General features: G+C 43.6%; 6 protein-coding genes and 1 non-coding gene across 20 annotated transcripts; 2 read left to right on the top strand and 5 right to left on the bottom strand.

The window, feature by feature from the left end:
- The first annotated feature begins 62,712 nt into the window (after window positions 1–62,712).
- LOC124012175 (semaphorin-6D-like) lies at window positions 62,713–161,374 on the top strand. Of its 5 annotated transcripts, none has more exons than XM_046325656.1 (20): window positions 62,713–62,918; window positions 79,982–80,153; window positions 116,660–116,802; window positions 130,598–130,808; window positions 132,407–132,521; window positions 132,736–132,793; window positions 133,397–133,453; window positions 133,647–133,748; window positions 135,177–135,267; window positions 135,609–135,731; window positions 137,545–137,633; window positions 139,908–140,125; window positions 143,957–144,088; window positions 144,231–144,386; window positions 145,739–145,912; window positions 146,542–146,682; window positions 147,887–147,964; window positions 150,895–150,953; window positions 151,626–151,679; window positions 158,809–161,374. In XM_046325656.1, the coding sequence occupies exons 4-20, from the start codon at window positions 130,679–130,681 to the stop codon at window positions 160,134–160,136; spliced, it is 3,105 nt and encodes a 1,034-aa protein (XP_046181612.1). In that variant the 5' UTR covers window positions 62,713–62,918; window positions 79,982–80,153; window positions 116,660–116,802; window positions 130,598–130,678; the 3' UTR covers window positions 160,137–161,374. The 5 variants fall into 5 exon arrangements, with proteins under 5 accessions (XP_046181612.1, XP_046181616.1, XP_046181611.1 ...); XM_046325660.1 differs by having other exon boundaries at window positions 130,594–130,808; window positions 151,629–151,679; XM_046325655.1 differs by having other exon boundaries at window positions 130,594–130,808.
- A 21,893-nt stretch (window positions 161,375–183,267) lies between these two features.
- On the bottom strand, window positions 183,268–208,368 carry tmem65 (transmembrane protein 65). 2 transcript variants are annotated; one of them, XM_046326986.1, is made up of 8 exons: window positions 207,145–208,368; window positions 198,653–198,727; window positions 190,906–190,950; window positions 188,982–189,049; window positions 188,458–188,512; window positions 186,147–186,189; window positions 184,896–185,001; window positions 183,268–184,666 (listed from the first exon to the last, which is right to left on the bottom strand). In XM_046326986.1, the coding sequence occupies exons 1-8, from the start codon at window positions 207,401–207,403 to the stop codon at window positions 184,547–184,549; spliced, it is 771 nt and encodes a 256-aa protein (XP_046182942.1). In that variant the 5' UTR covers window positions 207,404–208,368; the 3' UTR covers window positions 183,268–184,546. The 2 variants fall into 2 exon arrangements, with proteins under 2 accessions (XP_046182942.1, XP_046182943.1); XM_046326987.1 differs by lacking the exon at window positions 198,653–198,727 and having other exon boundaries at window positions 207,145–208,342.
- A 6,647-nt stretch (window positions 208,369–215,015) lies between these two features.
- Window positions 215,016–219,823, bottom strand: rnf139 (ring finger protein 139). Of its 2 annotated transcripts, XM_046327365.1 has the most exons (3): window positions 219,409–219,823; window positions 216,145–217,854; window positions 215,016–215,781 (listed from the first exon to the last, which is right to left on the bottom strand). In XM_046327365.1, the coding sequence occupies exons 1-3, from the start codon at window positions 219,569–219,571 to the stop codon at window positions 215,747–215,749; spliced, it is 1,908 nt and encodes a 635-aa protein (XP_046183321.1). In that variant the 5' UTR covers window positions 219,572–219,823; the 3' UTR covers window positions 215,016–215,746. The 2 variants fall into 2 exon arrangements, with proteins under 2 accessions (XP_046183321.1, XP_046183320.1); XM_046327364.1 differs by having other exon boundaries at window positions 215,016–217,854; window positions 219,409–219,820.
- An 853-nt stretch (window positions 219,824–220,676) lies between these two features.
- On the bottom strand, window positions 220,677–224,208 carry tatdn1 (TatD DNase domain containing 1). Of its 3 annotated transcripts, none has more exons than XM_046326734.1 (12): window positions 224,119–224,208; window positions 223,605–223,670; window positions 223,353–223,402; window positions 223,017–223,080; window positions 222,762–222,905; window positions 222,559–222,601; window positions 222,341–222,426; window positions 222,220–222,260; window positions 222,012–222,088; window positions 221,837–221,907; window positions 221,605–221,731; window positions 220,677–221,378 (listed from the first exon to the last, which is right to left on the bottom strand). In XM_046326734.1, the coding sequence occupies exons 1-12, from the start codon at window positions 224,183–224,185 to the stop codon at window positions 221,276–221,278; spliced, it is 939 nt and encodes a 312-aa protein (XP_046182690.1). In that variant the 5' UTR covers window positions 224,186–224,208; the 3' UTR covers window positions 220,677–221,275. The 3 variants fall into 3 exon arrangements, with proteins under 3 accessions (XP_046182690.1, XP_046182692.1, XP_046182693.1); XM_046326736.1 differs by lacking the exon at window positions 224,119–224,208 and adding an exon at window positions 224,042–224,107; XM_046326737.1 differs by lacking the exon at window positions 224,119–224,208 and adding an exon at window positions 223,776–223,794.
- A 203-nt stretch (window positions 224,209–224,411) lies between these two features.
- ndufb9 (NADH:ubiquinone oxidoreductase subunit B9) lies at window positions 224,412–227,945 on the top strand. The gene is made up of 4 exons (XM_046326829.1): window positions 224,412–224,572; window positions 224,895–225,087; window positions 226,827–226,940; window positions 227,558–227,945. The coding sequence occupies exons 1-4, from the start codon at window positions 224,484–224,486 to the stop codon at window positions 227,687–227,689; spliced, it is 528 nt and encodes a 175-aa protein (XP_046182785.1). The 5' UTR covers window positions 224,412–224,483; the 3' UTR covers window positions 227,690–227,945.
- A 121-nt stretch (window positions 227,946–228,066) lies between these two features.
- On the bottom strand, window positions 228,067–274,871 carry LOC124012329 (protein MTSS 1-like). Of its 6 annotated transcripts, XM_046325822.1 has the most exons (16): window positions 274,368–274,871; window positions 269,157–269,218; window positions 266,815–266,888; window positions 242,991–243,075; window positions 242,639–242,730; window positions 241,847–241,921; window positions 241,307–241,318; window positions 236,639–236,796; window positions 235,961–236,068; window positions 235,679–235,776; window positions 234,963–235,173; window positions 233,648–233,776; window positions 233,029–233,280; window positions 232,460–232,615; window positions 231,088–231,244; window positions 228,067–230,806 (listed from the first exon to the last, which is right to left on the bottom strand). In XM_046325822.1, exons 1-16 carry the CDS (start codon window positions 274,437–274,439, stop codon window positions 230,460–230,462), a joined length of 2,088 nt encoding a protein of 695 aa, XP_046181778.1. In that variant the 5' UTR covers window positions 274,440–274,871; the 3' UTR covers window positions 228,067–230,459. The 6 variants fall into 6 exon arrangements, with proteins under 6 accessions (XP_046181778.1, XP_046181781.1, XP_046181780.1 ...); XM_046325825.1 differs by lacking the exon at window positions 233,029–233,280; XM_046325824.1 differs by lacking the exon at window positions 233,648–233,776 and having other exon boundaries at window positions 274,368–274,870.
- On the bottom strand, window positions 270,076–270,150 carry trnaa-ugc. Its single transcript has one exon. It is a non-coding gene; the product is annotated as a tRNA-Ala (tRNA).
- Window positions 274,872–288,358: the final 13,487 nt, after the last annotated feature.

The raw sequence follows: 288,358 nt of genomic DNA, 5'->3' as shown, positions 1-288,358 counted from the left end.
TTATTGTAGCTGGGGAATTAAATAAAGGAAAAATCTATCCTTCCTTTCCTCTGGTGAGGCTAAACAGAGAGAGGGGACACAGTCTTCCAGCTGATTGCGAAACTTGAGTCACGCCACATTTGCATCTCCCTCAAGCACAAATTCATGTTGTTCCTATTACCGGAGAAAGTGAAATATTCCTCAATATTAAAATATACACGACAAGCTGCTAATAATAATACAAACCAAGGCTATCGTTACACTTGGCAACTCATTCAAGTCGAGCTGGAGCGCGAGTGGGAGTAGAGAAAGTGTTTAATAAAAACAGTGTTGACAGTGCTGAATAAAACATTGAACGTGAACTCTCTCACGAAACAGCAGTTCTTTGCTGTATTCTTTGACAATCTCTCTCTGGTCTTGCTTTTAAAAGTTATGACATCTCACGCAGGCTAATATCAAACTTGTAGGCAGGTGATTAGAGCTATCCGGCCAGTGCAGTAGTTGACTCGTTGGTGACCACTTTCCTAGAGACCCACTACAATTCTTATACCGCCCCAACAGATCCACGGATGATGCCATCTCCATTGCATTGCACACTGCCCTATCCCATCTGGACAAGAGGAATATGTAAGAATCCGGTTTATCGACTACAGCTCAGCCTTCAACACCATAGTGCCCTCCAAGCTCATCATTAAGCTTGGAGCCCTGGGTCGAACCCCGCCCTGTGCAACTGGGTCCTGGACTTCCTGACGGGCTGACCCCAGGTGGTGAAGGTAAGCAACAACACCTCCGCCATGCTGATCCTCAACATAGGGGCCCCACAAGGGTGCATGCTCAGCCCCATCCTGTATACCCTGTACACCCATGACTGGGTGGCCACGCACGTCTCCAACTCAATCATCAAGTTTGCTGATGACACAACAGTGGTAGGCCTAATTATCAACAACGGCGAGACAGCCTACAGAGAGGTGTGGGACCTGGATGGAGTTGTCCCAGGAAAATAACCTCTCCCTCAATGAAACGAAGGAGCTGATCGCGGACTTCAGGAGACAGCAGAGAGAGCACGCCTCCATCCACATCAACAGGGCTGCAGTGGAGAGTGTGAAAAGCCTCAAGTTCCTTGGCGTGCGCATCACTGACAACCTGAAACGGTCCCTTCACACAGACAGCATGGTAGTGCTGAGCGATTAGTGCTTTTTGAGGTCGGTTAGGTTTCGGTTAAATTATTTAAAGATAATAATGTTTTTTTAAATAAAAGTCCCATGACTGTAGTGAATGCCCATTACTGCTTATCACTTATTAACCATAATTTATTCACATTACTTTACTTTAATAAAATATTTCAGTTGTTGTGTATATTACATTTGTTTTATTTGATTACTTTATTATTTAATTCCAAGTCATCATCTCATCTCTATAGAGCTGCTGCCTACGCTGTCTGGCAAAATCACTATTTTGTAGTTTATTTTCGTGTATTTTCAGGTAGAGATACCTCACGAAGCAAAAGCTGCTCTCTATATCCCCTCACGATCGCACATTCTTGTCTCTTCTGTAGTACAGTAGATGCGCAATGGATTATGGTCATTGTAGTTAATTACCACGTTTTATGCGCCAAATTATGTAGAATATTGGCCTGTTGAAAACTACAACTCCCTAATACATTGCACAGTCCAGGCAGAATGCGATTTCTCTCAATGTGCGCTTTGAGCTCAGAACGAAGTGAAATTCAAATAATTCCGCCAATTTGTTTTTTTTTTTACCAAAAAATAACCAACATTCATGTTAATCGCGCAGCACTACAGTGTGGTGAGGAATGCCCAACATGCGCAAGAGACGCAACACCGCCTCTTCAACCTCAGGAGCCTGAAGAAATTTGATTTGGTCCCTGACCCTCACGAACGTCTACAGATGCACTGTATCAGTGTGAGTGCATTGTATCACCTCATGGCAGAGCAATTGTATCTTCCTCAACCACAGAGCTCTCCAGAGGGTGGTGTGGTCATCACAACGCATCACTGGGGGCACACTGCCTGCCCTCCAGGACATCTACAACACCTGATGTCACAGGAAGGCTAAAAAGATCATCAAGGACCCAAGCCACAGACAGTACAGGTGCATCAACGTTGGTACCTGTTATGTTTGTTCCTTATATAATGACAAACCGGGGCGTAGGTTCAACTATTGATCCTCCTCCGGATGTTTGCATAATTATAAAATATATTTATATTCTGGACTCTGACATTGCTCGATACAATATTTCTTAATTTTGTTATTTTTGGGGAGGATTTGTGTGAATTGTTTTTTATCGATAGGTATTACTGAAACATAAGTATTTCGCTGCACCTTCAATAACATTTGCAAAATATGTGTACGTGACCAATAATATTTGATTCGATTTGATGATCATCATGATGATAGTTATGTCAACCTCTGTTAACCACCCCTACCTTGTCACAAGACAACTGATTGGCTCAAACACATTAAGAAGGAAAGAAATTCCACAAATGAACTTTTGACAAGGCACACCTGTTAATTGAAATGCATTCCAGGTAACTACTTCATGAAGCTGGTTGAGAGAATGCGAAGAGTGTACAAGCTATCATCAAGGCAAAGGTTAAAAATATCAAATATATTTGGATTTGTTTAACACTTTTTTGGTTACTACATGATTCCATGTGTTATTTCATAGTTTTGATGTCTTCACTATTATTCTACAATGTAGAAAATAGAAAAAAATAAAGTAAAACCTTTGAATGAGTAGGTGTGTCCAAACGTTTAACTGGTACTGTATATACTATACACAGTACATACAGTGAGCTCCTGTCATGTTTGTCATTCATTGTCATGTCTTGTCCCTGTGCTCCCCATGCTATTCGTTTCCCTCTGCTGGTCTTGTTTGGTTCTATCCTTCTCTCTCCCCCTCCCTCTCTCACTCTCTCGCTCTCTCTTCTCTCTGTCGTTCCGTTCCTGCTCCCAGCTGTTCCTATTCCCCTAATCATCATTTAGTCTTTCCACACCTGTTCCCGATCCTTTCCCCTGATTAGACTCCCTATTTATTCCTTTGTGATCCGTTCCTGTTCCGTCGGTTCCTTGTTTTGTATTCCATGCTGTGATTGCGTTTCGCCCTGTCCTGTCGTGTTTTTTGCCGTGATTGTGTATCACCCTGTCCTGTCGTGTTTTGTGCCTTCTTCAGACGCTGCGTGTGAGCAGGTGTCTCAGTTGACTACGGCCTGCGCCTACCCGAAGCGACCTGCAGTCTGTGGCCGCTTCTCCAGTTGTTTTCCCCTCTACTAATCTAGAGGATTTCAGTTATTCGGTTTTGAACATTAATAAACTCTGTTTCTGTTAAGTCGCGTTTGGGTCCTCCTTCACCTGCATGACAGAAGGAACCGACCAAAGAATGGACCCAGCGACTTCAGACGCTCGTTACACTGCCGTCGAGATCCAAGGAGCCATGCTCGGCAGACACGAGCAGGAATTGTCTGCTGCTCGCCATGCCGTGGAGAACCTGGCCGCTCAGGTTTCCGACCTCTCTGGACAGTTCCAGAGTCTACGTCTCGTGCCACCTGTTACTCCCTGGCCTGCCGAGCCTCCTGAACCCAGGGTTAATAACCCACCTTGCTACTCCGGGCAGCCCACTGAGTGCCGCTCCTTTCTCACGCAGTGTGAGATTGTGTTCTCTCTCCAACCCCACACATACTCTAGAGAGAGAGCTCGGGTTGCTTTCGTCATTTCACTCCTTACTGGCCGGGCTCGAGAATGGGGCACAGCTATCTGGGAGGCAAGGGCTGATTGCTCTAACAGATTCCAGAACTTTAAAGAGGAGATGATTCGGGTTTTTGACCGTTCAGTTTTTGGTGAGGAGGCTTCTAGGGCCCTGGCTTCCTTATGCCAAGGTGAACGGTCCATAACGGATTATTCCATTGAGTTTCGCACTCTTGCTGCCTCTAGTGAGTGGAACGAGCCGGCGCTGCTCGCTCGTTTTCTGGAGGGACTCCACGCAGTGGTTAAGGATGAGATTCTCTCCCGGGAGGTTCCTTCAGATGTGGACTCCTTGATTGCTCTCGCCATCCGCATAGAACGACGGGTAGATCTTCGTCACCGGGCTCGTGGAAGAGAGCTCGCATCAACGGTGTTTCCCTGCTCCGCATCGCAACCATCTCCCTCTGGCTTTGAGACTGAGCCCATGCAGCTGGGAGGGATTCGCATCTCGAATAAGGAGAGGGAACAGAGGATCACCAACCGCCTGTGCCTCTATTGCGGAGTTGCTGGACATTTTGTTATTTCATGTCCAGTAAGAGGCCAGAGCCCATCAGTAAGCGGAGGGCTACTGGTGAGCGCTACTACTCAGGTCCCTTCATCTAGATCTTGTACTACTATGTCGGTCCATCTACGCTGGACCGGTTCGGGTGCTACATGCAGTGCTTTGATTGACTCTGGGGCTGAGGGTTGTTTCATGGACGAAGCATGGGCTCGGAAACATAACATTCCTTTCAGACCGTTAGACAGGCCTACGCCCATGTTTGCCTTAGATGGTAGTCATCTTCCCAGTATCAAATTTGAGACACTACCTTTAACTCTCACAGTATCTGGTAACCACAGTGAGACTATGTCTTTTTGATTTTCCGTTCACCGTTTACACCTGTTGTTTTGGGTCACCCCTGGCTTGTATGTCATAATCCTTCTATTAATTGGTCTAGTAATTCTATCCTATCCTGGAACGTTTCTTGTCATGTGAAGTGTTTAATGTCTGCCATCCCTCCCATTTCTTCTGTCCCTACTTCTCAGGAGGAACCTGGCGATTTGACAGGAGTGCCGGAGGAATATCATGATCTGCGCACGGTCTTCAGTCGGTCCCGAGCCAACTCCCTTCCTCCTCACCGGTCGTATGATTGTAGTATTGATCTCCTTCCGGGGACCACTCCTCCTCGAGGTAGACTATACTCTCTGTCGGCTCCCGAACGTAAGGCTCTCGAGGATTATTTGTCTGTGTCTCTTGACGCCGGTACCATAGTGCCTTCTTCCTCTCCGGCCGGGGCGGGGTTCTTTTTGTTAAGAAGAAGGACGGTACTCTGCGCCCCTGCGTGGATTATCGAGGGCTGAATGACATAACGGTTAAGAATCGTTATCCGCTTCCCCTTATGTCATCAGCCTTCGAGATTCTGCAGGGAGCCAGGTGCTTTACTAAGTTGGACCTTCGTAACGCTTACCATCTCGTGCGCATCAGAGAGGGGGACGAGTGGAAAACGGCGTTTAATACTCCGTTAGGGCATTTTGAGTACCGGGTTCTGCCGTTCGGTCTCGCCAATGCGCCAGCTGTTTTTCAGGCATTAGTTAATGATGTTCTGAGAGACATGCTGAACATTTTTGTTTTTGTCTATCTTGACGATATCCTGATTTTTTCTCCGTCACTCGAGATTCATGTTCAGCACGTTCGACGTGTTCTACAGCGCCTTTTAGAGAATTGTCTCTACGTTAAGGCTGAGAAGTGCTCTTTTCATGTCTCCTCCGTTACTTTTCTCGGTTCCGTTATTTCCGCTGAAGGCATTCAGATGGATTCCGCTAAGGTCCAAGCTGTCAGTGATTGGCCCGTTCCAAGGTCACGTGTCGAGTTGCAGCGCTTCTTAGGTTTCGCTAATTTCTATCGGCGTTTCATTCGTAATTTCGGTCAAGTTGCTGCCCCTCTCACAGCTCTTACTTCTGTCAAGACGTGTTTTAAGTGGTCCGGTTCCGCCCAGGGAGCTTTTGATCTTCTAAAAGAACGTTTTACGTCCGCTCCTATCCTCGTTACTCCTGACGTCACTAGACAATTCATTGTCGAGGTTGACGCTTCAGAGGTAGGCGTGGGAGCCATTCTATCCCAGCGCTCCCAGTCTGACGATAAGGTTCATCCTTGCGCTTATTTTTCTCATCGCCTGTCGCCATCTGAGCGCAACTATGATGTGGGTAACCGTGAACTGCTCGCCATCCGCTTAGCCCTAGGCGAATGGCGACAGTGGTTGGAGGGGGCGACCGTTCCTTTTGTCGTTTGGACAGACCATAAGAACCTTGAGTACATCCGTTCTGCCAAACGACTTAATGCCCGTCAAGCTCGTTGGGCGTTGTTTTTCGCTCGTTTCGAGTTTGTGATTTCTTACCGTCCGGGTAGCAAGAACACCAAGCCTGATGCCTTATCCCGTCTGTTTAGTTCTTCTGTGGCTTCTACTGATCCCGAGGGGATTCTTCCTTATGGGCGTGTTGTCGGGTTAACAGTCTGGGGAATTGAAAGACAGGTTAAGCAAGCACTCACGCACACTGCGTCGCCGCGCGCTTGTCCTAGTAACCTCCTTTTCGTCCCTGTTTCCACTCGTCTGGCTGTTCTTCAGTGGGCTCACTCTGCCAAGTTAGCGGGTCATCCCGGTGTTCGAGGCACTCTTGCGTCTATTCGCCAGCGCTTTTGGTGGCCGACTCAGGAGCGTGACACGCGCCGTTTCGTGGCTGCCTGTTCGGACTGCGCGCAGACTAAGTCGGGTAACTCTCCTCCTGCCGGTCGTCTCAGACCGCTCCCCATTCCTTCTCGACCATGGTCTCACATTGCCTTAGACTTCATTACCGGTCTGCCTTTGTCTGCGGGGAAGACTGTGATTCTGACGGTTGTCGATAGGTTCTCTAAGGCGGCACATTTCATTCCCCTCGCTAAACTTCCTTCCGCTAAGGAGACGGCACAAATCATTATTGAGAATGTATTCAGAATTCATGGCCTCCCGTTAGACGCCGTTTCAGACAGAGGTCCGCAATTCACGTCACAGTTTTGGAGGGAGTTCTGTCGTTTGATTGGTGCGTCCGTCAGTCTCTCTTCCGGGTTTCATCCCCAGTCTAACGGTCAAGCAGAGAGGGCCAATCAGACGATTGGTCGCATACTACGCAGCCTTTCTTTCAGGAACCCTGCGTCTTGGGCAGAACAGCTCCCCTGGGCAGAATACGCTCACAATTCGCTTCCTTCGTCTGCTACCGGGTTATCTCCGTTTCAGAGTAGTCTGGGTTACCAGCCTCCTCTGTTCTCATCCCAGCTTGCCGAGTCCAGCGTTCCCTCCGCTCAAGCGTTTGTCCAACGTTGTGAGCGCACCTGGAGGAGGGTGAGGTCTGCACTTTGCCGTTACAGGGCACAGACGGTGAGAGCCGCCAATAAACGCAGGATTAAGAGTCCAAGGTATTGTTGCGGCCAGAGAGTGTGGCTTTCCACTCGCAACCTTCCTCTTACGACAGCTTCTCGTAAGTTGACTCCGCGGTTCATTGGTCCGTTCCGTGTCTCCCAGGTCGTCAATCCTGTCGCTGTGCGACTGCTTCTTCCGCGACATCTTCGTCGCGTCCATCCTGTCTTCCATGTCTCCTGTGTTAAGCCCTTTCTTCGCACCCCCGTTCGTCTTCCCTCCCCCCCTCCCGTCCTTGTCGAGAGCGCACCTATTTACAAGGTACATAAGATTATGGACATGCGTTCTCGGGGACGGGGTCACCAATACCTAGTGGATTGGGAGGGTTACGGTCCTGAGGAGAGGAGTTGGGTTCCGTCTCGGGACGTGCTGGACCGTTCGCTCATCGATGATTTCCTCCGTTGCCGCCAGGATTCCTCCTCGAGTGCGCCAGGAGGCGCTCGGTGAGTGGGGGGGGGTACTGTCATGTTTGTCATTCATTGTCCTTTCTTGTCCCTGTGCTCCCCATGCTATTCGTTTCCCTCTGCTGGTCTTGTTTGGTTCTATCCTTCTCTCTCCCCCTCCCTCTCTCACTCTCTCGCTCTCTCTTCTCTCTGTCGTTCCGTTCCTGCTCCCAGCTGTTCCTATTCCCCTAATCATCATTTAGTCTTTCCACACCTGTTCCCGATCCTTTCCCCTGATTAGACTCCCTATTTATTCCTTTGTGATCCGTTCCTGTTCCGTCGGTTCCTTGTTTTGTATTCCATGCTGTGATTGCGTTTCGCCCTGTCCTGTCGTGTTTTTTGCCGTGATTGTGTATCACCCTGTCCTGTCGTGTTTTGTGCCTTCTTCAGACGCTGCGTGTGAGCAGGTGTCTCAGTTGACTACGGCCTGCGCCTACCCGAAGCGACCTGCAGTCTGTGGCCGCTTCTCCAGTTGTTTTCCCCTCTACTAATCTAGAGGATTTCAGTTATTCGGTTTTGAACATTAATAAACTCTGTTTCTGTTAAGTCGCGTTTGGGTCCTCCTTCACCTGCATGACAGCTCCAAAAGTATTAGAGCTCACTGTTGTTGTTTTGGCTCTGTACTCCAGACATGTGGATTTGAAATGATACAGAGATTAAAGTGCAGAATGTCAGCTTTAATTTGAGGGTCGTCACTGTCCCAATACTTTTGGAGCTCACTGTACATTTTTTTTAAAGTGACTGTAATTGCACAATAATGTCAGAGACCTATTTCAATTGTGCTACTATGAATTTACAGTATGACCCTGTCCAGTCAAATAACATACACCTCTCTTCACCCCTTCAAGGAGTGACTCTTACAAACGAAGCGACAGACACAATAGATTGAGGAGACAAGAGGAGTATCCTAATATCTTTGTCACTCAGCTGAAAATCCCTTTCTTCCCTCAGAGGGAATGCTTGATTCATCTCAGCACCCTTTTGACTTGAACACTTCACTGGGCTAAAATGATCAGTGAAGTTACCCCCCCCACCCCCACCCTTCATTTTTTTTTAGAACCCTCGATTAGCCAGCATAACAGCAGTGAATATGATGATGACAGCACCTCGCTCAATCTTGCCACTGGAAAAGCATTCATTCCACTGATAAGGACGCCGCTATTCTTTTTACAGCAGGGTAAAATAAAAGCATTGAAGAGGGTTATTTCTTTTCCATGAGGTGCTCTGCTCTGATGGTTGTCAGTATCATGGGGTACAAAATCTAACCAGGGGCACCATTTCCGAATAGTATATGTTTTTCTATGTACTCTCAGAATATTACGAATCATTATGCCATCCAGGGGGAACACTAAGTAAATGCAGTGACAAGATACGACTCATTGAATCCATAGGACAGAGTTATGCACAAATTGTGTATATCATGCATTGATTATAATGGGATATATGTGCGGATCTCAAGTTAGGATTGGTCCATGTAGAATAAGGGAACTGTGTGACATTGTGAGGTCATCGTGACGCCCATCGAAATACAGCCGTTGTTGCAAGGTGGCACTTGGCGGTCTTCTGTCACATCCATCCCTCTCTTTCTCTCGCTCCTTCATTCAGAGTGTTTTAGTCAAAGGCTGTTTCCCAAAATCGCAAACCATTCCCTTTGTAGTGCACTACTTTTGACCGGGGCCGGTGGTGACCCCTTCCATCATTAGGTCATTGCCTTTCATGGTCTGTAACGACTTGCTATCACTGAGTCAACAATGAAATGTATTCTATTGGAATAGGGGGCAAATAAAATGGTTTGTAGAGATTGACCACCATTTCATGCCCTCTTCAATACAGAATAACTCCTGCCTGTGAGGAATTGTTGGGCAATGTGTGTATATGCCTGATATATCACAGGCTGTCATGTAAGACCCTTTAATTGGACTATATCAATTACATGTTATTTTTCATGTCAAATTGCTTATTGGCAACCCATACCTTATGGGATTAATTGACACATAAACAAACATTACAATAATTCACGGTGGTAATTCAATGATAATTCTTCTTCCGGTGTTCTCAGCATTGTGCATCGCATAAAGATTTTTTTAAATGTAAGGTAATCTATTTTAGATTTTAGATTCTTCAAAGTAGCCACCCTTTGCCTTGATGACAGCTTTGCACACTCAATTTCACTGGTGTAAATCTGTCCTTTGGTCTGATGAGTCCAAATTGGAGACCGCTGTGTCTTTGTGAGATGCAGAATAGGTGAACGGATGATCTCTGCATGTGCTGGTGACACTGTCAGTCATTTATTTAGAATTCAAGGCACACCTAACCAGCATGTCTACCACAGCATTCTGCAGCAATGCGCCATTCCATCTGGTTTGCACTTAGTGGAACTATCATTTGTTTTTCAACAGGACAATGACCCAACACACCTCCAGACGGTGTAAGGGCTATTTGACCAAGAAGGAGAGTGCTGGAGTGCTGTGGGCTCCACAATCCCCTGACCTCAACCCAATTGAGATGGATTGGGTTGAGTTAGACCACAGAGTGAAGAAAAAGCAGCAACTCCTTCAAGGCTGTTGAAAAAGCGTTCCAGGTGGCTACTTTGAAGAATCTCAAATAAAAAAAATATATTTTGATTTGTTTAACACTTTTTTGGTTACTACATGATTCAATATGTGTTATTTCATAGTGTTGATGTCTACACTATTATTCTACAATGTAGAAAATAGTAAAAATAAAGAAAAACCCTTGAATAAGTAGGTGTCCAAACTGTTGACTGGTACCATACATACATACAGACAGACAGACAGACAGACAGACAGACAGACAGACAGACAGACAGACAGACAGACAGACAGACAGACAGACAGACAGACAGACAGACAGACAGACAGACAGACAGACAGACAGACAGACAGACAGACAGACAGACAGACAGACAGACAGACAGACAGACAGACAGACAGACAGACACACACACACACACACACACACACACACACACATACATACATACCCACATACATACATAACGGTTCTGACTTATATATGTGGACAACTACAAATACCTAGGTGTCTGGTAAGACTGTAAACTCTCCTTCCAGACTCACATAAGCATCTCCAATCCAAAATTAAATCTAGAATTGGCTTCCTATTTCCTTTGCACCCCAGTATCTCTACTTGCACATTCATCTTCTGCACATCTATCACTCCAGTGTTTAATTGCTTAATTTTAATTATTTCGCCCCGAAAGCCTATTTATTGCCTTACCTCCCTAATCTTACTACATTTGCACACACTGTATATAGACTTTTCTATTGTGTTATTGACTGTACGTTTGTTTATTCCATGTGTAACTCTGTGTTATATGTGTTTCGCACTGATTTGCTTTATCTTGACGAGGTCGCAGTTGTAAATGAGAACTTGTTCTCAACTGGCCTACCTGGTTAAATAAAGATGAAATAAAATACTTTAAAAAATGTATATATATATACAGATAAACAAATACAGAAAAATGTAACAGCAGACATTTGAACCCAGTCTTGCACAAAGAGAAGATTCATATAGGAGACAAGTTGCAAATGGAAATACACAATGGACAAAAAAAACTTTCAGTTTCTCCTCATCGCTCAGCCACATAATACCAGGGTATATCTGGTGTGCTTTCTGGAATAAGAGCAAGCGTATATCGTGGTAGAAAGGGCAATAGAGGATAAAATGAGTTTCTTTCTCTATTTCTTTGAGGTCACAATATTTACATAGGCTTTCCTCTTCCATTTCACCACAATACTGACCTGTTTCAATACGCAGAGACAATATCCCTGATCTGACCTGTTTCACGCAGGGGCAATATCCCTGATCTTACCTGTTTCAATACGCAGAGACAATATCCCTGATCTTACCTGTTTCAATACGCAGAGACAATATCCCTGATCTTACCTGTTTTAATACACAGAGGCAATATCCCTGATCTTACCTGTTTCAATACACAGAGACAATATCCCTGATCTTACCTGTTTCAATACACAGAGACAATATCCCTGATCTTACCTGTTTCAATACGCAGAGGCAATATCCCTGATCTTACCTGTTGCAATACGCAGAGGCAATATCCCTGATCTTACCTGTTTCAATACGCAGAGGCAATATCCCTGATCTTACCTGTTTCAATACGCAGAGGCAATATCCCTGATCTTACCTGTTTCAATACGCAGAGACAATATCCCTGATCTTACCTGTTTCAATACGCAGAGGCAATATCCCTGATCTTACCTGTTTCAATACACAGAGGCAATATCCCTGATCTTACCTGTTTCAATACGCAGAGGCAATATCCCTGATCTTACCTGTTTCAATACACAGAGACAATATCCCTGATCTTACATGTGCAGATAATGATAACTTGCTTCTTGGTAGGTTGTACATAATATATCTCACACACACGATTTCACCCTTAATCAAACAAAAGGTTCTCAGTTTGGGTTTATGATGAATCTTCTCCACTAATTTGTTTTCCATATTGAATCAAGAGTTGTTTTTTATATGTTTCCCTTAATTTGTTTTTTTTGTACATATTTTCACAGTCAGACTTTTGAAAAAGGTTAGACATTTCAGATGCCCAGGCCCCCCCCTATGATAGATTCCATTGAAAAACTTGACTAGCTATTCTGGCAGTTGGCATATCCAATAGTCTACTCCAAAGACTCCCCGTTCACGCCTTCCATCTCACCTCAGGATCCCCAGCCCATGTCCCCAGTTATTGCAAGTACAGGTGCAAACTTGTGAACACCTAGGAAGTAACGTCCTGCTCTCTTATGGACATGTTCGTTTTTAAGGTGCCTCTTTGCACCCCACACTATATGGTAGGACATGGCTCGTCCATGTGTGACAGTCCCCCACCACATCTGTCAATAAGTCTTGAATAAATATCAGTCAGCAGACAAGGTCCAGCACCCCCTCTACACACCTCCCCAAGAGGCCTCACACATGACACCCGTTTTGTTTATTAACCTTAAAGATAACGTGCCATGGTTCTCCATTGCTCTGGCCCTCTACAGCGGCCTGCTACTGAAGTTAAACACGTCACAAACGGTGGCGAGCTCTGACTGCCTTGAATCCTTGCTAAGGGAAATACAAAATAGTTCTTATATGATCTGATAAGTGTCCGAGTAAAAAATACAGAGGAGGGCCACACGTGTCATACATGGGTTACGATAGGAGACGTGACTCATGTTGCCTTTACACGTCTTGGAGGACCACAAGTGACACGTTGTCGCTCAGGACCGTTTCCCCGGATCACCTGGATGTTATTGATGATTACATGAGATCCACTGAATGATTCTTTCTGCTTTTACTTCACCAATGGGCCTTGCAGCCCTCTATGCACCGCAGGCTAGAGCCGTTCTTCTATGGCTGTACAAATCAGACCTACGTTGGCTACTGGCGCTAGAAAGGCACATCCCGATAAGGTTGGAGGTACACCCTGATAAGGTAAGACAACACGGTCCACTCCAGACATCCAATCAATGTTCCAACAACAACACCCATGTCTATGTGGATAGACATGAAGAGAAAGAGGACATTTTAGTATCTGATACGCTCTTGTTTTACCAAGAGCAGAGGAAAATCCAGAAAGCCCCTCCCTGTCCCTCGTCGGCATGGAAGCTTCACACCTCTCCAAGTCTTCCATCGGTTTTAATTAACCTTCACGGCTAGCTATATTTTAAGAGAAGGAGAAAGAGAGAGGGAATGAGAACGAGAGAAAAAGAGAGACGACCGGGTTCTCTTTGGGGCTGTCATTTGATGCAGGGTTTTAATTTTCCTGCTCATTTGATGTCAAGGCAGGAACGTCCTGGGAAAAGGGACGGAGTGCTGAGCTTAATTAAAGGAGAAGCGGCGGTCCGATCTGCAGTGCTATCAGAAACCACAAGCTTCACGTTGTTCTACTCCAATGATCCATAGAGAATGGGAAAAGTCGCTTTTGACGAGTAGCTGGACGTGTTCCCACTTCACAGAATTGGGAGGAGGTGTGATAGAATTTCCTTTTGTAGACTAAGTATTTAGGAAATGGGAGAATAGGAAAATGGCCCTGATGAGTTATAAATACTCTTGGAAAGAGCATTCGTTACAAACATTCTAACGTTATCAGCGGAGCAACATCAGTTTCGGAGGCAGTGTTACGTTTGCTAGCAAACGGCAGTGTGGTTGCAAAGTAACTGTAAATACCTGAAACGTTTCACCCTGCAGTTATCCAAGATGGTTAGAGAGCTAGCTCAAGTTATTTAGAGTTAGTTTGAAACCTCTCCTACATCAGCGAGCCGATACCAAACCCTGTTGAGTCCAAAAAAATATAGTGTTGTTTGTTGTGTTTCCATTTGACAGATGAATATTGAAACATTTTTTTAAAATGCATATTCAGATGGAATGTTGTCTCTGTTTGTCTTTGGTATACGGAATTGTCTTTTTACAAAATAGACTGTAAGCGGTTTACCTGGGGTTTACAGTGTCTGATTTAGTGTATTCCTTGTATTCACAGGTCCTTTTGACTCGTTGCTCTGTACCTGCCAGTTAGTCTATGGAATTTTGTCTGCCAGATTATAAAAATCTATTTGTACATATTAGGTAGCTACTTCTGACATTTCACCGATGTTTTTAACCCCCTAGGAGTTGATTGATGTAATGTTGAAATGTTTCTACACCTGCATTGCTTGCTGTTTGGGTTTTTGGTCTGGATTCCTGTATAGCACTTTGTGACATCTGCTAATGTAAAACGGGCTTTATGAATCCATTTGATTGATAATAAAACAAATGCCCTTCAAAATACATCAGTTTAAGCTGGGGACATCTTTTTCCTGCATTGGACACGTTTCAAACCAGGTGTTGGTCCGACCATTGAGACATCCCGAAAATCTAATGAAAACGTCTGTAGCGTCCGACGAACTATCAACCATTTTTTTATTTTGAATAAATGTGCAAAAATGTCTCATAACCTGTTTTTGCTTTGTCATTATGGGGTATTGTGTGTAGATTTAGGATGGGGGAAAAACAATTGAATCCGTTTTAGAATAAGGCTGTAATTTAACAAAATGTGGAAAAAGTGAAGAGGTCTGAATAGACACACACACAATAAAACTCTCAGGAATGAATGATATAATGGCAAAATGGATGTGATGCCAATTAGGTTTCACATACCAGGTTCACTGGATACATAAACCAACTGACTGGATTATAATATTGCATTTACCCCTGTTAACTCACCTATGAATGTCATTCCTAAGAACTTTTTGTTCAACTAAATACAGCATTAGGGAATATGGTGCACCTAATCAAATCTAATCAAAGTTCATTTGTCACGTGCGTCGAATACAACAGGTGTAGTAGACCTTACAGGGAAATGCTTACTTACAGGATCTAACCAATCGTGCAAAAAAAGGTATTAGGTGAACAATAAGTATGTAAAGAAATAAAAACAACAGTAAAAAGACAGTGAAAAATAACAGTAGTGAGGCTACATACAGACACCGGTTAGTCAGGCTGATTGAGGTAGTATGTACATGTAGATTTGGTTAAAGTGACTATGCATATATGATAAACAGAGAGTAGCAGTAGCGTAAAAGAGGGGTTGGTGGGTGGTGGGTGGCGGGTGGCGGGTGGCGGGACACAATGCAGATAGCCCGGTTAGACAATGTATGGGAGCACTGTTTGGTCGGGCCAATTGAGGTACTATGTACATTAATGTATAGTTAAAGTGACTATGCATGTATGATAAACAGAGAGCAGCAGCAGCGTAAAAGAGGGGTTGGGGAGGCACACAATGCAAATAGTCGGAGGCCGAGCAGTTGCCGTACCAGGCAGTGATGCAACCAGTGGGTAGTGCTCTCGATGTTGCAGCTGTAGAACCTTTTGAGGATCTCAGGACCCATGCCACATCTTTTTAGTTTCCTGAGGGGGAATAGGCTTTGTCGTGCCCTCTTCACGACTGTCTTGGTGTTTTTGGACCATTCTAGCTTGTTGTTGATGTGGACACTAAGGAAACTGAACCTCTCAACCTGCTCCACTACAGCCCCGTTGATGAGAATGGGGACGTGCTCGGTCCTCCTTTTCCTGTAGTCCACAATCATCTCCTTAGTCTTGGTTACGTTGAGGGAGAGGTTGTTATTGTTATTCTGGCACCAGGTCTCTGACCTCCTCCCTATAGGCTGTCTCGTCATTGTCGGTGATCAGGCCTACCACTGTTGTGTCGTCTGCAAACTTAATGATGGTGTTGGAGTCGTGCCTGGCCATGCAGTTGTGGGTGAACAGGGAGTACAGGAGTGGACTGAGCATGCACCCCTGGGGAGGATCAGCGTGGCAGATGTGTTGCTACCTACCCTCACCACCTGGGGGTGGCCGGCCAGGAAGTCCAGGATCCAGTTGCAGAGGGAGTTGTTTAGTCCCAGGATCCTTACCTTAGCAATGAGCTTTGAGGGTACTATGGTGTTGAAAGCTGAGCTGTAGTCAATGAATAGCATTCTCACATAAGTGTTCCTTTTGTCCAGGTGGGAAAGGGCATTGTGGAGTGCAATAGAGATTGCATCATTTGTTGATGATGTTTGGGGGGGTATGCTAATTGGAGTGGGTCTAGGGTTTCTGGGATAATGGTGTTGATGTGAGCCATTACCAGCCTTTCAAAGCACTTCAAGACGTGAGTGCTATGGGTCTGTAGTCATTTTGGCAGGTTGCCTTTGTGTTCTTGTGCCCAGGGACTATTGTGGTCTGCTTGAAACATGTTGGTATTACAGACTCAATCAGGGACATGTTGAAAAAGTCAGTGAAGTCACCTGCCAGTTGGTCAGCACATGCCCGGAGCACACATCCTGGTAATCCGTCTGGCCCCGTTGCCTTGTGTATGTTAACCTGTTTAAAGGTCTTACACACGTCGGCTATGGAGAGTATGATCACACAGTCATCCAGAACAGCTGATGCTCTCATGCATGCCCCAGTGTTGCTTGCCTCGAAGCGAGCATAGAAAGGATTTAGCTTGTCTGGTTGGCTCGTGTCATTGGGCAGATCACGGCTGTGCTTCCCTTTGTAGTCTGTAATAGTTTGCAAGCCCTGCCACATAAGAAGAGTGTCGTAGCTGGTGTAGTATGATTCAATCTTAGCCCTGTAATGACGCTTTGCCTGTTTGATGGTTCGTCGCAGGGCATAGCAGGATTTCTTGTAAGCTTCCGTGTTAGAGTCCCGCACCTTGAAGGTGTCAGCTCTACCCTTTAGCTTGATGCCTGTAATCCATGGCTTCTGGTTGGGGTATGTACGTACAGTCACTGTGGGGACGGTGTCCTCGATTCACTTATTGATAAAGCCAGTGACTGATGTGGTGTACTCCTTAATGCCATCGGAGGAATCCCAGAACATGTTCCAGTCTGTGATAGCAAAACAGTCCGGTAGTTTAGCATCTGCTTCATCTGACCACTTATTTATAGACCGAGTCACTGGTGCTTTCTGCTTTAATTTTGACTTGTAAGGAGGAACCGGGAGGAAAGAGTTGTGGTCGGATTTACCGAATGGTGGGCGAGGGTGAGCTGTGTACGTGTCTCAGTGTGTGGAGTACAGGTGATCTAGAATTTTTTTCCCTCTGGTTGCACATTTAACATATCAACCGTAAAAGCAAACAAGATCAGAAAAGAATTCAGAAAAATACATCAAAGTAGATTATACTTTATTACCTCTACCTCCTAAATGAATCTGTAATTAAAAAGTAAACAAGTTGAGAGACAAAATTATGCTCTGTGTTTTTGTATTTTTTTTAATGAGCACAGTAGTATTCTCTTTTATGTTGGTAACTTTTCAAAGCATCCGAGTTTCAAACAAATTGCAGGAGTTATTGAAGTAATTTGATTTCTCTCCAATTGGATGAGCCCCACCAAGGTGCTTGAGCTCCCTGGTAAATTCTCATTTCTGGAGCTCTTGCACTTGCTGTGAGAGCCCTCCCTCAGTGGGGGCAATGAAGCACAACCAGAGAAGTCTCAGAGGATACAGTGTGTCTCTTTGACTAGAAGTCAGTACGCATTAGATAGTGTATCAGGTATAAACGTAACCACCCATCTTACAACTACCCCAGGGGGAGTTCTAAAGAAGTAAGATGGGCTTTTGGTTATGGAAGGTGATGTAACGTTGTGAGGCTTACAATGTTTTGTAAGATGTATATGTCTGTTTGATGAATATATTATGGTAGGCCTACCACTATTTCGGTGTCATAGAATCATCATTATTTCATATAATTGCCATTTATCATTGTGTCCCACCTGAAATATCTGTGTTCCCATTTGGGTTGTAAATATATGACCAGCTGGATGTTTGAACCTAGGTCTCTGTGTTAGACTGTGTTATCCCACAAGGCTAAAGCCCAAGTAGGCATTAGGTCTGGGTGCTTACGCATGTTTTATGTCTTAGTCAAAGTCACTCATCACACCATTGCAAGTATTTCACAGGACCTTTGTGAGAGCCACTGAGTTTGTCTACATCCCAAATGTCTGCCTTTCTTTACCACCCTTTGAGGAGCTCAGCTCTCCCTCCTATACACCCTGTCATATTGTACAAGGGAGTCGATACAATCAATGTCATATTAAGAAAGACCAAACAGAGTGCCCTTGTGCAGACGAACAACACTATTCATATTACTAGCCTCTCGCTATCTCTTCAACTCTCATTAAAGTTAACAGGTAGAAAATGGACTGTTAATAGATTATTTAAGGAACCTTGTAAAGGACAATTCCAGCTGGTGTTAGTGTTTACAGGTGGTAATGCAGGACATCCCTTGTGGAGTCCTGTCACGCCCTGACCATAGAGAGCTTTTTATTCTCTGTGTTGGTTAGGTCTGGGTGTGACTAGGGTGGGTCATCTAGGTGATTTATATTTCTAAATTGGCCTGGTATGGTTCCCAATCAGAGGCAGCTGTTTATTGTTGTCTCTGATTTGGGATCATATTTAGACAGCCATTCCCCTTTTGTGTTTTGTGGGATCTTGACTATGCACAGTTGCCTGTTAGCACCATTGTTAGGTTCACGTTTCGTTTGAGATTTTTTGTTTTGTTTTGCTGTGAGTTTCACATAGTAATAAAAAGACGTGGAACCCAGATCACGCTGCGCTTTGGTACAGTTATTATAATGATCGTTACAAGTCCACAGTCTACTACAGGGATGGCAACTGGCGGCAATTTTGAATATTTGTTGTGCATCAGCAGTTTTTCTCTTGTTATTTTAGTTACTGGCAGTCAATCAATTAGCCCATGTCAGCTAAATATTTTTAGAATGGTAAGTTAGTCTAGCCAGTTTTCTAAAATTGTAGCAATCATGGTCGAATTAAGGACCGGGGGGCCCCATTTGATTTTGTTACTCACTCAGATATCATATTAAAAACATTTTTAAACATTTCTCTCCAACCATTTCTCTCTAACCTGCAAAATGTGTATAATTGCAGGAAATTATCTGTAAAACTACACATTACACAACTCACAACCAAATTAGTAGAATTGCATGAAATTAATTGTAAAATTGCTAAATCTTCTCTCCGCCAATGCCAAAATGTGTAGAATTGCAGCAAACTTGCTTTAAAACTGTAAAATGTTTTCTAAGCCTCATGGCAAAATGTGTAGAACTGCAGGAAATCAACTCTAAAACTTCTAGCAAAATTACGAGAACCAATAAATACAGTTACTTAAATGACATTTTATGTTTCAAATGATTTTTCCCAAAAACATTTCTACATTTGTCCCATACAAACAATCTATCAACCACCATCCCCATGCCTCGTGGGGATGAGGCGACATCACAGTAATTACCCCTTCATCTTCCCTTCTCTCTCCATCCCTTCCCCCCTTTCCCTTCCTCCCTCACTCCATGAACACAGTTTTGTACCCTCTGGTTCCATGTCTGTATTTCATAATTCATTATCATTTACCAGACTGCCTGGGGCAGTAGCTTATAGGGTGATGCTGCAGGGCAGAGTGTAAGGGGCAAATAGGGGGTAAGGGGAAGGAGAGAAAGTTGTAGAAAGAGAAAGGGAGGGAGAGCATATTGTTTCTTAGTGCACTTATTACATTCCCTTTCGCTGTCTAATTTTGTTGTTCTTCGGATAGATGATGTTTGACATGTCCTATAATTGCAGATGACATTCAGAAAAAAAACCTTTTGAATTTTACTGAGCTTTGGAGGGAGAGAGAGAAAAAAAATGAGAGAGAGAGAATGGGAGAAAAAAAATGAGTTGAACTGAATGAATAGAGATAGATGAACAAGATGGGACACACACCAAAAGGCAAAGACATATTGTCTGTCTGCTCAAAGTGTGGTCTTCACATTGTATCTACACCTGTGGATGACTACTTGGCGAAAATGTATTGTGTGTTCTTAGTTATTTTGTTCTGTCCATGATTATTTAGTTCTGTCCGTGATGATTTAGTTCTGTTCGTGATGATTTAGTTCTGTCCGTGATGGTTTAGTTCTGTCCGTGATTATTTAGTTCTGTCCGTGATGATTTAGTTCTGTACATGATGATTTAGTTCTGTCCGTGATGATTTAGTTCTGTACATGGTTATTTAGTACTGTCCGTGATTATTTTGTTCTGTCCGTGATGATTTAGTTCTGTACGTGATGATTTAGTTCTGTACATGAAGATTTAGTTCGGTCCGTGATGATTTAGTTCTGTCCGTGATTATTTAGTTCTGTCCGTGATGATTTAGTTCTGTCCGTGATGATTTAGTTCTGTACATGATGATTTAGTTCTGTCCGTGATGATTTAGTTCTGTACGTGATGATTTAGTTCTGTCCGTGATGATTTAGTTCTGTCCGTGATAATTTAGTTCTGTCCGTGATTATTTAGTTCTGTCCGCGATGATTTAGTTCTGTACATGATTATTTAGTTCTGTCCGTGATTATTTAGTTCTGTCCGTGATGATTTAGTTCTGTCCGTGATGATTTAGTTCTGTCCGTGATGATTTAGTTCTGTACATGATGATTTAGTTTTGTCCGTGATGATTTAGTTCTGTCCGTGATGATTTAGTTCTGTCCGTGATAATTTAGTTCTGTACATGATTATTTAGTTCTGTCCGTGATTATTTAGTTCTGTACATGTTGATTTAGTTCTGTCCGTGATGATTTAGTTCTGTCCGTGATGATTTAGTTCTGTCCATGATTATTTAGTTCTGTCCGTGATGATTTAGTTCTGTACATGATAATTTAGTTCTGTCCGTGATGATTTAGTTCTGTACATGATTATTTAGTTCTGTCCGTGATTATTTAGTTCTGTCCGTGATTATTTAGTTCTGTCCATGATGATTTAGTTCTGTACATGATGATTTAGTTCTGTACATGATTATTTAGTTCTGTCCGTGATTATTTAGTTCTGTACATGATGATTTAGTTCTGTACATGATGATTTAGTTCTGTACATGATGATTTAGTTCTGTCCGTGATAATTTAGTTCTGTACATGATTATTTAGTTCTGTCCGTGATTATTTAGTTCTGTACATGTTGATTTAGTTCTGTACATGATGATTTAGTTCTGTCCGTGATGATATAGTTCTGTACATGATTATTTAGTTCTGTCCGTGATTATTTAGTTCTGTACATGATGATTTAGTTCTGTCCGTGATGATTTAGTTCTGTACATGATGATTTAGTTCTGTCCGTGATGATTTAGTTCTGCCCGTGATGATTTAGTTCTGTCCGTGATGATTTAGTTCTGTACGTGATGATTTAGTTCTGTACATGATTATTTAGTTCTGTCCGTGATTATTTAGTTCTGTACATGATGATTTAGTCCTGTCCATAATGATTTAGTTCTGTACATGATTATTTAGTTCTGTCCGTGATTATTTAGTTCTGTACATGATGATTTAGTTCTGTCCGTGATTATTTAGTTCTGTCCATGATTATTTAGTTCTGTCCGTGATAATAATAATATATGCTATTTAGCAGATGCTTTTATCCAAAGCGACTTACAGTCATGTGTGCATACATTCTATGTATGGGTGGTCCCGGGGATCGAACCCACTACCCTGGCGTTACAAGCGCCATGCTCTACCAACTGAGCTACAGAAGGACGATTTAGTTCTGTCCGTGATGATTTAGTTCTGTCTGTGATGATTTAGTTCTGTACATGACGATTTAGTTCTGTCCGTGATGATTTAGTTCTGTACATGATGATTTAGTTCTGTCTGTGATAATTTAGTTCTGTCCGTGATGATTTAGTTCTGTACATGATGATTTAGTTCTGTATGTGATGATTTAGTTCTGTCCGTGATGATTTAGTTCTGTCCGTGATGATTTAGTTCTGTACATGATGATTTAGTTCTGTCCGTGATGATTTAGTTCTGCCCGTGATGATTTAGTTCTGTCCGTGATGATTTAGTTCTGTACGTGATGATTTAGTTCTGTACATGATTATTTAGTTCTGTCCGTGATTATTTAGTTCTGTACATGATGATTTAGTCCTGTCCATAATGATTTAGTTCTGTACATGATTATTTAGTTCTGTCCGTGATTATTTAGTTCTGTACATGATGATTTAGTTCTGTCCGTGATTATTTAGTTCTGTCCATGATTATTTAGTTCTGTCCGTGATAATAATAATATATGCTATTTAGCAGATGCTTTTATCCAAAGCGACTTACAGTCATGTGTGCATACATTCTATGTATGGGTGGTCCCGGGGATCGAACCCACTACCCTGGCGTTACAAGCGCCATGCTCTACCAACTGAGCTACAGAAGGACGATTTAGTTCTGTCCGTGATTATTTAGTTCTGTCCGTGATTATTTAGTTCTGTACATGATGATTTAGTCCTGTCCATAATGATTTAGTTCTGTACATGATTATTTAGTTCTGTCCGTGATTATTTAGTTCTGTACATGATGATTTAGTTCTGTCCGTGATTATTTAGTTCTGTCCATGATTATTTAGTTCTGTCCGTGATAATAATAATATATGCTATTTAGCAGATGCTTTTATCCAAAGCGACTTACAGTCATGTGTGCATACATTCTATGTATGGGTGGTCCCGGGGATCGAACCCACTACCCTGGCGTTACAAGCGCCATGCTCTACCAACTGAGCTACAGAAGGACGATTTAGTTCTGTCCGTGATGATTTAGTTCTGTCTGTGATGATTTAGTTCTGTACATGACGATTTAGTTCTGTCCGTGATGATTTAGTTCTGTACATGATGATTTAGTTCTGTCTGTGATAATTTAGTTCTGTCCGTGATGATTTAGTTCTGTACATGATTATTTAGTTCTGTCCGTGATTATTTAGTTCTGTACATGATGATTTAGTTCTGTACATGATGATTTAGTTCTGTACATGATGATTTAGTTCTGTCCGTGATAATTTAGTTCTGTACATGATTATTTAGTTCTGTCCGTGATTATTTAGTTCTGTACATGTTGATTTAGTTCTGTACATGATGATTTAGTTCTGTCCGTGATGATATAGTTCTGTACATGATTATTTAGTTCTGTCCGTGATTATTTAGTTCTGTACATGATGATTTAGTTCTGTCCGTGATGATTTAGTTCTGTACATGATGATTTAGTTCTGTCCGTGATGATTTAGTTCTGCCCGTGATGATTTAGTTCTGTCCGTGATGATTTAGTTCTGTACGTGATGATTTAGTTCTGTACATGATTATTTAGTTCTGTCCGTGATTATTTAGTTCTGTACATGATGATTTAGTCCTGTCCATAATGATTTAGTTCTGTACATGATTATTTAGTTCTGTCCGTGATTATTTAGTTCTGTACATGATGATTTAGTTCTGTCCGTGATTATTTAGTTCTGTCCATGATTATTTAGTTCTGTCCGTGATAATAATAATATATGCTATTTAGCAGATGCTTTTATCCAAAGCGACTTACAGTCATGTGTGCATACATTCTATGTATGGGTGGTCCCGGGGATCGAACCCACTACCCTGGCGTTACAAGCGCCATGCTCTACCAACTGAGCTACAGAAGGACGATTTAGTTCTGTCCGTGATTATTTAGTTCTGTCCGTGATTATTTAGTTCTGTACATGATGATTTAGTCCTGTCCATAATGATTTAGTTCTGTACATGATTATTTAGTTCTGTCCGTGATTATTTAGTTCTGTACATGATGATTTAGTTCTGTCCGTGATTATTTAGTTCTGTCCATGATTATTTAGTTCTGTCCGTGATAATAATAATATATGCTATTTAGCAGATGCTTTTATCCAAAGCGACTTACAGTCATGTGTGCATACATTCTATGTATGGGTGGTCCCGGGATCGAACCCACTACCCTGGCGTTACAAGCGCCATGCTCTACCAACTGAGCTACAGAAGGACGATTTAGTTCTGTCCGTGATGATTTAGTTCTGTCTGTGATGATTTAGTTCTGTACATGACGATTTAGTTCTGTCCGTGATGATTTAGTTCTGTACATGATGATTTAGTTCTGTCTGTGATAATTTAGTTCTGTCCGTGATGATTTAGTTCTGTACATGATGATTTAGTTCTGTATGTGATGATTTAGTTCTGTCCGTGATGATTTAGTTCTGTCCGTGATGATTTAGTTCTGTACATGATTATTTAGTTCTGTCCGTGATTATTTAGTTCTGTACATGATGATTTAGTTCTGTCCGTGATGATTTAGTTCTCTATATGATGATTTAGTTCTGTCCGTGATTATTTAGTTCTGTACATGATGATTTAGTTCTGTACATGATGATTTAGATCTGTCCGTGATGATTTAGTTCTGTCCGTGATTATTTAGTTCTGTCCGCGATGATTTAGTTCTGTACATGATTATATAGTTCGGTCCCTGATGATTTAGTTCTGTCCGTGATTATTTAGTTCTGTCCGTGATGATTTAGTTCTGTCCGTGATGATTTAGTTCTGTACATGATGATTTAGTTCTGTCCGTGATGATTTAGTTCTGTCCGTGATGATTTAGTTCTGTCCGTGATAATTTAGTTCTGTCCGTGATTATTTAGTTCTGTCCGCGATGATTTAGTTCTGTACATGATTATTTAGTTCTGTCCGTGATTATTTAGTTCTGTCCGTGATGATTTAGTTCTGTCCGTGATGATTTAGTTCTGTCCGTGATGATTTAGTTCTGTACATGATGATTTAGTTTTGTCCGTGATGATTTAGTTCTGTCCGTGATGATTTAGTTCTGTCCGTGATAATTTAGTTCTGTACATGATTATTTAGTTCTGTCCGTGATTATTTAGTTCTGTACATGTTGATTTAGTTCTGTCCGTGATGATTTAGTTCTGTCCGTGATGATTTAGTTCTGTCCATGATTATTTAGTTCTGTCCGTGATGATTTAGTTCTGTACATGATAATTTAGTTCTGTCCGTGATGATTTAGTTCTGTACATTATTATTTAGTTCTGTCCGTGATTATTTAGTTCTGTCCGTGATTATTTAGTTCTGTCCATGATGATTTAGTTCTGTACATGATGATTTAGTTCTGTACATGATTATTTAGTTCTGTCCGTGATTATTTAGTTCTGTACATGATGATTTAGTTCTGTACATGATGATTTAGTTCTGTACATGATGATTTAGTTCTGTCCGTGATAATTTAGTTCTGTACATGATTATTTAGTTCTGTCCGTGATTATTTAGTTCTGTACATGTTGATTTAGTTCTGTACATGATGATTTAGTTCTGTCCGTGATGATATAGTTCTGTACATGATTATTTAGTTCTGTCCGTGATGATTTAGTTCTGTACATGATGATTTAGTTCTGTCCGTGATGATTTAGTTCTGTACATGATGATTTAGTTCTGTCCGTGATGATTTAGTTCTGCCCGTGATGATTTAGTTCTGTCCGTGATGATTTAGTTCTGTACGTGATGATTTAGTTCTGTACATGATTATTTAGTTCTGTCCGTGATTATTTAGTTCTGTACATGATGATTTAGTCCTGTCCATAATGATTTAGTTCTGTACATGATTATTTAGTTCTGTCCGTGATTATTTAGTTCTGTACATGATGATTTAGTTCTGTCCGTGATTATTTAGTTCTGTCCATGATTATTTAGTTCTGTCCGTGATAATAATAATATATGCTATTTAGCAGATGCTTTTATCCAAAGCGACTTACAGTCATGTGTGCATACATTCTATGTATGGGTGGTCCCGGGGATCGAACCCACTACCCTGGCGTTACAAGCGCCATGCTCTACCAACTGAGCTACAGAAGGACGATTTAGTTCTGTCCGTGATGATTTAGTTCTGTCTGTGATGATTTAGTTCTGTACATGACGATTTAGTTCTGTCCGTGATGATTTAGTTCTGTACATGATGATTTAGTTCTGTCTGTGATAATTTAGTTCTGTCCGTGATGATTTAGTTCTGTACATGATGATTTAGTTCTGTATGTGATGATTTAGTTCTGTCCGTGATGATTTAGTTCTGTCCGTGATGATTTAGTTCTGTACATGATTATTTAGTTCTGTCCGTGATTATTTAGTTCTGTACATGATGATTTAGTTCTGTCCGTGATGATTTAGTTCTCTATATGATGATTTAGTTCTGTCCGTGATTATTTAGTTCTGTACATGATGATTTAGTTCTGTACATGATGATTTAGATCTGTCCGTGATGATTTAGTTCTGTCCGTGATTATTTAGTTCTGTCCGCGATGATTTAGTTCTGTCCGTGATGATTTAGTTCTGTACATGATGATTTAGTTCTGTCCGTGATGATTTAGTTCTGTACGTGATGATTTAGTTCTGTCCGTGATGATTTAGTTCTGTCCGTGATAATTTAGTTCTGTCCGTGATTATTTAGTTCTGTCCGCGATGATTTAGTTCTGTACATGATTATTTAGTTCTGTCCGTGATTATTTAGTTCTGTCCGTGATGATTTAGTTCTGTCCGTGATGATTTAGTTCTGTCCGTGATGATTTAGTTCTGTACATGATGATTTAGTTTTGTCCGTGATGATTTAGTTCTGTCCGTGATGATTTAGTTCTGTCCGTGATAATTTAGTTCTGTACATGATTATTTAGTTCTGTCCGTGATTATTTAGTTCTGTACATGTTGATTTAGTTCTGTCCGTGATGATTTAGTTCTGTCCGTGATGATTTAGTTCTGTCCATGATTATTTAGTTCTGTCCGTGATGATTTAGTTCTGTACATGATAATTTAGTTCTGTCCGTGATGATTTAGTTCTGTACATGATTATTTAGTTCTGTCCGTGATTATTTAGTTCTGTCCGTGATTATTTAGTTCTGTCCATGATGATTTAGTTCTGTACATGATGATTTAGTTCTGTACATGATTATTTAGTTCTGTCCGTGATTATTTAGTTCTGTACATGATGATTTAGTTCTGTACATGATGATTTAGTTCTGTACATGATGATTTAGTTCTGTCCGTGATAATTTAGTTCTGTACATGATTATTTAGTTCTGTCCGTGATTATTTAGTTCTGTACATGTTGATTTAGTTCTGTACATGATGATTTAGTTCTGTCCGTGATGATATAGTTCTGTACATGATTATTTAGTTCTGTCCGTGATTATTTAGTTCTGTACATGATGATTTAGTTCTGTCCGTGATGATTTAGTTCTGTACATGATGATTTAGTTCTGTCCGTGATGATTTAGTTCTGCCCGTGATGATTTAGTTCTGTCCGTGATGATTTAGTTCTGTACGTGATGATTTAGTTCTGTACATGATTATTTAGTTCTGTCCGTGATTATTTAGTTCTGTACATGATGATTTAGTCCTGTCCATAATGATTTAGTTCTGTACATGATTATTTAGTTCTGTCCGTGATTATTTAGTTCTGTACATGATGATTTAGTTCTGTCCGTGATTATTTAGTTCTGTCCATGATTATTTAGTTCTGTCCGTGATAATAATAATATATGCTATTTAGCAGATGCTTTTATCCAAAGCGACTTACAGTCATGTGTGCATACATTCTATGTATGGGTGGTCCCGGGATCGAACCCACTACCCTGGCGTTACAAGCGCCATGCTCTACCAACTGAGCTACAGAAGGACGATTTAGTTCTGTCCGTGATGATTTAGTTCTGTCTGTGATGATTTAGTTCTGTACATGACGATTTAGTTCTGTCCGTGATGATTTAGTTCTGTACATGATGATTTAGTTCTGTCTGTGATAATTTAGTTCTGTCCGTGATGATTTAGTTCTGTACATGATGATTTAGTTCTGTATGTGATGATTTAGTTCTGTCCGTGATGATTTAGTTCTGTCCGTGATGATTTAGTTCTGTACATGATTATTTAGTTCTGTCCGTGATTATTTAGTTCTGTACATGATGATTTAGTTCTGTCCGTGATGATTTAGTTCTCTATATGATGATTTAGTTCTGTCCGTGATTATTTAGTTCTGTACATGATGATTTAGTTCTGTACATGATGATTTAGATCTGTCCGTGATGATTTAGTTCTGTCCGTGATTATTTAGTTCTGTCCGCGATGATTTAGTTCTGTACATGATTATTTAGTTCTGCCCGTGATTATTTAGTTCTGTCCGTGATGATTTAGTTCTGTCCGTGATGATTTAGTTCTGTCCGTGATGATTTAGTTCTGTACATGATGATTTAGTTCTGTCCGTGATGATTTAGTTCTGTACATGATGATTTAGTTCTGTCCGTGATTATTTAGTTCTGTCCATGATTATTTAGTTCTGTCCGTGATGATTTAGTTCTGTCCGTGATGATTTAGTTCTGTCTGTGATGATTTAGTTCTGTACATGACGATTTAGTTCTGTCCGTGATGATTTAGTTCTGTACATGATGATTTAGTTCTGTCTGTGATAATTTACTTCTGTCCGTGATGATTTAGTTCTGTACATGATGATTTAGTTCTGTATGTGATGATTTAGTTCTGTCCGTGATGATTTAGTTCTGTCCGTGATGATTTAGTTCTGTACGTGATTATTTAGTTCTGTCCGTGATGATTTAGTTCTGTACATGATGATTTAGTTCTGTCCATGATGATTTAGTTCTGTACATGATGATTTAGTTCTGTCCGTGATTATTTAGTTCTGTCCGTGATTATTTAGTTCTGTCCGTGATGATTTAGTTCTGTCCGTGATGATTTAGTTCTCTATATGATGATTTAGTTCTATCCGTGATGATTTAGTTCTGTACATGATGATTTAGTTCTGTACATGATGATTTAGATCTGTCCGTGATGATTTAGTTCTGTCCGTGATTATTTAGTTCTGTCCGCGATGATTTAGTCCTGTACATGATTATTTAGTTCTGTCCGTGATTATTTAGTTCTGTCCGTGATGATTTAGTTCTGTCCGTGATGATTTAGTTCTGTCCGTGATGATTTAGTTCTGTACATGATGATTTAGTTCTGTCCGTGATGATTTAGTTCTGTACATGATGATTTAGTTCTGTACATGATGATTTAGATCTGTCCGTGATGATTTATTTCTGTCCGTGATGATTTAGTTCTATCCGTGATTATTTAGTTCTGTCCGTGATGATTTAGTTCTGTCCGTGATTATTTAGTTCTGTACATGATGATTTAGTTCTGTCTGTGATAATTTAGTTCTGTCCGTGATGATTTAGTTCTGTACATGATGATTTAGTTCTGTATGTGATGATTTAGTTCTGTCCGTGATGATTTAGTTCTGTCCGTGATGATTTAGTTCTGTACATGATTATTTAGTTCTGTCCGTGATTATTTAGTTCTGTACATGATGATTTAGTTCTGTCCGTGATGATTTAGTTCTCTATATGATGATTTAGTTCTGTCCGTGATTATTTAGTTCTGTACATGATGATTTAGTTCTGTACATGATGATTTAGATCTGTCCGTGATGATTTAGTTCTGTCCGTGATTATTTAGTTCTGTCCGCGATGATTTAGTTCTGTACATGATTATTTAGTTCTGCCCGTGATTATTTAGTTCTGTCCGTGATGATTTAGTTCTGTCCGTGATGATTTAGTTCTGTCCGTGATGATTTAGTTCTGTACATGATGATTTAGTTCTGTCCGTGATGATTTAGTTCTGTACATGATGATTTAGTTCTGTCCGTGATTATTTAGTTCTGTCCATGATTATTTAGTTCTGTCCGTGATGATTTAGTTCTGTCCGTGATGATTTAGTTCTGTCTGTGATGATTTAGTTCTGTACATGACGATTTAGTTCTGTCCGTGATGATTTAGTTCTGTACATGATGATTTAGTTCTGTCTGTGATAATTTACTTCTGTCCGTGATGATTTAGTTCTGTACATGATGATTTAGTTCTGTATGTGATGATTTAGTTCTGTCCGTGATGATTTAGTTCTGTCCGTGATGATTTAGTTCTGTACATGATTATTTAGTTCTGTCCGTGATGATTTAGTTCTGTACATGATGATTTAGTTCTGTCCATGATGATTTAGTTCTGTACATGATGATTTAGTTCTGTACATGATGATTTAGTTCTGTCCGTGATTATTTAGTTCTGTCCGTGATTATTTAGTTCTGTCCGTGATGATTTAGTTCTGTCCGTGATGATTTAGTTCTCTATATGATGATTTAGTTCTATCCGTGATGATTTAGTTCTGTACATGATGATTTAGTTCTGTACATGATGATTTAGATCTGTCCGTGATGATTTAGTTCTGTCCGTGATTATTTAGTTCTGTCCGCGATGATTTAGTCCTGTACATGATTATTTAGTTCTGTCCGTGATTATTTAGTTCTGTCCGTGATGATTTAGTTCTGTCCGTGATGATTTAGTTCTGTCCGTGATGATTTAGTTCTGTACATGATGATTTAGTTTTGTCCGTGATGATTTAGTTCTGTCCGTGATGATTTAGTTCTGTCCGTGATAATTTAGTTCTGTACATGATTATTTAGTTCTGTCCGTGATTATTTAGTTCTGTACATGTTGATTTAGTTCTGTCCGTGATGATTTAGTTCTGTCCGTGATGATTTAGTTCTGTCCATGATTATTTAGTTCTGTCCGTGATGATTTAGTTCTGTACATGATAATTTAGTTCTGTCCGTGATGATTTAGTTCTGTACATGATTATTTAGTTCTGTCCGTGATTATTTAGTTCTGTCCGTGATTATTTAGTTCTGTCCATGATGATTTAGTTCTGTACATGATGATTTAGTTCTGTACATGATTATTTAGTTCTGTCCGTGATTATTTAGTTCTGTACATGATGATTTAGTTCTGTACATGATGATTTAGTTCTGTACATGATGATTTAGTTCTGTCCGTGATAATTTAGTTCTGTACATGATTATTTAGTTCTGTCCGTGATTATTTAGTTCTGTACATGTTGATTTAGTTCTGTACATGATGATTTAGTTCTGTCCGTGATGATATAGTTCTGTACATGATTATTTAGTTCTGTCCGTGATTATTTAGTTCTGTACATGATGATTTAGTTCTGTCCGTGATGATTTAGTTCTGTACATGATGATTTAGTTCTGTCCGTGATGATTTAGTTCTGCCCGTGATGATTTAGTTCTGTCCGTGATGATTTAGTTCTGTACGTGATGATTTAGTTCTGTACATGATTATTTAGTTCTGTCCGTGATTATTTAGTTCTGTACATGATGATTTAGTCCTGTCCATAATGATTTAGTTCTGTACATGATTATTTAGTTCTGTCCGTGATTATTTAGTTCTGTACATGATGATTTAGTTCTGTCCGTGATTATTTAGTTCTGTCCATGATTATTTAGTTCTGTCCGTGATAATAATAATATATGCTATTTAGCAGATGCTTTTATCCAAAGCGACTTACAGTCATGTGTGCATACATTCTATGTATGGGTGGTCCCGGGATCAAACCCACTACCCTGGCGTTACAAGCGCCATGCTCTACCAACTGAGCTACAGAAGGACGATTTAGTTCTGTCCGTGATGATTTAGTTCTGTCTGTGATGATTTAGTTCTGTACATGACGATTTAGTTCTGTCCGTGATGATTTAGTTCTGTACATGATGATTTAGTTCTGTCTGTGATAATTTAGTTCTGTCCGTGATGATTTAGTTCTGTACATGATGATTTAGTTCTGTATGTGATGATTTAGTTCTGTCCGTGATGATTTAGTTCTGTCCGTGATGATTTAGTTCTGTACATGATTATTTAGTTCTGTCCGTGATTATTTAGTTCTGTACATGATGATTTAGTTCTGTCCGTGATGATTTAGTTCTCTATATGATGATTTAGTTCTGTCCGTGATTATTTAGTTCTGTACATGATGATTTAGTTCTGTACATGATGATTTAGATCTGTCCGTGATGATTTAGTTCTGTCCGTGATTATTTAGTTCTGTCCGCGATGATTTAGTTCTGTACATGATTATTTAGTTCGGTCCGTGATGATTTAGTTCTGTCCGTGATTATTTAGTTCTGTCCGTGATGATTTAGTTCTGCCCGTGATGATTTAGTTCTGTACATGATGATTTAGTTCTGTCCGTGATGATTTAGTTCTGTACGTGATGATTTAGTTCTGTCCGTGATGATTTAGTTCTGTCCGTGATAATTTAGTTCTGTCCGTGATTATTTAGTTCTGTCCGCGATGATTTAGTTCTGTACATGATTATTTAGTTCTGTCCGTGATTATTTAGTTCTGTCCGTGATGATTTAGTTCTGTCCGTGATGATTTAGTTCTGTCCGTGATGATTTAGTTCTGTACATGATGATTTAGTTTTGTCCGTGATGATTTAGTTCTGTCCGTGATGATTTAGTTCTGTACATGATTATTTAGTTCTGTCCGTGATTATTTAGTTCTGTACATGATGATTTAGTTCTGTCCGTGATTATTTAGTTCTGTCCATGATTATTTAGTTCTGTCCGTGATAATAATAATATATGCTATTTAGCAGATGCTTTTATCCAAAGCGACTTACAGTCATGTGTGCATACATTCTATGTATGGGTGGTCCCGGGGATCGAACCCACTACCCTGGCGTTACAAGCGCCATGCTCTACCAACTGAGCTACAGAAGGACGATTTAGTTCTGTCCGTGATGATTTAGTTCTGTCTGTGATGATTTAGTTCTGTACATGACGATTTAGTTCTGTCCGTGATGATTTAGTTCTGTACATGATGATTTAGTTCTGTCTGTGATAATTTAGTTCTGTCCGTGATGATTTAGTTCTGTACATGATGATTTAGTTCTGTATGTGATGATTTAGTTCTGTCCGTGATGATTTAGTTCTGTCCGTGATGATTTAGTTCTGTACATGATTATTTAGTTCTGTCCGTGATTATTTAGTTCTGTACATGATGATTTAGTTCTGTCCGTGATGATTTAGTTCTCTATATGATGATTTAGTTCTGTCCGTGATTATTTAGTTCTGTACATGATGATTTAGTTCTGTACATGATGATTTAGATCTGTCCGTGATGATTTAGTTCTGTCCGTGATTATTTAGTTCTGTCCACGATGATTTAGTTCTGTACATGATTATTTAGTTCGGTCCGTGATGATTTAGTTCTGTCCGTGATTATTTAGTTCTGTCCGTGATGATTTAGTTCTGTCCGTGATGATTTAGTTCTGTACATGATGATTTAGTTCTGTCCGTGATGATTTAGTTCTGTACGTGATGATTTAGTTCTGTCCGTGATGATTTAGTTCTGTCCGTGATAATTTAGTTCTGTCCGTGATTATTTAGTTCTGTCCGCGATGATTTAGTTCTGTACATGATTATTTAGTTCTGTCCGTGATTATTTAGTTCTGTCCGTGATGATTTAGTTCTGTCCGTGATGATTTAGTTCTGTCCGTGATGATTTAGTTCTGTACATGATGATTTAGTTTTGTCCGTGATGATTTAGTTCTGTCCGTGATGATTTAGTTCTGTCCGTGATAATTTAGTTCTGTACATGATTATTTAGTTCTGTCCGTGATTATTTAGTTCTGTACATGTTGATTTAGTTCTGTCCGTGATGATTTAGTTCTGTCCGTGATGATTTAGTTCTGTCCATGATTATTTAGTTCTGTCCGTGATGATTTAGTTCTGTACATGATAATTTAGTTCTGTCCGTGATGATTTAGTTCTGTACATTATTATTTAGTTCTGTCCGTGATTATTTAGTTCTGTCCGTGATTATTTAGTTCTGTCCATGATGATTTAGTTCTGTACATGATGATTTAGTTCTGTACATGATTATTTAGTTCTGTCCGTGATTATTTAGTTCTGTACATGATGATTTAGTTCTGTACATGATGATTTAGTTCTGTACATGATGATTTAGTTCTGTCCGTGATAATTTAGTTCTGTACATGATTATTTAGTTCTGTCCGTGATTATTTAGTTCTGTACATGTTGATTTAGTTCTGTACATGATGATTTAGTTCTGTCCGTGATGATATAGTTCTGTACATGATTATTTAGTTCTGTCCGTGATGATTTAGTTCTGTACATGATGATTTAGTTCTGTCCGTGATGATTTAGTTCTGTACATGATGATTTAGTTCTGTCCGTGATGATTTAGTTCTGCCCGTGATGATTTAGTTCTGTCCGTGATGATTTAGTTCTGTACGTGATGATTTAGTTCTGTACATGATTATTTAGTTCTGTCCGTGATTATTTAGTTCTGTACATGATGATTTAGTCCTGTCCATAATGATTTAGTTCTGTACATGATTATTTAGTTCTGTCCGTGATTATTTAGTTCTGTACATGATGATTTAGTTCTGTCCGTGATTATTTAGTTCTGTCCATGATTATTTAGTTCTGTCCGTGATAATAATAATATATGCTATTTAGCAGATGCTTTTATCCAAAGCGACTTACAGTCATGTGTGCATACATTCTATGTATGGGTGGTCCCGGGATCGAACCCACTACCCTGGCGTTACAAGCGCCATGCTCTACCAACTGAGCTACAGAAGGACGATTTAGTTCTGTCCGTGATGATTTAGTTCTGTCTGTGATGATTTAGTTCTGTACATGACGATTTAGTTCTGTCCGTGATGATTTAGTTCTGTACATGATGATTTAGTTCTGTCTGTGATAATTTAGTTCTGTCCGTGATGATTTAGTTCTGTACATGATGATTTAGTTCTGTATGTGATGATTTAGTTCTGTCCGTGATGATTTAGTTCTGTCCGTGATGATTTAGTTCTGTACATGATTATTTAGTTCTGTCCGTGATTATTTAGTTCTGTACATGATGATTTAGTTCTGTCCGTGATGATTTAGTTCTCTATATGATGATTTAGTTCTGTCCGTGATTATTTAGTTCTGTACATGATGATTTAGTTCTGTACATGATTATTTAGATCTGTCCGTGATGATTTAGTTCTGTCCGTGATTATTTAGTTCTGTCCGCGATGATTTAGTTCTGTACATGATTATTTAGTTCTGCCCGTGATTATTTAGTTCTGTCCGTGATGATTTAGTTCTGTCCGTGATGATTTAGTTCTGTCCGTGATGATTTAGTTCTGTACATGATGATTTAGTTCTGTCCGTGATGATTTAGTTCTGTACATGATGATTTAGTTCTGTCCGTGATTATTTAGTTCTGTCCATGATTATTTAGTTCTGTCCGTGATGATTTAGTTCTGTCCGTGATGATTTAGTTCTGTCTGTGATGATTTAGTTCTGTACATGACGATTTAGTTCTGTCCGTGATGATTTAGTTCTGTACATGATGATTTAGTTCTGTCTGTGATAATTTACTTCTGTCCGTGATGATTTAGTTCTGTACATGATGATTTAGTTCTGTATGTGATGATTTAGTTCTGTCCGTGATGATTTAGTTCTGTCCGTGATGATTTAGTTCTGTACATGATTATTTAGTTCTGTCCGTGATGATTTAGTTCTGTACATGATGATTTAGTTCTGTCCATGATGATTTAGTTCTGTACATGATGATTTAGTTCTGTCCGTGATGATTTAGTTCTCTATATGATGATTTAGTTCTGTCCGTGATTATTTAGTTCTGTACATGATGATTTAGTTCTGTACATGATGATTTAGATCTGTCCGTGATTATTTAGTTCTGTCCGTGATTATTTAGTTCTGTCCGTGATGATTTAGTTCTGTCCGTGATGATTTAGTTCTCTATATGATGATTTAGTTCTATCCGTGATGATTTAGTTCTGTACATGATGATTTAGTTCTGTACATGATGATTTAGATCTGTACATGATGATTTAGTTCTGTCCGTGATGATTTAGTTCTGTACATGATGATTTAGTTCTGTCCGTGATTATTTAGTTCTGTCCATGATTATTTAGTTCTGTCCGTGATGATTTAGTTCTGTCCGTGATGATTTAGTTCTGTCTGTGATGATTTAGTTCTGTACATGACGATTTAGTTCTGTCCGTGATGATTTAGTTCTGTACATGATGATTTAGTTCTGTCTGTGATAATTTACTTCTGTCCGTGATGATTTAGTTCTGTACATGATGATTTAGTTCTGTATGTGATGATTTAGTTCTGTCCGTGATGATTTAGTTCTGTCCGTGATGATTTAGTTCTGTACATGATTATTTAGTTCTGTCCGTGATGATTTAGTTCTGTACATGATGATTTAGTTCTGTCCATGATGATTTAGTTCTGTACATGATGATTTAGTTCTGTCCGTGATTATTTAGTTCTGTCCGTGATTATTTAGTTCTGTCCGTGATGATTTAGTTCTGTCCGTGATGATTTAGTTCTCTATATGATGATTTAGTTCTATCCGTGATGATTTAGTTCTGTACATGATGATTTAGTTCTGTACATGATGATTTAGATCTGTCCGTGATGATTTAGTTCTGTCCGTGATTATTTAGTTCTGTCCGCGATGATTTAGTCCTGTACATGATTATTTAGTTCTGTCCGTGATGATTTAGTTCTGTCCGTGATGATTTAGTTCTGTCCGTGATGATTTAGTTCTGTCCGTGATGATTTAGTTCTGTACATGATGATTTAGTTCTGTCCGTGATGATTTAGTTCTGTACATGATGATTTAGTTCTGTACATGATGATTTAGATCTGTCCGTGATGATTTATTTCTGTCCGTGATGATTTAGTTCTATCCGTGATTATTTAGTTCTGTCCGTGATGATTTAGTTCTGTCCGTGATTATTTAGTTCTGTCCGTGATGATTTAGTTCTGTACATGATAATTTAGTTCTGTCCGTGATGATTTAGTTCTGTACATGATTATTTAGTTCTGTCCGTGATGATTTAGTTCTGTACATGATTCTGTACATTCGGGAATGACTGTGTACTACACGTTCCCATAATAAATCTTTCTCAAAATCAACACCCTCCTTTTCAAAGTCCATCGTGGCTCTGCACATTTCACACATGGAAAGTATGTGAGCACTTGTAAACAAAATTTGACTTTTTTTAAGGGATATTGCGTATTGTAAAATTCTAACTGTTTTTTAAAATGAATTATGAAATGTCACTTGATTGAGGGATTCTTGCAGTAAAAAAAAACAACTAAGTACAACATGTCTTGAAATGAATGTGATAGGTCAGACATTTGGGAAAATCAGGGGTCTTCCTTTACAGAAAAAACACATGAATTTTATGTGAACATGTGATCTTATGTGAAGTTAATGTGACAACATGTGAGGCAACATGTGATAACATGAAACTACACAAGTGTTCCAAAAACATTATATCATGTGTTTTTTTAACAAGGGTTTCATCATTGATAGACAGTAAAGACCTTGTGGACATTTGCTTATCTCGAGGTGCAGGTAGCCTAGTGGTTGAGAGCGTTGGGTCGAATTCCAGAGCCGATTAGGTGAAAAATCATTCGATGTGCGCTTGAGCAAGGTACTAAATCCTATATCATCCTGTAAGTTGTTCTGGATAAGAGCATCTGCTAAAATATTACAATTCTATTTTATGACATTGACATTGCTCTGAATTTCCCTCCCTTATACCAACCCTTTTTAATCATTTTTTGATGAGGGACAATAATCTTGATAAATGTGAATTTCCATCTTAGTATTTTTCAACCCTAGTTTCAGTAAATATAGCTCAAGATCAGATCATCAGACACCCGTCTAAAGGCTGATTTATACTCTGCAGAGAAATAAGGTTCGGAGAGTAATGCAGTGTTGTTTTCCATCACAAAGGGGCAGCTACTTGTAATATGCTCTGGCATTCCACACGCCATAACATTCCTTGCGAAGACTTGAGTTGCAGTATTGAGTGAGTTTTGCAACGGAAGTCCCACCCCTTGTCTACCTCACATCCTTTCTGCTATAAACACGGAAGCAATGGACACGAGGGACAATAATGGAGATAAATGTGAATTTCCATTTGGGTTTGTCAGCCCCTCTAGTTTCAGTGAACGTAGCTCAAGATCAGACACCCCTCTAATAGTGTGGCTCTGAGCACAGCTGTAGAAACCAACCATTTGAAGTGAAGAAAAGGGGGTGTTGGAAGGTCACAAGCAAACTGCAGAGTGGAGCATAAAAAGGTGTTGTTTGAGAAAGTGTCTGAATTAGGGGGAGAGGAAGATGAAACAGTATGAAGTGTGTGTGCGTGCACTCAGGTGTGTGTGTGTGCGTGCACTCAGGTGTGTGTGTGTGTGTGTACTCAGGTGTGTGTGTGTGTGTGTGTGTGTGTGTGTGTGTGTGTGTGTGTGTGTGTGTGTGTGTGTGTGTGTGTGTGTGTGTGTGTGTGTGTGTGTGTGTGTGTGTGTGTGTGTGTGTGTGTGTGTGTGTGTGTGTGTGTGTGTGTGTGTGTGTGTGTGTGTGTGTGCGTGTGTGTACGCGTGTGTGCGTGTGTGTACGCGTGTGTGTACGCGTGTGTGTACGCGTGTGTGTGTGTGCGTGCATTTGTGTGTGAGAAATGCCTGACCAATACAATTGTCTGGAATGACACAAATGTAAGGCTTAAAGTATGAACTGGTGAAAGAGAAAGATGCCTACACAGTTGAGAGGAAACATTTGCATATGGTTGAGAGGCTCTGAGACAAGTTACATATTAAGATAGAGAAAAAAACAGTATTAGAATGTGTATAAACGAATGTCTCATATCATTATCATTAAATGATGATGCTGGTGTATTTCCCCCCAAGGTCATTGCTTGGGCACTATATCCCTTCCCCACTCTTCGCAGTGGTGTAAAGTACTTAAGTAAAAGAAAGTACTACTTAAGTTGTTTATTTGGGTATCTGTACTTCACTTTAATATTTGTATTGTGACAACTTTTACTTCACTACATTCCTAAAGAAAATAATGTACTTTTTCCCAAACACCCATTTTTCATGCTTAGCGGTACAGAAAACGGTCCAATTTACGCATCTATCTAGATACCATCCCTGGTCATCCCTACTATCTCTGATCTGGCGGACACATTGAATACAAATGCTTCATTTGGAAATGGTGTTGGAGTGTGCCCCTGGCTATCTGTAAATTTTAAAAACAACAATTGTGCCATCTGGTTTGCTTAATATAAGGAATTTGAAATTCTTCATACTTTGACTTTTCCTTTTGATACTTAAGTATATTTTAGCAATTACATGTACTTTCAATACTTAAGTATGATTAAAACCAAATACTTTTAGACTCTTACTCAAGTAACATTTTACTGGGTGACTTTCACTTTTTAAAATTAAGGTATCTTTACTTTCACTCAATTATGACAATTGGGTACTTTTTCCATCACTGAGTCTTGGCTTGTCATTGTCAACTTCCCGAGCATACGCACCCAAACAAGACGTGCTCTCAATGTGTGAGGCGTGTCATGCCAGTGTTTGTGGAACGAATAATCCACGCTATGTGAATTCAGTGGTATGTTGGGTTAGCGTGGTCCCACAGATTTTTATTTTTTTAAACCAAACCCCAAGGCAGTGGGAGGGAGGGAGCTGGCAAAAACCTTCCACCATTTTATAGAGTTTATGTTTAATAGCCCAATGCTAACCAGCTGTAGAGTTATAATAGTGCACAGAGTGGTTCGCCATTGAGCGATCTCGTAATCCGAAGAGACAATTACCGTAACTCAAATCAACCCCGAGTGCCTGCCAATTGATAATGAAATCTCATGAAGTTTTTCTAACCTAATTCAAAGGGCAAAACATGTGAATGTGGAACAGAGGTTCCGATGATAGTTGTATGTTAATGCTAATAGCTCATTCTGATTCAATGAATAATAGTGTGTTTGTTAGCTGCAAGTATGTTCAGTGAGGTTTTGTATTCATTGAGACATCTCGTTTGGTTTGAACATTTTAACAGTTTTAGCTACTATAGGGTACATTAGCATAATTACAGTATTTCCGCTAAACCCCTACTTGTTAGTCTGTGTTAAGTGGACATGAGGAAAAACTGCACACACAGCTATACTTGAGAACTGAACTCCACAAGAATTGTAAACTCCTACCCCCGAAGCGTTGCTGAGATGATGATGATGAATGATAAGTTAGGTTGTTAACCCTTAGGGCCTCCCATCCTGTGTACCACTGAGTGTCCTGCATGGGGGCAGTGTCAAGTTGAATGGGCTTATGCGAACATGCAGTAATGGTGGGGTAATCAACGGTTATAAATGGGGTCGGGCGGCTCCTGCTTTCTCTCACCCTGAGACCCGACTACATGTACCTCCAGTAACTTGATGGTCAATGGGAAAGCTTCTCGCCTATCTCAATATGGGCTAGTTTTATGTTCATGGCTTAAATTGAGCTGCCATTCTGCCACATGTAAGACTTCAATAAATCATTCAGTAACACTTCACTTAGAGGCATCAAACATGAAGACTCCCTAATACAGGTGTAACCACAATCACTTAATGCTTTAGCAAGGGGGGGGGGGTTGATGTCGTAAAGTGACAAGATCACTGCCATGACTCATTAATGCAGCTTCTGTGTTGTTTTCATGATACACTGTCTTACACACAGTGTATCACCAATCACCCAATCACCCGAAGGCTTTTCTGGACAAATGCAGCGACAAGTCATTCAATGTCAGAAGATATACAGTGGTAGATGATATAGACAGTATTTTGTTTACCTAAAGTGATGCTGTCAATTCAATTTACATACTGAGCATTTTTACTAGTCTAACTCTTGAGCAAGATGCGGTGGTTGACTCAAGGAGTTCCAATTTATATACTAGCACACCACTTATGGGGAGGATGGACTAGTGGTAATGGCTGGAGCGGAATAGGTGGAATGGTATCAATTACATCAAACACATGGTTTGATGCCATTCCATTGACTCCGTTCCAGCCATTATTATGAGCCGTGCTCCCCTCAGCAGCCTCCGCAAGTCACAAATCACCTAGCAGGCGCCATGTTGGAAGACCAGAGTCAGTCTGGTGGAATTTCTCCAATTGTCCACATGGTTGGCTGCATTTTCATAAAGAAAACAGAGGCATGGGAGAACCTATTCAAGTAAGTAAATATATGTTTAAAAAATATAGCTACAGGAACTTTGTTTGAGCTGCTAACATAATGTTCGCTAGATAGTTAGCTAACTTTACATGCTGTATAGTTAGCTAAATGAATTAAGCTATCACCAGCTAGCTAATTTCATATTAGCTAGTTACCTAGCTATCTTGAGGTATTTATCATTGTAACTCAAAATGCATTTGTAGCTAGCTAACAGCCATGGAGGAGGGTGCGAGGATTAGCTAGCAGTTCCAACTGTCAGAGAAGGGAGAGTAGGTTACTCTGGATAGGGCAGGCACCTTTGTGGGAGGGCATTAGGAAAAGAGCCTCCTTAATGAGAAAAACGGACGACAGAGACATATAGCAACATAATATTCAGTGCTGTCTAATTTTAGTATAATGCAGCCTGTTTCTTTTTTCTCTGTAGACGGGGTTTCAGAGACCTGTGGAACCCTGTCTGCAGATGAAGAGGTCCCGATAAATGTTCCAAAAGAATAAGGGTACATCATTGTATACCATGGATTATGGGGACCTACAGTACCAGTCAAAAGTTTGGACACACCCACTCATTCAAGCGTTTTTATTTATTTATACATTGTAGAATAATAGCGAAGACATCAAATCTATTAAATAACACATGGAATCATGTAGTATCCCCAAAATAAGTGTTAAACAAATTTGCCTTGATGACAGCTTTGCACACTCTTGGCATTCTCTCAACCAGCTTCATGAGGAATGCTTTTCCAACAGTCTTGAAGTTCAAATCAAATCCAATTTTATTGGTCACATACACGTGTTTAGCAGATGTTATTGCAGGTGCAGCGAAATGCTTGTGCTTATAGCTTCGATAGTGCAGTAATATCTAACAAGTAATATCTAACAATTCCACAACATATACCCAATAAACACAAATTTAAGTAAGGAATGGAATTAAGAGTATATACATATATGGACGAGCGATGTCAGAGCGGCATGGACTAAGATACAGTAGAATAATATAGAATACAGTATATACATATGAGATGAGTAATGCAAGATGTGTAAACATTATTAAAGTGACTAAGATACGGTAGAATAATATAGAATACAGTAAATACATATCTTGCATTACTCATCTCATATGTAAACATTATCAAAGTGACTAGTGTTCCAATACTTAGAGTGGCCAGTGATTTCTAGTCTATGTCTATAGGCAGCAGCCTCTAATGTGCTAGTGGTGGCTTTTTAACACCAGGATGGCGTTGAGATAAAAGCTGTTTTTCAGTCTCTCAGTCCCAGCTTTGATGCACCTGTACTGACCTCGCCTTCTGGATGATAATGGGGTGAACAGGCAGTGGATCCGGTGATTGATGTCCTTGATGATCTTTTTGGCTTTCCTGGGACATCGGGTGCTGTAGGTGTCCTGGAGTGCGGATAGTTGCCGTACCAGGCGGTGATACAGCCCGACAGGATGCTCTCAATTGTGTATCTGTAAAAGTTTGTGAAGGTTTTCGGTGCCAAGCCAAATTGCTTCAGCCTCCTGAGGTTGAAGAGGCTCGGTTGCGCCTTCTTCACCACACTATCTGTGTGGGTGGTCCATTTCAGTTTGTCAGTGATGTGTATGCCAAGGGACTTGAAGCTTTCCGCCTTCTCCACTGCGGGCCCGTCTATTTGGATAGGGGGGTGCACCCTCCGCTGTTTCCTGAAGTCCACGATCATCTCCTTTGTTTTGTTGACATCGAGTGAGAGGTTATTTTCCTGGCACCACACTCCCAGAGCCCTCACCTCCTCCCTGTAGGAATGTCTCGTCATTGTTGTTAATCAAGCCTACTACTGTTGTGTCGTCTGCAAACTTGATGATTGAGTTGGAGGCCTGCTTGACCAAGCAGTCATGGGTGAACAGGGAGTACAGGAGTAGGCTGAGCATGTGTGCAGAGTGATGGCAATTGCATTGTTTGTGGATCTATTGGGGCAGTAAGCAAATTTAAATGGGTCTAGGGTGGCAGGTAAGGTAGAGATGATATGATCCTTAACTAGTTTCTCAAAGCACTTCATGATGACAGAGGTGAGCGCTACGGAGCGATAGTCATTTAGTTTAGTTACTTTTGCTATCTTGGGTTCAGGAACAATGGTGGCCAGCGACTGGGATAGGGAGTGATTGAATATGCCCATAAACACATCAGCCAGCTGGTCTGCGCATGCTCTGAGGATGCGGCTAGGGATGCCTTCTGGGCTGGCAGCCTTGCGAGGATTAACACGTTTAGATTTATTACTCACGTCGGCCATGGAGAAGGAGAGCCCACAGTCCTTGGTAATGGGCCATGTTGGTTGCACTGTGTCAACCTCAAAGCGGGTGAAGAAGGTGTTTAGCTTGTCCGGAAGCAAGACGTCGGTGTCAGCGATGTGGCTGGTTTTCCTTTTGTAGTCTGTGCCACATATATCTGAGCCGTTGAATTGCGACTCCACCATCTCTATACTGATGTTTTGCCTGTTTGATTGCCTTGCGGAGTGGATAACTACACTGTTTATATTCTGCATTATTCCCAGTCACCTTGCCATGGTTAAATGCTGTGGTTTGTGCTTTCAGTTTTGCACAAATGCTGCCATCTATCCACGGTTTCTGGTTAGGGTAGGTTAAAAGTCACAGTAGGTATGACATCTCCTATACACTGCTCTCCTATACACTTCCTGAAACTCATTCACCGTTTCAGTGTATTTATCAAAATTCTTTTTGCAAGCTATCCAGAACATATCCCAGTCCACGTGATCAATACAATCCTGAAGTGTGGATTCCAATTGGTCAGACCATCGTTGAATAGTCCTTAGCAGCTTAGTCCTTAGGAGCTTAAAATGTAAAATGTAGTTGTGGTCAGATTTGCCTAAAGGTGTGTGAGGGAGGGCCTTGTAATCATCCCGGAAGTTTGAATTGCAGTGGTCTAGTGTTTTACCTGCGCGAGTACAACAGTCGATATGTTGACAGAATTTCGGCAGCCTAGTCCTCAAATTGTCTTTGTTAAAATCCACAGCAACAATAAAAACAGCCTCAGGATATGTGGTTTCCAGTTTGCATAAAGTCCAGTTGCCGTTGTGGTATCGGCTTGAGGGGGAATATCAATGGCTGTGGCTATGACCGAGGAGAATTCTCTTGGGAGATAATACGGTCGTCATTTGATTGTGAGGTATTCTAGGTTGGGTGAACAAAAGGACTTGGGTTCCTGTATGTTACTACAATTACACCATGAGTAGTTAATCATGAAACACACAACTTCGCCCTTCTGCTTCCCGGAAAGATACGGTCTGCTCAATGAACTGAGAATCCCTCTGGCTAGACTAATTTCTAAAGAATATCCAGAGAGAGCCATGTTTCCGTGAAACAAAGAAATCCTTGCCCTGAGTTCGTCATCTTTGTTCTCCAAAGACTGAATATTAGAGAGTAATATACTCGGAAGTGGTGGGTGGTGTGTGCGCCTCCTAAGTCGTACTAGCAAGCCGCTCCAAGTGCCTCTCCTCCACCGGCGATGTTTTGAGTCGGCCTCTGGAATCAGTTCAATTGCCCTGGGGAGAGCGAACAAAGGATCTGTTTCGGGGAAGTCATATTCCTGGTCGTAATGCTGGTAGTTCTGGTAAGTTACCGCCGCTCTGATATCCAATAGTTCTTCCCGGCTGTATGTAATGACACAAAACATTTCCTGAGCTAATAATATAAAAAAGAATACATAAAAAAAACGAAATACTGCAAAGTTTCCTAAGAGCCAGTCGCAAGGCCTCCATCTCCGTCGGTGGAGATGGCGGAGATGCCCACATATGCTGAGCACTTGCTGGCTGCTTTTCCTTCACTCTGAGGTCCAACTCATTCCAAAACACCTCAATTAAGTTGAGGTCAGGTGATTGTGGAAGCCAGGTCATCTGATGCAGCACCATCCATCTCCCTCTTGGTAAAATTGCACTTACACACCCTGAAAGTGTCCTGTGGAAAAACTAATGATAGTCCCATTAAGCGCAAACCAGATGGGATGGCGTGTCGTTGCAGAATGCTGTGGTAGCCATGCTGATTAAGTGTGCCTTGGATTCTAAATAAATCACCAACAGTGTCAACAGCAAACCCCCCCCACACCATCACACCTCCTCCTCCATGCTTCACGGTGGGAACACCACATGCGGAGATCATCCGTTCACCTATTCTGCGTCTCACAAAGACATGGCGGTTAGAACCAAAAATCTCAAATTTGGATTAATCAGACCAAAGGAGAGGTTTCCACCGGTCTAATGTCCATTGCTCGTGTTTCTTGGCCCAAGCAAGTCTCTTCTTCTTATTGGTGTCCTTTAGTAATCGCTTCTTTGCAGCAATTCGACCATGAAGGCCTGATTCACGCAGTTTCCTCTAAACAGTTGATGTTGAGATGTGTCTGTTACTTGAACTCTGTGAAGCATTTATTTGGGCTGCAATCTGAGGTGCAGTTAACTCTAATGAACTTATCCTCTGCAGCAGAGCTTAACTCTGGGTCTTCCTTTCCTGTGGCGGTCCTCATGAGAGCCAGTTTCATCATAGTGCTTGATGGTTTTTGCGACTGCACTTGAAGAAACTTTCAAAGTTCTTGAAATGTTCCATGTCACAACATTAAGAAGGAAATCCATTCCACAAATGAACTTTTAACAAGGCACACCTGTTAATTGAAATGCCAAGAGTGTGCAAAGCTGTCATCAAGGCAAAGGGTGGCTACTCTGAAGAATCTCAAATATATTTTGATTTGTTTAACACTTTTTGGGTTACTACATGATTCTATATGTGATATTTCATAGTTTTGACGTTTTCACTATTATTCTACAATGTAGAAAATAGTTTTTTTTAAATACAAATAAACCTTGAATAAGTAGGTGTCCAAACTGTATTAACATAGCCGGTTAGGATAATTAGGTTGAGGTTATGAAAAGGGTTAAGGTTAGCTAAAATGCTAAAAAACTTTAAAAAACTTGAGGTTAATTTAACAAAAGCTAGATTAAATGGTTGCATTCACGACAAGGTCGTTTTTATTGATCTGTTGTCAGTGTCACAGTAGGCATAGGCTACCACCCTATTAAAAAAAAGAGTCTGCTGTCTCCCATCATGTAAGTGTAGTAGAATGGCATGAAATGTTTATCAAAGACCACATTTTACCCATGCGAAAGGAAGAAACTATGAAAGTATGTGAACCTTTGGAATTACCTGGATGTATACATAAATTGGTCATAAAATGTCGTGCGGATCAGACCTGCACAACAGCCAGGAGAAATTTTGGACCATTCCTCTTTACAAAACTGTTTCAGTTCAGCAATATTCTTGGGATGTCTGGTGTGAACTGTTCTATTGAGATCTTGCCACATCGTCTCAATTGGGTTGAGGTCAGGACTCTGACTGGGCCACTCCAGAAGGTGTATTTTCTTCTGTTGAAGCCATTCTGTTGTTGATTAACTAATGTGTTTTAGGTTGTTGTCCTGTTGCATCACTCAACTTCTGTTGAGCTTCATTTGGCGGACAGATAGCCTTACATTCTCCTGCAAAATGTCTTGATAAACTTGGGAATTCATTTTTCTGTCAAGCAAGCTGTCCAGGCCCTGAGGCAGCAAAGCAGCCCCAAACCATGATTCACCCTCCACCATACTTTACAGTTGGGATGAGGTTTTGATGTTGGTGTGCTGCGCCTTTTTTTCTCCACACATTATGTTGTGTGTTACTTCCAAACAACTCAACTTTAGTTTAGTCTGTCCTCAGAATATTTTGCCGGTAGCGCTGTGGAACATCCAGGTGATTTTTTGCAAACTTCAGACTTGCAGCAATGGTTTTTTTGGACAGCAGTGGCTTCTTCCGTGGTGTCCTCCCATGAACACCTTTCTTGTTAAGTGTTTTACCTATCGTGGACTCATCAACAGAAGCAACAGTGCTGAACTTTTTCCATTTATAGACAATTTGTCTTCCCGTGGACTGATGAACATCAAGGCTTTTAGAGATACTTTTGTAACCCTTTCCAGCTTTGTGCAAGTAAACAATTCATAATCTTAAGTCTTCTTAGGTCTTCATAATCTTAGGCCATCTCTTTAGTTCAAGACCTGGTTCAGGCAATGCTTCTTGTGAATAGCAAACTCAAATTTTGTGAGTGTTTATAGAGCAGGGCAGCTCTAACCATCTCCAGTCTTGTCTCATTGATTGGACTCCAGGTTAGCCGACTCCTGACTCCAATTAGCTTTTGGAGATGTCATTAGCCTAGGGGTTCACATACTTTTCGAATCTCGACCGTGAATGTTTAAATGATGCATTCACTATAGAAAAATACAATAACTTGTGTGTTATTAGTTTAAGCACACCGTGTCTGTCTATTGTTGTGACCTAGATGAAGATTAGATCAAATGTTATGACCAATTTATGCAGAAATCCAGGTAATTGCAAAGGGTTCACATACTTTTTCTTTCCACTGTAGCCTATAGGCCTAAGCCAATTTGCGCTCACTAATAGCCTAAATTGACTATCCAATCTACTCATCACATTAGGAATAGTAGGCTTACATTAGTCTGCAAATGTGATGATAGATGTATGCAATCCTTTGATATAAAGGTGCATTTATTTATATAGTGAAGAAAATTGCTTCCCAAAACTTGAAACTCAAGCTACACATGCTGATAGCTAGACTACAAGCTATCTAGCTGGCTAATGTTGGCCACAAGCTATCTAGCTGAATAATGTTGGCCACAAGCTTTCTAGCTAGCTAATGTTGGCGAACTTAGTCTTGTTGCTAACACCTGGTTAGCATAACAGCCAAACTAAACTCAACATCAATTAGACTTACCAGTGATGAAATGATCGGAGCAGACCCTGAACTGAACGCTGTCTGGGTTCAGGTCTTGACGGAGCAGACCCTGAACTGAAAGCTGTCTGGGTTCAGGTCTTGACGGAGCAGACCCTGAACTGAAAGCTGTCTGGGTTCAGGTCTTGACGGAGCAAACCTTGTACTGACAGCTGTCTGGGTTCAGGTCTTGACGGAGCAAACCCTGAACTGAAAGCTGTCTGAGTTCAGGTCTTGACGGAGCAGACATTGTACTGACAGCTGTCTGGGTTCAGGTCTTGACGCTCAAAAAGGTGTCTTCCCTTTTATGACAGTTCTTGAGTCTTATCTCCTTGGGGTTTCATGATTGCGGATAATCTGTAAAAATATTTTTCCAGTTGTCTTTCCTGCCTTGTTAGAGCAACCAAATACTGCACAGAAATATACCGTGGTGATGAATCAACTAGTTTTAGGAACTGCTATCATGCAGCTTGGGGTAGTCACTGAGCTGTTGTTGTCTAAATAATTGCGGTGGTCTTCCAACATGGCTGCCAGGAGGCATCGTACATCAACTGGCAACCCTCTTTAATGCATGCCCAATACATTATAACATTCTAAGTGGCATGTGTGGATATTGCAACGTAGCCCTAATTAAGTCATTTGCTACAATGACCCTTGCAATTTACCCCTTGAAGGGGGTTGCATTTGCACTATCCCCGGTAAAAATGTATGTTAAAAATGGAGGAGAATATGAAAGGAAGAAAGACACATTCCCCTCAGTGATACGCCCTTCAGTGTGTCCACCCAACTGATCCTGTCTCCGCATCACACCATATGGATAGCTGGTGGGCCGTAAGAAGAAGAAAGGGCCTGAGCCTTCCATTCTGCCTCACCTTGAAAAGTTCCTCTGTTTGAAGTTCACCCCCTCTGTCTGGTTATCATAGAAGCTAGCCATGTGGGGCCTCATTACTCTGAGAGCAGAAATGCAAAATAGGACTAATTATCATTCTTCTTACTGCTGAAATAATGATTCTCCTTATTACATGTCGTCCCTAATTAGGATCGAGTGAGTTCCCCGGCTTCACCGGTCTTATGTGATGGTATTGTTATGGCAGCGTCACACTGTTTTGAAACGACTTTCCACTAGTGATATTCCCCGAACTGTCTCCTGTGTGTGTGTGTGTGTGTGTGTGTGTGTGTGTGTGTGTGTGTGTGTGTGTGTGTGTGTGTGTGTGTGTGTGTGTGTGTGTGTGTGTGTGTGTGTGTGTGTGTGTGTGTGTGTGTGTGTGTGTGTGTGTGTGTGTGTGTGTGTGTGTGTGTGTGTGTGTGTCTCATGCTACTGTAGCTGACATGGCAACACACCAAGAAGCCCTTATGATTATGGTTGTGCCTCATGTGAAGTTTGTAATCTCATGTAAGTCTTAATGGATAATATATGCTGATGTTACCAAACCTAATTTCTCCCTTTGGGTTCAGTTCCTAACCGACTCCTCCAAACTCTTTCTGATGTCTGCTATATGCTTCTCTCATCACCTTCACACGTCCCCTCTGTTCAGTAGTCATTAACTCCATTTCTCCTGGTTTCTGTATTCTTTAATGATTCTCGCTCTCCTCGCTCTTCCCCCCCCTCAGTTATTTCCTTCTTTATTCAGTCCAATCTGGCTCCCTACAGTGGCTCCCTACAGTGGCTCCCGTAAATGACCCATGAGTCCTGTGTCATTGTGGAGTAGGCCAGTCACATCCACAGTCAGCCACTGGAGGTTCGACGAGGTTAACCTATAAATCCCACTCACTGCTACTCTCTCCCTCTTTAAAAAAAACAAACATCAAGGGATGAAATGAATGAGTGATGAAAAGTAAATGAAAAAGGGACCAGGAGGACAATGGATAGAGCAGATCCAGAGGGGGTGAATGGTATAGCCTATCACTCTAATCCTGGACCAGGAGGACAATGGATAGAGCAGATCCAGAGGGGGTGAATGGTATAGCCTATCACTCTAATCCTGGACCAGGAGGACAATGGATAGAGCAGATCCAGAGAGGGGGTGAATGGTATAGCCTATCACTCTAATCCTGGACCAGGAGGACAATGGATAGAGCAGATCCAGAGGGGGTGAATGGTATAGCCTATCACTCTAATCCTGGACCAGGAGGACAATGGATAGAGCAGATCCAGAGAGGGGGTGAATGGTATAGCCTATCACTCTAATCCTGGACCAGGAGGACAATGGATAGAGCAGATCCAGAGAGGGGGTGAATGGTATAGCCTATCACTCTAATCCTGGACCAGGAGGACAATGGATAGAGCAGATCCAGAGAGGGGGTGAATGGTATAGCCTATCACTCTAATCCTGGACCAGGAGGACAATGGATAGAGCAGATCCAGAGAGGGGGTGAATGGTATAGCCTATCACTCTAATCCTGGACCAGGAGGACAATGGATAGAGCAGATCCAGAGAGGGGGTGAATGGTATAGCCTATCACTCTAATCCTAACCGCTGTTAAAAAACAGGGCACTTTAGAGCTATGCAGCGTGTTTGGCTCTGGTTATAATCCATTGTCAATGCTCCCATCCTCCCAGAATTATGGTAGTTAGCGAGAGAGAATAGTGTAAATGTTTTGAAATGATTACTTACTGATACCAGAGGCTTATTTAAACCTTCGGTCATTAGTCCCCCGACCCATTTGTAAGCTCTGACCGATTGGTAACCTTTGACCCATTTGTAGCCTTTGACCCATTTGTAGCCTCTGACTGACACTTTTAGCATAAAGTTCCCCAAACCCATATGCTTCAATGGTTTATCTCCAAAACCAGGTTGGTTCTGTGCAAGATTTTATGGAGAAGTCAAGTACGATTTGGTCAGTTAAGCCTCATCCGTTCACCTGTGAAGTCTCAAAATGGTAGTGGGTGGTCACTGGTCAAGCGGTTGGCTGTGGTCTGGACAGGTATGGTGGATTATTGTGACGTACTGTAACATCCAACATGATGTTGAAAGAGTATGCAAAAGGAAAAGAGGTTAATAGTGGGAGATAGAAAGTAATACTGCACGTTTGACTCCGAGCTAAAAAAAATATGCTGAGGTAGCTCCGTTGCTTGTCCTCTTGAACTTAAATCAAATGCACTGAAATAGCGAATCCCTTGAGCGACGCATCTCTGTGTGAATACTAAGGGGACTACTTCGGTTCGAAGAGTTTACTTCTCTCCCGCCCTTTCTCACATGGAAACGCGTCACACACGAGTGCGTTTGAGTTCGTGGGGGTGTTGCATGTCTCTCCATTCTTAACGGTCATAGATCGGGAATGCCTTCAAATCCCCTCGTTTTCACTCTGTTGAGGTATGGAGGGCAGGAAAACAGACACGCACACAGTCACATACACACAGTCACACCGTTTCACACAGCCACACAAACACACACAGATTCAGTAAGTCGCTCTGGATAAGAGCGTCTGCTAAATGACTTAAATGTAATGTAAATGTAAATTCAGTATACAAATCTCCCTTAATTATTTTAGACATGTCCAGGCGTTGGTTATATTTTGCTTCCCCTCCTGTACTGTCAGGGTGTCACGATCGTTTGTAGAAACGGACCAAGGCGCAGCGAATGTTGAATTCCACATCATTTATTAATAGTGGAAACTTAACAAAAACAACAAACAATAAACGAACACCGAACCGTGACTACAGAGTTGCTACATACACTTACTCAAAATACTAAATCCCACAAACACAGGTGGGAACAAACACTACTTAAATATGATCCCCAATTAGAGACAACGATTACCAGCAGCCTCTAAATTGGGAATTATACAAATCACCAACATAGAAACATGAAAACTAGAACACCCACAGAGAAATAATAAACCAGACTAACCCCCCAGTCACGCCCTGACCTACTCCACCGTAGAAAATAAGACCTCTCTATGGTCAGGACGTGACACAGGGGCAGCGGTGGATTGAAGGGATAGGTCAACACTAAGGGTCGGTGACAACATCCCTGGCCTCATTAACAACACCCCACCCTAACCCCATCCCTGACCACCCCCCCACTCTGTTGCCACCCCTCCCTAGACCTTAGCTAATCACAAGTAGAAACCATGTTTTTGATGTATTTGATACCATTCCACTTACTCCGTTCCAGACATTACCACAAGCTCCTCCTCCCCAATTAAGGTGCCACCAACCTCCTGTGCTAATCACATAGGCCCCAATCCTAACTGGAGATCTGTTTAAGTAACTTGAGTTTTCGCACAGATCTTCCATTGACATCCATGCGTGATTTATGCTAAAAATCCAAGTTAAGCGCATGCATCTATAGCCTTTAGCCCATATGATATTGGCAGTGGGTGGGACATGTCCTCTTAGGAGAAACACTGAGACCCAGCTAAGAATCTTACAATACAAGTCTTGCATGGTGACCCTGGTTCAGAGGGCTTTGAGCTGTACTGTGTTTCATAATGTTGTTATAAAACCCCATTAACCTCCTCCACACCAAATGCAGATGGAAAACCCCAATTATCGTCACCTTAAATGTCATCGGAAAACCTTTCCTTTTTGTTGAGTGATTGTTCCATTTCAGGCGTGCTCTGGGATCAAGGTGACCCCCCCTCCCCCAGTACATGTGCAGTGATTATGAGAAAGTCAGTAAATAGAGAAACTGAGCTGGAATCTGATTGGAATTACAATAAAGAAGCAATAAAGGGGCCTTATTCGCATATGAACAGGGAGAACCTGGGGGGAAATGCCGGTTGGTTATTGCATATGAGCATCTGTGAGATATTAAAACAAAATAGGATTTAGGGGGGCGTGTGTGTGTGTGTGCGTGCATGTGCTTGTGAGTGCGAGAGCGAGACAGAGAGAGAAATAGCTGGGCTCTGTATATGTATGTGAAAGGGAGAGTGTGCATTAGAATACATATTGCTGTTGTCAACGATTAGGTGAATGGATAAGGCGGAGTCAGGCGCAGGGCACAGGTATGAGTAATAATCAGAGAATTTAACTCAAAATTGAAGCAATTTTCCAACAAGGAAATACACAAATATCCAGAGCACAAAATAACAAAACCACATGACAATGACAATCACGCACAAAACAGTAAGGGAAGCCAGAGGGTTAAATAAGTAACATTTGATTATGGAATGGAAACCAGGTGTGAATAATGAAGACAAAACTAAACGAAAATGAAACATGGATCGGTGGTGACTAGAAAGCTGGTGTCGTCGACCGCCGAACGCCGCGCAAACAAGGAGAGGGACCAACTTCGGCAGAAGTCATGACAGTAAACCTGAGGTGAGGCTGACCGAGACCCCCAGGCGTTCCATAAACACCCTCCAGGCTTTAGACGTAAATTGGGGACCCCGATCAGAAACTATATCCTCAGGCACCCCGTAGTGCCGGAATACGTGGGTGAACAGGGCCTCCTCAGTCGTAGGGAGACCGGGCAAAGTAAGGAGACGGCAGGACTTAGAAAACCAATCCACAACATCCAGGATCATAGTGTTGCCCCGTGACGTCACGAAATCCACCGATATGTGTGCCCATGGTCGTAGTGGAACGGGAAGGGGTTGTAATTTCCCTCTGGACAGGTGTCTAGGTGCCGTGCACTGTGCGCACACCGAGCAGGAGGAAACATAAACCCTCACATCCTTAGCTAACGTGGGCCACCAGTGCTTCCCAGCAAGACAGAGCACTGTCCGACCGATGCCAGGATGGCCAGAGGAGGGTGACGTGTGGGCCCAACAGATCAACCGATAGCGGACATCAAACGGAACGTACAGACGCCCAACTGGACACTGTGTGGGAGTGGGCTCCGCACGTAACACCCGCACTATGTCCGCATCAACCTCCCATACCACCGGTGCCACCAGGCAAGAAGCTGGAATTATGGGAGTGGGATCCGCGGACCTCTCCTCTGTGTCATACATCCGGGACAGTGCGTCTGCTTTAACGTTCTGAGAACCTGGTCTGTAGGATATGGTGAAAACAAAGTGGATGAAAAACATGGCCCACCTCGCCTGGCGATGGTTCAGTCTCCTCGCTGCCCGAATGTACTCCAGATTGCGGTGGTCAGACCAAATGAGGAAAGGGTGTATAGGCCCCTCAGGCCAATGTCGCCACGCCTTCAGAGCCCCGACAACAGCCAACAGCTCCCGGTCCCCCACATCATAGTTTTGCTCCGCCGGGTTGAGCTTCTTCGAAAATAAAGCGCAGGGGCGGAGCTTTAGTGGCGTACCTGAGCGCTGAGACAGCACAGCCCCCATCCCAGCCTCGGATGCGTCCACCTCAACTATGAGCGCTAAGGAGGGATCAGGATGAGCCAGCACGGGAGCCGAGGTGAACAGAGCCTTCAGGTGACTAAAAGCCCTGTCCACCCCAGCTGACCACTGCAGTCTCAGCGGTAGTCAATACACGGGCGTAAACCTCCATCCTTCTTCACAAAAAAAGAAACTTGAGGAAACAGGTGAAGTGGAAGGCCGAATGTATGTCTGTCCCAGAGATTTGGTGACATATGTTTCCATAGCCGCCGTCTCCTCCTGTGACAGAGGATATACGTGACTCCTGGGAAGTGCAGCGTCTACCAGGAGATTTATCGCACAATCCCCCCGTCAATGGGGTGGTAATTGAGTCGCCTTCTTTTTACAGAAGGCGAGTGCCTGATCGGCATATTCGGGGGGAATGTGCATGGTGGAAACCTGGTTTGGACTCTCCACCATATTGGCACCCAAGGAAACACCTACACACCTCCCTGAGCACTGACGGGACCATCCATTGAGAGCCCGCTGTTGTCACAAAATAGTGGGTCATGAGTGGCCAACCAGGGATGGCCCAACACAACAAGAAACGCAGGAGAGTCGATCAGGAAGAGACTAATTCTCTCCTCATGACCCTCCTGCGTTATCATACAGAGTGGAGCTGTGACCTCCCTAATTAGCGCCGACCCCAAAGGATGACTATCTAAGGCATGTACAGGGAAGAGAACATCAACAGGAACAATAGGGATCCCTAATCTAAGTGCAAAGCAATAAAGTTCCCAGCTGCTCCTGAATCTACTAGTGCCTTATGCTGGGAACGCGGGGGAAACTCAGGAAATTCTATATATAACCACATGTGTACAACAGGGAGCTCTGGGTGAGTTGTGTGCCTACTCACCTGGTATCCAGGTGAGTAGGCAAACTGATGGACCCCGATTTGGACGGAACTGACGGACCCCGATTCGGACGTCCGCGGGAGGCCAACAGGTTATCCAGCCGGATGGATAGGTCCACCAGCTAGTCAAGGCTCCCTACGAACGTCCTCGTGTAAACTACACATGTAGTGGTTGATCAGGGCCCGCTCATTCCATCCCGCGCCGGCAGCCATAGTTCTAAAGTCCAGCGCAAACTCTTGAGCGCTCCTCATCCCCTATCTTAGATGGTACAAGTGTTCCCCCGCCGCTCTCCCTTCAGGTGGATGATCGAAAACCGCCTGGAAACGGCGTGTGAAATCCTCCTAATTGTCCAACGTCGGGCCTTCCCTTCCCCAGATGGTGTTGGCCCATTCCAGTGCTTTTACCAGTCAGACAAGATATGAGGATGCTCACTCTCTCGCGTCCCGAAGGGGCTGGCTGAACAGCTGTCAGGTAGAGCTCCAGCTGGAGTAGGAACCCCTGGCACCCGGGAGACGTTCCGTCATACTCTCCCGGGAGAGAGAGCCGAATCCCACAGGATTCTGATTAAGGAAGTGTGGATATCTGGGTCGGTTGTTGTGGGAGCTGGAGAGGTGCTGATGGGTTGACTGGAAAAACCCCTCTCTCCCATCGGTCCATGGTTTGCTGCTGAACACGCTCCTCCAATGGGAGAGGAGGGCTGGCTGCACCTGCTGACCTCATTCTATGGTGCGTGATTCTGTCAGCGATTAGGTGAATGGATAAGGCGGAGTCAGGTGCAGGACACAGGTATGAGTAATAATCAGAGAATTTACTCAAAATCGAAGCAATTTTCCAACAAGGAAATACACAAATGTCCAGAGCACAAAATAACAAACCCACATGACAACGACAATCACGCACAAAACAGAAAGGGAACCCAGAGAGGGTTAAATAAGGAACATTGATTATGGAATGTAAACCAGGTGTGTATAATGAAGACGAAACAAAATGAAAATGAAACATGGATCGGTGGTGACTAGAAAGCCGGAGACGTCGACCGCCGAACGCCGCCCGAACAAGGAGAGGAACCAACTTGGGCGGAAGTCGTGACAGCCCTATACATGCAAAAAGAAGGCAGTGTGTGTCATTGTGCATGTGAGTAATGGCATTCCATGTCTTTGAGAGAGAAATGGTGTGCATGTGAGCAAGTATCGTTTTGGTTGGATATAGGTTGGATATATGTTTGTAACGACATGCAGGTCTCAAAGCATTAGATGGAGAGTCAACTGATCCACATCCAAGTGTTCTCGCACACTGTGAATGTTAAAAAAGGAATATGGATCGAGGGAGAAGCCATACCACAGAGGTCTACCAAGACACTTTTTTGTAACAGTTCCATGCATTTTGAAGTGATATGTTGAGTTTTTCACAGTTGGGACGTGGCAAATTGCATGGCTTGAAAGAGCTTTAGTTCAGCTCAGACCTTTATGGTTCCACCGCAGGAGCCTCCATCATTACTTTACTAGTCCATCATTACTTTAAGACATGAAGGTCAGTCAACCCGGAACATTAAGAACTTTGAACGTTTCTTCAAATGCAGTCCCAACAACCATCAAGTGCTATGACGAAACTGGCTCTCATGAGGACCACCACAGGAAAGGAAGACCCAGAGTTACCTCTGCTGCAGAGGATAAGTTCATTAGAGTTAACTGCACCTCAGATTGCAGCCCAAATAAATGCTTCACAGAGTTTGAGTAACAGACACATATCAACCTCAACTGTTCAAAGAAGACTGTGTGAATCAGGTCTTCATAGGCAAATTGCTGCAAAGAAACCTCTACTAAAGGACACCAATAATAAGAAGATACTTGATTGGGCCAAGAAACATGAGCATGGGAAATTAGACCGGTGGAAATCTGTCCTTTAGTCTAATGAGTCCAAATTTTAGATTTTTGTTTCTAACTGCCCTGTTTTTGTGAGACGCGGAGTAGGTGAACAGATTATCTCTGCATTGGGGCGGCAGGGTAGCCCAGTGGTTAATGGGCTATGACAGCCCAGTGGATCGTTGGGCTAGTAACTTAAAGGTTGCAAGTTTGAATCCCCAAGCTGACAAGGTTCTACCCCTGAACAAGGCAGTTAACCCACTGTTCCTAGGCTGTCATTGAAAATAAGAATTTGTTCTTAACTGACTTGCCTAGTTAAATAAAGGGCAAATAAATGTGTGGTTCCCACCATGAAGCATGGAAGAGGAGGTATGATGGTGTGGGGGTGCTTTGCTGGTGACACTGTTGGTGATTTATTTAGAATTCAAGGCACACTTAATCAGCATGGCTACAGTACCACAGCATTCTGCAGTGATACGTCGTCCCATCTGGTTTGCGCTTAGTGGGACGATCATTTTTTTCAAACAGGACAAAGACCCAAAACACACCTCCAGGCTGTGTAAGGGCTATTTGACCAAGAAGTAGAGTGATGGAGTGCTGCATCAGATGACCTGTCCTCCACGACCTAATTGAGATGGTTTGGGATGAGTTGGACCGCAGAGTGAAGAAAAAGCAGCCAACAAGTGCTCAGCATATGTGGAAACTAGTTCAGTACTGTTTGAAAAGCATTCCTCATTCCAGGTGACTACCTCATGAAGCTGGTTGAGAGAATGCCAAGAGTGTGCAAAGCTGTCATCAAGGCAGGCTACTTTGAATAATTCCAAATATAAATATAAATTATTTTGATTTGTTTAGCACTTTTTTGGTTAGTACATGATTTCATATGTGTTATTTCATAGTGTTGATGTATTCACTATTATTCTACAATGTAGAAAATAGTACAAATAAAGAAAAAACCTTGAATGAGTATGGGTGTCCAAACTTTTGACTGGTACTGTACATCCATTGGTTTGCATGAAGCAGGCAACTATCACCAGGGAATGTATCTGAATTGGGACTGTACTGTTTAAACTTCTTCATTGGGCATTTATCAGTGTAATATAGACATGATAGCAAAATGTACCAGAAATAAATAGTTCAGCTAAAATGCAAAACTGACAGCTTCGTTAGCCTTATTTAGCTCAGGACGGCTAACGACACTCAAGCACACTGACATCTCTGCTAGGGTGACGGGGGGTGGGAGTGGGGGTGGAGTGATCCTGTCCCTCTGATTTGTGGAGAATGGACTCAAGGGGGCCGTTGGCCAGCGTGATTTAATTCACACCGTGTCACGCTCCGCCTGTGGTCTGTCTGATGTTGTTATTCTGGGGAGCCCAATTCCCTTCTTCTCTCTAGTGTCTGACTGTGTCTTATTTACATTTTAGCCTACAAGTGAGAAGACATGAGGACTGTATTGGGTTAAAGTGGTTCTAAAAGGGTTTGAGGTCGGTTAATGAACAAAGTAATGTTCACAGTCGGTCATGCACGGAAGTCTATGCAGGCTATAGATACTGTGTGTGTGTTTCTGTGTGTTTGCTCGTGCAATCCCGTACTTGTATGTCTAAACGCATAAATGTGATGTGTGTAGATGTGCCTTCTAAAAAAATAAAAAAAGTGATGTTTACGCCCTTGACTCCTCTCCACTACCTTTTTGGGTGGGACGTGGGGCAAATCCATTTAGATTTCATTGTAATCCATCTGGGAGTTGTGTGTCGCTCCTTTTCTTCGGATTGTGTGACCCTCCCGAAAAATGAATTTGAACCTTCTCCCTGCCTTCTGTTCATGGCCTCCTCCCGCCTCCCACAGGACAAACAAAGGGACCCATGAAATATTTAGTGATTGCTTTCTTATAAACATAGGGATTCGTTTGCAGCCCATGTAGGCCCTCAACGTTCTAAACACATAATTGAGAACATTCATTTCGATGTAGCAGGACCTCGAGGACAGTTGATGAGAATGGAAGTTCCTCTAGGTTCGTAGAGTTGGCTGTTATGTGCTTTAACTTGTGTTCTTCAACACTTAGTAACGTCATTCATTGGGAATAAAGTCAACTGCGTAAACCGTAAACCATTGATCTGTTCCAAACCACGTTGATCATGTAGTCATCTATTAATCAATAAACGTACATGTATCTTGATTCATTATATTTATTGGTGCCCTTGTGAATTTAGACAGGAACACTGGTGATTGGTCGCTTTCTTTAGGACAACTATAAGGAGGCAGATAATTTCCCCTTGAAAGATCCTCAGAGGGCAAGTGATGCCAGTCGGATGGCAGGGGGGCGGGGCAGATATGCTGCCAACTCTGATGCTCTTGGTCCAGAGAAGCGCTGACTGAGTGACCCACTGCTCAGGGGGAGACTCAGTGTAATTCAGTCTGTCTTCAAGTAATCACCATCTATTCCTACTTAGCAATCCCAGAAGATACAGACAGTGAAGTTACCAAGTTTGCCAACTCTGATGCTCTTGGTCCAGAGAAGCGCTGACTGAGTGACCCACTGCTCAGGGGGAGACTCAGCGTAATTCAGTCTGTCTTCAAGTAATCACCATCTATTCCTACTTAGCAATCCCAGAAGATACAGACAGTGAAGTTACCAAGTTGTTTGGCTCATGATGATCAAGTCCCTTTAGCTGTTTGGCAAAATGCAACGGCGATGTTATTTGTGCAGCTAGATTCTAGTGCCCAGTGTGTGGTGAACGTGAAACTCGCCTGTAACATGTTTGGCTGGAGTATATCGGTGCTGTCACCTTCCTTGAGACCTACTGTACTGTCATTCATGGAGTGGGAGAATAGTCTCTTGCTCTGTTGGCTTAGATGGTTGGCTTTGAGTAGCCTGCACTGTTGTGCAGATGGCTCTGAGTTTGGCATCACTTGATGCAGAACAGAATGCAGTCTATGCATGTTGAGGGCATTTAATTTACTTACAGAATCAACATAAATGATATAAGAAACATGGTCTAATGAGGCCAATGCACCACAAGGCTGTGTTAGCCTGCTGAGCTAAAGCTAAGGCATTAGCCCAGGGAGCTAACACAAGCCTTCTCAACAAGCAAGGTTACTAATCATCACATGAGCATAGTTCAACGAACCACCTCAGTTACACTAACCAGAAACCAATGTTCGATACATCATTCACTCTTGGGGTGCTCTACATATGTGGGATGTATTTGTAATGCTTATTATAATATGAGGATGTATTTAGTATTCTTCTGCTTATGAGAATGTCCTGATTTGTTTTAGGAGTGCCCAGTGGCTCCCCCAGGTAACTGTGCAATTATAACCCTGGTAATAGCTTCCCTCATAAAATAGTGCTTTTCTAAATAGACTTTGCAATTATGGCGCTTTAATTGTTAAAATACGGGCCAATTGTAAATACAAATGTACACCACAGCGTTTCAGTTTTTCATTTTCAGAATGCATTCAGATCATCAGATATTTAGTCTCTCTTTCTCTCTCTCTCCCCCTTTCCGGCTGCTGCTGATAGTTTATGGTCTGGTGGCTTTGACGAAACACAGTAATTTCTCTCATGTCACTGATATCATTATTGCCGCCTGCAAATGGCTCTCCATCCTTAATGGCACTTGTGTTGAGTTTACACTCACAAACTTGTCCATCAGTCTGAATAACTCAATGATGAAATGGACGCCGATCCTACATGCTTGGGTTAACAAAGCAATACAAACACTGCATCGGTGTCCACATAACAACATGACCTTTTTATGAATAGACAGCACCATGGCGAGAGGAATGAAAAATAAACATCAGGCTACAGTATAATCATGTAACAGTATAATCATATAGCTTTGACTTTGACCAAAAAAAACAATTTCCCATGATGCAACAATTTTCATAACAAATAGGCCTATAATTTAAAGAATGTGGCTCATGTTAATAAAAAAAATAGGTATTTTTCTCACTCTAGATAAACCCATTGCGTCTTTACTCCCTGTATAAAACGGCATTTAATTTGAATGAATAACTTCTGTTGAAATTAAAACGGGCGACTTTGAATGACACAAAGTGGGTTCAGCACGCGGCTATTTCTTGCTGTTTCACCAGCGGTTGTTGTGAAATGGAAAACGGCGGTTGCAGGAAAATTCACCGGGGATGTTGGGACATTGATCCCCGAGATTGAAATGTGAGTTGAGCGGTGTGCTCGAAATGCTTTGATTGCTGGCAAAGCATTGTTTGGATGATAGCTTAAAATGTAGAATAATACCACTTAATGACTTAGTTCGCAAGGTGAGTGCCTAAGTGTTTGATCAGAACCCTCCAAGTGAGACTGTGTAATGTCTCACATATATTAATGATATAGGTCGTTATGGTCAAAGTAGACCGGATTTGTATTTGATCCATAGAGAAGTGAGAAAGCCATAGCAAACTCTATGCAATGCGCCAACTAGGCATTTTTCTTTTCCCTAATATTGTTGCTGGTTATTCCTACTTGCTTGCGACTATGCTTATCCTTATATCAAAATAAGATGATATGGTATATCATAAACTCAGCAAAAAAAGAAACGTCCCTATTTCAGGACCCTGTCTTTCAAAGATAATTAGTAAAAATCCAAATAACTTCACAGATCTTCATTGTAAAGGGTTTAAACACTGTTTCCCATGCTTAAGACACTAACATCTTACAGACGGTAGGCAATTAAGGTCACAGTTATGAAAATTTAGGACACTAAAGAGGCCTTTCCACTGACTCTGAAAAACACCAAAAGACAGATGCCCAGGGTCCCTGCTCATCTGTGTGAATGTGCCTTAGGCATGCTGCAAGCAGGCATGAGGACTGCAGATGTAGGCAGGGCAATAAATTGCCATTTCCGTACTGTGAGACGCCTAAGACCACACTACAAGGAGACATGATGGACAGCTGATCGTCCTCGCAGTGGCAGACCAAATGGAACAACACCTGCACAGGATTGGTACATCTGAACATCACACCTGCGGGACAGGTACAGGATGGCAACAATAACTGCCCAAGTTATCGTTTATCATCGAGGAATGAGCGTTACATCGAGGCCTGTACTCTGGAGCGGGATCGATTTGGAGGTGGAGGGTTCGTCATGGTCTGGGCCAGTGTGTCACAGCATCATCGGACTGAGCTTGTTGCCATTGCAGGCAATCTCGACGCTGTGCATTACAGGGAAGACATCCTCCTCCCTCATGTGGTAGCCTTCCTGCAGGCTCATCCTGACATGACCCTCCAGCATGACAATGCCACCAGCCATACTGCTCGCTCTGTGTGTGATTTCCTGCAAGACAGGAATGTCAGTGTTCTGACATGGCCATGGAAGATTCCGGATCTCAATCCCATTGAGCACGTCTGGGACCTGTTGGATCGGAGGGTGAGGGCAAGGGCCATTCCCCCCAGAAATGTCCTGGAACTTGCAGGTGCTTTGGTGGAAGAGTGGGGTAACATCTCACAGCAATAACTGGCAAATCTGGTGCAGTACATGAGGACGAGATGCACTGCAGTTATTAATGCAGCTGGTGGCCACACCAGATACTGACTGTTACTATTTTGACCCCCCTTTGTTCAGGGACACATTATTCCATTTCTGTTAGTCGCATGTCTCTGAAACTTGTTCAGTTTGTCTCAGTTGTTGAATCTTGTTATGTTCATACAAATATTTACACGTTAAGTTTGATGAAAATAAACGCAGTTGACAGTGAGTGGAAGTTTATTTTTTTGATACATTTAGTTCATAGTACATATCTATAATAAGATGCTTACGTAATGACGTAATTCTTACCAAACGTTGCTTTTTTTGTGTGTCAACAATTAGACATTTTAATTAAGTGTTAAAAAGAAAAGTGGGGGGAAAAAAGCTCAGAGAATATTTTCATGCTTACAGTCTGGACTGGAGTCCAAAATCTGGACCATGGTTTGAACGGGGTGGGAGGTGCCACCTGCATCGTCTACCGTGCTGCGCCCCCTAATTGGTCGTAAAGGTTATTTCATGCAAACGAGGAGGGTGTGTCCTGGGCGAGAACACAGCAGCGCGTCTGGGAAGGTCTTCCGCTGCTTTAGTTTATGTAGTGAATGCAAACACAACAGCGTGCGTTCTGGGAATTACGACGTTCTAAGAGTGAAATAGTGATTATTTTCTGAATGTTCCCTCTTCGTCGATACACTTGCTGGAATTTTGGATTATTTCTCTCGGAAATATTTTGCGGGATTAATTTGTGAGAAGGTAAATTCTGTGTTGTCTCCCCTGTGCGGTGTGTGTCGCTGACAATCTGTGTCTGCTCCCTCTACATTTAGCTTGGTTCAAATGTTTGAACGATCGGTCTTCATGCAGAACATATGTTGTGGGTTCTGTGTTTTCTGTCTTTGCAAACCCACTGAACTGAATTTACGAACTAAAATGTTGAAAACCTTCAACCCACGGCGCTCTGGTTTGACACGTCTGACATATCAATCCAAGTGAGACTGTCGCACAAGGTGTCAAATATAAATTTGAATGAGAAAAACATTGCATTTATTCTAGTGTCCGGTTTTTGTAGCTTGCAACCTTTCATTTTAAGCTATATGAAAGCCTATTTTATTAGGTTAGTGTTTTCCAAGTGGTGTACATCTTTATTCTAGGGCACTTGATGACTTTCCAGATTGATGGTCACTCTTGTAGTTTGATTATAATGTATGTACAATTCTTTGCCCAGCTATTCAAGTTTTATAGGGTGCGGGGTCGTAGGTATGGTTGCCCACAAAGGTGTGTCCCGTCATTGTACCCCAAGTCATCAATGAATATCGATGGCGACAACTTCTAAGGATTGGCAGTGTATGACAAACCTCATTTACAAAAATATCGAATGCTTCAGGGATGTAAAGTTGCCAAGCCTATAAAGTCGTCAACTTGCAGTGACATATCGCCCTACATATAATTGGTGTGTATTGTAGCCAATAATCATTTCAAAGTTATCATATCAGTTACGAAATGCTTTGTTCAGGCTGTGTAAATTGTGTACCTGTTTCTTCAACAAAAAACACATGTCATGATCTAATCATAGAATACCATTTAGAATAATCTTCTCACTTCATTTTTGTAATAAAAATCATGTTTCAACACAGAGGGGGGGGGGGGGCGTTGTAAAAAATGATATTACATGACGATCATTGAAATATTTTCTGCTAAACCCACGGTTGTCATTGCCTGTTATTTCCCCTGAAATCTCTGCCGCGGGACTCGCCTTTTGTCCTAATCCGTTTCTCTCACCGTACTGGTTTACAATCAAAACCCGGATTTAGCGATTTAAATCCAGTCTGGCCATCTGCAGTTGCCCGCGAAAACAGTCTAAATTAGCACGTTTGATGCTTTTATTCAAACAAAGCCTTTACGCAATAACAGATTGTATGACACGTTTTGGCAGATATAGGGGCAATATAATCGAAGTTGCTTGCTCTCTTCAGGTGGTTAATTGCCATGCGCATTGTCTTTTCCGCAAATCTTTTGTCCGTCTTTTGTTATCGTGCAATTATGCCAATGCTTCAAGTCCTCCCTCTTTGTATTTGGGAATAGGCCTATATATAGATCTTATGCAATTGTAACATGGAAAGACTTGTCTCAACAAAGTTCTGTGAAAATGAAGTAGCCAGCAGGCTGTTAACTGAATGCTCACTCGCACAGAATTCCGCAGTTGGCAACCTGAAGTGCAAGAGAAACGTTCTCTATTGACAGAGCTATCTGAAACATTTATGCACTGTTAAAATTGTATAAGATATTTAAGGCTTCAATGCACACAGTGTATAGGACAGGCTACTGTAATCGATCACACTGCCCCACTCTCTGGAGGAGAGAGCTATCGTGTGTCAACCCCACTTTTTTCCATCATACCTCACCTCAGTTTAGCCATCATATATCTCACCTCGGCAGGATGTTGTGTTGGAGCCTGCAGACTGATGTGTATGTGCGACTTCTACAGTGACATTTCGGGGTCTCTTTTTGAATGAGACCATCCCATCTGGGCCTAATAGTAAAGGTAAACTGTACAAACGTGGCATAAACACAACCAGTCATGTTTTCATCTGATTGTCAAACAAATCCCTTCAACAAAAAATAAGTTACCTGTGCAAGTTCGTCCACTCAAATAATTCAAGCATGCAAACAGTGCTCTCTGTGCACACGCCTTTTGATGAATGAAAAAGAGGCACCGTTTTACAGAACACAGTGACATTCGGCGAGTATCTCGTAGCCCGAATAAATTGACGCGTCTTGCTGACACATTGGCGTTTTTTGTAAAAAGAAAAGTAAAAACCTGAAAGGGGACTGAAATACGGGACCGGGATGATGAGTGCAGCCACATGGAAATAATACAAATATAAAAACTGACTGATGTGGGGGTGTTAGTTTAATTTGGAATAAGATTTTATTTTAATATTTACCGCTGTTGCAGTAAATTGCATTATTTAGAAGTTGGACTTTTCTTGCATTTAGGGGAGGGTCATATTTCATTCAAGGGGGGTTTAGACCCCCTGCCCCCCTGGTAATTCGCACTCTGTGTGTATGTCAATGTAACCACACACGTTAACTTTTTGCATGCATATGTATTCGCTGTGGGCGTGTGTCACGTGTTGCATGACTGACGAAGTCACTGATGCTGTGGATAGGTGACCTCGCTCTAGGAAGATCACTCCATCCCTGCCACATCCTACCACACACGTCTTTCTCTCTAGGCCTCTACCCACCATCACAGTAGACCTCAGTGTGTGTGTGTGTGTGTGTGTGTGTGTGTGTGTGTGTGTGTGTGTGTGTGTGTGTGTGTGTGTGTGTGTGTGTGTGTGTGTCAACCAAAGCAGTTGATTTGTAGATCACTGAATCCGTGTTACAAACAGCTGATCTATCTGAACTGAAGCCAGTTTTCTGGTACGCGCTCTCGGTTTTGGCGCAGCCTTAGTTGGCTAACTGATAATAAGGAGTTTGGGTTCACAACCTAAAGGGCATCGTTAGCTGGCGCCACAACAAAAGCCTCGGTGTCATCGGCCCACATCTCTTTTAACTATTCTTATTTTTTTTTACAAAGGAAAACGAGCATCATTGTTTTGCCTCACTTAAAATAGAACTCAAATGTGAGCGCTGTCTTTAGTCAGTGTTATTGTTGATGCCTTTCCCCCTTAGTGAGAGTCGTATCTTTCGCCTGTTGGCTTCGTTAATTTCAACACCTATCTATCTCGCTGGGAATTGTTCGGTTTTTTTTCTTGAACTATGACACACCTGCTTGTGTATAATGTTTACATCTATTCAGTGGGCTTTTGTTAACATACGTTTTCATATCGTTGGACCTGGTTGTGTATGTGGCTGGACTTGAGCACACAGATCGTGCCATATTCTGTCTATGTTGATTTTAAAACATGGCTTTGACAAAGTTTGAAAAACATCAGTACTGCATTGAATGCATTTGCACTTACACAAAGTCTAGGCCTAATCAGCATGGAACCCCTACAGTGTTTTGTCAATGTGGTTATAAAAGCATTAACATGCACAGTTGTATCTGCCAGCTTGAATTTCCAGCACACAACTCTCAACATGTTTATCTCAGCTTGGATGTGAAACCACCCCTCTGTGCTGAGTGCAACAGTCTGCACATCACCTTGGGATGTCATCGCTGTTTTCATAGTGGCACTATTGTCTGCATAGTGCAGTGTCTTTTTATTTTGGCTAGGACATCCACACTTGTGGACACTAGCTCTCTGACACAACATCTGTCTCCCCGTCGCTCTGCTGTGACTGAGGGTGACACAGTGGGAGTGGTGAGGTCATGGTTGGAGAACTGTAGCACCATGACAGGGGGACTCTCTCTAGCCAGTTTTGAGATGAGGGAATTAGAAGAGCAGGATGTGGGAAGTTCTCAGTGGGAAGCTGAGGATGCTTCCGATGAGATTGAGGGGGGAGGGAATGTGCGTGGGTGTGTGTGTGTGTGTGTTCTTGAGGGTGAAAGAGAGAGCAATGCTTGTGTTGGATTTGATTCATGGCGTGGATAGTTTGGGTGAGTAGCCAGTGTGGTCACTAACAAGTGAACATATGCCTGTGTGATTGTCATTCCGCCTGATGTGTGCGTGTGTCTTTTTGGCCTAATATCTGTATCAGTCTAACGTCTAGTCTGTTGCTCCACTCTGTAGCTCCAGAGGATCTGGAAAAGATCCACTTCCTTTGTTTGTCAATACTCATCTCTCCATTCACCAGCCGGGTTGAGTTCTGCTTGCCAGCCGTGATGGCTTCCATTGACCCTGCCCTCGTAGCTTTTTTATTTTGCCCAAAGATTGTGTCCCGCTCACTGATGGGCCTGCAGATGCTGAAGCACCCTGGGAAATGGTCAGTTTTGTCCAGGGTGTGATTATCCCCCCCCCCCCCCCTGGCTGTCTCTGTCCAGACTTTGGCTGCTGAATTATGTGTCGCCGGTGGAGAGGTCCTCAAAGGTCTGTTGCGCCTAATGCCCCCAGAGGTAATGAGCGCTGAAATAGCCTTCCCCCTCAGGTGCCAATAGTCTCTGCGCCACGTTCCTTATTACTTCATGTTTTCTCCTCTGTCTCCTTTCCTCTCTTCTCAAATGATGGGGGGGGAAAATAGATAGTTACAGTGCCTTCAGAAAGTATTCATACCCCTTGACTTTTCTACATTTTGTTACAGCCTGAATTAAAAATTGATTAAATATATATTTTTTTTATCCATCTACGCACAAAACCCCATAATGAAAACATGCTTTTAGAAATTTTTGCAAATGTATCTTGGGTATCAGCTTTGCTAATTTGGATTTGGGGATTTTTCTCTTTCTTTGCAGATTTTCTCAAGCTCTGTTAAATTAGATGGGGAGCGGTGGTGAACAGCAATCTTCAAGTCTTTCCACAGATTTTTGATGGGATTCATATCTGGGCTTTGGCTGGGCCACTCAAGGACTTTCACAATCTTGTTCTGAAGCCATTCCAGCATTGCTTTGGCAGTTTGGTTGGGGTCATTGTCCTGTTGGAATGTAAATCTTTTCCACAGTCTTAAGTTTGTTTGCACTCTGAAGCAGGTTCTCATCAAGGCCTGTTTGGTTCCATTCATTGTTCCCTGTCTTACTAGTCTCCTAGTCCCTGCCACTGAAAAGCATCCCCATAGCACAAAACTAATTTGAATTCAGGCTGTAACACAACAAAATATGGAATACGTCAAAAGGTACGGATAGGTTATGAAGACACTTTACATATTGCAATATTATTTTGGACAATATTATAAAGATACTTTGACTCCAAGTACTGATTTGTAAAATATGTTTTTTTTAAATGTTTTTTTATAGCTAGGTAGCTTTAGCTAGCGCTAGTTGGCTGTACCTGTGCTAAAACAGCGGTATTTTTCATCCTAAAGCTTGTTCACCATCTTATTAAATAGTGATCCAACATGTTTTCCATGACTGACCAGGACACATTTTCTCATGCTTTCTGCAGCAGATATGTAATGAGCAACGTTTGGAACATCAAATTGCAATACATGTTGCTCATTGTGAATTCCCTGGTATTTCCCAGCCCTACTCTTCTCACCCATATACTTTTCTCTCTCCTCTCTTCCCCTCACCTCTTCTTTTCTCCTCGTCTCTTCTCATCTTTTCTTCTCTTTTGTACCTCCAGCTTTTCAAACGTTCCCCCACATATTCCTCACCTTTTCACTCTCCCCTATTGCCCTGTTGTTGGTTCTATATCCACACCGTTTCATAACACTATCTTTACCGCATCACGTGGGAGGAACATAAAACCAGGTCTTTTATGGTGTTTTGCTGTTTTAGGGCTGTATTTGGTAAGAGACTATGTTGAGGCGAGGTGATTCGTTTTCCCAATTCGGAAGCAACGGGTCTCTTATGCCCAGTTTGAAGTCATGTCGGAGTATATAAAAACCAAGAAGCAATTGCCTCCTGTGCAAATGAAGGATCTGTGAAATGCTGTAGCAGTCGTCATTGTCAGGGGGGGAGGTTTTGGTTGACGCCTCGTATTGTAGCTCAGCGGTAATCCCAGCATGCTCGTGTAGACTCCCCATGATCCTCCCTGCTGCTCCTGATTTAAAAAAATGTCGGCAAATCTATCGAAAAGACTCCTTTCACAGTTTCCGGCTCAGTAGCTAGCTTTGGCCTAATGTTACCATCCATGAACCCAGGACACTCTCCCCAAATGACTTAATTGTCAACACATCCCCTCCATACAAGCTCTTATTTGCTGAGCGCCTTTAGAAAGCGTCAGACTTTTGAAGCTGGGTCCAGTTTTTCATTATGAATGAGGTTCAAAGGGGCTTGGGGCTGCTTGTGCCAAATTTATCGCTATCCCATTCACTTAATGATAGTGCATGTCTTTCCTCCTTCCATTGATTAGATGTTGGCATATAAAATGGCTGAAGAGTCCTTTCTGTGGCTGGCCTGCTTCAAAGGGAGGAGATTGGGTTGTCGCTAAATCAGGTTAATGGTTGATGGTGTCTGTCGATATGCAGCACAGAGACTGTTTTATGAGCTTGTTTGGTAAGGCGTGGCGATAAAACAAGACATTGCTTGGAGGAACGCATTTTCTGTAGGGGTGTTTTTGTTCTGTGCATGCCCTGTCACTACACTGGTACTCGCTTAAAGCTGCGATATGTTACTTTTTGGGTGACCTGAGCAAATTCACGTAGAGATGTGTGTTTATAGATCTCGCAATCTGTTCTGAAAGCAAGTCTAAGAAGCGGTAGATCTGTTCTGTGTGCTATTTCTATGCATCCCGTTCTTAAGTTTTGCTTTCGCATATTTTACTTTTGGTTTTGTACATTTGGGCCAGTAATCGAATCCCCGAGCTGACAAGGTTAAAAAAACTGTTGTGGTTAACCCCACTGTTCCCCGGGCGCCGAAGACGTGGATGTCGATTAAGGCAGCACCCCGCACCTCTGATTCAGAGGGGTTGGGTTAAAAACGGAAGAAACATTTCAGTTGAAGGTATTCAGTTGTACAACTGACTAGGTATCCCCCCTTTCCCTTTACCAGCTGAAAATACAATCTTTTTCCTTATGGGAACTATATCACGGTGGTTTAGATGGTACAATGATTATCTACACTATACTTTCTTGTTTTGTCACAAACTGAAATTAGACTAACTATTCAAATTGTATTAACCAGGAAATGGCTTGAGCAATTTGTGCATCGTGCATCTTTTAAAAATCATTTCCGCTGAGATTTGTAGACGTAGGCTGCCAGAGTTATCATCTTCTCTCTTCTCGCGAGCCCTCTTTCCCCCCCCTTTCTTGCTCCTGTTGTTTTCATTTCTCGCCGCATTGCTTGTTTGCTTGCTTGAAGTTGAAGTGCAGGTGCTGGCAAACACAACAGTCAAAATTCCTTAGCTCAAGCGTTCCAGGAATGTAAAAGTATAAGGAAGCAAAGTGGGGTGAAGGGAGGTTGGGGAAGAAAGATCCCGCAGAATTCCTAAGTGTGCCAAAATGGGTCTGTTTGACAGAGGGGAGAGAAAGGGGGAGGAAGAGAGGGAAAGTGAGGGAGGGAGGGAGGAGCCACGCTGAAGAAGGCTTGAGAGGCCACGGACGCTCAGGATCTTTAACTTTGTCCCAGTCCGATGAGGCTGGAGAGAAGTCCAAAAAAGGAGAAGAAAGAGCTTTCCAAAAACGTACAGCTGCAAGCTGTCTCTTCCAAGCACTTAAAACGTTGCTTGGCTTTGTGCAACACATGGAGCTGGGTGAAAAATCTGGTCTCTGTAAGTGTTCCAAGGGCTCTCTATGGCAATTAATGGAACAATAATTACAGTAGCGCGGTTAGACAACGGAGAAATTGATGATTTGGTGCTGCTAATTTGCCGGCTGATGTCATTTTCGAAAATGATTTCTGTAATCAGGTTGAGAGAGGAAATGAGGCAGAAAATGGAAGGAACCAGATATTGGATTTCAGAGCTGTTCAGTGGGTTTCATATTCATTCATTGCTCCCCTACAGTATCTCCTCAACCCTTACCAGCATGTGTTGCACATCACCCCAAGGACTGTTTCATTCGCTGGTCCAGTTTCAATCCATCTTTAGCAAATAATAGCGTCACCAGTAAGAGATGGAACGGCAGTTGAAAGCCTGGCGACTGGAAGGAAGACAGGAAGCAGGTGACAGATGGAGTGTTCCATATCCTCTTCTCTCTCTCTCTTTCTCTAGCTCAGGCTGGACCAGAACCAAACATCTGGTTAGTCTCCTAGGACTTGGTGGTTTGGGCAGTGTGGGTCATATGCGGAGAGAGGAGACTGACTGGTGTTCAGGCTTCGGTTTGGAAAAAGGGTCTATATTTAAACCTGGGAGTGTGTGAAGGGGGACAAAGGTCAGGGGGTACAGGGCGGTTGCAAAGGGGGGGTTGAAGCACAGCCTGCCCCCCCCCCCCCCCCCCCCAAACTATTTTCCCCTGTGTTCATGTTTGGGAAAAGACAGAGAAATAACCAAGGAGAGAGAGAGAGAGATGTAGAGTTTGTCAACGCCAGTGGTGTGCTGATGGACAAAGGGAGGCTCATTCTGTGAGAGATGATGACGCATAGCTGGAAGAGGGAGAAAGGGAGAGTCATTTTGCTGGCTTTGGATTTCAACGATGGTAAACATCATTGCCATTATTTCACCTGGAAGCAGCTTGTCGGTCTCAGGTTCAGACATTCACAACCTGTTTGTTAATGGTGGTTGCATGCTCAAATTGATGATGGTAATTTGCCAATTGACCTAATGCTTTTAACTTCACAGTATTCCCTAAATATCTATCTCTGGCTCTGTGATGTCACCCTTCTGAGCCTGACTGCAGTGAATAATGGGTCGATCATATCAGTAGAAGGGAAACCATTAAATAGAGGGCGAGATTGACAGAGCGAGAGAAGGGGGAGAAAGAGCGCTTTGAGGGAGAAATAAGGAAGGAAGGACAGAGGAATTTGCATTGTTTTTGTTCTTAAGAGAGTATATTCAGAATAAACTCTCCCCTTTTACTATGCCAGGAAGTTGGCAGATGTAAATGTTGCCCTATGACCAAAAGGGTCAAAGTCTTTGTGTGTGGCACCTTTTTAATACAATGTCTCGTCTTTAAAATTGTATGGAGGATGCATCCAGGGAATAATTTGAGCAAGGAGAAATACTACTCACGTCACAAGGAGCAGTACAAGGCCATAAAAACAAACTAACCTCAGGGTAAGACTTGGGTAAGACTTGACTGGTTCGGCGAATGCTCTTGGAAGTGTCAAGGTGGGTATGGCAGTTACAACGTAGGGTTTAGCCCATCGGCCGTTGTTACGTTTTAATGTAAAACATTTTACAAAATGTTAAAAGACAACTCTAATGTCTTACGGGAAAATAATAGTCCTAATAAATTGCGACAGAATACACTTTAATACAAATCATTAGTTTTAGAAGTAGTACTAAGTTCACTCCGGTTATTTTGCCGGGCTCTAATGAAAATGATGGTCCAAATCATGGCTCCATCCTTCCATACACGGAGTGTAATGTTCTTAATTAACAGTTAGCGCTAACGTCTGCCTCTTTCCATACACTCTTGGCTGTTTCCGAGTCATTGGGGTAGATGGCTGTATTGGTTTAGCAGAGCTTTGATTTCCCTGCCAGTATGAAAATCAATGTTCGGCGGGGCCAGTGTCTTTTATGGCCTAGATTAGCATGATAATGTCAGAGTAGCGGGAGTAGCTAATCAGATTCTTGTAGTGCTCGTGCAGCTAATATCGTACGAAACACACCATTAGTGGAGAATGATTTTCTGCCAATCCCCCACCCTTCAATTATTTTAACTAGCTTCTTGGAAAGATGTGCCAGAAATGGGAAACAGTATGGGGTAAGCTGAGATGGAGAGCTTATGGAAGACTGCCTCAAACCGCTATATGCTGTGTTTTTCTATTACTCTAAACCTCTATGGAGGCTGGTCGCTCAGGAGCACGTGGCGTGGGTCTGGGCTCATGTTTGTCTGACTGAAGTGAGTCTGGTTTGGGCTATCTGCACTGATCTGAAAAACAAAACGAGTCGGCCATTTTAGACTATTGAGGTACAACCATGGAGGCAGATGTGACTTTAAAAAAGCTCAGGTTTCTAGAACCAATCTGTTATTGGCCAAGTTAGTTTGATAGACTGTCCAGATATGAGCTTAGATGGCCTGAACGGACAAAGCTGACCTCTGATCTGACATGTTGGGGGAAAGATTACAGCGTACTTTGTGCCTTCTGTTGACTGATGGAGAAGAGTCACTTTGATTCCTTTCTGAGCAAGTTGTCAAGACAGTCTGATTGAGCTGCTCTGACACACACACACACACACACACACACACACACACACACACACACACACACACACACACACACACAGAAGAAAAATCACTTTTCCACCATAGGGCATCCGCACCGTGCTAGGTCATGAAGCAAGGAGGGGGGACGAGTGATCTGTAAGTGGCCCAAATGGAATGTCGTGATTTAATCCACATCCCACAGTGTTTCCGAAAAACACGGAAGAGCGTCTTCTATAGCTCCCGCTGTGGTTTAGACGATACAAAGCCATACTTGATAGCAGCTCCTTTTTGGTGTGCGAAAAGTTCTGACGCTCTCATGGAATATGTTACTCTGTAACTGCTGTAGGAGCTCACTCTGTGCCCCTGGTTTGTAGCTGTCCCTATTAGAGCCGCGCGGTATACTGAAACGTCTGTACTTTTCCCGATACAAACGAAAAACACATTTGGTACCAGAATATTTGTTACGCTCGGTACTTCTATCAAGTGTGCCTCGTGGGATGGAGAGGTTCGAGTCTATCAGCGCAGCCCCTTTTTTTTATAGCGAGAAGAGCAAATAGCCTGATCCACTGACTCATTCATTGCTCGAGCTGTCGGGCCTACATGGTTAGCTCCCCTCAACCTCTGTGCAGTATAACACACCTGAATAATGCAACGCAGCATGTTGAAACGGTTCATTACTGTTCACAACACAATGTCCACAGAACACTTGCATCGCAAGTCGATACCTGTAGATTCCAGCTAGCCTTTTTTTGCTAGCTAACAGCTGAATTCACTACCCTCGTACTTTGTTTGTGACGCCACAATGAAAAATATGCACATTTCAAAGCTGATTGTCACCAAAAACGTTATTAATTCGAGACGTCTCCCTTCACCACCAAAAACGATTTCACTTCCCTCGCCCTCCCATCTGGTTTCCACGAGATTTCATAGCCACAAAGTCAGAGTCCATAGCCACGTTCTGCCTTGTGAACGGCATCATTACTTTCTTAAAGAGACAGCACGCGCTTTTGTAAAAGAGAGTGCTTCTTCTATGCAAATGTTGATCAGTACAGAAAATGTTACATACTGTTCAAATGTGATGATATTGAACTCAAAAGATACCTAATGATTGAACACAGCAGTAGCTGTGTTTCTGTCTGGGTCAAGAGCAATTCTGTGACTTTGGCTAATATGTCTTGTTCTTTTTTAGCTGTGGTATTGTTTGGTATTGAGTATACATTGTATTGTGATACTAAACCTGATATTGGTATCAAAGTCAAAATTCTAGTATCATGACAACACTCGGGAATATGGGTCCATTTCTGTCCAGAGGCGCTTGTCTGGCACATGAGTCAACTGTGTGGGTTTATCGTCAGGCCCTGACGTCTCTTTGACGTCTCTCTCCTTTTCTGCCTCTTTCTACTTTCTCTGTTCTCTCTAGGCTTTTCTCTCTCTCTCTCTCTCTCTCTCTCTCTCTTTGCTTGTTTTTTTTCCTTATTTCGCTCGCTCTCGCTCTCTCAGGGCATACCTAGGTAAACTCTTGTCTAGGCGAGAGGAGGTTGTGGTATGTTGAAAAGCTGAAGAGCCTCTTTGTCTGTAGTCAGGTGTTAGATTGGGCTGGTGATGAGGGAGTTGGATTGAGTTCACATGAGGCAAGGCTACGCTGTTCATTATCTCACAATCCTCTGGGATGGGGGTGGAGAAAGCGTCTGTAGAAAACAAGCTGCTTTGTCCTTCAGTCCAGCATGGGCAAGGCAAGGCATCTCTCTTTCTCTTTCGTCCTCTCTCTCTAAAATTCAATCTGCGTTAATGGCATGAATGATGAGGTCGATGTTGCAAAAGAGAAGTGATACAGTAAATGACAATTATAAAAACAGCGAGAGACGCTATAATACTAAAGATATGTACAGTACCAGTTTCACCTGGAATGCTTTTCCAACAGTCTTGAAGAAGTTCCCACATATGCTGAGCACTTGTTGGCTGCTTTTCCTTCACTCTGCCGTCCAACTCATCCCAAACCATCTCAGTTGGGTTGAGGTCGGGTGATTGTGGAGGCCAGGTCATCTGATTCAGCTCTCCATCACTCTCCTTCTTGGTAAAATAGCCGTTACACAACCTGGAGGTGTGTTAAGTCATTGTCCTATTGAAAAACAAATGATAGTCCCACTAAGCGCAAACCAGATGGGACGGCGTATCGCTGCAGAATGCTGTGGTAGCCATGCTGGTTAAGTGTGCCTTGAATTCTAAATAAATCACTGACAGCTTTACGGTGGGAACCACACATGCAAAGATCGTCCGTTCACTTACTCTACAATGTAGAAAATAGTACAAAGAAAGAGAAACCCTTGAAATAGTAGGTGTGTCCAAAATGTTTACTGGTACTGTATATAATCAAATATCCAATACAGAAATGTAATAACGGTCTCCCTTCAGAATCATTCTTTCTCTCATTCTCTCTCGGTCTCATTTTTTTCCCTCTTGCTCTCCCTCCCCTCTGAATTTGAAATGCTACTGTTCAACCAGTGGCTCTCTGAAATGTCAAGGGGGTCATCGGCAAATTGTATCATGTAGCTGATGATGAAATTCAGAGATGAGGTCAACTGCAACCTTTTCCTGGCCTCTGGAACTTCAATTTCACACTTTCTAACCTATTCGAGCTCATTTCCCCAACAGAAGTAGCCTATTATCACGTCAGTCTCACGTCAGTCATATATAAAGGGCTAATTGGAATATTAGTTTGGTGGCTAATATTGTATTTTTGTCAAATAAAATGGGTTTGAGGTTCGATTTTATTTTTTCTCCCAAGATGAACAGGAATTTTCCTCACTTTGGGTTCATTCTGATTTTGATTGGGACACACAAGACGTATTGGATCTTGACCATGCTTTCAAATGTTAAATTTAAGGCCATCTCATTCTTTGGTCGTCTGGGTTCCTAGTCTGAAGTCTTTTTTTTTTGGTGTCTGCAGAACACTCTACACTAAGACCATCAGGGTCTTGTCGGGACACAGGTGGTCGACTATTCCTTTTCGCCAAGGTGATGTCAGAAATCACCCTGGGATACATACCCCTGTCTTTCTCCCGCCCCCTCCCCCAAGGTCAGCATCTGTTTGATTAATCGCTCATTCCCTAACGGGGACATCTTAGCTATTCATCATCTTTGATCAAGCACCAGGAGACTGGGTCAGGGTTGGGTATGAGAAGCAGGAATTCTGATAAGTCACACGAAGGCCTACTCCTTGTACTCTCGGCTCTATTGAATGACGAGTATGTTTAAATGCACAGTTATGTTTGACGGTTTCTTTCAGGATTTTAACGTGTTCCCTTAATTAGGAAGATGTTTATGGACTTCGTAGCTGCAAGTGCTAGTGAAAAGAATCGCTTTGGTTGGTATGACATGTCTCGCCCCCTACTGGTGTTCCAAGATTCATTGTTGCTGTTTTTTCCTATTTCTTTTGAGATCCCACTCTCTGAACTAAAATGCACAATGGACTCTGATGCTTCTGGTGTTGTCTAAACCAAAGCAGATTAAGCATGATATATTTTTGTTTGTTATGTTTTGTCGTTTTTTTCCCCCCATCACTATTTGTCCCATTCTAAGCCTAAGTCCACTTGGCGTCATGCAGCACGTGTGACTTGTGTTGGAATAGGAGTGGTTGCTGAAAAGAATGTGAGATACTGTAAGCTTGAGAAAATAAAGCTTTTATTAGAAACTTGGACCTTTTTGAGGAATCACCCTGCGAGAAGCAGAGAAAATGGCAAACTAATTGTAGGAAGAAATCCCAATTCCAGCTTTATTTTAATGTTCATTAAATAATTTGCCATTATATTTGGCTTTGCAGCAATCCGAATCTTCAAGTATTTAATTAAAAAGGTTCGTCAAATACTTTCAAACTTGGTCCACAGAAATCTCTAATTTATCCTTCACTGTTCTGTTCTTTTAAACTGTAATCCCACCCATTGTTGCAATCGTTTTTTTGGCAAACATCTGACTAGTCCTAGTGTTATGTGTAGGCAATTCGGTCACGACCCAGATATGAAATGCTCTTAAACGCCGGACCCGCTTGGCTGACCTCCTGCTCAGTCAGCCTACAGCAAAACATGCTTTGATCGTATATAGCGAGGGAGGAGGGGTCGGGTTTCGAGATAATCATATTTTCTTGTTTTCTGTACTGATCTGAGCCACAATGGACACACTTAGGACCCAGAACAAGTGCCGGATTCAGTTCAACTAGAAACGTCCTGCCCCAGGCTAATTCCCAATGACAGGTCCTTTGTTGATGGGCAAGCTACTTTTGGAGGGAAACACAAAACCACCTCCTAACAAAGTAACAAGGCATGACAGAGGAGGGACGTTTTTTGGGGGAAAAGGATTTAAATTGACCTAGGAACAGATTAAAGGGGAAAAACAAGAACTTTGTGGAAATAGGATTCTTAAAGTCATGACAATAGCTCATTTCTCCTGCTAAAGGTTTTCTGTGTCTCCCCTTAACCTCAACCCTCCCCCAGTTTTAGAGGTTGAGGTTAGCTCAACTGTTAGCACAGAACACGAGGGCAGAGTTTTGATAAATCTCAGCTGAGCCCAAAGGCTCTGGTTTGTGTCTTGGGGCACAGGTTGCCAAATAAACTATTCAGGGAGCACGTGTTCAGCTGACCTCACCCTCCTCAGCACAAATGCAGTATTATTTTTTAAATCTCTCTCTGTACTCTAACACTTTGATTCCTCCGGCTGTGGCGTTTTCCAATTTCAGAGGATGCATTTCGGCCCCCACAAAGAACTTTCCAGCAGCTTTCCATTTTAGACCACATACCAACCTGTTGGCTAATTTTCAAAGGCCTGACGTATAGACTCCCTAAAAGGGCCAGTTATCTGAATCATGGGTCCACCCTGAACACTGATGACACTCAGTGCCACCCAATGTGTTCAGAATGTCCTTCCCAACATTTCCTCTTTGTACCAAACTCCCCCAGACCATGACATATTGGCTGGCTTCAACTCTTAACAGCCAACCGCCTGATATCCGAGTCTGGCTGGGGTGCCCTGCTTGGGGAATAATTTCCTCTTGCGCTCAGTAAGTGTGTTCAAGGGAGCGAGGAGGGAGAGGAGGGGGGAGGATCATCCCAAGCAGCTGTGCTGAAAGCCTGTGCTAAACACAATCAGGAAGTCGACGGGAAAGGCAGCGTGTTTCTGTCAGGAAGAGGGCAAACGCCACGGCACATTGAAAGGCCTCTGGAACTTCAAACGAGGACGCTCCTGCCCCCCTCTGAATCCAGATGGCAGTTAGCTGCGTTAGACTTGGCCCGGGCCGCACGTGGAAAGAGGCCTCCGTTTCTGTATATATTATGTTAACTAGTGGCGGTTTAGCGAGGAAAAAAAGAGGCCCATGCTGTATAAAACGGATCTGGTTCACTTAGGAAAGACAACTAGTTGGTTGGATTCCAGCACAAACGCAACCGATCCAAAAGATACAGACCTGCTAATTGCCCCAATTTCCCCTCGTTCTCTTCAGAACATGGAGACATGTTCTGCATTTTTGGGCTGATATGTACATTACATGACCAAAAGTATGCTGCTATAACAGCCCCCACTCATCTGGGAAGGCTTTCCACTAGATGTTGGAACTTGCTTCCATTCAGCCACAAGAGCATTAGTGAGGTTGGGCACTGATGTTGGGCGATTAGTCCTGGCTAACAGTCGGCATTCCAATTCATCCCAAAGGTGTCCGATGGGGTTCAGGTCAGGGCTCTGTGCACGCCAGTCAAGTTCTTCCAAACCAATCTCGACAAACCATTTCTGTATGGACCTCGCTTTGTGCACGGGGACATTGTCATGCTGAAACAGGAAAGGGCCTTCCCCAAACTGTTGCCACAAAGTTGGAAGCACAGAATAATCTAGAATGTCATTGTATGCTGTAGCATTAAGATCTCCCTTCACTGGAAGTCCAAACCATGAAAAACGGCCCCAGACCATTTTACCTCCTCCACCAAACTTTACAGTGGGCACTATGCATTAGGGCAGGTAGCATTCTCCTGGCATCCGCCAAACCAAAATTTGTCAGTTGGACTGCCAGATGGTGAAGCGTGATTCATCACTCCAGAGAATGCGCTTCCACTGCTCCGTAGTCCAATTTCAGCGAGATTTACAAAACTTCACCATGCGCAAGGGACAGTGTTGTAATGTTAGGCTTGTGTGGGGCTGCTTGGCCATGGAAACCCATTTCATTAAGCTCCCGACGAATAGTTATTGTGCTGACGTTGCTTCCAGAGGCAGTTTGGAACTTTGTAGTGAGTGTTGCAACTGAGAACAGACTATTTTTACACGCTGCGTGCTTCAGCACTCGGCGGTCTCGTTCTGCGAGCTTGTGTTTGCCTACCACTTTGCGGCCGAACTGTAGTTGCTCCTAGACATTTCAGCTTCACAATAACAGCACTTACTGTTGACCGGGCAGCTCTAGCAGGCCAGAAATTTGACAAACGGACTTGTTGGAAAGGTGGCATCCTATGACTGTGCCGCATTGAAAGTCACTGAGCTCTTCAGTAAGGTCATTTTACTGCCAAGGTTTGTCTATGGAGATTGCATGGCGGTGTGCTCAATTTTAGAAATGGGTGTGTCTGAAATTTGACGGGGTGTCCACATACATTTGTGTATATATAGTGTAGCTGTGCTCCTGGGGAAGCTACTCTCAATATAGGAACTCCTTCGCCTACATCTTTGCAACTGACCTACGCAATCAATGAAGTGCTGAACTGATGGAAATAAAACAAGACAGGGACTCCATTCAGTGGCAGAATTTCCCACCTCTGAGCTGTGTTTATTTGGGCTGTGGTTCCTGAAGGAGTCGGGCTTTTTAGTAGGACGATGGTAAAGCTGACCTGCTACTGTTCTCTGATATAAACAACCTCGGAGGAATCTGACTCCCCTCGAACAGGGCTACTGAAAACCTCTTGATGAGTTTGGATAAGGATTCATGTGGATGTGTCGCCTCTTGGCATGCTCAAGCCCTCTCTCTAATTTGCTCGCTCTCTTTTCTTTACTTTTGTTCCCCACAGGTACTTAGCCATTTGGAAGGAAGAATTCAGCCCACACCACCTCCCATCTCGGAACCATTCAGAATCTTGTTCTGATTTGGATTTCTACTCAATCTCCTGGTTTGGATGTTCACTCTGTACCGGTTTGGCTCATCGAATCCCACCGCCTTTGTTGGATGATTCAGAAGCTGAGGTAAGAGTGATTCTTTGTCCTCCTCTTTATGTGTTACTAACAGATCATTCTAAAGCTATGGAGAATGACCGAGAGAACGCTAATGTGATGGAAATCTGAGGAGATGCCTAAAGAATAGGCCTACAAATGGAGACTTGTGGCTTAGTGGACCAGAGGCCTGTGGGTTTCTTGGTACAAATGTGTCCTGTGACAGCCAGATTAATGAGTCCCAGGGCGAAGCTGGCCAATTTGTTTGATGCGGCCACTCAATAACGCGTGTTTTGATAAAAGTGCTTGTCTCAACAAGCCTCTCTTTCTCCTGTTATTGGGTTGAAAATGTGCTGCGTCTCCGAAGTTGCCTCAGGGCGCCACAAGGATCCCACGGGAAAGGCTCTCACCTGTTTGAGTGACCGCATGGGACACATCCAGCAACATTTGTTTGTTGAGCAGGGCCGCTTATCTAGGGCATCACATTTCAGATCACATTTTTCTGCACGTTAGCTGTTTAGGCTGTGGGGGATTTCGACTGATGTGAACCGTGTTAGCCAGGTGAAGTACTTCTCAGGTGCGGTGTGTGGTCACATCAAGTCAAGCAACAATTCCCATATTGCAACCGTAAACTGTTCTAAATCTGTTACAGGTCGTTCCATTTCAATCATCTTTTGACCGAACCCATTTTAGATTTGAAAAAACTTTCTATACGTATTTGCTCATGTTAAAAGTGGTCAGAAAGTGAATTTTTGGACCTGAATGCCAAAACATTTATGCGAGAGAGTTGCTCAGAGTTGACTTATTTAGAATACCCCACCCTACCATGAGACCATGTCTTCATCACTGGAAAAGATGCATCGTTGAGTTTGAGATCGTTTAACAGGGTTGTCAAACTTTGTAATCATTTCTTGAAAAAAAGTTATAGTTTGTATCCTTTTAACGTCAATTATCTAAACGCGTAAACTAAAAAAACTAAATTTTTGCATATTTGACATAATCTGAGGTGTTGTACCCGCCCATCGGTTGAGACATTTCAATCAGAAATATAATTCATAGAATGAACATAACCCCTCAGACCACTGCGATTTAGCTGGTACATCATTGATATTTTAATTTAATTGAAATTTTCACTTCCAGTTACTACCACAAAATGGCTGCTGGTGCACCCACCATCGAATATCTATTCTATTATCTATATTTCTATGATTTCAATAGGTTTCCCATTTTAAGTTTGACAGTATCATTTAATACAACTGATTATTCCCGTTCGTCAACAATCTCTGATGTGTGGACCTCCAACCATCTTTGTGCTACCATTTGAAAGAGAGAGTACATTTATCAGCCAAAACATGACACCCATCCCGTGTTCAATAGCATTGCTCTGTCTCAACATATGACGGGCACAACACAAACATCTCAGTTTATGGCAAATAATGGCAAAAAGCTACAACATATGCAAAAATTAAAAATGATCAGAGTTGACATGTTTTTCGATAATTTACATTAAAGGTTAAACAATTACAATTTTTTTTTAAAGAAATGATTAAATACAGTACTTTTGACAATCCTGTCTGGGGGGCTTTTAAATGATGTCCAACTCAACCGTTTCTCTTTTCCAGTGATGGAGACATGGATGTCTCATGGTAGACTGGGGTATGCAAAATGGTTCAACTTTGAGCACCTCTATCTCCTAAATGTTTTGACATTCAGGTCCAAAAAGTGACTGACTACTTCTACCGTGGACAAATGATGAATGGAACATTTCATTCAAATCAAAAAGTGACTGAAATCAAATGGAACTGCAATCCTTTTTGCCGGAATTCGGATTATTCAGAATATACAAATTGTAGAATGTAGGACTAATTGCTGTACACTTTATGATAATTGTCAAATAACATAAGAACCAAAGTCACAGGGATCCTTTTTAACGGATTCCTTTGAATCTAACATGCCTAACTAGATGTCTTTTAGACCCATTACTTGTGGCATTTTATAGATGTTCTCTTATCCAGCAGCTCTTCAGGTAATGCTCCATTTCCTAATTTCCTCTCACAGATGAAAGGGCTGAAGCATTGTGGCTTTATGCTGTGGAGCTATTACCATCTGGAGCAATTACTGTCAATCGCTGCTGCCTATTTTACAGTTATTAGCACAAAATGTTCCTTTCTCCCTGTGTATTACTTTCCAAATGGGATTTGGATGGACTGCTCATTTCAAGATGTCCGAGGATTTATTCAGTGAATATCAGATTTACCTCAGATACTCTACATCATTTGAACCAAAACTCGGGACAAAGCGAAATTGTCTGATGTTCTACTGTACCTCCATTCACAAACTTTTGATATTTTACATTTTAGGTATAAGTATTAATGAAATTGAATACCTGAAATTGAAGACATTAAGTGCCCTATCTATAGGCCATTATAGTGCTAGCTTTTGTGCAGCAGTTGCATTTTTATAGGGACAAACATAATCAAGAACATGTCTTTATCACAGCTTAGAGACTGACAGGGGAAGGTGGGGATTGGGGGTACCAATGACTGTATATATGAATGGACAAAGCCATCGATCGCGTGAAACCATTCATTCCTACGTGAAACCTCAACAGCGCATTGCAGCCAAATTTAAGTCGCCGGTGTCTCATGGACACATAGCATGCAGAGTTTGTGCAATTTTTAAATAATTGATTCAAGGACATAAATCTGGTTTGTTAGACACAATTATTGGTACCATGATTGTCTTCAAAATGTGTATTTGTTTACACGTAGATCGACCAGGATCGATTCACTATAATAGGGGATCCTGTTTTCTGCTAACAATGCCTGCAGTACCGCGGCAGGCCTTGAACCTCCGTGGCTTCAATGAGAGGGGGCCATCATTCTCCCCGAGGGATGGGCAGTTAGTTCAAATGCTTTGAACTTTGACCTCCTGTCGCTCATCTCCTCCCTTTCTGTTCGGGTGAAACGTTAGTCCCACCCACTCTGCCCTAATCTGATTTAGCAGGGTCTAGGGAAGATGGAGTGAGTGGGGGGAAGGGAGGATGAGAGGGAGAGGCATGTGCCTCATAGTTTGGGTGACTTGATGCTCACAAGGAAATGGAGAAACACTTCTAAGCTTTTTGAACTTTATTCAGGGGAAGATGGGTCTAATACTCCTTCTCCCTTAGACATCCATTTTGACCATTACTCAGTGGAGATGGAAGAAACCATTAACCTTATGGTTGTTGCTTGTGATTCTTCAAATGTCAGTCCACAACTCTTTTCTTTAGTCTTTGTGCGCATTACGCGCATCCTTCTGTTTTACAGGGGTTTGTAGACTTTTGAAAGATATCCTTTTGAGTGATAAGTTGGTAAGTTGTGGCTGACTCAGAAATGAGTGTTTGGTGGAAATGCAACAAAAATAATTCTTCATCGTTTCTCTAACAAATTACTTGTTTAGATGGGTTGGAAGTGTAATTGAGGAAAAGGGTCATGTCTGGGAGAGCCCGGCGTCCATGGCAACAAGACTTTTACCATGTCATGTGACCTCACCTGTGAGAAGGGGCTTTGGCGAATTGGGGGATTCTCAGTCTGAGGAGTCAGAGAGGACATTACACTTATTAAAAGCTTGCGTGGTTTTAACCGCAAGTAGTCAAGTTGTTTCCGGTTGCCCATTCATACTTCCTTATCAATTTACCATTCCTATTCGGTTAAAGTATATGTCTTACCAGAGGAAGCCATCAACCACTCATAGTCTCCATGTTTTTGCTCATAACTTTTTAAAGCACATGGTGGGTTGAGATCTAAAAGTATTTAATGGTGGAGGTCTGGTAGAAGAAGGGGTTAAGCTGACAGTTCTGGCTCCCTGGGCAGGGCTGTACTTGGTAAAGGGGGAGATAGAAGCTTGAGCTGCTCAGTCCAGTTTTCAGGGAGGGTCTACATCCGTCTGTGGATTAAACCAGCCCAGAAGGGCAGATGGACTGTTGCCATGTGAAGGTATTTCCCCTCAGTTAAATTGTCACTGCAGAGTTGTGGTGGCATTAGACCAATGGGGTGAGGGTATACTTGTCCTGATTTAGCCCTTAGAGACTGCCATGTTTGGTGGAAAGCGGGCTAGGGAGGGATACACGTTTTCTGAGGTATGGATGAAGGTCGAAGGTATGTTACCAGAGCATTGACCAGTTTTACTGTGTCCCAGAAAGTTATGTTCGGCTAAACCTTACACTATAGAACACCTTATTACTTTAATTTGTCAAAAAAAGAAAGCAAACATGTCTTTGATCCCCCTACAAACCATTTTTAAGAAGCGTACTCCATTCCTCAAAGCTAGAACCCTTAATATGAAGCGTCAACAATTTTTTAATCTATTAGCAAAAACCCCAAATAACAATTTCCTCAAAGGCACAGCGATGGAACCCCACTTGCAGCGCATGTAATATGATGACTCAGCTGAGAAATTAATCTCCACACCCGATATATCTACTAAATGACTCCAAATATAGCACTATTCTCTGGCTTTTACACCCTCAAGTAAGCCTCCCATTTAATCCTGTGTCACGTACCTTTTGCGTCCTTTAGCGATTCGATTCTAGTTCTTAATGTGCCATGGCATAGTATAGTCAATGGCTCTTAGCTTCCTCTAGTACATATCACAGCGCTGTGCCAGATACTGTATCAAGCACCACAGAGTACCAGCTAGCGTTTTCCCTCCAGTCTGAACATAGCCTAGACCTTCTTGATCCTGTGAACTTTAAACATTTGGGGGTTTTTACTTTGGAGTTTTGGGACGACATTTTAACAGTGGAGGAAAAAGCACCGCAGATATCAAACTACACATGTTGCATTCATTTTTTAACTCCCAAAAACCGAAACTCCATTATTCAACCTGTAAGCTTTTACTATATTTTTGAGATTATGATGTGATTGATCTTGAACCAATCTCCGTCTCATCGGACTCCTCAGACATCATCTCGTGTTTTCCTGGTTAGGGGGAAATACCTTCACATGGCAACAATGCACCATGACCTCTAACCTATGGTCCTTGACACCTCACCATCCTTATTCTTGGAAGGTTTTCCCAGACAATTTGACATTTAGTTCCGGTAGTGTTCTCCTCCAATCAAGTAGAGCATGATGAAGACGAGACGAAGCACTGATTTGATGTCACCAGCGTAACTTCTAGCGTAACCCTTGTTTTGTGACCCATAGGAGCTACAATATCCTCTGGGAATCTCTGCGCTGACACCTGGTGCTCTGCCATATCTGCCAAGATGTGCCAAGAGTCTCATGATTTAAGACATGCCAGAAGTGCCCTGGTTAAGCCTATGCAATATTCACACTCCACAGTTAACATGATTGGATTAGCATGTTTGGATCATGGCACAAAATGGCTGATGTCCAAACCTTGGTCCGTGCATATACAGCTCTCTCTCTTGACCTTGCCCAATGCCCAAACAAGAAATATCATAGGTCTGCCGAATGGCTTTTTTTTTTTTTTTGATAAAGCATCTCAATTTAGCATATGCAAATTACACAACATCAAGCGGTTGACAAAGACAAATTTGACTTCCAAGATTTCCAAGAAAAGCGGGTTCATGGATTGCCCTGCTCTCTTACCTGATCTCAGCCCTATTGTCCTGCTCCCCCTATAGCTTTAAGTTCAGTTATTTTAATTGAATGCAGCTATTCTGTTTCCTGAGCACAAGCCATTGCATGTTCATTAAAGAAATCCTGATTAGAATGAAAGAGTGATTACGGTGGGGTGGCCATTACTCCCCACGTGAAAGCTCCCTCCTGCTCATGTGTCTAATGGAAGACTGCTTAGAGCTCCCCCCAAAAGCCATTAATTAGCTTAAGTGGACCCTCAGGATTCCGGCCACTCTTACTCACCCCCCCCCCCCCCCCTTCCTCCAGGAATGTGAGTGACCACATTGCTCGTTGTCTAGTTGTTCTCCTTTGGCTATAATGTTGTCAATGTTAATAGGTAGAGTAGGGAGGTATAGTCATTTCAGTTGTGTTTTGTCTCCTTAGACTGTAGGTGCCCACAGGCATGTGTAGAGAGAGAGACAAATTCATGAGGGATTTTACTTAATTGTATTGTCTTTAACACGAAACAATTGACATTTACAATGACCGAGCTTATTAAAAGCAGTTTCAGGGGGAGTTTCTCTCAGTATGTCCTATATGATAGGGCACGATGGCACCAAAACAAATGTGAGATACTGTGCCATCTCGTTGGTTAATTCATATCTAAACATCCCTTATCTGTCTGTGTCCTGAGGGCCAACACTTCTGGGGTTCATTCCTCAGTGTCTCCGCGCACAAAGCTTCGACAGATGCAGGTTGAATGCAATTAGTGAAATAATTAACATACAAATAATGATAGCAAGCTTTCCTGGGGACATTCCTCAAGCTAATTGACATTCAAGGCAGAAATGAGGGTCTCCTACCTTCCCTTCTTCTCCCTGCGTACACAATCCACTTGGCCACCATTTGTGAGGTCATATATAATATTCCCCATGTCTCAAGGACAATGGAAGTGTATTGCCTCTGTGTGTGTTTCGTTTAACAACGGATGCCTGCACACATACAGGCGTGCGTAGGTCTGGACGGGTGCGGACACGGGCCAAATCCCTTCGCAGTAGGGACCTGTTGGCTCTGCTGCAGTCGCAGTCTGACTGTGCAGTTTTAGCCACCCAGTTTGCAGTGTTTAAACCACCCAAGTTTCTAAACATCGTGAGACTTCTGGGAATGCTTGCGAAACGGACAAAACCGACCAGGCAGGGGGTTTGAGAAGTCAATGAGAGAAGTGAAAAATGTTTCCTTTTTTAGTTGTTCGTTTGATCTTGAAATCTACAGTCACAGATTGGAGACGACGTCTTTAAATAGTCGAGCATGTTATTACTGCCAACCTCGTGAAAGTGACAAACCGACACGTTGACATTTTCATTTTTTTTTTTTACTTTGCCTTTTGTTTTTTGCCTGCACGTGAGCTTAGCTAGCCAACGACATCGCCTGCACGTGTGCTTTTGCAGCGGCTAATGGGGATCCTAATAATAAATACCAAAAGTATGATCAGGGATTTCTATTGGAGAGGCAGTTTCTGCCCATCTTCATACTGTATTGTCTTTGGTTAAATTGTGGAACATTGTTACTAAACACCCACACTCACCTATTCTACAGCATCAGGGAACCTGTGCTGTTCACTCGCTATGTGTGTGGCTGGGACACATAAATCTTCATCTTCCTTCACAGTAGGGCCACCTTCGCTCCCTCTGTGTGTGTGTGTGTCTCTCTGTGTGTGTGTACGTCTCTGTGTGTACGTCTCTGTGTGTACGTCTCTGTGTGTACGTCTCTGTGTGTGTGTGTGTGTCTCTGTGTGATTGTCTGTCTGTGTGATTGTCTCGGAGTGAATGTCTGCACCTTTGCGAGTGGAGCTGAAAGGACAGAAAGAAGGTAGAGAGGAAGGGGGTGGCGTTTTGGACAGGCACTGTGTTAGTGATTTACTGGGTTGAGCAGAACACAGCAAGAGCCCGTTTGTCCTTGTCACCTCCAAAGATCGTCCCTGTACCCCCACTCCCCTCCCACCTCCCTGTTTCACCTGTTCACTGCCTCTTTTCAGAGAGTAGCTCTTCCCTCCTCTTTCATTCTTCTCCATTTCTTCATCCCCCTTCTCTCATCGAAGAGGCCTCTTTAGCTCTCTCTCTGGTCATTCTCCTCTCTCTCTCTCTCTCTCTCTCTCTCTCTCTCTCTCTCTCTCTCTCTCTGGTCTCTCTCTCTCTCTCTCTCTCTCTCTCTCTCTCTCTCTCTCTCTCTCTCTCTCTCTCTCTCTCTCTCTCTCTCTCTCTCTCTCTCTGGTCTCTCTCTCTCTCTCTCTGGTCTCTCTCTCTCTCTCTCTCTCTCTCTCTCTCTCTGGTCTCTCTCTCTCTCTCTCTGGTCTCTCTCTCTCTCTCTCTGGTCTCTCTCTCTCTCTCTCTGGTCTCTCTCTCTCTCTCTCTGGTCTCTCTCTCTCTGGTCTCTCTCTCTCTGGTCTCTCTCTCTGGTTGGTCTCTCTCTCTCTCTCTCTCTCTCTCTCTCTGGTTGGTCTCTCTCTCTCTCTCTCTCTGGTTGGTCTCTCTCTCTCTCTCTCTCTCTCTCTCTGGTTGGTCTCTCTCTCTCTCTCTCTCTCTCTCTCTGGTTGGTCTCTCTCTCTCTCTCTCTCTCTCTCTCTCTGGTTGGTCTCTCTCTCTCTCTCTCTCTCTCTCTCTGGTTGGTCTCTCTCTCTCTCTCTCTCTCTCTCTCTCTCTCTCTCTCTCTGGTTGGTCTCTCTCTCTCTGGTTGGTCTCTCTCTCTCTCTCTCTCTCTCTCTCTCTCTCTCTCTCTCTCTGGTTGGTCTCTCTCTCTCTCGCTCTCACTCTACCTTTCCCAGTCCACCTGACAGCCCATCATGACAGGTGTGATGGTTACGGTTTTGTTTTCTACATCTTGTCTTCTCATTGTGCTTTTGTTAATTCTGTCTTGTCAGCCTACGGTTAGGACGACATCTTGTCTAAACCAATTCACCAATCCCTCACACAAACTGACATGTGGATGCACACATTCACTGTATGTATGGAATGGATAGTAGCTTCCCATGCGCTTCCATTGCAGTCCCACGCATCACGTCAGACATCTCAACAAGGATGTCAGAGTGAACCAGCGCGGTACATGGTCTGTAATAGGATAATAAGTCGATACAACGCAGGAATCCTGAGGTAGGCGTCACTGTGGTTGCATAGCTGGATTCCAGACACTGCTTGTCTCCTCTATGATAGAGATTAGAGAGTAAAAAAAACTAGGACGCGTCTTCAAAAAGCATCTCCGAGTGTTGATCTAGGATCAGCTCCCTCCTGTCAATATCTCACTCATCATTAGGATCTAAAAGGCATGACTGATCCCTCCTGCTCTGAGAACTGTTGTAAGGCTGGCTGGTATTGACAAAAATCCGTACTTTACAGTAATGTGACTACGATGTGTTAGCATTATACGACAACCTCAATGCCCATGAAATATGTTATCAATACATAAATGTGCCTCGGACAATCTCCAGGTGCCACACCTTCTAATTTAGAAGCCATTGAACTCGTGGCTTTGGCAGCAGCATGTGAGAACAGCATTTAGTTCACATGTCACCCCTGCAGAAATGTGCCGATATCGTGCTGAAAACAGACGATATGCATATTGCGTCAGCCGTTAATGCAAAGGCCGTTCAAATCACCCAGCCGATGAACATACTGTCGTCTCTGGAAATCAAAATAATACCTGGCTGTCACACTGATCACATCACCACCGATGTGGATTGATTCTATTGTTTCATGTCTACTAACTCTCTGAAAGTCTACCGTCTTTCCTCTCTGACCGATGTCTGTGGTGTAATGGCGAGGTGGGCGGTTGGTGATTGGTTGTGGGAGGAAGGTTCGGATGTGTGATAGCATTACACACACGGTAGGTGGCAGCGGAGAAAACGGGTGCTGCCCACAGATTCATCGTTCTTGGTCACGGTTCATTCATTTATCCATATCCTGATAAATGGACTGAATTATAACGATACGTTTCATGATATTAATGTGCACTGTAGTATTTTGAAAAAATATGACCCTTTAAACTCCTACTACTTTGAATGTTGTAGCTATCCGTTGCCCCATTTAACAATTACCCATGTTGGCAAACTTCACATTTCTCTCGTAGGAACCTTTTTTAGGGGATTTTATCGTACTGAACAATATCAGCAAAATGTCCACGGTAAGTGGGTGGTTTGGTCGTTGTCGACCATTTTCGGTTTATAGAACCAGCTCTACCAGGAAGTGCGGTTTGTTTGTTTTATGGAATGGTGAGAACAAGAGGACTTTGCTCTTGCCTACTGTCTGTAGGACTGCAGAGCACTGAGGACAGGTGAAAGTGTGTGTTGTGCTTGGGAAGGATATGAGTGTGGTTACAGTGTCTGGTGTGGTTACGCTCGCATGAATGCACACGAACACACACACACACACTCACACACACAGTGCCCAACAAAAACTAGGCTATAGCCCAGTTGCCTCAGGGGAAGAAATAAATAATAACATTTTAATTGCTGGACTGTTCTGGGAATGAGTCTGAGAACCAACCAAAACGACCCCTAGCCGTTGGGTCAGATACTTCCTCCCTCCCTGGTCCCTCCTCCAACGGTCTCTGCGTGTGAAACCGAGACTAAACTAACCAAATATGGCTGTCCATCCCAGCCTGGTCTCTGCAGCTGTGACAAAAACTAAATAAATCCAAAGTCTCCCGCTACGATGCGACGACGCAGAGGCGCATTTAGCCTTCCCTCACAGGGGCTGTTTCATAAACTTTTAAAAAGCACTTAAGAAACAAAGCTTCAAAAATAAAAACTCTGAGAGTGCTATGCTGGCAGAAATGGCTGTGCTTTGAGCATGAGAGAGAGCCATCAAAAGGTTTCTGCTGAGGCTCCCTACCAAGCACCCTAAACGTATCCTTCAGCAGACTTAGTACCCTCTCTTCTTCTTTATAGGGGATCATTGTGAAGAGTGTCGATCATTTTTTTTTTTGGGGGGGGGGCTCCCAGGGACAGCCTCTCAGGGACAGCCTTGTAAACCGGTGAGGGGGATAGGGAGTGGGAACCACACCCAATTAATCTGCCGTCCAGCCGCTAGACGAGATAATGGCCATCCAGATACCCAGCAACACCCTCTCTAGTGTTCCTGAGGACCAGGGTAAAGAACAAACAAAACACAGATAGTCAACATCAAACATACTGCTCGGCTGCTCATTTGTTTGTAGGGTTTTTCTCCTGTTTCGTCGACCAGCCCTTTATCAGCTTTCACAGTGGGTGTTAGCTGCACATTCCTCAGTAAACACATTAAAAAGGACACTATTTCTGGATCGGTTATAGTCCTGCCTCTTGTCTGTTGGGTATTTCTGGATGTATTTACCCATTTTTGCCTTTGACATTTAAAAAATGTTCAAGGCCAATAAATGGTGGGGTGGGGCACAAACTGACAGCACCCTCGCCTGTTGTCAACGGACTGGACTCGAGTCAAGACCAAGCCTGCATCCCCTGTGTTTCCGAGTTTTAAGTGGAGCCACTCTCTTGTGGGACAGTGACTTCAAACACAAAACTACATCGCTTAAATGCTAGTTAAGCGCCGTGCGCATTCCTTTCATGTGGCCCGGGTACTGCCAGGCACTGTGACGTTTTTTGTTGTTGTTGTGTAGTATTCATATACGTCCCCTCAAGCTGTCTGTCAATTATTAATGCTGGGGGTTAACAATTTTTGTTGTTGTTGGCATGTACCACCAAGCGGGCAGCTTAGGAAACGTGTGTGGGAATGTGTGCGTACACATAGGCATGCTAGTGAGCCTGTGTATGTTTGGGTGATTGCCACCTGCCTGCTTGCCTGCCTGTCAGGAAAAGCTTCTCTCTGGTGTCCGGCGCTGTAGTGATGTGTGTTTCTGATCCATTCTCCCCTCTATAATGAAGCTTCTGTATTCAGACCAACATTCATAAATGCAGATACAGGATGCTTGTGTAGACGCGCACACACACACACCTGCATTCTCTCTCTCCCTGTCACACACACACACACCCACACATGCATTCTCTCTGTCACTGTCACACACACACACACACACACACACACACACACACACACACACACACACACACACACACACACACACACACACACACACACACACACACACACACACACACACACACTCATTCTCCCTCCCTCTGTCTCTCACACAGACCAACACGCACACGCACAGTGTAAGAATTCCGATTCAGCCCTCATTATGCCTGCATGAATAAGTAAAACTGGATCCGTGACCGTGGGACGACTGGCTTTGGACCACAGGGTGCCAACTACATAATGGGACCATTTGAATGTGGCGTTGAGAGACCACTTAGAGGACACCCTGTGGACCCACACGCCATCCTGTGACAGTCTGAACTGAGGTTCTGAAGAATGCCCCATGGCTGTGTGTCGGTTAGGGTTGATTTGATGATAAAGGTTTTTGTCATTTGAACTTGTGATTGTATTGATTTGAGTCCCTGGCCTGTGTAATGAGTCTCACTGTTGATTGCAGTCGCCACCCTGTCCATCGATCGCTCCCTTTCTCTTCCTCACTGTTCTTCCCCCACGCTCTCTCCCTTCTCTCGCTCTTTCTTAGTCCGTTCCTCTCTTCTCTCTTTTGTCGTCATATAATCTTTCTTTGCCTCTCTGCCTCCCACTCTGCCCTCCATACTCCTTTCTCTGCCCCCCGCCCCGCCCCCCTCCCTAATTGACTTTTAATGACCGTTTTACATCATGTTTTGATATTCAAATTAGCCGTGTCAGCCGGGGTAGAGCGCAGGTCTTTTATTCCAACACTCTTCTCTCCCTCTCTCCTTTTAAAAAAAAACAGGGGTTGTTACATGAGCACCTCACTATTAATTGCGTGTTTAATGTGTTTATCTTCAGAGAGGCAGGAGTGCAGAAACAGCCTCGTTGAAACAGGCACGCACATGCAAGCGAGTCGATGGTTTTAATATTTGGGTTTTAACGGCCTCGTGGGACAGCAACGGCAAGCGGCAACTCGAGTTCAAAGCGAAAGTCTCCTGAATTAGCTAACTGCCTGCATTTCAAACTAACTTTTGCTGTCAAACATTTGTCAGATCAGAAACCAGATAGTGAAAATGCATGTTAAGTATATATGACAAGTTGGGGTTTCGGTTGAGAAAACAGTATATCAAAATACAGTATAGCCCATGATACACAATAAGAAAGCAAATGCTTGTTTCAACACTAAATGTTAGTTGGTTAACGGATGTATAATTAGACCACTGCTAGCATACTGGTTTAAGTAGGCGTGCTGGTTTAAGTAGGTGTGCTGGTTTAAGTAAGCGTGCTGGTTTAAGTAAGCCTGCTGGTTTAAGTAAGCGTGCTGGTTTAAACATGCTCGCCACTCAGCTGATCTCCCATTATCAAGACTTCTCTCGTGACTCATTGGAGTCTGGGTGTGACTGAAAGACGAGTCTTGCTGAGAGGAGAATTTCAGCTCTTTGATGGCCTGAATAGAGACGCCGCCACCGTATTTGTTAGTTAACATTGCTAGTTGACTTGGCATAACATGTTATTACATTATATTGCAGTTTAGGCAACTGACTGTACAAAACATTAGGAACACCTACAATACTTTGTCTTGTCCATTCACACACTGAATGGCTCACACACGATCCACGTCTCAAGGCTTAAACATCCTTCTTTAACCTGTCTCCTCCCCTTCGTCTACACTGATTTGAAGTGGGTTTAACAAGCGAAATCAATACAGGATCATATCTTTTACTTGGATTCCCCTGGTCAGTCTGTCATGGAATGAGCAGGCGTTCCTAATGTTTTGTGCACTCAGTGTATATCCAGAGGGAGACTCATTTCGACCATTTGAAAGTGACTTGAGAAGAAGAAAAAAAAGCTGTGGGCGAGACTTTTTTTTTGTCGTGTTTGATGGTTGAAAGAAGCTGCATGGAGAGAGTGGTCGGAGAGAAACACTGCAGTAGTTTGGAATGACCAGGGGGTACAGTTGGAGCTTGTTGTGGCTGGCTACAGCGTGGGAGGGAGGCTCAGTCATTGAAAGAGACCAAAGAAAAGACTAAGGAAGGGGGAGAGCAAAAGAAGATGGTTGAAAGAAACTTGAGGGAGGGAATATAGTGCATGATTTATAATTCAGAAGTTTCTGGATCGGAGGAGATCTGGGTGGGAGGTTGTTTAGGGAGGCCAGTGGTAGCGAGGAATGCTAGACTGTGCCTGGAGGAGGGATGGTAGACTGGCTGGAGGGAGGGATGGTAGACTGTGGCTGGAGGGAGGGATGGTAGACTGTGGCTGGAGGGAGGGATGCTAGACTGTGGCTGGAGGGAGGGATGCTAGACTGTGACTGGGGGAGGGATGCTAGACTGTGGCTGGGGGAGGGATGCTAGACTGTGGCTGGGGGAGGGATGCGAGACTGTGGCTGGAGGGAGGGATGCGAGACTGTGGCTGGAGGGAGGGGATGCGAGACTGTGGCTGGAGGGAGGGGATGCGAGACTGTGGCTGGAGGGAGGGGATGCGAGACTGTGGCTGGAGGGAGGGGATGCGAGACTGTGGCTGGAGGGAGGGGATGCGAGACTGTGGCTGGAGGGAGGGGATGCGAGACTGTGGCTGGAGGGAGGGGATGCGAGACTGTGGCTGGAGGGAGGGGATGCGAGACTGTGGCTGGAGGGAGGGGATGCGAGACTGTGGCTGGAGGGAGGGGATGCGAGACTGTGGCTGGAGGGAGGGAGGCGAGAGATCTCTTATAGAAAGTTTTTATCTCCCTTTAACTTCTAGCTTCTGAAGTATTAGGTTTTTTTCTTATCCCTTGGCTTTGTTGGGTGTGGCATGTCACTAGGCGGAATGGGAGGGATGTTACCCAGTTGCCACGAGCAACCCTAGAGTCGATAGAGTTCTGTGTGGCACTGCCCTTGGGCTTAGATCAGGAAATAGGGTTGAGGGCTAAGTGTATGTAAGGTGAATAAGGGTAATTTAGGAAGCCCCCATAGAGATATAATATATTTTATTCTGGGGATGCCCCACTTTCTCGCTCTCTCTCTCTCTCACACATGCACACACAGAGAAGAAAAAGAAATTAAACAAGTATGAAAGTTTAAAGACTGCAGGTGAGCCAATTATGAAAATGGTTGTTTTACCCATAGAAATTGTATTACCCAGTTAGCTTAGCTAAATGGTTAGTTGGGGACCTAGAGGTAGGGTGACTACATTTAAAATACCCAAATACAGGACAACAAGATGACAATTCCAGCAAAACTTGGAGGACAGTTACCTATAACTACTTGTGCATTGTGCCAACTGTAAAGTTTGGTGGAGGAGGAATAATGGTCTGGGACTATTTTTCATTGTTCGGCGCTAGGCCCCTTAGTTCCAGTGAAGGGAAAATTTGAACGCGACAGCATACAATGACATTCTAGACGATTCTGCGCTTCCAACTTTGTGGCAACAGTTTTGGGGATGAATTGGTACTCCGACTGGGAGCTGGGACTAATCGCCCAACATCAGTGCCCGACCTCACTAATGCTCTTGTGGCTGAATGGAAGCAAGTTCCCGCTGCAATGTTCCAACATCTAGTGGAAAGCTTCCACAGAAGACTGGAGACTGTTTATTGTAGCAAAGGGGGGACCAACTCCATATTAATTCCCATTATTTTGGAATGAGATGTTTGATGAGCAGCAGTCCACATACTTTTGGTAATGATGTGTATATTGAATTTGCAACTAATAAGCATGGAGAGCCTCACAAGTTTGATGAAATGACCTTCTCTTTCAGTCTAATACTGTTATTTACTTACTTTTGTATCTATTCATCAGAAGCACAGTTTTTGTAAATAGTTATAGGTAACTATCCTCCAAGTTTAGCTGGAATTTAGCCCGAAAGGATATGAGAAATGTGATTGGTTGACGATCTGCCTATGACATTTGTTCTACTGTACGCGCAGAATATCAGATCTCAACAACGACTGGAGAAGTGTTCCACATCACCAGTACCACATCCCTCTATTCTATATCTATTCATAAGTGCAACGTGACTGCAAGGTTGGAATGTCTGACTGAAATATGTTTTTATTTTATTTTTTAAGTTTGTGGTGTTTGAATTGGTTGATAAAATGCGGTACATGATTGTTTGGTTGCGGGACAAAGGGCCAAAATTCTGGACTGTCCCGCACAATCCGGGATGTGGTCACCCTACCTAGAGGTAAAGATATGTCTTTAGGTCTCAGACAAAGTGACCCCACGCTGAATGTTTCACAAAAGCTCTACAGACATCCTGTTAAACCTACAACTGGCAAGACCTCCCTTTTCTCCCTGCAGCTCGTCTTTCCTTCTCTCGTTTGACTCTGGCTTGCGTGGCTAGGTCCCTCCATTGTGGGAACTGCCATGCTTGTCCAGGGGCTGTTCTCATTCCCTATAGGCACGAGTGTGTCCGTGTGTGTGCGCGTCTCTTTTGTCACTCTTCTGACACTTCAAGCGTTGGGGCTGGGGCCGCAATTAAGGTTGGACATGTCTCATTAGCATAATGCCTTTTCTGTTGGAGGGTCATTATAGCGGACATTGATCAGTGGTACTCTGTAATGGGAGCCATTTGAGGAGCCTTTTCATTAATTGGGGGTTATTTAAAGAGACCGAATCAGGAATGGGTTGACTTTGTAGATGTTGCCATAACCACTGATCTAGGATCAGATAATCCTACCCCCAATCTTAACCTAAACTATTAGGACACGAAAACGTATCTGACCCTGTATCAGTAATTAGGGGTAACTTTTTCCAATGTATTTTACATGTTTAGAAATAGGAAGGCGTCACGGCTGTCCTGTCTCTAACACTTTGCTGATCAAACTCCGAGATGTTGCTTTGTGTATCTGTAATAAGTGTCAGTTCAGTGTGCACAGGAGATGCCATGCATTACACTGCATCTGTTGTGCCCCAAGTATTTCCACTAAACGCGGTCTCTGAAGAGCAGCCTAGCCAGTTGTGGTTTACCCCCTGATCAGTGTCGGTGTGTTTTTGAACCAGCGACGTGACCAATGGATGGACATGTGAATGAACAAGAATAAACAGTACAAAGTTCTGCCAGTTAAATCTTTGTTGTCATGTAAATGTCTATACAAGTATCAGGGAATTCTTTCTCTTGACTAATTTGGAATATTCTTTTTTTTCTTCTTTTTTCCCCCCCATGAATCTTGGACTGGACTCTCCTCTGGCACTGGTCTCTCGGTTCGCAGGTATGTTAAAAATCCTCTCTACTTCACTTTCTGTACGATCAGTTTCTTTCAGCATCCTGTGGGTCTGGCATGGTGTGTCAGGGTGGCATTTGCATGTTCTCCAGGCACACTTGCCAGGGGGCTGCACTCACATAGTCCCCACGAGGGAAGTCTTGCAGAGAAGGAGCAGGTTCTCAATGGAGGGGGTGTGGCTCAGCAGCTTTTGTGGTTGCAGCTACCCACAAACCCTTTAAGCCATTTAAGGAAGAACAAATGCTAATTCACCGTCTATCAAGGGCGTCTGAGAAAATGTGAAAGGTTTTTACTTGGTTGTATTTAGAGGGCACTTTTTGATGGCTGTCGAGGGCCGGCTAACTCAAATATTAAATGGCTGTGTTTATAGGGGGGGGGGGGCTATTTATTTGGTGCCCGCAAACCTGCTAGCTAAGGCTAATCTGTCAGATGGAGAGACTTGGAAAGCTGCAGGGTCAACAATATGTGAATGTTCTGTAACGTTTTGCCCTACTGACCAAGGCCCAGATGACACGTTATAGGTCTGTTACCTATAGTACAGTATTGCGAAACCCCCGGTGCTAATGCTTATTGGCATACTAGTTCCCTTCTCTCTGGATAAAGTCTCCGTTCAGTCCAATTTCGCTGACTGTAGTTCAAGTTCAAGAAGTGTTCTAAACGGTTTGTGGTTGTCAAATATGCTGTCTGTGTATCTAGACCCCTGATTGTTTTTTTTCTAAGGCACCTGTGTCAAAATCATTCCACAGAGGGCCGAGTGTCTGCGGGTTTTTGCTCTTCCCTTGTACTTGAGTGATTAATTAATGTCGCTGATTAGTAAGGAACTCCCCTGACCTGGTTTTCTTAATTGAAAGGAAAACCTAAAAACCAGCAGACACTAGGCCCACCATGGAATGAGTTTGACAGCCCTGGTCTAAGGCAATTAGAAAATGAAATAAAGCAATTAATAACACAAGGGACTAACAGAACTATTCTACAACAAAGCTCATTGCTTGGAATTGTCTTTGCACTCCTGTGTGTGTGTGTGTGTGTGTGTGTGTGTGTGTGTGTGTGTGTGTGTGTGTGTGTGTGTGTGTGTGTGTGTGTGTGTGTGTGTGTGGGGTCAATTTGAAATAGAAACCTGGCGACAGGTTGGGTAAACGGCAGCCGTGTGAGCCCTGAGAGTCTGGCTACTTATTCCTCCCGGATCTCAGAATTCCTGCCTAATCCCACATTGGGGAGATGGAGAGCAGATTAAGCGACGGGAAATATCCTTCCAAAAGGCCTATTCCCGCTGCTTTTCCGAGCCCTCGCAATCAGATTTCCGGAGATTTGGACGGTGTCTCCAACCTCATTTCCACCCTCTTGGCTCGTTCATCTTCAGGGAGCGACGGGAGGGATGCTCCACACGAAGGCACACACATACTCCCTTGCATGCACACACACACATTTGCACACTTACTTGCCCATGCACGCACACGTGAATTGTGTTGAGGCCATGTGATTCCAAGCTTCATTAGTAGATTCAGATATTTCAAATTTGGTTATCAATGAACCTGTGAACTACTTTGTATGTGCAAACTGTACTTAGTTGGGCTTATCCAACTACACAAAATGACAGTTCCAAATGAACGTTGTTGCACAGAGAGTGGTGTCTGTAGGAATCATTTGAAGCATCAGTCTTTGAGGCTCCCGAGTGGTGCAGCGATCTGAGACACTGCATATCAGTGCTTTCGGCGTCACTGCAGACACCCTGGTTCGAATCCAGGCTGCATCACATCCGGCCGTGATTGAGAGTCCCATAGGGCGGCGCACAATTTGCCTAGCGTCATCCGGGTTTGGCCGGTGTAGGCCGTCACTGTAAATAAGAATTTCTTATTAACTGACTTGCCTAGTTAAATAAAATAAATATATGGTAAATAAGGTGGCTGTGTGTTGTGCCCGAGGGCTTGTCTACAGCACAGGAGGTTGGTGGCAACTTATTTGGGGAGGATGGGCGCGTGGTAATGCCTGGAGCGGAATCAGTGGAATGGTGTCAAACACGAGCTGTGTTCGAATACTCATAGTAACTGGACTATTTGTGATGTAAATTGAGTTTGTACTATGTTTATTGGTCATAGTATGGATATAGTTAGTTAGTATGCCAAAAGTTTCCGGATGTCGTACTACTTGTGACAAAATACAAAGTATACAAGCAATGGACTATTTCCGTGCTTTTAGTCCCCATAATGCAATTCTTCAGAAAATGGGCGTGGCTTCACGGTTTCAGATTTTAAGAAAATGGCAGAAAATATGCAGTCCGGCGAGAGGAGATACAAAATCGTTGCGTTAACTAATTATGACAAATGTTAAGAAAATGTTGACCAGTGTTATGACTTCTCAAATAAGTTAGGTTACACGTTATGTTGGCTGACAATTTGTTAGCTACACTATCCTTAAGAACCGCATAGCATATCATTAAAGCAGTATGTTCCGGTATGTTAGCTACCTACTGTAACGATAGTTGGCTACTAATACATCAAACTTGCCAGTATACTTACTTCATGCTATCTAATTACCCAACGTTTATTGACTTGATTATTCAGGTTATTCATTGCTTAGCTAAGTGGAATAGTGGTTCGGGTGTGTTCGTAAATTATCTACTGATTTCAGAGCACTCGTCTGACTGCCAGAGCACAGAATAACTGATGAATTTACAAACGCCCAACACACGTTGAATGTGGCCAGTCTCAGAAAACATTGGCAAAAAGCGTAATTCAATTGTTGCCAACAGCACATTTACCAACGCTCTGGATAACATGACAACTGCCTAACCAGCTCTGCTAGGGCGAGTAAAATGGTCAGAGTGAGGTGTTCTCTCATTTGTGTCTGGAAGTAGCTAGCCAGTTAGCTTGGGTGCTTTACTGCCGTTGTGACGGTCAGAACGCTCAGCTCAACCCTACTCCTCGGCCACAGCGTCCAGTGTGTGCGCCGAGACTAGGGAAACGCTCTGAATTTATGAACGGACAATCTGACAATGCCCTTGCATTTATGAACCCCCAGAGCGCACTCTGGCACTCCAGATGAAATTTAAGAACACACCCGAAGTCTAGCTAGAAATGTGTTATGCTAGCAGGAGGTTGCATAGCAACAGCATCAACTTCCGGTAGACAGAGTACACTCACCCGCTCGGTTACAGTGTTCTAAAAGGAACTAATAGTATATACTCATTTAAGTATGTAGTATACAGAATGTTAGTATGGGTATTTGAACACACCTAAGGTTTCTGTGTGTTTGATACCATTCCATTTGCTCTGTTCCAGCCAGTATTAAGAGCCGTCCTCTTCTCAGCAGCCTCCACTGCTCTACAGTACTCAAGCCAAGGTACAGGACATTGATCCCCTGACGGGAACACAATGAGAACGTCGTTAAACACCAGGCTGGGTTATCGAGTGGCTAGGCAGAGAGGAAATATTTCCCTGCTAGAGGTTTCCCCACCAAAGGAGGTTGTGTGTGTGTGTGCGTTCATGAATGCACATGCCCTTACATATCCTCCTCATCCCTCGCTCCTAAAAAAAACAGTCGCCATCTGATTTAATCTTGAGCCGCTCGCCAAACCTAATCAAGCTAACCGTCTAATCTCAATAAGAGATTTACTCCAGTCCAGATCAGACTATTCTAGTGCTGAGCAATTAGTGCTTTTTGAGGTCTGTTCGGTTTCAGTTGTGTGTGTGTATAATAACATGAAATGCATTATGAAATTTAGAGTTTAGAGCTTTTAAATGCAAATTCCAAAGCCAAAAATAGTGTACATTCAATTGCCATAACATTGAAAATATTCCATTGTCTGTTATGTCCACATTGGGTAAACATCAATAGAAAAATAGGAAATGACTATAAAATTGTATATTACTTAGTTTTTATTTGCTGACTTTATCATTTTTCATTACTTTATCAACTCTTCTCTGCTCAGCCAGTAGCATCCAGACAACCATCTGACGTTATCTGTCACGGTCTTCCTCCTCTTCATCTGAAGAGGAGAGGCGAAGGATCGGAGGACCAATGTCTGGAATGTGTTTATGATGAATATTTAATTAAAGAAAGTACTAAACACTGAATACAAAAACAATAAACAAATAACGACCGTGAAGCTATCATAAGGACTGTGCTGACACAAGCAACTAACATAGACAATCACCCACAAACAAACAGTGAAACCCAGGCTACCTAAGTATGATTCTCAATCAGAGACAACTAATGACACCTGCCTCTGAGAGCCATACTAGGCCGAAACATACAAATCCCCAAATCATAGAAAAACAAACAGACTGCCCACCCCAACTCACACCCTGACCATACTAAATAAATACAAAAACAAAGGAAATAAAGGTCAGAACGTGACATTATCTCTGCCACTACTCCCCATACTGTACTGTCTTTAGCCATCTTATTTAGCTAGCCTCCCTAAGTGTAATGTAGAGCTGTCTGACAAAATAATTTTACTAGTTCTTCAAAGTAGATAAGGCATACTTTCATCAACTGTCTCTATCCCTCCCTCTTTTGTGCAGTCTGTGTGTGTCTAACCTAATGTAGCAGGTGAAAAACTGGATGCGTCTTTGTCCGAGCCTGAAAGAACCGGTGCAATGGATTATGGTAATTGCAGTTGTTTACAACATTTCTGAGCTGAACTATATTAGTTGAATATTTGCTTTGTGAAAACTGCAACTCCCTTCCGCCCAGCGTCCCACATAGTTCTCGACTTGATTTCTCTCGTGAAGGATTTGATTTCTCTCTAGATAAACGGCGCGTTGGGCTCTCAAAAAAATAATAAAAAGAACAAAGTATTTCAAGTAATTGAACCGATGCCGGTCAATTAGTTGTATAATAACCACAAAAAAAATGTTGGTGAATCGCTCAGCACTAGACTATTCTAACGCTGTCTCGCCTGTGACTAATCCTGGACCAGAGGGAGCCAAATCAGGGCCTAGTGAGAAGCCCTTATCAGATCCATCCCATAGAGGCGTGTTGCCAGTCTTACCCCCATTCATCGTTACGGGGCTCAGCCTTATCTTTAGGACAGATGTGCCAACCATACAGACTACTGACAGGCCCTTTTTTTTATTTTTATGTGCGACAAGTGCAGATCCCAGATCAGATGGTAGCCGTGCCAGGTGAGTGGGTGGGTTAATGGATGGATGGATGAGGGCCAGGGTTAGAATGCACTTTCTCTGTATACAAAAACAGTAAAAACATAGACGGTAATCATAACTTTATCACTGCACTGTATGAATCCCACAGCCTCTTTTAGGAATGTACAACAATTGCATAGACTTGCAATTTTTGAAACCTCTTGTAAGACTACCATATTTGGCCGTGACCCCTCCCACGCTGATCACTCATGGTCATGCATGTGCGAGTGTGTCCATGAGCGTGTTTGTGAGTATCTTCACAGATTAACACCAGAGCTTGCACAAGTCCTTTTGATGGTGCGACTGTGAATTCCAGGTTCTGAAAGATTGACACCATACATTGCACTACTTCCGTGAACGATATAGCTTCGGGTGTTAGTGTGTGAATTCCTGCTTTTCAGATATCAATAACAGACATAGTGGAAATGTGTTAGTGTTTTACATTTACAAGGTTTAGACTAGTAGTGTATGCTGCTGTTCGTGTGACAAATGCAGTGCATTCGGAATGTATTCAGACCCCTTGACCTTTTCCACATGTTATGTTACAGCCTGATAAACCCCCCCCCCCCCCCATCAATCTACACACAATACCCCACAATGACAAAGCGAAAACCGTAAAAATAAAAATAAAATTGAAGAAATATATGAAAAATGTCAAACCAAATACCTTATTTACATAAGTATTCAGACCCTTTGCGATGAGACTCGAAATTGAGATCAGCGGCATCCTGTTTCCATTGGTCATCCTTAAAATGTTTCTACAACTTGATTGGAGTCCACCTGTGGTAAATTCAATTGATTGGACATGATTTGGAAAGGTACACACCTGTCTATGTTAGGTCCCATAGTTGACAGTGCATGTCAGAGCAAAAACCAAGCCATGAGGTCCAAGGAATTGTCCGTAAAGCTCAGAGACAGGATTGTGTCAAAGCACAGATCTAGGGAAGGGTACTAAGACATTTCTGCAGCATTGAAGGTCCCCAAGAACCCAGTGGACTACATCATTCTTAAATGGAAGAAGTTTGGAACCACCAAAACTGCACACGACAGCCTGCTTGGAGGTTGCCAAAAGGCACCTAAAGGACTCTGACCATGAGAATCAAGATTCTCTGGTCTGATGAAACCAAGATTGAACTCATTGGCCTGAATGCCAAGTGTCACGTCTAGAGGAAACCTGGCACCATCCCTATGGTGAAGCATGGTGTTGGCAGCGTCATGCTGTGGGGATGTTCTTCAGTGGAAGGGACTGGGAGACTAGTCAGGATCGAGGAAAAGATTAACAGAGCAAAGGTCAGAGATCCTTGATGAAAACCTGCCCTAGAGCGCTCAGAACCTCAGACTGGGTCAAAGGTTCACCTAACAGGACAACGACCCTAAGCACACAGCCAAGACAATGCAGGAGTGGCTTCGGGACAAGTCTCTGAATGTCCTTGACATTCATAGCTGTGCAGTGACACTCCCCATCCAACCTGACATGACTTGAGAGGAACTGCAGAGAAGAATGAGAAGAACTCTCCAAATACAGGTGCGCCCAACTTGTAGTGTCATACCCAAGAATATTTTAGGCTGTAATCGCTGCCAAAGGGGCTCCAACAAAGTACTGAGTAAAGGGTCTGAAAACTCAAGTAAATGTGATATTTCAATGTTTTTTAAATTTGTATAATTTTTCAAAAATGTCTAAAAACCTGTTTTTGCTTTGTCATTATGGGGTATTGTGTGTAGATTGATGAGAGAAAAAACAATTGAATTATTTTTAGAATAAGGTTGTAATGTAACAAAATGCGGAAAAAGTCTAGGGGTCTGAGTACTTTCCGAATGTACTGTAGCTGGGCAGAGTGGATTATTTTGTTAATGTCTGTTGTGTGTGTGTGTGTGTGTGTTTGCATCTGTGATTGTGTGCGTATGTGTATGTCTACTGTGTATGCTTGCGTGCATATACAGTATTTATAACATATGATTACAGTATTTGTGTGGTATTAAGACAGGGTTATATATGGGCTAGTAGGACTTAACACTGCTGAGCTGTGTGCATTGTGTATAAGAGGCAGTAAAGCTGACATTATAAAAAGCTCAAAGTAATGGCGCTTAGACCAAATGTGGCCTCTGCTCGATGGTCGGCTGTTCGAGGCTTATTCAATGTAAAACATGACATGAGATATCTTTGACGAAATGTTTAAAGAGTTCTGGTGGCTGTCCTCAACACTTGATCGCTCAACTAGACGTTAAATGACTGGAGCATTTGGCACCTGTTTTATTCCTACGTTGTGATGAACTACTCAATGGATGACACGGAGTTTGGAACACGCAGGATGTGATCCTTGTCACATGAACGTTGTGCGGTCATCGTATACGCACCGTTCACTTTGAATCATCCCCTCGTGGACAGCGTAAAAAAAGATCCCCACCGGCAAGTTTCTGCTCATCTCGGAGCATTTTATCCGTGTCAAAATATTGCCAGGGTCGTCGGTCCAAGACAACCAGCAGATAACATTTCCAATTATGTTATGAACCTTGTTCCACCTTAAGTTCCTTGTTGCGGATTGGATTTAGTGGAGGTGCATGGTCTTTTAGGCAGGCGAAGAATTCTGCCACACAGGAAACGTCACGGTGTCCATGTGACATGTGTTAGGGTGGAACGAGGGCCCCAATGCTTTCAGCTCCCCCTGGAACCTGGCAAAATGCTACACATGCCAAGGCTGCCTTTTTAACACTGCATCCTCCACTTCTGAGTGTGCTGTGTGTGTTGTAAGGCTTCTGTTTGTGTTTCTCTTTACGCCTACAGACAGATGCGGCCTGTCACACCGAGAAATAGGCAGATGCATTGGTAGGTGCACACATACACACTCGTATACAGACAGACACTTACATCCATGGTCTGTCACACACACCGAAACACACAAACAGGTTCTCTGTGTCAGTCATGGGAGGGTTATGGTTGCCCAACCTCAACCATAAATGAGTCAGTTCCACTGAGCAGCAGAGGAGCAATTAGGTCCACATTCCAGGGTATCCTCGGTCATCCTGTAACCTTTGAACCTCTGGGCCAAGCCTGTTGGCATTTTTTGGCCACAGATACACATAGTAAAAAAAAACATGCACACACTAGGCCTCAGCCCGTGTACTGTAAGCCATCAGTGATTGCGAAAGTGAGGGTCTCCCATCTTAAATGCCTAAACAAGACAAAACCATATCTATCACAAGGCAGCCAGTGTAGATGGACAGCCAGTGTAGATGGAAAGGATTCTAGGTGTCTCTGGCTCAGCCATGTTTTACAGGGAGCATGGAGTGTGTCTACGTGGAAAGGTGGGTGTGGACTAAGGGAGGGAACAGCAGGAAGGGAACGGAGAAATGGATAGAGATGTCAAGGTGAGTGGGAGGGCAAAGACGGACAGATGGGGAGGAGGAAAAGGAGGAGGAGGAAAAGAAGCCGAGGCCAGTAGGAGAAGGGGAAGAGCGAGAGCGTGGCTTGTTTATGACATTTGTAGAGATGGAAGACATGCCACGGGGAGATTAACTGTCTCAAGCCGAGGAATGTTGACTGCAGGAGTTTATTTCCACATATCTACCGATCTGTGTTTCTACACACACCGCCAACACACACACACACATGTACTGCCTGAGATTGTTTTCGACCACTATCTTTGCTTTGTCTGGACAGAGAGAAGTACAGCGGGGATTGCAGAGTTGTTTTCGGGAGGGAGGTATGGGGTAACATGTTTTGAACAGGAACCTATACTTTAGGGGAGTTTTTACTTGTATTTCACTTCCATGTAAGACTTTCTCCTCAAGTTGGCCCCAGAATCAACATCGAGGCAAAATGTCCCGTTCAAACCAGGAGAAAGCAGTTGTACGGTCTATCCTACACCGTGATGGAGGGTCGGATAAATGTTCGATTAAAACTGATTGGGAACTTCAGGTGGTCACAACGGTACATTTCGTCTTTGCAGAATCCACTACACCTCCTAAGTGATGGGTTTGTGGAAAAAAATATATAACTGCTGTCCTCAGATCATTGTAACGGAAATCTATTGTGAATCTTTTGTGGCACTGTTGTGGATCAGAAGACTCTGTAGGTTAGAGTGTGGTGCTAGCGCCAAGGGTGCTTAGTTTGATTCCCGCAAGGGTCACAAGAATAGTTCTAAATATATATGATCATCGTTTAGCAGATACTTTTGGATAAAAGTATCTTAAATGACCTATAAATGACCTTAAATGACCTATTGTAATATGATATTGTATTCCAATGCGACTCAGTTAATCTCTGTTTGCGATGTAGCCCTGAGCTCTATGTACAGATAATAATAATATAATAATAATATATAATAATAATAATATATGCCATTTAGCAGACGCTTTTATCCAAAGCGACTTACAGTCATGTGTGCATACATTCTACGTATGGGTTTTTGTTGCCGTTGTGTGTGACTTTTTGTGCGTGTGTATGTAGTGTATGTGTTTTGCGTTGAAGCTGTGTGTTTATACAGGTGACAGCCGGGTGGCGGCGAGGGGCATTTTAGAAGGGTAATGGGATGCATCGGCAGGAGTTTGGGTAAATATCAACGCGTGGGTGTGAATATTCACAGTGGGCCTACAGTGAACGGACACACACACACACACACACACACACACACACACACACACACACACACACAGAGGGCTCTGGTTTGAATCTAGTATCTGTCATAGTGCGGAGAGAGCCCTCTTGAAAAAGTGAGCCATAAAGTGGACCCTGTCAACATGGCATGGTCTGAAAAGTGTCTTTGAGACACACTACTCATGATGTCAAGCAAAGCGGATGTTATTGTTTTTTTATTTTCTTCGTCCTATAACCTCCAGACACTGACAAACAAGCCTTGTCACCAGCAGTGGCAAGTTTCCTTGTCAGTCGGCAGCATCTCTATAATGGGGTTGCTAGGAGGAGACCTACTACTCTCTCAGACAATTAGAGCGGTCCCAGGAACACCACAGGAGCCAATTAGAACATGCCTCAAACTCCTGAGGAGCCAACTAAAGGAGGGTGAGTTGTGTGGTGTTGGTGATAATTGTTTTGGAAGCAGTGAGGATTGAGGCAAAGTGTGTGTGTGTGTGTGTGTTCGAGCCTGCACATGTGTGTCAAGAGAGGACATTCTGATTTAGAGCTTCAGGCTAACTTCTTTACGGTTCTCTGACATCACCTGTAGAAGATATGTCATGGTCTGTGCCAAAAAAAACAAGAAATCTCTCCCAAGTGTGGCGCTCCTTTAAAGGTGCAAGACCAGTTGTCGTCTTTATGGTTATATATTTACAATGTAGACAGGTGCATTTCTGCATGTAAATGTTCATTTGTTCGCTATGTCTTTTAATGCAGAACATGAATGTCCCTTGTAACAACGCATTCACAAATTAAGTATCATGATTAATTGTCAGTCATCATGACTAATTGCATGCCTAAACATCTCTGTATCCCTTTAAGAAACATCACAACATTAAATATAGGCTTTCTGAGGCACTCAACTCCCAGTGATCGTTTCCCCTCATCCCCTTTAACTCACTAGAGGCCATAATCTCTGCTATAGTCTTATAGAGAGATTTACTAAAGCCTTGTAGAGGCTTACCAGTAAGTAGACCTAAATCTTTCACAACATCGTAATAACAATAGGGAGTAGGAGTTAGTCATCCATAGACTGATCTAAAGTCAGTTTTGCATTTGATTACTTATTTGTTCATATTTGGATGTGAACAATTTAAGCTGATCTTAGATCTGTGCCTATTGTACCCAGAGCTGATGACAACAATGCAATTTTGCATTTGTTAGTGTTAGGTCTTAGTGGGTTGAGTTGAAAAAATGACACTATGTGAACTGTGTGATTTATTTAGAATTCAAGGCACACTTAACCAGCATGGCTACCACAGCATTCTGCAGCAATACACCATCCCATCTGATTTGCGCTTAGTGGGACTATCATTTGTTTTTCAACAGGACAATGACTCAACACACCTCCAGGCTGTGTAAGGGCTATTTGACCAATAAGGAGAGTGATGGAGTGCTGCGTCAGATGACCTGGCCTCCACAATCACCTGACCTCAACCCAATTGAGATGGTTTGGGATGAGTTGGACTGCAGAGAAGGAAGGAAAAGCAGCCAACAAGTGCTCAGCATATGTGGGAACTCTTTCAAGATTGTTGGAAAAGCATTCCAGGTGAAGCTGGTTGAGAGAATGTGCAACGTTGTCATTTAAGGCAAAGGGTGGCTACTTTGAAGAATCTCAAATATATTTTGATTTGTTTAACACTTTTTTTTGTTACTTTTTTTGGGTTACTACATGATTCCATTTGTGTTATTTCATTGTTTTGATGTCTTCACTATTATTCTACAATGTAGAAAATAGTAAACATAAAGGAAAAACATGGAATGAGTAGGTGTGTCAACTTTTGACTGTGTGTGTGTGTGTATACACACATGCGTGTGTCCTTCCCATTTCTAAAATCAAAGCTGCGCCCCTGCTTTTACTCACTTCTTAATTCCCACGGACACATATCAAATGGGTGGAGTGGAGGAATACAACTTATGAATTAATTAGTACAATAGAGAAATCATGCAGAAAGTACCCTACACAATCGCAAAGCACCTGAAATATATTCACATGTGCGAGTTTCAGCGGAATATCATCTGCAGGCAGCAAGAGCGCACAGCTCTCAACTGGTTTTGGCATGGAGCAGCTCACAGAAGAATGACATCGGTAGGGTAGGTAGGAAAGACATTTCAACTTAGCATTTACTGGTAGATATTATAACTAAGACAACAATGGGTTTGCAAACAAGGCATTGAAAAAGTTTAGTCCAAGGTCTTAGTTAGTAGGCTATTTGTGATGCGCAATTCAGTCGTCATGCCCTGTTTGCATCAGGGACCCAGGCCCACCCAATCAGATTGAACAAAGATGATACATTATTACCAAAATACTCCTCAGCACCCCCCTGGACAGAACATCACCTTTTTTGTTGTTTTTCTACAATAAAAAAAGGGTGATTTTGAGAGGGCAAAACTGAAAAATATATAGGAAAACAAATTTTAAAATGTATAGGAAAACACAGGAATCTGGGTGCCTTTCCTTCGCTGGGCAGGCCATTTTGGCAATTTTAATATACCCACTTCTCCAGACTCCACGACACCACTGCATAGGGCCGAATGAAAGACAGCAGCCACACACAGCATCACTCAGACATAATAAGCCAGTAGGTCCCAATCATAATCATAAGACTACAAAAACACAACCATTAGGCATTTCCCAATCGAAATGTAAAGCTATTACTTCCCGTTGCAAAAAAAATAAAATAAATCTTCACGTTGAGCACAAGTTTACCGCTGACCTAAAGTGATGCGCTATGGAGTTTATACTTGAGCTTTCAATGAACTGTACGGTGAAACTCTAGGCATAATACGTTTTTCATAGGATATAAGTTGTGGACCAGCCCGCGTGAATGTGGGTGAGCTATATACTCATAAGCATATTTGGTACACTAGTTATGCACGTCTACCCACATACAAGTATTGCACGATACACATAAAATGGCCTTCTTGTTGCATCTGAAACCGGTCTCTGGGAATTAGAAACACAATTCTCCATAAGTCACAAAAGCAACCATAGAGACACGTTCATAAAGACACACACACACCTACGCACAAACAGTTAGCCTGCGTCCTTAGACATCTGTAATCTGTCTGATCCAATTAGCCAATTCCATCAACAGCCATAGAGAGAGAGGGGGAGGGTTCCTGGGCAACAACCGCCTTGAGCCTTCGCTCCAGGCAACACAGAGGCACCCACTCCACCTCACCAGTGGGTCTTCAATTAGTTCTGCCTGGCTACTCCCTTGCTCTGTTTCTTTATCTCTCTCGCTCCCTCTTCTTTCTCCCTCTTCTTTCTCCCTCTTCTTTCTCCCTCTTCTTTCTCCCTCTTTCTCTCTCCCTCTTTCTCTCTCCCTCTTTCTCTCTCCCTCTTTCTCTCTCCCTCTTTCGCTCTCCCTCTTTCTCTCTCCCTCTTTCTCTCTCCCCTACCTCTGCTTCTCTGCCACTCTTCCACCGCTCTCTCGTTATTCTCTCCTCCTTTCCTTACACACACTCTTCTCCTCGTCTCCCCTCTTCCTTCTTATGACGTCTTTGTTTATCACCTTCACATCTTTTCCTGCCTCTCCCTCTCCTCTTGCTCTCCAGCCTGCCTCTGCTCTTCCTCTCCACCCTCCCTCTTCTCCTTTAATTTTGACAATTTCCCTGCATCAAAAATACTGTTTCCCCCCCCCCACCCCTCTTTTGGACTGCAGTATACGAGAGTTATGGCGAGATGTGGCAACAAAAGAGCTTATGAGACCTTGCTTTGTTCATCCCCTTATCACAGTTTGCCCCATAATTGGGGTTAATTGCTCAGTCCCGATTTGACATCTTGTTCAAGCCCTTACTGTTGGACTGCATCCTCCCTTAAGTTTGTTCCATTGGAAGAAAAACCGTTATGTTTATACATTCAGAGATATGGATGAACTCTGAGTGTCTGTCTGCCTGCCTGCCTGCGTATGTCGATGACCATGTCCATTGTGTCTCTGTTTGCCCAGACATTGTTTGTTATCAGGCAGTAAGCCATTCTGATTACCCAGCTGACGATAGTGGGCAGTGAAAGCGCATGACGTCTTTGTCTCGTTGCTACCGTGTGTAGTCTCCTGCGTTGTCCCAAATGGCATATCCCAGAGTTAACACAGACAGACGAACCCGTGGAAAACAGAGGGGTCCTGGGATTAACCCCTATGGCACTCTGTTACTAAATTAACCCCTTGAATAACCCACCCACCATTGTAAAAACGTCAAAACCACCCCCCAAAAGGTCTGTAGGGTTATCCTTGACCTTGCTGCACTCCACTTTACTACGGTTGTAATCCCAGCAGTGATTCAGCCAATCAGCTCCTTCCCTTCAGCTGACCCCCCACGTCGTTGTAGTAGAAGTGCTCTGAGGGGAGTGGCTGTGATGGCTCTAGAGTGTGTGTGTGGGGGAGAGGGGCTTCTGGAACATGTGAAGCTCTGGTGTGTGTGTGTGTGTATGTGTGTCCGTTTCCCTCAAGTATGACTGGGGGGAGGGCGTTTCGCCTGTTGGGCAGTGATGACATTGATTCTTATTAAACCCTGTTAAAGCAGAGGTCTCTCACTACCTGTTACCAAGGGCAACCAGCAAATGGCTTCCAGAGGGGCTGAAATGCGTAATCTCCGTCGGACACGTTCGCACATGCACGAAGGTGCATACACACACGCGCGACACACAAACTAATTTCAATAGACGTTCTCTCCCCTCTGAGTCCCATCCGCAAAATATCAGCGGGGATCGTATCATTAGTGCTACAAGATGAAATCCAGCCCAGTCACGGACCAGGATGTCTTGCTCCCAGGCAGACTAAATAACTTTTTTGCCCGCTTTGAGGACAATACAGTGCCACTGACACGGCCTGCAACGGAAACATGCGGTCTCTCCTTCACTGCAGCTGAGGTGAGTAAAGACATTTAAACGTGTTAACCCTCGCAAGGCTGCAGGCCCAGACGGCATCCCCAGCCGCGCCCTCAGAGCATGCGCAGACCAGCTGGCCGGTGTGTTTACGGACATATTCAATCAATCCCTACACCAGTCTGCTGTTCCCACATGCTTCAAGAGGGCCACCATTGTTCCTGTTCCCAAGAAAGCTAAGGTAACTGAGCTAAACGACTACCGCCCCGTAGCACTCACTTCCGTCATCATGAAGTGCTTTGAGAGACTAGTCAAGGACCATATCACCTCCACCCTACCTGACACCCTAGACCCACTCCAATTTGCTTACCGCCCAAATAGGTCCACAGACGATGCAATCTCAACCACACTGCACACTGCCCTAACCCACCTGGACAAGAGGAATACCTATGTGAGAATGCTGTTCATCGACTACAGCTCGGCATTCAACACCATAGTACCCTCCTAGCTCGTCATCAAGCTCGAGACCCTGGGTCTCGACCCCGCCCTGTGCAACTGGGTACTGGACTTCCTGACGGGCCGCCCCCAGGTGGTGAGGGTAAGCAACAACATCTCCTCCCCGCTGATCCTCAACACGAGGGCCCCACAAGGGTGCGTTCTGAGCCCTCTCCTGTACTCCCTGTTCACCCACGACTGCGTGGCCACGCACGCCTCCAACTCAATCATCAAGTTTGCGGACGACACAACAGTGGTAGGCTTGATTACCAACAACGACGAGACGGCCTACAGGGAGGAGGTGAGGGCCCTCGGAGTGTGGTGTCAGGAAAATAACCTCACACTCAACGTCAACAAAACTAAGGAGATGATTGTGGACTTCAGGAAACAGCAGAGGGAACACCCCCTATCCACATCGATGGAACAGTAGTGGAGAGGGTAGCTAGTTTTAAGTTCCTCGGCATACACATCACAGACAAACTGAATTGGTCCACTCACACTGACAGCGTCGTGAAGAAGGCGCAGCAGCGCCTATTCAACCTCAGGAGGCTGAAGAAATTCGGCTTGTCACCAAAAGCACTCACAAACTTCTACAGATGCACAATCGAGAGCATCCTGGCGGGCTGTATCACCGCCTGGTACGGCAACTGCTCCGCCCTCAACCGTAAGGCTCTCCAGAGGGTAGTGAGGACTGCACAACGCATCACCGGGGGCAAACTACCTGCCCTCCAGGACACCTACACCACCCGTTGTTACAGGAAGGCCATAAAGATCATCAAGGACATCAACCACCCGAACCACTGCCTGTTCACCCCGCTATCATCCAGAAGGCGAGGTCAGTACAGGTGCATCAAAGCTGGGACCGAGAGACTGAAAAACAGCTTCTATCTCAAGGCCATCAGACTGTTAAACAGCCACCACTAACACTGAGTGGCTGCTGCCAACACACTGTCATTGACACTGACCCAACTCCAGCCATTTTAATAATGGGAATTGATGGGAAATGATGTAAATATATCACTAGCCACTTTAAACAATGCTACCTTATATAATGTTACTTACCCTACATTATTAATCTCATATGCATATGTATATACTATACTCTACATCAGACTGCATCCTTATGTAACACATGTATCACTAGCCACTTTAACTATGCCACTTTGTTTACTTTGTCTACACACTCATCTCATATGTATATACTGTACTCGATACCATCACTCATTCATATATCCTTATGTACATGTTCCTTATCCCCTTACACTGTGTATAAGACAGTAGTTTTGGAATTGTTAGTTAGATTACTTGTTGGTTATCACTGCATTGTCGGAACTAGAAGCACAAGCATTTCGCTACACTCGCATTAACATCTGCTAACCATGTGTATGTGACAAATAAAATTTGATTTGATTTGACACGTTCGCACATGCACGAAGGTGCATACACACACGCGCGACACACAAACTAATTTCAATAGACGTTCTCTCCCCTCTGAGTCCCATCCGCAAAATATCAGCGGGGATCGTATCATTAGTGCTCTGTAGTGTGGAGTAGTAACGTTCCTCCTGTGATGAAATGCTCTTCGCCATGTTTTGTGAGTAATCGGGAATCGTTACGGTTATCCCACAACGATGTTCAGCACTGTTCATTGGAACTGATGTCTTCTGTGACTCCGAACAGACTGGAAATCCTGGTTGGGAGTCATTTTATTGATGTGCTCGTTTCAGAACAGGAAGTGAGGTCACGCCTATTGATCACAAGTGATGGTTCCGACCTAACTGTCAGGCTGTTGGGCAGCCATGGAGGAGAAGTGATGAAAAAAGAAGACTAGACCGAATCGGAACGGAGGGGAATAAATGAGTGAAGGTATAGAACGCCGGAGAGAAAGTGAGACCGGGTTGAGACGGGGAGAAAGTCAGGAGTCCTAATACAAACCGAAGGACCGGCGAGGAGGGCCTGTTTGAGAAAGAGGGATGGACATTTAAAGGGGAGAAGTTGAGTGGAAAGGAAAAGAGAGGAGGAGGAAGGAGGAAGGAAGCAGAGGTTTTCATTAGGTGTGAGGGGGAGTGGAGTCAATGAATCATGGCCTAACGAGGATGAGCCTCATTACGACCCGGTGTTGCCACGGGGACAGATTGAGAAAATGGACTTGGTTAAGGCAGGCCGGGATACTCGTTAGAACTCATCATTGGTCACAACCATGTCTGCTAGCTTCTTGAGGAACCATATTTGTTCTTGAGGGGCACATTGAGAGAAGTGTAGCTGTAGTTTAAGTCAGATTGAAGAGGAGATGGGCTGGAATATAAATGAGAAAATGGGCACCACGGAATTAGGAATTAAAACAAGTGGGGGAAGAATAGGTGCCCATACACCTAGCCACATCATTTCTGAACATTGGACTAATTCAGAGTAATGTTTCTGGGGCACTTATTTGTCTTTGCGCTCGCGTTAGTGGCTCAGCGTAGTCAACTGGAGTGTGTCCACAGCATCTCTCCGGGTGGACACCTGTTTGTCAGGCTACGCTCTCTTTTTGCTGTTAGTTTGGGACTGCAGCCTCCTTTCTCAGAATCTTCTCGTATGTAGATTTGTCTGTCCGCCCTGTTTGAGCTTAACCTTTCTTCACCTGTTCTCCTTTTCCTCTCTCTCATAACCATTTTCCCCAGTCAATTATTCTCTTTATTGAGGATGTCTTTCTCTCTGCCACTTATTCATCCTTATTCAACCCCCCCCCCCCCACCACCACCACAGTTCTATATCATTCTTTCATATTTCCATTTTCTTTACCTCTGCATCACCCCATTTCTGCCTGCTCTCATTCTCTTCCTCTATCTCTCTCTGCCTCACTCTCTCTACCTCCCCCCTTTATTTATTGGTCTTTGTCTCAGCTCATGGTTAAATCCAGATAGATTCCCTGTAGACATGTTGGCCATGAGAGGTAGCTGTCACAGGCACGCCCTTTCACGCAATCACTCTCTCGGATCGGTGTCCTTATTGTAAAGATTCTTTTTCACTGCCTTGCCTAGAGGGAAACTGAAATCAACTTGAAAAATGGCTCCATTACCCAAACGTTCCAGGACCGGTAGTATGTCCAGTCTTTGGAAGGACTAGAGATATGGCCAAGCAGGCTGCATTGATCTTTGTCCTAACATACCATTATTGTCTCCCAAAGTCAAACCGCTCACAATAAATCACCAAAATGCATCAATGGAGTAATTCATTGTCCCTCCCCCCAACTCCAGATAGCTGCTTGATATCAGCCAAACATCCCATTCATCCAGTAGTCAAACAACCTGACAGACAACTTGTTTAAGCATGCATCAAACACTCAATGAAGTTTGTCAAATACAGTACAAACGACTCCCGTTGTGATGGATTTATTTTTCATTTTTTTAAATGACGGAGGGATTTTGTGACTTGGTGTAGAAAATAAATTCAAACATTGGCAGTGTAAAAAGACCATACAGTGAACACCATTATCATGGAATAAGCGATACAAACAAAGGCATTTGTCTAAAATGAAAGGGCCAGCGGAATGAAGAAAGGGGCTGTACTTTGGGTAAAAGAGTGATGGATAAAGAGACTGTAGATCAACAGAAAGGCAACAACCGGGCTCGTTGTGGAATCTAAAAATGATCTGTATTACAAATCCTGACTCGGAGGAAGTCGAGCTGACGGACAGATTGAGAATGAGAAAGGCATCAGAGGGTGAAATGGGGGGGAGAGGAAGCGGCATATCAGGATAAGACCCTCAAACATTGTTTCGTTGGAGAAAGGACAAGATAAAAAGGCAGCGACGGGGTAATACAGACAGATGATGGATCATAACAATAGGGCCATTACGAGGCCTGAGGGCCTAGAGCCTTTCCATTCGTCTCTTATTCGGCTTCCTATTGGCCAGGTGGTCTCTCTGGGTTGCCGTTGCCACGGTAGCAGGTTTGCGCTATGGCCTCACCTCAGTGGTCATGTTCCTCTCTGGTAAGATTAGATTAGAGTGCCTCAGCCAGTCTCCTGTGGGGCGCCGCTGTGTGTTTTAACTCTGGAGCTCACGCTCGTTAGTCAAGTTAAATTATAATTGGACCAAGGCTTCGTTTCAAACAAATCTGATTAGTAAAGGTTATTCAACAAAAATAAAACGTTCCCTCCAGTAAAAATGGCCAAATCCAGGAAATGGGCTACTTTTAACTTGATTGTTTTTGTTTTAATAGTGATCTAATAGCACGGTAAGGAAGGATGCTATTCTAATGATAGTTATTTTTATATTTCTGGGGAATGAATGGTTAAATTTGCAGATAGACAGTTTGTGTCGTCATTTTATGATCGAGATCTGTTTACGTGGATGTCGTCAGTCAAACCTAATGCCACTGACCGCCTTTCCCCACTAATAGGGGACCATGTTGAGGTCAGCGTTGAAGTTGAGTCAACCACTCATGCCCTCCATTGCACCCCAAACAGATGGATTTGTCAATGTTTGTATGCTGATTACATTAGGAGGCCCTCTCTCTCCCACTCTGTCTCCCTAACGACAATCACAAACCCTGGATTGGACGGTCAGAGGGGTGAAGCGAAAATGAGACTGCCATTTTGTTGTCTGTTTAAAAAAGTCGACGTTTCTGATATAAATGTTGTTGTTCTTGTCATCACAGGACTTGGCTGAGGACCACTCTGCGGGGGTCCACCCCCACCTCCCTCTCTTCTTTCTGAACCATTGTTTCTTCCACTTCCTGTGAACTTCGACGACAGTGACTGATTGCACGCTGCATCTGCCAGTCTCCGCAGGTTCAAGACTGTGAGTATCAGCGAGTCTCCCTCTTATTGCAGGACGGTTAGATTTCTCATTGAGCTCAGGGGAGCAGTAGGTAAAAGCAATAGCACCATGGGAGAGGGCGTCTTGGGTGATTGAATCTCTCAGCCTGGTGATTTTGATTTCGTTATGCACTTTACTTGATCAGCAAAGTCCGAAAGTATTGTAATCCCCCTATTGCAATGCCGATCACAACATTGATGCAGTTACTGGTGCAATATCTGAATTGGCAGCACTTGTATAAGCTCCGGAGACATATGGTTAGCCAAGTCAATTGTGTGTGGCCCTAACGATATTACTCTGATCTCTCGCTCTCTCTCCCTCAATGTTGTCACTAGGGCTGGGAATTGCCAGGGACCTCACAATATGTTTTTATCACGATACTTAGGGGCCGATACGATATGTATTGCGATTCGATACTGTGATTTTTATTTATTCATTGCGATTCGATGTTCCAAACATTATTGCTCAACGTACGTGTGCTGCAGAGGGACAGGAGAGCCATGAGAAAACTGTTAGTAAACGGGCTGTGGAGAGGTTCTAGTTTCGCACAGACGGGTCTCCTCGCGGATCTTGTACTCCTATCAGCCATGTTGGCAGAATCCTTTGTGTGGGATTGAATGGGACTGCTGCACTGTCAGGTGTGCCGAGGTTGGCTTTGTGCAGGGAAGGTTGCTGAGAGTAAAGGTGAAAATAGACATGGTAACAGTCAGAGGTACGGGTAGACCATTCAGCCCAGGTGTGAGGAAACCTTGTTAGTTTTGGGCCAGATTGTTGACGAGTTGTCAGTCATTATTCCACAGCAATTCATTTTTAGTCAGTATTTCGATAGAATGTTGACTCACCTGAATTTTCAGCTGGGCTTACGGTTTATGACTAAATGGAAAAGCATGCGAGATGATTCTCAAATGTAATTGCAGGGGTAGTCTTTCCTCACTCACACCCAGCTGAGTGGTCAACATAGGGTCACTTTTAAATCATTTGATAATGGGGCACACCTTGAGCAGAAAGGGAGGACGTTGACATTATTCTCACCCTGTATAGAATGTCCACTTTGTACTGTTTGATTATGGGGTTTTCACATGCACTCTCCAAAGTTCTTTTGGTCACACAACACAATGTCACATATGTCTCCAAGTTTTTAGGGAGAGTGCAATTGGCATGCAGGAATGTCCACCAGAGCGGTTGCCAGAAAATTGAATGTCAATTTCTCTACCACAAGCCACCACCAATGTCGTTTTAGGGATTTTGGCAGTACATCCAACCAGATTCACAACCGCAGACCACGTGTAACCACGCCAGCCCAGGTCCTCCATTGCTGGCTTCTTCACCTGCGGGGTCATCTGAGACCAGCGACCCGGACAGCTGGTGAAACTGAGGAGTATTTCTATCTGTAATAAAGCCCTTTTGTGGAAGGAAACTGATCTGATTGGCTGGGCCTGGCTCCCAAGTGGGTGGACCTATGTTCTCCCAGGCCCCACCCATGCCTGCTCCACTGCCCAGTCATGTGAAATCCATAGATTAGGGATTCATGAATATATTTCAATTGACTGATATCTTTACATGGACTGTAAGTCAGTAAAATCATATGTCTTTGCATATATACAGTACCAGTCAAAAGTTAGGACACACCAACTCATTCCAGGGTGTTTCTTTATTTTTACTATTTTCCACATTGTAGAATAATAGTGAAGACATCAAATCTATGAAATAACACACATGGAATCATGTAGTAACCAAAAAAGTATTAAACACATCAAAATATATTTGAGGTTCTTCAAAGCGGCCACCCTTTGCCTTGATAACAACTATGCACACTCTTGGCATTCTTTCAACCAGCCTCATGAGGTAGTCACCTGGAATGCATTTCAATTAACAGGTGTGCCTTTTAAAAAGTGAATTTCTGGAATTTATTTCCTTAATGCGTTTGAGCCAATCAGTTGGGTTGCCTCCTCAGAATGTAGCTACAGCAAGAAAGGTGGGTTCGGAGTCAGCTTCACGGCAAAAAATGTGACACGAATCGACGTTCCTACCTCCTTTCCCCGGCTGCGATCGATGAGGCAGGCAGGGGAAACCATGGGAACTGTCACCTCCTTATATCCCTCAGAGGAGGAGACGGTCACGGAGTCTTAGCACATCGATCCCCAGGTGACAGGCCAACCATTGGGCTTAATGACAAAATACTCACAAAGCCGCTACTGCTGTGTAGACTGCTGCATAGCTTTAAGTGAAATTTTTATGTATTTTTTTTTTCTCCCAATAACCCAAGGGGAGTTGCAACATCAATCATCATTCATACTTGTTTCATGCTGGCCATATAATAGCACAGGTAGAGGGAAAATGAGGAGACGGTATGAAAAGGACCGGCCTTTTGCCCAGGTTTCCATCTGGAGATTGTAAACGGAGTGCTTTGGATCATTTCTCGGGATGTCTTTCTACTGCAGTACAAGTGCCTGCCTTCTTGATAAGTGGCTAAGGCGCTGCTGCCGCTTGCAAGAAATGCCCAAGGACACTGACACCAGCTCTTAAAGACCATGGTTTCGCTTACTGCTCTTAAAATGGCGCGTTATGGATTTCTGAATAAACACCAGCCCACCTATTGAGGAGAGGCCACCGCTGAAGGTTAGAAGACATAAGCTCTGTCGATAACACTCAAGTTGCCATAGAAATGTCAAACTCCATTTAAATCCAAAGAGAAAGAGCGGAGGGAGGGTGTAAGGGGGAGGATGAAGACATGGAGAGCGGCGAGAACGCAAAAGAGCAAATGGGAGAAAGAGGAGGACGACTTGGTGTGAAAGAGGGAAAGGCACTGTATAGCGATAAGGGGAAAGATGGCTTTCGATGCATGTGGCTAGATGAGATCTCGGGACAGCAATGGTGGTGATAACAGGCACTTAGCTCTCACACTCTAGCACCTGGAGCTGTCCAATAATGCACCTCTATGCTGACACAGAACAGCACTGGAGGTCAAAGTATCGATTCCCCAGCAGACGGCTGTCCAGGGAATGAGTGACCGCAGAAACCCAGCTCTGGGATGTCCTCACCACAGGCGGGGCATGACCTTTTTCTCAAAGTGCCGCAGAAGGGGAACTGAGGGTATCCAATTGCTTCACACACACACAAAGGCATACATCCACTTGCTCTGACACACACACACACACACACACACACACACCGTGAACACCAATCACTCTAAACCTTACAAAGTCTCACAGGGCTAGTTGTTAGGTGGCATGCCCACCAGGGAGCAGAGCCCAGAAAGAGAAGCACTTCTGTGATGCAAAGCCCTCTTGCTTGGTGATCACTCCCATGTCTCACTGTTGCTTTCAACACCCCCCAATTATCGCTGTGTCAGCCGGTCCAGTCGAGTATTAGGGACACTAAAGACTGGCCTATTTTTAGAAGAAAGGGGGCCACAGCTTCTGTCCCTATGGGCTCACAGACACATGCCGAGAAACCGTGAAAGGAGACTTAAAAGGAAAATAGAGCAATCTATGGGCTCGCACGAACACACACTTGCTGGACACAAATAGATACACACACACTTTCTCACAAACAGTAAGACTCAGACGTGGACTCTCGGGAAGGTTGCAGATTCGGGTTGTTTCAAGAGAATGAGAGCTTGCGTTTATACCTGCGAGGACGGTCAATCCGTTTTATTTGTGATAGCTCTACTATCACCAACAGTGTTTTAGAAGCTTGGCTGCGTACAGAAAGACGATGTCATTCTTTGTTGACAAAGTTCATATGGCCTAGATGAGACTGGTACAGTAGCTGGCTGCTCGGAGGAGGATCAATGTGTTTGGAACTGTCCTGGGATCAGAAACCAGGGTCGTATAACATTGTACGACATGCATGGTGTTATGCTGTTCTGAGTACAAGGCGATCAAAGAAGTGGACCAAAGCGGTAGGCCGTGATGAGCAGGGAGAAAGCAAAGTGGCATGGGGAGAGAAACAATAGAAGTATGATTTGAGTTCCAGACTGACAATTTGAGTTCCAGACCGACGATTCGAGTTCCAGACTGAATATTAGAGTCCAACAGATCCAAATAAGAAAGCGTGATGATTGAAGATAGGGAAGCATAAGAAAGGGCATTTGGAAGAGAGAGCGAGTGGGGATGGAGAAAAGATTTGGGAGAGAAGGGAGGAAGTGAAAAAAAGAGGGAGGGAGAACGAGGGACCCTCCAGTCCTGCCTCTGATCTCTCCCTGAAGATGAGTGAGGGCCTATTTTAAACCCCTTCATCTGTCTAAACTGACGTTCATCTTTCGCCTCTTTTCTTTATCCACCGTCGCTCATTGTTCAGCATCCTTGATTTAATTAAGAATCTCTTTCAAACAGTTTAATAACAGCCTCTTGCCCTTCCCCTGTTTTCTCACTGACAATCGAATAGAATGACTTTGATGCGATTCGAAAACAGAGTACACCCCCCCCCCCCTTCCAATGTGGAATGAATTGTCTCTTCCCCAAACAAAGTTAATAGAATCATAAAATGAGAGCTCTGAATCATAGTGACTTGATCATTTCTTGAGCCCTGCTCTCTTAAAGCTGTATGTTCTTACATTTGCATGGGAACCCACTTTAGAGTTATGCCTCTAATTTGACCCTCTTGAGGGCAACCGGCACAGGCTTTCGACATATCAAACATCAAATAAAAATAAACGTACCTCCTTCCTTCAGGCAACGTTGGCTCTTTCTTTCCGCTAGCTGTTCGTTTGATGCAACCCCCCCCCCCCCCCCGTCCCCAAAGTGGTTCTGGCCTTGAAGTCGCCTGGGGAAATTCCATAGATGACGGCCAAGAGACACGAGAAGGGCAGAAATAGAGCTTGTGGAGGGCAAAGGAATGCGACGTTAAGCCCAAAGTGTGTGTTTCTAAGGGGCTTGATAACACAGGGCTTATGTTACCACTCCACCTCCCCTCTCACTGTACCCTATTGCCCAAAAGGCTACGCCCTCCGTGCCAGAGAGAGAATATGAATGGGAGTCATTGATTGATATGAATAGTGTTGTGTTGGTCAAGTTGCACACAGATGGACACGTGCGCGCACCATACGCATGCACGCCGACACACACACACACCTTCACACGGCCAATGGATCCCCCATCCTCCATGAGCGATGGCTCTGCAGCTCTCTACTGCACACAGAGTAATGAGAACTTCAGGTCTGTGGAGCCCAGTGCATTTATCACATGCTCACACTTAATGGTCCCTCTGCCAAGGCTTAGCACCACGCCTGCTAGCCGCCCGCTACAAACAGGACTGTTTGTCTCCCCCGTCTCTCTACAGCTGTGTGGACGTGTTTGTGTGTGTGGTTGGAAGTGTACTCTCACTGTTGATTAACACTTTCTCGCTCTTTCTCCTGTGGTCTCTCTCCAAAGCACTGCTTTCTTTCCTCATTTCATCCATCTCTCCCTCCCTCCTCTCTCTCTCATTCTCCCCTCTGTGTCTCTTTTCTAGGAGAGAAGGCTCTTTTGGTGTTTGTCCTTCAGCATGACACCAGGCAATGAAAGATGGCTGCTGGATTAGCTGTCATGATGAAAGCTTATCCCAGTTTTTCTCTCACGGTCTCACTCTCTTTATGCTGAACAAAAATATAAATGCAACAATTTCAACGGTTTTACTGAGTTACAGTTCATATAAGGAAATCGGTGAATTTAAATAAATGAAATGGACCCTAATCTATGGATTTCACATGATGGGCAGGGGTGCAGTCATGGGTGGGCCTGGGAGGGCATAGGGAGCAATCAGGAGTTTTTCCCCGCAAAATTACTTTATTACAGATATAAATACTCAGTTTCGTCAGCTGTCTGGGTGGCTGGTCTCAGACGATCCCACAGGTGAAGAAGCTGGAAGTGGAGGTCCTGGACTGGTGTGGTTACACGTGGTCTGCGGTTGTGAGGCGGGTTGGACATGCTGGCAAATTCTCTGCTTATGGTAGATAAATTAACATTCAATTCTCTGGCATCAACTCTGGTAGATATTTCTGTAAGTCAGCATTTTAATTGCACGCTCCCTCAACTTGAGACATCGTAGTATTGTGTTGTGTGACAAAACTGCACATTTTAGGGGCCTTTTATTGTCCCCAGCACAAGGTGCACCTGTGTAATGATCGTGCTGTTTAATCAGCTTATTGATATGCCACACCTGTCCGGTGGATGGATTATCTTGGCAAAGGAGAAATACTCACTAACAGGGATGTAAACACATTTGTACACAACATTTGAGAGAAATAAGCTTTTTGTGCATATGGGGAATTTATGCATTGTATAAATATTGCCAAATCATCAATGTATTCAATATTTTTTTAAAGGAAACACCTCTCTCTTAAGGACTCTTAAGAGCAAGCATTCACACACAGTGAATTTCTTTGTTATATATCAAGACAACTGAACAGAGATTTGTGTTATCCGTAGGCTGATCTCCACCAAATCCATTTTAGGCCTATTGAGCCAGATGGATGATCTTGCTGAGGAACAGGCATTTTGACCTGGTTTTCCTCTCTCCTAGAAACCATTTGTGATAAACAGCCTTTGACTTGCCATGCGTTTCGGTTAATAACATGCCAGACAGTACCCTGTAATGTCTGTAAGGTGTCATTACAATGTAAGAGCATGCACAATGATTAAGTACTTCACCGTGGCGTAAAGCGTCAGGAAGCGAGTAGACGAGGTTGTGGCATTTTATGGTGCCTAGCGCTGTATTCAAAATGGAGGGCTTAAAATAGATCCCATTGATTCATAACCTGTGAATTTACATTGGCTGCGGTTAAAATGGAAAATCACTCGTACAAAGTGATCGATCTATTGTGTCAGGAGGATATCGGGAAGCGGTGAGCTCAGCTTTGTACCAAACCCGCTCCTTTCTGCTTTACTACTTTATCCTGGAGGAAAGGATTCTCCAAAGCCTCTTTGTGGAAATACAGAACTCCAGACTCAGCAATGGCTGGTCTTTGATTCCTCCATACCCTCCCTGCTCTCATCATTCTGTTAGATCAGTGGTCAGGCCGTTTCTCTATTTTAATGTGTGGCAAAAAAAGTTAATGTCTTTTGAAACAATGTATTTTCTGGGCTTCCCTCTTTCATCTCATGTTTACTAGATTTGGTTTCTTTGTACTGTCTCCAATTTTTTTGATAAACAAGGCTATTTATTATCATCTTTGTGACAGAACAGGCAAATACCTCTGTTACCAAGCACAAAAGCCTTCCGTTGTTAAGTGAGAAACACCAAGAAGCATGGCTGAGAGGGGAGAAACTGAGAAAATATGCATTTACAATCACTCAGTGTTTGTTTGAGCTTTGAGTGTTTATGAAAAACAGGGCGAGACAGGGAGAGAATTGGAGAAACCGATAGACCTGGTGAAAAAATAAAAACAAAGCCCTGTTGAGAAAAACAAAGAAATGGAGACCAAGGGAGAAAAACAAAGCAGGCGCACAAGACAAGACACAGACCTCACATTATCCTAAAACGATCCTGTCTGGGCCTGGTGTGCGTGGTAGAGCTGACGCTGTGATGCTCAGAGGAAAACGCTGGCACTCATCTTCAAAAGGCCTCCTAATGATCCCTGAGGGCTGTGAGAGGAAATGGAGGAATGAGCACAAAATGAGCCGCAGCCCACCAAAGCCGCTGACCACTGGGATATTCCCAGGTCGCGCCAGGGTTCCGTGACGGATCTAGTTTTCTGCCGCCAAAGCCGATACTTGGATTTTGCCGGGTGGGTGGCGAGTGGCTAGGAAGAGATTGGCCGTTGACTTGCATAGCAAAGGGGATAGCCGTGTCCCATGGATCATCAGAGACCGGGGAAAGAGCAGTGCAAGACACACACACAATTGAATACTGAGCTGTAACGCACACAGCTGCCAACTCCATCAATTCATACACGGCCACTGATCAAGCTTCATTCAGAAAGGTTACTCAAGTTCAACACGAGCAATGGCCAGTAGCATCTAATCAGTAATCCTGTGGAAAGAAAAATATGTTGTGTTTTACATAGAACACGCAGCCATTGTGTGCTACGGACAACGTTAATTTCTCTGAGCCCAAACATCGTGCTCGTAAGCAGAAACGTATGCAATGCCACCAGTTATTATTTTATTTTTATTAACAACAAATCAATACATAAAGCACATGAGGGAACACAAGCATACATAGCCACCAGTTATTTTAATGACCACTCGTAACGCAACTGATGACGTGCATTTAGATGACATCAGAGGGCATGTGCACTTGATTTGTTTCATTTTCAGGCTCAGGTTCGTTCAACCCATCGTAAAACGGACCCATGCAGTGTAGAAATGTTCAACCTGATTTTTATATGCCTGGATCTTTCAGTCAATATATCAATGCCACACTTGCTTTTTGGTGCACTTGGGGTTTACAGGTCCCAGTACAGTTGTAAAAGTGTATTTGAATGGTTGCCAAGCTCCACACACACATACAGCTCTTATTTGCTGTGTGCGTGTTTGATCAGCCCTGAGTGGGATATGTTAGTGCTTGCTTCAGATTGTTTCACTGATAATATTCTCAACTGTTCACAGGGCATTATGCTAATTTAGCGAAATGTTTCATCGTGCCCGCACATACAGGACGAGATAAGATTACTTGAAATCTTTGGGAACAGACTTAAACTCCTCTTCAGACTCTGCAAATACTGGAAATATAAGTTGAAAGTACAGCACTAGTTCTGTGTCAAGCTCCATTTCCTATTTGATGATGAAATGGTAGTAGATCATCAGAGTCCACATACTCGGTAAGAGTTTGTTGCCAACATCGTCATGCCATTGCTATCCTTCCTGTCCCTTCATTCATGCTCTCTGCCAGTTGATCTGGCCGTTCCAAGGCACATTTTTTTTGCCTTCAACACACCCTGTCTCTGATCATCTGTGAGCCACGGTGTCTGCCAGGGTTCCGTAAAGTTCAGCAATGTTAGCGGCCACCAGCACCATTAGGGGCCAGCCACCGCTTTTCACAGAACCTTTAGGCTGTTGAAACCTTTAGGCTGTTGAAAGTTTTCCTTGGACAGGGACTGCCCACCACAAGGAACTAGAGGCAAGGGAAATCCACCGGTAGGTATTAGATTATGTTTTCTTGTCACATGACACAGATTTGAATTTCCGCTTTATCCCAACTATTACTTTGATTTTTTTTTCTCTTGATCGGTGGTTGGAACAGAACTGAAAATGACTAAATTGTTTGAGGAACAAAAGTGGTCCATACTGTTCTGGAGCAGAACCGTTATTTTAAAAGCATGGGAATCGGTTAAAAATGTTATCTTCCGGGCACTTAAAAAAATATATAGGAAATGCCTATGCTAAGTCCTCTGTCACCGAGAAACATGTTACAGTGTCTAACCGCCAGCCGGAAATCTTTGCTAGTGTGTGTATGCTACCTGCATGGATACACTTTTTAAATGCTAGTTACGGATACTATAGTTATTACGTTTCACATTGGATTTATTAACTACAAAAAGGTAAAATTATTTGTAATTTTGTTGCCGCTCTGCACACACAAGCGCGTTAGGGTGGAGGAGGCTTAGCTAGCTAACACTCTCTCTCCTCACCCGCATTTTTTTTGTTGCAACCCGAGCTGTACACTTCTGTCCATCACTCATATAAACAACTAGGCTGTAACTTGCCCGCTTCATAGCAAGCTGCTCTATCCGCACTGATTGGTGAAGTAATTGTCAAGCTTAATGTAAAAAAAAAAAAACTATTTGAGTTTTAAAAAGGAACAGAAAGCAATGATATTAAGCCAATTGAAAGCCAATGATTACTTTAAGCCTCAAGATGGTCCTTCCAACCAGTGACAGGTATGCTGTTTACGGTACCCTCTAGCTGTCCCTCTCCCAGTTAAGATTACATACTTAAACCCTGATCACCACAAATCGGCTGTAAGATTTACCCTACGCATGTAGTTTTTCCGCAAGGTCTATAAGTCAATATTGGCAAAGCCCCCCTTTATCCTTCCATTGCTCCTGCATTGTAAGAACATTTCACCCCCTCAGCTCACTACAACCTAGAGTTCCCAGAAATTGTGTTACAAGATGCTTTTTCCCCATGTCCACTCAAGTAGTGAAGAGTTAGTCTTGGTGTTGTACTTACAGAAACTCGTTGTGGACCCTCTAAGGTGTAGAAAGCATTGCGTGTCCCGAGGGGGCTGTGTTTACGCTAGCTTAGATACGTGGGTTGTTCTCGAGCGTTTGTAGCGTTAGAAAAACTGCAGCTGAGGAATGAATAGCGATTAAGTAGGTACGTGGGAAATGAATGTTGGCTGTCCTAGCAGGGAGTCATCTAATGCAGTATGGAATGACACACCCGCAAGTGGCAAGCAAGTCAAATAGGAAGACTGCCTGTACCGAACCAAGTTTATTTTTGCCGGATGCATAGTTCAAACTGGTCTCTTCCGCTCTCTAACAGACTCACAAATGTTGTGAATCCTTCGTGTAGGGTTGTAAAGATGATGCCTTCCTCCACTATATATTTTTTTGCCCTTGACTTCAAACCAGGGGTAACCCCCAGCCTTCGCAGGAACATGGGACGCAAATGAGAGGAAATTAAGCAATTCATTTAACTCTAAGTCTCTAGATCTAATAACAAACATGAGGGCAGCGACCCGTGTTGTAGTCTGTAGATTGAAGACTCTCTTGTTTGTCCGTAGGTCATTGTAACCCTTTTCAACCATGGCACCGGTGTAGTTTGTGGGAAACGATCCTTTTTCTCACAGAGCCCGAGTCCAAAATAAACAATAAGAGTGAGGAAAAAGTTGGACTGCTCTCTCGATATAAATGGCACTCTGAGGATCCACATTGACACAAACCAAATGTGCGGAGGAGGTTTTGGAACTATGTAGTACATAACAGGGATTATGTGTTTAGGTAATTGTGGTGTAGAAGCTGGCGGACGCGTGTGGAGTGATTTTCATGGACAGTAATCAGTCTCAGCTGAAGTGAGGTTTTCCCCGATCGCTCCAAAACCTCAGGCGTGCGCCGGTGACCGCAGAGAGAGGGTTGAGAAGTTGAACCGTACGGTGACTGACACCCACGCCTCTGGTGGAATTTTAGGGGGAGAGCTAGATCTCTTCTTTTAAAGCCTGAACATCTTTCTAGAATAGTTCATTCCTGCAGTTGTTCTTTCCACTTAGGGGAGATAACTTCTTGCTTGAACAGAAGAACCTCAAATTACACTCCCCTCATGTATTTAGACAGTGAAGCTAACAATGTGACTTTATACTCTCAACATTTATACTCGAGGCAGTGCAGAATGTCGCTATTTTATTTGAGGGTATTTTCATACATACCTGTTTTAACGTTTTAGGAATGAAACCACTTTATGTATCTAGTGTCCCCATTTTTGTCATAAATATTTGGACAAATTGACTTAGTGTGTTAAAGTAATCAAAAGTTGAGTGTTTGATCCCATATTCTACATCAAGCTTGTGATTCTACAGACTCCAGTTATGACTCCAGACTCCAGGATGCCAGTTACTATTGAGAAAACAACCCAAAACAAACTGCAAATGGGTCCAACGAGTCTGTAAAGTCACAAGGTTGATGTAGTCATTGTGTGCCTAGACTATGGGACCAAAACCTAAACATTTGATTGGATTTGTACGTGACTGGTCTTTATACATTTACAACACTTAGCATAGCAAACGGAGGCAAACCTCTTAAATCAATCCAAGATGGCTTCAGTCGCCTCCTGTTGCAGTTTCATACAGTACTTTTGATCTTTTGCCTCTTGACAGGAAATGTCCCCCACGATTGTGACTACCACAACTCAGGCAGGCGCCACCACAATAGAGAACAAGTTGAAGAGCTAGAGTGAGTTTTTGTCTCCGGGTTTGTTGTCTCCCAGCTGGGAGCTCTTAGCAGCGCCGTAACAACCACTCTATTGGAGAAGATGGGAATGTATGTTCTCACTTTTAGCTCCTCAACACACTAGTGAGGTAAGCTGAAGGTGGACTGAAAGCAGCTGGGCCTTAGCACACAGTCATACAATATGACCTTGGTTTTCCCAGAAAAAAATATACATTGTCTCATTTGTTCTATTATGTTGTTCTGGAAACAAACCTTCCATACTGTACAGTTATAACATTACCCGTTTTCATCTGTCGTGCTGATTATGCTAGTCAGTGGGGGAAGTTTTGAACTCTTCCCCTCTTTGTGTAATATGATCACAAAAATTACCTCAGACTTTCCAAAGTTACTTCCTCCAAACATTGATTGAATGACAACACAGGTTGCCTCATTCATGTATCTTCAGTCTGACTGTAGAGGAGCAGTAGGTTGTGGGTGTAATCCTTTGGAATAGAGGCTACCGCGAGCCACAACGTAAACACGACTAGACGCTAATGCTAATCCTTATCATTTATAGGGGAGGGGCATGACTGGCTGACCTCGCGGCTAAGCACAGCACCTGCACGGAATCTAAACTAGGATGGCGTAGGCTAATTGATATTGATGGCGAGAGCTCCTGTTTGTTGACTTTGGAAGGGCAGTTAGTTAGCGCGGCGAGCTAACATCCTGTCTCTAACGTAGCGTTTCCCAAACTCGGTCCTCAAGACCCCAAGGGGTGCTCGTTTTGGTTACACGGCTGATTCAAATGATCAAGGCTTGATAATTTTTTTAATCAGCTGTGTAGTGCTTGGGCAAAAACAATAAACGTGCCCCCTTTGGGTTCCTGAGGACCGAGTGTTGGAAACCCTGCTCTAGCGAGTCGATGGAGAGGGTCAGAGCGAGTCCAGAGGGCCAGGATTTTAGAATGTTAACCTAGTAATGTATGATGTTGTAGTAAATCTAGATCTTGCTCTGTCCAATCCACTTGGTTTATCAACTTGATGCAGCCGTTTACAATGTGAAACGTTTCCTGTGAGCTAATGTGGGACATTATAAAATGAGTCAAACAACTTCAATGGAACTATATTAATTGACTCGTTCAAAATGTCGATCGACACGTCTCTATGGTCCATTGGACTGATCTGTATTGTATCTCAGACAGAATGACCTTTTCCCGCCTGCGGCTCCCTCTTGTCATCGCTCTGGCTGTGTGTGTTAGCGCTGTATGTTAGTACTCTAAGAGGCAGATGTTGAAGTTGGCAGCCGTTCAGACCATCTGGGTTCCAGCTCGGACCGTTCGTTCCTCATTGATATCGTTTTGATGCGAGCAGACAGCCTGAAGTCGGTCATTAATATTTCTGACCAAAACTGTCTGGTGTCAGTCTGACCTTGGAGAGAGAAGACAAAATGTATTTGTGATTATTAGTGTTTAACGTTTAGTTTTAGGAGTTCTGGACTGCTGCCGGTGTCATGTGTTGATAGACCAGAACATGGAGACAATCACGTGAAACAATTGTCCTGTGTGATTTTTATTGTCGTGCATTTCTTTCAAATATTGTAATGAAGAATACATTTTGTTATTCTCGCAGATTTGTGTTGCCATTAGATGCCATCAGGCTATGATGAATCATAACTGTAGCTTTTTTATTTTTTATAATACAAGCATGCAATTTCAGGACGAGGCATTTTATCATTCAATTAATAGACATCGGCTCCTGAATAAATATTCTTTAAATCAAATCGATTTAATTTGCGAAGATCACTAGCCAATTGAGAAAAGGTCCTAAGTTGAGCAATTACAGATTTTGCATGACATGTCCATCTCTGCTGCATGATCTGTGAAATAGGTTTTCATGTATAGTCAAACAACGTGTGTGTGTTCTATGACCCTTTTTAGTCTGACTGAACTTAATTCCTCTCTTCTCCGTCCATATTTCCCTCCGCAGACAGGGCTCCCTTGGAACGGAGCCCCCCACCATGACTTGCTGAAGCCGTCTTTGCTGCTACCCAACCCCCTTCTCCTCATTCAAGATGGTCCCTCCGAAACGGATGAGGAGGCGTCTCCTGCTAGCAGCCCTCGCACTCACTTCCTGTCTACTGTCCGCCATGGCCACGCCCTTCCCCAAGGACCTGGAGCCAATCAACGTTGTCGGATGGGAGCGTGAGTAGCCCCACCAGCTCCCTGATTGGCTTAGAGTGATTTAAAAGGGCAAGTGGTGCCATGTTGCATATTTTTCCTCTGTGATATAAGGGGATTAATTTAGTAGCACGGGACTGGTGGTTAGTGCACTAATATCTACCCCAGAGTTAGGGGAGGAAGATTGCTGTGATATTTGTCACCAGCAGCACGCAAGGAACCGATACCCTATTTGCGTGGCCTAAGGCTGGCTCAGAGCCCTAATGCTACCTTGTTAATACATTGATGAGCCGAACTCAGGCTGCAGAGTTGTCCTGACGAGGAATGGTCTGGTGCAAATTAAACACAAGATTAGATTAACCAAAGATGTGCACTCAAAATGGCCATCATTGGATTTTGAGTGGGTGTTGGGCATAGTTTTCCCACAGTTCTCTAACTATACGTGGGGTCTATCGGCTCCAGGAGGTGTGGTTTACATGGGAGTTAATGAGCCTGACAGGTTCTATACATTATTGGTGTGAGAAAGGTGGATAAAGCGAGGCAAAGGTGAAAGTGTCCCTGAGGGGCTGTCATTGGGAGAGTGGCATTAGAAAGGAGTTGGTTTGCGTGTCAACAGCTTCAAATCGCGGAAAGAGAGGGAGTTTAGTGCGCTTCCAGTATGCACAAATCAAAGTCGAGGAGAAATGCTGAACATTTCCGACCGAGATCAGCTCTTATTTGCCGGATGTAGTAGCCTAACGCACCTTGAAACCGATTTGACTACGGATATATCTCCTGACATATTGGACAGTGTAAATGACAGCATCAGACCTATCTACACAAACTGGGAGTGAGCGTGGACTTCTCAAGGGCATTTTGTTTAGTGTTAGAGCATATTCGACTCTTCACCCCGCGTGTTGCGGGTTGGCTTCGTCTTTGCCATCGACGAAATGCCAACAGTCTTATCATTTAATGAACACTTTTGCCTCGTCATCATATTTGCTGTTGTGTTGTCCAAACAAAGCCTTTCGACAGAAGTTTAATCTTACGGCTACAGTATGTGCTTTAATAATTGCCATTTATGCAAATGACTTGCGCCAGAACTAGAGTAGCAGACACTTTATCTTGGCTCACTCATCACGAGCCAAATAAACTATGGATCTATCAAACCTTCATCTACCCTTCAGCAGGGTTGTGTTCATTAGGCACCAAACGGAAGAAAACGGACAATAAAAACAGGGATTTGTCCAATAAGAAATGCTCATGTTTTCAAAAAATGTTATGTTCCGTGCCTTAATGAACAAGACTCAGGACTGGACATACATGGCGAGAGCGGGAACTAGCAGAGGTTTCTGTTCATTACCTTCCCTCCAGTCTGACCTTTAGAAACAAGCAGGGCTCCTGAACCTGGATCCAGTCCACAGAAAGAATAGGACATGACTAGAATGGAAAGAGTTTGACCAGTGAGTGACTGGTTTAGTTTAGCTACGCCATATCCGTTTATTGCCACTAGCAACTGAAAATCCAACAAATACTACATTATTAAAGATGTAAATTTCCATAGCAGTTGGGGTCATGAATTGGAAAAATCTTTATGTATGTGATAATTCAGCTATTCTTTATATCATTTTCTCTCTTTGTAGACTCCTACCTCTGCCCAGGGTTCCAGGGGCTGGTGTCGGACAATGACACAGCCAGACTAGGCCTGGACTTCCAGAGGATGCTGAGGATCAATCACATACTCTACATTGCTGCCAGGTCAGTCAGCCAATCCACTGCCTCCGTTCTGGTCCACATGTTAACAATCCCAACCAATTAAACATCACAACCAGACTAACCAGTCCTGGGTCTGTTTCCCGGACACTGTAGCATTTTCAATGGAGAATCCGGGAAACCGACCCTTGGTTTGGCCTTATATTTATGAGACTGTAACAGCACACCCTGACACTAAATCTTAGTCTTTACCCCGCAGGGACCATGTCTTTGCAGTAAACCTGACCACAGCTGGTGACGACTTCGTCCCCCAGCTGGTAAGTTACGTAAATCAAACAGTCAATCAAACCTCACATGGCTATGCAAGATGGAATACAACGTAAAAAACTCAAGAGGAAATAACATGGCCATGTGGTTTATTACTGCACACGTTTGATCTGCTTGTTCTCTTCTAAACACAAAGTACCCATAATTTATTTGCAACATCAATAATATTTGTTTGTAGAAGTACCACAGCCTGGCCCCTAGTGAGTTTTCCTCACTAATGGACTTGCCTGCAAACAATGGCCCTCAGCTTGGCTGCTCCCCCAGCTACCTCCCCCTCTGTTTGACATGAAAGACCACAGTGGAGAACCCTCGAGCGTAACCCCAATATGGCAGAGGTCCAGTAGTTATACCCAGAAGCCCCTTTTCATATCAGCTTCCCAGAATCCCCCGCTGTTGACGAGGCGGCGAAGTCGAGCGACGCTCTCGGCGGGCAGACCCCAAAGGTCACAGAGAGGCCTCTGACAGGCTATGGCCACACGAGCACATTCTGTGATTGCGTCCGGTCTCTTTCATTTAACTCTGGGTGTGGTGGGGCATTCTCTAGAGCATGGTGTGGTGTCATATTTAGTCCCCTCCCCTTTCCTGTATTGCAGAAGCTCACATGGAGGTCCAAGGATGTGGCCAAGTGTACCGTGAGGGGTAGAAACAGTGTGAGTATCGATCACCATGTTCCTTGTGTGTCTACTTTGAGGTCAGGAGAGAAACTCTCCCTAGCAACATAAGTGCACCCTATAACATAATTGGATGGTTTCAAGGCTCCATAATTGTATTTGTGAATTGTTGTGATACCCTGTAATGCCTGAGTGCTATTTTAACTATCTATCCTGTGTTTTTCTTTTCCAGGATGAGTGCTACAACTATGTCAAAGTGCTGGTACCGCGGAACGATGAGACCCTGTTTGCTTGCGGCACCAATGCCTTCAACCCCACCTGCCGCAACTACAAGGTGTGTGTTTGTGTGTGTGTGTCTAGGTGGGGATGTGTGCTGTTCATTTCTTTCTTTCATCAAACCTTTAGATTCTAGAGAGCCATGATTGACGTTTGTTAATGTCACTCCAATTAGAAGGCTGTGATTGCTGATTTGCGGGCATGCAGAGACAACGAAGCTAGTCATTATCACAATGCCACAATTTGAGTCTTCGTTCACCCCCTTTTTTTTTTGCTAAGCCTTTTGTGTGTTCAGTCCTCTTGCAATGACAAGGTATAATTGCTACCTGGGCAGTCGGTTTGCACTTCGAAATGATGTCAATGTAGACTGACTTAGTTTTCATCACTCAGCGCCGTGCTTAATTTTTCACTACTTTTTACAATATGGCTGTACAAATTAATCTGTTTATTTTCATAAAATACAACTGGCATACATAACATAGTGAGATTGTTGAAAAGCCGAGAAAGATGACTTGTCTTGTCATTTAGCATTAGAAACTAGAGTTAATTACAGCTCATTGAAGGCAGTGAGGTGAAGCCAATCAGACAGATGTTGTTTTGTTTTCCCTAGCACTGTGTGTGTGTGTGCGCGCACTCCTGCTTTGCCACAAATAGGAGACTGTCCCCAGGGGGACTGGAGGGGCAGCCAGATCATTTATGAGTGCCAACAAGGGGCTGAGAAACCACAGCCGTGCTAGCAAGGGCCTGAGCAACCACAGCCGTGCTAGCAAGGGCCTGAGCAACCACAGCCGTGCTAGCAAGGGCCTGAGCAACCACAGCCGTGCTAGCAAGGGCCTGAGCAACCACAGCCGTGCTAGCAAGGGCCTGAGCAACCACGGCCGTGCTAGCAAGGGCCTGAGCAACCACGTCCGTGCTAGCAAGGGCCTGAGCAACCACGTCCGTGCTAGCAAGGGCCTGAGCAACCACGGCCGTGCTAGCAAGGGCCTGAGCAACCACGGCCGTGCTAGCAAGGGCCTGAGCAACCACGGCCGTGCTAGCAAGGGCCTGAGCAACCACGGCCGTGCTAGCAAGGGCCTGAGCAACCACGGCCGTGCTAGCAAGGGCCTGAGCAACCACGGCCGTGCTAGCAAGGGCCTGAGCAACCACGGCCGTGCTAGCAAGGGCCTGAGCAACCACGGCCGTGCTAGCAAGGGCCTGAGCAACCACGGCCGTGCTAGCAAGGGCCTGAGCAACCACAGCCGTGCTAGCAAGGGCCTGAGCAACCACAGCCGTGCTAGCAAGGGCCTGAGCAACCACAGCCGTGCTAGCAAGGGCCTGAGCAACCACAGCCGTGCTAGCAAGGGGCTGAGCAACCACAGCCGTGCTAGCAATTCCACTAATGTTGCAAAGGAGGTATTGGGGTTAAGGGGTTTGAGTAGTGCTAGTTTCAGTCCAGGCCCTAGGCCATAATGACGACAGAGAACTAAGTTTCCTCTCGCTCACACAGATGACCACCCTGGAGCAGGTTGGCGAAGAGGTGTTGGGTCAGGCGCGCTGTCCCTTCGAGTCGGGCCAATCCAACCTTGGCCTCTTTGCTGGTGAGTGGCTGAATTTATACATTTAGAGTTTGAAATGTCAATGTTTTGCCCATAGTCCATTAGCAATAAAATTGTCCAAAGCCTAAGTGTTAGGCCTTTTAGGTAGGTCAAGACGAAAGCCTAGTTTTATGGCTAAATCGATTAGTCATAATAAATCTGAGCATTCTTATAGCATAAATGTAAGTGTTTCATATATGAATTGGTAAATAGATATGACATGGACTTGTCTTTTTATATAAAGCTTAACTATTTTAATTGTATTGTCTTACTATGACTTGCTTTTTTTTTATACTATCTTACTTATTAATTGCTATATTTACTATACTCACTTTATTTTCTAGGCGGTGATTTCTACTCTGCCACCATGACCGACTTCCTGGCCAGCGACGCTGTCATCTACCGTAGTCTTGGCGACGACAGCCCCGTCCTGCGGACCGTCAAGTACGACTCCAAGTGGCTCCGAGGTCGGTCACGTGAATGTCGTGTCTGTCAGTGTCCTGGTTGGGGGTGTGTCGATTTTTCAGCCCAGTACCAGAACACCCATTTTAACTCACCACTGCATCATCAAGTCCTTACCTACCCAGCCATCACAATGTCTTGAGACCTGTCTTAGCAAATGACGACACGTCTCTATAAACACGTATTGGAAATATCACGACATTTTTATAATTTGTTGTTTTCATTTTTTAAAATTCATTATAAATACTAATCACTCACTCTACCACTTTCGTGCACATCCATAGCCCCAATTGTGATGGACACAAAAATACCAATTTCAGAAGCATTAAAATAAATGTAGTTGAAGGTGGTATAGAGCTCCAAACAACGCCTGTCTTCAAGCCTCTACAGCCAGAGATAGTCTTCTCTTGTTTGGGGATCTCAGAGATACTCTTCCTTAATCTGTAAGAAAATCAAATGTAATTAGGTACCATTAGGTACCCTGCTATTTTCTTGTACCTTATTTATGAACAGCTCACCTGAAGCGTAAAGCCCCATCGTCCGCGAGGTCTTACCGTTTGACACCAGACAGGACTCCAGCTTTTGTTTATGTCCAGTCTGAAAATAGAATGAATCAGTTAAGCACTCCTGTTCTCATGGGAAGAAGTGACCGTTGCATGTGTCCTGGTCCTTTTTTTTTTTTTTTGCAATGCGGTGTTTGTTCTCACTTGTATTTCCTGGGTGACCGCTTACCTTCATTTAGTTGGGTGGCTGACATGTCTTCCATCCTCGTATCCTGACAAAAGAGACATGGGCCGTGTCCATTACACAATGACTACCAAAGCACATGTGAAAACAAGAAAGCAGATGCAAGCATCCGTCATAACGTACCTCGTCAGCCTAACCATGCATGAAGGTCACTATAAGTCCAGTCTACTCTGCAGCACGTGAGGTTGGCAGGGCTGATCAATAAAACAAGAAACATCTATAAATGCACCAGCCATTTATCCATTTATTTGGGAGATGTTATTTAATGTAACATTTAGATGTATTCTCTGTTTAATAAAACTGCACAGGAAAGACCAGAATTAGTCGCCCGGTTAACGAGAGTAGGTCAACTTTGTCTTGAGACATCTTAAGGTGATCGGTGGTGATGGCTGAACGATCATGGAGGTTGAGACCTTTGACATGATCCCGTTCCCTCTTTGTTCTCCCCCATGGACTCCATTGGGCAACTGGGAAAAAAAAGAGACATGCATTTAGAGATTTAACTATACTTGCTAGCTAATGACAGTTGTTAGCTCGCTAACCAGAGTCTGCACAATGTCACATTTGGTTGTGCCAAAACAAGGTGTCTAACATATTTCTTCATATTGACTAAATATTATTTTGGCTAACGTACATTACATATTAAAATGCTTTGCATGCTTTCCTCAAGTTGAAAAAAAATCTTCCAGGTTTGACAGACTACCATTTGAGTCTTATATCAACTGTCAGTAGAATGTTCCATGAATTTGAAATGTTAAACATTCCAAAATGAAGACTATATAAAGACTAAATATTTTACATTAGTGTCTTGAGACATGTCTTGACACCCATAACATGTCTGGAGAGATGGCATTGAGTGTTTCTTAAGACGTCTCAAGACGAAGGTGATGGCTGGGTATGTAATTAGTTGGATCTGGTGTTAGTACAGGGTTGGCGCAAATTCCTGAACAGCAAGGACTCCATCTCCGGCAGATACAGATACTCCCCAGAAAATGATGACTCCCCATAATGACTTTCATTCGATCTCACCTCTCACTTCTCCCCTCTTGTTGTGTCTGCTTGCCTCCCCAGAGCCCCATTTCCACCATGCGATCGAGTATGGGAATTATGTCTACTTCTTCCTCAGTGAGATTGCAGTGGAGTACACCACCCTGGGCAAGGTAAAAGGGAGTCAGTAATAGAACCACAAATGTATGTGCAGTCGTGGCCAAAAGTTCTGAGAATTACACAAATATAAATTTTCGCAAAGCCTGCTGTCTCAGTTTGTATGATGGCAATTTGCATATACTCCAGAATGTTATGAAGAGTGATCAGATGAATTGCAATTAATTGCAAAGTCCCTCTTTGCCATGCAAATGAACTGAATCCCCCCCAAAAAAACATTTCCACTGCATTTCAGCCCTGCCACACAAGGACCAGCTGACATCATGTCAGTAATTCTCTTGTTAACACAGGTGTGAGTGTTGACGACGACAAGGCTGGAGATCACTCTGTCATGCTGATTGAGTTCGAATAACAGACTGGAAGCTTCAAAAGGAGGGTGGTGCTTGGAATTATTGTTCTTCCTCTGTCAGCCATGGTTACCGCAAGGAAACACGTGCCGTCATCATCGCTTTGCACAAAAGGGCTTCACAGGCAAGGATATTGCTGCCAGTAAGATTGCATCTAAATCAACCATTTATCGGATCATCAAGAACTTCAAGGAGAGCGGTTCAATTGTTGTGATGAAGGCTTCAGGGTGCCCAAGAAAGTCCAAGTGCCAGGACCGTCTCCTAAAGTTGATTCAGCTGCGGAATTGGGGCACCACCAGTACAGAGCTTGCTCAGGAATGGCAGCAGGCAGGTGTGAGTGCATCTACACGCACAGTGAGGCGAAGACTTTTGGAGGATGGGCTGGTGTCAAGAAGGGCAGCAAAGGAGCCACTTCTCTCCAGGAAAAACATCAGGGACAGACTGATATTCTGCAAAAGGTACAGGGATTGGACTGCTGAGGACTGGGGTAAAGTAATTTTCTCTGATGAATCCCCATTCCGATTGTTTGGGGCATCCGGAAAAAAGCTTGTCCGGAGAAGACAAGGTGAGAGCTACCATCAGTCCTGTGTCATGCCAACAGTAAAGCATCCTGAGACCATTCATGTGTGGGGTTGCTTCTCAACCAAGGGAGTGGGCTCACTCACAATTTTGCCTAAGAACACAGCCATGAATAAAGAATGGTACCAACACATCCTCCGAGAGCAACTTTTCCCAACCATCCAGGAACAGTTTGGTGACGAACAATGCCTTTTCCAGCATGATGGAGCACCTTGCCATAAGGCAAAAGTGATAACTAATTGGCTCAGGGAACAAAACATCGATATTTTGAGTCCATGGCCAGGAAACTCCCCAGACCTTAATCCCATTGAGAACTTGTGGTCAATCCTCAAGAGGCGGGTGGACAAACATAAACCCACACATTCTGACAAACCCCAAGCATGGATTATGCAAGAATGGGCTGACATCAGTCAGGATGTGGCCCAGAAGTTAATTGACAGCATGCCAGGGTGGATTGCAGAGGTCTTGAAAAAGAAGGGTCAACACTGCAGATATTGACTCTTTGCATCAACTTCACGTAATTGTCAATAAAAGCCTTTGACACTTATGGAATGCTTGTAATTATACTTCAGTATTCCATAGTAACATCTGACAAAAACATCTAAAGACACTGACGCAGCAGACTTTGAAAATGTATATTTGTGTCATTCTCAAAACTTTTGGCCACGACTGTACTGTATGGCTTGTGTTCTTCAGCTCTGTCCATTAGAGCAAGACGTGAGAATGGATGTACTATGTTAAATATATAATAATATAATAAATAATATATGCCATTTAGCAGACGCTTTTATCCAAAGCGACTTACAGTCATGTGTGCATACATTCTACGTATGGGTGGTCCCGGGAATCGAACCCACTACCCTGGCATTACAAGCGCCATGCTCTACCAACTGAGCTACAGAAGTTCCCATATCAGATGTATCAAGACTAGTTGAGATGGGTGATCGATTCATTGTGAAAAAATAAAGGCACCATTATGGTCGGACATAGGAGATTAACTATAATGACAGGTCTGTAGCCTTCTGGACCGGATCCACTGAGCTATCATGAATGGGAAATATAACATCCATTTGTGGGAGTTAGTCTGGTGTAACCAGCGGGTTGCTGGTTGAAATCCCAGGTGAGGGCAGGTTGAAAATGAAATGGTAACGGCTGGTGACAGAATCTCAAGTACCCGCTACTACCGGTGTGCCCTTCAGCAAGGCACTTGTTAACCCCAGACAGCTAGAACTGTGGCTGCTTCAAGCCTCTCAAGTCCCATGTCTCAGGGGGTCAGGAGAAGAGTGCCAAGGATAGTAAAGCACTATTCTGTGATATTGAATTATTTTCTGGTTTGGCTCCAAGGTGGTGTTCTCTCGTGTGGCGCGGGTGTGTAAGAACGACAACGGCGGCTCTCCTCGGGTGCTGGAGCGCTACTGGACCTCCTTCCTGAAGGCGCGGCTCAACTGCTCGGTACCCGGCGACTCCTTCTTCTACTTCGACGTGCTGCAGTCACTCACCAACGTGCTGCAGATCAACCAGCGCCCCGCAGTGGTGGGAGTGTTCACTACGCAAGCTAACAGGTTAGCCGAGCGGTCAAGAAAGTAGTGGTGAATGAATGTTAAATGACTGGGCGTTAGTCCATCAAAGCCAATATCCATACGTTTCCTATACCCCTTTCATAGAGACAGAATTCCTACTATTTTACTATGGATTCTCCTTTTTACCTGCTATTTTGTATATCTGAAAGGGGTCGGGGGTTTAAAAAAAAAAACATGGAAATTTAAAACCCACCTAATGATCAAGTAATGTAACCAAAATACAGGTATCGGGTCTGTGTGATTTGTTCTCTGCTTTATTAAAGGTACATTTGTTAACACTTCCATTGTTCAACACCTCCCTAATTTGAAATGCAAAAACATCTCCCATGTACGGCTGGGCGAAATGGCCTAAAAATAATTGTTTATCTTTTTTTCAAACTTAACGGCGATTCACAATATACAACATGTTTTCTCTAAATAGTCTTGCACAATTAAAGGTCAATAAACAGCATTTCAAACAGTCAGGAATAATCTAATGAATTCAGGGTTTATGAAAGTATACCTAAGCTAAATAAAATCCTTCCACAAGCATGAGACCCATTAACAATTTAATTATTTTCTCAAAATAGTTTAACCTGCTTTTCTTTGCAATAATCATTGATCTGGCTTTCAATTAGTCCTAGAAAATACCTTTTTTTTTTGTTACAAATTTTACCAGAAATATGCACGTCCACTCATAGTGACGAACTTCTTGTAGCAGGCATTATAGAAAATGAACACAGGTCTCATAAACAATCTCTCAAGCACAAGCCCACATGCTAGCGAGTAGCCAGCTAATCTTTATATTTCAAGTCTAGCCAACTTGGATCTATTTGCTTGCTAACAAGGTAGAAAAATTGAACTGTTATGAATGCACCCTCCTGTCCAGCTGTTTGAATGACGTAGCCTGTTCACTTTCAGATTTGAAATCAACTTGCCTACCTGGATAAGAAGAGGCTTATTTCACAGAATGAGAACGAGTTTCCAATTCCTTATATAAACGTGTCTCTTTATGCTCATTGCACATTAATAAATTGCTCATTTAAAAAAACACAGACTAGAAAGCTAGCACATAACAGTATGTGGCTATAATGCTGCTATGCCGCGCACAACAAACGTTTTCCACAATACGTTTTCCACAATCATGTTCATTGATACGCTCGTTTTCGTAGGGTCTACTCTGTTTCACATGTTGGGAGCTGAGAGCTAAAAAGGTTAAGTTCTCCCAGAGTGGCGCAGCGGCCTAAGGCACTGCATCACAGTATTGAGGCGTCACTACAAGCCTGGGGTTCGATCCCAGGCTGTGTCACAGCAGGCCGTGACCGGGAGTCCCGTATGGTGGCGCACCTTTGGCCCAGCGACGGTTTGGCAGGGGCGCTTTCCTTGGCTCTTCGAAGCCTGCAAGCTGACTACAGTCGATCAGTTGAACAGTGTTTCCTCCGACACATTGGTGCGGCAGGCTTCCAGGCGTTAAGAAGCAGCGTGGCTTGGCGAGTCATGTTTCGGGAGGACGCGTGACACGAACTTTGTCTCTCCCGAGCCCGTTGGGGAGATTGGAAGGGAGTTGGAAATCCTGAAAATAGTTTTGGTGTCCTTATGACCAATTCTGTTGGACCAAACCTCAAATGTAAATAGCGAGTTTAAACTGCGTGCTGTCAGAGAGGAAGAAGATACTCTGTCTTTTGTTGTACTGGAAGTGGCAGGGGCTTGGTGTCTGTGCGAGTGGGATGGTGCACAGTGCACACAGCACAGAAGGAGCGAGACCAAAGACCGAATGCTCATAAAAATAAGAACCTAGATTCTTGTGATACAGGCATTTGGAATTTAATGTTTAGCCCAGCCCTACCCCCATGGTTTAACTACACCCCCCCCCACCCCCCACCCTTCACAATTTGCCAGTTGTCCACTATGTATAAAAGAGAGATACATGCAAGAAAGTAGTATTTATTTTATTTGTTTATTTTATTTCACCTTTATTTAACCAGGTAGGCTAGTTGAGAACAAGTTCTCATTTGCAACTGCGACCTGGCCAAGATAAAGCATAGCAGTGTGAACAGACAACACACAGTTACACATGGAGTAAACAATTAACAAGTCAATAACACAGTAGAAAAAAAGGGGGAGTCTATATACATTGTGTGCAAAAGGCATGAGGAGGTAGGCGAATAATTACAATTTTGCAGATTAACACTGGAGTGATAAATGATCAGATGGTCATGTACAGGTAGGGATATTGGTGTGCAAAAGTAAATAAATAAAAACAGTATGGGGATGAGGTAGGTGAAAATGGGTGGGCTATTTACCAATAGACTATGTACAGCTGCAGCGATCATTTAGCTGCTCAGATAGCAGATGTTTGAAGTTGGTGAGGGAGATAAAAGTCTCCAACTTCAGCGATTTTTGCAATTCGTTCCAGTCACAGGCAGCAGAGTACTGGAACGAAAGGCGGCCAAATGAGGTGTTGGCTTAGGGATGATCGGTGAGATACACCTGCAGGAGCGTGTGCTACGGGTGGGTGTTGCCATCGTGACCAGTGAACTGAGATAAGGCGGAGCTTTACCTAGCATGGACTTGTAGATGACCTGGAGCCAGTGGGTCTGGCGACGAATATGTAGCGAGGGCCAGCCGACTAGAGCATACAAGTCGCAGTGGTGGGTGGTATAGGGTGCTTTAGTGACAAAACAGATGGCACTGTGATAAACTGCATCCAGTTTGCTCAGAGTGTTGGAAGCAATTTTGTAGATGACATCGCCAAAGTCGAGGATCGATAGGATAGTCAGTTTTACTAGGGTAAGTTTGGCGGCGTGAGTGAAGGAGGCTTTGTTGCGGAATAGAAAGCTGACTCTTGATTTGATTTTCGATTGGAGATGTTTGATATGAGTCTGGAAGGAGAGTTTACAGTCTAGCCAGACACCTAGGTACTTATAGATGTCCACATATTCAAGGTCGGAACCATCCAGGGTGGTGATGCTGGTCAGGCGTGCGGGTGCAGGCAGCGAACGGTTGAAAAGCATGCATTTGGTTTTACTAGCGTTTAAGAGCAGTTGGGAGGCCACGGAAAGCGTGTTGTATGGCATTGAAGCTCGTTTGGAGGTTAGATAGCACAGTGTCCAAGGACGGGCCGGAAGTATATAGAATGGTGTCGTCTGCATAGAGGTGGATCAGGGAATCGCCCGCAGCAAGAGCAACATCATTGATATATACAGAGAAAAGAGTCGGCCCGAGAATTGAACCCTGTGGCACCCCCATAGAGATTGCCAGAGGACCGGACAGCATGCCCTCCGATTTGACACACTGAACTCTGTCTGCAAAGTAATTGGTGAACCAGGCACGGCAGTCATCCAAAAAACCGAGGCTACTGAGTCTGTCGATAAGAATATGGTGATTGACAGAGTCGAAAGCCTTGGCAAGGTCGATGAAGACGGCTGCACAGTACTGTATAGTTTATAGTAAATGAGGGGCTGTTCGAAAGGGGGTCATATAAACATTGCCTTATACAGTATATTTTTGAGAATATACCACATCTTCTATCTGAAATGGTTATTCCACTGCAAGAATATGCAACACCATTAAAACTGGAAAAACAGCGTGATATTCACTCACACTGGACCTCCTTCCTCGCAGCCCAGGACCATTTTAGTTTTACCACAGACACGTCTTGATATTGATTTTAAATTATACACAGAGCTGTGCTCACCAGATCATGTCGCTTTTTTTCACCTTGTTTGACCAGCCAACCATGTTTCAACAAACCTTTTCGACAGCTCAATCCCGCGAGGCTCTTTTTTTATTTATTTTTTTGAACACGCTCTTTGCGTCTGTCTCCCTCGTCAGTATCCCTGGCTCAGCTGTGTGTGCCTTCTACATGGACGACATGGAGAAGGCCTTCAATGGGAAGTTTAAGGAGCAGAAGACCAGTGACTCAGCCTGGACCCCAGTCCCGGAGGAACAGGTGCCTAAGCCCAGGTATGAGACTGTCCTGAAGGGGCACTAGAATACATATGACCAGGCATGACAACAAACCTATGAGTTGGCTATACAGCACCAACAGATCTGGGACCAGCTAGCACAGTACACACCTGTGTAATTTCTCTATTCTCTGCTTTAGGCCTGGTTCCTGTGCCGGTGATGGCCCGGCCTCGGCCTACAAGTCATCCGTCAACTTCCCCGACGACACGTTGACCTTCATCAAGTCTTACCCGCTGATGGACGAGGCGGTGCCCTCCGTCAACGACCGGCCCTGCTTCACCCGCACCACCAGCAGGTACAGTAGGGCAGTACCAAACAATATAACCACTTCTCTTTGTGTGTGACAAATGGAAACCTAGACAAATATACAATAATGCAATGTAATATAACATTTGATCAAATGTAACATATATCAGTATTTCAGTGCAACCATAAATCAAATTAGTCAATGAATGACACTTTACTCAAACCAGATAACTGTTCTCGCTCAGGAACAAAAACCCAGAAATTGCCTCAGCCTAGCTACTGCTAGTGTATTTGACCGGAGACTGTGGCTTCATCCACAAAGTTTGACATTTACTGGCGGTGCAAAGGTGATATGAGCTGTTTGAGTCTGCCTGCCGTACCCCCTGGGTGACCCGCCTGCTGCTTCTCACTGCAGGAAGCTGATGTGATACTCTGGTAAATGACAACAAAAGTCAGGGGTGCATGGGGAACGTGTTATCTCTCACTGCTCCCAAATCTAGAGACGAAACATCCTGGTGAAATGTCCCGAGGTCCTAGTGAAGTCATGGAAATATTGGGAGATAAAATGGGGTTTAAATCATAAGATATTCTCATCGAGTGTGTTGCGTTCATGAACCCGAGGAAATACATATTTTATAGCATAGTTGATGTTAATGAACTGAAAATGACATACAGTGGCTATGCAGTCTTCAGCAGCCAGTTGAGATGACTGGCGTTAGATATGCACCTGCAAACACACAATGATAAGAACCTGCACATTCTGGAAGCAATCATGGTTCATTTACAAAACCTTCCTTGACAGCTGTTATCCTGCTAGGCAACCAACAGTAACCATTCGGGAAAGTGCCAAATTTTACCCAGAAAGTAGCCTAAAGCAGAAGTGAAATTTCAACGCAGCTGCAGTCTAGCACTTCCGTCTACCCCATTTGAGTGTGCTCTCCACTCCCATCTTTTGGTGCACAGAAAAATGACAGAATCACGTGGGTTAAAATCAGGACAGCACAAAGGGTTGAAAAACCATATCCAACTGAAAGTCTCCCGAGTGGCCCAGCGGTCTAAAGCACTGCATCTCAGTGCTGGAGGCGTCACTACAGACGCCCTGGGTCGAATCCAGCCTCTATCACAACCGGCTGTGATTGGGAGTCCCATAGAGCGGCGCACAATTGGTCCAGCGCTGGCTGGTTTTGGCCCGGGTAGGCCGACATTCTACATAAGAATTGTTCTTAACTGACTTGCCAAGTTAAATAAATACAAATTCTAAATCATTTATAACCCTATGTTGATCCGTATCTCCATGCCAGTCATGGCGGTGCAATTGTTCTGAATGACTGACACATTATGGCTGACTAGTTACCGTTGCCGGCCGTACAATCAGCGCTGACTGTGTTTTCCCTTCTCCAGGTACAAGCTGACTCAGATTGCGGTGGACACCTCTGCCGGGCCGTCTAAGGACCGCACTGTAGTCTTTCTGGGCTCTGAGGATGGCAGGGTCCTGAAGGTGTTGTCCAGCACTCATCCTAACGCCTCCTTTGGCTCCCAACTCTTGGAGGACATTGATGTCTATAACCCCTCTAAGTCAGTACAGAACCTCTATAAGTCAGTCTATAACGGGTTTAGTAATAGCAAAACTCTGTAATGGAATGAGAACCTGACTGTTATATAAGCACCCGTGTCTAATTTCAGCCGGGACCGTCTCCAAATGAATAAGTCTATACCTGATTTAAAGGAATACGGTATAAATACTGACCACGGCATCATAATGACGCAAAAAGCATAATAGGATGCAAAACGGTGAAAGTCCTGTCTTGAAAACTTGATTTCTGACATGCACATTTTTGGGGGGCTATACTAACAGTGGATTAATGAAACAAATACCAAAAATAGTTTTTGAGCGGAGTATTCCTTTGAAGCTTGTAACCTACATTATTATGGTATTACCCCTACCAAATGATCAAAATATGAACTAAGGTAGTTCACAGGCAGAGTAATTGCATTTTCCACACTATATTGGGTGTTCAAATGGTATATAAACTTACTAAATGAACATTTATTACACAGATAGAAATGGGAGCCCCGGAGGCTAAAGGCGACCCGTGACTAATGAATAGTACTGTGTTTCACGTGTCTGTGGTTCTAACTCTAATCCATTAGTATGGCTGTGCTGTAAGGGTTCTCACGTGTCACGTGACCATATTTTGCCACAGGTGCAACGTTCAGGGGCAGGAGGACAGGAGGATTCTGGGAATGGAGCTGGATAAGGAGCATCATGCCTTGTTCGTGGCCTTCACCAGCTGTGTCATCAGAGTACCACTCAGCCGCTGCACCGAGCACGGCGCCTGCAAAAAGTGAGTTACAACAAGGCAGAGATGATTGTGCAAGAGTGCAAAGGGGAGGATATGCAGTATTGTTAGGATTTAGTACCGCTTTTACACTGCTCAAAATGGTTTGCTCGGTGTTATAACAAATACTTAGTCTCTGGATACCAAGCTCGTTAATGTCAATTTGTGGTCAAGTGATTTCAGTATAAACAAATATTTATATTTGTTCTAGTCATTTTGCCAATTAATGGCGCAAGAAGAGTACAGGGAAGGCATGAGGAAATGACCAAATTCTCCAAATGTGTTTGGCGCAGAGAGCATATTTTGGCAAACAACCAAAACATTGAAAAGGGCGGCTTAATTGCCCATATAATCAATATTTGAACAGCCTGTAAATGTTGGGGGAAATGTTTGCGATATCATTAGCACAGAATACCACATCAAGAATATCAGTATAGTTGACTGATCCTCCCATTGGAATAATTCAACATTTAAACACCCAACAGCAAAACGAATTTCCTCCTTCGTAGTCTGTCGCACACACACACACACTTGCACGTGCATGCAAACAAACACAGTAGGTCAGCCCACAATGATGCCGTGTGCATCATCTCCTACTGGCGGGATGTGAGGGAGGCAGGGGTTCATGGAAACAGAGAACTGAGTGACAAGTGAGAGACCCAAAGAAGACAACCCTCTCTCCTCCTCCCATAGGCAAAGTGAAAGACAGACCCTCCCCTCTCCCTTCTTCCTCCCCGAGAGCTCCCCCTCAGTCCCCGTGGCCCTGGCTGTCAGTGTGTCACCACGGCTGGGGGAGAGAGACTGAGGACACCTGTCACTAAGATGACTGGCTTCACCCCTCCAGGCGGCCCATAATGACACGGCACACACAAATATTTAGAAACCGATGCACACACCTGTCCTCTAAGGTCTGTCACGGGCAAACTTGTCATCTTGGAGAAAGAGCTAAAACACACACTGACACTGTCAGACACAATCACCTCTCCCGAGTTCACACGCAGGCCAGCCAGTCTCGCTCTGCAGAGCACCAGCTGGGGAATAGCCCCAACAGAATACGCTCCACTAGACCACAGCAGTATCCTTGGCTCAAGTGTGTGTGTGTGGCGTGTCACTGTGTCAAAGTAGACACAGTCGGGCGCCCATCGCCCGCACGCCAAGGAGCGATATCATACAGGGATTTTAACCGCCTCTTGCCTCGTCATTTTTCTAGGAGTTGTCTGTCGTCCCGCGACCCGTACTGCATCTGGCTCCGGACTGGGAGCTGTGCCAACATGGCGCCAGGGTTCAAGTAAGTGTCACTTTCCTTCCTGTCGGGCTGAAAGCCGTCAATCTGAAAGGTAATAAAGGTTTGAGAGTGTGATCGTATATCTATCATCGGTATTGGGCCCCATAAAAGGAGAGGAGATTAGAGAGTAGAAGATATGAGGGAAATAAATCTCAAACCCTGTGGAAGTCATATTAAAGAAGAATGTATTGAGTGAGTGACATCATTGTACTGCAGATAAGGGCCGCTCTTCAAAGATGCATTTTCTTGCGCTAGTCAGTTTCTTTATACCAGCAAGTTATACACTCTGGTGCACCGTATGCTAATATGCATTCATTTGTTTCATTATATCTGCTGGCCTTGGGCCAGTTTCCACTTATGCAATGCACTTTAAGTGAAAGGAATGCTCAACCGCTTGAGCCACAATGGCTTGAGTTCATTGATTTATTCATGAGCTGACATATACTGCAATCGTCAGGAATAAAACATGTTTTCACCCCGGACCTCCTGAAAATGAAAATAGTCTCTCTAATTATCTGGAACATAAGAAATGACTGAACTGATGGGTTGCCATCGATCAGTTCTCATGAACCGAAGACGGGTCATTTGACACTGTGACTCATAATCGTTGATCTCCAGTGCTATCGAAAAAGCTGCTGTGTAAAAGGGCGATTATGGTGATTCACTTGGCCATGCCAGCAGTTAACCTTGTTCCACAACCCCACCCATTCCCTAGCAGTGATCAGGTTTCTGTCCTGACCTAGTGCCATCGCACCCAATTTCAACTAACCAAACAAATTGCCAACACTTTGTTTCGCTGATATGAGACGATCCCCTTAAATATCCCAGTGTAGATTTTTATTTTTTGTCTGTTTTGTTACTTGGTCAGTAAAAAGTGAAGATTTTAGATGTGTGGGACCGAGTAGAAGAGCGGAAAGCAGTCTGCCTGGTTTGACTGCTGAAGAATTGAGTTTCGACATGGCACTTCCAGGGTTGGCGGTTTAGCGCATTTTGTCATGTTGTGTCCGCAGTAAAAGCCTAGATTGAATCTTTTAGAGGCTGAAAAAAGGTCATTTAGCTTTCTTAAATGTCGTAGTGCACCAACATGAATTCAATACCACACACTGTAATCTTATATATTGGGATTTGTGGGAAAACGTTTCGTGACATTCCTCATTCCAGCAGCACGGGAATTGGCGGTTTAAGATGAGGTTTCATCAAACTGGAGACTATTGCAAGTTCCATGAAGTTCCACTCAAAAGTATCGAGCACAATTTTGGATAGAGAGTTGGAGTTCAGTGGGACGAGGAAAGTTTTCAGGGTTCTGGAAACACCTCATCCAGGACACTGTGGTTCCGCCACTTCCCTAAGAGGAGCAGCAGATGGGCCTTGTTGTCGTGGCAGCGAGTCAGTGGTTTCCCTGGAGACTAATTGGGTTGATCCAGAGGTGAATGTGACAGCTGCTTTGGCAGACCAGGCCGTCTTTGCAAAACGCTCCAAAGAGCTCCCAAGTGAGGCAACCCGGGAAGAAACTAAATGGAGCGGAAGTCTGTCCTGAAGGAACTCTGCAGCCTGGCCCGCCACGGTTTAAAATATGTTGCTTGTTCTCCTAAACTTAAACTTCTATTTAGGCCAACTCCAAAACTGAATCCTCTGTATTTGGTTGTGAGTGGGTGTCCCTACCTGTAGGTGGGTGTCCCTCCCTACAGATACCAAAAAAACGACTTAAGTCGTACTTGAAAGTATTTTTCCTTAAGTACTTTACACCACTGTAAATATCTACTGATATCTACTTATATCACTGTGTCTGTATGCATCTCTGGTAGGTTGTTGTTTGCATGTATGCGTTGTCAGTCTTTTTTCATCTATTCATATGTATGTCTCCTAGTCCTTTGCCCTCCTTCATTACAAGTAAATAGAGCTTTAAAGTGTCAGCGAGGGAAATGAATAGCGCTCTCCCGCTCACGCATCCCGCACTTTTTTTGAGAACGGATACATGGAGAGTGAGTGAACGAGAGCGAGAGAGGAGGTGGAAAAGCAAAAACAAACAAATGAACACAAAGCAAGGACTCCGCAGCTCCAAGATGGAAAGGGCTGGAGGGTGAAAGAGAATGTGCGCCCGTTGGTGTCAGAAGTAGGATCCAACCTAATCCTATTAATTCCCCTTCCCATAATGGACACTTGTGTGCTGCCTTCAAACCGCACATTCCATTAGCTTCCAGCCACTCTAAATGTATCTGGTTGTGTGTGGACCTTCTCTCTCATTCACAAGCACACTAAATCTATCGATGGCTATCAGTGCAAGCGGCATGCACCGATTGAAAAATCCTAATGAGAATGAACACTCCGTGGGCAGGAGGGGAGAGTGGCCCCAAATACAGCGCTTAATAGTTCAAACCCGCACTCGTGTGTTTCACATCCCTCAAAAGTGTGCTGGAATATGCACAGGCACGACACTGTACACTCTGTCTGGCTACATATTTTGTTTGAATAGGGTCTGGATTTTGACCTTGGCTTTAGTCATAGCTGCCTTTTTCCTCCTGACTGATGCAGGCTGTCCTTGCCAAATGAGGCCCGGCGACATCTGCTCCCCCTGTCACCTGATAGGAAGAGTTATTGTCATCTGACCTTTATCAGTCGTGGCGCTGGCTTCTAATTGGACAGCAAAAATGGATGTTCTCTCCGTTCGTGCCATTCTCCTGATTCACCCACCTTGTCTGTGGATGGTGAAGTCATAGGCATATGCAGGATGTCTCTCGGACACAGTGTACGGGCTACAGGAATTCTTCTCTCCTCCACGACTGGCAGGTCGGGCAAGTTCTGTGTCAGGATGGCGCTAAATGGGCTTCCAGCCTGGAGTGAATGACACAGGTCCCAATTACAGTTGGATAGGTGGCAGCAAACAGGAAAACAGGTGATGAGCCTCCATTTTTACTCTCTCTCTCTCTCCCCAGGGCTGGCTTTGACCAGGACATCGAGGGAGACCACTCACTGTACCCTGAAAACTGCCATGGTGAGCTATCATCAACGTCCCCATGGCAACAGGCCACTCACCTAAACATTAGCCCTGTAAGAAGAGGGTTTATTCCTTCATGGAAGAATGGGTTTCACAGGCTTCCATGGTGTTATATCAAATACCTCCTCCCCTTTTGTTATGGATTTAATTGATGATGTGGCAATTGAATTTGCTACCTGTCAATCTGCCAGCTAACATTGAAGTGGTACAGTATCAAATCAAATTGTATTTGTCACATGCCCCGAATTCAATAGGTGTAGACCTTACAGTGAAATGCTTACTTACAAGCCCTTAACCAACAATGCAGTTTTAAGAAAATACCTACAAATATATATATTTTTAAAGTATGTTCTTAGATACACATGGAAGTTCTATCAACAAGGCTACATACTGCAGACACATTTACATGCTACACTGCATGTTTATACAAGGCAGACTAAAAGTACAAGAATATGAAGAGAAAAGTATGGTAGGGGAGAAAATGGCACATCTAAAAATTATTTTATGACACTTGAATCCACAACTGGGTCACATTTTGGAATCTACTACTTGTATTTCACGTCACGCCGTCGGGAAAACCCCATTTATTTTCTCATGTCTTTGTGAGCGGTATGTAATTCACTCCGTCTTTTCACTCTCCATATTAATGCTTTGTTTTGCTCCCATCAGCAGATGTGCTGGCGACCACACGAAACCAGAACTCCGCCGCAGACTCGGCCTACGGTCAGTTTCCATTTCTCCCAGTCTCTCGCCCTTTCTTTCTCCCTGTGTTGCTTTCCAATTCGTTTCATTGTAGTATGACTGAGCATAAACACTGAATTAAGTGACATGCAATGAGTTTGCTATAACTATTGGCAATCAGTAGTTTCACACCATGACGATGTGAACGCTGACCCTTTGCTTCCTGTATGTCTAATATCTTGAAAACTTGACTGCTGACATGCAAAACATTTTGGGACTGTATCAACAGGGGGACTAAATGAAACCAATAAAAATTAAACAGTTTAAGTGTCTTTTCCCTTTAAGGCTTCTCACTAGACGACTTGAAAATGAAAGACCCCAAGCTTTTCCGTGTCTGTTAAACCTTTTGACTTAGAGACCATTATAGCTTTTTATTTGACTCGAAATTCAAAGTAATGTTTGATAGTTTGGTTCAGTTTGCTCCTTCACAGGGCTACAAACATTGCTCTAGTTCCACGTCTTGTAGAGAAGATTAAACACGTGTTGCTGCTTCTGGAAATTGGAGGCTGAGGAGTAAGATCAGATACACTTTTTAAACCAAGAGGATCTCCTTGGGTAGCCGATAGATAATGTACTTTCAATCTCGCAATTCATAACTCGGCATGGCCTAAGTCAATAAACCCCTCTGGTAGGCCTAATATTACTTGAGCGTGGTAATTGTAATTCACAGAGCGAGCCTCACACCAGAGAAGACCCTCGTGATGTAATAGAAGCCCAGCCTTTGCCATTCACTGTGATTAACCCAAGGAGTGAACGACGCTATTAGAGACTAATGGAGAGACTAGCCTCGGCTGCCAACAGGCACGTTGGGCTTTAACCTCCTGGCCCTGGTGTGGCTCAGCCAAGCGTGAATGTCTGTCAGAGAAGTGATTTCTCGATTGGGGGAAGTCCAATTCTGACTGGAGTCTGTTTTTTAAAAAATAATGCTATTTTGAGTGAACTTTGACTGGCCCCCAGGTGCAATCTGTGTATAAAATCATGGCGGTATCGCCTCATTAGCAGTCAATCCCATCATGCAGCAGCACACAGGGTTTAAGGTGGCCCTCTACGAGCACCGGGAACACAGCGAAGGTGGTTTTCAATCACTGAAACCCCCCAGAAACACTGGCAATGCCACAAAGACCTTGAAACGGTCTTGATGGCTATGCAGAAAACGTCCTGACTCCAATGATGGACTAGGCGTAGGGAGCATGCCAAAGTTTAGCCAGGTAATGGTCAGAGTGACTGTTTGTCATTTCTGAATGCCTATGAAACAAATCGATTTAATGAAGGCAGTACTTTACTGATCCTGGTTAAAACCAGAGGATGGAAATATGACATGAGAACTTACCACTGCACTTGGAATATATTATCTTTATCGTGGCTTTACATACAATGATTATTGATATACCCGTAAGCCAGTTAGGATGAACTTTGTCCATAAATCCTGCCCAAATCTGACACATTAACTTTAGTTCTAAAGTGGATACTTTATACATAATTTAGAGATACATCAATAGGACATAGGGAATGCAGTTGGTTATTGAACTGCAGCTCATATAGTAAATTACAGTGGCCTTGTGCCCATCTATGATTACTCCACAAAGCCTAAGTGGTCCGCAGTGTTCTAAGAGATTGGTCCTGCGGCTGTAGAACATTGGACAGACCTGTGTTGTGCCAGCTGGCTCGAACAATCCGGTCCAAAAATTGGCCTTGGTTTGTTCCGAAAGCTCTACAAGGTCTTTTTAAAAAGAACAAGAGCCCCTTTTCGAAAAAGGTCTTGCGGGCGAACACTGTGCAAATGATCATAATTACGGGCAATTTATGACTTATTTGGCAGTAACTGATGCTATAGACCTTCCCTTTTAATACAAGGAAGATAACACAGAGACACTCCATTTGTAAGTGCCTCAACTCATTAAAAAACACTTTAGGAACTCGGCGGTGGGTCGTCAGCTCGGGTGGAGGTATGCAATTATGGGGCCGAGACGAAGCAGAAATCACATCGGATTGTCTCATTTGCATGCGTTATGTGGACGTCCGCGTGGTAGTCCGACCTCCTAATTACTTTTACGGCAGCTTAACGTATTTCCTATAGCCGTCCGCGGTTTATCACCTTGTAGCAGTATGCACCACGCGGCGCCGCGGCCCGGGCCGTATCATTAACAAATGTACACGACACGCACGTCTTCACCTAGTGGAAATCCTTGGCATAAAGAGAGTCATACTGTGGTAGGTGTAACGCCATATTGAAACGCCAATGTGTAAATAAATGAAGAGGCTGGGGAAACGATTGAATCGTCAGTTTGTATTGACGTTCAGATTGAGTCCGACAAAGGGAAGATTGGTCTTTTGAGACCGGGCTGAATATAATTTCTCTCACCACTGAGAACACCACCAACCTCTATTATACCCTGAGAGTGAGTCACTGGAGCCGGTTATCATGCTCAGGTTTTCATGTATTCAGCTTCTCTTGGGGGTGCCTAGTGGCTTTACTTGTTGACGCAGTGATTTCCCAGGCACATTCATGCAGGAAACATCAATCCTGAAGGGAAGCGCTGTCATGTTAGGCTTGGCAGCATCCATTACAGTGGTGACGAGGGTGCTCCGCCTGAAACGAGCAAAACAAGATAATGAATTTATTGCCCGTTGAGCGACGTGTGCATATGGGAAAGCCAATGATTCCAGTGGCATCCATCCTGGAGATAGGCAAGGCGTTGTACAGGCCTAACAGCAGTGTGTCATACTTGTACTGTACATTTAATGGTCGGAAGCAGAGAGTTTGAAACTCACAAATTGAAATTTGCCGGACTGGTGGTGAATTCACTTTAATGATGGGGTGGGGAAGATTTTAAGTGAAAATATTTTCCTTTCTTTGGCTGGTGAAAAGGTGTGCCTGACCTTTCACCTTTTATTTAACTAGGCAAGTCAGTTAAGAACAAATTCTTATTTACAATGACGGCCTACCACGGTCAAACCTGATCGACGCTGGGCCAAATGTGCGTCTCCCTATAGGACTCCCAATCACGGCCGGATGTGATACAGCCTGGATTCGAACCGGGGACTGTAGTGACGTCTCTTGCACTGAGATGCAGTGCCTTAGACCGCTGTGCCACTCGGGAGCCCGTACCATATAGATATGGTAATAAATAAATAAAAAATTTATGGCAATGAATGACTAAAGCTTTTCATATTTCTGAGTAAAAGGCTTTACTGATCAGTGTTCGTATAAGATTTATTAACTGTTAGACCTCTCACACAGTGACCAACCAGAAATTGAGCGAAGCAGTTTTTACCAAATATAAGCCGGTTTTGAAGCCGGTTGGATTATTTTAACCAATCACAAGCCTCTCCAGCATACATCATTTTACCTATTACTTAAACCTAACATTCCCATTGTCCTGGCTCAAGAGTGCTCAGGTTCAGAACGTACATGTGTGACTATAAACTCAAGCAGAAATACATTACCCAGCAACCTGAAGTGGAGCTCTGCTGAACTTAAAGACCTGCTGAAAATACCAGATGCTCCCCCATTCAATTGGATACGTGAAAATGCACCATTTTCTAGTTGTTCAACTAGGAAACATATTATATTATGCAAACTGTTTGACAGCTCCGATTCTGTTCCCTGGCGGGCTCTAGTCATAATGCCTTTCCCCTCAACCACTAATCCCAAAAAGCCTTACATGTGTTAAGGTAACGTGCATATACACACTCATAATAGTACTATTCTGAGTGTTATCTGAATTTCAGTTACCGGAGCGTTCACTGGGCACTCCAATTCCACCACTAAGTGCTAAATGTTATATTCATCTTGTCAGAATTATCTCTTATCTGTTCTACTGTTAAATTACCATTTATGACCGAGAACAAAATGCACACTGTTCATTTTTTTTTTTTGATTGGGATTTATACAAAATGGCCTACAAAAGTACATACATGCAGGTAACTGCCAAAATGAAAGGAACACCAACAAAGGGTCTGAATATAATGTTGGGCCACCATGAAGCCAGATCTGCTTCAATGCACCTTGACTTAGATTCTACAGTGTCTGGAACTCTATTGGAGGGATGCGACACCCTTCTTCCACAAGAAATTCCATCATTTGGTGTGTTGCCGTCTCGGGCGCCGCTCCAGAATCTCCTATAAGCGTTCAATTGGGTTGAGATCTGGTGACTGAGACTGCCATGGCATATGGTTTACATTTGTCTTTATGCTCATTATACCATTCAGTGATCACTCATGCCCTGTAGATGGAGGGGGGCATTGTCATCCTATAGCCATGACAGACAAAATAATGGACTGCCCAGCATTTTTATACACGACCCTAAGCATGATGGGATGTCGATTGCTTAACTAACTCACAAACCACACTTTTGTAGAAACACCTGCTTTCAATATACTTTGCATCCCTCTCACCCATTATTTTGGCAGTTGCCTATATCTACCAGAGGACGTTTGTTCAGAATATCACCTCAAGGCAGGGTAGACTTTCTGATGCTTGTTTTTCTCACCGGCAGTTCCGTAATCCTTCAAAAGGCACATCCTGCCAAGTCCTGAGGCCTGGTCTAGCCTCCATTGGCACGAAGCAGAGAAATCTAGATACCTCACACTCCCAGCAGATATCCATATGTCCTGTTCATTGAAGCCAAATAAAGAGGCACGATCACACCCTTTTATTAGCACGGGCTATAATGCTTACACTGCGCCGTATCGTGTCAAAATGACGCCAAGATGAATGCTTCGTCAACATCTCATTATCTGTCTTCACGTACAGTGAGCATTGCTGTCCTGCCAACAGAAGTAGCGCTGCTGTGAAGTATCAAACGGTCCCATTTTGATTGGCTGATATATTAACCGGTCTGTGCTTGACATTGCCAGAAGTGTCATGGAAAGTTATCAAATGTATTTATAAAGCCCTCAGCAGATGTCACAAAGTGCTATTCAGAAACACAGACTAAAGCCCCAAACAGCAAGCAATGCAGGTGTAGGAAGGCAAAATAAAGTGCAGGTTACTTGGGACTGTGTATCTATCAGACTTGACTAATGGCCAAGACCATTTGGTCGCTGAATGAAACGAGAGACAACAGTTTGTGTGTGTGTGTGTGCGTGTGCGTGCGCCACACTCTCTTAGGCCAAAGGTAACAGGGTTTCTAATATTGGTCAGCAGTTTGTGACCTTTTTAAGCAACACTATCAATGGACAGTGTGTGCTGCAACAAAGGCAACATCAACCAACCTTGTCTCGCGCCGCGGGAATGCCACTGCATCGGCCTGTGAGTAGAATCTAATGCCAGTTCTGGAGTCCCTGTACCTACCGACGTACTCAGACCCTGAATATTCCTTTCTCTGTTCTTGCCCCTGTCATAAAATGTCTAATTGTGCGATAGCTTGGTTTCTAATTGAATTCATTTGTACTCTATGACAAACGGAAGATGTTGTTCTACGGTATATTGACTTTTCTTTGTTGTCAAACGATAGCTGGAGCATATCCAAGCCAATCAATTTTCCGTGTCATAACTGTTTATTGGAGTTGGTAGATACCTCACACATTCAACACTGTTTTGACAACAACAGAAGCCGTGACTCTCTAAGCAGATCCCTCGGTTTTAACCCTTGAATGCTACTCTAAAGTTGGTTGGTAGGCGTGCCAGCATATCGCTCGGTGCACGGGATCTCAAACCGGTGCTGAAATCCGAGGCTTATCATGCATTTGGTTCCCATTAGAGGCGAGGAATCCTCTGAGAACATCACTCTTTCTGGAAATATGTGACCTACATAAGAGTCTATATGAGAACCACACGGGAAGGGCATTGCTCGACGGGGCTTTCGAAGAGAAAGACATTCGTTTTGGTTGAGTCTAATTACCATATCTGTCTCTCTCTCGCCCTGTCCTATTTTTAACTTTTGGAGGGGAAAAAAAGAGACAACGATGAGATGAAAGTCAGAGTGTTGGTGCTCACCAGGGGGAGATGCTATTAGTGATGGGCGGGATGTGTGTGTTCTGTTTCGGTATCCTTTTGCATAAAGCATGTCATTATTGTGTATTCTTCTACCTCCAACTTTTAGTTCTAGAAATCTGTTCTGATTGTAAGACCACGGGTCCAAGCGCTGTTTCACACTTCACACTTTAACAATTACTCCCAAGATATCAACATCTTATGAAACTATATACATGGTAGCCTATTTTCTTCCCAGGAAGCGACAAGCGACGCTTTCTTTTAGTTACCCCGGTCCAGCATGCTCATCCACTCTTCCTGATCCCTCTGTTAGACCTTCATGAGTTACCCCGGTCCAGCATGCTCATCCATTCTTCCTGATCCCTCTGCTAGACCTTCGTGAGTTACCCCGGTCCAGCATGCTCATCCACTCTTCCTGATCCCTCTGTTAGACCTTCATGACATTTTAATGGAGCTCCCCAGAGGACACAGACACCATTCTCTCTGCTGGGCTAAACCCAACCCCAGCTGCTGCTCTGCTGGATATTCCAGGGCACCGTTCTCATTTAGCCTCGCCATAACCGAGCTGCAAATCCATGGCTGCAGCGTGCCTGTTCGAGCCCCGATAAGCTTCTGGATATCGGGAGTGTTGATCTTGGCCAGTGCGAGGAGCCAGGTGCACCTGCAGTGAAGTATGAACTCGAATCAACTCTGCAGAGGGGGAGAAAAAAAAACATGGCTTTCCTCCCAGGGTCCTCCTAAGCTTTGTGTGCTCTGTGTTTATAGAGTCTGGGCTGATTTGAGTGTTTGTTATGATGAACGAGTAGACTGTCTGGAGGCTTCTCTGTTGTGGCCTCCTGAGACAGTGGCAGCAGAGTGCTTTGCAGGATAGCTCCCTGTGTTTGATGGAGGGAAGAATGAATGACTTGGGGGGGGGGCTGGATTCAATCCGTATTGCGGAAGTATAGCCTAAGATGCGCGTTGTAGCTTGATTTGACATTTTAAAAGCAATGTTTCCGTTTTTGCAGACACTGCAATGTTTCCGTTGTTACAGCCACAATGTGGCGGGGGGGGGGAGAGAATGTGAAAGCCTTTTGATGTCATGACAGGACCTGACAAGGAAGGTTTTTATTTTCGTACGGGCTAAGTCATGACGTATTTTTCTTTCTTTTGTTCTTTCTTTTTCTCCTTTAGGTGTCCGAAGGCTCCCTGACATGGAGAAGTCCAGCCCCAGCGTCCACTATACCCTCCTGATCGCCTGCGTTCTGGTGGCCTTCTTCCTCGGCGCCATCCTCTCCGGCTTCTTGGTGTCATGCTACTGCAGTCACAACGCCCGCCGTGCCCACCGGCTTGGCAAGGACCCTGAGGCGTCCATCCACCCCGCCCTTTCGTTGCGCAGCCTGGCCAAGCTAAATGGCCTGCTGGACGGCCAACCCAAAGAGGAGAAGCTGGACGTGTCAACGCCCAAGATGTACAGCTCCTTCATTCCCAGTGGGAAGGAGCACACTCCAGAGAGGCACGGGATGTCCCTGGGAGACCCGGACCTTAACCTCTCCCAAGGGGAGAACCTCTCGGGCCTGCCCACCCCAGACTCCACCCCGGAGCTGCCCATCAAGAACATGAAGGCCTTCCGGAACCAGTGGGAGAGGAACCAGAACTGCAACAACGCCAAGGAGTCCAAGGCACCCCCCGGCACTGGCTTCAGCCTGGGTTCGTCAAGGTCTGTCACCCAGCAGGTGTTCCCCTTCTCTCACAGCCTGACCAACGGCCAAGCCCTGGGGCACCTGCCTGAGGAGAGGAAGATCCCCAACGATGAGCGTGCGCAGGGGGCTTCGGCCTCCCACTCCTGCTGCCCGCAGACGGTGGTGGACGTGGCAGCCCTGGACGAGCTCCTCAAGCACATCTACGAGGTCAGCGCCTCGGGCAGCCGCAGCATCACTGTGCTGACCTCACCGTGTGCCCCCCTACCGGGTAGCTCCAGTTCCAGCCATAACCACAGCAGCTTCAGATCCCAGCCCCAGATCCCCGAGACGGAGTCAGCCACATACTACAGCTCCTCCACCCTGCCCAGGGACAGTCTGACCCGCCGCCTGGACGTGCCCCCAGACGCCGCCGCCGCCTCCTCGGCCGGCGCCACCCCACTGCAGCAGCAGTCCATCCCCGAGCGAAGCGCAGTGACTCGCCACCACTCCCAAAGGCACTTAATGATCAAGATGGGCAACGGAGGAGCCGTCCCGCGCCAACACAACTTCAGACAGGACGGGGGTGGGCCACCGCCCCACCAACTGCTCACCCGGATGAACTCGTCAGGTGGTGGCGGGGGAGGGGTCGGCTGTGAGGTCCACCAGCCGCTCATCCCCAGTGCCTGCCTGACACGGCAGCACAGCTACAGCGAACCACCCCACCTTCACCGTGCAGCCATCGTACGCCGCACGGCCTCCCTCAAGCCCCAAGTGCCCCCCAAGCCCCTCTTCCTGCCTGCCACTTCGCCCGTAAATGAGCAAGGCAAGTACAACTACTGAGCGCTAAGGAGTCGGACCTAGAGGCTCCGAAACGACAGGCGATGTAACCGCGCTCCTCTGAGTTAGGGAAAGTGGAGCTCAAAGGGGGCAACTACTGGGACTGACACACCTTTTGGCGAGACGTCCGAGAATAGCCTCCACACCTGATGAATGTCTTTGTACCATATTGGTATTATTGCAATGCTCCTTGATCACAGAAGGGTGATGGATTCACAGGATATAGAAAATGTGGTGGTATTATTTTGAGGGGGGGGGGGGGTGCGGTTCTATACCCTTCAGTAAGGCCAAAGAATACATTAACAGGAGCCCCAGAACTCAATGTAAAGGACAGATCGCAAGTCGACCACCGACGCTATGGACAATGCCTGTTCTAGCTTGGACCCAAGCCCTCAACCTAAGAGAGCACCTCACGACACGAACGAACACCCTGCCTGTAATATGTGTATACTGTATGTGTGTGTGTACAGGCATATGCACTGCACGTGAAGATACACACATGGCGTCGCCATGAAGCAGCTACACGAACTGTGGTGAGACTCCACTCCTAGCCGTTTCTAGACGCTCTACGACATGGAGGCCCCACTCAGTACACACGTTCGGTATTACATCCCTCGACGCGTGGGATTTAGCAATAACTTACCGTTGTGCAGCTAAGTGTCAACTGGACCCCTTGAGGTAAAAAGGATTTGATAATGCTTCAAGTGATTCATTCTGTGTTAATGGAATGATGCTGCAGAACGAGACATGAGCGTCAGTATCGACCCAACATGCATCACAGATTTGCCATTATGTTTGTCACTGGCGGGGGGGGGGTTTCATTGTCATGATACCTAATACAATGACGGGGGGGGGGCTCTGCTGCACCGTGACAGGTGGCGGCCGCCTCGGGGCCTGATGAGTTAGGAGAATCCTTGACCTGGTAGTGCTATGATAACTCCAGAGGAATTGAACTTGCCCCCAATATGTCTGTCATTGAAGAAGAGTATAGGGGCGCAGTGCATTGCAACCTCAAAAACGAGTTTTGTTTCATCCTTAACACACGGTGAGAATTGGTTCCACGGTGAGGCGTAATCATTCAGGCTATTCAAGTGTCTTAAAGCAGGGTCCCGAGAAATCACTCACAGGCACATAGCGCCCCCATATGGACAAGCCCTTAATAACTGTAATAGTCAGTACTTATGTTTACCATATTGCTATTAACATTGTGGATATTGGTGTAAATAAAGGCAACTGTGGAAGAATACTAGCCAAACTTTGATTTGTATGTGTTAATGTGTGCCTTCTTTAATAGCGTGGTGTGTTAAAAAAAAAAAAAAGAGTTAAAAAGTATTTGTCTGCATTCTCAGCCTGTTATTACAAATTAATATTCAGTCTTGCCTCCTGCACGGATTCCATAGAGGTTCTGTTTTGACTGGCAGTTGAAGTCTACATTGTAGCTTGACAGATGTAAAAAGAACAAATGGCATTCCTTGTCTTTTCTTTTGTTTCATGCTCTTCAAGCTTCTTTATATATACTCTGTACCAGTCGAATGATTTGGAATTTCCAGCTGAAGCTGGTTGACAGAATGCCAAGAGGGTGCAAAGCTGTCGTCAAGGCTCTAACGGTGGCTACTTTGAAGAATCTCAAATAAAATACATTCTGATTTGTTTAACAATTTGGGTTACTACATGATTCCATATGTGTTATTTCATAGTTTTGATGTCTTCACTATTATTCTACAATGTAGAAAATAGTCCAACTAAAGAAAAACCCTTGAATGAGTATGTGTCCAAACTTTTGACTGGTGCTGTATGTATTTTTACGACGGGGGCTAGGTGGATAAGATTGGAGTAGACCCGAAAGTGTATCTGCAATGTTCGGTCTGTTCATCTGTGTTGTGTTTTTGAAAGTTCTCAAATGTTTAACAAGGTATGGACATTAGGGTGATGCCTAACTCTGCTTTTAAAAGACTGTCTGTATTTAAGGGCTTCATTCAATCCGTAGATTCCCCAATAGAAATGCAAAGGTCATTTCCGATTTGCATTCGCGCTGTGCATGTCGGCTCAATCTCCGCTAAAAGCAGGGACATTGCCTTTTACTTTTCGGTCATGCTATAGAATAGAGCCCCAGGTGTGTGGTGAAAGAAGCCAGCTGACTGGGTGGTAAATGAAAATGCTGCGAGAGGCACTGAAAGGCTGGATGGTTGATGACGGCCTGGTCCAACAAATATGCTATTCAAATGAAGTTCAGCATTATAGGACATGAATTAGGTGTGTTTGGAGATGCATGAAGCGATGCCTACAGTGAGAAGTGCCCATAGGGTAGATATGTGTAAAAATGTTAACTCCACCCAACCTATGTTGGTATTTGTTTCATGTTGGTACTATATCAACAATGGGCTCATGAAACAAATACCGAAAGATAGTTTTGGGGTGTAACTTTCCTTAAATACAGTAATCGCATCGTGTGTGTGCAAGGAACCAAGACTTTAACAAGTGAGTTGATTGAGTGCGTGCACAGCACTGGCACCTTCTCTGCTTCAAGTTAAGCAGAAATACAGAATGAATATCATAATTCAATGCTAATGTCAATTGCAAGACACATAGGCATTTCATGACAACACTAAAACCACGCTATCTATAGCCCCTCTCCTCTGGCCACTTTGACAACAATCAAAGTTGAGTCGGTTACTAGAAGAGATTTTCCAAGTCAGATGAATGTGAGCTGGTTCCATTGGAGGGCTTTCTGCCATGTATACCTTTTTCAATTGCTATAAATATGGCTTCAGAAGAATGCTCTGACATGCATCTAAAATGTATTTCATTTGACATCTTATGTATCATACCACTCACTTGAGGTTTAGCTTTTTTGTTGTTGTAAATATAGCAAACCAGCGGTCACCTGCATCTCTGTGGTGATTTCTTTTCACAGGTGAACTATGGCCCAGATGCACCTGAGTTCTATTAAATGCAGCTGTATGTCCCAATTTGAAAGATATCTAATAAAATGCTCTTCAAATGCATGTTGTACATGTGTCAAATAGTTCATACAACTGAGCAGCACCCGTCTAAGCTGAACCAATAGGGGCCCAGTTCTGACCAGAGTTAAGTGAATGTGAATGGAAAGTAATTCCCTTTTTAATTCCCACTCTTCTCTCTCTGCACATTCTGAGCTTGAACTTAAGCATGAGAATAGCGTGCTATTCACCTGCTATTTGTTCAGGTGGAGATCGAAACAATTGAGGTGTGTCCGTATTCGGACCTTTTTGAATTATTTCCACAACTTTTACACACGAGGAATCCATGAATATGATCGAGCAAACCTACTGGTTCCAAGTGGGAAAAGCATCTACTTCATTTTTTTTCTCTCACTATTTTCTTATGCACTGTAATGTACATCTTCGTACGAGCTATTGATAAGAGGGGGAATTGTAAATATATGACACTTGCTTTTCAATATTTTCCCTTATCAACTGAAAACAAATGTGAAACCAGTCATATGGCAGCTAACAAGTATAACATCACCTTTCCCACAGTAAAGTTTCAGAAATGCTGTGCCATTATGCAGCATTTAAAATGTATGGCCTTTTAAGGTGCAGGGATGGGCACTCAAATGTCTTAATTATGGGCTACAGACTGTTTCCTATGATGTCAAATATTAGTCACTATCCGTATCGACCATCGCTAGGCCTAATATGTGCTTAACAAGTCACGAGTTGCATGGATTCACTTGTGTGCAATAAGTGTTTAAAATGCTTTTTTAATGACTACCACATCTCTGTACCCCACACATACAATTATCTGTAAAGTCCCTCAGTCAAGCAGTGGATTTCGAACACGGATTCAACCACAAAGACCAGGGAGGTTTTCCAATGCCTCACAAAGAAATCTACCTACTGGTAGATGGGTAAAAATAAAATGTAAAAAATGACATTGAATATTGCTTTGAACATGGTGAAGTTATTTATTACACTTGGGGTGGTGTATCGATTCACCCAATCGCTACATAGATACAGATATCCTTCCTAACACAGTTGCCGGAGAGGAAGAAAACCATTCAGGGATTTCACCATGAGGCCAATGGTGACTTTAAAGCAGTTACCGGTTAGAGTTTAATGGCTGTGATAGGAGAACACTGAGGATGGATCAACATTGTAGTTACTCCACTACTAACCTAATTGACAGTGAAAAGAAGGAAGCCTGCGCAGAATATAAATATCCCAAAACATGCATCCTGTTTGCCCCAAGGCACCTAAGTATTAATGCAAAAAAATGTGGCAAAGCAATTAACTTTGTGTCCTGAATACAAAGAGTTATGTTTGTGGCAAATCCAATTGAACACATTATTGAGAACCACTCTCCATATTTTCAAGCATAGTGGCAGCTGTGTCATGTTATGGGTATGCTTGTTTTTTATTTTATTTTCCCTTTATTTATACAGGTTTTCTCATTGAGAGAACATATATTTTCCAAGAGAGACCTGGTCCAATAGCAGACAAAACAACTTACATACACTAACACAACATTAAACAAAACTATAAACACACAGTACAACAAAAAAACATTTAGCAAAAAAACACAAGTCTTGACAAAAAAAACAGCTTTCCTAAAGACAATTACACTCTTCTATGATATATACACCGATCAAGTGTTTAAACTCCACCAACGAAACTAGATCAAATTATTCAATGTTCAGGAGAGAATTCCAGGACCACGGAGCTAAGTAACTAAAACTATTTTTACCATGACCTGTTCAATGTTTTGCTACTGTTAGAAGCAAATGAGAATGGGACTGTAATTTGATATTTATTTACTTGTAATCATTAAGGACTCCAAGATAATAAAAAAAAGAAACGGAATGGAGCTAAGAACAGGCAAAATCCTAGAGGAAAACCTGGTTCAGTCTGCTTTCCACCAGACACTGGCAGACATTCACCTTTCAGCAGGACAAAACATTTCACAAGGCCAAATATACAGTGGCCGAGTTACAGTTTTGACTTAAATCTATGGCAAGACCTGAAAATGGTTGTCTAGCAATGATCAACAACCAACTTGACAGAGCAATACTTGGCTGTGTCTTCACACAGTTCCATAGTTAGTGCAGGCAATACATGAATGTAGCCAGTCTACTATTGTGCACTATTCTCCCTATTATAAGTCGATGTACACTAATCTTCCAACATTACCGCGTGGTAATTATCTGAATTCATCAAACCACTGCTTTTTTTCTTTCATGTGCAAAGGCTCTCAAAACCAGTTTAATGATTAATAAATACTTCCCTAGCCCTAAATAATCTACACGATCAGAGTATTTTTAAATCTACAAATTGCTGCTGAAACAGATATGAATATGCATATATTTAGATGGCTTTCTTAGATTCTGAACCCGTTCTCTCAATATATTCTATTGAGTCTGTCAGCAAAATTAAAATTTAAAAAAAGGCACACCGTATTTAAAGGGATGGCTTAAGATAAATGTGCTGAAAACCCTATTGAATGAAAACTCCAGGAGAAAATCTGTTGGCTGGCAAGTGGGAGGGTTTTCAGCGGTTGAAATACATTTATTCAATGCGAGCAAGGGAACCACGCCTGCAAAGCCTGTTATACAACTTCATAAGGTAAGTCTGAATACCAACTACTGAGAATGTGTTTGAAAGATGTGTAAGAAAGGCCTAATTTCCTAAATCGGAATCGGCCCCTGTGTGAAGAGGAAGGTTATGAATAAATCACATTGCTCCAAGTGGACCATGTCCTCTGCATGTCCAGTCAATTGCGCTTTTTACTTGGTCTGATCAGACATTAAGATTGCTTTCTATTTTAAGAATCGAAATCACTCATTTACATAGTTAATTTAGATTATAACCATACCTTGTGCCTGTCAGATTCTGATTTTCCGAGTATGTTAATGTAAAGTTTCTAAAAAATGTTTTAAAAATCAAATAATAAAAAGGTGAAGTCTGTCCTATGACATTTCCTGCCAAGAAATGTGGTATTCATATCACTTCAAATGCACATCTGGATCATTTATCTTTAATGTAACATAAAATTGGAACAAGAACAGCTTGCAAAAGGTCAAGAATGTGATTTTATGATATACTTGGAGAAGAATAAACCATATTTTGGGGGTGGATTAAAAAGAAATGGTTCAGGTTGCAGCCACATGCCCATCTAAAACTCAGATCTTTGGCACCCTCGTGGGGTCTATTGCGCACTGTGCAGCGCAGAAGGAGATGGCAGCTTCTGCGTCGTTTATTGATGAGTAAGTGTAGAGCTGGGATTCAAGCCCACCGCGGGTTACAGGCATTGCAGCTTTTAAAGGAAATTCCCGATAAGACACGCATATGCAGCGTTCATGGTGAATGGGAACTCTGCGAAAGCAGGAACATTGCCTTGAGAAATCGCAATGCCGATAACCTGCTCTCAAATTGAATCCCGGGCCCAGTGTTTTTATGCAGACACTTTTGTGTAGTAAATTGACCAAAGAGGAAACTTGAATTCAATTATTAATTTATTAATCATAGAGAAGACAACGTGTTCAATCAATAGACAAGGGAATCTCACATAAGTGGCTGCATGGGACCCAAATAACATTTTAAACAGGTAAAAAAGACCAAACAATTAGTCATCAATGAATAGTGAAAGGAAGTAACATAATAAAATGTAACAACATCTATCCAATGATTAGAACAGTTATAATAGCCTCAAACTCTACTACAACCGTTGGTGATGTACTGCTCACAGGTGTGTTGACGAGCAACATGAACACTCTCTGGTTCTTTTGTAAGTAAATCCAAAACAAGAACACAAAAAAAACAGGCCCCATTGACTGATCAAACACCAGGTAGTACTGGATCCATTTTCCATTCAGACAAGTGTAAGACACACTCGATAGGTTAAAGCCTCTCTGCTTGACATTAAAGAGATGGATTGGGGGGGGGGTATCCTGTGGAGGGGGTGTACTTGTCGGCCTACATAAAGCTGCCTCACGCTACAGGGCCATTCTGCCTCAGACAGGTCTATATTGTTCAATGGTTACTTACTTCTCCCTGGCTTCCTCATACTTAAAATACTCAGCTAACACAAGGTATTTTACACAACAAAATCGCTCCGATGCTTAACCAAACATTGTTTACATCAGTAAACCTGTTGCAACCCACACATAAGGCTTTGTTTGGGCATAGCCTGCCCTGCTTGTGGTTGACCATTTATCGTGGCTGAGATTCGTTGTTTTTGCTCCAAATAAAGTATTTTCATAGGGGGGCGCTGAATTCCATATTCTGTAGTACTCTACTTTCTACAGAAGGAAGGACATACATCCTTCATATGCACCAAAGTCCAGGTCATAGCCTAAGTGCTGTTGTCCATTAGTTTACACCAATTAGGGGAGGGGAGGTAGGATTAGCAGAACCCCCCCCCCCCCTCTCCCCCTCTCGAGAAGATGGAGTTTGTTCGCTCTGGTCTTAACCAGCGCAGTAAACAGGACCAATCCAATGAATTTGTAAAACTCATTCACAGTTTTCCACTTAAACTTTTTGCCTCTACAAATGTTTCTAGCCACTTTTCTATTTGTATTGTCGCAGAGCGTTCTGACTGTGGCTTTGGTGAAAACAAGTGGAATAGGTCTAGCGGTGAGTACATGGCTGAGGGATCTACTTGAGGTCCAGGAGGTCTGCTTGGACAAAATCTCATAGATTGAGGACCCTCGTCAGGTTCTTCCTCGGTTTTCCATGGCTGGAGTGGCTGATCTGACTTGGTTGTTCTGTGTGGTAAGCGAGCGGTTTCGCTTGGGGTTGAGAGCCGTGGTACTTTGGACTTGAGAGAGGGTGAGGCCAGCACTCTTTTATGTGGGGAATGGGTCTTTGCAGACGGGCTATGCTATTGGTCTGGATGTAAGGTCCTCGGCAGATGAACTTCATCTTCGTCAGTTTAAACACTATGAAGACAAACAGTTATTATCAAATCAGTTACAAAACAACACTTCAGTTGAGCTGCAGCTGTGCAAAAGGCTTTATCAGTATTGGGACTTCAGTTCACTTTAAAACTTGAAGGTAAAAAAAGACCAGAACTAGCTCAGAGATCCTCGTGGGCCTAACCCCTCCCCCCACCCCAAGCAAACACAGTTGATTAAACTACACTGCACATAAATATAAAAGGCAACATGGAAAATGTTGGTCCTGTGTTTCATGAGCTTTTCCTTACGCACAAAAAGCTTATTTCTCAAAAAATGTTTGTTTACATCCCTGTTAATGAGCTGATTAAACTGCATGATCATTGCACAGGTGCACCTTGCTGGGGACCTGGCTGGGGCTTCCTGTGTAGTTGCTGCCGCACAGCCTTTTTATGATTTCAGTTCCTTTTCCATCCTCATAGAAAGACAGAGAAAGAAAAGAAGAACATATGGTGTTGTACCAGGCCTAGACAGCAGGATACAGGATGCAGGATCCAACATTTCCGGACCTTTCCTCCCGACTGCTTAAGGTCCCAAAGCCTCTGTGCATGTGGGGGACGCTCCACGAGGCCAAATATGTCCTTTGATCGAAACTAAATACAGGTAGGCTATGGTACCGTGTGTTAACGCCATCCAGTTGGTATGCAGATGCTGCATGGACGTTTCACCGGTACAATCGTGAGAAGTACCATTCGCGATTGACAGTGAAGGAAGATTCTCTGCGAGTAGAGGAGGGAATGTGTGAAAAGTAGAGAATCCTGCAAATGCGCAGAAGCCCCAGGGACACCCAACCTGCAACAGTTTTAAAAACAGCAACTCAGTTATGGACATCACATTTATTTGAGAATGTGGCTACTTTGCATAATGAAAGGATTTGGAGGGGAAGGCATTCTCACCTGTGAAAGGTGTCGTTTGGCCCCCAAAACCTCGTTTGAGCATGGCGCTTGTAACGCCAGGGTAGTGGGTTCGATCCCCGATCCCCGGGACCACCCGGGACCACCCATACGTAGAATGTATGCACACATGACTGTAAGTCGCTTTGGATAAAAGCGTCTGCTAAATGGCATATATTATTATTATATATTAAGTATGCAGTAGAATTCCTTGTTTCACTAGTAGTAAACAGTGCCTTCCAAAAGTATTCAGACTCCCTGACTTTCCACATTTTCTTAAATTACAGCATTATTTTAAAATAGATTCAAAAGATAATCGTCAGCAAATCGTCAGCAAATCGTCAGCAAATCGTCGTTTGACAAAGTGAAAACCGGTTTATAAATAATTGCAAATCTATGAAAATGCTTAAAACAGAAATACCTTATTTACATCAGTATTCAGACCCTTTGCTGAGACTTGAAATTGAGCTCAGGTGCATCCTGTTTCCATAGATCATCCTTGAGATGTTTCTACAACTTGATTGGAGTCCACCTGTGGTAAATTCAATTGATTGGACATGATTTGGAAAGGTACACACCTGTCTATGTTAGGTCCCATAGTTGACAGTGCATGTCAGAGCAAAAACCAAGCCATGAGGTCCAAGGAATTGTCCATAGAGCTCTGAGACAGGATCGTGTCAAGGCACAGATCTGGGGATAGGTATCAAAACATTTCTGTGGCATTGAATTTCCCCCAAAAACACAGTGGGCTTCATAATTCTTAAATGGAAGAAGTTTGGAACCACCAAGACTCTTCCTTGGGCTGGCCTCCGTCCAAACTGAGCAATTCAGGGGAGAAGGGCCTTGATCAGGGAGGTGACCAAGAACCCGATGGACACTCGGATAGGGCTCTAGAGTTCCTCTGTGGAGATGGGTAGAACCTTCTAGATGGACAACCATCTCTGCAGCACTCCACCAATCAGGCCAGGGGCCAGACGGAAGCCAACCCTCAGTAAAAAGGCACATGACAGCCCGCTTGTGCGCCATCGCTCACATGTTGACTTTGTCCACCCACACCAGACGCGACCAGGACACGCAGGTTGTAATATCAAAACGTCGACGCGAGTGAGCAGTGTGGGTTTAATCATTGAATAAGATGTATGTGTACGTTTATTTTGTAACACAAGCAGTGAGGTCGGCACGTAAGGCTGTAAAGTAACAACATGTGGAATAAGTCAACGGGTCTGAATGCTTTCCGAAGGCACTGTATGCTGTCACTGTGAGTTGTGTTCTACACAACACGTACTGTACTTTATTTGTGTTGAAGATGGTGTATTTCCTCTGTCTAGACCATTGAGGTATAAAGGAACTGGAGATTGCTTCCGAGATGGACAGCCATCGTTTTCAGTGTAATCTACTCACATTTCATGGTCGCTGCCATCTGGTTTACAGAGCCAGATACCGCCTGTGCACTAGCACTCAGCGCGCACTGGATCAAGCATGAGCAGCGCATCACATTATCCAGACGCATGACAGAAATTGTATGAAGATTAAAATGTTAATATCTTTGGCTGTGAGTGATGAAAAAAGAACGGCCTCTAAGACAATTACTGGACAAATGTAATGGATCATTTTGGCACAAAGATGATAACAAATGTGTATTTTTAGGAATTGGACTTCTCTATCGGGCATATCTATGGGAATTTTGCCAAGTGTGCAAAGGTGTCAAGGCAAAGGTGGGCTACTTTGAAGAACCTCAAATATAAAATATTTTGATTTAACACTTTTTGGTTACTAAATGATTCCATGTGTTATTTCATAGTTTTGATGTCTTCACAATTATTCTACAGTGTATAAAATAGTAAAAAATAATGAGTAGAATGGAATGAGTAGGTGTGTCCAATCTTTTGACTGGTACTGTGTGTGTAAATCAGCAACTTCCCGAATGGTGGTCCTCAAGACTAATGAAATAACGTTACCTACCTGAAGTTTTTAGTCTAATTCAAAACACCGGTCCTACCCACCAGAGGGAGTCATTCTACTGTCCTTACTCTGCCTCGACTTGCTGGCAAAGAACAAAATAACCTCACTGTTGTCTAAAAAAAACGTGCACAAATCAAATGGAAGGTCTGCGGTGTCCTTAGGCTCTGGAAGGGGTTCTTCATACTTAAAAACGAAACAAGCGTTTGATATTTCACTGTGTTTTCTTCTGTGTTGTGCAGCTAAGCCGCTCTGCTTTGCCACACATTAGACACTGGTAGGAGGGAGCATCAGCACTGGCAATGGACCCAGGAACAGGTGAGGAATGGATGACGGGGGGGGTGAGGAATGGATGACGGGGGGCGACACAGAGAGAGACACACACACATGGACGGGGTGCAGTACTGTACTACATAAAGCAGGCTTAACATGCCCTCCCCAAACACACACTTGACTGTGCCCAAGAAAGCGAAGGTAACCTGCCTAAAAGACTACTGCCCCGTAGCACTCACATCAGTAGCCATGAAGTGCTTTGAAAGGATGGTCGTGGCTCACATCAACAGCATCCTCCCGGATACCCTAGACCCACTCCAATTCGTATACCGCCCCAACAGATGCACTGATGACGCAATCTCAATTGCACTCTACACTGCCCTTTCCCACCTGGACAAAAGGAACGCCAATGTTCATTGACTACAGCTCATAGTGCCCACAAAGTTCATCACTAAGCCATGGGACTAAACTCTGCAACTGGATCCTGAACTTCCAGACGGGCCGCCCCCAGGTGGTAAGGGTAGACAACAACCCATCTGCCACGCTGATCCTAAACACGAGGGCCGCTCAGGGGTGCGTGCTTAGTCCCTTCCTGTACTCGCTGTTCACCCACGACTGCGTGGCCAAGCACGACTCCAACATCAACATTAAGTTTGCTGACGACACAACAGTGGTAGGCCTGATTACCGACAACGATGAGACAGCCTATAGGGAGGAGGTCAGAGACCTGACAGTGTTGCCAGGACAACAACCTCTCCCTCAATGTGAGCAAGACAAAGGAGCTGAACGTGGACTAGAGGAAAAGGAGGGCCGAACACGCCCCCATTCACATCGACGGGGGTTGTAGTGGAGCGGGTCAAGAGTTAAGTTCCTTGGTGTCCACATCACCAAGAACGATCATCGTCCAAACACACCAAGACAGTCGTGAAGAGGACACGACCACACCTTTTCCCCCTCAAGAGACTGAAAAGATTTGGCATGGATTCCCAGATCCTCAAAAAGTTAGCCAGCTGTACCATCGAGAGCATCCTGACCAGTTGCATCACCACCTGGTATGGAAACTGCTCAGCATTGACTGTTCTCTCTGCTACCACACGGCAAGCGGTACTGGAGCGCCAAGTCTAGGTCCAAAAGGCTCCTTAACAGCTTCTACTCCCAAGCCAAAAGAAAGACTGCTAAACAATTCATCACCACCCAAACTATTTACATTGACCCCCTCCCCCTTTGTTTTTACACTGCTGCTACTTGCTGTTTATCATCATTGCATAGTCACTTTACCCCTAAGTAGAAATTACCGACTAACCTGTACATTGACTCGGTACCAGTACCCCCTGTATATAGCCTCGTTATTGTTATTGTGTACTTTATTAAATTTTTTACTTTATTTTATTTAGTAAATATTTTCTTAACTCTTTCTTGAACTGCATTGTTGGTTAAGTAAACATTTCACAGTAAGGTGTTTATATTCGGCGCATGAGACAATTACAATTTCATTTGAATACGAGTTTGACTCTCCTTACTGGGAGGAAACTGGGACAATATCGTCGACCCAGGTACACTAGTCCTCCACTCTCAGACGAGAGAGACATAAATCGTTGTGTGTCTCTCTTTGGTGATTTTTTAAAACTAAATACTTTAGTGTCCACCTGATAGAGATAGACCCATGGATACGCTACACTTGTGACCAGGCTCTTCAGTACCCCTGGTACGGTGCACAGATGCGTGTACACACACCTTCTTTTGGCCCCCCAACAGAACCTGGCCCTCAAGTTGCTCTCCCTCCCTCAGTACCTTAAAAAAAGGTATGGGCGTGGATCAGAAAACCCATCAGCATCTGGTGTTACCACCATTTGCCTTGTGCAGCGTGACATCTCCTTCGCATAGAGTTGATCAGGCTGTTGATTGTGGCCTGTGGAAGTTGCTGGATATTGGCGAGAACTTCAACACGTTGTCGTACACGTTGATCCAGAGCATCCCAAACATGCTCAATGGGTGACATGCTGAGTGAATATGCAGACCATGGAAGAACTGTGACATTTTCAGCTTCCAGCAATTGTGTACAGACATGTGGCTGTGCATTATCATGCTGAGACGAGGTGATGGAGGCGGTTGTTCTGTGCATTCAAAATGACATCGATAAAATAAAAATGTAATTGTGTTCATTGTCCATAGCTTATGCTTGCCCATACCATAACCCCACCGCCACCATGGGGTAACTCTGTTCACAACGTTGACATCAACAAACCGCTCACCCACACAATGCCATAAACGTGGTCTGCGGTTGAGGCCGGTTAGACATACGGCCAAGTTCTCTCAAACGACATTGGAATCTGCTTATGGAGAGAAATTAACATCAAATTCTCTGGCAACAGATTTGGTGGACACTCCTGCAGTCAGCATCCCAATTGCACGCTCCCTCAGTACATGAGACATACAGTGCACTCGTAAAGTATTCAGACCCCTTGACTTATTCCACATATCGTTACAGCCTTATTCTAAAATAGATTAAATTGTTTCCCCCCCTCAATCTACACACAATACCCCATAATGACAAAGCAAATGTATAAAACATTTAAATATCAAATGTTCATAAGTATTCAGACCATTTACTCAGTACTTGAAGCACCTTTGGCAGCGATTACAGGCTTGAATCTTCTTATGTATGACACTACAAGCTTGGCACACCTGTATTTGGGGAGTTTCTCCCATTCTTCTCTGCAGATCTCATCAGGTTGAATGGGGAGCATAGCTGCACAGCTATTTTCAGAGATTTTAGATTGGGTTCAAGTCCGGGCTCTGGCTGGGCCACTCAAGGACATTCAGAGACTTGTCTCGAGGCCACTCCTGCATTGTCTTGACTGTGTGCTTAGGGTCATTGTCCTGTTGGAATGTGAATCTTCGCCCCCAGATCTCTCTGTACTTTGCTCCATTCATCTTTCCCTCGATCCTAACTAGTCCCCCAGTCCCTGCCGCTGAAAAACATCCCAACAGCAGGATGCTGCCACCACCATGCTTCACCGTAGGGATGGTGCCAGGTTTCCTCCAGACGTGACAGTTGGCATTCAGGCCAAAGAGTTCAATCTTGGTTACATCAGACCAGAGAATCTTGTTTCTCATGGTCTGAAAGTCCTTTAGGTGCCTTTTGGCAAACTCCAAGCGGGCTGTCCTGTGCCTTTTACTGAGGAATGGCTTCTGTCTGGCCCCTCTACAATAAAGGCCTGATTGGTGGAGTTGGTTGTCCTTCTGGAAGGTTCTTCAATCTCCACCGAGGAACTCTGGAGCTCTGTCAGTGTGACCATCGGGTTCTTGGTCACCTCCCTGACCAAGGCCCTTCTCCCACCATTGCTCAGTTTGACCGTGTGGCCAGCTCTAGGAAGAGTCTTGTTGGTTCCAAACATCTCCCATTTAAAAATAATGGAGGCCACTGTGTTCTTGGGGACCTTCAATGCTGCAGACTTTTTTTGGTACCCTTTCCCAGATCTGTGCCTCGACACAATCCTGTCTCATGGCTTGGTTTTTGCTCTGACATGCACTGTCAACAGTGGGACTTTCTATAGACAGGTGTGTGCCTTTCTCAATCATGTCCAGTCAATTGAATTTACCGCAGGTGGACTCCAATCAAGTTGTAGAAACACCTCAAGGATGGTCAATGGAAACAGGATGTACCGGAGTTCAATTTCGAGTCCGGTTCCGGTTGGAGCGAGTGGTCGCATCTGCACTTCGCTCCCGCGGGTAGTATAACTTTTTCATTTTTCATTATATTTCATTATATCACAACGGTTTGATTTGTCTAATCTTAGCAATTTCTTCTCAGCTAGCTACATAGCCGTCTTTGTATCAAAGATAATGGCGTAATTATCGTATTTCGCCGTCCTAACGTAGTCTTCACTAGCCAGCTAGCTAACGTCCACTGATTAGCTGCACTGGAGAAACTATTACACTCAACTGAACGACTTGATTAGTGTAGTGTTAGCTAGCTACATAGCTGTCTTTGCTGTCTTCGTATCATCGTATCCAAGATAATTGTGTTGTTTAGGTTTAGAGTGTGTAGTCTTAGAGTGATTATCTTAATTTACCGAGGTTAGCTAGCCAGCTATTTGTCGTCCTTAACGTAGGTGACTCTGCTAGCTAGCCAACGCTAGCCAACGTCTTCTGTATAGAACTCAACTACCCGGTCGCATTCACAGGTAGTATCACATTTTCACTTCATTTCATTACAGTACAACGGTTTGATTTGTTTGATCGTAGCTAGCTACTTAGCTAGCTACATAGCCGTCTTTGTATCAAAGATAATTGTGTAGTCTAGAGCGATTTTCTAGGTTCGCTAGCCAGCTATTGTCGTTCTTTTAACGCAACGTAACGTAAACAACACTGCTAGCTAGCCAGCTAGCCCCGAATAGCAACACTGCAGAAACTATTACACTCAACGGAACGACTTGATTAGTGTAGTGTCAACAACGCACCCACTGCCAGCTGGCCTACTTCAGCAGTACTGTATCATTTTAATCATTTTAGTCAATAAGATTCTTGCTACGTAGCTTAACTTTCTGAACATTCGAGACGTGTAGTCCACTTGTCATTCCAATCTCCTTTGCATTAGCGTAGCCTCTTCTGTAGCCTGTCAACTATGTGTCTGTTTATCCCTGTTCTCTCCTCTCTGCACAGACCATACAAACGCTCCTCACCGCGTGGCCGCGGCCACCCTACTCTGGTGGTCCCAGCGCGCACGACCCACGTGGAGTTCCAGGTCTCCGGTAGCCTCTGGAACTGCCAATCTGCGGTCAACAAGGCAGAGTTCATCTCAGCCTATGCCTCCCTCCAGTCCCTCGACTTCTTGGCACTGACGGAAACATGGATCACCACAGACAACACTGCTACTCCTACTGCTCTCTCTTCGTCCGCCCACGTGTTCTCGCACACCCCGAGAGCGTCTGGTCAGCGGGGTGGTGGCACCGGGATCCTCATCTCTCCCAAGTGGTCATTCTCTCTTTCTCCCCTTACCCATCTGTCTATCGCCTCCTTTGAATTCCATGCTGTCACAGTTACTAGCCCTTTCAAGCTTAACATCCTTATCATTTATCGCCCTCCAGGTTCCCTCGGAGAGTTCATCAATGAGCTTGATGCCTTGATAAGCTCCTTTCCTGAGGACGGCTCACCTCTCACAGTTCTGGGCGACTTTAACCTCCCCACGTCTACCTTTGACTCTTTCCTCTCTGCCTCCTTCTTTCCACTCCTCTCCTCTTTTGACCTCACCCTCTCACCTTCCCCCCTACTCACAAGGCAGGCAATACGCTCGACCTCATCTTTACTAGATGCTGTTCTTCCACTAACCTCATTGCAACTCCCCTCCAAGTCTCCGACCACTGCCTTGTATCCTTTTCCCTCTCGCTCTCATCCAACACCTCCCACACTGCCCCTACTCGGATGGTATCGCGCCGTCCCAACCTTCGCTCTCTCTCCCCCGCTACTCTCTCCTCTTCCATCCTATCATCTCTTCCCTCCGCTCAAACCTTCTCCCACCTATCTCCTGATTCTGCCTCCTCAACCCTCCTCTCTTCCCTCTCTGCATCCCTTGACTCTCTATGTCCCCTATCCTCCAGGCCGGCTCGGTCCTCCCCTCCCGCTCCGTGGCTCGATGACTCATTGCGAGCTCACAGAACAGGGCTCCGGGCAGCCGAGCGGAAATGGAGGAAAACTCGCCTCCCTGCGGACCTGGCATCCTTTCACTCCCTCCTCTCTACATTTTCCTCCTCTGTCTCTGCTGCTAAAGCCACTTTCTACCACGCTAAATTCCAAGCATCTGCCTCTAACCCTAGGAAGCTCTTTGCCACCTTCTCCTCCCTCCTGAATCCTCCTCCCCCTCCTCCCTCTCTGCAGATGACTTCGTCAACCATTTTGAAAAGAAGGTCGACGACATCCGATCCTCGTTTGCTAAGTCAAACGACACCGCTGGTTCTGCTCACACTGCCCTACCCTGTGCTCTGACCTCTTTCTCCCCTCTCTCTCCAGATGAAATCTCGCGTCTTGTGACGGCCGGCCGCCCAACAACCTGCCCGCTTGACCCTATCCCCTCCTCTCTTCTCCAGACCATTTCCGGAGACCTTCTCCCTTACCTCACCTCGCTCATCAACTCATCCCTGACCGCTGGCTACGTCCCTTCCGTCTTCAAGAGAGCGAGAGTTGCACCCCTTCTGAAAAAACCTACACTCGATCCCTCCGATGTCAACAATTACAGACCAGTATCCCTTCTTTCTTTTCTCTCCAAAACTCTTGAACGTGCCGTCCTTGGCCAGCTCTCCCGCTATCTCTCTCTGAATGACCTTCTTGATCCAAATCAGTCAGGTTTCAAGACTAGTCATTCAACTGAGACTGCTCTCCTCTGTATCACGGAGGCGCTCCGCACTGCTAAAGCTAACTCTCTCTCCTCTGCTCTCATCCTTCTAGATCTATCGGCTGCCTTCGATACTGTGAACCATCAGATCCTCCTCTCCACCCTCTCCGAGTTGGGCATCTCCGGCGCGGCCCACGCTTGGATTGCGTCCTACCTGACAGGTCGCTCCTACCAGGTGGCGTAGCGAATCGCATCTCTGCATGTCTGGCAGACATATCAGTGTGGATGACGGATCACCACCTCAAGCTGAACCTCGGCAAGACGGAGCTGCTCTTCCTCCCGGGGAAGGACTGCCCGTTCCATGATCTCGCCATCACGGTTGACAACTCCATTGTGTCCTCCTCCCAGAGCGCTAAGAACCTTGGCGTGATCCTGGACAATACCCTGTCGTTCTCAACCAACATCAAGGCGGTGGCCCGTTCCTGTAGGTTCATGCTCTACAACATCCGCAGAGTACGACCCTGCCTCACACAGGAAGCGGCGCAGGTCCTAATCCAGGCACTTGTCATCTCCCGTCTGGATTACTGCAACTCGCTGTTGGCTGGGATCCCTGCCTGTGCCATTAAACCCCTTCAACTCATCCAGAACGCCGCAGCCCGTCTGGTGTTCAACCTTCCCAAGTTCTCTCACGTCAACCCGCTCCTCCGTTCTCTCCACTGGCTTCCAGTTGAAGCTCGCATCCGCTACAAGACCATGGTGCTTGCCTACGGAGCTGTGAGGGGAACGGCACCTCAGTACCTCCAGGCTCTGATCAGGCCCTACACCCAAACAAGGGCACTGCGTTCATCCACCTCTGGCCTGCTCGCCTCCCTACCACTGAGGAAGTACAGCTCCCGCTCAGCCCAGTCAAAACTGTTCGCTGCCCTGGCCCCCCAATGGTGGAACAAACTCCCTCACGACGCCAGGACAGCGGAGTCAATCACCACCTTCCAGAGACACCTGAAACCCCACCTCTTTAAGGAATACCTAGGATAGGATAAGTAATCCCTCGCACCCCCCCCCCCTTAAGTTTTAGATGCACTATTGTTAAGTGACTGTCCCACTGGATGTCATAAGGTGAATGCACCAATTTGTAAGTCGCTCTGGATAAGAGCGTCTGCTAAATGACTTAAATGTAATGTAAATGTCATAGCAAAGGGTCTGAATACTTATGTAAATAAGGTATTTCTGTTTTCGCTTTGTCATTATGGGGTACTGTGTAGTTTGATGATCATTTTATTTATTTAATCACATTTAGAATAAGGTTGTTAAGTAACAAAATGTGGAAAAATAAAGGGTTCTGAATACTTTCCGTAGGCACTGTATTGCCACTCAGTGAGAGAAAGTGTAATTGATTTGGGGCAGGATGTTGTGTTGTTGGAGGTGCGTCTTCATCAGTTCAGCTCAGAAAATACTGTCCTCGTCAATCTGCCGCCATTGGCCGGCCTTTTCTGTCACCAAAAATTGTGAAACTAAAAATAAGTTGTAAATTACTAACATCCTACAATATCTTTTGGAGTGACTTAAAGAAAAATGTAGGTTTGTGTTTTTATGCAAAACATGTCAAATTCAGTTGCCCTTTGGTTCAAGACCCTGCAGTTACCTTTACGGAAAATTAACATTCCCTCAAATGACTACCTCAACGAAAATAAAAAAGTCCAATAAATGTAAAGGGAATAATGAAATCAACGCATTCAAAAGTGAGAAAATGTAAGATGACGTATGGTGGGCCTCACGTACTGTGCAGTGTAGTATTATGGAGGTCTATAGGTACTTTAAAAGCAATTAATTATAATAAGTTTTCTATAAACCATGTTTTGAAGAAAGAAAAAAATGTATTTAAAGAAATATATCCATTAACTTCTGAAAACTTCCGCTACCTGCCCGAATGCATAGTGCCAACTGTAAAGTTTGGTGGAGGAGGAATATTGGTTCGGGATAGGCCCCTTAGTTCCAGTGAAGGGAACTCTTAACGCTATAGCATACAATGACATTCTGGACAATTCTGTGCATCAAACTTTATGGCAGCAGTTTGGGGAAGGCCCTTTCCTGTTTCAGCATGATAATGCCCCCGTGTACAAAACGAGGTAAATACAGAAATGGTTTGTCGAGACCGGTGTGGAAGAACTTGACTGGCCCTATCGAACACCTTTGGGATGAATTGGGATGCCTACTGCGAGCCAGTCCTAATCACCAAACCTCAGCGCCCAACCTCACTAATCCTCGTGGCTGAATGGAAGCAAGTCCCCACTGCAATGTTCCAACATCTAGTGGAAAGCCTTCCCAGAATAGTGGAGTTATAGCAGCAAAAGGGAGGACCAACTCCATATTAATGCCCATGATTTTGGATTGAGATGTTCGACAAGAAGGTGTCCACATACACTGCATGAACAAAAGTATCTTCTTAATCCCATGGCTTCTATCTAGATCATTCAGCTTGATAAATTAGGGTGGAATCATCCATCCTCCTCTACAACCCCATGGACCTAGACAACCCAGTGCATCAAATTGGTAGCGAAAGGAGTTCCTGGAAGCTCAAGGGGTCACCAGGAATTTGTCAACATTTTACTGGTATAGTATTTGTTTGAATTTTTGACTTGGAATATGCCCAAAATGTACAGTATGGTATACAACTATCTTTTCCCACTGGAAATGTATTTAAAGAGCTTCAGATCTTCTACACAGGACATTTAGTATGATGTCTACCTCTTTTTCGTGGAGGAAAACCAGGCACACAACCATTCTGGTATCTCTTATACTTCAGACACCATTTTGAACACCAACCTGTACTGTAGCGTTCTGTACCTACTTGTTCAGTCTCATCCCTCTCACTTCAGTTCCATTGCCATTTTCTTTGTGAATTGATTTTAGCAGTTGTTTGATTCTAAACGTTTCCTACACACAATAGAACGCCCCTGCGGGTGTGATTGACAGATGCGCCTGAATTTGTTTTGGCACCACCAGTGCGTAATAAAAACAAAATACTAGTTGGAAAGAAAAATCTTGGTGACTCAGGGGAATATTTGATTATGTCTAGCTACCTGTTGAGATGCAAGGGAAAATAATTAACTCGCCCAGCTGGTTAGCAAAAGGTATATATTTAAGGAACACATGTCTAGCTACCTGTTCACTTGTTGAAATGTTCAATTAATAAAGGACTGTTACAGAAATTGGTATTTTTAATTCTGTCATTTGTATTGACTTACTCACCTGCAAAACACTGTAGCAAATTCATGGGGTGGCCCCGACCAGGACTCAAACCTGGGTCTAGCGACTCTCAACCCAACACCTTAGCCGTTACGCCAAATGACCCTTATTGAGGTCGCAAGGTGTTGGATTAAGGTCGCTACAATACTCTTATTCGCTGTAGGTGGGTAAGGTCAAGTCCCCTGAGCCTGCATTTGCACAGGCACAAAGGAGAGGGACAGGGAGGAGGGACATGGAACTAACCTTTTTATAAAACGTAATATACAGTCGAAGTTGGAAGTTTACATACACTTAGGTTGGAGTCATTAAAACTCATTTTTCAACCACTCCGCACATTTCTTGTTAACAAACTATAGTTTTGGCAAGTTGGTTAGGACATTACTTTGTGAATGACAAGTCATTTTCCCAAGAATTGTTTACAGATTATTTCACTTGTAACTCACTGTATCACAATTCCAGTGGGTCAGAATTCTACATGCAATAAATTGACTGTGCCTTTAAACAGCTTGGAAAATTCCAGAAAATGATGTCATGGCTTTAGAAGCTTCTGATAGGCTAATTGACAATTTCAGTCAATTGGAGGTGTACTTGTGGATGTATTTCAAGGCCCACCTTCAAACTCAGAACCTCTTTGCTTGACATTATGGTCAAATCTAAAGAAATCAGCAAAGACTTCAGATAAAAAGAAATGTAGACATCCACAAATCTGGTTCATCCTTGGGAGCAATTTCCAAACGCCTGAAGGTACCACGTTCATCTGTACAAACAATAGTACGCAAGTATAAACACCATGGGACCACACAGCTGTCATATCGCTCAGGAAGGAGACGCGATCTGTCTCCTAGAGATGAACATACATTGGTTTCCAAAATATAAACTTTTGTTATTGACCAAATACTTATTTTCCACCATAAATTGCAAATTAATTCATTAAAAATCCTACAATGTGATTTTCTGGATTTCTTTTTCTCATTTTGTCTGTCATAGTTAAAGTGTACCCATGATGAAAATTACAGGCCTCATCTTTTTATTTGGGAGAACCTGCACAATTGGTGGCTGACTAAATAGTTTTTGCCCCACTGTATGTATGTACATGTGTGCAGGATTCATTCATCAGTATCACAATCCAATTCCATGTATTCAATACATAGGCTGGTTACTCATAGTTTTGTAGACTTTCCATTGGTGCACAGAAACACAATGCCACAATAGAAACAAGGCAACAGTAAACATGTCATCCCCCACAAATGATGTAGCCCCACCCAGGCCAATTTAGCATGGGATTAACAATTTCAGTTGATTAGTAGAGTACCACAGTATGAGTCATAATACCCATAAAGCCTAGTGGTCAAATGGTGAAATAGTTCCAATCGGTTTATTAAATCATTGCAAAATACAAGAGCGATCAAACAGTATTTTCTCTATTTTTGTAGGCATAAGTATGTAAACATGGCAGCATAGATACATTTTATGTGCCTGTCGTTTACATGGGAGTGGGGATGAGCATTAGATAAGTCCATGTTTGTTTAAATTAATAGTTCTTATTACCATGCCAGACTTTCTATCATGTCATTAATGGTGACAAAGAGAAAAAAAGAATCAGACGAGGTGTGCTTTGATATCATGGTGAGAGGACACCACTATCATGGTGGACCAATAGCCAAGAAGGGACTGAAGAGTTTGAAAGCAATGACAGGGAGTGAGGTTCAGATACAGATGGCAAAACAGACAAACACAGAGAACCATACCACAGGAATCAAACTGGAGAACAGAACACCAAACGAGATTGAAGGAAACTTGATGTACATGTTTGGGATAGAGAACAAGTGTTCAGGTGAAGGAGAGATGAGATGGAGACATCCCATGGAGATTGCAGGAGAATTGGCAAGAGCCAAATACATCCTAGAGATGCAAGATGGCTTACCTTCCACATTAACATGTTCCAACATGTCTGGGATTTCCGAGACTATAGAGGAGACCAATGGAGTGGAGTTAGACAAACACCAAATAGAAGAGGACAGAGCGTGTGGATCAAGGGTCTCTGGAGCCGTAGAACCTAAAGCAGCTGAAGGGCACATGTGACCAGGAGTCTCCAGCAAGCCCAGAACAGTGGTGCAACAAGCAAGACCAGAGGACGCCAGGAGGATAAGCAGTAGGGAGAACGAGTCGGGGCAGATACAAAATGTCTCCGTCCACCAGAGGGCAGAGGAGGTGAGGAACAAGTGCATGGCTTCTATTAGCGCTGAAGAAAAGTATGGAGTGATACCATGATCAAACTGCAGAAATACTTGTCACCCAGAATATAACATTTTCATTGCTTTCAAACAAAACCCATCAAAGCATTTATGTTACACCTTGGTGCCCGTTTTCTTATCAGTCTGGTTGTGCTGAAATATGCCGTTTTTTTATTTATTTATTTATTTATTTACAGCCAAGTACTTTGGTGACAACGAAAAAAACTGCATTTACATTTACATTTAAGTCATTTAGCAGACGCTCTTATCCAGAATTTGGCAGTAATAGTTTATATAATAAGGGTCATTATGAACATTCACTACAGTTCATTAGGAAATACAGCAGCATGGTGAGGGGCATTCCAGTTTAAGTACTGCATTTACTGTAATACGAAAAGGCAAACGGAAAAAACGAAAACCAATATTCATAGACAGAAAACACAAAGATCCTTTCACACAATAAATGACTAGTTTGATTAGGCCACCATAAGCAAGTGAACAAACAGTAACTATCCTACAAAAAGTCAATCATAATGGCAACGGAATAGTAGGTGATGTAATTGCATTTCAACAAACAGTGAGTGCGCAGTTTCTCTGTTGTTCAGCTTACTTCGTTTCCTTAATTTCTTTAAAATCAAGCATATTAACAATGACGTTCTTTCAAACATGAAGTTTAATACTTCACTAAATAAAATCTCCTACGTGCTGGTTTTTAAAAAGGTCATAAAAATGCATTTGGTTAGAGTGATGTGAAGAAAATAAAGTGAGGCACTTCTATGGTATGGACTGTGAAAATTGGCTTTGCTAAAAATAAATGTGAAAGCTAAGAGACAGATCAGCAGTTAGAAAAGATAGGTAACTTAAGCCTGACATGCTAGGAACCCAAGGCATTACACCCACTCAATTTAGTGCGGGTATAGTAGAGGTATGTTTGTAATTATGTGTCTGAAAAACAGGTTTGGTAGTGCTAATAATCATAGCGTAATTGCTTTTTCCTTGTTGACAAACTAAATCAATGAAGCTCAATACATAATATACTGTACAGAAATTCCTCAACAAAAAAATATATATTGCACAAGCTAGTTCAACTCTTGCCATTTCAAATACCAAAAAATAAAACGCCATCGAGGTAGCAGTTCGCGCGTGTTCCTTTGTTTCACAATCTTAAAACATTGGTTTAAAGTAATCTCAAACTCATTTTCAACTCCTAGGCAAATTCATCTACAAAATCCATCCTATGAAAATAACTTGCCATCAAATGCAACTACTTTGTAAGCCTAATGGCTCATAGTACATTTTTGGAAGGTTATTTGGTAGCTCAGTTGGTAGAGCATGGCGCTTGCAAGGCCAGGACAGTGGGTTCAATTACCGGGACCACCCGAAAGTAAAATGTGTGCACCCATGACTATGTCGCTTTGGATAAATTAGATGTATTATATTATGAAATAGAGAAGAAAGGTTTTCTAGAGTTAAGAGATTCATTTAAAATCATGCTGATGATGCAGCTTGCAATTGACCCTGAGACCAGAAAGCTGGTTCACATGCTGTTAAGAGTCTGTGGTGTTGGTGTGTGCTTCTTTTTTCTTGCTCTCCTCCTCATCATCCCCTAGGAATAACAGAGGGAACATTCCGAGAATGCATCCGATTGTGACTCCAATGCCTTTTCCCTGCACACAACGGGAGAAAAATGCATGTCAAATGGGAAGTTCAACAGTTTGAGTTTTGTGCATGTTTCTCTTACTATTAAGGTTATCATAAATCTTTGAACATGGATCGCTAGTAACCCACCCATCTAAATATCTCAACCTTATAGGACCAGTTTCCCCTAACCAGACTAAGATTTTTAGTACAGGAGTAGACCAGCCCATAAAAGGTAATCATTTCTAAATCACTCACCATGTGGGAGCTAACCCTGGTCTGCCACATGTCCGCCTGCTTGGGTGTGAGGTCAGGAACCTGCATCCCTAGCCTGGAGGCTAGGACCTCCACGTATCCGGCAAGACTGCCCACAGACAGACAATATAAGAAACACAGCTGTGGTTGTCATGTAAAATTTATATTACCATTCCATTTCAAGAAAAAAAAAGAAAAAAAAAATCACAATCATACAGTATGTGGACACCCCTTCAAATTAGTGGATTTGGCTATTCCAGCCACACCCGTTGCTGACAGGTGTATTAAAAAATACAAAATAAAAATTGAGCACACAGCCATGCAATCTCCAGAGAGAAAACGTCAGCACAATAACTTTCCCTCTGGAGCTTCATGAAATGGGTTTCCTTGTCTGAGCAGCAGCACACAAGCCTAAGATCACCATGCGCAATGCCAAGCATTGGCTGGAGTGGTGTAGAGCTTGCTGCCATTGGACTCTGGAGCAGTGGGTACGCGTTCTCTGGAGTCATCTGGCAGTCCGACAAACTCATCTGGATTTGGAGGATGCCAGGAGAACGCTACCTGCTGGAATGCATAGAGCCAACTGTAAAGTTTGGTGGAGGAGGAATAATGGTCTGGGGCTGTTTTTCATGGTTCGGGCTAGGCCCCTTAGTTCCAGTGAAGGGAAATCTTAACGCTACAGCATACAATAACCGTTTATACGATTCTGTGCTTCCACTTTGTGTCAACAGTTTGGGGAAGGCCCTTTCCTGTTTCAGCATGACAATGCCCCTGTCCACAAAGCGAAGTCCATACAGAAATGGTTTGTCGAGATCGGTGTGGAAGAACTTGACTGGCCTTCCCCAAACAGAGTCCTGACCTCAACGCCATCGAACACCTTTGGGATGAATTGGAACCCAGACTGCGAGCCAGACCTAATCACCCAACATCAGTGCCCGACCTCACTAATGCTCGTCGCTGAATGGAAGCAAGTCCCTGCAGCAATGTTCCAACATGTAGTGGAAAACCTTCCCAGAAGAGTAGAGGCTGTTGTAGTAGCAAAGGGAGGACCAACTTAATATTAATGCCCATGATTTTTAAATGAGATGTTCGGCGAGCAGGCGTCCACATACACTACATTACCAAAAGTATGTCAAAATCATACCAGTCTACCCAGTAACTTGTGATCCCCACCCCTGAAATACTTGCAAGGCTTTGAAAGTTATATAACTGACTAAATATTACACCGAATGGAGAAGTGGTTGGTGCTCTTACCCAAGTCCAGCCAGGTCTGACACTAGGTTCCCAAGAGCTGCAGCTGTAACAGAAGACGAATGAGATTTCACAGTCTCTACACCAAACGATTCTTGAAATCAGATCATTATTCAATACAACTGCTCCTGATGCTTGTTTAAACATGTAAACAATGCTTAACAGCTGTTGTGGCATGTTGATTCCTTTTTCAAACGTTCAAAAAGGTCAGCCACTGTCTCCACAGTTTATAAAATCGGATCAGTGTACTGAATTGTATCATCACTTCATTTCATAAGCAGTCAGTCACAATATGAACCAGGCCCAAGGAACTGCATAGATCCAACTGCTATAAACCCTGAAAGCCTCATGAGAACGCCGCTTGTGCATCGCACTGGGATGAGGAGCGACTGTAAATTGCATTGTGGATGTATGGTGGCACTTGGTAAATCATGGATGAGACAAGCCAATATCAAGCACAGTTCATTCAAGTAGATCGATGTATATTAAATGTGTGCCAGCATTAGACAGCACCGATTATGAGGATTGGAATTGGCTAGCATATGTTCTTGTTTTCAATCATCAAACTGTTATTCATTCTACAGTGGTGATATTACAAAAATGATCAGAGGCACTAGAATGGTGCAGGGATTCTGTTCCACATACTAGTGTTGCATCTAGTGATATGGGGGGGTGGTTAAAAATATTTAAATATTATTTTTACGCTAGTTTGCTGTACATGCACCAAAATTCCAGTATAGCTTGTTCTCCATCTTTAAAAAAAAGGTGAAATATGCAGAAATCGCTCCTCCATTTCCTGGTTACTAAAATTGTAGTACTTTACATAATTTCAGTTTAGTGTATAGAATCATTGTAACATCTAAACCACTTGATTTGCTTCAATAACAACAAATATTGTATTTTCAGTTGGTGTGCAAAACCAAAAGTAGAAGTAGCACACATAGAACATACCTCTTCTTAGACTTGATTTGGATGCAAATTATAGATCTATAACTCACATTTCTATGTAAATTTGGCCAATTCTCCCAAAAAGTTAAATATTGCAGCTTTAAATAGGGAGCTCTTATTTCTATGGCTCATCAAAACGTATTGTTTTCTCGTGGCTCTCGTCCTTCTGCATCAATTTTTTGGGGAACAAATCGCAATCAGTGTCAAATCACAATACATAGTATTGTGAGAATCGCAATACATAGGCACCTAAGTATCGTGATAATATCGTATCGTATGGTTCTTGGCAATACTGACAAAGCAAAAACAGGTTTTTATACATTTTTGCTAATTTAGAGGAAAAAAAAGTAAACTGAAATATCACATTTACATAAGTATTCAGACCCTTTACTCAGTACTTTGTTGAAGCACCTTTGGCAGTGATTACAGCCTCTAGTCTTCTTGGGTATATTGCTACAAGCTTGGCACACCTGTATTTGGAGAGTTTCTTCCATTCTTCTCTGCAGATCCTCTCAAGCTCTGTCAGGTTGGATGGGGAGCATTACTGTGCAGCTATTTTCAGGTCTCTCCAGAGATATTAGATCGGGTTCAAGTCCGGGCTGTGGCTGGGCCACTCAAGGACATTCAGAGACTTGTCCCGAAGCCACTCCTGCGTTGTCTTGGCTGGGTGCTTAGGGTCGTTGTCCAACGAGTTCAAACGTGGTTTCATCAGACCAGAGAATCTTGTTTCTCATGGTCAGAGAGTCTTAAGGTGCCTTTTGGGAAACTCCAAGCGGGCTGTCGTGCCTTTTACTGAGGAGTGGCTTCCGTCTGGCATTGTATGTCCACTCTAAACAAAAGTATATAGCCTAAACAAAACCATCCCACAATTATTGGGAGGGGCTTTGTCTAATGTGAATAGCTGCAGTAACCATCCATGGAACAAGCAGGGCTCAAATAGACAAAGTATGTTAGTTGAAGAGCTTCACAAAATCAGGGACAGATGCCTACATGCTTCCAAAAACATAGCCTACAAAATACCATCAGGCCCCATAGGGAGGGTAAAATGACTGCTATATACTGGCACAGTGTGATTCAAGAGGAGTAATACACAAGGCGGTGACAACAACAAAAAACATTGACCAGCATCACTTTCAAGACTGGATGGTAACCTAATATGTACTTTTGGTTTAGCTCTGAAATAAGGACAATATGCTGTGATCTCCGGAACACCAGTTAATCTAACCCATTTGGTAGAGGCTGGCTAGACTTTTGTTACATTTAAAAATATTTCACCCCTGTAAGGTTGAGAAGTATTCTGACCAATGTTTATTGAGGGAGCTACTGCCAAATTTGAACATTTCAGATCACAATTGAACAGTCTTACCTGCCATGGTAGATAATCCAAAGGTGACACCTATAGACAACTCAATCTGGGTTCCCTAAAAGTCAAGAAAGCAGAAATATTACGTGGACATTTGTTTCTTGGTGGGCTAGCAATCATGTCGACTTTCCCACCCAATGTTTTTTTGCAATGTTCCCTTTCATCCTCACAGGGCAGTGGCCAAATACCCATACTAGTGTACTACATACTTAAACTGCATACTCATTTTGGTGTTGGATCTAATAGAATTCACTCTGTCTCTTCTGATTTACATGTCTGACAACAGCTGATAAATCAGTCAATGCAATCGCATATTAGATAACGCAGTCAGAGTACTATTTTTGAAATGTCACATACTATGTCACTATTTTTTTGCATACTATGTAGTACGTGAAGGGTATGGGTATTCAGACACGGCCAGTATCTAAAGAAAACAATGTGAAATACAAAATACATTTTAAATGCTAGTTCAAATTAAACAATGAATACAGGTACATTTAAACACAACAAAAAGTCATACCACTTACTGCTGCAATCATGATGGCATTGTCCAGAAAGCCAAAACCAATAAAGGGGATCGCATTGTGTAGAAGCACTGCAAACAAGATAGAACCCCAATAAAAACAAACATTTTCTTATCATTTGCTACTAAGATCAACTTGTCTTGTGAGTTAGGTCTCTGCATGTGAATATACATTGACTGGCAGCAGAACACACATGTCACTAAGGGACTCACACATGCCTGCTTGTTTGTGCCTGTGTGTACTGTAAGTTTATGGGGCACTGTCCTACTGACATTGAGGAAAATCCAAATGTATTTACTGACAGACAGCATGCAGTAATTTTTCAAATGGCTGACATGAACATTCCCCCTCATTATACACTTTCTAAACATCCCTTTTTCAGAACCCCGTCTTTCAAAGATAATTTGTAAAAATACAAGTAACTACAAAGAAGATCTGTGAAAAGGGTTTAAACACCGTTTCCCATGCTTGTTTAATGAACCATAAACAATTAATGAACATGGAACGGTCGTTAAGAACCAAACAGCTTACAGACGGTCAGCAATTAAGGTCACAGGTATGAAAACTGAGGACACTAAAGAGGCCTTTCTACTGACTCTGAAAAACACCAAAAGAAAGATGCCCAGGGTCCTTGTTCATCTGCGTGAACATGCCTTAGGCATGCTGCAAGGGGGCATGAGGACTATAGATGTGGCTAGGGCAATACATTGCAATATCCGTACTGTGAGATGCCTAAGACAGCGCTACAGGGAGACAGAATGGAAAACTGATCGTCCTCGCAGTGGCAGACCATGTGTAACAACACCTGCACAGGATCGGTACATCCGAACAGCACACCTGCGGGACAGGTACAGGATGGCAACAATAACTGCCCGAGTTACACCAGGAACGCACAATCCCTCTATCAGTGCTCAGACTGTCCGCAATAGGCTGAGAGAGTCTGGACTGAGGGCTTGAAGGCCTGTTGGAAGGCAGGTCCTCACCGGTAACAATGTCGCTTATGGGCACAAACCCATCGTCGCTGGACCAGACAGGACTGGCAAAAAGTGCTCTTCACTGACGAGTCGCGTTTTTGCCTCACCAGGGGTGATGGTCTGATTCGGGTTTATCGTCGAAGGAATAAGCGTTACACAGAGGCCTGTACTCTGGAGCGGGATTAATTTGGAGTGTCCGTCATGGTCTGGGGCAGTGTGTCACAGCATCATCGGATTGAGCTTGTTGTTATTGCAGGCAATCTCAACGCTGTGCGTTACAGGGAAGACATCCTCCCTCCATGTGGTACCCTCCTGCAGGCTCATCCTGAAGAGCCCGGACCTCAATCCCATTGAGCACGTCTGGGACATGTTGGATCGGAGGGTGAGGGCTAGGGCCATTCCCCCCCAGACATGTCCGGGAACTTGCAGGTGCCTTGGTGGAAGAGTGGGGTAACATCTCACAGCAATAACTGGCAAATCTGGTGCAGTCCATGAGGAGATGCACTGCAGTACTTATTGCAGCTGGTGGCCACACCAGATACTGACTGTTACTTTTGATGTTGATCCCTCCCTTTGTTCAGGAACACATTCAATTTCTGTTAGTCACATGTCTGTGGAAATTGTTCAGTTTGTCTCAGTTGTTGAATCTTATGTTCATACAAATATTTACACATTAAGTTTGCTGAAAATAAACGCAGTAGACATTGAGATGACGTTTCTTCTTTTGCTAAGTTTATTTTGTGGGTTCATTAAGAGAAATAGCACGGGTAGAGCTGCTGGGAAACAAAAGCTGATAAGGCCATAATTAATTAGTTTTGAGAAACCGCTTTCAAAGGGGTATAATGTGACTACGGAAGCATAGACCCTTTTGATCCCACTGAGCACTTTTGAGCTATAAATCTCTATGGTATAAAGAAAATTACATTCATAATTTGAGACCGCTTTTATCTTACCGTATTTGATCTGAGCTCGAGTAAGCGGTGAAGCCTCGTGAGTCTCTGAAAGACAAGATCAAAAACAAAGATTCATATCTGAAAAATGATGTGCACTGGGGTAGAAATTTCAGATTCTGATCAACCCTCATGCTTTCTCTCCCAAAAAGTTTGGCACAGAGGTGTAGACTGCAAACTCTTCAGCACAAATATAAAAATGTTCACTGTATAATGCTGACTACTCAGCTCTGTCCAAGAGGCTCCGTATTCTATAGTCTTGTGAGAAACAGATTCTTGGTAGGATATTCATTGAGAACTAAAGGGGCATGTTCCAAGTGAATGTGTTAGTGTGTTTAAAAAGTCATAGGACTACTAGACAGTCAACTGTTCTGTGGGAGTGAATTCAGACAGACATGAAAGTCTCCCATTACAGTTATCAAATTACGTAGTCTCTCATTCATTGAGAAAGACTAACACAAACCCCAGTGCTAAACAGATTCACACCTCTAACATGAATGCCGTTTGGAAAGGTCAAGGACCCTACCTTGAGACAAGAGGGGCTGAGGTGCTATTTCTGGAAAAGTGAACCCAAGATTAAGGTGAGGTGACCGCCAGCTGACGAGGTGACTTTAATGAGAATTGAAATACTATTGGTTCCGGTTGGAGCGAGTGGTCGCATCTGCACGTCGCTCCAACGGGTAGTATAACTTTTTCATTATATTTCATTATATCACAACGGTTTGATTTGTCTTATCCTAGCAATTTCTTCTCAGCTAGCTACATAGCCGTCTTTGTATCAAAGATAATTGCGTAATTATCGTATTTCACCGTCCTAACGTAGTCTTCACTAGCCAGCTAGCTAACGTCCACTGATTAGCTGCACTGGGAAAACTATTACACTCAACTGAACGACTTGATTAGTTTAGTGTTAGCTAGCTACATAGCTGTCTTTGCTGTCTTCGTATCATCGTATCCAAGATAATTGTGTTGTTTAGGTTTAGAGTGTGTAGTCTTAGAGTGATTATCTTAATTTACCGAGGTTAGCTAGCCAGCCATTTGTCGTCCTTAACGTAGGTGACTCTGCTAGCTAGCCAACAGCTAGCCAACGCTAGCCAACGTCTTCTGTATAGAACTCAACTACCCGGTCGCATTCACAGGTTGTATCACATTTTCATTACAGTACAACGGTTTGATTTGTTTGATCGTAGCTAGCTACTTAGCTAGCTACATAGCCGTCTTTGTATCAAAGATAATTGTGTAGTCTAGAGCGATTTTCTAGGTTCGCTAGCCATCTATTGTCGTTCTTTTAACGCAACGTAACGTAAACAACACTGCTAGCTAGCCTGCTAGCCCCCGAATAGCAACACTGCAGAAACTATTACACTCAACGGAACGACTTGATTAGTGTAGTGTCAACAACGCACCCACTGCCAGCTGGCCTACTTCAGCAGTACTGTATCATTTTAATCATTTTAGTCAATAAGATTCTTGCTACGTAGCTTAACTTTCTGAACATTCGAGACGTGTAGTCCACTTGTCATTCCAATCTCCTTTGCATTAGCGTAGCCTCTTCTGTAGCCTGTCAACTATGTGTCTGTTTATCCCTGTTCTCTCCTCTCTGCACAGACCATACAAACGCTCCCTCACCGCGTGGCCGCGGCCACCCTACTCTGGTGGTCCCAGCGCGCACGACCCACGTGGAGTTCCAGGTCTCCGGTAGCCTCTGGAACTGCCAATCTGCGGTCAACAAGGCAGAGTTCATCTCAGCCTATGCCTCCCTCCAGTCCCTCGACTTCTTGGCACTGACGGAAACATGGATCACCACAGACAACACTGCTACTCCTACTGCTCTCTCTTCGTCCGCCCACGTGTTCTCGCACACCCCGAGAGCGTCTGGTCAGCGGGGTGGTGGCACCGGGATCCTCATCTCTCCCAAGTGGTCATTCTCTCTTTCTCCCCTTACCCATCTGTCTATCGCCTCCTTTGAATTCCATGCTGTCACAGTTACTAGCCCTTTCAAGCTTAACATCCTTATCATTTATCGCCCTCCAGGTTCCCTCGGAGAGTTCATCAATGAGCTTGATGCCTTGATAAGCTCCTTTCCTGAGGACGGCTCACCTCTCACAGTTCTGGGCGACTTTAACCTCCCCACGTCTACCTTTGACTCTTTCCTCTCTGCCTCCTTTCCACTCCTCTCCTCTTTTGACCTCACCCTCTCACCTTCCCCCTACTCACAAGGCAGGCAATACGCTCGACCTCATCTTTACTAGATGCTGTTCTTCCACTAACCTCATTGCAACTCCCCTCCAAGTCTCCGACCACTGCCTTGTATCCTTTTCCCTCTCGCTCTCATCCAACACCTCCCACACTGCCCCTACTCGGATGGTATCGCGCCGTCCCAACCTTCGCTCTCTCTGCTACTCTCTCCTCTTCCATCCTATCATCTCTTCCCTCCGCTCAAACCTTCTCCCACCTATCTCCTGATTCTGCCTCCTCAACCCTCCTCTCCTCCCTCTCTGCATCCCTTGACTCTCTATGTCCCCTATCCTCCAGGCCGGCTCGGTCCTCCCCTCCCGCTCCGTGGCTCGATGACTCATTGCGAGCTCACAGAACAGGGCTCCGGGCAGCCGAGCGGAAATGGAGGAAAACTCGCCTCCCTGCGGACCTGGCATCCTTTCAACATTTTCCTCCTCTGTCTCTGCTGCTAAAGCCACTTTCTACCACGCTAAATTCCAAGCATCTGCCTCTAACCCTAGGAAGCTCTTTGCCACCTTCTCCTCCCTCCTGAATCCTCCGCCCCCCTCCCCCTCCTCCCTCTCTGCAGATGACTTCGTCAACCATTTTGAAAAGGTCGACGACATCCGATCCTCGTTTGCTAAGTCAAACGACACCGCTGGTTCTGCTCACACTGCCCTACCCTGTGCTCTGACCTCTTTCTCCCTCTCTCTCCAGATGAAATCTCGCGTCTTGTGACGGCCGGCCGCCCAACAACCTGCCCGCTTGACCCTATCCCCTCCTCTCTTCTCCAGACCATTTCCGGAGACCTTCTCCCTTACCTCACCTCGCTCATCAACTCATCCCTGACCGTTGGCTACGTCCCTTCCGTCTTCAAGAGAGCGAGAGTTGCACCCCTTCTGAAAAAAACACTCGATCCCTCCGATGTCAACAATTACAGACCAGTATCCCTTCTTTCTTTTCTCTCCAAAAAATGCCGTCCTTGGCCAGCTCTCCCGCTATCTCTCTCTGAATGACCTTCTTGATCCAAATCAGTCAGGTTTCAAGACTAGTCATTCAACTGAGACTGCTCTCCTCTGTATCACGGAGGCGCTCCGCACTGCTAAAGCTAACTCTCTCTCCTCTGCTCTCATCCTTCTAGATCTATCGGCTGCCTTCGATACTGTGAACCATCAGATCCTCCTCTCCACCCTCTCCGAGTTGGGCATCTCTTGCGCGGCCCACGCTTGGATTGCGTCCTACCTGACAGGTCGCTCCTACCAGGTGGCGTGGCGAGAATCTGTCTCCTCACCACGCGCTCTCACCACTGGTGTCCCCAGGGCTCTGTTCTTGGCCCTCTCCTATTCTCGCTATACACCAAGTCACTTGGCTCTGTCATAACCTCACATGGTCTCTCTTATCATTGCTATGCAGACGACACACAATTAATCTTCTCCTTTCCCCCTTCTGATGACCAACTCGCATCTCTGCATGTCTGGCAGACATATCAGTGTGGATGACGGATCACCACCTCAAGCTGAACCTCGGCAAGACGGAGCTGCTCTTCCTCCCGGGGAAGGACTGCCCGTTCCATGATCTCGCCATCACGGTTGACAACTCCATTGTGTCCTCCTCAGAGCGCCAAGAACCTTGGCGTGATCCTGACAACACCCTGTCGTTCTCAACTAACATCAAGGCGGTGGCCCGTTCCTGAGGTTCATGCTCTACAACATCCGCAGAGTAACCCTGCCTCACACAGGAAGCGGCGCAGGTCCTAATCCAGGCACTTGTCATCTCCCGTCTGGATTACTGCAACTCGCTGTTGGCTGGGCTCCCTGCCTGTGCCATTAAACCCTTCAACTCATCCAGAACGCCGCAGCCCGTCTGGTGTTCAACCTTCCCAAGTTCTCTCACGTCACCCCGCTCCTCCGTTCTCTCCACTGGCTTCCAGTTGAAGCTCGCATCCGCTACAAGACCATGGTGCTTGCCTACGGAGCTGTGAGGGGCTGCACCTGCTACCTCCAGGCTCTGATCAGGCCCTACACCCAAACAAGGGCACTGCGTTCATCCACCTCTGGCCTGCTCGCCTCCCTACCACTGAGAAGTACAGCTCCCGCTCAGCCCAGTCAAAACTGTTCGCTGCCCTGGCCCCCAATGGTGGAACAAACTCCCTCACGACGCCAGGACAGCGGAGTCAATCACCACCTTCCGGAGACACCTGAAACCCCACCTCTTTAAGGAATACCTAGGGTAGGTTAAGTAATCCCTCTCACCCCACCCCCCCTAAGTTTTAGATGCACTATTGTTAAGTGACTGTCCCACTGGATGTCATAAGGTGAATGCACCAATTTGTAAGTCGCTCTGGATAAGAGCGTCTGCTAAATGACTTAAATGTAAATGTAAATGAATACTAATTCATCAGAATAGCGGGTCAATATGCTCATGACTGCACAGCAGCTCATAGAAGAGAACAGGCTTTCAGTGTAGAGTGTAGAACCTCCCACTGAGGGAGTGTTGCTATAAAACCCATAATAAACTGCTTGCTAGTGTCCGAGTAAACGAGTTGAGCAGGGGGCATGGTCAAAGTCTGTAGGTAACCCTAAGGCAACTCAACGCCTAGCGGCACAAGGCCATGCAACACAACGCCTAGCGGCACAAGGCCATGCAACACAACGCCTAGCGGCACAAGGCCATGCAACACAACGCCTAGCGGCACAAGGCCATGCAACACAACGCCTAGCGGCACAAGGCCATGCAACACAACGCCTAGCGGCACAAGGCCATGCAACACAACGCCTAGCGGCATAAGGCCATGCAACACAACGCCATAGCGGCACAAGGCCATGCAACACAACGCCATAGCGGCACAAGGCCATGCAACACAACGCCATAGCGGCACAGGGCCATGCAACACAACGCCATAGCGGCACAAGGCCATGCAACAACACCGTGCAGCACAACAAAAGTTTATTTAATTTCTGTTGACTCGAGGACACTTGGCTGATGGGAAAATATGAATAAACTTCTAGATGACAAAATTGATATCTGTGCAATCTGCAGCCACTAGACTTCTGGCAATGACTTCAGGCAATGTTCAATGAGATATAGCATAAGGCTACATATTTGTCATCGTCACTCCAATGTCCAACCCCTCCGGCTATATTACCCTTCTAAATAATAACGGCCTCAGCAGGCAGCAGCAGTGCTGATGAGTCATTTCCCTCAGAGCTTAGCTGAAGTGGTGCATGTGAAACTGCCTAATTACAGAAGTGTCTACTCCTGCTGTCTGTGGCAATAGTCACCACCATCTGCCCGCTGTCACAGTTCTGAGGAACTGGCACTCCAACACATTAGAAAGGCTTAACAGGGGAAGTGCAGGACTACCTGCTGCTAGTACGGAATTGGAGAGGAGATGTGTTAGTCTTTAGTCTGCTATTCTTTTGAGGGCCAATTAATTCTCCCCAATTAAAGTAGTGGATGTAAATATTTCCCAAATTAAATTGGAGCGGAACAGGGAGATGTGCCAATATGTGTTGTTTCCCAGTGAAGAAGTTAGGGCAGTGCACTCATTTTACAATCTCTATGGAATCTAACTACTATCTTGCTCAGACAACCTAAGGACCATAACAATATACAAATAAAATCATCACTTTATAGTGATGGTAATCATTTAGCTATTCAATTTTAAGACTCCTTAAGATAACTAAAAAATCTATGGATGAAATGTTGAATTTAGACCATAAACGTTTATATAAAAAAATTAAAAGTTTGTTGTGAAGTGTCTCATATCTGAGCGATAAGAAAGATCACCTATTTAACCCCTTATTTTAGCCACTAAACGACTTCCATATTTACTTCCATTCATTTTTACTTAGGCTTCCTGCAGCTGTTATCAGTAAGCTACAGTTGATCAGACTGAAGCACAGACTAATTGTGCACATTGACAAATCATAAGGCAATTTATAAAAACTATTTTGGTAGTAGGCTTGGGCTTCCATAGAAAACAGCTTGTCGCAGTGCATTCACTTATACCCACGTTTTCAGTTGCAATTTGCTTTTAGCACATGTAATGATTTGCATGATATTGATTTTAAAAATTAAGCATGGTTTGTTGTAAAGTAGGCCTACTGTACTTTATATGGAAATGAGGTTTAAAATCGTTAATTTTAGATAGGCTAACGTTACTTGAAGACATGCAGCTAGCAACTCTACATTTTAGCTTCAAGACAAATGAAATGACTGGCCTACAGACAAGAAAATAAACCCTTTGTCTGCACATGCTTGTAAATTGTCATATGGGTTGGTTGCATTATTCAATAGTGTAAAATGTTTTTAAAGAAAAGTTTGACATTGTTGAATAGTTTGTGCTTACTGACTACTGTGATATTGACGGTCAATTTGAGCTGCGGACCAAGAGTGTCGCATTGCCAGCCACAACGAAAGGTAAGGATGTAATGTGAATTGAAAAGTAGAAGTAGTAGTATCCTTTTTGCCACTCCGCTCCTCAGACTCTCCTTCATATCTCGTAGTGGGAATAGGGCCTTAAGGTTTGGTTCACAGGATTAACATATTAAATAGCCCATTACTGAAATGCCACAGTGCCCCTTGACATTCAGGGCAATTTCTGTGTTGAACGCTGTTTAGGCCGATGTTGTAATCACAAGCCTCACAACTAGTGACAAACAAGAATGTGAAAAAAGAAAAGAGTTACCTGAATCACTAAACTGACTCTCCTGGGGATTACATGTTGAACACAGAGTAACATGGAACAAGGCAGCAGCATTGGATTGTCATGCCAGCTGATAATGTAGCAACAGTATGGACAAACTAGAGTAACGTCAGTGTTTCCCCTATATTCATTTAGCAGCAGCGCACTGCTAAATTACCGGAGTTAGAGTTTAAGATCAGAGTGACAAGTTACAACAACTTATATATCCTTGTCAGATTCTCATCAGATCATCCGAAAAACCTCCAAGGTAACTAGTGTAGCCAACCCACAGAGATAATGTAGATAGAAGATTCTTGCTTAAAAGCCTGTTTTAGCATGGGCAGCGCCATTGAGGACTTTCACCATTTTTAAGGAGTCACTGGGTGGGCCTTCTTATTGATTAAGGAAGGATCACATAATTCCATCCTGGTCATCAGGAGGGATCAGCCAATGAATTAGACTCATTCTATAACTGCACGTGGCAGTAAATCACCAACCTTGGCTTTATACCGATTCAAACAACACACTCCAACTCATAGTAGTAGAAGAAAATGTACTCTCACAGACACATATTGCATCCTCTAACTATCTCAATGAACCAACCCTATTAATAGATGTACAGTATGTAATAATTGTTAGCTAAGTTACAGTAATGTTACGTTAGCAAAACATCATTTGGGGTTAATATAGAATTGGCTGGTGAAGTCATTGAGAGCAGGAGATAAAATTAAAACAAAAATTCCTGAAAACCCCAGCCTGAGTTCTTAGGGGAAACACTGAAGGTACACAAAGCAGGCAAGGGAAATGTTGTCAGTCTGTCCGTGAGAAAAACACACATTGTTGTACCCTGTAACCCCACTTCTCCTTCAGGTGTCTCACTCTGGCCACGCAACTGGCTTGTGCAGCTGGACACCTCAGAGTCTGGAGGGGGGGAAAAGGGGGATACGGGGCACATAAAAATAAGAATTGGGCATGACTGTGTGTGTAAAGGTAGTTTCAGTGGGATCTTTATGGAAAAGGGGCTTCATCTACTGACAGCTGAAGTACATTGTCACACTACAGTTTAACTCTCCTGACTGAGTAGGTCTTCCTCAATTCCTCAAACATTTAATAATAAGCTATGAGGTACGTTATGTACTGGATGTCAAAAGTTAACTCACCTGACTGGGTGGCTTTTATCATTTCAGTTCAAACAGCAAGCAACAGAAAATGATCCTCATAATGCATTGACATTGGATGTACAATTAAAGAAGATAAACGCCTAGGTCTACCTCGTGAACCCTCTACAATTTTACTATAAAAATAAAACTATAATGAGCACCAGTGCAAAACATTAGTCTCTTCTCATTAGCCACTGCACTCATTCATATATAGAGTGAACACTTCTGAGAAAAGGAGAACCTGAATTGCATGATGGTTGTCCATTTAAAGCTCTGAATGCATGGCCGAGGCGGCATCAGGGCTAATAGTGCTCAAGTGGTTTCCTGGGTATTTACCAGAGGCTGGCATAACAGGGACATGGTGGAGAGAGCCCATCTGTCAGAGGCCTGCTCCAAGAGAGACCAGCTGGCATGAGGGAGGGTCAGGAATGAGCTCTGGAAAAGGTCACTGTACTTCAAGCTTACATATTTCTCCCAGGGTTAAAGTCGAGGATTTTGATTTATTAGGATCCTCATCAGCCGACGCCAATGGCGACAGCTAGTCGTACTGGGGTCCGACATTACAAAAAATACATTAGAGACAAAAGACTTTACAATTTACATAGATTTAAAAACATAAACATGTAGTGTGTGTGCGCATTTAAGAGATACACACAACAAGAAGGTCACTGTTTAAAAAAAACAGGTTTGCTGTTCACTTACGCTATTTAAGATGGGAGTTCCATGCACTCATGGCTCTGTATAATACTGTACGTTTCCTTGAATTTGTTCTGGACCTGGGGACTGTGAAAAGACATGTCTGGTAGGGTATGTGGTGGGGTAAGTGTGCATGTGTCAGTGTTGTGTGTAAGTTGACTATGCAAACAATTGGGAATTTCCAACACAATAATGTTTCTTATAAAAACAAGTTATGCAGTCAGTCTTTCCTCAACTCTTAGCCAATGAAGAGCCGCTCTGTTCTGGGCCAGCTGCAGCTTAACTAGGACTTTCTTTGCAGCACTTGACAATATAACTTAACATTAATCAAGATTAGATAAAACTAAAGCCTGCAGGACGTGCTCTGTGCGGTGTGGTGTCAAAAAAGCAGAACATCTTTATTATGGACAAACCTCTCCCTATCTTAACAACATTGAATCTATAGGTTTTGACCATGACAGTTTACAAGGGATGCACGATATGATTTTAAATAAATAAAAATATATAATAAATCACATTTTAAAAAACATTGGTGAACATATCGGAATCGGACGATATTAGCTAAAAATGACAATATCGGCCCGATGTCTAGTTTAATGCCGATGTCAAAGCTGACGTGCATACCTATATAATGTACATGACGTAATGGTGTCAACTTTAATGTTGCGCTACACGTGCATCGCAGAATTCCTAACCTAGCCCACAATGTCTGCTGTGTGGAATGAGCAGTCAACAAGTCGAGCAGTCATTTGAAGAGTAAGAACGTTTCAGCGAGACAACTCAAAGGCGAAATTCATTAACGCAAAGATAATGGAATTCATTGCCCTTGACAATCAACCGTTCTCTGTCAAGGGTGATTTTGGCTTTCGACAACTGGTCGAGCACCAGTACACACTACCAAGAGCGCTATTTTTCAGATGTTGCCCTACCGGAGTTACACATTAATGGCGTCACTGCGATTAGCTTCACGATATACGCCGTTTGGGTGTCAAAAAAAGATACGTCAAATAATACATTTAATTTCACACGTCAAATAACCCAGTTCTATTATAGAATGTTGTGTGTTCTGAATTTGCACGTACAAGCCAAGCTCCACCACTACAATCAGTAGCACTGTCAAAGCTGTGCAAAAACGTCTGCAAACAAGCAAACACTGGCCACGAACGATGTGATTACAATACCGTGTTGGTAATAAAGCATTATTTGTTTGACTGCCACTTCTGGGGTAACTAGCTAGCTTTAGCTTGGTACCTAGCTTGCCCCAATACAACCAGCCTGAAAACAATGACCAGTAGAAACTGCAGTAATTGTCATTATTCTTAGCAACGATTTAGGAATCCTTATGAGTAAGTATTAGCTAGGTTGCCTAATGAAATTGAACTTCAGTTCATGAAAATAAATAGCTAGCCAGCTACTTAACCCTGTTGCCCAAAGCTAACATTATAAGCAGCCAGATAGCTTCATCTGGCTAGTGAGGCTCGACCGGACCGGGTTATGTGTTATGAAGCTAGCCACAATAAGGAATAGGCATAATAGTGGAATTTGCGGTTTGCCTTCGAAATAAAAGTACCTCTTTGAAATTGATATAGAAGGTTACACAATTGGTGGAATCATGCCATAGTTAGACTAGATAATGTTAAATAAAGGTTGGAATGTGAAGCAATGAAATGGGGTATCAGTCTACTCGGTGACACCCACAGAACACAACTGGGAAGAGTTTACGCAAATATTAGCGTTGTAGCTCTTTTCGTGGGACTGTGACTGTGAAATCATCTCCCCAGTCAGCCTATTGTGTGAATTGACATTCATATTGCACTGTACAGCTTTCCCTAAGGATTGGGGATCAATGAAATGGGGTATCAGTCAACTCAATACACAATGTATTTTTTCCAAAAGTCCTCCTCAAGAGTTAGACTCCAAAACATCCACACAGTATTGTTTTTCATTAGGAATAGTGTTCAACACACATAGGTTGACAATAAATGTGGCTCAATTCACAGTTGTTTCAGAGTCCAGCAAAAAGGGCTATGGTGCTAATGTTCTCTGGGTGTCACGGAGTAGACTGATACCCCATGTAATTGATCCACAATCCATAGGTAAGGCTGTGCAATGAAATAAGTATGCCCCCAAAGCAATTCTAAAGTATAATACATCTAGTGTGATTTCAACAGATTGTCAAATTAACAAATTGTTGATTTTATATAACATTCCAACCGCGTTTAGCATGATCTATTCAATTATGGCATAATTATACTATTTGTATTCATTTGCATCACTGTCAATGACATACTTTTATTTTGAAGGCTGACCGCAAAGTCAACTATTGTGGCTAGCGTCACAAAGATGGGTCCGACCACCATTAATCAAGTAAGAACTGTCTTATAAATTAGGGTTATTTTAGATGATGACACCTAGCTATATAGTTAGTTAGTTAGTTGTTTGCATCCATGAGCTAGTTAGCTAGCTTTTTTTAAATGACCAGCATTGGTCATGAATCGTGACATATGAAACACGAGTGAGTGTAATCAATGTGTAATAACGTAAAAAGAAAAAATTAATGAACGCGTTCAATTATTATGTGACGTGCAGTCGTATTCAGGTCCTGACGTGTCAAATAGTGTTATTTGACGTGTATCCTTTTTGACACGCCAAGACCCAAACGGTGTTCCATAGTATGAGAAATCCTGGTTGAGAATGAAACTGAATAAAATGAACAACGAAACAGCACAGCAAGTTAAAGAAATAGGTTTTGATTATGTTTTACTGGTAAAGGGAACATACGTAATAGAGGTCGACCGATTAATCGGAATGGCCGATTAATTAGAGCCAACATCAAGTTTTCATAACAATCGGAAATCTGTATTTTTGGGCGCCGATTTGCCGATTTTTAAAATTGGCAAAAATTATTTATACCTTTATTTAGCAAGGCAAGTCAGTTAAGAACACATTCTTATTTTCAATGATGGCCTAGGAACGGTTGGTTACTGCCTTGTTCAGGGGCAGAACGACAGATTTTCAGCTCGAGGGATCCCATCTTGCATCCTTACAGTTAACTTGTCCAACACAATAACGACTTGCCTCTCTCGTCTCGTTGCATTCCATACAGAGACTGCCTATTACGCGAATGCAGTAAGCCAAGGTAAGTTGCTAGCTAGCATTAAACTTATCTTATAAAAAACAATCAATCATAATCACTAGTTAACTACACATGGTTGATGATATTACTAGATCTTATCTAACGTGTCCTGCGTTGCATATAATCTTACTGAGCATACAAGTATCTAAGTATCTGACTGAGCGGTGGTAGGCAGAAGCGGGCGCGTAAACATTAATTCAAACAGCACTTTTGTGAGTTTTGCCAGCAGCTCTTCGTTGTGCGTCAAGCATTGCTCTGTTTATGACTTCAAGCCTATCAACTCCCGAGATGAGGCTGGTGTAACCGAAGTGAAATGGCTAGCTAGTTAGCTCGCGCAAAGAGCGTTTCAAACGTCACTCGCTCTGAGCCATCTAGTAATTGTTCCCCTTGCTCTGCATGGGTAACACTGCTTCGAAGGTGGCTGTTGTCGATGTGTTGCTGGTTCAAGCCCAGGGAGGAGTGAGGCGAGGGACGGAAGCTGTACTGTTACACTGGCAATACTAAAGTCCCTATATGAACATCCAATAGTCAAAGGTTAATGAAATACAAAATGGTATAGAGAGAAATAGTTCAATAATTACTATACCTACTACAACCTAAAACTTCTTACCTGGGAATATTGAAGACTCAAAAGGAACCACCAGCTTTCCTATGTTCTGAGCAAGGAACTGAAACGTTAGCTTTCTTACATAGCACATATTGCACTTTTACTTTCTTCTCCAACACTTTGTTTTTGCATTATTTAAACAGCAGCTCTTCGTTGTGCGTCAAGCATTGAACATGTTTCATTATTTATTTGAGGCTAAATTGATTGTATTGATGTATTATATTAAGTTAAAATAAAGTGTTCATTCAGTATTGTTGTAATTGTCATTATTATTACCGATTAATCGCTATCGGCTTTTTTGGTCCTCCAATAAATCGGTATTGGCGTCGAAAAATCATAATCGGTCGACCTCTAATACATAAATGCCAACAAAATAACTTTTTGGTCAGCGTGGTGCGTGTAACCTTTATTTAAACTAGGCAAGTCAGTTAAGAACAAATTATTAATTGCAATGACGGCCTATCCCGGCAAACCACAGACCACCGGCCAATTGTGCGCCGCCCTATGGGACTCCCAATCACGGCCTGATGTGATGCTGCCTTGATTCAATCCAGGGACGCAGTGATATCTCTTGCACTGAGATGCAGTGCCTTAGACCGCTGCGTCCATGTGTGTGTGTTAACTATTTAACTGTACCAGAATGCGGATTTTAAAATGTAAAAAAGATCAGAAAATATCAGTATCGGCCAAAAATGTAATATCGGTGCATCACTAAGTAAAAACAAGCAATTTAGTCTCCTCAACTTGTTCAACAGCCACACCATTCATTACCAGCATGAGACGGGTCTACAACCCACACAAGTTGCTCAGGTAGTACAGCTCATCCAGGATGGCACATCAATGTGAGCTGCGGCAAGAAGGTTTGCTGTGTCTGTCAGCGTAGTGTCCAGAGCATGGAGGCGCTACCAGGAGACAGGCCAGTACATCAGGAGACGTGGAGGAGGCCGTAGAAGGGCAACAACCCAGCAGCAGGACTGCTACCTCCGCCTTTGTGCAAGGAGGAGCACTGCCAGAGCCCTGCAAAATGACCTCCAGCAGGCCACAATTGTGCATGTGTCTGCTCAAATGGTCAGAAATAGACTCCATGAGGGTGGTATGAGGGCCCGACGTCCACAGGTGGGGGTTGTGCTTACAGCCCAACACCGTGCAGGACGTTTGGCATTTGCCAGAGAACACCAAGAGTGGCAAATTCGCCACTGGCGCCCTGTGCTCTTCACAGATGAAAGCAGGTTCACACTGAGCACATGTGACAGACGTGACAGTCTGGAGACGCCGTGGAGAACATCCTCCAGCATGACCGGTTTTGCAGTGGGTAAGTCATGGTGTGGGGTGGCATTTCTTTGGGGGGGCCGCACAGCCCTCCATGTGCTCGCCAGAGGTAGCCTGACTGCCATTAGGTACCGAGATGAGATCCTCAGACCCCTTTTGAGACCATATGCTGGTGCGGTTGGCCCTGGGTTCCTCCTAATGCAAGACAATGCTAGACCTCATGTGGCTGGAGTGTGTCAGCAGTTCCTGCAAGAGGAAGGCATTGATGCTATAAACTGGCCCACCCGTTCCCCAGACCTGAATCCAATTGAGCACATCTGGGACATCATGTCTCGCTCCATCCACCAACGCCACATTGCACCACAGACTGTCCAGGAGTTGGCGGATGCTTCAGTTCAGGTCCGGGAGGAGATCCCTCAGGAGACCATCCGCCACCTCATCAGGAGCATGCCCAGGCGTTGTAGGGAGGTCATACAGGCACGTGGAGGCCACACACACTACCAAGCGTCATTTTGACTTGTTTTAAGGACCTTACGTCAAAGTTCGTCAAAGTTGGATCAGCCTGTAGTGTGGTTTTCCACTTTAAATGTTGAGTGTGACTCCAAATCCAGACCTCCATGGGTTGATAAATTTGATTTCCATTGATAATTTGTGTGATTTTGTTGTCAGCACATTCAACTATGTAAAGAAAAAAGTATTTAATAAGAATATTTCATTCATTAATATCTAGGATGTGTTATTTTAGTGTTCCCTTTATTTTTTTTGAGCAGTGTATATAGAAAACACAAGAAAATCTCATTTTTGATTGCACTGGGACTTTTAAGACATTGTCTCAAATCGAGGTTGTGCCTTTAGATTGCGAAAATTAAGCAATAAGGAAGAATTTCTCACTTCTCAAACCCTGGCCTTGTCCGTTTACCGTTTCGCAAGTTTTCCTCTGAATGTTTGGCCTCTGGGTTTAGAAACTCTGATTCTATCATCAAATTAGTGAAAAAGCATTTCATTTCAACATTGGGGCGACAGGGTAGCCTAGTGGTTAGAGCGTTGGACTAGTAACTGAAAGGTTGCAAGTTCAAATGCCCGAGCTGACAAGGTACAAATCTGTCGTTCTGCCCCTGAACAGGCAGTTAACCCAGGAAAAGGCCTTCCCCAAACGGTTGCCACAAAGTTGTAGGCACAGAATCATCTAGAATGTCATTGTATGCTGTAGCGTTAAGACTTCCCTTCACTGGGGCCTAGCCCAAACCATGACAAACAGCTGCAGACAATTATTCCTCATCCACCAAACTTTACAGTTAGCACTATACATTGGGGCAGGTAGTCTTTCCCTGGCATCTGCCAGATTCAACTGTCGGACTGCCAGCTAGCGAAGCATGATTCATCACTCCAGAGAACGTGTTTCCACTGCTCCAGAGTCCAATGGCAGCAAGCTTTACACCACTCCAGCCGAAGCTTGGTATTGCACATGGTGATCTTAGGCTTGTGTGTGGCTGGTGGGCCATGGGAACCCATTTCATTAAGTTTCAGCCAAACAGTTCTCATGCTGATGTTGCTTCCAGAGACAATTTGGAACTCGGTAGTAAGTGTTGCAACCGAGGACAGACGATTTGTACACACTACGCACTTCAGCCCCGTTCTGGGAGCTTGTGTGGCCTACCACGTCACGGCTGAGCCGTTGTTGCTTCTAAACGTTTTCACTTCACATAAACAGCACCTACAGTTGACCGGGGCAGCTCTAACAGTGCAGAAATTTGACGAACTGACTTGTTGGTGCCACGTTGAAAGTAACTGAGCTCTTCAGTAAGGCCATTCTACTGCCAATTGAGATTGCATGGCTGTGTGCTCGATTTTATACACATGTAAGCAACGGGTGTGGCTGAAATAGCCAAATCCAATCATTCTAAGTGTTGTCAACACACGTGTGTGTGTGTGTGATAACTTTATTTATATATATATATATATAAATAAAATTGTGTTTGTGGATGAAATTACTTCTGCCACAACTTTGCAAGTGGGACACCTTCAAAGTTTTTGCACTTGAAGACCATTCAAAAAGGCTACAAATGTTAAACTACAAAGCTGAGGGACACTTTACACCGTATTAGGAACTTCATCAGGATAAAACAACAAAAAACACCCATAGTTGTGCTGGTCAAACACAAGTTAAGAAAAATGAAATTAATGAAATGGTAGCCTGTCAGTTGACTTGACAACAGCAATTACTTTATCCTAATAGTGACTATTGAAAATACAAAAATAGGGATGACAAATATGACTGAAATGTTGCCCAGAATATCCCAATATATAAAAGTGGAGTACACTGTTCCCACCACGATAGCGACTAACTTGGGGTGGGAAGTTCCAACATTCCTGACATCACTATAAGAATAGGAAACACAAAGTCACCCTGCAAGGCAGAGGGAATGTCAATCATTATAAAAATGGGAGAGGAACTTGCTTTTTATCTTACCTTGAGCTATAGCTATGGATTCAAAGCTCTGCAGTTCTTTCAGCAAGCATTTTCTTTCTTTGGGGTGAAGACTGTAGATGAATTCTTTCGCTCTTTTCGGAGAGTTTAGGGGTTCCCGCGGCTCGTTGCGTCCGAGCGTTCCCATCCAACAACTTTGCAAGTGGGACACCTTCAAAACCTTTCTGACCGTGACACTTTCCAGTACTGCTCTTGTTGGGATGGTGGGTCGTAGAGCTATCTGAAGACAAAGCTTGAACATTGTGGCAAAATGGGGCAAATATGTTCGTACAAATAACTTAAAATAAAGATGGCTAGGTTCGTTACCCGTTGAATGCTCAACGGCACTGCCAACCAGATAATTCAGCGAGCTAACTAACTTTAACTAAGGTGTTCGCTGTAGTAACATTAGTAGCTAATATTGCAAGTGTTAAGGGTAATGACAGCTGTCAAAGTAGCGAACCCACACTAGTACGCTAGCAAGTAAAGCTAAGCTAGGTAACGTAAGTATTATTGCTAAGTTGCAACGCTACCTTGTAGCTAATGCCCAACATGTAACGTTTAAGTCCTCTCTTTCATCTTCTATTATTTGGTAACACTGTTTTATGTAACGTTTGCTAGCAACTACAGTCGACTCCTATTACATTTCTGCAATAATACATTAACGTTACTAAATATGTCTGGCAAGACAGAGCAGTTCACGAAAGGAAAACACAGTAGCTAGCTAACGTTAATTGCACAAAACCGAGTGTGACCAGACTCTGACATGCCTGCTACTATTGTGGCGTTAGCGGGTCCTCTTTCTTTTTGGCTTGAGAAATAAGTGATTTGCAATGGCAAACGTCCGTGCAATTCATCAGAAAGTATTAATATGGACCCAAAAAATAGAGCTCAACGTCATAAACTGTCGTCGACTGAAAGCGTTCCTCGATTACTTCCACATGCGACCAATGTAGTTTTTTTTCTTCTCCCGAAGACATTATGGTTTCTCACGTGTTTTTCCTCAATCTTAATTTAGTATATTGAGCTGACATATCATTTTGATGTATTCATCTAGATACATTATTTTTGCTCCTAGCTACCACGTGTCCTGAGATACTTGTTGTTCCAAATTTGATCATGAAATTCGGCCCGACTAGTAGTAAACCACATTTACCAAAATGCAATACAAAACGTATTCAATTAACATGTAATTCATTACAAATATAAAATATTCATTATTCCAATGTACAGACATTAGGCTAAAAGGGCAATCAGACAACTAGGGAATCATCCCGTGCTGTCTATTTGTCAAACAAAGTTCCTCAAACGGCTGTTATATTACCACCTTGTGGTTTTAAACAGCTAAAATGTTAAAAACTGCTCAAAAGGTCTGAAAATGAGCCCTTTTTTTTACGGTGCCATATTTATACAATAAACATTTTCCCATATTGTTATCGAGTCAACTAAGAAGGAATATTGTAGTAACTTGTATCAACATTTGAAGCAAAATTCTGTTTTCCTCAAAATAATAATTGTTGCTAGCTATTACATGACATAATAAAATAATTTGACTATATCATAAGAGAAAAGATCACTTGCCTTTATTAAACTCGCCAGATCATCTTCCATCAATGGATGTTAATTTAACTCGTTTGACTGCTATAAAGGAAAAGGATCGAATCCTTTTTTTTTTAAATTTCGCCTAAAGTGACATACCCAAATGTAACTAACTGTCTGTAGCTCCGGACCTGAAGCAAGGATATGCATATTCTTGAAACCATTTGAAAGAAAACACTTTGAAGTTTGTGGAAATGTGAAATGACGTAGGAGAATATAGCACATTAGATCTGGTAAAAGATAATACAAATAAAAAACGTGTATTTTTTTATTTATTTTCAATCATATTGAAGAGAAAGGCCACAATGTATTATTCCAGTTTAGGCACAATTTAGACCTTGGCCAATAGATGGCAGTAATGTATGTGCAACGTTTTAGACTGATCCAATGAACCATTCCATTCTGTTCAGAATATTGTATCAAGTCTGCCCAAATGTGCCTAATTGGTTTATTAATACACTGCTAATCCAGTCATTAGTGGTGGTATATTGGCCATATAACACAACCCCCTGGGGTGCCTTATTGCTATGTAATTTGAACATTAAAAAGTAATTGTCTGTCATACCGGTGGTATATGGTCTGATATACCAAGGCTTTCAGCCAAGCAGCATTCAGGGTTTGAACCAGGTTTATAATTGTAATTAAATCCCTTTTGTGCATGTGCATAAATATTGATAAATCAGACAGGAGAGTTTGAGTGATGGCAGGGTAGCCTAGTGGTTAGAGCGTTGGACCGGAAGGTTGCAAGTTCAAATCCCTGAGCTGACAAGGTACAAATCTGTCATTCTGCCCTTGAACAGGCAGTTAACCCACTGTTCCTAGGCCGTCATTGAAAATAAGAATTTGTTCTTAACTGACTTGCCTAGTTAAATAAAGGTAAAGAAAAATAAAATTGGTCATAGGATTTCTAAATCTCTGAGCAAGAAACACTCAGGCAAACTTGAAAAGAAAAAAATGTTAGGCTATTGTCTGGCAATTGTGCCAGATGTTAAGACTACAAACTGTTATAAATGGCCCATTAGCGTGATTGGTTATAGGCCTACATCTCATTTCATATAGTCTACACTAGCCTAGACAGGATGAAGGTAAAAGGTCAACTGAACAATTTAGCAGCAGTGCTTTATTCAAATTAAGACTAATTTATTCAACATGAATAGTGAAGCGATTTCGAGGTAAGAAGTGCTTGTTTTTCCCAATAGCCTGCAGGAATAGGCTACTGAGGATGGGGTAATAATTTCAATCACTGAATTAAATTTACATTTAAGTCATTTAGCAGACGCTCTTATCCAGAGCGACTTACAAATTGGATATTAATAATATGTACACTACCGGTCAAAATGTTAGAACACCTACTTATTCAAGGGTTTTTCTTTATGTTTTACTATTTTCTACATTTTAGAATAATAGTGAAGACATCAAAACCTTGAATGAGTAGGTGTTCTAAAACTTTTGATGTTAAAGTATTAGGAACAGAATATGCTTGTCAACAACAGCCAGTGTTTTGAATATAAAAATAAAATAAACTGTAGCCTAATCTGACTAGTTACCGTCAATCTAATGCGTTCTAACAACTGACCGGCAATTGCGATAGAGTTTAGATAACTTCAAATGTATTTAACTAAACATTCCCATTAATAATTGCATAATAACACAATGCTACAACAGTTATAGGCTATTTATTAAATTGGTTTGCCAGCCCCATGTAGGCTACACAAGTGGCACGTTGATTTGCAATGACTAAATCATATCATAATTTCAACATATTTATTGTATCAAATGGTAGCCTACAATGGTATACAAATTAATAGGCTACAACAGAGTGAAATGTATCATTCTCCACATAAAAGAACCAAGCGAGGGAGTTCACAAACTTCAATTTATAATTTCTACTCCGGGAGCCCCCGAAACCCAAGACCTGAGCACGCATAAAACACTTCGCTTGAAGGCAAAGTCTACATTAGAATATTGATGTAACGAACTGTAGTGCGCCCAAAGTCGTTTTCCACTACTTTGCCTCCATTATTTCTTGATGTGCAGGGAAAAGTTTTGGAAATAGGTGTCCCCATAATTATGATCTAAATAGCCTACCTACAAATGGTAAAACGTGGTCACGATGTGCGCGCGTGCTAGGTCCACAGACGATGCAATCTAAACCACACTGCCCTAACCCATCTGGACAAGAGGAATACCTATGTGAGAATGTTGTTCATCGACTACAGCTCGGCATTCAACACCATAGTACCCTCCAAGCTCGTCATCAAGCTTGAGACCCAGACCCCGTCCTGTGCAACTGGGTACTGGACTTCCTGACGGGCCGCCCCCAGGTGGTGAGGATAGGCAACAACATCTCCACCCTGCTGATCCTCAACACTGGGGCCCCACAAGGGTGCGTTCTGAACCCTCTCCTGTACTCCCTGTTCACCCACGACTGCGTGGCCAGGAGTGTGGTGTCAGGAAAATAACCTCACACTCAACGTCAACAAAACTAATAGAGATGATTGTGGACTTCAGGAAACAGCAGAGGGAACACCCCCCTATCCACATCGATGGAACGGTAGTGGAGAGGGTAGTAAGTTTTAAGTTCCTCGGCATACACATCACAGACAAACTGAATTGGCCCACTCACACAGACAGCATCGTGAAGAAGGCGAAGCAGCGCCTCTTCAACCTCAGGAGGCTGAAGAAATTTGGCCTGTCACCAAACGCACTCACAAACTTCTACAGATGCACAATCGAGAGCATCCTGGCGGGCTGTATCACCGCCTGGTACGGCAACTGCTCCGCCCACAACCGTAAGGTTCTCCAGAGGGTAGTGAGGTCTGCACAACGCATCACTGGGGGCAAACTACCTACCCTCCAGGACACCTACACCACCCGATGTTACAGGAAGGTCATAAAGATCATCAAGGACAACAACCACCCGAGCCACTGCCTGTTCACCCCGCTATCATCCAGAAGGAGAGGTCAGTACAGGTGCATCAAAGCTGGGACCGAGAGACTGAAAAACAGCTTCTATCTCAAGGCCATCAGACTGTTAAACAGCCACCACTAACATTGAGTGGCTGCTGCCAACACACTGACTCAACTCCAGCCTCTTTAATAATGGGAATTGATATAAATATATCACTAGCCATTTGAAACAATGCTACCTAATATAATGTTACATACCCTACATTATACTGTACTCTATATCATCTACTGCATCCTTATGTAATACATGTATCACTAGCCACTTTAACTATGCCACGTTGTTTACATACTCATCTCATATGTATATACTGTACTCGATACCATCTACTGTATCTTGCCTATGCTGCTCTGTACCATCACTCATTCATACATCTTTATGTAGATATTCTTTATCCCCTTACACTGTGTATAAGACAGTAGTTTTGGAATTGTTAGTTAGATTACTTGTTGGTTATTACTGCATTGTCGGAACTAGAAGCACAAGCATTTCGCTACACTCGCATTAACATCTGCTAACCATGTGTATGTGACAAATAACAATTGATTTGATTTGCTACTCTTTCCTCACGTTCAGTAATTGCGTCGATCACTGCCTGACGGTCAGCAGCAGGTCACAGTGAAATATATATTTTTAAGAGAAATGCCATGGCGGCCGCGGTGCAATTTAGAAATAGCCCAAAAACATGCAACCCGCGACCAATAGATTTTCACCACTACATCGTTTTCAAAGTAGCCCTAAACTACAAACATGGCAACCCTGCACAGACAGAAGGGGTAACGCAGAACGTTCTCTCCACCAAATATGGTAGTGAGAGAAAGTCCAGTCGTAGATAGTGGGCGAGGATGGAACTATTTGAAACTGGCCCGCTAATTTTCTCATCGATGAAACATCTGATCTCAATAAATATGTCACGAACACAATGCACTACGTTTTGTAGACTTGGCGATTTGCCAAAGTTTTTTTTTAATTACGTTGTTTAGAAGTGCCAGATCGAATTTAGTTTGTCAACACGCCCACTTCAGAGGAGGCGTTCCCTAACGGAAATAGCATCTTGCAAACTCGTGCTTGGCTTTGACCTTAACCCTAACCCTAACCCTTGCCTGTTCTGGCCACTGTGCTTAATCTGCTCCCACTGTAAACGACACAGATTAACTATCCAGGGTTAGTTATACTTATCTTTCTTATTACATTAGTATCCACGTGGGATGATAATAATAAGTACCTTTGTTTTGCTAAATAATGTGTAGTAATTGCTGCATTGTCAAGCATCTACGCTACATGACTAAAAGAATGTGGAGACCTGCTCGTTGAGCATCTCATTCCAAAATGATGGGCATTAATATTGAGATGTACCTCCTTTGCTGCTTTAACAGCCTCCACTCTTCTGGGAAGGTTTTCCACTAGATGTTGTAACATTGCTGCAGGGACTTGCTTCCATTCAGCCACAAGAGCATTAGTGAGGTAGTACGCAGTTGGTGTTCTAATTCATGGGGTTGAAGTAAGGGCTCTGTGCAGGCCAGTCAAGTTCTTTCATACCGATCTCAACAAACCATTTCTGTATGGACCTCGCTTTGTGCACGGGGGAATTGTCATGCTGAAACAGGAAAGGGCCGACCCAAAACTTTTGCCACAAAGTTGCAAGCACAGAATCGTCTAGAATCTCATTTTATGCTGTGGTGTTAAGATTTCCCTTCACTGGAACTAAGAGGCCTAGCCCAAACCATGAAAAACCATCCTAGACCATTGTTCCTTCACCACCAAACTTCACAGTTGTCACTATGCATTGGGTCAGGTAGCGTTCTCCTGGCATCCGCAAAAACAGATTAGTCTTTCGGACTGCAGTATGGTGAAGCCGTGATTCATCACTCCTGCTCCAGAGTCCAATGGCGGCGAGCTTTACACCACTCCAGCCAACACTTGGCATTGCGCATGGTGATCTTAGGCTTGTGTGTGGCTGTTCCGACATGGAAACACATTTCTTGAAGCTCCCGACTAACAGTTCTTGTGCTGATGTTACTTCCAGAGGCACTTTGGAACTTGGTAGTGAGTGTTCCACCCAAGGAATGCGTATCGCGCTTCAGCACTCTGTGGTTTCATTCTGTGAGCTTGGTGGCCTACCACTTCATGGCTGTTGTTGCTCCTAGATGTTTCCACTTCACAATAACAGTACATACAGTTCACCGGGGCAGCTCTAGCAGGGCAGAAATGAGACAAACTGACTTGTTGGAAAGGTGGCATCCTATGACAGTGCCACATTGAAAGTAACTTAGCTCTTCACTAAAGCAATTCTACTGCCAATATGTGTCTATGGAGATTGCATGGCTGTGTGCTCGATGTTATACACCTGTCAGCAACAGTTGTGGCTGAAGTAGCCGAATCCACTCATTTGAAGGTGTCCACATACTTTTGTATATATTGTGTGTGAGGATTTAGCGTTTGTTTCATAAGGTTTACATTTGGTTTGTGTGTTGTAAGCAGGGTTATGTTGTTCCCTGATCCCTGGTAGTTCTGCCTAGGTACTTATAAAGAAACTCATGTTCATCCTCAGTAACCAAATCCATCCAGCCATTTCATGTGGATGGATTACCTGACGCATGAAAAAAATCACATCTGACCGGTTGATGCCGGTACAATTTTATAAATGCCGAAAAACAATTTGTTCGTTCAACATGGTGGGATTTTTCTGTCTGTAAAATTAATTATGCGAGAAATTGCGGTGGAAACGCCTTTATGCGCAAATAATGATATAAAAACCATCACGCAATTATATGTTGTGTGGTCCTCACAGTACGACTCGTGAAACCATTCAGTTTATTAGGCTACAGATTAAATAATGAACTTCGCAGGTTGGTCAAAGTGCACGTGGATGAGTTTGACACTCCTTTCCAATATATGTAACGTTAGAGGGTCTTATTCTGATGACATGGTGATCGACGCTTTGCTGCCGTTTGACAAATACAAATATCGCTTTTATCCATAATAATCTCATGTAGGTATCCTACCCGCACTGTAGCTGCGAATTGATTTCTATTTAACGTTAACCCAGTTTTTCTGAAAATGGAAAAAATCAAACTATTGAGGATAAAAGTCTGTGCGTGATGACGTCGTGCACACAAAAATAACGTTCGCTGTTAAATTCTAACACCGAATGAAAAATACATTATTTTATGCAGATTTCAGAATATTCGCATGAAAATCTGATGCAAATTGGATGGAAATGTGGCTCATGTATTGCTGATATGAAAAGGTAACTCACTAGCGTGTACTACAGTGTTTGAAGTTATTGAGCACTTATTGACCAAACCACTATTAAAGATGATTTTATTTACATGAATATTTTTTTAAATACAAAATGCTAAATTAACAGCTTTACCTGTCATTAAAAGCAAACAACTAAACCAATAATCAAAGTCCTTCATTGCTGAAACAAACTGAAAGCACAGCTTTTCAATTAAATAAGATGCCTCTCAATTCCTGGTTAAGACAAGTGATACTTTCAGTAATTTCAATTCACCATGATTAATAATAATTACTATTGTATTGAAGATTACAATGTTATCTTTAGTTGCTCTGGAAGCTGTTGTCATTTCTAAAGAATGTAATTTCAGTTGTAAAATGTAAAATCAACTGCCCTTTAAAAACAAAAAATTGCAAAAGTGCAGATAAGCATCACTAACAAAACTATTTCAACCAAGTGAGTTGAAGTGCAGAGATCTCTTAATGAACACATGGTCTGAGCAAAACATGGTGCAATGTTGCGGTTTCATTTCCAAGGTAAGACTCAAACATCTCTTGAAGTCGAGTAAAGTAGCATCTCTCAAAACACTCATTTGAATACAACCTTCTCTTTTCTAAGGGAAAGTGTATTTTTATTACATGTACAATAACGTACACAATTTAAGCAAGGTCACACAAGAGACCAGTAGTAATAATAAGAGGTATATCTGTGATTACAGTAGAACTTCACATTTTAATTAAACCTCTTCTTGGCGCCGGAGCTCTTGGAGGCCCTCTCGGCTCCCTGCTTACATTCTTTCAGCAAAACAGCAAACACACGACCAACAGCATCCCTACAAAACACAAGGAATGTGGGTCTCTCACACAGAACTGTACCTGTTGGGACACCCAACCACCTAGGCACACTTCATCATAGCAGCTACACCTCTGCAAGCCCTTGGAGGAGCTAACCCAAAGACAAACAAAAAAGGAAACAAATCTTAAGAGTGAAAATGAGTGACATCCCTGATGTTGAGAAAATGTACTTAAATATATTATATATATTTATCTCTATAGGGCTGATCAGTCCCCGTTAGAGTCTGTGTCATCATTAATATAGTCTTCCTCTATGGGCGTTTCACCGTTCTCTGTCCCCCACTCATCCTCGTCATACTCAATACTATCATTATCCTCCAGTAGTTCATGCTCAGGCCCACCTGCGGCTGCTGCAGCCTCTGCCCCGCCGGGCTCTGCAAACTGGCCCAGGTCCCCGCCTGGCGCCACGTAGCCGTTGTTGTTGAAGGGCACCCTGTCCCGGGCCTCCTCCTCAATGTACACCTTCTGGTGGCACATGGGACACGTGTCCTGGATGTAGAGCCACTTACGGAGGCAGAGTGCGTGGAAGTAGTGTTGGCACGGCGTGATACGTGCCGACGTGGCAAACTCCTGGTAGCATATGGCGCAGACGTCCTCGATGTCGCGCAGCTGGCCACCCTTCACCTCCGGCAGGGAGTTGATCTTCTTGACAGCCGTACGGCGGTTGATGAAGGTCTTCCAGCCGTTCTTGGCCTGCAGGTAGATGTTGAAGTAGGCATGGAGGCACATCATGCAGGCGCGGATCTTGCTGCCCGCCTCGAACATCATGGTGTAGGCACCGTTTCCAAACATGATGACGCCAAAGACAAACTCGATGACGTTGCCTGTGGAGCGCACGCAGTAGACGTAGTCGTCCAGCTTCTCCCACAGCACGTTGTAGTAGCCATCCACCATAAACAGGGCGTAGACCGTCAGCGACACCACCACCTTGAGGCAGAGCTCCACACAGAAGGCTGTGACGGCGAACAGCCAGGTGTTGAGGGCGTAGCGGTGCCACAGGGTGTAGCTGAGCACAACAGGCAGCACGAAGAGGCAGAGCGATACCAGCAGGACCGGGAAGTGGCGGCGGAAGGAGGAGACGTGCGAGGCACTCAGCGACATGAGCACGGGGTCCGTCATGCCATGGATGAAGTGGAGGATGGCAGTCAGCAGAAGGCACATGTTGCGGCTGAGCCGCACCAGCCGTTCCTCAGGGTCCAGACCACTCAGGCCCGTTTGCAGGGCCAGGATGAAGAAAAGAACGGGCGCCACGAAGCCCAGCCGCTTGTCCTCTTCCTCGGTGGAGCCGATGAATGCCAGGATGCTGAGGCCCAGGTAGTGGGCGATGGACGAGATGACGGCACTCATGCCCAACACGGTCAGTGTAGAGTCGCAGCCGCTGATGATAAGGTTGCTGAACAGGTCCCAGAAGACGTCCCACGTCAGGTAGCTGTGTTCGCCGCTCTCGTGCCGCACCACCTTGACTACGTAGACCAGGATGATGGCCTGCGCTGTCATGCGTGTGAGCCAGAAGACACGCAGCACGTCCGGGAAGCGGATCCTCTTCCAGGTGTCCTCCACCAGAAGCTGCAGCCCGTAGATGCGGTACATGTGGCGCACCAGCAGGTAGACGTAGCGGCAGGAGTAGTAGAACCACTTGAGCTTAAGGGCCAGGCACACAGCCGTGTTCAGAGCCAGAGCCAGGCCCGAGGCCACCGCTACCAGTTGCCGTACGTCCACGGGAAGCTCGATGATGAGCCCCCACAGCGGAATCATAACATCCAGGACCACAAGAGCAGCAAACACAGACTGAATGTTTAGCAGCACCACATAGCCCATGCCGAAAAGGAGTTGCACCACGGCCATGCCCAACCATAGGGTGGGCCCGTTTCGTGGTACGAGTCTAAAGCCCAGCGCTGCTTTGTAGTAGGCGCTGTAGAAGTCTATGTGAGATATGGCGTAGTAGTTGATAAGAACCGCCACCACTCCCAGGAGCACAGCGAAGAATAGCGTGTAGAACTTGAATAGGGCCTTCTGGGACAACACCAGGACCACACTGGAGACCACGATACCTGAAACAAATTCAAACCATAGTGTCAACATGACATCAAGTGAAACAGATGATCTACTGTACAAAAGGTCTTGATTTATGATAAGGTTTAGAACTACATTTAGCTGGAGAGGGATCAGTAATTTGGTAGTATCTTACTTTAGGCAAACTACCAACCCTACCGTTGAGCTTGATTACACTGAACTATACTGGGGTCGGAAAACTTACCTCAATGCAGGGATGGGATATGCCACTGTTCTCCAAGTTATACCTTTATCCACACTGATGCATCGAGAATATTGAAATACTGCTAGTTTTCCTGGAAAACAAACCCTTTTCGTCCTCTTACAAGGTAGCCCTGGCAGCCATTATGAAATGGCACATCACGTTGAACAATGGCGGACACTGCCATTTCAAAATTGGCTGCAGTGTTTACTGTTTGCTAATATGAGGATGAAAAGGGCAGTGTTCCAGGTAAACAAACAGTATTTCAACATTCTCTATGTATCAGTGTGGATGAAGTGTAACTTGATATACAGTGGCATATCCCTTCCCTGCATGGAGGTACGTTTTCAGACCGATATCTCACTTCGGCTCCACTGTGTCTTAATGTAATTATGATTGCATTCCGACCCCAGTGTAGTTCAGTGTAATCAAGCGCAAAGGTAGGGTCGGTATGTAAAACTGTCTGAAAACATGTGTAACGATTGACATGTTTGCAAGGAGAGAGAGTTGTATGGTAACTTGCAGGGTAGGTAGGCTGTTTGACAAGGGTCATGCAAACATAGTGTTGGACTTAAGGGCAGTAAGTATGGCCAAAAAGTAACTGATCAAACACACACTGAGGTCAGCAAACTATCTAGACATGTTTGTTTGCCTGTGACAGTATTGACAGGCCAAAATGAAGGCCACAACATCAGTTATTTGTCCTGCATTGACAAAACAGGTTTACCCATACTTCATAACCTTACTTACTAGCTACTTGGCCAGAGGTAAATTATCCTACAACACCTGGCTGGTATTAATTTGTCTGATATGTTGATCATATGCCTGCCTAACGTTACTTGCCTGCCGAACGCTGGCTAGCTAAATGTACTAGAAAGCCCAGGAGTAAGGGGTAGGGTTATTAGCTACCTATCTGGCTAACAACTGCAAAGAACATGGTCTTCGTGTTGTTATCACTGGCTCCCGAATGGCACAGACGCAGACGTCAAAGGCACTGCATCTCAGTGCTAGAGCCGTTACAACAGAGCCTGGTTCGATTCCAGGCTGTATCACAACCGGCCGTGATTGAGAGTCCCATAATGCGGCGCACAGGAATTGGCCCAGCGTCTTCCAGGTTGGGGTTTGGCAGTCATTGTCAATAAGAATTTGTTCTTAACTGCTTTGCCTAGTTAAATAAAGGTCAAATAACACAAATAAGACGGCTTTGGGAGGATTGGGCTGTGGTCCAGGCCCTTCGCGGTTGACAGGTGACACGAGTCAGCCACACTGACGTCTGCAATAGTAACTCGTTAGCTGTCAAGAGGGTGACAGCAGCTCGCATGTAGGGGTCCAAAACTACTAATAATCTTACCCATTACTCGGATTAAAATCTTGCTCGCTGTTCCGGCCCATCCTGACCCAGGATCATAGTAAGAGTTAAAAATGGCGTCGATAATAAAGATACAAGGGACTCGAAATGCCACATCCAGCACGGTCAAGGCTTGTTGGCCGATTCGGACATTAGCTGAGGCCATGGCTTAGGGCGTAAATCCTGGAGGACTCGGTCACTCCGTTTAAAGAGTTAAAAACTCCAGCTTCTCGCTTCTTTTGGTGTCAACTTCCCACACGTCATTTAACGGGGTCCGTACAATCCGCCATATTCGCTGCCCTCCTGTTGCTATGCAAAGAACGCGGAAGTTGCTACTTTTTTTAAACCCTCGTGACGTTTTGGACGTCAAAAGGTGTAGTCTGTGACGTATCGACGTGCTTCATCAAAGATTTGTATATAACCAACCCAAGATAGACCAGAGCCTGTCTTTTCCAATGGGAGTGATTTTATCCTAGTGGGTAGAACAAGCAGTGAGTTGATGGGCAGAGCCAAGCACCATCTACTGAGATTCTATTGGCGCGTTGTAAGCAATTCTTTGCATATTTGCCCTAATCTGTGAAGTGCGCATGTGCAATAACTCTTGCGCTCCTTCTAAACGCAAATTTCAGAAACTTTGGCAAAGGGTGAAGTCTGCAAGTTTTTGGAAACAGAATACTGTATGTAGATCAAATGTTTTATTGATGAGAAAATCTGCAGAATGTTGGCCAAAATCCATCTCGCTCCATCTTTCCCGCTGCCGGCCACAGGACTTCTTCCTCTCATCACCATATTTGGTAGTGAGTGGAAACGCCAACCGGATGCTTCACATTTAGACATCTGGCGAAATATCTGGTGCATTCTCCTATTTGTGGCCTTATGGTGCTTTCTGCCGCGTTCACGTGCTAGTCGGAAATAGGATACTTTATTACAATATTACATCAATACAACAGTTACATGGGGAACACAAGGGGCAGCAGCGTTGGGCCAGTAACCTTTCGAATCCCTGAGCTGACAAAGTAAAAATATGTGGTTCCGCCCCTGAACAAGGCAATTAAACCCACTGTTCCCCAGTAGGCCGTCATTGTATATACGAATTTGTTCTTAACTGACTTGCCTAGTTAAATAAAGGTTAAAATACTTATACTTAAGTGATAATGCCCTCGAATCCGGTGTTTGGAGGATATATTAGCACGGGTGTTGTTCAGGCTGGCTTCGAGGGCATTACCCCTTTTATAAAACACATTCAAATAATGATTAACATTTTTATTAAAAACGTTATTTTGATTATTTAATTCATACTATTTCACACTTCCACAAGATAGTCCCAATACAAATCAAGGTTTGCTACCCAAGCCGGCTGGTCATTCAATCTATTGGTTCGGTTGCCAGAGACACGACCCAGTCGTTCAGTCTTTTTGATCTGTATCTATGGACATTACCCAGTTGTTCTTTCTAAATGTTCCATTGCCATACTGGCCGGCAATGTTCTTATACCTTGCTTTCCGCTGTTGAACACGAAATGTTAGTCTAAAATAAATGTGATATAATGTCTAGATTCTTTTTATTGTGGAGATCAAGTTTATAACGTCCCTCCCTGGGCTGATGAAACAGTGGATTGCACAGTCAGATGGAACAGAGCAAATAGGCATTTTAAGGCCATGCTATCTAAATTCTCCATTCAAAGTTAGTGATAAGGCATTTCTGAGGACTTCACTGATTGACACCAGCAAGTGCTAACATGAGCAGTTGGAGCCAGTTGGCAGATGGTATAAACATAAACCACTCTTGAAGAGTAGCATGAAATGCTCTTCCTTAAGGGCAAAAGGCATTTTCAAATTAGGTCCGGGAAAATGTATTTTTGGAAAAGTAATCAGCTTCCAGTAAAGAACACTTTCATGGTGGTGTTGTAAATTATGTTTGCCATCTCCACAGGATCCTCATTCCTTGCAGCAGCCATGATTTCAAGCACTTGTCTGGAACAAAGGAGAAAAAGCGATTCACGTGACAAAAAGTCAGATATCATCCTGAAGAACAACACAATGAGATCACAGGGCTAATCAATTCAGCTGGTAATGCTCAGATTAGAATGAATGAATGAATGAACAAGTCCAAGTTGGGTCATCCATGTAACATACTATATGCTAAGGAGACCCCCAGATTTTGTACAATCCCTTTCAACCTAGGAACCAACTGACATACATGATATGGCAAGGCTCGTTCCTGTCCTTCAAGCAGTGTCCTGCCTCCCATTTCTTCTTGGTGGGAAATGTAGTTTTGATGTGCTTGGCCCCCGCATGAGTGTTCTTCACCCCACACCATGGAGCATCTAGAAATGAGAGGAGAGCATTCACTCAAACTAGCATTCTCCCAATATTCTGAAGCAAAATGAGACAGACTAATATCAGCACTTTTTCTCAGCAGACTCACAAACCTGTCTCAATCATCAGTCTTTCACTGGGAATGGACTTCATCGCTTCAATATTTGCTCCTGTTTTCAAAGAACTGAAATGGTGAGAGAACAAAAACAAAGATTTGGCATGAAATAGACAATATTTACACAGGTCACTATTCTCCATAATAACTTCTCAACCTCAAAATGATCTCACCAGCCGTTTATGCCAATATATAGATCCAGTTCAGTGAGGGCAGCAGCATCTTCTTTAGTTCCATCAAAAGAATGGACCTGGTAGATTTGAAAAGCATTCAATGACACTCTGATTTATGAACTTTTCTAGGGGTCAAGGGGAAATAATGTATTCATTACATGAATGGTTCTCAACTACAAAATAGCATCCGATTGAGAAATTTCCTTACCACACCTCCGACACATCGGTCTCTGTTTCTCTTCATGATGTCTGCCAAGAAAACAAATGACAATATAAAACATTTGCCATTGTCATGGCATCAAGAGGCAGATGTGAGACAACAAACATACCAAGGAAGTCCTTATGCGAGTTTCTGCAGTGAAGGAACATTGGCAGTTTGGTTTCCTCAGCCAAGTCGAACTGCTTCTCAAAATACCTGTCACAGGGAAAAAGTGGTTTGATGCACTTATAATCTTAACTTTGACATTTTTCCTTTCGTTAAGTGCAGTACATTATTTGTATTGGTGCAGTCTAGAAACATTATTCTAAAAGAAAAAAGGTAACTCACTTCATTTGAGTTTCTTTTGGACAGAATTCCAACCTGTCAAAATCTGTGATGTTGAGAGCAGAGGCATATAGTGGGCTAAATAACTTGACCCATTTATTGTACATGTACCAGTATGTTGAAACTGTAAACAACACTAAAACATACATGTATAACAGGGACTGTTAAGAGTTGGAGATGATGACAATATATGGCTGCCAACCTACCTAATCCACATTCTCCAATGGCCACCACCTTGCCCTTGTTTGATGTTGCCAACTCCCTCAGTGATGTGAAGTACTGATCTGGTCCACTCTGTTCAAACTCACTGCAGCGTGTTGGATGACATCCAACTGTACTGTAAAATTCCTCTGTGCATAGAAACAAATTGGATAACCATAATGAAACTGTTATAACTCTGATAGTGCTGACAAAATGTATTAACACACGAGTGAATAATCATTTTGATACATCATCATTACCTCTGGACTCTGCTAATTTGAGGGCCTCCTTGCTGTCTTCAAGATTTCCCCCCGTGATCATGAACTGTAAGCATTAGGGAACATGACCCAGGGTTCTCCAACCCGGTTCCTGGAGAGCTACGCTCCTGTAGGTTTTCACTCCAACCCCAGTTGTAACTAACCTAAGTCGGTGCATCAACCAGCTAATTATTAGGATCAGGTGCCGTAGATTAGGGTTAGAGTGATAACCAACAGGACAGTAGCTCTCCAGGAAAAGGGTTGGATTGCCCTGATATAGGCTATTCACACGATATCATTTATGATATTGACATGAAATTAAACTGACACAAATCTTACCTTTTGGACTCCGACTTTGACAGCACGGTCAATTATCTGATCAAAGTCACCTGCAAATTATTTATTTTTTTAAATAAAAAAGTTGACCAATTTATGAGTATATAACTAGGCAACAATGAAGTACAGATATGTTAGAAATGCTTAATACGTTCCCAATCAGCCTAGCAAATGTAACGTATATTGCACATATCAGATCAGATGTTTCATTTGGCCGTGTTATGTAGCCCAAATGCATGTTCAACTCACACCTACCTTGGTGTTTTTGAGTTCCTCTGTAAACTCCTCGAAACATAGGGTCCGTTAGGTTAATACCGATATCTGTGGAGCAGAATGGCATACATAATCATAACTCAGAAATCATATATATCCCCTGCTTTATAGGCATCCATGTCTATAGTAAGTACTAAGCAGCTTAGTACTTACATAATTCACACAAGACAACCTTACATCACGTTCAGTTTTACCACAAATAGGCAGCCCAACAGCAATTTTGAACCGTGTATAAAGTTAGGCTATTGTCAAGTGGCACAGTAACAATAGACCATCTCTGATTCTGTAGATGATTCCTGTACAAGCTTCCATGCACAGCTAATGTAATAATGTATTAGACTAGCTGTCGTTTCGCAGTTGTGGTGGGTTCTGTAAGCTAAAATAGCTATCAGTAGTACTGTACATTCAGCAACACCCACTTCTCTAATTTAGACAACGTATAGTTGCTTGTAGTATATGGCAGCACTGCTCAATCCGATCCATGGTAACGTCTTACCTATACATTTTAAGTGTGCCATCCTTGCCAAGCTGCTGAAAGAAACTCCACATGCAATTTTGAGCATTTCCCATTATTCTACAACCTCATACACAATTACCATGTATAACCAAATAGATGCGCATATTTTATATTTACCTTTGTCTCAGGTGACGAAAAATGATAATAACGAAAGGAAATAGTATGTGTTGTGTATTATTACATCCACTCTAGATCATTATCATATATCCTTTTCTATTATCAATATTGCTAAATAGTACAAATGTATGTTACGCATCACGTAGGTGTAAACTGTAATGCCAAATCGCAGACATCCAATGTCCCACAATCCTCATCGCCGCCGAAGGTGACAGGGGACAGAAAAAATGGCAACTGCGTACCTTACTCACCACCAAAAAGTCTTGAGGCTGTACAAAAAATCCTTGAGGCACCTTGAATCATGGTGTATTTTTAGGTAAGCAAAGTTGTTCTAGTTATGGAGTCGTATTGAATAATGTGCAATGTTCTTATCGACTGCATGGAACCAACTAGCTAGCTCGCTAGGTCACCCTCTGTTTACCCCTGCGCGGTGCTAATGTAACGATAAGCTCTCTGACATGCTATAGTAACTAGCTGATGGATAAACAATACATTAGCTAGCTATCTGCTCGATTCAAGTTGGTGTTTTCCTCTGTACTATGATAGCTAATGTGTTTAGCTAGCTGTCGATCATACACGCACAGTCAGTGTAGCCTATTGTTGTTGGCACCACCTAACAGTACTAATTTGGATTACAGGGATAAATACCGCTTTTACGCGTGTATGATGAGGGCACGCTTCGACGAGGCCAAGGATGAGAAGGACATGGTCAAAGCCACTATGATGCTGAAGGCAGGAGAGGAGGAATTCTGGTCTAACCAACACCCCCAGCCTTACCTATTCCCTGACTCTCCCGGAGGAACTTCCTATGAAAGATATGAAATGTACAAGGTAACTAAATTAGGAGATTGTCCAACATCTGCATTGTGTGTTACGGATTAGGGTCCATCTTTTATCCTGGGATTTACGGTATTACTAGTTAAGTACACAAGGGGGCACCAAAAAGATTCATAAAAGCCCATTGATTGGGAGTCTATTACCACAATGCAAACAAAATTAGCACAAGTAATAGCAAATCTCCATGGAGGCTGCTAGCTGAATATGATAACGAGCACAAATGAAAATAAACAAATTACAAAGACAGACAATCCAGCTCATTTAGTTACAGTACCAGTCAAATGTTTGGACACAGCTACTCATTCAATAATATATCACAGACAGTGTCACCAGCAAAGCACCATCACACTTCCTCCTCCATGCTTCACGGTGGGAACCACACATGCGGAGATCATCCGTTCACCTACTCTGCGTCTCACAAAGACACAGCAGTTGGAACCAAAAATCTCAAATTTGGACTCATCAAACCAAAGGACAGATTTCCACTGGTCTAATGTCCATTGCTCGTGTTTCTTTGCCCAAGCAAGTCTCTTGGGCCAAGAAGAGAGGTTTTTGAGACTGCACTTGAAGAAACTTTCAAAGTTCTTGAAATGTTCTGGATTGACAGACCTTCGTTTCTTAAAGTAATGATGGACTGTCATTTCTCATTGCTTATTGGAGCTCTTCTTGCCAGAATATGGACTTGTTTTTATACCAAATAGGGTTATTTTCTGTATACCTTGTCACAACAACTGATTGGCTCAAACGCATTAAGGAAAGAAAATTGTACAACTTAACAAGGCACACCTGTTAATTGAAATGCATTCCAAGTGACTACCTCATGAAGCTGGTTGAGAGAATGCCAATAGTGTGCAAAGCTGTCAAGGTGGCTACTTTGAAGAATCTCAAATATTTTATATTTAAATTATATTTAACACTTTTTGGCTGTGTTATCTCATAGTTTTGATGTCTTCACTACAATGTAGGAAATAGTCAAAATAAAGACACTCTGGAATGAGTAGGTGTGTCCAAACATTTGACTGGTATTGTAGGTAGGAGCTACTGAATGTAATTTTTGGTGACTTTGGACATTTACAAGCGAATGTGAACGAGAGACATTGTGCAAATGAACAAAGTTTTGTTGAAAAAGAACAGTACAGGCTCTGAAGCAGCATGTGTACACTGTGCCTGGAGTCGCTAGAGCAACGGTTAGTGCAACGGTCCTGCCTGCTTTGCTTAGAGAAGAGGTGGCAGGAGTAGACAGGGCCGAGAACGGACAGGACAAAAAACTCAAGGAAACCATGTAGTGGCAGCTGTACAGATAACTCATCCAAAGGGCACTGACTTCTCAAACACGGCCGATGCGAACACTGGTGCCTTGTGACCTTATTAATTCAGCCATTTGTTTAGATAAACTTAGGGGTCGTGTTAACTTGCAAGTTTACACAGAATTCTTAGTTGTTACTTTTCTCAATCTAAAGGTACAACCTACATTTGAGCCAATATCTTAACTAGCTGCTGCTGAACAGGTTATTATAGCTGACACATTTTCATTTTCAAAAAACGACTTCATATCGAAGGACTGCATTTGACGGCCTGCACATGCGCAGTTCGGCACAAGATGACCGTTAGAACCGATTAAGTTTTTCTGTGCATGAGTTTAGCTAGCCAAAGTCGCCATGACATCTCCAAGCTTGATCTGGGAATTCTATTGGAGAAGCAGTTTTCTGATTTCTTGTATTCTGTTTGTACAGGTCCCCGAATGGTGTCTAGATCACTGGCATCCGTCAGAGAAGGCCATGTATCCTGACTACTTTGCCAAGAGGGAGCAGTGGAAGAAGCTGCGAGAACAGAGCTGGGCAGGAGAGGTGAGTTAGGCTACAGTCCCTTTTCCATTAAGTGAAGAATTCTGTCCATTCTCTGTGCTAAACAAAGCATCAAAGTTAAAGAATGCATGATTTGATGTTCACCAGTGGGTCTGTTTTTACATTTAGTAGTTTAGCACAAGCCCTTATCCATTGTGACTTAGTGCATTCATCTTAAGATAGCTATTTTAGAAGAAAAATGTACTTACTATGATTGTGATATGTGGTCGTCCCACCTAGCTATCAGAAAAGTCACTGCTAGTAGGGGGGGAAAGCAATGGGCAAGTGTTAGTTTACAAAAGGTACTTTTATGTTTTATTTTATATCTTTATATTTGCCGACAAGTACACTCCAACCTAAATCCTCCAAAAAGGGTCTGAGTTGGGAAGTCATTTGATTTATGCAATGTTCGAAGTCATAATCAAGGCACTGACATATTTTCTTTGGAGTTCTTTAATTACTTCCCTCCTGTTGGATTAGAAATATGACATTTATCAAACGTTCATATTAATTAAATAACCCAATTGATTATACTACCTTCAGACCGCCATATCAATCTACATCAATTGTTGAAATTTGAACTGTTCTGAGTCTTAAGCTGGTGTCATCTCTCATTTCAGGTTCAGCAGCTGCAGGAAGAGACCCCTGCCATTGGGCCCAAGACAGAGGCCCTGCCCCCGGCCCGCAAGGACGGTGACCTCCCCCCTCTGTGGTGGCAGTACGTCACCCGCCCCAGGGAGCGCCCCGTCTAAGAGCCCCCGGATGACACTACCTGGTGATAACTCCATAGTGGCACATGGCAGCTCACCACGGTACCTACTACCACAACAGCATGCAGATTCACCTCCTGGTGAATTACTATCCATCTGTGAAGATAATTATATAATGGAGTCGTTTTGGAAGATGTTGCAGTATGTTTTGTCAAAAGATATTCCACCCTGCCTGAATGACTTTCAAATGTACTTTTCCTGTACAAGGACATCTGTTTAAATAAATATGAGTATCATTCATGTGTCTCTTGAGCAAGTGATTCCAATTTTATGATCTCCATTTAGTCAGGAAATCATACTACAACAATGAGACGTTTGATGTGAAATGTAGAAAGCAGAAAATCAAAGAAACACTTATAGAACATTTTTCAACAGACGCACATTCTGCTACATCTTTATTTTTAGCTGAAACAACTGTTACATAGAAAATAGGAGACAGAATTCCGGAACTGAACAATAATTATCTTCGACAACGTCAGTGGTACAGAAAGAGGTCAACTCTGTCCAAAACATGTCTCTAGGTCATCAGCAACTGACTCACAGGGCTAAAGTACTAGTGTGTGTCAATCTAGACCACAATCTGCGTCCCATTGCTCCTTCATTTCCTTGCCTCTTTTCCCTCGTGTCCGTGAACTTGAAGATGAACACATTAACATTATGTTTACATCATATTACTTTTACCTGTCACATAAGTAGGCTAAGTCCTCTTGAATCTGACCACGAAGAAAAGGAAATGAGAGAAGGAAACTATTGCAGACTATTGGGACAAAACCTCGTATTTGCAAGGTGTGAGTTTAACTTGGATTACTTCTAACCATTTAGCATACATTAGATTTAGCAACGTATCTTTACACCAACGGCTGAACTTTCAAAAGAAAATACTACAGTATATTACAGCTAACTTTTACATGGACAATATCAGACCATTTGTATAGAATAATTGAGTTGTGAGCCATACAGGATTTTCAGCTTCATATGCATGTCGTTGCATCGGCCACACTTTAGTTTCCCCTGCCTTACCTGTCTTGAATGGAAAAATAATCCGGCTGCAGTCACTATGCAGAAAGTCAAACTGCTCTCAAATGGGGGAAATGTATTGGGATAAATAGGTTCAGTATAAAAATGAGCTTTAACACGTTTGAGTAAAAAAATAACAAAAAACATGCATTACTCGATCTCATTTAACGGGCTGTGTGTTTGACAGTGAAGCTGGTCTACAACACCACAAACTAAGGTATGGCGTTCATGAAAAATTATAGTGGAAGATATGACAAAGTTTAGAATATGTACACATATTAGGCCATGTTATTTTGTGAAATACTTTAGGTAGTTGCAATAGTGAATTCTGTCTTCAGTTCACGGTGCTTAACACAAGCTAAGAAACTCCACTATGTTACCTTTCACTTTTGAATATTCTAACACTTAGTTTGATTGACTTCTAGTTACCAGTGATCACCACTAGCTTTCACAGAGTCTACTAGTATTTTCACAGCAGGACAAGCACTTGTTACATTTTCCAGTTTTATTTGCGTATGAATCCTCTGTATGCCCTTTAGCACAGCATCACTTGCATTGAAATAAATGATCAGTCTCAAGCGTAATAAACTCTCGGGTTCTAATTCTAGAGAAAAACAGGAAAGTAAATAAGCCTATCCTATAGCCACCAATCAATGAGTGCTTCCACTGACACCAGAGTTGCATTCAAGGTAGAAACCCTTTGCAACATATTTTACTATTGACAAATGATGTGACACCCGTTGACAAACACTCCTTCGATTGTTAAGAATTGCTCGTGTGGCAAGTCTTTGCGTCCTTATTTGCTGACCAAGAAGCTTCCTATTGACAGTGGGTTGTATTTATTCTCGCTCTGAATCTTTTGGCGGTCTAGTTTATTAGGGTTGCAATTATTTGGGGTAGAACATGCAATTGGATTTATTTTTCAATGGCAAAATAAAAAAAATTGATAAAACACTGGCTATTACAGGAAAGTAAAATGTTGCTCTCCATTGTGGTTATTTCCCTATGTACCCCTCTTCTCCACACAGTCTTATCCTCTATATCTTTCTCCCTCCAATCTTTTTTTTGTTTTGTTGCTGTGGATTCACAGAGAAGATGAATCATATTCAGTAAAATAAAGTCATTTAAGTTAATTAATCTCTAAGTCTTTTGGCACCTTTCATGACAATGGACGGGTAAAACGTGAAAGTACGAAGAGGAGCATTGTTCACAAAACATACAAACGCATCAAAATATAAATATGTACATACAAATAAAAGATTATATATTTTCCGTCATTTGAAAATAGTCAAAGCAGTTGTCGCTCCGTTTCCCTCCTCCCCAACTTTCCCGTGTCTAGACTCCCACCCTTTTCTTAAACCTATGGGTGAAGACACAGATACTGTATGTGATTCAATCTGCTACATTGAGGGGCAGTGGACATTGTACACTAAGCGAAGCATCTCACACTATTCGCGGCGCCGACCGGTCGTTGGATGCCGTCTTCTTCAGCTTGACCCCTCGCCGTATGGCCAAGAGCACGTCTTCCCCCTCGCCGCACCCGGGCTCCTCCTCCTGAACCTCTGGCAGGGCCTCGCGGTCCCACTCCGACAGCCTACTACCAGACTGAGGTGGGGAAGTGGGAGGATCGGAGGGGGCCTGAGTGTCCCAAGTTGCCTTGGGAGACACCAACAACCCGTTGTCACCCGCTGAAGAGAGTGGGCTGCGGGGGCTCAGTGGTCCCCCTCCCTCACTCTCACCCCTGAAGAACACCCCCGGGGTGCTCGGGCACAGTGGGCGTCTTGACGGGGATCATGGGGGGCTTGACAGGGATGGGGCCCAGACCCAAGCTTCCGGAGGGCCGGCGCAGGTTGGGCTTGGAGGAGGGCGTGCGGCGGATGGTGGCCACCCCGGGGGTGACAATGCTGGCGGGGGAGGGGGCCGTGGTGGGGATGCCCGCTGTGGAGGCCGGCCGCTTGGCATGGAACATGCGGCGGTAGGACTGGCTGATGTCACTGTTGCGGGGGATGGTGGAGGACTTGTCGAAGTCGGCCTGGTCTGTCTCCTGGTCACCACCCACGGAGAAGTAGTCGTAGTCGGACACTGGCGGGAAGAGATAATATGTGGATGAGGATCATTGTCACCTACACACACAGTACACTTCAAATACACATTTTTCATCCGTATGGATATTAATAAGAATATGCCATCAGAGGTTCAGATCGTTATTCAAAACACGACTAACACAGACTATTCTTCACTATAATTCAAAGTGAGTGGATCCCTATCAAATATCCATACATTAACCTTCTACGGTACATATTAAGGACTGACAGCGATTACCCCTAACATGCAGCGGGAGACACACATACACACTACAGTACCTTGTGAGGGGATGGTGTCCTCAGAGCAGCAGGGCGTGGTGTTCTGGGTGCTGTAGCCACTGGAGCACTGCAGGGAGTCCCTGCTGGAGCGCTGGATATCCAGCTGCAACCCGCGGGCCAGAGCCAGGGCCAGCTCCTCATGGGCCTCCGCCTCCTCCTGCCGACACACACATATTAAGACGTATAGCTTATACATACCTATGCAATACGGGCCCTATTCAGACTTGGGATAAGTTGACTTTAAGGACAATTCCTGCCACTTTTCAATCTCATTTTCATTATCTCCAGCACCATACCAGTGTCTACAGATCTGAAAACGGCACGGTCTATGAGCTATGATCTGTGGTTAAGATGATAAGAAGAAAGGTCCTAAAAAACTATATGCTTATCTGTGACATCACAGAGTAGGATTACAAGTTTTTAACGAGGGAGGATATTTTCTGGCTCCCCACACATCACCGTAAATCTCAGTGTTTGAAAATCACCGTTAATAACATTTTGTAACATTTTGGTGATGTCATCGGGTATATTTTATTCTACAACATATAGAAATGCGCCGTTTTCACATACAGTATGTAGACAATGGTATTGTTATGGGGGAAATGAGATCGAAAAGCGGGTGAGTTTCCCTTTAATATGGACTTAAGTAAAAATAAATGTCGACCTAAGTCCACATTTTATTAAGTCCATGTTATCTCAAGCATACAGCAAATACATATTAAAACACATATTTCACACCAAAAACAGACAACTGCATTAAACAGCCGCACAACAGACCTGGGTTAAATACTATGTCAAATACTTTTAAAAACTTGAGCGGTGCTCGATTTAGTTTCCCTTATAGTATACAGTGAACATTTGACAGGTCTTTAGTACAATAAAACTACACACATGGCATTCACATGGTCATAAAACACATTCATATACTGTACACCTCTACATTAAGGATATAGGTATTAGCATCCACGTGTTTCTGTAATTATGGGTGTAGCTGATTCGTGATTTCGCCCACTGAGAAACGCTGCCTGCCTGCCTGTCTGTCTGCCTCGTCCCGACACCTACACGTTTATTACTAGGGGACAGCTGGAGATCGAATTTGAATATTGAAACAATGTTAAAAACAAATGTCAGAGAGACTGATAACAAGGTTTATACAAATCTCTGCTTTGAAAACTAAATGTTAGTCTAAAAGAAATGTCAGAATGTCTAGATGCTTTTTATAGTGGAGATCAAATGTTTAAATTGATTGGCTGAGCTGATGGAACAGAGTAAATAGGCATTTTAACTTCATAGATTTAGCCGGTGGTAACTTGTGGAATAGATACCGGCTGGAATGCGGTTTTAACCAATCAGCATTCAGGATTAGACCCACCCGCTGTATAACTGCATTGGTGCCCTTGGCTCTCTGGGGCTCATCCCCTGGTGTGGAGGCCTGGGGGCTGCTGGGATCTGGAGTCTGCCTCTTCTCCTTGGTCCTCCTCAAGGTGTTCACCATGGGCTGGTCGTAGGGCCCTGGCTTGGCCCAGTCCTACAAAACACAGAGAGACAAAGCTCTTGAGCAATGCCCACGAAAAATAGCTCAGCTCTGTTGTGTAGCTCTGATAGCTCTGTTGTGTTCATTACGCAAGAAACGGAAGAAAAAGGACTGAAACTGATTGGGTTTTTATAGCATTCATGCATTTATGAATGACATTTATACTGTATGACTTCACATATAAAGACTTGCATAATGTAACCGGAGAGTGTTTGCAATCTCCCTGTGATTGTGAGACGTGACTGTGAGACGTGATTGTGAGACGTGACTGTGAGACGTGACTGTGAGACGTGACTGTGAGACGTGATTGTATCAGTGTCTGATCATCCACAGAGGAGACTGGAAGAGAAGGAGGAGAATAAGGAAGGAGGAAGAGGAGGAGGCGGTCGATGACAGAACGGACGCACCTTCCAGGTGAGGACCTTGGAAGAGGGGATCATGCCCGGTCCCAGGGCGCAATAGGGGGGGTTGTCCACCAGGAGGGTGGAACCTGGTCTCGACCATGCCCACTCGGGGGAGGTGGGAGAGTAGGAGGGCGAGGCGAGGGGGGTGGAGGGGGAGGATGGAGGGAGGTCGGGGTAGACCTCCTGCATGCCCCCGCCAGACAGATAGGGGGCTGCGGAGGGCCCCTGATGATGATGATCATACCCGTTTGACAGCTGAATGTGAGTGGAGGACAAAGTGACACAACAATGAGAAATCATAAGTCAAAATGGCAGCTGCTGGTGATGAAAAAGGAAGGTCAAAATGATGCACACGACTGACACCAGATGGAATCTAATAACATCAAATCCTGGTAGCAGACACCTGTGTCATGTTCAGCAGGTACATTTAGAAACAAATGAGAAACGGAGAAGGTAGGCTACTACTTGTCCAATAAGAATGCTCCTGTATTTGAGGCCCACTGAACATGACGCTGTTGTCTATGTGACAGGAATGAGGGAGGTTTGATCAACCAGCAAATGTGCACCTAATAACACTGCTCGTGTTTTGTACGTGTCTATGAGTGTCTAAACGTGTGTTCACCTGTTCCACCCTAGTGCTGGAGCAGGTCTCCTTAGAGGAGGCAGGTGAGGAAGAGGAGGACGAGGAGGAGCTGCCCTCACTGACAGGCTGGCAAGTCTCAGAGATGGCCGAGGATGAAGAGGTAGAGGTCTGCAGCAAAGCCGTGCAGCAGGACAGAAAGGCGCACACACACACAAATATACATGAAAAGATTCTCACACACACACACACACACACACACACACACACACACACACACACACACACACACACACACACACACACACACACACACACACACACACACACACACACACACACACACACACACACACACACACACACACACACACACACACACACACACACAAAGAAGCAGTTCAAAACAAAGCAGCCACAAAGAGACACGTAAGAAAGACAAGACGCACAGACAGAAGTACAGAGAAAAAGAACAGGAGAAAAACATTCTGGGTTTGCAACATCGATAAGAAGAAAAACATATGAGACATATCCGACAAAAGCTATAAGCACTACGGCGAAGCATGACAGTTATGCAAATCAGCATGACTTGTCACACACTAAACAGCTGACAGTATGCAGACGCAGAGATTGCAATGGACCGTATTACTAATAGTAGAGTCATACAGCAGGTGCTGAGTCTAAGGTGGGCGGGTGGGTGGGGGGGGCTTATGTACACACTTCAAAAAAACAGAGGAGCTGCTCAGCCACTAAAATCCTTCCACATAGCACAGCCATTTCAGTGGTAATTGAGCAGCCACAACAAAGGCACATACTTCCAGCCACCACTGAGACCCCACAAGCCTTATCTTGTATCTAAGCAACACTGTAGTTGTCATACAGGAATACAATACGTAATCTACATGATCTACGTGCAGTGACTAAACACACACTTTGTGTGTGTATGCGTGGGTGCGCAATCAATCAGACCCAGGTGTGTGTTGGGTCTGTGAGCAGGGTTCCTGGCTGGTTGGGCTGCTGCTCACCCCTGTGGCCCTACTGGTCTAATGTAATGTGGGTTTGAATGTGAGGGTGACTCATCGAGATCTATCTGCACCGTTTCTCACAGTGACGCCAACCTCTGCTGTCTCTAATGAGCCCCGTTACCTAGCAACCTGGGAGGATTGTCTCTCACCAGCAACAGAGCCCAGGTGGGGAGAATGAAGTGTCGGGTGGAATACAATGTCACCGTTACTGTGTGTGTGCATATGTTTTAGTTCATAGAGTATGTTGCTGCTTCTTAGCGGTTTAGGGTTTGAGGGGTGTTGATAAAGTAGTCGTAACACCACAAGTTCCTGTTCTCGTTTCTCCGTAGTACCTGTGGGTGGGTGTCAGGGGGCATGGGCGAGGGCGACTTGGACTGGTAGGCATCCTGGGAGATGAAGCCGGAGTCGTGGGAAGAGACACTAGAAAGGCGGGCGGGGCCTTGCTGAGGGAGGGCGGAGCTCCGGTAGCGATAGTGGGAGGTGGGGGAGTGGCAGTGAGAGCCGCTGGAGCGAGAGTCGCTGCTGTTGACGCTGTTCAGACTACTGCGAGAGACAATGAGAGAACACCGTCTTTTGGTTACTATGGATATTGGTAACTGGTTCTCAACTGAAATGCCTGGTTAAACTAAGTAAATAGATAAATAAATATTGATTCAAAACAACATTTACATGTTAAGGTTTTTAAAAGACTAGGTTACTAGGTCATTGCAAACAGCTACAGTTTGAACAAGTTACAGCGCCAGCCACAAACAGAGGTTGCTAACAAGCTCGCCTAGAACACAAATATGATGATTTCTTTGGCCCTAACGCCTCGCACTTCACATAAATTATTGAGACAGTTAACTCATTCGTTATGGAGGTGTTCTGCGGCTTCACATTTGTAAACATTCAGATTATGGCAAAAATGTCAAAGCTACAGTACCACCTCCAATCCACAAGATGGAGTAGGAGGACTGAATGCTAGGCTGATTCGTCACTCCCAGTCCATACTATGTTCTCAACCAACGGAGAGGTTTGGGTGTAGTGATTTGTGGGCATGCTCACTAACCTGCACATGCTGGACTTCCTGGATGCTGTGGTGCTGGGGGAGGAAGGAGGGGTCTGGTAGGACCAGCTGCTCTCAGATCCCTTCAGGTCCAGAATGACCTTGGAGGAAGAACATCAGAACAACAAGCCCTATTTCTAGAGGGAAATGGATTTCCTTACCATTGTACCTCCGATCGTGTGAATCAGTAACACAGAGACACTAACCGTTATCCAGGACATGAGTGTAACATGCAAAAAGAGGACTATTTAAGCCCTGTGTGAGAGTGCGGGCCAAATCACTGACCTGCTCGCTGGCGGGAGGCAGCTTGTGGGGGTCCATGGTCAGAGCCTTCAGATCATCAGTGAGGGTCTGCAGGTGAGTGATCTCCCCCAACATGGACATCTCCTCTTCCTGATGAACAAGAATGGCGGGTTGGTGTAAGGCAGGGATGTCCAAACCGGTTCCCGGAGAGCTGTCCAACTCTGTTCCTGTATGTTTTCACTCCAACCCCAGTTGTAACTAACCTGGTTCAGTTTATCAACCAGCTAATTATTAGAATCAGGTGTGCTAGATTAGGGTTGGAGTGAAAACCTACAGGACGGTAGCTCTCCAGGAACAGGGTTGGAGAGCCCTGGTGTAAGGGATTGTGCTAGCTTATGAATGTGGTATCCATTTCAAATGAGATCTTGTTCTCCATTAATTCAATACTTCTACTTTTAGACTGTGAATTGAAGCAGGTCATCCCTCTCTACTGGGATTTTCCAAATCTCTTTGGAGAGCAAGATACACTGGCAATAGAAACACTTAGAATAGATTACATTAATCACGTTCACAGGTGCATAGCAGAAGCAAAAACTAAAGTAAACTGACCAGCATGGAATACCGCAGGTTGTGTCTACTTCCAGAATAAACATTTACTAACAAATGCAACATTTGAGTCACGTACACCTTCACCAAAATAAAATTGCCAAATGGACTGACCACGACGGGCCTCAGCATGGAGACTAAGGTGCAGAAGCGGCTCCGCTCCTCCACCAGGGCCTTCCTGACCGCCTGCTTCTCTGTCTCCTCCAGAAGCAGGTACTTATCACTGATGTCCTGCATGGCATTGTCCAGCTGGGGCTGGATGTCCCCCCGGCCTGCAGCACACACACACACACACACACACACATACACAACAACCATCTTTTGTTAGTTTTATCCTAACTTAGGGTTTAGGAGGGACAAGGTTTTTCTGAGTACACAGCAACATAATCGATGTTCGGTCTCAAACCAGACAAAGGGACTGTGGCCGTGTGAGGTGAAAACAGCACAAAAAGACACCAATGTCTCTTAAAGGTATGTTTTAATTGAATTGTTGTGGTTTCCAGTCGTCATCGTCATCACCATTAGATATATGGTTATATAGATATAACCATCAATCCCGTGCACTACTTCACACTTAATCTTTTGATCACTAATGGTCTGTGTGATCATAGACAATTTATATCTATTAGTACAATCCTCACAGTGCCATCTCAAGCACCAATCAAATCATGTTGTGGAACCGGTTGGTGTTTACATCGGGGTCACACCCTCACAATTTTAGACAGACTTAGGATTCGGGAACACACTGAAGAACCATCGCCTTAGGAGATGGGAGTGTATTTATGTAATCGCTCTTCACAAAATGGAGCATTGTTCTAATTTGGACATTTTACTCTCTCAAATTCAACCACTTAATCGTATCAAATCAGTGTCTTTGGTTTTACTGACATTCAAAAATCTAGCCGTGTTTTAATATAAAAAGTGTGACTTTTTTATTTAAAGGTCCAATGCAGCCATTTTTGTCTCTAATTATTTCTGGTTAACAATTAAGTAACTTACTGTGATTGTTTTCAATTAAAATGGTCAAAAACTAACAAAAATTGATTCTTAGCAAAGATCAATTTCTCAAGCAAGAATTTTGCTAGGACTGTCTGTGAGTGGTCTGGGTGGGGAAAACTGAAAACTAGCTGTTAGTGGCACAGAGGTTTGGAACCAGGGTGGGAAATCAACTTTTGTCCACCAGCTACCGTCCGTGGCAGGTCAATTTTTAAAAAATCTACCAGCCATTCAGATTTTTTGCCATAATTACACCAAAAAAATATACATATAAACGAATGAGCATGATTTATGTTTTTCAAAAAAGCAATGTATTTATTACTAGTAAGAAGTAATGGGGTATATTGCCTAAACTTTAAACCAATGTATGTTCAAATAAATAATTTACACTGAACTAAAATATAAACGCAACATGCAACAATTTCAAAGATTGTACAGAGTTACAGTTCATATAAGGAAATCAGTCAATCTAAATCAATTCATTAGGCCCTAATCTATGGATTTCACATGACTGGGAATACAGATCTGCATCTGTTGGTCACAGATACCTTTAAAAAAAGGTAGTTAAATGGATCAGAAAACCAGTCAGTATCTGGTGTGACCACCATTTGCCTCATGCAGCGCGACACATCTCCTTCGCATAGAGTTGATCAGGCTGTTGATTGTGGCCTATGGAAGGTTGTCCCACACCTCTTCAATGGCTGTTCGATGTTGCTGAATATTGTCGGGAACTGCAATACGCTGTTGTACAACATCAATCCAGAGCAGCCCAAACATGCTCAATTTGTGACGTCTGGTGAGTATGCAGGCCATGGAAGAACCTTGACATTTTCAGTTTACAGGAATTGTGTACAGATTCTTGCGTCATGGGGCCATGCATTATCATGCTGAAACATGATCTGATGGCGGTGGATGAATGGCACGACAAAGGGCCTCAGGATGTCGTCACGGTATCTCTGTGCAATCAAATTGCCATTGATAAAATGTGTTCATAGTCTGTATAAACCAATTTGTGTGTAACATTTGAGAGAAATAAGCTTTTGTGCATATGGAACATTTATGGGATCTTTAATTTCAGGTCATCAAACATGGGACCAACACCTATATTTTTGTTCAGTATAGATACAATAGTAAAAACAGATAGACAGCTCTAAAACCAAACATCAAGAATCAACAGAGTGCCAACCCTGCCACAAAAGGCTGATTGATATGGCTTATTCATTATTATTATTATTATTGTTCAGGGCTCTACGGTCTACGGCTATGCGGACAGTTTTTTTTTACAAGGACTACGTCAGTAACTAGAAATGTAAAAGAACACAAATAAATCTAGTAGAACAATTTACATATGAGAGTTTTAATTATAAGAAATTACTAAAGGTTTTTAGGACTGATCCATGCTCAATCAAGCCTTTACCGTGACAACTTGGGCACTTGCATGTCTGTGATGAAAAAATATCTGACTGTGACACCTTCCTAGCATCAGACAGTTGCAGCAACTAACCTAGCCTGTGAACAAAACAATGTAACTGGCCAAGAAACACGAGGGCAAAGTCACACTTTAGTAACCATTTTTTGTCAATTCGACCAACTTCTACATGTGGCCTTTAAAAAAATATATATCCCAAATTCTTTGTGTGACCACCCGCCAACATGGCTGGTGAAATAGACATTCTTACTCGCCAATGAAAAAAATCTACCCGCATTTGGCAGGTGGCAGGTGAACTCTTTCTTATTGCTCTATTAACTAATTGAGCACCTGGTGATGACACCAGGCAGGCCAAAACTCCCTCCCACAAAACAGGCTGAAATTTTAGGTCGGCCTTTTCAAACAGCTCTTACACTGAAAGGGCATTAAGAACACAATCTAAGTAGATTAAGTATCAAGACATTGTGTGCTAAAATGATAAAACTCTAGTCTGAACTTGTAGAGAAAGGTTCAATAATCTCCTCTGTAGGCTTTAATGACGTAAACATGCAATTAAAGTTTTACATTTCTTAGAAGAGCCAGTACTAGTTATGTGGTTAAGGCTTGATAGATGGAGGCCCTTCTTATTTTCCAGGGAAAGCACTGCAGAGGAATTCCTTCACAGGACACAGAATGCAACGTTTGGTTTCCCACAGTATTTACTGTGTGCTGAAGGATCACATTCGGGCATGTTGCTGCTCTCTATTTCACTCATAGAAATGCACTGGGGGAGTTTCCCTGTGCTATATAACAGGCTAGGGAGACTATTGAACCAGCGAGCTCTGACCACATCTGAGGTTCCTCAGGGATCAGTTATCGGTCCTGTTTGTTTTGTCTTACATGTGAGATTGAAGCTGGAAATCAAACTCTTTTGACGGTCAGGATAATATGGCCTTGTTTATAATCACAATAGGCCTTTTATGCTACTGAAACAGACAAACAGACTGGTTCAAAAGGCAAATGTCTAGTTTTTCCGTTGTAATTGCAAATTATTTGTGTTTGGTGAATGTATGCAAAGGGGTATCATTCAAAATGTTGAATCATTCTCTCACATTGAATATTACAACATTCCAAACCTCTACAAACAAGAATGATATACGCCTACAAATGATGTAAACACGTATATCACAATACAAGATACAAACTAAGCTGTACTTGGTTTCATAACAGGCAGAATACGGTCAGGGTGAGACAGTGCAGGAGTCAGGTCAAAACATAACTCTAAACAACAACCGATTTTCTTGACAAGCTTCTCACAAATCTATATAATGTCATAGCTGTCAAAGAAGAGGCCCTGATTGTTGGCTGTGACTGGGTTTCAGAGGAGATCTACATGTAACTGCCAAAATAAAGCAAACACTTGCGTAAATGAGGGATACAACGTATATCGAAAGCAGGTGCTTCCACACAGGTGTGGTTGCTGAGTTGTATAAAATGTATAAAAATGCCCAGTTGCCAAAATGTTAGGCTACCATGGCTAGAAGAGATCTCAGTGACTTTTAAGGAGGGGTCTCAAAGGAGAAGTGTGTGTGTGTGTGTGTGTGTGTGTGTGTGTGTGTGTGTGTGTGTGTGTGTGTGTGTGTGTGTGTGTGTGTGTGTGTGTGTGTGTGTGTGTGTGTGTGTGTGTGTGTGTGTGTGTGTGTGTGTGTGTGTGTGTGTGTGTGTGTGTACAAAAACAAACACTTACAGGAGATTCTGGAGCAGCGCCTGAGACAGTTTTTCCACCACCATCTACAAAATAACTAATGATAAAATTTATTGTGTAAGAATGGTGTCGCATCCATAGAGTTCCAGACATTTGTAGAATCTATGCCAAGGCACATTGAAGCTGTTCGGGCAGCTTGTGGTGGCCCAACACCCTATTAAGACACTTTATGTTGGGGTTTCCTTTATTTTGGCATTTACCTGTTGGAGCCAGACAAATAATGAACTCCACAATTATTTACTGACTTTGCCGCAGTCCCGATCTCCCCTGATGATACAAAATTAAGCCACAGCCAAAAGCCCAAGGGAGTCAGTGAGGTATATTTGGAAGCAGACCAAACTCATGACACAGTGAGGGTAGTGGGCGGGGGAGGGGACCTCAGGGGAGACCGGAAGAGTAAGAGAAGCAGGGAGATGAACTATTTTGGGCATTCAGGAGATTTTCAACCCTTGAGTGAGGAATGTGACCGCACAATATGAAACAGACCAGTAGACAATGTGACAGGGTACATGGGGTGGGGGGACAGGGACGAGACCACACACAGGTGGGAAAGGTCAACGGAGGTCAACAGAGAACCGTGACACAAAGGGAGCTAGAGGGGGCAGCGACTTACCGAACACGTCAGCTGGAAAGAACACGGGCGTGATCGGATGCAACATGGCAGTTGTTGGAGCAGAGAGGAGAAATCTCAGTCAGTTTAGACCCAGGAGAAGGGGACCGGTTCTTCAATGGCTACAGGTTGCAGAATTGTCACAGATCCTTATAATCTTGCCCAGTACATTAGACTTTGGCCCAAAATCGTAAAGATATAAGGTCTGTAATAAAATCCAAAGGATTTGCCAAGATGCAGCGAGGATTAGTGACTTGAGTACTATTCTATCCTATCCTGTTATTTGCACAATATAGTCCCTCCTAAATCCAGACGCCTAACTTCCCAAAATGATGTGGCTCAGCTGCCTCTCATCCCATTACTATCCTGACCCTTTGGCAAGTCACCTGGGACAGTATGAGATGTGTCTTGGTAGAATTCAGTATCAACACTTTAGTTCCCTTCCGCCACCCCCCAAAATCGGATTTAGCTTCAAAAGTCAAAGTCGTAAGTTCTACAGTCGCAGTCCAAACCCGACACCAGGCATCCTCAGAGTCACCCTACCTTTCTTAGCCTTCTTCTGCAGCTTGAGAGTGTCGGAGGATTTCTTTTTGATCTCCTGACGGGCTTTCTTGTACTCTGCGGAAGGAAGGGAAACACAGTGGACACAACGTGTCGCACGTTGCCATTGTCAGTGCTTTGAAGTACGGCAGCACACCCAAGAACGTGGGCGACTCTTAAAAAGGAATAACATCTGATTGATCTTTGTTCTGAGCGACGCCCTTTTCATCCTACTGTAACTTCGTTATGATAAGCAGTGGCTGGAATCAAACCCTGCAACGAGGGAGCACCCTGTTTCTCTAAGGGGGAGAACTGAACTCCTAGGTTGGGGATTATTGAGTGGAGATGGGGATTGGGTTCGAGGTGGTTAGCTGAAGCACATAAAAGCACTATTTTAGTGTTAACTAAGCAAAGCAATGCCTTTAAACACAGAGGCTATTTCTAGTGATAAATGACTAGCATCTTTGTGATTTTATTGCTTGGGGGAAACGGTGTGTTCTGACCTACATGGATTATAAAGGGAGATATCTAGCTAACCGTTATACTGTAGCACTGCAGGCAATAATGGGGTGAAGGAGTATAGACTGTAAATGGAGAGGTTTGAGAAAGTGTGTGTTGTAGTGGTAGGAGGTAGTACACTGTGTGTGTGTGTGTGTGTGTGTGTGTGTGTGTGTGTGTGTGTGTGTGTGTGTGTGTGTGTGTGTGTGTGTGTGTGTGTGTGTGTGTGTGTGTGTGTGTGTGTGTGTGTGTGTGTGTGTGTGTGTGTGTGTGTGTGTGTGTGTGTGTAGCCCCTACCTTTGGCGTGGTCCTTGTCCAGCGTGTTGGCCACTCTCTTCCACTCCTCCATCTGGTCTTGCAGAGGGTTAATCAGGCAGTCGATGAAAACCCTTGGGTGGGGATTTACAACTCAAATCAAACAGAGCAGAGAATGAGAACGATCTGTAGCAGCGAAAAATTGCTACAAGGCTACTTTGGGGGGGGGGGGGGGCATTCCTCTAGGTGTGTGGTGTGTAGACACTGTATGCAATTTCATCTCTGCCTATTTCACCCTCTCCACAATACGAGCTAAATGGGGCCCGTTCAGACAGAAGGATGGAAAAGAGAGAGAGAAAAAGGGCTGAATGAAGAGGAGGAGATGGGGGCTCACATGGAGAACTGCCTGAGCTTGGCCTCGATGCTCCGGTGCCTCATACACATCCTGGTGAGGGCTGAACCGATGTCTCTGGTGCCACCTGAAACCAGACCAACAACACAAGCTGTCAGGCAGAGTCTGTTGAAGAGGTATCTCGTCTCATAATATGTTATGACGATTTGTAATTCCCCTGTACAAATGATGGAAGGTTGTCGAAATCGTCGAACGGGTTCACAAGCTAAATCACAAACAGCCAGAGCATGCATAGAAGTGCTTTCGCGTTCAACTGGAATATCAAAATGAATTTAAAGCCCAATCACTGATATGATCATTTACAGCCGATTCCAGTTTCAAACGCTTGGTGTTACAGCGTCAACAAACTGATAAGCAGTAAGAGTGCTACTGTGAAAAATACTGTAAGTGAAACCTAAGTATCTCATAACGTACAGTAGTTGGATGCTGTATCCCTGAGCAGCGGAGGCCAACATAACGGTAGGCCGTCAATGACTCATACAGTGTCCAAATATGTACACGAACAGGAGAGTTCGTTCCACAGTGGAAGGCTGAAGCAACAGAGGCAGTGATTGGTCCTTTGGACAGGGGTCAAAAGACAGTCAAGCACACATCACTTAGCTGACTTGGTGGTTTCTCAAAATGCTACTACTTGTAACACACCCGTTCCATTTGCCCTGGTCTGTCTAAGTCTAGAACTATCAGGAGGAGCTTGCTAGGGGAGAGGTAAGCACACGGTTCATTCCATCACTCACTGACACTCACACACACACACACACACACACACACACACACACACACACACACACACACACACACACACACACACACACACACACACACACACACACACACACACACACACACACACACACACACACACACACACACACACACACACACACACACACACACAGCCGTAATCACTTAAGTGTGACCGTTAGGGTTTCTAGTGAAAAGAAAACAAAGCCTCTGACCTCACCTCTCTAGAAAAACAGGAGGGAGTAGAGGAGAGTGTGAAGTGTTGAAAAATTCCTCGCCAGACGAAAAAGTTGTGTAATCCTCCACAAAGCCCCCTGGTTTCCCTGGGACAGTAAAAAGCCACACCCCCTCCTGCCCCCCCCCCCCCCCCCTGTGCTGACTGACTAGCACTCAACAGTAGCAGACTAGCAGTAGCTAATAGCTATGCAGGCACCAGGGAACAGATGGCCACTCTCTCCCCCAGACAGAGACTCCCTCCTGGGCTATTGTTCCTCGGACTCAGTAAAGACCCAGGCTGCTCTATGGAGGAGGAAGTTCTTCAAAAACATCCCATTATAACAAGTGGGTGTGTGATTCAATGGTGCAGTGGACAATGGAATGGCCAGATCCACTGTAACTAATCTATTTGGGTTTCATATTGCACTTCTGCACTTGCAACCACGGCTGATGACCATCATTTCAAACCGTGGGGATTACAGAAACCACCTTGTGCATTTAGTCATTACTGTAAAAACAAATGAGTTTTTCTACAGTATTTTACCCAATTCAGTACAAGCTCGGATGATGTTTCTCAAACCAGATCCATTTCGTGCTCAAAATCCATGTCATCGCACTTGTCACTGATCTCCTAGAAAGTACCGTGATGCATTTCAACATCCATAGCTAGGGTTAAGTCGATGAATTATTAAAAAGACCATTCTTGTCAATTCATCCAACCATGAACTGGAAGCTCATCAGCCACGGTTCACATTCTCCCTTCTCAAGTTCCCAGCTCCCAGCTTTTCATATCATCCTCATCCATCATTCACTAGGTTTCTGTGTATTGGCTGTCTTACTGTCATCACTCTGTTTGCATGACCCCTGTGTCATCCATCTACTATTGCATTAACAGATATATAATCATGTGCTGTGGTATGATATTTCCAGACGTTATTGCACGGTATTTCTAACCGTTATTTCCATCTGCAGAGATTGGCTATGTAAAGCTATTGAAAATGAACCCGGGAGTTACATTATTTTAAAGGGCGGTTGGGGGTATTGTGTGACAGTATTATGCACAGCTGTAGGATCTTAATCTGATCAGCCTGGTGCAGGAGAACTCTTAAAATGGATTCTGAAGTTTGTAATTTCAAATTGGAAATGTCAAAACTTGATTTTCCCTTACCAAGAAAATGCACCGACCCCTACAATAAAATGTCCACTGATTTTACAATCCACGTCATAATTCACTTCTCCTGTTGCTGCAGGATTATTTTCCTGCTGTAGAAAACGGGTTCAAATTAAGATCCTACATCTGTAAAGTGCTCCTTTAGCTCAACATTTTTTAAGGGGGATTTCTGCTCACCACTCTCCTATTATGTGTCGTCCATGTCTGTGTGTAACACGGGGCTCTTTATTCTCAAGTACCCACTGGACAGTCAGATCTATAACTGTAAGGTTTTTCTCGTATAGGCACTTTACGCTGGCAAACTCAGAAGTTAGAACTGTATTAATCCATCGGGAGCTAACTTAGCCTGGCAACTTGCACCACTGCCATTCAAATCTCTACATTGTTGTAGAAGCAGTGAAAAGCTGTGTTTTTTTCCTAACGTAAGCGCCTCAGCGCCTTGTCAATGTGACAGGTCTCCTGCAAGTGACAACAACGAGAAGGGGGGGGGAAATACAATGTTCCGCCCCATGATGCTCGAGGGTTGCCATGGAGACAGCAGCAGTCAACATAAATCTCAATCTCTCTCTCTCTCTCTCCCTCTCTCGCTCTCCCTCCTCATCCCTCTCGACATACAGAACAAATGCATCTGACTCCCTCTGCTGAATGGCATCCGTCTGTAATAAATCTCCAGCTCCTCCCCAATTATGCCACAGTCGTTACAATTCAACTCTTTCTCTACACCGTCCTTCGCTCACTATCTTACATAAGGAGTTGTGTTTATATGCTACAATACTTAGGTGGTGGTGTGTTTACATCTAATTGAAGTCCAGAAGAGGTTTGGAAAATTCCGGACATACTTCCTGCTCTACACACACACACACACACACACACACACACACACACACACACACACACACACACACACACACACACACACACACACACACACACACACACACAAATCTCCTCACACCCCCACCACACGCGCACATACACACTGTCTCCTACTCCTAGTATGTGAAGTCCCGCCCCTACAATGCCAGTCTCAAAAAAAAAATCTCCTGACCCCCAAATCTATAAATAACCCGATTGGTTGGCGCGGGGGCTCTGGTTGCCAGGATCCCTCCTGAATAGCTGATGTATGGAATAGCACTCCTTATTAATAGCTGTGACATGGGGGCCCTGTGGCATGGTGAGCACTGCATTGCACCAACACCTCCCTTCTTTCTCACCCTCTCCTCACGCCCTCGCTCACCCTCCCCTTCCCTCGCCTTCTGTGAGTTACCTCTTCTCTCCTCTTCTCTCCACCTCTTTGATGCAAGAGGAAGACTGCCTCTGATATCTCCATCTGTCAGTCTGGTCTTTGTAGAATGACCTAGCATTTCAATAGAAACATGTAGACATAGCCTGTTCTTACTGAAGACAAAGGGTAACTGTTTATGCTGATGTATCAGTTGTAGATGACAAATGATTCACCGACTGCGAATAAACTTAATAGGCAGACACTAACAACAAGCTTAAAATGCAAAGCTTTTTTATGAGCTTTGTCGTAAAATATCGTAAAATAAGGAAGGGTCTGATCTAAGTTGCGGAACAGTCGGCCCAGATTAGTTTGAAAGGGACCTACATAAAGTCATATATTACAAACCAGAAAGAGACCTACATAAAGTCATATATTACAAACCAGAAAGAGCCCAACATAAAGTAATATATTACAAACCAGAAAGAGACCTTCATAAAGTAATATATTACAAACCAGAAAGAGCCCAACATAAAGTAATATATTACAAACCAGAAAGAGACCTTCATAAAGTAATATATTACAAACCAGAAAGAGACCTACATAGCTACAGTATAGGCTCTCAGGGGGCTAGAAATATACAGAGCAATGGAAGCTGGTAGAGTTTGTGTGAAATGGCACCCTAATTCCCTTTATAGTGCACTACTTTTGACCAGAGCCCTGTGGAAAGTAGTGCACTATAAAGGGAATAGGGTGCCATTTTGCAGTTTAGTGTTGCCAAGTTGTACTGACTTTGCAGGCTGGCCAACGCCCTCTGGCCAACCAGGCTACAGCTGTCACACACGTATTGACCATAGCAGAGTTGATGGCATTTTAATGACAATCAGCCTGATCGATTCACCTCTTTGTCCAGACCAGCGCTAACAGTCCAGTGTGTTTACCAACGTGTGTCACCATAATTCTGTCTGGTCTAGACAAGTCAGCAAAATGTAGCTAGACATGTATGTTGTTTGCCCAGTGACCAAATATGTTTAGCGTGATATCTAGCCATCTGTAAAGCAACAGACAGTTCCTTCTTATCTTTTTGACAACAGAATGTAGAAAATGGCCGTTTTCACATGTCGACACTGGTGTGGGGCTGGAGATAATGAATACGATGTTGAAAACGGTGAAGTGCACTTATAATTAGGCTAATCTCCATACTACTTACAAGGTCCGTGGGACAATCAGAGGGAGTGATGCTTCAAGGCACATCCTTCTTCTAGTTATTACCAATGTTGTTCTACGGTATCTGCGGTGTATTTCTTTAGGTCACTCTGAAAGCCCATTCAGCCACTTGTCTCTGTATGTCAGTGCATCAGCCTTCCCCTGAGTAGGTAGAAGAGATGGAGCTGTCCTTTCCATCTCCCGCTGTTCACACAATGTGACAGGGCATGAGGAATGTGTGGCGTCTCTCTGGGATGCTGTGTGGTGTGGAGAGAGCGAGTGTGTGTGTGTGTGTGTGTGTGGGGGGGCATGGGTAAGGGCAGGGCACCACAAACAAGCGCAGAACGCAGGGATGAAGACTCACCATACTACTACTGGCAGTCAGAGGCCCACTCAGGGAGGAAGATGCAGAGTCAAGAGCATATTGTAGATGAGAAACAGCCGTGTAGACTTTGTTTTGTCTGTGGTTTGTTTTGAATGGATTGTTGTGGCTGTCAGTGGGTGTAAAAGTGGGAAGGCTCTTATCGGAGGGAAACTGAAGCTGAAGACTAAATCCACATCCTTGTTGAGCACCACATTTCAGCTACCATCAACCAGGCTTTTCTTGTGATAGTGAAACATAACACTGCCTATATATCTGCTTAGATACAGCAGTGTCCTACAATCACCCTTTACTGAGACGGGAGTCTGGGAAGGCAGGCAGAACTGTCCCTGTCCCTCTGTGTTAGCCTGTGTGACGCTACGCTAGTGCTAGCACCACCCCAGCCATGCCGCCACAGGGGCCTGTGGTGGAGGGAGAGAACCGGGATGGGGAATTAGAGCAGATGAGGAAGAGGACATGGCCGAGGCTAAGAGATGGGGCCAGACAGAGCCAAAGAACCAATGCATACAGTGGAAATGATGAGGATGGTTCAGCGTGGCAACGGTTGGATTCAGTGCACCACCACAAAGCTAACTCTTTTAGATTGTGTGTGTCTGGGCTTTGACTTTTTTTTTTTTCAATTCAATTTGGCTACAATTGTCAGTCCTATTGTAGCCAGGGTAATGGATAGAGCACTGTGGTACTAAGCCCTTCCTCCTCAGAATCAGACATTTAATTAACTTTATTAACTGGGGCATGACAAAGTAAGGAATATGAGCAGGTGCCTTCCTTGAAATAGAGAAAAGTCCCACGAGGTTTGAGGACAAAAAAAAAGAGGACAAAAAGTTCTAAGTTCTATTTTTCCAAAAGAAGTTCACATTAGAGGAAAAGGATGGGGTTCAATTTAGCAAATTTTACTGCAAAATTGCCAATGACACCACTACGCTGTCGTGACAACCTGTGAAGTCAACAAAAACAACCCATTGTGATCATGTCACAATTACTGCTGAGGAAGCTCTGATTGGCTGAGGGACAACGGACAGGCCCAGTCATGAGACAGGAGTATCTAAAAGCTGTCGATGTCAAATCCCTTCGACAGTTTTGCAGGGTGTTACATCAGTTCTTCACAGCCCTCAAGGTCAACTGAACTCCTTTTTCAAATTCCTTACCCAGGGTGTTCCTCCTCAAAACAGTGAGGGCGGAAACTAATGAACTACACATTCCAAATAGCTTCAACGGTGGGGGCACAGTCTTCACATTCCTCCAAGATTCCTTAAATAAGACCCAGAGAACCCCCTAACCTCCTTCCCTCCCACTCAGCCTATCACCCCATTAGCCCAGCTTATAGCCCCGTAGAGCCTTGTCAATCTTCATGCCATAGACATATGGTGTTTGTATGATGGGGCAGACTCTACAAGACAGACTGGGTTCAAATAATACAACTAATCCATCAAATACTTAAGCTGAGCTTGATTGAGCTCACCTGGCGCAAGGGAACCACCGGTACTTAGTCCCAAAAGTTAAAAATTGCAAACCCTGCCCGCAGTCTCAATCCAACGCCCCAATAAAACAAATGGTAGGCTATTTGAACCAGGTTTTGGCATCTATTAAAACTGTGCAGAGTATCAGATTGAAGAAGGCTCTCCCTTCTATATTAGGTACGTTGGCGGTCCTATAGCTGCCTGGGGCTGGGGGGGGGGGGGGGGGCATGGAGACTGGATTACTACTGACAGCTGAGAGTAGGGGTGGTAGACAGGGCGGCTATAGGAATGCAGGCAGACAGACAGGGTTTGAGAGACATCCCAGCCCCTTGGTATTTCCTCATAAGGGCTTTTGAGGATGGCTCACGACTATGAGACGACTGGGAGACAGTACAGGCCTCGCAAACTGTGAGCGTAAGACAAAAACAGTGAGGGCACGGCTTGTGAAAACCAAAGCAGGCCGTTTGGGAGACCGTGGGACGAATATGATATTCCATCTGTATGTTAAGTGCAGCAGTTAGGGTGTGGTTTAAAATAACGTTCAGGTTGACAGGATTGTGTTGACCTTTTCCGAATTGCAGTATATAACAATGCGGGTCAACCAATGAAGACAGCATCATTTATTGATCCAGTTCATCCCTCCCATCATGTTATTTCACTCGTATCCATGGTCCTATTCATTACGCACCAAATAGAAGAAAACGGACCGAAACAGGGAGCAATTACCTGAATAAGAAATACTCATTTTAGTTTTGGTAAGGCGTGCCCTGATGAATATGACCCAGTTCTCGTGACTAGTCTCTAAGCAAAATCATTTCCCTCAATAGGGCAGTAATCTGTAGCTAAAGCCCCAGTGAGGACAGGAAAACACTTTTCCACTGGCAGCCTCAGTCACTACTACCCATTGGCATTACATTCATGGCTCTGTTTCCTGTATGTGTATTGCAGCTGAATGCTAAACGAATAAGCCCCAGAGTATCCAACACACACACACACACACATCTATCTCTTCATTAGTTTCCCACTCCATTTGTCGTCTTCCAAGACTCTGCCACAGAGGCCTAGTTCTCTTCTTTTCATCCCTTTGACACACATATCTGGGTCTGGGATTATTCACCGGACTTAATGCGCGACAACGTGACACCGTTTAGTCCTAGTTGCGAGCCGACCCGTGCCGCGGCTGAAAGGCCTCCGAGGCTAAAATAAGTTTCCCCCTAATCCCCGTCTTTGCTCAAGTGTTTCACGGCCTTCCCATATTACCAGGCCATCTCTGAACCAGAAGGGACACCGTTATGATGATAAGCCTACTCTCAGCTATAGCCAGATAAAAGTCAATGGGCTGTGAATGAGAAAACGGAGACGTGATGAAATAAGGGAGAAAATAAAAGAGACGGGAGGCTGCAGTCTGGAAGATTGTGGAGTAATGGAGGTTGGAAGGGAGAGCATTTAAACGTAAATTTTTCTTTTTACTACCGAGACAACTCCACTGTACTGTATCGAGCCTTCGTCATCAGCTGTGATTAGCATAGTTATTTGGTGAGGCGCACGAGGGGCTGGTGCGTGGCGGGCTTATTTTGGGGTGTTAATTGGCGTGTTTGTTCACTTTGAAACGTGAGTGAGGCGGTGGCGGTACCAGTGGGTCCGCTTCCCGAACGCCGCGCGCCTTTAATTAGCTTTCATTTATTGAAAAAAACCTTGAGGTGATTCTCAGAGAGGTAGAAATGGAAAGGGCCGCCGACACTATGAAGACACCAGCCAACTCGCTTCACGCTGAAAATCCCCCAATAGAAACAGCTCTATTAGAGAATCCATTGAAAAATGTGCCACTGTCTTCGTTCTCCTCCATCCTCTAGTGCAGCCAGATATCTCCCTGTCTGTTTCATTAATTATGTTGGGGCTTTGAAATTGGACAGAGAACCAGAATGGGGGGGGGGGTGTAGGACATTCTCCCTCCCTCCCCGCATGTGTGTTTCCAAGCATGTGCATGAGTGTGTCTATGCCCACATGTGTGTCTGATATGGAAATATCAGGCTGGCGCATCAGGGGTGATCGTGCCCTCGGGGTAGCATGGATTTAACAAGACCCAATTTCCGGAGTGGAACACACTTCTGACCGGTCGGCTTCTAGATGGCTGGCTAGCCACGAAAGCAAAACGCCTACTAAGCAAGCCAGCCAAAAATTCATCATATCAGACCAGACAGAGGGAAAGAAAGGGGGGGGGGGTAACTGCTTTTATGTCTATTAAGAGAATTGGGCCACAGCCAAAGTGTGTGTGTGGTCTGTGGGGTTGAAGCCTGTTGAGGCCAAGCTCGGTAACGCTTTCGTAAACATTAGCAGATAAAACTTGGAAGTTAGGAACATTGGGAGCATGACAGGGAGGCAAAGAGCAACATGTACGCCCTGATAGGCACGGCTACTCCCAGGATGAAAGGAACTCAGCAACTCTTCTACTCTGTAGCCAATTCACCCTACTGCAGCATTCCTAAAGCAATATACAGTGCGTTCGGAAAGTATTCAGACCCATTGACTTTTTCCACATTTTGTTATGTCTTTACAGCCTTATTCTAAAATGGATTAACAAAAAAAATCCTAACCAATATTCACGCAATACCCCATAATGACAACGCAAAAATAAGTGTTTAGACATTTTTTGAAGAAAAGAAAACACATTGCTATGAGACTTGAAATTGAGGTCAGGTGCATCCTGTTTCCATTGATCATCCTTGAGATGTTTATACAACTTGACTGGAGTCCACCTGTGGTAAAATCAATTGATTGGACATGATTTGGAAAGGCACATCTACCTATGTAAGGTCACACAATTGACAGTGCATGTCAGAGTAAAAACCAAGCCATGAGGTCGAAGGAATTGACCGTAGAGCTCCGAGACAGAATTGTGTCGAGGCACAGATCTGGGGAAGGGTACCAAAACATTTCTGCAGCATTGAAAGTCCAAGAACACAGTGGCCTACATCATTCGTAAATGTAAGAAAATTGGAACCACCACGACTCTTCCTAGAGCTGACCACCCAGCCAAACTGAGCAATCTGGGGAGAAGGGCCTTGGTCAGGGAGGTGACCAAGAACCCGATGGTCACTCTGAAAGAGCTCTAGAGTTCCTCTGTGGAGATGGGAGAACCTTCCAGAAGGACAACCATCTCTGCAGCCCTCCACCAAATTAGGCCTTTATGGTAGAGTGGCCAGATGGAAGCTACTCCTCAGTAAAAGACACATGACAGCCCGCTTGGAGTTTGCCAAGAGGCACCTAAAGACTTGCATACCATGAGAAACAAGATTCTCTAGTCTGAAGAAACCAAGATTGAACTCTTTGGCTTGAATGCCAAGCGTCACATCTGGAGGAAACCTGGCACCATCCCTACGGTGAAGCATGGTGGTGGCAGCATTATACTGTGGAGATGTTTTTCAGCTGTAGGGACTGGGAGACTAGTTAGGATGGAGGCAAAGATTAACGCAGCCAAGTACAGAGAAATCCTTGAAATCCTCCAGAGTGCTCAGGACCTCAGACTGGGGCGAAGGTTCACCTTCCAACAGGACAACGACCCTAAGCACACAGCCAAGACAATGCAGGAGTGGCATTGGGTCAAGTCTCTGAATGTCCTTGAGTGGCCCAGCCAGAGCCCGGACTTGAACCCGATCAAACATCTTTGGAGAGACCTGAAAATAGCTGTGCAGCAACACTTCCCATCCAACCTGACAGAGCCTGAGGGGATCTGCAGAGAATGGGAGAAACTCCCCAAATACAGGTGTGCCAAGCTTGTGGAGTCATACCCAAGAAGACTCGAGGCTGTAATCGCTGTCAAAGGTTCTTCAACAGAGTACTGAGTAAAGGGCCTGAATAATTATGTAAATGTAATATTTAAAAAAACATTTTTTTAAATAAATTAGCAAACATTTCTAAAATAAGTGTTTGCTTTGTCATTATGGGGTATTGTGTGTAGATGATGGAAAACATATTTAATACATTTTTGAATAAGGCTGTAACCTCATTCATTTGGTTGAAAAAGTCAAGGGGTCTGAATACTTTCTGAAGGCACTGTACTGTACCATGTTTTCCCTGCGTGTCGTCCCATCAAATAAGAAATGCACACAAAGTGACTTCTGTGGGTCACTCTGGATGGAGTCTGTTAGGTGACTGCATGTGATGTCGATGTTGAGCGGCTTCACTGCAAGTAGATTGTATGTTTTCATATTTAAAAAAAAATTGAATAATAAAATAAAGTTCCATGTGTTGTATTGAGTATAGGTGGGAATATCACATATTAGCCAAGCTATCGTTTCTCATTGTGTATTTATTTATTATTACGCGTTTTCATTTTCTATTTTCTCTTTCTCTGCATTGTTGGGGAGGGCCCGAAAACAAGAATCCCCCCGTTAGTCTACACCTGGTGTTCACGAAGCATGTGAAAAATAAAATTTTATTTTATTTATAGAAAAAAAGAAGTTACTCAACTGATTTTCTGAATTCCCAGTACCCAGACAGATACGTTCTGTGTTGGACTATGCCTTTCATACTCCTAGTATGTCTGCACCCTAACACAAGGACATTGTGTTCCGGGGCTGTTGCTTGTATTGAAAGAACTGTTGTGTAAACAATATGATTGTACTATCACCTCCCACTATACAGTATAAAGAGGCATGTAACCATATATTATTTGAGTTCTTCCCTGTGAAATCAGAGATAGATCTCCCTTGTAGCTGCTTCTAACTAAAGATTTGTCTATTATATCATTCAATAATCTCTGCCTTAGTCTTTGGATCGAATTTTCCACAACACACACACACACACACATGCAAAACTGTCTGGGAGGCCTAGGTTTACACCGTGATACATATTACCGTTGCGTAATGTTTACCACACAGAGCTGGCTTTGGGCACCGCTTCACTCTCTGTTTGGGCCTCCACTGCCAAACCTATGGCTTTGATCTGCCGATAACATCTAGTATAGCTATCTAGTATATCTTGGATTTAGTGCAATCTGGAAGTATCCATAGAATCAAAAAGTGACTGCATAGAAAATAGAGAGTAGAAGCAGCATAAAAGAGGGGTCCGGGTAGCCATTTGATTAGCTGTTCAGGAGTCTTATGGCTTGGGGTTAGAAGCTGTTAAGAAGCCTTTTGGACCTAGACTTGGCGATCCAATACCGCTTGCCGTGCGGTTGCAGAGAGAACAGTCCATGACTAGGGTGGCTGGAGTATTTGCCCATTTTTAGGACCTTCCTCTGACACTGTCTGGTATTGAGGTTCTGGATGGCAGGAAGCTTGGCTCAGTGATGTACTGGGCCACACAAACTACCGTCTGTAGTGCCTTGCGGTCGGAGGCCGAGCAGTTGCCATACCAGGCAGTGATGCAACCAGTCAGAATGCTCTCGATGGTGCAGCTCTAGAACATTTTGAGGATCTGAGGACCAATGCCAAATCTTTTCAGTCTCCTGAGGGGAATAGTCTTTGTCGTGGCTTCTTCACGACTGTCTTAGTGTGTTTGGACCATGATAGTTTGTTGGTGATCCACACCAAGGAACTTGAAGCACTCAACCTGCTCCACTGCAGCCCCGTCGATGAGAAAGAGGGCATTGTCAGTCCTCCTTTTCCTGTAGTCCACAATCATCTCCTTTGTCTAGATCACGTTGAGGAAAAGGTTGTTGTCCTGGCACAATACAGCTAGGTCTCTGACCTCCTCCCTATAGGCTGTCTCATCGTTGATGATGATCAGGCCTACCACTGTTGTGTCATCGGCAAATTTAATGATGGTGTCTGAGTTGTGCCTGGCCATGCAGTCATGAGTGAACAGGGAATACAGGAGGGGACTGAGCACGCACCCTGAGGGGCCCCCATGTTAAGGATCAGTTTGGCGGATGTGCTACCTACCCTTACCACCTGGGGGGCGTCCCGTCAGGAAGTCCAAGATCCAGTTGCAGAGGGAGGTGTTTAGTCCCAGGATCCTTAGATTAGTTATGAGCTTTGAGGGCACTATGGTGTTGAATGCTGAGCTGTAGTCAATGAATAGCATTCTCACATAGATTTGTTTTTTTGTCCAGGTGGGAAAAGGCTGTGTGGAGTGCAATAGAGATTGCATCATTTGTGGATCTGTTGGGGCGGTATGCAAATTGGACGGGGTCTAGGGTTTCTGAGATAATGGTGTTGATGTGAGTCACTACCAGCCTTTGAAAGCACTTCATGGATACAGACGTGAGTGCTATGGGTCTGTAGTCATTTAGGCAGGTTAGTGCTTAGTGTTCGCTTTTTTGATGGTTCGTTGGAAGGAATAGCGGGATTTCTTATAAGCTTCCGGGTTAGAATCCCACTCCTTGAAAGCAGCAGCTATACCCTTTAGCTCTGTGCAGATGTTGCCTGTAATCTATGGCTTCTGGTTGTGGTACGTACGGTCACGGTGGGGACAATGTCATCAATGCACTTATTGATGAAGCCAGTGACTGATGTGGTGTAGTCCTCAATGCCATCTAAAGAATCCCGTAACATATTCCATTCTGTGCTAGCAAAACACTCATGTAGCTTAGCATCTGCTTCATCTGACAACTTTCTTATTGACCGAGTCACTGGTGATTTCTGCTTTAGTTTTTGCTTGTAAGCTGGAATCAGGAGGATACAATTATGGTCAGATTTGCCAAATGGAGGGCGAGGGAGAGCTTTGTACATGTCACTGTGTGTGGAGTAAAGGTGGTCTAGAGTTGTTTTCCCCCTGGTTGCACATTTAACATGCTGGTAGAAATGAGGTAAAACAGATTTGAGTTTCCCTGCATTAAAGTCCCTGGCCAGGAGAATAATGATCTCTCTAGCTAGCTGCCTGAAGGTTAGCAGCATGTGAGTGTTGCTGTTGATGGAAATTGTGTCGGATGAGGTATGTGCTGTTTGTGCGCCAAAATACCACAAAAGCAGTAAATGGTTTAATTATTATGTACTGTGGTGTGCAACAAAGCACTGAGAAAAGGTAGTCAGACAACCCTACCCCCCCCCCCATACAGTAACTGTGTCCCTTCCTGAGGTATTCTCATTTTAAAATACTATGAAGCATTGTTCTAGGCCCATTGTGCATTTAGGCAAATGTGAGACAACAACCGTGCATTTCAAGGAAATGGTACACCGTGAGAGTTAACACAAACACTGTACTGAGTTTACTGTCAACAGTCCCAATGTGGGATTTGAATCGCACATATTATAGGCCGTCAATGTAAATAAGAATTTGTTCTTAAACTGACTTGTCTAGTTAAATAAAGGTTACATTTAAAAAATAAATTAAAAAAGAATAAAATATATATATAATTATAAATAGAACATAATGGTTTCTGAGGTAGAAGAGGGTAGCCTCTCTCTTTTACACACCACCCAAGCACAATGTTCATTGGATAGCAGTGCATCCGTTTCACGTTCAATGACAACATGTTACAGCAAAAAGATTGGTGAAACAGAGTCAATCAAGAGATCAGTGACCTACTGTCAACTTTGTTTGGACCTTTACATTCAACATCAGACCACTTGTGCTTTGCGAGTCTTTGTGAGTCAGTCTTGCAGCATGACATGACTGTGAATTATCGAATACCTGTTCAACCTTTACAAAATGCGCTGCTCCCCTGGTGACCACTAAGCTTTCCCTTAGGATCCTCTGGCATCTCACCACTCTGTGGGCTGTGTCACGATAGGACTCCACCAGTAGACTGACACATTGTGTGACGACATGCTTTAGACAATGAACAATCGTGTATAAACAAGTAGTAGTATCTCATACTGTAGGCTGCATATTTCATGGCAGGTGCCAATAGCGATTGTGAGGGCTTGTATTGTTATTGCACTGGGAGAACTTCCCTCTTTCATTACCATGATACGGAGCTCCCCGTACAGCTATAACCACAGATATAGGATCAGATCCCCCTACCCCCAACCTTAACCTCAAACATTAGGAACCTAAATATAATATCTGACCCTGGACCAGTTCTATCACCAGCTTCTACCATCTACTCAATTGTGGCTACAGGTACTGGGCCATACTGGTCCTCAATAACAGACTAGCATTGTAGCATTTACATTCTAGTCATTTAGAGACAGCTAGGTGAGACAACCACATATCACAGTCATAGTAAGTACAATTACCCTCAATAAAGTAGTTATCAACAGACGCACGGGTGGTAAATTATGCTGTTTGATTCACGCTAACGAGCGGAGACGAACAGGGCTTCATAACTAATTAAAAGGGTGGGGGGGGTTGGGCGTTGTGAAGCACATGAAAGAACAGACTCACCTGCTGGGTGATCTTAGTCAATAATTCAAACATGTCCTCTGGCTGTACAGTCAGCTGGGGGAGAACATGGTCATGCACGCTACAGGAGAAAGGGCAACGTTGAATAGTTGAGGTGTTCAGCTATTTTCACTGTCGGCTTGGTTACAAAGACAAAATGACAGCCGCTGTTTCGTTACACATATTGCGCGTTGTCCGCCAGCTACCAAAAATCACACACTGCTTGCAAGGGAATTAGATAGCAAAATGTTTAGGGGGGGGGGCTCAATTGAGGGTATTGAATGATAACTGGATTCGACTAAATGCATGGATGGATGAGAGAGAGAGAAAGACAGAGTGTTATACCCCTCTCTTACAGTTATTATGGTGCCACAAGCTATGGGTTTATGTCAACACTCTGGTCCTTCATATAGGCTACCGATGGCCACTTCTAACATCACAGGCAGTCTGAGAAGACTTGTCCTTTATGTCTCAGATTTCCACTACCACCCCTCCTTCGACTAGCCCAGCCAACCGTGTAAATTGCGTCGTACGCAGAGCACTGAATCTACGGGAGGCTTTTCATATATGCATCTAGAGAGGCAGAGCATGCTCCCTCTCCTCCAAAAACACACCGACAGTGGATCAAGTGCACAGTGACGTCAGGAACTCCGCCGGCTGTTGCTATGCTGCATACCATGTCAGCCCACTTGTAATTGTACTATTACACAATCAATTAATGCCAGTAGAATCTATATGGAGAGGGACAGGTGGGGATCGGTGACCTATTAACTCTGCCAGACCCCACACACACACAACTTTCTTTCCTCATCTCCTTTCCTTTGTGGCCTCCGACATGTGAATGCATGGAATATGATTTTGCCTTGATGCTTTCACCCATCAAGTCCTTTCAGATCAGTAGGTGTGAAGGAGAGGAGATGACGGAAGGAGGATATTTGAGACTGTTTGGAACAAGTCCTTTCAGAACAGCGGCGCTGAAGGCGAGGAGACAAAGTTAGGAGGATATGTGAGATTGTTGGAACGTAGCCACCGAGTTGAGAGTAGAGTAGACACATAGCGGTCTCGTATTTCCCAGAGTACCTTATTGGACATGGGTTCAGGGGGGAACGAGCCAGCCATGACACTATAGGGCTGTTTAGGCACGCAACAGGAAGAGACCTGGCCACACCATCGCCACAAAAATACTTTTCAGTTAACTGCAGGGAGAATGGACTTGTGGGTCGAGTGCAACGCCTAGGATTAAAGCTAAAAAGGTTTCAGGCATAGTTTGTGGGCTTAGAAAAAGAGACTGCAGGGACTATGGGGAGGTTTACTTTGAGGGTGCTGCTAGGTTCGTCGGCATTGGCTGTTGATAAAATTGGACTGTGGTCAAAGTACCACGCAAGTCTCTGTCTAACAGGCCCAGGTGTCAGTGGTATGAAGTACTTAAGTAAAAATATTTGAAAGTACTATTTAAGTCATTTTTGTTGGGGTATCTGTACTTTACTATTTATATTTTTGACAACTTTTACTACAACTTCACTACATTCCCGAAGGAAATTATGTACTTCACACCCAAAAGTACTCGTTACATTTTGAATGCTTAGCAGGAAATGACAATGGTCTAATTCACTTATCAGGACAACATCCCTGGTCATTCCTACGGCCTTTGATCTGGAGGACTCACTAAACACATGCTTCATTTGTAAATTATGTCTGAGTGTTGGAGTGTGCCCCTGGCTATCTGTAAATGATGTCTGAGTGTTGGAGCGTGCCCCTGGCTATCTGTAAATGATGTCTGAGTGTTGGAGCGTGCCCCTGGCTATCTGTAAATGATGTCTGAGTGTTGGAGCGTGCCCCTGGCTATCTGTAAATTATGTCTGAGTGTTGGAGCGTGCCCCTGGCTATCTGTAAATTATGTCTGAGTGTTGGAGCGTGCCCCTGGCTATCTGTAAATTATGTCTGAGTGTTGGAGCGTGCCCCTGGCTATCTGTAAATTATGTCTGAGTGTTGGAGCGTGCCCCTGGCTATCTGTAAATTATGTCTGAGTGTTGGCTATCTGTAAATTATGTCTGAGTGTTGGAGCGTGCCCCTGGCTATCTGTAAATTATGTCTGAGTGTTGGAGCGTGCCCCTGGCTATCTGTAAATTATGTCTGAGTGTTGGAGCGTGCCCCTGGCTATCTGTAAATTATGTCTGAGTGTTGGAGCGTGCCCCTGGCTATCTGTAAATTATGTCTGAGTGTTGGAGCGTGCCCCTGGCTATCTGTAAATTATGTCTGAGTGTTGGAGCGTGCCCCTGGCTATCTGTAAATTATGTCTGAGTGTTGGAGCGTGCCCCTGGCTATCTGTAAATTATGTCTGAGTGTTGGAGCGTGCCCCTGGCTATCTGTAAATTATGTCTGAGTGTTGGAGCGTGCCCCTGGCTATCTGTAAATTATGTCTGAGTGTTGGAGCGTGCCCCTGGCTATCTGTAAATTATGTCTGAGTGTTGGAGCGTGCCCCTGGCTATCTGTAAATTATGTCTGAGTGTTGGAGCGTGCCCCTGGCTATCTGTAAATTATGTCTGAGTGTTGGAGCGTGCCCCTGGCTATCAGGAAATAACAAAACAAGAAAATGGTGCCTTCTGTTTAGCTTAATATCAGGAATTTGAAATGATTTATACTTTTGATACTAAAGTATATAATTGCAATTACATTTACTTTTGATGCTTAGGTGTATTTAAAACCAAATACTTAGACTTTTACTCAAGTGGGATTTTACTGGGTGACTTTCACTTTTACTTGAGTCATTTTCTATTATGGTACCTTAACTTTAAAGTATGACAATTGGATACTTTTCCACCACTGCTAGCTACTAAGGAAAGTGGATTCAGCAAAAGAAACCCACAAATTGAATTCATCCACAAAATGTGATGCACTGATATCCAAGAACCTAACAAAAACAATTCCACAAATCTACCCCTTTAGTGTGAAAAGTAGCACTGAAAATCCCTTGAAATGATAAAATGCCCTGTCTTGCGCAATGCAGTAAATATGATTTCTCCCTTTTGCAGAGATGAGATCATAAAAGCAGAAGCTGCCAAAGGAGTCCATCTGTACAGTTGATGGCACTGAGGCTTTCCCCCCTGACTGGCATGCCTGTCCTTCTGTCTGTATGGGGACCACTCACTGTGCATCCTCTAGTGATTTGCCCACATAAACAAAAAGGCCTTGGCCGGCCACATCAAATCGGCTAGTGGACCGGTTTTAAAACCGTGGGCCACCAATTGATCTACCTAATAACTACATATCTGACGTAAAGTTTGATGTGCGTTGTAGTACATTTTACAATCATCAAGTAGCATATGTGGATAGTCACATTTTCTAATTTTCATATTCTCAGACAGACTTGTTTTTCAAGGACCATTTTTAACGGTTGTCTCTAAACCTAAGAAGGTAGACCTCCAGTCCCTCCAATCTGAACCACTGCATGTGACGTTAATTCTAGTCCTGATGCAACAGTCATTTCTCCGTACCGCTTGACCTTACAGTATATCTTAGTAATTTTCCAAACCCTTTCACCTCTGTCACCTACATTCATACCCTGGTCCATCTCTTTGGAGATTACCTTGCAAACGGGGATTGCTAGAATAGCAGGAGATTACCTCAAAGATTCTTGAAAGTCGGGACAATCCTTGTCTAGCAGGGACAATTATTTTTATAGTTGAAAATAATGGATTTTGTTACATTAGAAATTTTACATTTAAGGGCATTTTATTATGGAAAATTTCAAAATACTTTCAATATTATTCATGTCGGCTCAATGTCTGGAAATGTCCTTGTCTGGCGCAAAGGATCCCATTTTCAAACTCCCAAAAAAGCTATATATATATATAGTGAGTCAATAATGGATATTAACTCAATTATCTTATGGTAGTTTCTTGCAATAGCGCTTTGTAACTTTAAAGAATATGTATCTCAAAACTATCATTCCTAAAAGATGTTTTTGGAGATTTGGTCAACTATGTCAGATTTGTCTAAAATCCTAAATGAATCAGGAATGAGCAGGGACAGCTATACCATAAGGACCCCTTATTCATGTCCTCATTACACGTAGTGCAACAAGACCACTCATAGTCTGTAAAGTTCTCCAATTTTGATAGATTTAAACAAACAATATTGGAAATACCACGATCACAACCATAAACTGTCAACTCCTTCTGCCTGATATAATATGAGTTTTGGTTCAAATATGTTACATTTAATTCGTTTTTTATAGTCCAAAAGCAACTGATGAAAAACAAAATGTTTGTCAACTCTGTAAAACATCAACTCCGTCAGATTTCAGTCTGACATCAACTCCGTCAGAGTGCTGAAAGATCTGATAAAATGGTTGTGTTTTTATTGGTGATTTTCAAATGAATCATTTTCCATATTTTACGGATTGTTGTATTGAACTTGAGCTTTGAGGCAAAAATGTCTGTTGTTGTCAACTACATCAGAGCTTGTCAACTGCGTCACTGATGGAGTCAAAACATTTTTTTTCATATTCTGAAAAACTATTATAATCACAGATCTGCAACATATGCTTAAACAATTTGCTGTGCTGGACCTAATGGATAATGTTTGCTTTATACATTTTGTTTCATGTTCTAAATCTAATTAGCCCTGGAGCTTTTAATAGTGCTATATAATAAAACAAAAAGACGTTTGGTGATTTGTATTTTTTATTTGAATAATCAAATGTTAGAATGAAACAATCAAGGCCTTTAAACACTTGTTGGACAATAACTGTACAAATGAAATGCCTTTCATGGTGACTGACAGAGTTGACAAAAATCCAGTTAGTTACATTTTATGAAAAATAAATCAATAGAAGGTTGTTCCTTTTACATGGTTTGATGGCTGATACTTTGGTCTATCAAAATATAGATACCTTTTTGGGTTAATAGTAAGACAAATATTTCTGGGGGGAAAAAAGTTTAGATGGGACCTTGTGGGGGGGGCCCCGTGAAACTCCACTACGCCACTGTATTTGTGCTGTCTTGACAACTCCTATACTCATCGTCACGTGAGTGAGCTGGCAAGGCAGCGCAAACAGACCTGGGACCAGGCTAGCCCTTTTTACCTGCAGGATCTAATTCTCTCAAAGGCAACACAGAAGGGTTGCTGACATCTGCCACAACACCCCGAGCTCTTAAAAAAAAGGAATCCTTCCTGGCAGTGGGGCGCCATGGCAACCACAGCCACACAATACATAGCAAATAGGTGCTGGATGTAGAAATAGAGCAGACAGAATGACTGCGTCTCCTAGTTTTCATATAAAGACCTTAACAGTGCTGTGTCAGACGAAGTAGGCTGGATTTAGCTGTTGAATGCTTGTTGCATACAAACTGAGACTTCAATGTGAGTGTAGCAAACATGTGTTTACCACATGCTTTTGGCAGTGATGACTGTTCTGTAATTTCTAGTTCTATGATGCATGTAGCCGTAGAGTTGAGTGCCAAATGGCCATTAATTAACACAAAGGGCTGCTCACATGATCCGATGCAAGCAAACCTCATTGAGACTGTACCTATGTTCATATCCATTGGAAATTGAAATCAAACTCCTATCACACTGAACAAGGGTGCATCAACATGAACAAAGTCCTATGTCAGGTGTCTTCACACACGGCTCTTCACAATGGTCTACCTTCTATTGTTTATGCCGTCTCCCACCGTTGAGGTGCTAAGGACTCCTACAGCATGGCTCCAGAGGCGGGACCAGCCCTCCTGATTTCCATACTTGTTGCCATGAGCACCGGTCTGGCTGTGACTAGTTGCTGTGTGGAAGGACAGGACAGGAGCCAAGCACTTATGGCCATCCGTTCGAGACGGCCTCTTTGAGACGCAGATAAATATGAAAATGAGGTGTGTGTGGAGGGGGGGGGGGTAGCGTAGCCTACTGAAGGACTGTTTATCCTGGATCAACGGTAAAGGACAGGGGTCGGACTGGAGTAGTGTGGCTGTCTTAGTTCAAACAATCTGGGAGGTGCACTGACAATTGTAGGCCTGTCCTTTAGAAACCTCGACGTTCCTCAAAAGGCTGTGCGATTGCGTAAGTGGATAATACTGTATGCAACACGCATTGGAACAAAAGACAAGGCACAAACAAAGGGCACAAAAGAAACAAACCTTAGTGGCTTTGTGTGTCGCATAAACAAAAGCGTGACTGGACGTTGTGCTGGGCCCTGACCTTACATAGTCATCATACGGGCTGCCTCAAACCACACCCAGACAGTCAGACCGAGTAATGAAAGGGAAGAATGAAAAGAGGGCAAAGCACTGCTATTTTCGGTGTACTCCACTTTAGATTGAGAAATGGGCCTCCCTACACTCAGTCAATCTCCCCAGTCTAGGGACTAGCACACAAAAACAGCCAATGGCTCATCATGGTGCAGTGTGGCTAACTGCGGAACCTCCCATAATGACGTTTTCATGTCTATATGACAATGTATGTTGACATGGAGAAAAGACGGTCCTATCGTACAACAAAAACATCTGTAAACATACATACACTGTGGCAGACAATCTCATTTGTCAACCTCCTCTCCTTGGCCTGTGGTTCTCAACTGGTTTTGCCTCGGGAGCCAAATTGAACCAGGTTGTCTCAGTTGCGATGCAATACTAGCATTACGAAAAACAATCGGCAAAATACAATCTGGAAAACTTTTGTTGTTGTTGTTGGAATTTCCCCCCGTTTTCTCCCCAAATTTCATGGTATCCAATTGTTTTAGAAGCTACTATCTTGTCTCATCGCTACAACTCCCGTACGGGCTTCGGGGGAGACGAAGGTTGAAAGTCATATGTCCTCCGATACACAACCCAACCAAGCCGCACTGCTTCTTAACACAGCGCGCATCCAACCCAGAAGCCAGCCGCACCAATGTGTCGGAGGAAACACTGTGCACCTGGCAACCTTGGTTAGCGCGCACTGCGCCCGGCCCGCCACAGGAGTCGCTGGTGCGCGATGAGACAAGGAAATCCCTACCGGCCAACCCCTCCCTAACCCGGACGACGCTAGGCCAATTGTGCGTCGCCTCCCTAAACTCTACATTGAAAATACTGGGATTGAAGAAATATTGTTCAGAGATTAAATTATTTTTAAATGTAAGTACACTGAAATGTCAACACACTTTCTACCTGGTTTAAGTAGTTTTTTAAAACTCAGATACCCATGACCCATTCAAAACCTCACGACCTACCAGTTGAGAATTGCTGTCTTCTCGGCCATATTATATAATAGCCTATTTAAAAACTGGTATTGAAAGAAATGACATAGACAAACTGGATTGCGGTGCTCAGCATAAGAAAATGCTTTTATTTAGCACTGGTGGCTATTTCCACTGTGTTGGGTTGATATTGCCGTACACCTACACGGTTGAAAAGGTATTGTCAAATGTTGACCTTTCATCCTTTGTGTTGAAAGGCCTCCCACTGTGGCCTTTGAGTTGTGAGCGTCTGATTGTCTAGCTGCAATAATTTACAGCAGAGGATATGAATATGCGGGAATGTATAAATAGGGTTATGTAGCTTACGTAATGATTGAATTGAACCTATGGCAGCCGGATTCAATAGCCATTACTGGATTGAATAAAAACATGTGGCATTACAATATGTCATTACTGAGGTATTGAAAAATGGAAAACATATTACTGAAGAATCAGAGGGGTTTTATAACGAAAGCCAAGGGAGATTTTTTTTAAATGCCAATTTTTTTTGCTTACATTTTACATATTGATAATAAAAGGCCCTATGGGCTTCCTTTGTTATGTCATAAAACCTTGGAAATCATTGTGGGTAGTAGCCTACATATTAGAAAGGAGGGAGAAAAGAAGGAGAGGAGAGGAAAAGGAGGTCACCATTCTCACTTCACTCTGTCCTCTGCCGTGGTATCCCGCCTTACCACTTAATTCAAGTGACAAAAGTCTCCAAATGAAGTCCATTCTGTTCAGGACATGCCCTGCCTGTGAACTTCAACAGTAAACCCTCAGAGTTGCCCAGTCTCGCCCCAAAACAAAGCTGCACCGTCACAGGCGCGACCACAACCACGGTTCAACCGCCCAGGATGGTGTGACCGCGTTCTTGAACCATATTCTCATGTTAACACTTGAAACACTTTTTTTAAAAGTGTTTGATGGAACATGACAGTTCTTTAAGATGTGACACCCCTAACATTAAATGAAAAAAGCTCCACTGACCTACTAACCCTTAAATTAGCCAAGCGAAGAGTGACTGCCTGGTCGTGGCTCGTTCTGTCACCGTGACAGTCAGTGGCCATGACAGCGCTCTGTAGTGGGCAGACAGACCAACCCCGACCTGACCACAAACCCACTCTTCCTGCATCTCACAACCACTCTGTCAACAACATTAGGACCACAAATCCTGCTGATGGAAGCTTGACGTTGCATTAGATTGACAGTTCCGATTGTTGTGGGCGAGGGAGACTACGCCTTCAGAAAAACATTCATATAGCATTACATAAATGTAATACACTCACTATTACCACATAAAAGTGTGTATGGCAAAAATATTCCCCACATCGTCAGTTAGGTAGTGTCATGCCTTCAGAAATGACAAGGCAGCTCCAGTTATGTTGAACGAAAACACTATCATAGTGTATTAGGATAGTGGGTATGAGGAAAACATCGTTTCCAAGACATGAACATACTGTACATGCATCCATCAATGAGGTGGACAGCTCAGTGCTCAAGTGTCTGCCAGAAAGGCAGGTTATAGGTTAGAGGTTAACAGGAGGGTGACTGAGCATGACTATTAGTGGCTCTTTGAAGTCCAAATGAAAGGTTAAGCAGAGAGCTGGCTAAAGAGGGGCACATACATTATTACGATGTGGGTCTTTGTAAATCATTCTAAATTATTATGACAAGTCTTATCCGTGTATTTGAACATGAAAGACCACAACAGCAACCAGGAGAAAACGTGATTTCCTCTGTCAATATGTGTCCTTAGCATCACGACCAGGCCCCACAATACTCCACTGCCATTTGTCCTCCAAACCACACACACACACACACACACACACACACACACACACACACACACACACACACACACACACACACACACACACACACACACACACACTTCATAGCCCCCTGACTATGAGGTACATCTGCTTACCTCTGCTGCCGGTTGCCAGATCAGCCACTTTCTGAAAAGCGTCCAGGAAGGCGGCTACCGCGACAACTGTCGTCCTGGGAGATGAGAAAGACACAGCTGGTCACCATTCTGATTATTATTGGCAGCAGAACATACAGTATGTACGACATCGGCCTAGAACCATACAACACCCATATTCACCATGGTTTGAATCACTTTACCAGTAGCACCATATGCTTTGGGAAAGGGGTGGACAGAGTTAGTATTCTGGTCAAGGTTGGGTCAGTGTTTACCCTACAATTGTATACGTGGGGTGGGTCCCTCCATCTAGCTCTAATACGCCCCCCCCCCTAAACATGTTATAGGCTTCTATTGGTTTCAATTGACAATTTGATGCCAGAGGGCCCGGATGGGATGTTGCTTTAGGGGCCTTTGCACCCCACATGGAAATTGAATTTGGGGAAAGACTGGGGTTGCATCCAACTAGATTCCCATTTTTTTTGCATTACCTTTCATGAGTATTCACCATCTAACTATATGAAGATGTTAACCTTCAACCATCCCCGTATTTACACAATTTCAAACCCCCTTAGGTGGTAACCATAAGCAACCACACTGCATGGGGGTACAAAACTATGGATAAAGGGGTCATGGTAGATTTAATCTGGATTATTGTTGAGGCTTTTTTTCTCTCTTTTTTTTTACCTCTATGCTCTTGCATTTCTGCATTTTAAGATTACCATGCCGCCAGAGAAACAAATCCATTACTAAATGGTCTGTTCCAGCCCTCCCGGAAATTGTATAAAGTAGAGACTGACCTTTGTTGACAAGAAACTGAGCTGAAATTGAAGTCAGTAGGTAGGCAAGGTATCATCAACCAATTTGATGTCATAAATCATTTCAGGATAGGGAATTCAACTGAGCCACATGCTGCATGATGGTAGTCTGTTGTACAATGTGCAATCCAAAGGGTTGCTTTTCTCTCATTCTTAATGAAGTAACGACTATTCATTTGAGCTCAGAAAAACACAAGGCTAAGTGGATGCACGCATTCTTCGTTATTTAAAGCAGAGCATGGTTTCTTAAAGAGTGGGCATGTCTACTCTAAATTCAGATGAGATATTTAAAAGGAGAATCTGGCCGTTTTATACCCCATTTTTATTTTGGATGTAAATGGCAAGTTGTAGGAGGGTCCAGACACTTTTTTTTTATAGCAATTTCACTTACCCCAACCAGCAATTCACTTCCTCATCCTCGTTGTGCAGTATGGGGGCTCTAAAAGGACTTACTTGGCTGTTTTCAGGAGCATTAATTCATGTTTTTTTCCAGAGCTGCACAACGAGGATGAGGAAATCGCAAAAAAAAAAAAGAAGGGTCTGGACCCTTCTATAACATGCCATTTTAAAAAGCTAAATTCTCCTTTAAAATGGTGTTTGGAAAACACCCGGACTTGGTCGCACACAATTGGCACTGCAGAGGTTATGTGTCTCTGCCCTTTGGCACTCCGGATCTCCCTCCTTATAGCATGTAGTTGGTGCACCGTGCCACTGCTACTGTTCTAGATTACAGAGGTGTGTGTCACGTAAGCACGTACATGCACAGTGCTGTACACAGATGCAAAAAAAAAAAAAGAATTTGCTTCACACAACATGCTATTGTAGACACACCATTTACCATGTGGTGAGAAAGAGCTGCAAAAATAGAAAAATAGAAAAATGCATGTGCTGTTTGTAATGTTAGCATGTTTCGCGTTCCCTGCGGAGAGTAAAAGGCGAGACTATAGAGCTATGGATGCAAGACGACTTGTTGAATGAGAAAAAGGCCAAGAGGCTAGGAGGACATTTCCAGCTGGCTTCCTTCACATTAGTGGCAGGATTTCTAAGGAACCCTTTTCCTCCACAAACCTCAGCGGGACAAGGAAGTAGAGATGTTTTTCAGCAGGTTAACCCGGTGTAACCCTTGGCCTGAAATAAAAGCGTCTGGCGCGCTGCGCTGATCCACCACGCTGAGATAATGACTTTATGATTTGATCGTTAATCTCAGTTGATGAAAGGTTCATTAAGTTTTTCCCTTTTTTTTCATTTTCTTCCTTCCCTCATGACCTTCAGCTGTGACTGTGTGCAACTGTGATCCAGAAACACGCTCACCAGACCTAGGGAAGTGTGTGTGTGTGAAATTCTAGACAGATAACAAGGAACATTTGAAGAAGAAGGATTTTTTGCTTTTGTTTCTATGAGTTTGGGTAAATGCAGTGTGCCTGTGCCTGTGTGTGTGTGTGGGTGGGTGTGTGTGTGTGTGTGTAGAGATGTGCAGTAAGTCCCGTGTTTCTTTGTTGTGTCGTTTTGCTTTGTTTGTTTGTTTACCTGAGCTGTGATTGTAGCTTCCCGGCCTTGCTGATGAAGTCATCCCACACTGGGTAACTGCTCTGAGGACATAAAAGAGAAACATGTGAGGACGAGGAGTACACACAAAAACATTTCTAATGCAACATGTCCGCAAGCTCATGTCTGAAAAATCTCACATATACAAGAGCAACAATGGGAGAGATCAATAAAGTAAATCCATAGACCCATACTGAGATTGTAGACCCCGCTCTAACTTTCAGTGTATGTAAAACAATAGCCCACAGGCAATATAGATAGTTAGGATCAAATTTGGCTCAATTCAAAGTCCCAATACTTGTTGAGAATGTAGGCTACCATGACTGAAGATGAACTACACTAAACCGAAGAGTTCTAAAATGTGGATTATAAACAGAGTGGTTCAAGCCCTTGGCTGAAAGCCGTGGTGTATCAGACCATATACCAATTTCGTTGGTAATCAGTTTATAATAGTAATAAGGCACCTCGGGGGGGTTGTGGTAGGCACTATGCATTGCGTCGTGCTTAAGAAGAGCCCTTAACCGTGGTATATTGGTCATATACCACACCCCCCCGGGCCTTATTGCTTAAATAGACTTCAAACATCATAGGAATCCCATCGATTGAGTGTTGCCTTTGTTGTTAGTGCTGAGACCTTGAAGGCTTATTCAGTATGAGGTGCAAGAACATTGCAAATGTACATTTTTGACACTCATCCAGAGCAGTTATGATTAAGTGCCTTGCTCAAAGGCACATTGACAGATTTTTCACCCAGTCGGTTCATGGATTCAAACCAGCAACCTTTCAGTTATTGTCCCAGTGCTCTTAACCACTAAGCTACCTGCCTCCCAAAATATGTGTACTTTACATTTGAGTCATTTTTAGCAGAAGCTCTTATCAAGAGCGCATACATGTTCTTACTGGTCCACCGTGGGAATCGAACCCACAACCCTGGCGTTGCAAGCGCCATGCTCTTGCCAACTGAGCCACGCGGGACCTGAAATGTACCATATAGGACTGACACTCGTCTTAGAAGCAGGTGACTGTAGGTTAGCCTGCCTGTCTAATGACATGTTGGCCTCTGGTTGAAACACCTTGTCCTCCCCTCCCAGGCTTCTAATGTCTAAATGCAGGGCTGTGGTGGTGAAAGGCCAGAGTGGTAGATAGCCAGCTATGGTCTGGGGGCCATGCAGTAAACATCTGTCACCAGAGCAGTCTGGGTGAAGCTAACAAGGCCTCACCACAGCTGGAAGTCAACAGGGAACGGCCTCTAGCTGGGGGTGACATGCTCGCCGAGTGGACAAACACAAATGTCTTCTTAGTGGTGTGTGTGTGTGTGGTGTGTGTAAAAGTTCATAAGTGTATCCACGACTGATGAGGAGACCTGCACAGGAAGACAGACAGGGGTTAAACTACTTAGGTGGGTCAATTCAATTCCAGCTCAACTTCCTCCACTCTGAGTAAATATGTAATAATACATGAACATGGTGTATTTGAGATACAAGATGTGCATTTCAATTCACTCTCCGAATAGACTACTCAATTCAAATAACTACCCACAACCCAATTGTTTTGAACATAGAAAACACCGTAGAAAAAATATACACCGTAAGCCTTTTTACTGTGATAGCAATGGATCACAGCCATGAGTTGATAATGGGGCCGAACAATCACATTACGGGGCGGTGGGGTTAACGAGATAGCACACTGTCAGACTTGTCGTTGTCAAGGTGATGTGTCTTGAGTGATTGATTAGTGCCCTAGCCGCACTCCCCTGAGAGGAGGAATACATGTGAAGTCTGCCGTCTCTCAGTGCCTCTCTCAGGCATCCTTTTGTTCATCCACGGCACTAGCCCTCCACATTGGTTACCGTGACAACACGATCGAGGCAGTGACGCTGCACTTCAATCTCCCTGGCACCCATCCTTTACGTCGCTGGGCGAGGAATTACATGAAATATGCACTGCTTGAATTCACCACGCCACTCGCTTATATGGCTTCTGTGCGTTGATTTCCTACGGAGAGATCATCATTTTAGCATCGCAAACGGCATTTTAAATTCAATGCAGTGACTGAATAAATGCAGATAATTTAAAATGTATTGAATCAGGCAAACAAACAGATCAGGCTTTGACTCAGGCAATTCTAACGCATGGTGCTCATCTCAGAAATTAAAATGGGTAAAAAGATCATGGCTCTGTGCTCAACAAGACTTCGCAAGGATTCATCAATTTATGGTCATAAAGCCTAGAGCTCTGCTTTGTATCTGGTTATCTTTTCCATCCATTTCAGTTCTATGGTTCATCTAGTAATTTCACCCCAACCCCCCAGTGAGAGGATTATTTTAGCCAGAGTGATGATCCACTCTGATTTAATATAAATACTTATTAATAAACCAAAGTAGGCCTACATCCAATGCCCTCGATAGCATTACCTTCAACCTCGAGCCAACAGATTAATAATGTAATGGTGCTCAAACACGTATACATTTGAAGGGGTAATAGAGAATAAAGCATTATGGGCCGGTTTCCCAGACACATACAGTATTAGGCCTAGACTAAAAATAGTCCTAGACTCTCCATTGAGTAGCCTGTGTTTTATTTCAGGACTAGGCTTAATGTATCCAGAAAACAGATGCACGAAATAGCACAACTCACAAATAAAACCTAAAAGTACACCTCTATAGAACCAATTCTGAAATTATTCAATTACCACTAAATTCCATGATATCTTTGTCCTTCATACTGCAGTATTTATACACAGTTTAAAGAACGCTTGGAGCTCAGGAAAGGCATGTAGGATTGGTTCCAGTTAAACAGATGAATGGTAATATGTCTGCTTAGACAATAAGGGATGTGTGCACAGTATCTAAATGAATGATGTATTAACACACACACACACACACACACACACACACACACACACACACACACACACACACACACACACACACACACACACACACACACACACACACACACACACACACACACACACATTCAATTTAAGCACAAACATTGGCGAGCAAATATAGGCACACATAGAAAATCCCCACCCACACATGTACACATCCGCCAGCAGACCAGAGTGTAATTCCTGGTGCCCTTTGGAAAAGCCCTCCACCTACGAAAATGGTTTATTACACAGGTCTAGTGAAACCTGTCTGAAATGGTTGTAGAAGGCTATCATCAATGAACATATTTCTGCCTAATGTTAAGACCACTGGAAAGCATTTGTCTTCATCAGAATCTACAAAAGTTGCCCATTTCTCTGAAATAGTTTATAGTTAAGCAGAGTTGATCACATGGCTTTGCAAAAGTTTCTCAAACCAGATCATGGACATCGTGGTTTTCATTTGTTTGGAATCTCAATCTCTATTCTCCTACATCAAATGTTTATCCACCACTAGTGGCTGTATTCATGGATGCCAAAGGAAGCCTGGCTTCCTCAAACAATCGACCTATATATATATATTATTTTTTTAAAAATCTTTCGCCTCTCTGTGTTTCATAATTTTCCTACAATTTGCAAAAGGCTGAATGTATTTCACCGGAGAAAGCAAGAAACAGAGCCCCTCGGTTTGTGCAGGCCCTCTATCTTACGCTGTCTGGTCAAAACGAGTATGACATTGTTGCCGCCGGTAGCATTGAAGGCAAGGGAAGCCAGCGAGCATCGGCCTCCCTTGACAAAATATTTGACCGAAAACTTTAATTGTTGCATTTCGTTGTGTTGTTGTCCTCTGGTGGCTAAAATTGTTCCTTTCCTACATAATCCATGGCTGGAGATTTGGACTTGTAGTTTTACTTAATTCTCCAGTACTGGCCAATGATTATAAAGGCGATTCTGATCCAACCATACATACATTGTTGTGCCCCTGGCCTGAGAGGATGGAAGTTCAATAAGTAGCTAGATGTAGAAGGCTAATGTTAACTAGGCTAGCGAGTAAGCATTTTAGCTAGGTAGCCTAGGACAACAACAAATAAAAGTGTGTACTCTATGACCGAGTGAGACCGTTTCGTCAAGAGAGGAGGATGGCGTTGGCGTTTCGACATGTTTTCTACTTGCACGAGCACGAACACAAATCAGAACCATGGCGAGCCACATATTTAGCTTACGTTGATTGCACTAAATTGTTTTTGGAATCTTTTAGTTGTCACTGTATAAGACTAAGCAGAGGTGATTTGATGATGTTGAAATATTGAAGTTGGAAACATTAACTTGCTTGACCATGCTGTAGATCATGTAACAACTGTCTGTTACTGTACATGCAATATGCTTTGTGGACTTCAATGGAAATAGGTTGTTATCTGGTTTTGTGATAAAACAAATGTGTGGTTGAATTTATACTTCCACTGTGTCCTCTTATTGTCTCGACCCTTTACGCCTATATATCACGGTCGCAAGACATATGAAATTACAAACAACGCAATTATCACAACACATAGGTTGTAATATGGGGGGGGGGGTAATGCATTCAGTTGTCAGAGGAACAGGTGGGAACGTGTAAGAATAGGCGCGACAACACTTTCGGGCAGACTGGAGCGTGCGACAATATGATCTTTTCTATTATTTTCTCTCTGCTTGTTAGGCTAAGCATAGAAAATACACATTGTCATGCTTCCTTCGGAGATGACATTGTGCAAAAATAGCATTTCTTTCATTTCCAACTGTTGAGTGTAAGATAAAAGCAAAATAAAAACAGATGCGTAGCCTAAATGAGTTTCACATCTCAACAGTGACACATTTTATTGCTCTCTTCAGAACAAAAGTCAAGGGGAAACCTTCATGACATGCATTTACTGCTACTTGATTGACGTGGTTTTAGAACATTCTATTCTAATCCATATCCTGGATCATTTAGCCTTTTATATGCATCCGTTTGTTGTCAACGAATCAGAACACACCCACCGTGCGTATGTCGATTATAGGCAGTCCCTCCGTGAGCGCAATTTAGTAGCCTAGGCTGTACACAATCATTTGCCTACCAGCCACTCTTAATTTTTTTTATCGTATTCTGCAAAATCAAATATAATTGCATGCCCTTTATCAATCACAGTCAATGTCACATCGATTAGGTATAAACATACAAGGGCACGTACTGCCATATCAATAAAACGTATTATTCTATTAAAAATTTAAATGAAGATAATACACCTACGGAACCTAAATAAATATTAAGATAAACAATGAATACATGAGTCCCCGAAGTGTTACCTTCATGTCGCCTATCACTGTTTGAAAAAGTCCTCCGAGCGCACTGCATTCTCTTTCAATGACAGTCTCCATTTTCAGCAATGTATTATCTTGCCAAAACTGTAGTAAAAATGTGTATTCTGTCCTCCAAAACTGACTGAAAAAAGAAACTCAATAGTAAAGTATATTTTAAGGGCAAATATCCTTTCAAAGACTTGCTGCAGTATCCTGTAGGCAGCACTCCCGAACGATGGAAAGCAAAACAGCCGTGAGATTTAAACCCCACGTTAGTTTCCACACAGATATACATTCCATGTTTTTGCGTTTAAGACCATACTGAAAGAAGAATACAAATAGGACATCCTAGAGGAAATACCACTTGTTTAAAAACGTGTGACAAAAAACGAAAACAATTCGAGTACTATCACGGCATAGTCGAGGTTTAATGAAGTTTCTTGCCACAGCTGACATGCGAACTGCAAGTGTTTTACCCACGCGCGCCAGCATGCAAACCTTGAGCGCGCGTCCGCGTCGCCCCTCCTTTTGAGGCTAGTACAAGGATACTGTAGGCCTACTTCTATGCATCGCGGTGCATGGATCATAATACATTACAAAGGGTTTGGAAAAAACGAAACTTTTTTATATCACATTTTATACTGTAGACCTAATCCTTAGATGTCATGTGATATTTAGATTTCACATCATTTATCGACTGCAAATTGACTACAAGAAGCCCAAACATACATATTATTTGACTAAAACATAATAATTCCAAATGTTGCTTACATTTGTATACTATCACACATCTCTCTATATTATGAGTGGGAAAGCTATTCCATGCGAGAAATTGCCAAGATACTGAAGATCTTGTACAACGCTGTGTACTACTCCCTTCACAGAGCAGCGCAAACTGGCTCTATCCAGAATAGAAAGAAGAGTGGGAGGCCCCGGTGCACAACTGAGCAAGAGGACAAGTACATTAGCATGTCCAGTTTGAGAAACAGACGCCTCACAAGTCCTCAACTGGCAGCTTCATTAAATAGTACCCGCAAAACACCAGTCTCAACAGTGAAGAGGCGACTCCGGGATGCTGTCCTTCTAGGCAGAGGTCCTCCATCCAGTGCCTGTTTTCTTTTGCCCATCTTAATCTGGTCTTTTTATTGGCCAGTCTGAAATATGGCTTTTTCTTTGCAACTCTGCCTAGAAGGCCAGCATCCCGGAGTCGCCTCTCCTCTTGCTCAGTTGTGCACTGGGGCCTCCCACTCCTCTTTCTATTCTGGTTAGAGCCAGTTTGCGCTGTTCTGTGAAGGGAGTAGTACACAGCGTTGTACGAGATCTTCAGTTTCTTGGCAATTTCTCGCATGGAATAGCCTTCATTTCTAAGAAACAAGAATAGACTGACGAGTTTCAGAAGAAAGTCTTTGTTTCTAGTCATTTTGAGCCTGTAATTGAACCCACAAATGCTATGCTCCAGATACACAACTATTCTAAAGAAGGCCAGATTTGTTGCTTCTTTAATTAGCACAACAGTTTTCAGTTGTGCTAACATAATTGGGTTTTCAAATTGTCACGCCCTGACCTTAGATATCTCTGTTTTTCTATATGTTTTGGTTAGGGCAGGGTGTGACTAGGGTGGCTAATCTAGTTTTGTACAGTCTATGTTGTGTACGTTCTATGTTGTCTATTTCTTTGTTTGTGGCCGAGTGTGGTTCCCAATCAGAGGCAGCTGTCTATCGTTGTCTCTGATTGGGAATCATACTTAGACAGCCCTTTTTCCCACTTTCTGTTGTGGGATCTTGTCTATGTATTGCATTCGTGCACATCAGTAGCGTCACGTTTCATTTGTTTGTTTTGTTCATTGAGTTTCGATTTATTAAAATGATGTGGAACTCTACTCACGCTGCGCCTTGGTCCGATCCTTACAACGAACGTGACACTAATGATCAATTAGCCTTTTAAATTATAAACTTGGATTAGCTAACACAATGTGCCATTAGAACACAGGAGTGATGGTTTCTGATAGTGGGCCTCTGTACACCTATGTAGATATTCCATCACAAATCTGCCGTTTCCAGCTACAATAGTCATTTACAACATTAACAATGTCTACACTCAATTTCTGATCAATTTGATGTTATTTTAATGGAAAAAAAATTGCTTTTCTTTCAAAAACAAGGACATTTCTAAGTGACCCCAAACTTTTGAACGGTAGTGTAAGTATTCAGACCCTTTGCTATGAGACTCGAAATTGAGCTCAGGTGCATCCTGTTACCATTGATTGTACTTAAGATGTTTTTACAACTTGGAGTCCACCTGTGGTAAATTCAATTGATTGGACATGATTTGCCAGAAATGATTGGACAGAAAGGCACTCACACCTGTCTATATAAGGTCCCACAGTTGACAGTGCATGTCAGAGTACGGTCCCTTACTTACATTGAAGGTCCCTAAGAACACAGTGGCCTCTATCATTCTTAAATGGAAGAAGTTTGGAACCACCAAGACTATTCCTAGAGCTGGCTGCCCGGCAAAGCTGAGCAATCGGGGGAGAAGGGCCTTGGTCAGGGAGGTGACCAAAAACCCGATGGCCACTCTGACAGAGCTCAAGCATTCCTCTGTGGAGATTGGAGAACCTTCCAGAAGGACAACCATCTCCGCAGCTCTCAGTAAAAGGCACATGACAGCCCACTAGGAGTTTGCTAAAAAGCACCTAAAGGACTCTCAGGCCATGAGAAACAAGATTCTCTGGTCTGACGAAACCAAGATTGAACTCTTTGACCTGAAAGCCAAGTGTCACGTCTGGAGGAAACCTGGCACAATCCCTACGGTGAAGCATGATGGTGGCAGCATCATGCTGTGGGGATGTTTTTCAGAGGCAGGGACTGGCAGACTAGTCAGGATTGAGGGGACAGATAAACAGAACAAAGCACATCCTTGATGAAAACCTGCTCCAGAGCGCTCAGGACCTCAGACTGGGGTGAAGGTTCACCTTCCAACAGGACAACGACCCTAAGCACACAGCCAAGACAACGCAGGAGTGGCTTCGGGACAAGTCTCTGAATGTCCTTGAGTGACCCAGCCATCATGACTTCTGAAGGTAATTGGTTGCACCAGATCTTATTTAGTGGCTTCATAGCAAAGGGGGTGAATATATATATATATGCACACACCACTTTCCGTTTTTTATTTTTCTGAATTATTTGAAACAAGTTATTTTTTCCATTACATCCAAATAAAAATATATTTAAATTACAGGTTGTATTGCAACAAAATAGAAAAAACGCCAAACACGATGAATACTTTTGCAAGGCACTGTATATACACAGTACCAGTCAAACGTTTGAACACACCTACTCATTCAAGGTTTTTTCTTTATTTGTACTATTTTCTACATTGTAGAATAATAGTGAAGACATCAAAACTATGAAATAACACACATGAAATCATGTAGTAACTGTAACGATTGTTGTTGCAAGGATGGTCGGACCAAGATGCAGAGTGGGATAGGTTAATCATTTTTATTTATGATAACCGGCACAAAACAAGAGAGTAACAAACGAAACATACAGCTTTGTAGGGCTAAAAAGCAACAATACATAATCAAGATCCCACAAACAACAGGTGGGAAAAGGCTGCCTACATATGATCCCCAATCAGAGACAATGATAGACAGCTGCCTCTGATTGGGAACCATACCACGCCAACATAGAAAAGAAAGAACTAGACTACCCACCCTAGTCACACCCTGATCGAACCAAGATAGAGAAATAAAAGTTCTCTAAGGTCAGGGCGTGACAGTAACCAAAAAAGTGTTAAACAAAATATAATATATTTGAGATTCTTCAAAGATGCCACCCTTTACCTTGATGACAGCTTTGCACACGCTTGGCATTCTCTCAACCAGCTTCACCTGGAATGCTTTTCCAACAGTCTTATTTATATATATATATATATATATATATATATTGTAACGGCGTTCTTTCTTTTGTCGAAAGAGTCGGACCGAAATGCAGCGTGGTTGTTACTCATGATCTTTAATGAAGGAAAACGGAACGATACATGAAATAACTCAATACAAAAACAACAAATGGACCGTGAAACCTATTACAGCCTATCTGGTGAAACTACAGAGACAGGAACAATCACCCACGAAATACAAAGCGAAACCAGGCTACCTAAATACGGTTCCCAATCAGAGACAACGAGAATCACCTGACTCTGATTGAGAACCGCCTCAGGCAGCCAAGCCTATACAACACCCCTAATCAGCCACAATCCCAAATACTACACAACCCCAATACGAAACACAACATATAAACCCATGTCACACCATGGCCTGACCAAATAATATAACGAAAACACAAAAATACTAAGACCAAGGCGTGATATATATATATATATCACTGGCTGAATCACAATACACATTCTTGTTGGACATGATGTAGGCCAGGGTTCCCCGCAAGTTTTTTTGAGCAATTTATATATATATATATATATATATATATATATATATATATTCAGCCAGTGACAACTCTGTCAAAAAGCCATAAACCTCTAGCCATTGTCAGCAACCTAATTTGTAAAACTAGTAGGCTCATTTGAAATATGCGATCACTTATTTACTCCCTGTCGAAGACCATGCAGCCGAAACGCATCGGAATGTTTAAACATTGTTTCCATTGAACATGCCATACAAATTAAGGCATTTTAATTAATTATATGAAGAGTGCCTTGGTCCTCCTTTCTTTTTGATGACCAATTTACCCCTTTTACCAAAGATCCTACTATTTTGTACCTTAGCAGTGCTTCCCTTCCTCCTTTTTTTCTACATGTGATCACTTATACTTGTAATACTGTAACCTAAGTAATGTGAAGCCTATGACACAATGGTATTAATGCATGTTATTCTTGTGAGATTTTAGAGGGAGTATAACAAGTAGAAGATGATGAGCAGATCAAGAGGAACATGTGAGAAGGGATAGCTACAGGTCAGGGCAGTGTTTCCCAACCACGGTCCTTGAGTAACCCCAACAGTACACCTTTTTATTGTAACCCTGGACAAGCACACCTGATTCAACTGGTCAACTAATCATCAAGCCCTGAGTGAGTTGAATGCGACCTTGAATACAACTGCGACCTGGCCAAGATAAAGCAAAGCAGTGTAACACAAACAACACAGAGTTACACATGGAATAAACAAACGTACAGTCAATAACACGATAGAAAAATATATATACAGTGTGTGCAAATGGAGTAAGGAGGTAAGGCAATAAATAGGCCATAGTAGCGAAGTAATTACAATTTAGCAAATGAACACTGGAGTGATAGATGTGAGGATGATGATGTGCAAGTAGAAATACTGGTGTACAAAAGAGCAAAAAGGTCAATAAAAACAATATAGGGATGAGGTAGGTAGTTGGATGGGCTATTTACAGATGGGCTGTGTACAGTTGCAGCGATTGGTAAGCTGCTCAGATAGCTGATGCTTAAAGTTAGTGAGGGAGATATAATTCTCCAACTTCAGCGATTTGTGCAATTTGTTCCAGTCATTGGCACTGCTAAGGTGCGGGCAGCGATCGGTTGAAGAGCATGCATTTAGTTTTACTAGCATTTAAGAGCAGTTGGAGGCCATTGAAGGAGTGTTGTATGGCATTGAAGCTCGTCTGGAGGGTTGTTAACACAGTATCCAAAGAAGGGCCAGAAGTATACAGACTGGTGTCGTCTGCGTGGAGGTGGATCAGAGAATCACCAGCAGCAAGAGCGACATTATTGATATATACAGAGAAAACATTCAGCCCGAGAATTGAACCCTGTGGCACCCCCATGGAGACTGCCAGAGGTCCGGACAACAGGCCCTCCAATGTGACACACTGAACTCTATCTGAGAAGCAGTTGGTGAACCAGGCTAGGCAGTCATTCGAGAAACCAAGGCTGTTGAGTCTGCCAATAGGAATACGGTGATTGACAGAGTCAAAAGCCTTGGCCAGGTCGATGAAGACGGCTGCACAGTATTGTCTCTAATCAATGGCAGTTATTATATTGTTTAGTACCTTGAGCGTGGCTGAGGTGCCGTATTGCACAGCCGGAAACCGTATTGCACAGCGGAGAAGGCACGGTGGGATTCGAAATGGTCAGTGATCTGTTTGTTAACTTGCCTTTTGAAGACTTTAGAAAGGCAGGGCAGGATGTATATAGGTCTGTAACAGTTTGGGTCTAGAGTGTCACCCCCTTTGAAGAGGGGGGTGACGGCGGTGGCTTTCCAATCTTTAGGAAATATCAATAAATATAATTCCATCTCCTTTCTAGCCATAATATTTTATCACAGTAAATTGACACAAAGCTGAACCAGGCCTCATTACCCCTTACAGTGGTAAGCGAAGATGGGCAAAGTTTTCATTATCCTATTTATGTTGAAATGTACCGTACTGTGTAACCAATGCAGCTATGGCCACCTAGTGGTTATTTTACTGACACTATCGCCATCAAGTTTAATTAGTCGTACTGTATGTGGAGGGTACACATCTTATACACGCACCAATGTATTGTCCAACGAAATGGATCATCCTCGACAATGCAGCGATAATACGAACATAAAGTAAATGGCTCAATAGAATAAATAAAAAACATTTTAGCATACGTACAATTCAAAAAGGCACAATTTATTGTCCAATATTGACACTTGTTTTGGGGAAGGGTGGATTGGGGGGGCAAGTGTTTAAATTGTGCTCTATTTTGCAATAACACTAAGAGTCTGGTAGAATTGTGATGTGTGTGTGTAGCATAAATGTATATGTGTGTGTGGGTGGGTGGGTGGGTGGGTGGATGGATGGATGGATGGATGGATGAGTGAGTGTGTGTGTGAGTGGATGCGTGGAGGAGTGTATGCTTGAGTGAGTGCATGTGTGCTAAGGAGCAGAGTGCCATGTTTCCATAACAAAATAAGAATAAGCTTAAGTCCCCAGAAAGGTTTTCACTGAACTGATGTAACTGAGCCAGAGCAACCCAGAGCTGACCTCCTGCACCAAGTGCCAAAGGGAGAGCCAGGTAGAGCTGAGCTTTAGCACCTTACAGGCCCAAAGAGAAAAGTAGGATACAATGTAGAATAAAGTAGGATAAACCAAAATAAAGTAGAATAAACCAAGGTTAAGGTTGGGGTTGTGGTTGAGGGTTAGGGTTGAACCGGAATGTGGACATGAAGCTAAGGTTAGGGTTAGGGTTGTGGTTGAGGGTTAGGGTTGAACTGGGATGTGGACAAGAAGCTAGGGTTAGGTTTAGGATTAGGATTGTGGTTCTAATTGGTTATGAATGAGGGAAGGTACTAATTGTACTGTACTACAGACTACCACAAGAGGTCCTCACATGACCGCAAAAATGGCATAGGCTACAAGAGATACTTTATTTCCCTCACAATAAATCAGGCATGCAATATTGACCATTAAAACACATTGCGGCTGAGAGATCAGAAATTAGACATTTGGAAAATGCAACTGAATAAGAAAAGTATATAACCAATTCCCTCAGGAATATGTTTTTCAATCAAATTAACACTTGTGGAACACCTCACACTCTCTACCTCGTAGTCGGCTATTTACGGCATCTTAGCCTCAAGGCCCTGATGGATATTCTGATATTTGCAGTCTAGTTCTGTGCCTGGAAAATAGCACGTTGAATTTCTTACTGGATGTCCCATGTTTCATATCATCAAGCCAGGAGTGCTAACATTTATTTACTCCATTTTGTATCTGTTTATATTTTCACTCACAGCTTTAAAAAATATTATTAGTACCTTCAGGTACTATACTGAGTGTAAAAAACATCAGAACAGCCTCAATTCGTTGGGGCATGGACTACACAAGGTGTTGAAAGCGTTCCACAGGGATGCTGGCCCATGTTGACTCCCTATCCCAGTCTGCTGTCCCCACATGCTTCAAGATGGCCACCCATTGTTCCTGTACCCAAGAATGCAAAGGTAACTGAACTAAATGACTATCGCCCCCTGGGCACTCACTTCTGTCATCATGAAGTGCTTTGAGAAACTAGTCAAGGATCATATCACCTCCACCCTACCTGTCACCCTAGACCCACTTCATTTTGTTTACCGCCCCAATAGGTCCCCAGACGATGCAATCGCCATCACATTGCACACTGCCCTAATCCCATCTGGACAAGTGGAATACCTATGTAGGAATGTTGTTCATTGACTATAGCTCAGCATTCAACACCATAGTACCCTCCCAGCTCATCATTAAGCTTGAGGACCTGGGTCTGAACTCCGCCCTGTGCAATTGGGTCCTGGACTTCCTGACGGGCTGCCCCCAGGTGGTGAAACTAGGAAACAACATGTCCCTTCGCTGATCCTCAATAATGGGGCCCCACAAGGGTGTGTGCTCAACCCCCTCCTGTACTCCCTGTTCACCCATGACTGTGTGGTCCTGTATGCCTCCACCTCAATCATCAAGTTTGCAGATGACACAACAGTAGTAGGCTTGGTTACCAACAATGACGAGACAGCCTACAGTGAGGAGGTGAGGGCTCTCGGAGTGTGGTGTCAGGAAAATAACCTCTCACTCAACGTGAACAAAATGAAGGAGATAATCGTGGACTTCAGGAAACAGCAGAGGGAGCACCCCCCTATCCACATCAACGGGACAGCAGTGGAGAAGGTGGAACATTTTAAGTTCCTCAGGCGTACATATCACGCACAAATTGAAATGGTCCACCCACACAGACAGTGTGGAGAAGAAGGCACAACAGCGCCTCTTCAACCTCAGGAGGCTGAATAAATTTGACTTGTCACCTAAAACCCTCACAAATCTTTACAGATGCACAATTGAGAGCATCCTGTCGGGCTGTATCACCACCTGGTACGGCAACTGCACCACCCACAACCACAGGGCTCTCCAGAGGGTGGTGCGGTCTGCACAATGCATTACCGGGGGCAAACTACCTGCCCTCCAGGACACCTACAGCACCTGATGTCACAGGAAGTCCAAAAAGACCATCAAAGATAACTACCACCCGAGCCACTGCCTGTTCACCCCATTATCATCCAGAAGGCGAGTTCAGTACAGGTGCATCAAAGCTGGAACAGAGAGACTGAAAAACAGCTTCCATCTTAAGGCCATCAGACTGTTAAATAGCCATTACCAGCAGAGAGGCTACTGCCTACATTTTAATGTTATTTTTATTTCACCTTTATTTAACCAGGTAGGCAAGTTGAGAACAAGTTCTCATTTACAATTGCGACCTGGCCAAGATAAAGCAAAGCAGTTCGACACATACAACAACACAGAGTTACACATGGAGTAAAACAAACAATCAATCAATAATACAGTATAAACAAGTCTATATACAATGTGAGCAAATGAGATGAGATAAGGGAGGTAAAGGCAAAAAAAAGGCCATGGTGGCAAAGTAAATACAATATAGCAAGTAAAACACTGGAATGGTAGTTTTGCAGTAGAAGAATGTGCAAAGTAGAAATAGAAATAATAGGGTGCAAAAGAGCAAAAAAATAAATAAATAAATACAGTAGGGGAAGGGGTAGTTGTTTGGGCTAAATTATAGATGGGCTATGTACAGGTGCAGTAATCTGTGAGCTGCTCTGACAGCTGGCGCTTAAAGCTAGTGAGGGAGATAAGTGTTTCCAGTTTCATAGATTTTTGTAGTTCATTCCAGTCATTGGCAGCAGAGAACTTGAAGGAGAGGCGGCCAAAGGAAGAATTGGTTTTGGGGGTGACCAGAGAGACATACCTGCTGGAACGCGTTATACAGGTGGATGCTGCTATGGTGACCAGCGAGCTGAGATAAGGGGGGACTTTACCTAGCAGGGTCTTGTAGATGACCTGGAGCCAGTGGGTTTGGCAACGAGTATGAAGCGAGGGCCAGCCAACGAGAGCGTACAGGTCGCAGTGGTGGGTAGTATATGGGGCTTTGGTGACAAAACGGATGGCACTGTGATAGACTGCATTGTGATAGACTCCAATTTATTGAGTAGGGTATTGGAGCATATTTTGTAAATGACATCGCCGAAGTCGAGGATCGGTAGGATGGTCAGTTTTACGAGGGTATGTTTGGCAGCATGAATGAAGGATGCTTTGTTGCGAAATAGGAAGCCAATTCTAGATTTAACTTTGGATTGTAGATGTTTGATGTGAGTCTGGAAGGAGAGTTTACAGTCTAACCAGACACCTAGGTATTTGTAGTTGTCCACATATTCTAAGTCAGAACCATCCAGAGTAGTGATGTTGGACGGGCGGGCAGGTGCAGTCAGCGATCGGTTGAAGAGCATGCATTTAGTTTTACTTGTGTTTAAGAGAAATTGGAGGCCACGGAAGGAGAGTTGTATGGCATTAAAGCTTGTCTGGAGGGTTGTTAACACAGTGTCCAAAGAAGGGCCAGAAGTATACAGACTGGTGTCGTCTGCGTAGAGGTGGATCAGAGACTCACCAGTAGCAAGATCGACATCATTGATGTATACAGAGAAGAGAGTCAGTCCAAGAATTGAAGCCTGTGGCACCCCCATAGAGACTGCCAGAGGCCTGGACAACAGGCCGTCCGATTTGACACACTGAACACTATCAGAGAATTAGTTGGTGAACCAGGCGAGGCAATCATTTGAGAAACCAAGGCTATCGAGTCTGCCGATGAGGATGTGGTGATTGACAGAGTGGAAAGCCTTGGCCAGGTCGATGAATACGGCTGCACAGTATTGTTTCTTATCGATGGCGGTTAAGATATCGTTTAGGAACTTGAGCGTGGCTGAGGTGCACCCATGACCAGCTGTGAAACCAGATTGCATAGCGGAGAAGGTATGGTGGGATTCGAAAATGGTCGGTAATCTGTGTGTTGACTTGGCAGGGTAGGATAGATATGTCTGTAGCAGTTTGGGTCAAGAGTGTCAACCCCTTTGAAGAGGGGGATGACCCCAGCTGCTTTCCAATATTTGGGAGTCTGAAACTACACGAAAGAGAGGTTGAACAGGCTAGTAATAGGGGTTGCAACAATTTCGGCAGATAATTTGAGAAAAAAAGGGTTCAGATTGTCTAGCCCGGCTGATTTGTAGGGGTTCAGATTTTGCAGCTTTTTCAGAACATCAGCTGACTGGATTTGGAAGAAGGAGAAATGGGGAAGGCTTGCGCGAGTTGATTTGGGGGTTCAGTGCTGTAGAAAAATGCTAATTGAAAATCTCAATTAAAATGGATTTATCGGTGGTGACAGTGTTTCCTAGTCTCAGTGCAGTGGGCAGCTGGGAGGAGGTGTTCTATTTTCTCCATGGGCTTTACAGTGTCCCAGAACCTTTATGAGTTTGTGTTGCAGGAAGCAAATTTCTGCTTGAAAAAGCTAGCTTTGGCTTTTCTAACTGCCTGTGTATATTGGTTTCTAGCTTCCCTGAAAAGTTGCATATCGATGCTAATGCAGAACGCCATAGGATGTTTTTGTGTTGGTCAAGGGCAGTCAGGTCTGGAGAGAACCAAGGGCTATATCTGTTCCTGGTTCTACATTTCTTGAATGGGGCATGCTTTTTTAAGATGGTGAGGAAGGCATTTAAGAAAAATAACCAGGCATCCTCTACTGATTTGTACCTTTTCAGCTCGGGATTTGAACTTGCAACCTTCTGGTTACTAGTCCAACACTTTAACCATGATCATTTGTGTGAGATTGAGGGCATCAAGCTTAGATTGTAGGATGGCTGGGGTGTTAAGCATGTTCCAGTTTAAGGTCGCCTAGCAGCACAAGCTCTGAAGATAGATGGGGGGAAATCAGTTCACATATGGTGTCCAGAGCACAGCTTGGGGCAGAGGGTGGTCTATAGAATGCAGCAACGGTGAGAGACTTGTTTTTGTTAGATTTTTTAAATATTTTTTTATTTTTAAAAGTAGAAGTTCAAATAGTTTGGGTACACGTGTATGTGACCAATACAATTTGATTTTATGCTTCCCACAGTTGTGTCAAGTGGCTGGATATCCTATGGGCGGTGGACCATTCTTAATACACATGGGAAACTGCTGAGCATGAAACACTCAGCAGCGTTGCAGTTCTTGACACAAACTGGTGCACCTGGCACCTACTACCATACCCAATTCAAAGGCACTTAAATATTTGTATCTTGCCAATTCACCTTCTGAATGGCACACACACACAATCCATGTCTCAATTCTTTCAAGGCTTACAAATCCTTCTTTAACCCGCCCCTTCCGTTTCCTCTACACTGATTGAAGTGGATGTAACAAGTGACATCAATAAGGGGTCATAGCTTTCACCTGGACTCACCTGGTTCTGTTTATTAATCCACATTGTAGCAAAAATGTTTTGCCACATGGAACACTTCTTATTGGACAGGTTTGAATCATTTTGGAGTATCTTCACATATAAACAGGAGCCTGGCAAGAGGTTGACAATCATGTGTCAAGGAGGGGTTTGATTATGAACCCCAGAGAACCTAAGCGCACATTATTAGCTATAGGCTATCAGCGAGTATTACATAGTCTTTAATTTAGCCATCCGACCCCACCAACTCTGTGTCTTCTATGGCTCAGCTGCAGAGCCTGCAACCAGCAAGCCTCTTTTGGCATCCCCCTCTTTCCTCTCAACTCCAAATCTTTCCCAATAATCCTCCCATCATCCCTTGATACAGACACCTTGATTGGAGGCAGTCTTAATTTCCTCTATGGCTGATTTGTGTTGGCACAGGCTTCCGATACATTGGAGAATGGCTTAGTCTGAAGTGGAGGGACCGGGAGAGGGAGCACACAGTGTCATTACCCTCAGTGCCGGATGGGCTGGAGGAAATAACAGGAATCAGGTGGCTGTATGGGGAAATCACCTGTAATGACAACTGGGGAGAGAGAATGGACTGACTGAGCTGGAGGGCGCCACGGGGGAGAGAGAATGGACTGACTGAGGCTAGAGGGCGTAACGGGGGAGAGAGAATGGACTGACTGAGCTGGAGGGCGCCACAGGGGAGAGACAATGGACTGACTGAGGCTAGAGGGCGCAACGGGGGAGAGAGAATGGACTGACTGAGCTGGAGGGCGCCACAGGGGAGAGACAATGGACTGACTGAGGCTAGAGGGCGCAACGGGGGAGAGAGAATGGACTGACTGAGCTGGAGGGCGCAACGGGGGAGAGAGAATGGACTGACTGAGGCTAGAGGGCGCAACTGGGGAGAGAGAATGGACTGACTGAGGCTAGAGGGCGCAACGGGGGAGAGAGGATGGACTGACTGAGCTGGAGGGCGTAACGGGGGAGAGAGAATGGACTGACTGAGGCTAGAGAGCGCAATGGGGGAGAGAGAATGGACTGACTGAGCTGGAGGGCGTAACGGGGAGAGAGAATGGACTGACTGAGGCTGGAGGGCGCAACGGGGGAGAGAGGATGGACCGACTGAGGCTAGAGGGCTCAACGGGGGAGATAGAATGGACCGACTGAGGCTAGAGGGCGCAACGGGGGAGAGAGAATGGACCGACTGAGGCTGGAGGGCGCAACAGGGAGGACGGGCTCATTGTAATGGCTGGAATGGAATGAATAGAACAGTATCAAGCACATGCAGATTAAAGTTGTGTGTTCATTTTTCTAGTGTGGAAAAACAATTATGAACACAACTTTTGGTTGTACAGTACATGTTTGCTCAATTCCATTGATTACACTCCACCCATTCCAATCTATTAACATCTTGTCTAGCAACGTGGTGGAAGATCCATCCAAGGAATGGGTTGTGACATGATACTTTCAGGTTTAAATCTTTGGTCTCACATGCCAAACCGCTACGGGTCACCTTAAGAACAGGGCATAACCACAATGTGATTAACCAGGAAGTAATAAATGAATACATTTCAAATATCTGAACTGGATTTTTTTTCTCTCAATTGCTAGCCTCTTCTCTAACAATGGCAAGGCCAGGTAACTGACTAGTTAAATAGCAGTCTATGTACCTTGATTTATATATTTTAGGAGGAAGTATCTCTATGACCGATAACTATTTTTTTGTCATTTTTCTTTTAAGTGCCTCG

This window comes from Oncorhynchus gorbuscha, linkage group LG24, assembly GCF_021184085.1.
Source record: "Oncorhynchus gorbuscha isolate QuinsamMale2020 ecotype Even-year linkage group LG24, OgorEven_v1.0, whole genome shotgun sequence".
In the NCBI taxonomy this organism is placed as follows: Eukaryota; Metazoa; Chordata; class Actinopteri; order Salmoniformes; family Salmonidae; genus Oncorhynchus; species Oncorhynchus gorbuscha.
This window is presented reverse-complemented; position numbering and strand designations above follow the sequence as displayed.

Excerpts from the sequence above, each read along its gene's own strand:
- LOC124012175 (XM_046325656.1), top strand. The coding sequence starts at position 130,679 with ATGGTCCCTCCGAAACGGATGAGGAGGCGTCTCCTGCTAGCAGCCCTC. Across the intron at positions 135,732-137,544 it reads CGACTCCAAGTGGCTCCGAG|AGCCCCATTTCCACCATGCG; the intron begins GTCGGTCACGTG and ends TTGCCTCCCCAG. Across the intron at positions 144,387-145,738 it reads TTCACCCGCACCACCAGCAG|GTACAAGCTGACTCAGATTG; the intron begins GTACAGTAGGGC and ends TCCCTTCTCCAG.
- tmem65 (XM_046326986.1), bottom strand. The coding sequence starts at position 207,403 with ATGTTCAAGCTTTGTCTTCAGATAGCTCTACGACCCACCATCCCAACA. Across the intron at positions 198,728-207,144 it reads ATCCATAGCTATAGCTCAAG|ACTCTGAGGTGTCCAGCTGC; the intron begins GTAAGATAAAAA and ends CCCCCCCTCCAG. Across the intron at positions 184,667-184,895 it reads CCAGGGTTAGCTCCCACATG|GGAAAAGGCATTGGAGTCAC; the intron begins GTGAGTGATTTA and ends CGTTGTGTGCAG.
- rnf139 (XM_046327364.1), bottom strand. The coding sequence starts at position 219,571 with ATGGCCTCAGCTAATGTCCGAATCGGCCAACAAGCCTTGACCGTGCTG. Across the intron at positions 217,855-219,408 it reads GATTTTAATCCGAGTAATGG|GTATCGTGGTCTCCAGTGTG; the intron begins GTAAGATTATTA and ends AATTTGTTTCAG.
- tatdn1 (XM_046326734.1), bottom strand. The coding sequence starts at position 224,185 with ATGCTCAAAATTGCATGTGGAGTTTCTTTCAGCAGCTTGGCAAGGATG. Across the intron at positions 223,081-223,352 it reads TCAAAGTCGGAGTCCAAAAG|TTCATGATCACGGGGGGAAA; the intron begins GTAAGATTTGTG and ends TAATGCTTACAG. Across the intron at positions 222,906-223,016 it reads CAAATTAGCAGAGTCCAGAG|AGGAATTTTACAGTACAGTT; the intron begins GTAATGATGATG and ends TTCTATGCACAG.
- ndufb9 (XM_046326829.1), top strand. The coding sequence starts at position 224,484 with ATGGCAACTGCGTACCTTACTCACCACCAAAAAGTCTTGAGGCTGTAC. Across the intron at positions 224,573-224,894 it reads GAATCATGGTGTATTTTTAG|GGATAAATACCGCTTTTACG; the intron begins GTAAGCAAAGTT and ends TTTGGATTACAG. Across the intron at positions 225,088-226,826 it reads AAAGATATGAAATGTACAAG|GTCCCCGAATGGTGTCTAGA; the intron begins GTAACTAAATTA and ends CTGTTTGTACAG.
- LOC124012329 (XM_046325822.1), bottom strand. The coding sequence starts at position 274,439 with ATGGAGACTGTCATTGAAAGAGAATGCAGTGCGCTCGGAGGACTTTTT. Across the intron at positions 232,616-233,028 it reads CCAAGGTCCTCACCTGGAAG|GACTGGGCCAAGCCAGGGCC; the intron begins GTGCGTCCGTTC and ends TGTGTTTTGTAG. Across the intron at positions 230,807-231,087 it reads GGACACCATCCCCTCACAAG|TGTCCGACTACGACTACTTC; the intron begins GTACTGTAGTGT and ends TCTTCCCGCCAG.